This window comes from Bubalus kerabau, chromosome 13 (genome assembly GCF_029407905.1).
Source record: "Bubalus kerabau isolate K-KA32 ecotype Philippines breed swamp buffalo chromosome 13, PCC_UOA_SB_1v2, whole genome shotgun sequence".
Lineage (NCBI taxonomy): Eukaryota > Metazoa > Chordata > Mammalia > Artiodactyla > Bovidae > Bubalus > Bubalus kerabau.
Genome location: NC_073636.1, coordinates 6,941,011 through 7,222,405, shown reverse-complemented (window position 1 = coordinate 7,222,405; position 281,395 = coordinate 6,941,011). Strand labels below are relative to the sequence as shown.

The following is a 281,395-nucleotide window of genomic DNA, read 5'->3' as shown; positions in this document are numbered from 1 at the left end:
AAGCTAGAGGTTTTGTTAGTCCAGGTGGCCAGTAAAGCTTATTCACACACTTCCATTGGTATGTGTTCTGAGTTATGGAATGATCAATAGTGTGTGTGAGAAAGACAGACTGCCTTGTGAGAGTCAAATGTTTAATTACTAGGAACTTTACGGGCTTACTTTTAAACATGGCTGTTTTTAGGAATTAAATTACATAAATGCACAATTAAATAGGTCTGACTAATTAAGAGTCAGACACGACTGAGCGACTGAACAGTTAAGTAAGTTATAATAAGAGCAAAGGTGATGCTCAAAACTTATTTCCTCATTATCTTCCATTTTACGATTGCCTATGTTGTTGAGTTTATTCATATCTGTTGTAGCAATATGCTGAAAATACTATATAATGGTGTGCTTCTGTACGTCTCCTCCCAATTCTGTGTTCAGTGATGTTATTTATGTTGGTAGTTGAAATCGGCCATGGAAGGCATACTCATCCCATAGAAATCAGTAAATATGCAAATCAGGGCTCCGCCACTCTCTATTCCCTACTTCAAGCCTCCCCCACCCCCGCCTCCAAAATAAATGATGATCAGCACATTACTGACTCTGTCTGGCCTGTGGGGACAGGAGAGATGTTGGGAGGGGTGGAAATCTTCAAAAAGTTTATCATCTAAAAAAGCCCACAATTTTTTATTCCTTCATCCCCAATTTTTCTTCACATTTAAATTTTCACAGGTTATCACATCAGAAAACTAAACTCATATTTGTTATATTTCTGATCACTCAGGATGAAATCTGCATGTATTTCCCCTTATTTTCTTTCTTTGCCCTTAAACATTTAGATAGTTAACTTTCTGTAGCATATTTATAGCATTTTAAGAATTCATAGGAGAATTGGATATTGCATTTTCTTTTTAATTGATAGTGTTTAAAGATGCATTGACTTCCCTGATAGCTCATTTGGTAAAGAATCTGCCTGCAATGCAGGAGACCCCTGTTCAATTCCTGGGTCAGGAAGATCCCCTGGAGAAGGGAGAGGCTTCAGTTCAGTTCAGTTCAGTCGCTCAGTCATGTCTGACTCTTTGCGACCCCATGAATCGCAGCACACCAGGCCTCCCTGTCCATCACCAACTCCTGGAGTTCACTCAAGACTCATGTCCATCGAGTCAGTGGTGCCATCCAGCCATCTCATCCTCTGTCATCCCCTTCTCCTCCTGCCCCCAATCCCTCCCAGCATCAGAGTCTTTTCCAATGAGTCAACTCTTCGCATCAGGTGGCCAAAGTACTGGAGTTTCAACTTTAGCATCATTCCTTCCAAAGAAATCCCAGGGCTGATCTCCTTCAGAATGGACTGGTCGGATCTCCTTGCAGTCCAAGGGACTCTCAAGAGTCTTCTCCAACATCACAGTTCAAAAGCATCAATTCTTCGGCACTCAGCCTTCTTCACAGTCCAACTCTCACATCCATACATGACCACATCCACTCCAATATTCTTGGGCTTACTTTGTGACCACTGGTGAGGAATGCACCTGCAATGTGGGAGACCTGGGTTTGATTCCTGGGTTGGGAAGATCCCCTGGTGAAGGGAAAGGCTACCCACTCCAGTATTCTGGCCTGGAGAATTCCATGGACTGTATAGTCCATGGGGTCACAAAGAGTCAGACACGACTGAGCCACTTTCACTTTTCAAAGATGTATACTAATACAGGAAGCTATGGTGTGGAAAATCCAAAGTAGCATCAAATTAAGCTCTACCATCCACCCAGTTACAGTTCTCCTTTCCCTCACTCTCCATAGCCTGTCCATTACCAAGCCCTGCTGGATCTTAATCTCCAAAAATACATCTGAAATTCACCAGCTTCTCACCCCCAATGCCAGCCCTTCAGCTAGACCTCTGTTGGCTCTCAGCAAGGCTCCTCCAAAAGTCTTGACTTTATTTTCATTTTTCCCCTTCTGTAATCCCCTTTTCTCACAATAGAAGGAATGGCCTTACATTTTTTTCCCCAGAATACATTAACTCTATTTTTTCCATTAAAAAAAATCTCATTGAATTATGACTGTAAAACCATGTGCTATATGCATAGTCAGTCATCATCTGCAGAAGTTTCCTCCCACCCCCTTTATTTATCATTGTTACTATTATTTTGTGAGTGTGTGTGATAAGAACACTTTTGTGATTTACCCTCTCAGCAGATTTTAACACCCACCATATAGTATTATAACTATAGGCCCTATGCTTCATATTATATCTCTAGGACTTGGTTATAGAAATGCAAATGAAGCCGTGTGACTCCTCTCTTAAAACCCAACTGGGGTTGGGATTTGCATAGAATTAAATGCAAATTCCTTGCCAAGGCCCACAAGACTACAAGGTCTGGTCTTCACCTGTTTGCCCCACTTGATCTTGGGCCATTCTATGCCTGCCTTCCTAACTTCCAGAGTCATTGTTTTTCTGACAGTTCCTGGAATACGTTCTTTCTTTTCTGTCTTGGGGCTTTAAAAATCGTTAAAAAGAAACTCAATTAAAATAGAATCAGGAGGCCAGAAGGGGGAGCTCTCATGCCCTAGGACAACAGTAGCAGAGTCCACCAGAAAGAAGAAAGACTTCTTCTTGCAAGAGCTCAGACAATGAGAGACTGTCACAACCCAGCCAAAAGTCACCATCCTTCCAACTCTCAGTCCTGAAGCCCTACAGATCTTAGCTGAAATGTTACCTCCTTGGAGAGGTCTTCCTTGATCATCCTATATAAAACATGTCCCTCCTTTTGTATGTCTTTTCCACAAGTCTGCATTTCCTTCATTTACAGAATTTTTCAGTATGTGTAAATGTGTATTAGTTTACTTACTGGTTTTTTTTGTCTGCTTCCCTAGTGAGTCTGTAAGCTCCCTGAGCTCAGAAGCCACGTCTATTCCATTAGAGCCCACCCAAAGCCTAGCACAGTGCGGACACATGGTGGGCTCTCTATAACATTTCCCTAATGAAAGATGAAAGTGTGGCTATGCATGAAGACTTCTTTAAACCCAGACTTGCATTTTCCTGTAACTACCACTTTCAAATGAAAATAACCCTCACTTTGCTTTTTTCCTCCTTTGACAAGATAACAAGGATTTGTTTCCCAACACTTGCATCTGTGTCTTCCCACTTTTATTCCTTTACTTGTCTGTTTCTTTTTGCCAGACTACCCACTGCCTCCCCTGTCCACCTGCTGTCCCTGAGGTCACACCTCAAAGGCTACTCTTCTGGGAGCTTTCCTTTGGTCTGCCCTGATGGTATGCCCTTTATCGAACTTTTCACCTCCTCTCTGGCAACTTCTTCTTTTTAAAAATAAAGCTAATTTTATTTATTTACTCATCTTTGGCTGTGCTGGCTCTTCACTGCTGATGGGCTTTCCTCTAGATGTGGCGAGCAGGCGCCACTTTCTAGCTGTGGCGTGCAGGCTTCTCATTGCAGCGGCTTCTTCTGTTGCAGAGCACGGGCTCTAGGGGGCTTGGGCTTAGTGGCTGTGGCATGTTGGCCCAGTAGTTGTGACTCCCAGGCAGGAACCTAGCACTATACTTTTCAGATAACCCTGCTCTCAGTAAAAGTTGACCAGTTAATTTGTTTATGATGAAAAACTGAGTTAATTATCCAAATGTTCCCAAATGTCCAGATGTTTATCTTCATGGAAGAAAAAAGAAAACTCTGAATGACTGATTAGATGCCTTCTTTTTCATCTTGGTAGTTTAGAATTGTTTAAAAAGTCCCTGGGGTTTGTTTCTTTTCATCTTACCTATATTGTCCCTTGCTTTGCTGCTGCTGTTGCTAAGTCGCTTTAGTCGTGTCTGACACTGTGCGACCCCTTAGACGGCAGCCTACCTCCGTCCCTGGGATTCTCCAGGCAAGAACACTGGAGTGGGTTGCCATTTCCTTCTCCAATGCATGAAAATGAAAAGTGAAAGTGAAGTCGCTCAGTTGTGTCCAACTCGTAGCGACCCCATGGACTGCAGCCCAACAGGCTCCTCCATCCACGGGCTTTTCCAGGCAAGAATACTGGAGTGGGGTGCCACTGCAGTGCAAATTTGCCTCAGTCTAGTTCTTGCTCTTTAAAAATCATTAAAATTTTTTTTTTAGTGTATCCTCTTTAAGGAAAGGCTGAGAAATACTACAAATACCAATACTGAATAATAAATGTCATGAAGTGAAATTCCTCTTGCACATTTTGTAGGAAGAGGGAAGGCAGACCTGCTCAGAGGACTGGAAGTCTCTCTGTGTTGGAATCAAAGGGCAGGTGACCTAGATTCCAGCCTGATGTTTGCAACATAATGTGTTTGCAGTCCTGCCTCCAAATTCCAAAGGAAGTCACAATGAAATGAGTGGGGTTGTGATGACTCTCTTTTCTTAACTTAAAAGGCTTAGAGTAGTAACATGCTTCTCATTTTAGAAGTTCCAATTTCCCTTTCTATTTTGACCTTTTACAGAAACGTCCTATACCATGGCTACAAAGAATGGGTCTGTGAATTCCTGCAGAAATGGCAATGACCTCCATCTTGATAGGACTGTGGGTCATCTAGGTGCATGGATTCATTAGAACTCATAGAATCAAGCACTTCAAGATCTATGTAACCACCCCCCCCACTACAAATATCATGTGACAATTTTTAAAAGAAAAAAAGATAACACAGTTACTGAAAAAAGTCAAGTAGTACAGAACTGGGTGAAAAAAAAAAACTTTAACAATAAAAAAAGAAATTGTCACACAGTGTGGTCCATGGCCAGCAGCATCCATCATTATCACCCGAAAGTTTATTTATTTGTATAATTGGAGTATAGTTGCTTTACAATGTTGTTAGTTTCTGCTGTACAAAGAAGTTAATCAGCTATATGCATACATGTGTCTGCTTCCTCTTGTCCCTCCCTCCCACCCCCTCAACCCCACCCCCTAGGTCATCACAGAGCACTGAGCTGAGCTCCCTGTGCTGTGCAGCGGCTTTCCACTAGCCCTCTGTCTTACACACGGTAACGTGTATCTGTCGATCCTCATTTCCCCATTTGTCCCACGCTGGTGTCCACATGTCTGCTCTCTACATCCGTGTCTTTGTTCCTGCCCTGCAAATAGGTTCACCTGTACCATTTTTCTAGATTCCATACGTATGTGTTAATACACAATATTTTTTCTCTTTTGGACTTACTTCACCCTGTATGACAGACTCCAAGTCCATCCACATCTCTATAATATACCCAATTTGGTTCCTTTTTATGGCTGAGTAATATTCCACTGTATACGCATGTGCCACTTCTTCTTTATCCAGCTCTTAGAGGAAAACATAGGAAAAACACTCTTAGACATAAATCACAGCAAGACCAGAGAGCTTCTTTAGACATAAAGACCCTCAGGCCTCTCCAGGGACCTGCCAAACCACGATCCACAGGTCAGCAAGGCACCCCAGGAGATTTATCTGCACGTTAAATTTAGAGAAGCCCCACCTCAAAAACAAAGGGAGTCAGTGATCTGTATGCTGATGTCCATCATATCAGCTGCACTGCTTCCCTGCATCTTTGGTTAAAATTTAGCCACTTCCTCACCTTCCCTAATTTTGCAGGATCTCCTCTTCCCTCCCTCACCTGAGCCTCTGTGGCCTGTAACTGGGGTGGGAGGCTGTCATTCAGACCTGATTTTGTTCACAGTTCTGCAGCCAGCTGGCAAAGGAGCCTAGTGAAACTACTTAACTTCCTGCACTTCTGTTTACCCTTCTTTACAAAAGACATAATGGCACTGGACTGGCCAGAGCTTAAATTAATTAGTGTTTATAGAGCACTTCAAGCTTGGGGGATAAAAGCCTCTTTGAAAGTATGTGTAATTTTCATTATGGCTAATGAAGCTCGATGCTAACCCCTCCCCTTCGCTGAGGCCTGGGGAGCAGCCCTGAACATAGTCCAGAGAAGGTGGAAATTTAACTGAAATGTCATTTTCCTCCTTTGGTCATTTTATTAGTATTTTCAGGCTTTTTTTTTTTTTTCCTTTCTCTTTGAAACTATACATTGGCTGTAGATGAACTGAGTCAACTGGGTTTATGGTAAAATTAGCAAAACATGTCCTAAATACTATGCTCTTCTCCAGCCTCAGACACTGTTTCCACTGTTTCCTTGATTGGTATCCAAAGAGAGAAAGAGAGAGAGAGAGAGAGGAGCTTTTACTAGAAAGTGACAGTTTATAGTGACGTTCTTATGATACTGTTTATTATTTAGTATGGGGGTTGACCATCTTCTAGGAATATATTTAGTGCTCACTGAGGTAGAGAAGACACCCCTAGTAGATCGCTACTCTGGGAAAATTACAGTTTAATGAATCAGATGCATCATCTTAACAACCAACAGCATTCACAGGGAGTCCCATTTCCTTAACACAGATTATGGTGCAAATGACCATTTTAATGGACTCTTTCTATCTCTATGGTTTCTGTCTCAGCTTGTTAGCTTGATTTTGGAACTCAGGAAGGATGCAAACGCAAAAATGTCAGTGCAGGAGCCAGCAGGCCTTTCGTGAAATTTTTTTTTTTAATGACTTTTATTTGAGTTTTGGGAAATCAGCTCATATTTTATGAGAAGGGGAAAATTGCTACTTTCTTTGAAATCATTTTGAAGAGAGACACTGGAATCTGAAAGGGTAAATTCACAAGCTTGTGAAACTGGATTTTATCGCTGCTAGTGACTGTTGCTGTCTGGTCGCTCAGTAATGTCTGACTCTTTGGGACCCCACAGACTACAGCAGGCCAGGCCTCCCTGTCCTTCACTATCTGCCAGAGTTTGCTCGAACTCACGTTCACTGAATCAGTGATGCCATCCAACCATCTCATCCTCTGTGGCCCGCCTTCTCCTCCTTCCTTCAATCTTTACCAGCAGCAGGGTCTTTTCAAATGAATCAGCTCTTCGCATCAAGTGGCCAAAGTATTGGAGTTCCAGCTTCGGCATCAGTCCTTCCAATGAATATTCAGGGTTGATGTCCTTTAGGATTGACTGGTTAGATCTCCTTGCAGTCCAAGGGACTCTCAAGTGTCTTCTTCAGCACTACAGTTCAAAAATAAAGCTGCATCAAGTGTATGAGTTCTCAATTCAGGCCTTGGGACTGGGCTATCCACCGAGTGGAATCAACACCATTGTTAACAGAGTTAATCTACAGCAGAGCCATCCTGGCTCAGAAGAAAAAGTCTTGGAAACTGGAGTGCAAGTGATGTCTTGACTTGTAAATCCCTGATTGGTCACCATCTTGGCAGCTTCTTGAGCACAGGCTCTTCCCTCTTCGCTTCCTCTGTATTCCCCAGAAAGGCTGAGGAGACTTCCTCAGGGTTGGTGGGCTACTGAAAATCAGAACTAGAGCTGAGGAGGCAAACACACACATCAGTCATGAACACAAATATTAATTCATTTGTAGAGTCTTCGTCAGTTTAAGAGGCATTCCTCAGAACCTCCTCTGTCTGGCGGCATGCAAAGGATTCCTCGCCTCAAGAGGGCTGGTGAATGAGCTGTGGAGATAAACGCATTCCTGTTTCTTTCATGAGAGGAGCTTGCACAGAGCAGGAGCCAGGTCTGTTTCACTCACTGTTTGGGCCTTAGTGAAGAGTTGAAGCACAAGACATATTTTTTGAATACAGGGAGGAAGGGAGCAAGGAAAGGAATAAGAAAGAAGGAAGGGCAGGAGGGGGAAAATGAATTAAACTATCTGTGCTGTTGTTATTCAAATAGAAGCCAATTAACACAGGCAGTTTTCAGGAAGGAGGAAGACACTGAGCAAGCATCCAATGGCAGGACAGAGAAACGGGGTAGGGGTAGGGGGGAGGCAGGAAGGAAGAACGTTTTAGTAGAGGGAAATGACAAGACCAAGAATGAAAATGAATATGTAGGTCTGTGAATGAGGTGGAGTTAATGGCAAAAAAGAGAACAAAAGCAAAAACCCACAAAAAAGCAAAGCAAACAAAACAAAAACCAGAGAGAGTGGGGCTGATTTCCAGACATTTAGTATAAGGTTTCCCGGGTGGCTCAGTGGTAAAGAATCCACCTGTTTGCCAATGCAGCAAACACAGGAGACCTGGGTTCTATTCCTGGGTGGAGACCATCCCCTGGAGGAGGAATGGACAAACCAGTTCCTCCAGTCCAGTATTGTTTTCTGAAAAATCCCAAGGACAGGACAGAGGAACCTGGCAAGCTACAGTTCATGGGGTTGCAAAGAGTTGGATGTGACTGAGCGTCTAAAGCATGAGGTATAAGGTAGGAAAAGAGAGTACCCCTTTACCAGGTCACATCTATATAATAATGAGAATCTAATTAAAACCAAAGCATTTAAGAATTCAGATATTTCCACTAGACGTTCTAATCCAATTCTGAGAATATAAAGAAGTACTACGTTGTAAAAAAAAAAAGAATCCAGGAAATAAATATGTGATACAGTAGTCTATGGGAACTTGAATAGAATTAGTATCCTACTGTTGTGTGAAACGGAGAAGGCGATGGCACCCCACTCCAGTACTCTTGCCTGGAAAATCCCATGGATGGAGGGGCCTGGTGGGCTGCAGTCCATGGGGTCGCTAGGAGTCGGACACAATTGAGCGACTTCTCTTTATTTTTTCACTTTCATGCATTGGAGAAGGAAATGGCAACCCACTCCAGTGTTCTTGCCTGGAGAATCCCAGGGACGGGGGAGCCTGGTGGGCTGCCATCTATGGGGTCGCACAGAGTCAGACACGACTGACACGACTTAGCAGCAGCAGCAGTTGTGTGAAAATCACATATATTATTGCATTAATTAAGTTGAATGGTTCATGGTGCTTTTCAGGTCTAGTATATCCTTCTGCTTTTCTATATATTCATTCTGTTAATTTTTGAAAGTTTGATATTGAAACTCCAACCAAAAATCTTAATTTATCTATTTAAAAAATAGTTGTGATCTATAGTGGAATGATATATAACTTTGTTCTGTATTTTCCAAGTCTCCTGTAAATGTGTTATCATACTTTCATAATTTGAAAAATAAAAAAATCCAGACATTCCCAAATAATTGAATATTTGTGATATATTTAGAATAATATCAAAATATTAATTAGACTGAAATTTTCCAGGCTTTGCTATTTATATATTCACACAAGATGATATTTTCAATTAATTTTTGGAAATAATTTCTGTGTTAGAAAGGCATAATTAGGATATAAATGAGAATCAAATTCTTTTTTTTTTTAATTTACACGGCAACTAAAGTATTTTGGTGTGGGCATATCCAAAATCAGGAAAGAGAGACAGAAAGAGGTTAAAAATGTGTTTAAAACCTGCCTGTAAATCATTGGCCAGGATAAAATTTGAACCCTAGGCTCTCTGGGTGTGAGTTGAACACTGCATACCTTTCCTGTTCTTTGAATATAGAAATCTCTATTCTAGGATAATAAGGAGAAAACAGTTCAATGTATCATATAACTTATAGAGCACAATGGTTGCCTAACTCCAGACTCATGACTTTCTGCACAGGACAGAGCCAATTCTGTGAGCAAAAGATAAGTAGACTTTGACTTGGTCTGGACAAAGTCTTTGAGTCTTTAGAAAGGCAATCTAAAAATAATAGTAGTGAGTCAAGTGTGAACTTTCCCATTCCTCCTAATGGGGTTGTCAACTGTGAAGTTTAATTATATCACTGGTAGCCATTTGATGGTAGTTATAGGACTCAGAGGCCAGCAATTAGTGGTGACTTCCAGCCCAACCAAGTACCTCCAGCTTCTTGATTGTTGTAATGATTGTTGGCCAAGCAGAAGGTCAGTTGAAGTCTTTTTGATCCCAGTCAGTTGCCTTAGTTACTGAGTCATTAGCTTCCTAATAACTGGCAAATCCTCTGCTCAACTAGGTCTGCCTTGGGTGTGTTGGTCATTCTTACCAGATGAGCCAAATGTATTGTATTTCTGATTGTGATTTCATAAAGAAAACCATGAAATAGAATTAAGAAATGGCCAGTGAGCAAGTTCTGCTTCTTTTGTGCGCCTGCTCTTTCTCTGCCTCTAGGGAGATCCTGTCCAGAGCATCAAACTGGTGGAAACTGAATGAAGTTGAGTTGTGATTGACAGGGGACCTCTTAAGACGACAGAGTGCCTGGGCCATTCATTCCTTTATTTCTTCATCTATTCATGTCATAAAATATGTTTTCAGCTATACTGTGTGCTGGACACTGGTGTAGGGTACGCTTGACTGACCAGATCCTTGGAGGTTACAGTATAAAAGCGAAACTGTTAGTCGCTCAGTCATGTTCGACTCTTTGCAGCCCCATGGATTGTAGCCCACCAGGCTCCTCTGTCCATAGAATTCTCCAGGCAAGAATACTGGAGTGGGTAGCCATTTCTTTCTCCAGGGGATCATCCCGACCCAGGAACCGAACCTGGGTCTCCTGCATTGCAGGCAGAGTCTTTACCATCTGAGCCACCAGGGAAGTCCATAGCTTACAGTATACAAGTTAACAATTCAGAGTTTACTTGTATAATTGTACTATACAAGTACTTTATGTCTTTAATTAAAGTATAGCTGAGGTACAATGTTTCAGGTGTGCAGTAAAGTGATTCAGTTTTATACATATATATATATATATATATAGCTTTATATAGTGGAGAAGGTGATGGCACCCCACTCCAGTACTCTTGCCTGGAAAATCCCATGGATGGAGGAGCCTGATGGGCTGCTTTCACTTTTCACTGTCATGCATTGGAGAAGGAAATGGCAACCCACTCCAGTGTTCTTGCCTGGAGAATCCCAGGGACGGGGGAGCCTGGTGGGCTGCCGTCTTTGGGGTCGCACAGAGTCGGACACGACTGAAGCGACTTAGCAGCAGCAGCAGCATATAGTGGAGAAGGCGATGGTACCCCACTCCAGTACTCTTGCCTGGAAAATCCAGCGGATGGAGGAGCCTGGTAGGCTGCAGTCCATGGGGTCGCTAAGAGTCGGACACGACTGAGTGACTTCCCTTTCACTTTTCACTTTCATGCATTGGAGAAGGAAATGGCAACCCACTCCAGTGTTCTTGCCTGGAGAATCCCAGGGACGGGGGAGCCTGATGGGCTGCCTTCTATGGGGTCACACAGAGTCGGACACGACTGAAGTAACTTAGCAGCAGCAGCAGCTTTATAAAGTACATATATATGTAATTTTTTAGATTCTTTACCATTGTAGGTTATTGCAAGATATTGAATATAGTTCCTTGTGCTATAAGTGGGTCCTTGGTTATCTATTTTTAATATACTAGTGTGTATCAGCTAATCCCAAGATCCTAATTAATTCCTCCTCCACCTTTCCCCTTTGGTAACCATAACTTTGTTTTCTATGTCTGTGAGTCTAATTCTATTTTGTAAGCATGTTTATTTGTATTATCTTTTTAGATTCCACATATAAATAAATGATATCATCTGCTATGTCTTTGACTTACTTTACTTACTATGATGATATCTAAGTCTATCTATATTACTGAAAATGGCATTATTTACAAGTAACTAGTTTAGAATTGGGCTTCCCTGGTAGCTCAGCTGGTAAAGAATCTGTCTGCAATGCAGGAGATCCCGGTTCGATTCCTGAGTTGGGAAGATCCCCTGGAGAAGGGATAGGCTACCCAGTCCAGTATTCATTGGCTTCCCTAGTGGCTTGGATGGTAAAGAATCTGCCTGCAATGCAGGAGACCTGGGTTCCATCCCTGGGTTGGGAAGATCCCTGGAGGAGAGAATGGCAACCAACTCCAGTGTTCATGCCTGGAGAACCCCCATTGACAAAGGAACCTGTTGGACTACAGTCCTTTGGGCTGCAAAAAGTCAGACACAACTGAGCAACTAAGCACAGCACAGCACAATTTAGAACTGGCTTGTGTAAGGGTGATAAGGGGCTTCCTGGGTGGTGCAGTGGTAAAGAATCCGCCTGCCAATGCATGAGATGCAAGAGATGTGGGTTCAATCCATGGGTTGGGAAGATCCCTGAAGTAGAAAATGGCACCCCATTCCAGTATTCTTGCCTGGAAAATTCCATCGACAGAGGAGCCTGGTGGGCTACTGTGCTAGAGGTCTCAGAGTCAGACATGACTGAGTGATTGAGCACACACACAAGGGTGATAAAGTGCTGTGAGGACAATGAAGCAGAGTATTGAGGTTAGTGTGGGCCCAACTTTAGGTCAACACCGAACAACAGAAATATCACATGGGACAAGATATGAGCTGCATGTAGCATTAAAATTTTCTAGCAGTCATGCTAGGAAAAGTAAAATGAAACAGGCAAAATTAATTTTAATAATACACATTTAACTCAATATATCCAAAATAGCATTTCAACATATAATCAATATAAAAATTATTAATGAGATGCTTCTTAGATTTCTTTATCCTAAGTCTTTAACACCCAATGTATGTTTTATGTAAATGGCTTCGGTATGGCCGGAGCCTTTGACTGTGTGGATCACAATAAACTGTGGAAAATCCTGAAAGAGATGGGAATACCAGACCACTTGACCTGCCTCCTGAGAAACCTGTATACAGGTCAGGAAGCAACAGTTAGAACTGGACATGGAACAACAGACTGGTTCCAATTTGGGAAAGGAGCACATCAAGGCTGTATATGGTCACCCTGCTTATTTAACTTATATGCAGAGTACATCATGAGAAACACTGGACTGGATGAAGCACAAGCTGGGATCAAGATGGCTGGGAAAAATATCAATAACCTCAGATATGCAGATGACACCAGCCTTATGGCAGAAAGTGAAGAAGAACTAAAGAGCCTCTTGATGAAAGTGAAAGTGGAGAGTGAAAAAGTTGGCTTAAAGCTCAACATTCAGAAAACTAAGATCATGGCATCCAATCTCATCACTTCATGGCAAATAGATGGGGAAACAGGGGAAACAGTGGCTGATTTTATTTTTCTGGGCTCCAAAATCACTGCAGATGGTGATTGCAGCCATGAAATTAAAAGACACTTACTCCTTGGAAGGAAAGTTATGACCAACCTAGACAGCATATTGAAAAGCAGAGACATTACTTTGTCAGCAAAGGTCCATCTAGTCAAGGCTATGGTTTTTCCAGTGGTCATGTATGGATGTGAGAGTTGGACTATAAAGAAAACTGAGCCCTGAAGAATTGATGCCTTTGAACTGTGGTGTTGGAAAAGACTCTTGAGAGTCCCATGGACTCCAAGGAGATCCAACCAGTCCATCCTAAAGGAGATCAGTCCTGGGTGTTCTTTGGAAAGACTGATGTTGAAGCTGAAACTCCAATACTTTGGCCACCTGATGTGAAAAGCTGACTCATTGGAAAAGACCCTGATGCTGGGAAAGATTGAGGGCAGGAGGAGAAGGGGACGACAGAGGATGAGATGGTTGGATGGCATCACCGACTCAATGGACGTGGGTTTGGGTGGACTCTAGGAGTTGGTAATGGACAGGGAGGCCTGGAGTGCTGTGGTTCATGGGGTCTCAAAGAGTCAGACACGACTGAGCGACTGAACTGAACTGATGGCACCTATGAAGTACTCGACATCCACATAGACTAGTGGCTTCTATACATGACCATATAGGTGAAGAAGGACTCTCTACCCCCCAAGTAATGAGAAAGAGCCAGTCATGCAGAGATAAAGGGATCATCAAGTACAAAGGCTCTGAGGCAGAGCTAAGTTTTAAAACAAATTTGAACTCAATTGGAAAATAAGGAAGCAAATATGGCTAGACATTCCATTTATAATACTTGTATGCAACTCTGCTAAATGGCTTAAAACCAAATTGATTTTTCAGAATGCTTACATAACACAACAAGCTGTTATTTCTTATGAGCCTAAGTGAAATGATCTCTGCAGTTCAGTTTAATCACTTGATTACAATAAAAATGAACTTAGTGCAAAACAAAACTTCTTTTAAAAAAGCAGTGGGTAAGTGGATGCATCTTGAACAAATTTTTTTTTTCTTTTGCCTTCAAACATGCAAATTCATCACAGTCTAGTGTGTATTTTACTGATAAATATACTAATTGTAACTTCTGGGTTCTAATGGCATTATCTGTCTTCAGGACAGGACTTTGTAAAAAATACATCTGGGGACCATTGCTTGTGTTTCATCTTTCTCTGGAGTCAGGCTATGTTTGACCCCTCAGTGAGTTTAGCAACATAATGAATTAATCAGCAACAAAGGTACTCTATACATAGAAAATGAAAAGTCACACAGAAATTACTTTAAGAGAATCATTACATATGTTTTAAAATACAATGTCTGAAATATGCTTTTTGTGTCAAATAAGCATTCTCATGTTTGTGTGATATGATTTTGGTGTATGTCTTCATGTGGATTCCTCTACAAGGCGACTCTAAGAAAAGGTTGTCAGTGCAAGGAGGTTATTTGGGGGTGATCCCAGGGAGCAGGGGTTCAGGGGAGGAATGAGACAGGGAGGGAAGAAAGCCAAAACCAGGTGCATCAGCAAGCCAGTTACCAGAGCAGACGACTGGAGACACCACTCTGGTATTTGTGCAGAACAAGCCCCAGAATTATCCCACCACAGGAGCAAGGAATTTATTCCCCAACTGCATCAGACACAGGCTGGGCTGCTCCTGAGCTGCAGGAGAGAATGTTAGTTCCCAGCAGTTGGGACCTGACACCCACATATGTGAAGAGGGCTCTGGTGCCCAGAGAAAAGCCTCAGCCATAGGTGTGGCCTACTTTTGCATTCCAGTCCCCTATAATGAAAAGGACATCATTTTTGGGTGTTAGTTCTAGAAGGTCTTGTGGAGCTTCATAGAACCATTCAATTTCAGCTTCTTCAGCATTACTGGTCAGCATAGACTTGGATTACTGTGATAGTGAATGGTCTAGTGGTTTTCCCTACTTTCTTCAATTTAAGTCTGAATTTGGCAATAAGGAGTTCATGGTCTGAGCCACAGTCAGCTCCTGGCCTTGTTTTTGCTGACTGTATAGAGCTTCTCCATCTTTGGCTGCAAAGAATATAATCAGTCTGATTTCGGTGTTGACCATCTGGTGATGTCCATGTATAGAGTCTTCTCTTGTGTTGTTGGAAGGGGGTGTTTGTTATGACCAGTGCATTCTCTTGGCAAAACTCTATTAGCCTTTGCCCTGCTTCATTCTGTATTCCAAGGCCAAATTTGTCCGTTACTCCAGGTGTTTCTTGACTTCCTACTTTTGCATTCCAGTCCCCTATAATGAAAAGGACATCTTTTTTGGGTGTTAGTTCTAAAAGGTCTTGGAGGTCTTCATAGAACTGTTCAACTTCAGGTTCTTCAGTGTTACTGGTTGGGGCATAGACTTGGATTACTGTGATATTGAATGGTTTGCCTTGGAAACGAACAGAGATCATCCTGTCGTTTTTGAGATTGCATCCAAGTACTGCATTTCGGACTCTTTTGTTGACCATGATGGCCACTCCATTTCTTCTGAGGGATTCCTGCCCGCAGTAGTAGTTATAATGGTCATCTGAGTTAAATTCAGCCATTCCAGTCCATTTCAGTTCGCTGATTCCTAGAATGTCGACATTCACTCTTGCCATCTCTTGTTTGACCACTTCCAATTTGCCTTGATTCATGGACCTGACATGCCAGGTTCCTATGCAATATTGCTCTTTACAATATTAGAATATTGTATAATTATCTAATTATACAATATTAGATACAATATTGTATAATTAATACAATATTAGATAGAAGAATCGGACCTTGCTTCTGTCACCAGTCACATCCACAGTATTTGTTTTTGCTTTGGCTCCATCCCTTCATTCTTTCTGGAGTTATTTCTCCACTGATCTCCAGTAGCATATTGGACACCTACTGACCTGGGGAGTTTCTCTTTCAGTATCCTATCATTTTGCCTTTTCATACTGTTCATGGGGTTCTCAAGGCAAGAATACTGAAGTGGTTTGCCATTCCCTTCTCCAGTGGACCACATTCTCTCAGCTCTCTCCACCATGACCTGCCCGTCCTGGGTTGCCCCACGGGCATGGCTTAGTTTCATTGAGTTAGACAAGGCTGTGGTCCTAGTGTGATTAAATTGACTAGTTTTCTATGAGTATGGTTTCAGTGTGTTTGCCCTATGATGCCCTCTTGCAACACCTACCGTCTTACTTCGGTTTCTCTTCCCTTGGGCGAGGGGTATCTCTTCACGGCTGCTCCAGCAAAGCACAGCCATTGCTCCTTACCTTGGATGAGGGGTATCTCCTCACCGCCGCCCTTCCTGACCTTCAACGTGGCATAGCTCCTCTAGGCCCTCCTGTGCGCGTGTAGCCATGGCTCCTTGGACGTGGGGTTGGTCCTCCCGGCCACCGCCCCTGGCCTTGGGCGTGGGGTTGCTCCTCCCGGCCGCCGCCCTTGGCCTTTAAATAGATTTTTTAGTCAGAAATAGATTTAAGGGCCTAGATCTGATAGATAGAGTGCCTGATAAACTATGGAATGAGGTTCGTGACATTGTACAGGAGACAGGGATCAAGACCATCCCCGTGGAAAAGAAATGCAAAAAAGCAAAATGGCTGTCTGGGGAGGCCTTACAAATAGCTGTGAAAAGAAGAGAAGCAAAAAGCAAAGGAGAAAAGGAAAGATATAAACATCTGAATTCAGAGTTCCAAAGAATAGCAAGAAGAGATAAGAAAGCCTTCTTCAGTGATCAATGCAAAGAAATAGAGGAAAACAACAGAATGGGAAAGACTAGGGATCTATTCAAGAAAATCAGAGATACCAAAGGAGCATTTCATGCAAAGATGGGCTCGATAAAGGACAGAAATGGTATGGACCTAACAGAAGCAGAAGAAATTAAGAAGAGATGGCAAGAATACACAGAAGAACTGTACAAAAAAGATCTTCACGACCCAGATAATCATGATGGTGTGATCACTGACCTAGAGCCAGACATCCTGGAATGTGAAGTCAAGTGGGCCTTAGAAAGCATCACTACAAACAAAGCTAGTGGAGGTGATGGAATTCCAGTTGAGTTATTCCAAATCCTGAAAGATGATGCTGTGAAAGTGCTGCACTCAATATGCCAGCAAATTTGGAAAACTCAGCAGTGGCCACAGGACTGGAAAAGATCAGTTTTCATTCTAATCCCAAAGAAAGGCAATGCCAAAGAATGCTCAAACTACCACACAATTGCACTCATCTCACACGCTAGTCAGAGAAGGCAATGGCAACCCACTCCAGTACTCTTGCCTGGAAAATCCCATGGATGGAGGGGCCTGGTAGGCTGCAGTCTATGGGGTCGCTAGGAGTCAGATACGACTGAGCGACTTCCCTTTCACTTTTCACTTTCATGCATTGGAGAAGGAAATGGCAACCCACTCCAGTGTTCTTACCTGGAGAATCCCAGGGATGGGAAGCCTGGTGGGCTGCTGTCTATGGGGTCACACAGAGTCGGATATACTGAAGCGACTTAGCAGCAGCAGCAGCACACGCTAGTAAAGTAATGCTCAAAATTCTCCAAGCCAGGCTTCAGCAATATGTGAACCGTGAACTTCCTGATGTTCAAGCTGGTTTTAGAAAAGGCAGAGGAACCAGAGATCAAATTGCCAACATCCGCTGGATCATGGAAAAAGCAAGAGAGTTCCAGAAAAGCATCTATTTCTGCTTTATTGACTATACCAAAGCCTTTGACTGTGTGGATCACAATAAACTGCGGAAAATTCTTCAAGAGATGGGAATACCAGACCACCTGATCTGCCTCTTGAGAAATTTGTATGCAGGTCAGGAAGCAACAGTTAGAACTGGCCATGAAACAACAGACTGGTTCCAAATAGGAAAAGGAGTTAGTCAAGGCTGTATATTGTCACCCTGTTTATTTAACTTATATGCAGAGTACATCATGAGAAACACTGGACTGGAAGAAACACAAGCTGGACTCAAGATTGCCGGGAGAAATATCAATAACCTCAGATATGCAGATGACACCACCCTTATGGCAGAAAGTGAAGAGGAACTGAAAAGCCTCTTGATGAAAGTAAAAGTGGAGAGTGAAAAAGTTGGCTTAAAGCTCAACATTCAGAAAATGAAGATCATGGCATCCGGTCCCATCACTTCATGTGAAATGGATGGGGAAACAGTGGAAACAGTGTCAGACTTTATTTTTCTGGGCTCCAAAATCACTGCAGATGGTGACTGCAGCCATGAAATTAAAAGACACTTACTCCTTGGAAGGAAAGTTATGACCAACCTAGATAGCATATTCAAAAGCAGAGACATTACTTTGCCAACAAAGTTTTGTCTAGTCAAGGCTATGGTTTTTCCTGTGGTCATGTATGGATGTGAGAGTTGGACTGTGAAGAAGGCTGAGCGCCAAAGAATTGATGCTTTTGAACTGTGATGTTGGAGAAGACTCTTGAGAGTCCCTTGGACTGCAAGGAGATCCAACCAGTCCATTCTGAAGGAGATCAGCTCTGGGATTTCTTTGGAAGGAATGATGCTAAAGCTGAAACTCCAGTACTTTGGCCACCTCATGCAAAGAGTTGACTCATTGGAAAAGACTCTGATGCTGGGAGGGATTGGGGGCAAGAGGAGAAGGGGACGACGGAGGATGAGATGGCTGGATGGCATTACTGACTCGATGGACGTGAGTCTGAGTGAACTCTGGGAGTTGGTGATGGACAGGGAGGCCTGGCGTGCTGCGATTCATGGGGTCGCAAAGAGTCGGACACGACTGAGCGACTGATCTGATCTGATCTCATCTGATAGTGAATGGTTTGCCTTGGAATGGTTTGCTTTGGAAATGAACAGAGATCATCCTGTCATTTTTGAGATTGCATCCAAGTACTGCATTTCAGACTCTTTTTTTGACTATGATGGCTACCCCATTTCTTCTACGGGATTCTTGCCAACAGTAGTAGATATAATGGTCATCTGTGTTAAATTTGCCCATTCAAGTGCATTTTAATTCACTGACTCCTAAAATGTTGACATTCACTCTTTCCATCCCCTGTTTGAGCATTTCCAATTTGCCTTGATTCATGAACCTAACATTTCAGGTTCCTATGCAATGTTGTTCGTTATAGAATCAGACTGTACTTCCATCACCAGTCATGTCCACAACTGGGCATTGTTTTCGCTTTGGTTCTGTCTCTTCATTCTTTCTGGAGTTATTTCTCCACTCTTCTCCAGTAGCATATGGGGCACCTACCAACCTGGGGAATTCATCTTTCAGTGTCATATATTTTTGCCTTTGGGTACTATTCATGGGGTTCTCAAGACAAGAATACTGAAGTGGTTTGCCATTTCCTTCTCCAGTGGACCACATTTTGTCAGAACTCTCCACCATGACCCACCCATTTTGGGTGGCCCTACACGACATGGCCCATAGTTTCATTGAGTTAGACAAAGCTGTGGTCCATGTGATCAGTTTGATTAGTTTTCTGTGATTGTGATTTTTATTCTGTCTGCCCTATGAAAGATAAGGATAAGAGGCTTATGGAAGCTTCCTGATGGGAGAGACTGACTGTGGGGAAAACTGGGTCTTGTTCTGAGGGGTGGGCCATGCTCAGTAAATCTTTAATCCAATTTTCTGTTGAAGGACAGGGCTGTGTTCCCTCCCTGTTGTTTGATCTGAGACCAAACTGTGGTGGAGATAACGAAGATAATGGTGGCCTCCTTCTAAAGGTCCTGTGCACCCACTGCCACACTCAGTGCCCCCAACCCTGCAGCAGGCCACCGCCAACTCACGCCTCCGGTGGAGACTCCTGGACACTCACAGGCAAGTCTGAGTCAGTCTCTTGTGGAGTCACTGGTCATTTCTCCTGGGTCCTGGTGCACACAAGATTTTGTTTGTGCCCTCCAAGAGTCTGTTTCCCCAGTCCCGTGTAAGTTTTGTGATCCAATCCCAACTTGCCTCCAAAGTCAAATTCCCTGGGGGGGTCTCAGTCCCTTTGCCAGATCCCAAGTTGGGAAATCTGTTGTGGGTCCTAGAACTTTCTTAACAGTGTGAGAATTTTTTTGGTATAATTGTTCTGCAGTTTGTGGGGTGTCTGCTCAGGGTTCATGGCAACCTCCTTCAAGAAGACTTATGACACACCAAGGTCTGCCGTGCCCAGAGCCCCTGGCCCCATGGCCGGCCTCTGCTGAGAAGACACTCAAACACTCAAAGGCAGGTCTGGCTCAGTCTCTATGGGATCTCCTGGCATGCACAAGGTTTTGTCTGAGCCCTCTAAGTGTCTCTAGTGGGTATGAGCTTTGATTCTAAATGTGATTTTGCCCCTCCTACCATCTTGCCGAGGCTTCTCCTTTGCCCTTGCAAAAGTAGGAAATCAAGATATACCTAGAATAACAGGAAAATTTGGCCTTGGAGTACAAAACAAAGCAGGGCAAGGGCTAAAAACAGAGTTTTTCCAAGAGAACCCACTGGTCATAGCAAACATCCTTTACCAACAACACAAGATAAGACTGTACACATGGACATCACCAGATGGTCAATACTGAAATCGGATTGATTATATTCTTTGCAGCCAAAGATGGAGAAGCTCTATACAGTCAGCAAAAACAAGACCAGGAGCTGACTGTGGCTCAGATCATGAACTCCTTAATGTTAAATTCATATTTACATTGAAGAAAGTAAGGACAACCACTAGACTATTCAGGTGTGACCTAAATCAAATCCCTTACAATTATACAGTGCAAGTGACAAATATATTCAAGGGATTAGATCTGATAGACAGAGTGCCTGAAGAACTATGGACCAAGGTTCGTGATATTGTACAGGAGGCAGGGATCAAGACCATCCCCAAGAAAAAAAAATGCAAAAAGGCAAAATGGTTGTCTGAGGAGCCCTTACAAATAGCTGAGAAAAGAAGAGAAGTGAAAGGCAAAGGAGGAAAGGAAACATATACTCATTTGAATGCAGAGTTCCAAAGAATAGCAAGGAGAGATAAGAAAGCATTCTTCAGTGATGAATGCAAAGAAATAGAAGAAAACAATGGAATGGGAAAGACTAGAGATCTCTTCAAGAGAATTAGAGATACCAAGGGAAAATTTCATGCAAAGAAGTATACAGTAAAGGACAGAAGTGGTATGGACCTAACAGAAGCAGAAGATACTAAGAAGAAGTGGCAAGAATACACAGAAGAACTATACAAAAAAGATATATTCATGACCTAGGTAACCACGATGGTATGATCACTCACCTAGAGCCAGACATCCTGGAATGCGAAGTCAAGTGGGCCTTAGCAAGCATCACTATGAACAAAGCTAGTGGAGATGATGGAAATCCAGTTGAGCTATTTCAATTCCTCAAAGATGATGCTGTGAAAGTGCTGCACTCAATATGCCAGCAAATTTGGAAAAGTCAGCAGTGGCCACAGGACTGGAAAAGATCAGTTTTCATTCCAATCCCAAAGAAAGGCAATGCCAAAGAATGCTCAAACTACCACACAATTGCACTCATCTCACATGCTAGGAAAGTAATGCTCAAAATTCTCCAAGCCAGGCTTTAACAGTACATGAACCGTGAACTTCCAGATGTTCAAGCTGGATTTAGAAAAGTGATCGAATTGCCAACATCTTGATGGATCATTAAAAAAGCAAGAGAGTTTCAGAAAAACATCTACTTCTGTTTTATTGACTATGCCAAAGCCTTTGACTGTATGGATCCCAACAAACTGTGGGAAATTCTGAGAGATGGGAATACCAGACCACGTGCCATGCCTCCTGAGAAATGCAGGTCAAGAAGCAACAGTTGAGGCTGTATATTGTCACTCTGCTTATTTAACTTGCATGCAGAGTACATCATATGAAATGCCAGGCTGGATGAAGCACAAGCTGGAATCAAGATTGCTGAGAGAAATATCAATGACCTCAGATATACAGATGACACCACCCTTATGGCAGAAAGTGAAGAACTAAAGAGCCTCTTGATGAAAGTGAAAGAGGAGAATGAAAAAGTTGGCTTAAACCTCAACATTCAGAAAATGAAGATCATGGCATCTGGTCCCGTCACTTCAAGGCAAATAGATGGGGAAACAATGGAAGCAGTGAGAGACTTTATTTTTTGGGCTCCAAAATCACTGCAGATGGTGACTACAGCTATGAAATTAAAAGATGCTTGCACCTTGGAAGAAAAGCTATGACCAACCTAGACAGCAAATTAAAAAGCAGACACATTCTTTCCCGAAAAAGGTCCATCTAAGAAGGAAATGGCAACCCACTCCAGTGTTCTTGCCTGGAGAATCCCAGGGATGGGGGAGCCTAGTGGGCTGCCGTCTATGGGGTTGCACAGAGTCAGACATGACTGAAGCGACTTAGCAGCAGCAGCAGCAGCAGTCAAAGCCATGGTTTTTCCAGTAGTCATATATGGATGTGAGAGTTGGACTACAAAAAAAACTGAGCACCGAAGAATTGATGCTTTTGAACTGTGGTGTTGGAGAAGACTCTTGAGAGTCCCTTGGATTGCAAGGAGATCCAACCAGTCCATCCTAAAGGAGATCAGTCCTGAGTGTTCATTGAAAGGACTGATGCCAAAGTCAAAACTCCAATACTTTGGCCACCTGATGTGAAGAGCTAAGTCTTTGGGAAAGACCCTGATGCTGGGAAAGATTGAAGGCAGGAGCAGAAGGAGATTACAGGGGATGAGACGGTTAGATGGCATCACCGACTCGATGGACATGAGTTTGAGCAAGCTCCAGGAGTTGGTGATGGACAATGAAGCCTGGCATGCTGTAACCCATTGGGTCGCAAAGAGTTGGACACAACTGAGTGACTGAATTGAACTGAGTTGTGGCTAGTTGCAAGGTGGATGGTGTGAGCAGGAATGGGAAAGGCCAAGTGATGCAGGTCAATGAAAGCAGCTGCTCAGTATGTATAGTGGAAATCCATCCAGTGGTTTACTTTTAGCACTTGATAATTTGTGTACCTTGTAGCACTGAATACCTCACTGTTTACAAAGGACCTTTATTTATGTTATCTTAATCTTTACAAGGACTTGAGGGATGGGTTGGGATGGTGAGCAGGTTTTACCGTTCATATAGAGGAGGGATCTGAGGTTCACAGGGACCCATTTTCACAGATGGTAAGGAAGCAGTGCAGGAATCTGGCTCTACTGAAAATGGTTGTTGCCTCCCCAGCGCCTCCTTGTCTTCTCTCTCCCACTCTGCAACTATGCTTTGCAGTTTGTGTGGGACTGACTCCATCCCCAGCTATGGGGATGGGCTTCAGTTGGCTGAAGGCAGCCAGACTTTTGTGTCCTTAGTAGACACAATGATTGATTCAATTCAGTTAGAGCAAAGTGAAGGACTGTGGCAAACTAAATGGGCAGGATAAGAAAAATTATCTCTTTATTGATTTTATATTTTACATGTGTATCAGAAAATACATTGTCTTGTAGTTCCTGACAGCTGTCATGTGAGCGCGAGGCAACTCAGCCTTAGAGTGAAGCCAATGGCATTGATGGTAGAAAAGACAGATAAAAAAGACCCCCCAAAGTGAAAAACAAAAACGGGGTCCTTGGTCACATTCTTGATTAAGTGGATAAAACTGTTGAAGCTGAGGAACTCCATTTATTATTTAAAAATGTCATCTGGAGTTGGATTTTCAAAAATGCAGTTGAGAACATTCTGAGAGCACCTCGCTTGGTGCTGCACACCAAATGCCCCTCATCATCCTAGGATGAAATAACTTAAACTTCCTATATGCAGAACCTAGAGGGAGTTTACTTGTCAGTTGCACAACATGTTCACCTAAATTATTATATCTTATCACTTGAAGTGTATAATCATAATCCATGAAAGCTTCAATACAGTCCAGGTTATAGCTTGGAGACCAGCAAGGAAGTTAAATAGAGGAAAAAGAAAGATATTTCACTTTTAAGTAAACTTATGCCTTATATGGAGAATATTCATTGGAGCCATTTTTCCCCCCAAGAAACCATACATTCAGGAAAACAAAAGAAGAAAGTGAAACTAATGATAGCTAGAAAATCAGGTATTCTCCTTTTATTTGGATATGCAATGTTGGCCACTATGCAGGGCTTTTTCCTGCCTTCTTTTCCCTCACCTACCTCACTGCAATAGCTTGGAAAAGCAAAATACTCGTTTTCTTAGCCTCCTGCAGCTACAGGTGGTTATGTGATACAGTTTCAGCCGATAAGATGTAAACAGGTTCTTCAGAGAGACTTTCAGTTCCATTTCTTTTTCTTTTAAAAATGGGGCAAATTCTACCAGGATGGCTCTTTCCCTTTCCTCCTTCCCCTGTCTTAGGCAATTATGTGAAGTCCAGAGCTAAGGTTGCCAGCTTGTGATAATTAGGCAAAAAACATGAGGACAGAAGCCAAGGAAAGTGGGGGTGAAAGGACAGGAATAGTCTGGCTCCCAGATGGTACCGTTGAGCAGTGGAACCTCTGCCAGAAACTGCCTGTCTCTGGACTTTCTTTTAGAGGAGAAATCCAAGCCCTGTTTATTTAAGCCGGTGTTTACTGAGTATTATTTTACCTGCAGCCTCATGCATTTCAAACTGGTATACGCAATCACTTAACAATTTTTTAAATATCTAGGCTTATTTCAGATTTCTACTCTATGTTTTTGTTCTTATGTTCTGACGGATGTAACTTAGCTCAGGAGATATTTGTATATCAAACATGTCAGTGCTTTTTTTTTAAATAAAAGAAACCACTGCTCTGGTGAAGCAGAAAGAACCTGTTTCGTGGATTCAGTCTTGGGAGCATATCTGAGCTCTTCCAGTCACCACCTGTTTGATCTTCCAAATGCTATAACAATCTCTGTTTTTAAAACAATTTTTATTGGAGTATAGTTGCTTTACAATGTTGTGTTAGTTTCTCTTGTACAGCAAAGTGGATCAGCTATACATATACGTATATCCCCTCTTGTTTAGATTTCCTTCCCACTTAGGTCACCGGAGAGCTCTGCGTAGCGTACCCTATGCTACACAGTAGGCTCTCATTAGTTATCTATTTTATACTTAGCAGTATATATACCGGAGAAGGCAATGGCACCCCACTCCAGTACTCTTGCCTGGAAGATCCCATGGATGGAGGAGCCTGGTGCACTGCAGTCCGTGTGGTCGAGAAGAGTCGGACACGACTGAGCAACTTCACTTTCACTTTTCACTTTCATGCATTGGAGAAGGAAATGGCAACCCACTCCAGTGTTCTTGCCTGGAGAATCCCAGGGACGGGGGAGCCTGGTGGGCTGCCGTCTGTGGGGTCGCACAGAGTCGGACATGACTGAAGCGACTTAGCAGCAGCAGCAGCAGTATATATACATCAATCCCAATCTTCCAGTTCATCCCACCCTCCCTTCCCCCTTTGGTATCCATGAGTGACAATCTCTGTATTTTAAATGGCATATTAGAGCACTCACATTTAAAGTGATTATTGATATAATTGGATTAACATCTACCATGTTTGTGTTCTTCTCATTGTATGTCTTTTTTTTTTTTTTTTTTTTGCCTCTTCTCCCTTCTCTTTTTCTTTCTGTTGTAATTCTTTGTCTGTTTTAATTGAGCATTTTACATGATCAGTCCTATTTTATCTTCTTTCTTAGCATATCAGTTATACTTGAAATAATTTTTGTGGTTTCCCTGGGCTGTAAAATATATCTTAAAAAAAGCTAAGTCCACCTTCAGATAACACTATAACACTTCACATGAAGTCCAAGTACCTTTTAGCAGAATGTTCCCAACTTATCTCTCCTATCCCTTGTGACATTGCTGTTATTAATTTCACTTATCTATATGCTATTTTCACTGTAATTCATTGCTACTATTATTATTTTTAAAAAGTGATTATTCAAACTGATTTAAGAATAATAAGAATGATATAGTTTACTTTATCTCTTCTTATTCCTTCTCTGACAATCCTGTTTTTATCCAGATCTGAGTTTCCTACTTATATTATTTTCCTTCTGTCTGAAGAACTTTTAACATTTCTTGCAGACCAGGTCCACTGGTGATGAATTCCCTCATTTTTGTTTGTTAGAGAAAGTCTCTGCTGCTAAGTCACTTCAGTTGTGTCCGACTCTGTGCAACCCCATAGACGGCAGCCCACCAGGCTCCTCTGTCCCTGGGATTCTCCAGGCAAGAACACTGGAGTGGGTCATCATTTCCTTCTCCAATGCATGAAAGTGAACAGTGAAAGTGAAGTCACTCAGTCGTGTCCAACTGTTAGTGACCCCTTGGACTGCAGCTTACCAGGCTCCTCCATCCATGAGATTTTCCAGGCAAGAGTACTGGAGTGGGGTGCCATTGCCTTCTCCGGAGAAAGTCTCTATTTCTCTTTAATTTTTGAAGGATAATTTCACTGGATACAGAATTCTAGGTTGGTGGTGTGTTTTCTTTCTACATTTCAAATATTTCATATCACCTTCCTTTTCTTTGCATGGTCTCTGATGAGAAGTCACCTGTAATTCTTATCCTGGTTCTTCTCTTGGTAAGGTATTTTTTTCCCCCTCTAGCTTCTTCAAGATTTTTTTTTTGTCTTTTTCTTCAGTTTGAATATGATATACAAAAGGGTTTCATTTGTTTTGTTTGTATTTATTCTTTATCTCTGAGTTTCCTGGATCTGTGATGATTTAGTGTTTGTCATTAGTTTTTGAAAGTTCTAAGCCACTATAACTTCAAATAATTCTTATGCCTTATCATTTCCTTCTTCTTCTGGTACTTTAGTTACTTGTATATTGTTACACCTTTCAAAATTGCCCTGCAGTTCTGGATGTTCTGCTTTGGAAAATTTCTGTCTCCAAGCTCACTGATTCATTCTTCAGTCATGTCAAGTCTACTGATTAGCCCATCAAATGTGTTCTTTATTTGCGTTATAATTTTTTTCCCCCAACATTTCCTTTTGATTCTTTCTTAGAGTTCTTATCTCTCTGCTTATATTACCCATCTGTTCTTACCTGTTTCTACTTTTCCCCTTAGAACCTTTAATATATTAATCATGCGTGCATGTTAGTCCCTCAGTCATGTCCGACTCTTTGTGACCCTATGGACCTAGCCCACCAGGCTTCTCTGTCCATGGAATTCTCCAGGCAAGGATTCTGGAGTGGGCATCCATTCCCTTCTCTGGGGGATCTTCCCAACCTAGGGACCAAATCTGGGTCTCCTGCATTGCAGGCAGCTGCTTTACCATCTGAGCCACCAGGTAAGTCCTATACTAATCATATATAGTGCACATATCACTTACTTAGTGGTGTCCAACTCTTTGTGGCCCCATGGACTGTAGCCCACCAGGCTCCTTTGCCCATGGAATTTTCCAAGCAGGAATACTGGAGTGGAATGCCATTTCATACTCCAGGGAATCTTCCTGACCTAGGGATTGAAACCATATCTCTTCCATCTCCATCACTGGCAGGTGGATTCTTTACTACTAGTGTGGTCTGGGGAGCCAAATAGTTGTAGTACATGGACTTAGTTGCTCTGTGGCATGTGGGATCTTCCTGAACCAGGAATCAAACCTGTGTCTCCTGCATTGGTCAGTGGATTCTTAACCACTGAGCCACCAGAGAAGCCTTAGATTCCCTGCCTTATAATTCAGATATCTATGTTATATATAGATCTTGTTCTAATGATTGCTTTCTTCTTCAGACTAGTTTTTTTTTTTTCTTTTTTCTTTTTGTATGCTTTATTGGCCTCTAGGACCTTGGGAAAATAAGCCTTTAGTGCGAGGATTGATGTTTTTCTGTTTAGGAGTTTGTGTAAGGCTTGTTGTAGCTATAGGTTCAAGAGGTCTTAAATGACTCTGATGTTCTGGTTTTTATCTTAACCCTGGGCTTTGGCTCAGATGGTAATGCATCTGTCTACAGTGCGGGAGACCTGGGTTCCATCCCTGGGTCAGGAAGATCCTCTGGAGAAGGAAATGGCAACCCACTCCAGTACTCTTGCCTGGAAAATCCCATGGACGGAGAAGCCCGGTAGGCTACAGTCCATGGGGTCGCAAAGAGCCACACATGCCTGAGTGACTTCACTTCACTGGGCTTCCCTCAGTGTTTCTTCTCAGAGGAATTCTGGATAAGCATGTTCAGTTGTAACCCCCTTGTCTTGTACTGGAGTCTTAATGGTGATAATATGCTAGGAAGGGGGAATGTTTTATAATCTTGCAATTAAATCCCAATGCCATAGCCATCCTGTGCCTTTGAGCTGTGACTTCACAAGTGAATTCCTAGTGGTACAGCTACTTCTTCCTCTGCTCTCTCTTCCTTCCCTGGCTGTAGCATTCCTGAGCTATTCCTTTGGAGCCCTACCCCCTGTTGACTTTGCCTCTCCCTGCTTCCCCCACACTAGATAAAACAAGAAGACTAGAGGGGACTGGAGGGAGAGACAGACACCTTCTCCAGACAGGATAAGACTCTTGCAATGCTTTTACCCATGGAGAGTAGGTACTTGTGGTGGAAAATGTTTGGAGATATATTTTCCCAAGGATTCCTGTCTCCCTCCCTGGCATTTATTTTTCATTCCTCTCTCTGTGAGTGAGCTGAGATCCATCTGACCTAGCCTGGGCACTTTCTGTGTAATTGGTGACATCTGTGGCAAGACGGTCCTCTGGAAATGTCAATTTTTGGTTTCTTGGAGAAGGTTGTAATAATGTCATACTAGACGGGACAAGTTCTTATGACTTCAGTAAGATCACAGACCTCAAACTTAGATATTGGTGGGCCAAAGGGAAGAGGTATCTTGCTTGGGTTCACCTGACAGCAGACTCGGGGACAAGTGTTTGAACAGTTGGAGTTTATTTGGGAGATGAGAGCATGGGGAAGGGACATGTAGGCAAGAAGACAGCCAATAAAATGTTCATTGACGAGCAGGTTACCACAGTGAGCAGCTGGAGCTCTAGCCTGTTGAGGGCACTCTCAGAGACTGTGCAGAACTTGCCTTCAAATGATGCCCCCAGATGGGAAAGGAATCAAGGTGCTCATCTGCTGACTCTCATCACCCACTGAGGAGGGCTGCTCTTGGGGTGTCAACTCTTGCTTTGTGTGTTTGGGGGCTCCTGAATACACAGAAAACCCTTAGACAGAAGGAGGCAGGTGCTTAAAGCAGGAAGTGATCAGTGTGCCTGGTGACTTAGACCAGGACTAAAGTTTGTCCCCATGGGAATATCAGAATAATTCAAGGGCACGATAGTGAACACAGGACAGCTTCGTAATAATTTCTTATCTCTTTGGTTAACTAAATCTGTGTTCAACTCACGTGTCTCTCCTTTTAAGCATCTTTAAATTTTTTCCAGGGGCAAAAACAGCAAGTTTCAAAGTATGAAGCTCGCTGTTAGATGCTTGTTTCTAGTACTTTCTCCTTTTAATAGAACATCTGTCTCATCATAAACGTTGGAAGTACACATTTAAAAGAACTAGACAAGAACGCTCCTGGAGTTTTGCTGAACAAGAGTTTTCTAAAAGCACGTTACCTCATTCTTACTTCTGCAAGGGGAGGCCCTACTACACACAGATGCTATTTTCACATGGCTCACTTATATTCACATTTAAAGCTGAAAGGTCAACATGGAGGAAGACACTGCTCAGGGATGGGGCAGGGATGAATTGCTGTGCACACTGTTATTTTTAGTGGCTACCTCTTGTTGTCCTTAAACTGTCACTGAGAGTAGCTTTGAACAATCTGCAAAATCCTGAAAGGTCATAACCTAGGAGGGGGAGAGACCCCAGAAACATGCACCAGGGAAGATGCAGATGGATAAACAAGCCATAAAGTGCACCATATTTTCTTGTTTCCAGCATTTCACTGAAGAGTTGACCCCGGGCTATTCCCCTGTGAATGTGGAATTTTAAAAGAACCAACCCCAAACAAACCTATCTAATCCCCAGTTGGCTGGCTTTCCCCATCACTAATGAAACACAGGAGGGTCCCAAAGTGAGGTGTGACAATTTGAGAGGCAGAGTGAAGATCATAGAGGTGAGAAAACTACCACCTCTCCTTTCATATCCTGAGGAGCATATGGGCCAGACTTAGCACGCTCAGAGTTCTGGTGGCCGGGACAGTGTTCCCACTGCTGGAGAGCTGCATGTGGATGGACACCCGCCACTGCAGTGCCCCCTCCTCCAGCGGGGCTCAGATCACCCTTTCCAAAGATGCCTTAGCTGAGAGTGTTGCACATGTTGGTTCTGAGGAATGAAGTGAATGAAAAGAGAACAAGACATGAGATAAGGGACAGGCTGACCTGTTCACCAGCTAGCTGTGGGGACCTGACTCGGGCTCTAGGACCAGTCTATGGATGGAGCTTACAAGGTCTCATGTATCAGTCAGGAGTAAATAGGGTGGGTATTGGAGCAGTACTGGGGGAGGAGGGCTGGATCTCTAGGGACTGAGAAATCAGGGTGTTGTTCTAGTTCACTTGCTCAGTCGTGTCCAAGTCTCTGTGACTCCATGGACTGCAGCATGCCAGGCCTCCCTGTCCATCACTATCTCCTGGAGTTTGCTCAGACTCATGTCCATTGAACTGATGCTACCATCCAACCAGCTCATCCTGTCGCTTCCTTCTCTTCCTGCCCTCAGTCTTTCCCAGCATCAGGATCTTCACCAATGAGTCAGCTCTTTGAATCAGATGGTCAAAGTATTGCAGTTTCAGCTTTAGCATCAGTCTTTTCAACTAATTTTCAGGGTTGATTTTCTTTGGAATTGACAGGTTTGATTTCCTTGCAGTGCAAGGGACTCTCAAGAGTCTTCTCCAACACCACAGTTCAGTGCTCAGCCTTCTTTATGGTTTGACTCTCACATCACTGCTGGAAAAACCATAGCTTTGACTATACAGACCTTTGTCAGCAAAGTGATGCCTCTTTTGAATATGCTGTCTAGGTTTGTCATAGCTTTTCTTCCAAGTAACAAACCTCTTTTAATTTCATGCCTGCAGTCACTTTCCATAGTGATTTTGGAGCACAAGAAAATAAAGTTTGTCGCTGTTTTCATCGTTTCCCCATCTATGTGCCATGAAGTGATGGGAGTGGCTGTCATGTTAGTTTTTTGAATGTTGAGTTTTAAGCCAACTTTTTCATTTTTTTCTTCCACCTTCATCAAAAGACTCTTTAGTTCCTCTTGGCTTTCTGCCATTAAGGTGGTGTCATCTGCATATCTGAGGTTATTGATATTTCTCCCAGCAATCTTGATTCCAGCTTGTGCTTCATCCAGCCTGGGCATGATATACTCTGCATATAAGTTAAATAAGCAGGGTGACAATATACAGCCTTGATGAATTCCTTTCCCAATTTTGAACCAGTCCATTGTTCCATGTCCGGTTGTAACTGTTGCTTCTTGACCTTGCATGCAGGTTTCACAGGAGGCAGGTAAGATGGTGTGGTATTCCCATCTCTTTAAGAATTTTCCACAGTTTGTTGTGATCCACACAATCAAAGGCTTTCAATTCAGTTGCTCAGTCGTGTTCGACTCTGTGACTCTATGGAAGGCAGCACGCCAGGCTTCCTTGTCCATCACCAACTCCCGGAGCTTGCTCAAATTCATGTCCATCGACTCGGTGATGCCATCCAACCATCTCATCCTCTGTCATCCGCTTCTCCTCCTGCCTTCAATCTTTCCCAGCATCAGGGTCTTTTTCAATGAGTTGGTTCTTTGTATCAGGTGGCCAAAGTTTGAGTTTCACCTTCAGCATCAGTCCTTCCAATGAATATTCAAGACTGGTTTCCTTTAGGATGGACTGGTTGGATCTCCTTGCAGTCCATGGGAGTCTCAAGAGTCTTCTCCAACACCACAGTTCAAAAGCATCAATTCTTCAGTGCTCATCTTTCTTTATAGTCCAAATCTCACATCCACATGGTTTTTCCATGACTACTGGAAAAACCATAGCTTTGACTAGATGGACGTTTGGCGGCAAAAGCTTTAGCATAGTCAGTGAACAGAAGTAGATATTTTTCTGGCATTCCCTTGTTTTTCTATGATCCAACAGATGTTGGCAATTTGCTCTCTGGCTCCTCTGCCTTTTCTAAATCCAGTTTAAACACCTGGAAGTTCTCAGTTCATGTACTTTTGAAGCCTAGCTTGAAGGATTTTGAGTATTACCTTGCTAGCATGTGAAATGAGTGCAATTGTGTGGTAGTTTGATCATTCTTTGGCATTGTCCTTCTTTAGGATTGGAATGAAAACTGACCTTTTCAGTCCAGTGGCCACTGCTGAGTTTTCCAAATTTGCTGGCATTATGAGTGCAGCACTTTTATAGCATCATCTTTTAGGGTTTGAAATAGCACAGCTGGAATTCCATCAGCTTCACTAGCTTTGTTCGTAGTAATGCTTTCCTAAGGCCCACTTGACTTCACATTCCAGGATGTCTGCCTCTAGGTGAGTGACCACACAATTCTACTTCTTATTGGTCTCTGGATGCTCCTTTTGGGATTGTGGAAGCAGGGCCTGTCATCCTTCTTGGAAGACATCCAAAGGGTCAAGGTTAAGTCGACTATCAAATGGTGCTAGGAGTTGGGCCTCTTCTATGCTCAGCTTTCCTTTCTCACAGGCTGACATCTGCAGCCTCAACCACACACGACATGACAAGGTCCTAGGACTTCGTGGAGCCACGGTGGGTAGCTGTGTCCTGGAAACATGAGGAGGAGCTTGCCACCTAGAGACATGGATTTTGACTTCTCTACCAGAAAAAAACCAGCCCATCACCTTTCTTACAACTTTTAATCTACTTTAACTAATAAAATATTATTTTGGTTTATTATTATTATACTCCTGGGTTAATTCTGTTCTTTTCTAGATACCCTGTCTTTATTTTGCTTGGATGTGTTTATGGGACTATTAGATAAGAAATTTTGTAAAGAAAAGGTACTGAGCAAGTAAACTTTGTAAACTTTTTATGTTAAAGACTCCTTATTTTGGGACTTCCCTGAAGATCCAGTGGTTAAGACTCCACCTTCCAGTGCACAGGGTATGGATTCGATTCTTGGTTGGGGGGCTAAGATCCCATATGCCCAATGGCCCAAAAACCATAAACAGCAGAAGCAATATTGTTACAAATTCAATAGACTTTAACAATGGCCTATATTAAAAAAAAAAATCTTTAAAAAAGTCCCTATTTCCCCCTACCTTGGTTAGACGTATTTTACTGGATATAGGATTTTAGACTCAAAACTATTTCCCTCTGAAATCGAAGTCATTTCTTCATTCTCCTCCAGCATCAGGAAATGCTAATGAGACATCCTTGAAGAAAAAGCAGCAGGGGATACAAACCAAAAACGCATAAGAGACCAATACAAACAGCCACGCATACATGAGAAAAAAGTGTCACTAGTAAATGGGAGTCAGACATTAGTAAGAACCCATTTTCTTCTCCATCAGGTTGACAAAGATTATAGAAATGGTAATATTCAGCACTGACCCAGAGGTGGAAATGAATATTTTTATAGACTACTTGATGTGTATGAAAATTGGAACAAACTTTCTGGAGGACACATTTGTAATATTCACAAGTAAAATCTATTACTTTTACTTTTGTAGGTGAGATTGTTATGTTTTTTTATTTGGAAAATTTTTAGTTTTCTTTATCCTTGTTGTGGCCAAGTTTCACAAAGATGCTTTTAAGTGAAAATCTATTTTTATTCATCAACTCAGTACTTATTGGGCTTTTCCTACCATCTGTTTTGGTTCAGCCTCAGGGAAATAGTTCTATATTATTTCTTTAATATTCTTTTTTTCCCCCCTGCCTTAAGTTTTCCTTATTCTTTCTTTCTCAACATTTTGTTAGATAGATATTGGTTCTTCTGCTCCTTTGTCGTTAAAATTTTCTCTCATGTTTTCCATTTCTTTCGTCCTTGGATTTATATTCTGAGAGAGATTTAAATTTTAAAGTTGCTTTTTTAATTTGCTCTATTAATTTGTTTTCACCAAACATTTAAATACTATTTTTAATTTTATGAACTCTGGTTCCTTTTCATATCAACCTCTTTTTGTTTTAGATATGTGATATCTTTACACAATCAACTTGACCCATAAGAGTAATAATTAGAATATTTTATAAGTTCCCTATTCTATGATTGTCTGTTGTTATTGGTGAATTTTTTTTTCTTTTTTCATCTTTGCTATTCATTTTGGTGTTATTGGTTTTCTTCAGATATCTGGTAATCCCTGATCTTCCATCTAGATTCACAATCAAGGAACATATTAATAGTTTAAATAGCTGGTGTGTTTCTTTTCTATTTGGCTATTATTAAGTAGTAAATGCAAAAGGCAAAGGAGACAAGGAAAGTTACATCTATCTGAATGCAGAGTTCCAAAGAACAACAAGGAGAGATAAGAAAGCCTTCCTCAGTGATCAGTGCAAATAAATAGAGGAAAACATTAAAATGGGAAAGACTACAGATCTCTTCAAGAAAATTAGAGTTACCAAGGGAATATTTCATGCAAAGATGGGCACAATAAAGGACAGAAAAGGTAGAGACTTAACAGAAGCAAAAGATATTAAGAAGGGGTAGCAAGAATACAGAGAAGAACTATACAAAAAAGATCTTCATGACCCAGATAACCACAATGGTATGGTCACCCACCTAGAGTCAGACATCCCGGAGTGTGAAGTCAAGTAGGCCTTAGGAAGCCTCATTATGAACAAAGCTAGTGGAGGTGATGGAATTCCAGCTGAGCTGTTAAAGTGCTGCACTCAATATGCCAGGAAATCTGGGAAACTCAGCAATGGCCACAGGATTGGGAAAGGTCAGTTTTCATTCCAACCCCAAAGGAAGGCAATGCCAAAGAATGTTCAAACTATCCCACAATTGCACTCATCCCACACGTTAGCAAGGTAATGCACAAAATTTTCCAAGCTAGGCTTCAATAGTACGTGAACCAAGAACTTCCAGATGTTCAAGCTGGATTTAAAAGGGCAGAGGAACCAAAATTACTAACATCCGTTGGATCACAGAAAAAGCAAGAGAATTCTGGAAAAACATCTGCTTCTGCTTCATTGACTATACTAAAGCCTTTGACTGTATGGATCACAACAAACTGTGGGAAATTCTTACAGAGATGAGAATACCAGACCACCTTACCTGTCTCTTGAGAAATCTGTATCAGGTCAAGAAGGAACAGTTGGAATTAGACATTGAGTGGTTCCAAATTGGAAAGATGTACATCAAGGCTGTATATTGTCACTCTGCTTACTTAACTTATATGCAGAGTATGTCATGTGAAATGCTGGGCTGGATGAAGATTGCCAGGAGAAATATAAATAACCTCAGATATGCAGATGACACCACCCTTATGACAGAAAGTCAAGAGCCTCCTGATGAAAAAGAAAGTGAAAAAGTTGGCTTAAAACTCAACATTCCAAAAACTAAGATCATGGCATCTGGTCCCATCACTTCATGGCAAATAGATGGGGAAGCAATGGAAACAATGAGAGACTATTTTCTTGGGCTCCAAAATCACTGCAGATGGTGACTGCAGCCATGATATTAAAAGATGCTTTCTCCTTGGAAGAAAGCTATGACCAACCTAGACAGAATATTTAAAAGCAGAGACATTACTTTACCAATAAATGTCCATCTAGTCAAGGCTATGGTTTTTCCAGTAGTCATGTATGAACTATAAAGAAAGCTGAGCACCAAAGAATTGATGCTTTTGTACTGTGGTGTTGGATAAGACTCTTGAGTCCCTTGAACTGCTAGGAGATCAAACCAGTCAGTCTTAAAGGAAATCAGTCCTGAATATTCATTGGAAGGACTGATGCTGAATCTGAAACTCCAATTACTTTGGCCACCTTATGCGAAGAACTGACTCATTGGAGAAGACTCTGATGCTGGGAAAGATTGAAGGCAGGAGCAGAAGGGGCCGACAGAGGATGAGATGGTTGGATGGCATCACCGACTCAATGGACATGAGTTTGAGTAAACTCTGGGAGTTGGTGATGGACAGGGAAGCCTGGCGTGCTTCAGTCCAGGGGGTTGCAAAGAGTTGGACACATCTGAGGGACTGAGCTGACTGACTGATTGAAATAGTACATGAAATTTCCTGTAAAACATACAATTTTTCAGTGAGTTAATGTTCATTATAGTAGAAATAGACCCACTTTAATATAGTATTTTAATTTTCCATGTAATGTACCTGTAACACCTATAGGAGTTATAGAAGTATCTGTGTGGACAATCTTTGACATTTGGTTCATCCTACTTAGTTGATCCAACTTAATGAATTGTCCCTTTAATAAAAAATCTTACAAATATATACTTTGAAGTTTTGCCTAGGGTTTTTTTTTTTTTTTAGTTAAAACTCTTAGATATTTAGTTGAAAATATTTTTTTGGGAATCTGGGTTGTATTTTTTAAGATCAACACACTATTTTATGCATATTGAAAACCCCTTTTCATCATAGGTGTCTATAATTATTGACCATGATTAATTGATATTTATGCATGCAGAAGTGTTTTTAAAAGAGTGGTATAAAGTATATGAAATTGATATGAACATTATTAAAATAGTTGTATGAGAACTACAATCATGTGCAAAGTAGACAAATTATGAGGAAATCATGTGTTGTTGGTTAAAGAGATTATTTTTCCCTTCAAAAAAACCCAAACAACTCATAGTCTGATTGGCTGCATCAACCTGGTGAACATTTTTCATTTAAAAGATGTCAAGATCTTCTTCCATGATCTCACATGGCTGCCCCTTCATTTTTCCCACACAGGGCCTTATTCATGCTGGGGATCCCTAGTCAAGCAGGCTAGCTTGAGCTCATCTCAATGAAGCCATTACACTTCTTTCAGTCGTTGTTGCACATTTGTTCCATGCATACTTCAAATCCAGAGGGGGTGGGGGGGAAAACTCATGGGATTGGAGAAACAAAGCAGCAGCAATTTCCTTGCCTTATTCCTCAGCCGATGATGAAGTGGAGAGCGTATGGTGATTGGAGCCACACTCTACGCTGGCCATGGGCAGTATACCCAAACCTAATTAAGAAAGATCCTGAATAAACTTGGGTGGGAGCCAAAATCACTAGCCCCTTCAATCAATATTTTTGATATAAAAATCAGCATCTGGACTGAATGAAAGGGAGCACTGTTTCATGCCATAGTGGGGGAAAAAAACACAACACACCCTCTTTCTTCTGCTGCTACCTTCTCATGACGGATGTTTCATTGATTTGTATCAGTGATAACCTTTCAGGGCAGTTGACTTGCAGACAGTGGATGTGAGCCTGTCATCTGGACCAAGGAGTAGAATGAGAATGAGAGTGACAATTTCACTTCAACCTTGTCCCGGGCATCACCTTTTTTTCAAGTACGTAAGCTGGGTTCACGTACTCCTGCTTGAATTACCTCTGCTAATATATCAGGTTTAGCTGAAATAACTTTTTAAGAAACTTGACTCAAGAAGGAGGAGGGCAGAAAAAAGCAACACCCTGTCGGAGTCTTGAAAGTCCTCTTTAGGCCCTGCTCCTCCCCTGACATCTTGAATACTGTGGTTGTGAGTCCACTACTCATCTCCAAGAGAGTCCTAGGAGATAATGTATGTCAGAGCTCTTTGTTACTTTTTTTTTTTTAAAGGATGATATCCTGTTGGTTAATGGGAATTTTTTCCATCTATTGCCTGGACTGGGTGGCATGTAGGATCTTCACTCCCTGACGAGGGATCAAGCCTGTTCCCCCTGCACTGGGAACACAGAATGTTAACCCCAGTGTCTGGTGCATGAGAAATGTCCCCAAATGATTGATTTATTATCTTTAAAGACACCACATATCTGCTTCAAAAATAATTCCTACTCTACTCCAGAGAATTCTCGTGCAGGATGTGAGACAGAGAACATTTAACTCATTTTGGTGCCTTTTTTCTTTTTATCCTGAAGACTTATCTTTTAATGAGGTTGAAACAACAAATTAAGATATAGCCACCCTTTACAGAGACTCAGTGAAATACATACTGATGACGTCATAAGATTCCTGGAGGTTGCCTTCAAGTAATCTGGTGGGAGGGGGCACCAGATGAAAACGGATGGCCATGAATTGATAATGTTTGGAGCTTGGTGATAGGCATGTGTGGGTTTGTTATACTGTTCTGTTTTATTGTATGCTTAGATTTTTCCATTATGAAAATTTTTAAAGTGTGTAAATTAGAAATAAAATTTTTTTCAACGTTAAGGTCATCTTTTTATTGACTAAATTTTTCAAACAATCCAAGAAGTCAACATCTTTAAAGTATGTTAAACTGTATTCATTAATTTCTTTGTAATAGTCATTAAAGAGAATAACATAAATAAATATAGTTATTAAAAATAACATATTTATTATATATAGGTATGTATAACAAAATAAACTACATACATAAATTAAAAATATATAAAATATTTACTTTTCTCTTCAGAGACTCAGTGGTATTTAATTATGCATTTTAGAAGTAAAAGTTTTAAGTGGATGGATGGCTATCAGCTCAAAGCTGAGTCCTTCCCCAAGAATTTCCCTTGACTGAAAGGAATTATCTTGTCTAAGTTACCACTCTCCCCCAGGGATGCCCTGGTAGCCTGCATCCTTTAACTAGTAGGTAGGGGGGACAGACCTGGCACCCCCCGCCTTCTTTTGAGCTACTTCTAAAGGCCCATCTCAGCTGTATAGCTTCTCTGGGGCTTACTGAAGCCTTTGTTATGATGACATCATGCTGCAACTTCTATTTCCAAGCCTGTTCCCTCCCTCCAACCTAGATATTGTAACATTGTATGCAGTCTCAGTGGTGTGCCTGATCAACATTTAACAGCCAGCTCTCCAGACCACTAATCTGTAGTGTTTGCCAGTTTCTGTCGTGTAAATACTCCCAACACGGCCAATTTCCAGCTACAAAGGTGACGTCACTGAAAACAGAGTTGGGAAGAGATGAGCACCATTGGTTCTGGTGACGCAGTGCAAGTCATGGCTCGCCACCCTGGGCCATTTTTTCTCAATGAAATTCTTAAAAGCAAATCTTAGTCTTTTTTTTTTTTTTAAAGGCTGCTGCTGCTAAGTTGCTTCAGTCGTGTCCGACTCTGTGACCCCATAGACGGCAGCCTACTAGGCTCCTCTGTCCCTGGGATTCTCCAGGCAAGAGCACTAGAGTGGGTCACCCAAACTAAGTCAACACAAAAACATTAACTCTTTTTTATATTGCCAATTTGGGTGATTGGTTTATTAAAGAAATCAATGTATCACAGGGAGAATATAATGAAGTTGGTCACCTCAAATGTTTCAGTGAAACACACACATACATACACACATACAAAACACCACACCACAACACCCTAAGACAATGTCCCACAATAAATACCTAAAAACATTTAAAATACAGTCTCCTTTTAATTTCTTAAATGTTACACAGCTCCATACAGCATCCTGAGAAAAAAGACTTCAAATATATTGTTCTTAGTGAAACTGGGAAAAAACTGCCAAGGAAGTATGATAAATTCAAATTACAGTTGTTATTGTTGCCATAAATCAAATCCTATATTTAAGAGAGCCAAGGTTTCCTCAGTCAGAGTAACTCATTTATAATATTTGTTATCTCTGAAGACAAACACCGAGGAGCATTGCATGTTTGGACACTATTTAATAGACTTTCACCTGGCTTGAGAGCTACTGTTGGAATAAATAAATGATCAGAAGTCGAAGATTTTTTTCAGGGGGTGGGAAGAAAAAAATGAAACAAGATACCACAATCAATGGAACAAAGTCATGAAAAGAAAAAGGAACATCTTGTAAGAAATGACACAAAGGAGACAAAGGAGAGCTAGAGAAGAGATACTTCTGTTCAAATGAATGGCAGGTTATTCTTCAACACTGGGTTCATTTTTGGGGAAAGAGAAGGTACCTTGAAATGGGAACAAAATGTTGCATTGGGGTGAAAAGTTTAGAATAATTAATTTACTTTAACAATATAAACACTCTTAATCACCAACAGAGAATCAGAACAAAGTTCCTGGGAAGTTACTAGAGTTACCAGTCCCAATGAAAGTGAAAGTCGCTCAGTCCTGTCGGACTTTTTGTGACCCCATGGACTATATAGTCAATGGAATTCTCCTGGTCAGAATACTGGAGTGGGTAGCCTTTCTCTTCTCCAGGGGATCTTCCCAACCCAGGGATTGAACCCAGGTCTCCCACATTGCAGGTGGATTCTTTATCAGCTGAGCCACCAGGGAAGCCCTGGTTCTCAAATTATGACCTGGTTGACAATCCCCTGGGAAGACAGGCTGAAAAGCAAGATTCCTGGGCACCGGAGCTGTTTTGATTCAGTGGAAGTCTGGTTTGGGGCCCAGGGATCTTTATTTTAATAAGCTTACTAGTACATTCTGAAGCCCATAGTCTCTGTCAAACCAAAGCATGCTAAAAGGCAAGATAGTCAACAACAGGATATTGCATTCCGTAAGATTAGGAAGGTGTCTATGCCATTTTGCTATTATGCAAATATACCCTCCTTACAAATATCAGTCTGGATCCTTCCTCTTTTGCTTGCCTGAAGGTCATTTTTAGAAATAGCATCTTCCATCTATTTATTAGTCAGCCAGATTCTCATCTCTGAATCTTTAAATTCTTGCTCTGTAAATAAAGGGGAAAATGTGCTTGTATGTGTGTGTGCATGCGCACATGCATTCTTCACAGTTGGGAGGGTTGGGGGTGTAAGACATTACAGTTCTTTTAGGAAATTATCTTTCCAAACAGAGCCAACCAAAGGGACATTTTTGGCTCTGGTATAGCTGTAAAGATCCAATAATACCTATTGAATTGAAATCACACTTTTATTAACTTAGCAGTAGATTTTTTCTTATAAAAATGAAAAATTCTCACAAGTACCCTCTTAACCAGTCTCACTCTATAAAACATATATCCTTATATCATTAACCCTCTGGGGCCTGAATCCCTCTAATGTGCTCAGGAAACATTCCATTTGGATTACAGTTGTTCTCATAAGTTCATATTCAGTACAGACTGTCTGACAGAGCTAGGTTCTTGATCTCATGTTGGAGAATGTAATCAATGACTCAGCACTCTGTCATCTTGATGAAGATTCATTTTGGACAATTAACTAAGATCAACTTCATTTAAACATACGTTTTCAAGAGAAAAGACCTCTGTGCCTTCCTTTTCTTGGCACATGTATACAATGTATATTTTCTTTGCACAAGGAATGCTGCACTGGTTCACTGAGTTGAAATTTAGTCTCTGTTGGAATTTAGTTATCAAAATCAGCCATTGGATGGAGCAACTGCATTTTCAGGACCCACTTCCTGTCCTCTTCTGCTTATAGGACTCCTTACAAAAATTCAGGGGGACCTTGATCATGGGATCCAGTTTTTAGCTGATGTACCTATTAGGCTAATAGTTTCCCCCATAAAAAGCTTTCCACACTGATCGCCTTTATCCTTTAAAAAGCTGTGAGCATCCGGGCCGCCAGAACACGGGGGGCTGTGGGTGGGGTTTCTGCTCCAGCACACAGGATGAGAGCCGCGTCCATCTGTGTCATGTGAAGTCAAACCTCTCTTGAAGTGATTTGTTTAGAGTGTCATTTGATGGAGTGGAATGTTCTGTAACTCATTTGAACTATTACAGAAGCTTTGGTAAAAGGTCACCACTGCTTTTTAAGAGTTTCCCAATCTGGGCACCATCTGGGGGGCTTGTTAAAGATAAGGTTTTCTACTGGCTTTTTTCCATACCGACTAGATTCAATTAGCAAAGGGCTACTTTTGCAGAGAAGTGTGTGTTCACATTTAGAGAGGGAGAGACAGACAGACAGGCAGATGTATAGAGACAGACAGAGACAGAGAGACAGAGGCAACTCAAGTAAAGCCCACTTAGCACCAAAGTGGAGTGCTTATGCCAGAGGACAGTACTGTTTAATAGGTCTGAATGGAGGGGTCAGAACTGAAAAGCTGAATAGCATTTACTTTTAAATGTCACTTTTGAACCGATCCGTTCTTCAAGTGTAGTCTTAGAAGTCAGCTCTAAAGGAACTTGAATTTCCCCATGTCCTCCACACTCAGTAGGAAAAGGACAGCTCGTTTCTCAGTGTAGTAAAAGCGATGCGAAACATTCAGTCCACAAGGCACCAAGGACGCTCACACCATCACACCTTTATCAGTTTAGTCTAGGCCTACAATTGGCTTGCTTGCTTTCTTCCCTCTTCCTGATGAAACAAAAGTCTTGAATTTTCCAAACCTCAAAAGCTCAGCTATAAAACTGTAGGAAACCAGGAACAGGAAAAGGAAAGTTTCCTGTAAAGACGTCTTTGGTCTTGCTGGCCAGGTCTGCGCTCTCCCTTCAAACACTCAATATGGCTTCTGACACTTGTCCTTGGAAAAAGTCCAAATGTGACAAATGGTAGAGGCAACATTTGTTTACCCTCCCACCTGGAACTTCCTATGATATGGATGAGTTCTAGCTGGTTCTTTCATGGGTAAGAAGGAGTCCAGCTACTGCCCACCTCCCTTGCCCCCATCTGCAGAGAAAATTAGCAAACCCGTAGTGAGATCTACTGAAGTAAAAATCAAAACCCTCTCATTTGGCTGGAATTCCTAAAAGGGCCTGGACCGAAGAGGCTGCACAGTAGCAGCTAAAACGCAGGCTCTTTGCCATTACAAATATTCTAAGAAATGTGTGTGTGGTGTGTGTGTGTTTGTGGCAGGATGCTTGGGGGAGGAGAACGTTAATGTCTCTACAGAGACATTAAAAACACAACGACTGTGTCTCCCTTGGTTCAATGAAATTGTTTTGGAAACCAAAACTGTCCTTAGAAAGGAGGAGAAATCCATTTATATTCCTTGTGAGACAAAGAAGGAGGTCTTCCTGGCCAAGTCTTTAGGGTCCATTCAGGTCCAGGAAACTCAATCCTCAAGTTCAAAGCTCATCTCATCATAGAGTTCCGGGCGTGCTGACTTCCTGTTCCGGGAGTATTTCACATCCAGGAGGTCACCCATCTCATCCAGGGCTTCCAAAACCTGCAAAGAGATTGCCTTCCATTAGTTTTATTTAAACTCCCAAGTGGCCTTGCCCTCTGAGGTCTCACAGAAAACCACACTCTTCTTTTGCCAGCTTATTTGCTTTTTAAAGAAAAGGAAAAAGATCCAAGTCACTAAGCTGAAGTTCATAAACCAGCCCTAGAGGAATGTTTGAGGCGAATGCATTTTACTTCATATTCTTTAACAGTCTAACTCCACATTACGCATGTTTAAGATATTGTGGGGATGTGAAGAGAGGAAGAAACACATTTGATTCATGCTTACCCTTGAAGTCTTTATTTTTAAAATTTAACGACAGTATAAACTTGTGAGAGAAAAGAAAAATGTTCACAGATTACGTTTGAGTTAAGTCCTCATGACACAAGAAATCAACCTGACCAGGAAGAAAATGAACTTGGAGGTAACTAATTCCTTCCCTGATGGCTTAGACAGTAAAGAATCTGCCTGCAATGCAGGATACCCGGGTTCAATCCATAGGTAGGGGAATGACCATCCTTCTTTCTCTCTCCCATGCTTCCCCATCCCTCCCACTCTCAGCTTTTAAATACTCAGCTCTATGCTCCATAGAATATAGAGTTTAAAACCCTAAGGGACCAAGAGCTCATCTATTTCAATTCTCTTAATCCAGGCAGGGAAATGTACAATTTTACAAATGAAACAACTGAAGTCCAGAATATACACAATGTAATTTTTCCTTCCAGTCTATTGCTAAGCCTACAGAATTGGGCATGCTTTTTTTTTTTTTTAAACATTTTGGTTCTGTTTTTCTCAACCAGTCAAAAGAAAATGGAAAGATATTAGAGTCTAATGTTTAAAAAAAGGGAAAGTAAGAGTTGCTAACATCAGAATAAATGACTCATGGGGCTTCTGGACATTCTCTATTAGGAAGACTTTCAAACTGACATCAGTTAAATCTCTATCAAGATGTTATGAATAGTTTATTTCTAGGTGGTACAATTATGGGTGATTAAAGTTTTTTTCACTTCAATGCATTTTCTTAACTTTTATACCAAATATAAGCACTAAGAAAAAGCAACAGACATTACATTTTAAGTGGCATAAATTTGGGATAGTTTCTACTGCTTTCACTGAAGGTGGGGGATGGGGCAGGTCGGTGGCTTTGAAAGTGAAGGATCCACATACTTGGGGGCGATGGGAGATAATTCATGGACGATGTGGGAGGGAAGCATAGGACTTCAATTATTTATTAATCTCAATCTTTTAAAACTATATTTTTATTTTTAATACAAGTTTAAATGGTACTTTCTGTTTACAGCTATTACAAAATATTGGCTGTATTCCCCATGTCGTATGATACATCTTTGAGTCCATCTTAAACCCAGTAGCTTGTGCCTCCTGCTCAGCCGCCCCCATATTGCCCCTCCTGCCCCAGTAGCAACCACTGGTTTGTTCTCTATGTCTGTGTCTGTTTCTTTTTTCTTATATTCATTAATTTGTTGTATTTTTTAGAGTCCACAGATGAGCAATAGCATACAGAATTTGTCTTTGTGTGACTTATTTTGCTTCTCATAATGCCCTCCACATCCATCCATGTAGCTGCAAATGGAAAAATTTCATTCTCTTTTATGGCTGAATAGTATTCCATTGTGTGTGTGTGTGTGTGTGTGTGTGTGTGTGTGAACACATTACATTTTCTTTATCCATTTGTCTCTTGATGGACACCTAGGTTGCTTCCATATCTTGGCAATTATAAATAATGCTGCTATGAACATTGGGAGTGTATGTGTCTTTTTAAATTAGTGGCTTTTTTTTTCAGATATATACCCAGGAATGGAATTCCCGGGTCATGTGGCAGTTCTATTTTTATCTTTTGAGAAACCTCTATACTGTTTTTCACGGTAGCCGCACCAATTTGCGTTCCCACCAACAGTGCAGAGGGTCTCTGTTTTCCACATCCTCGCCAACACCTGTCACTTGCGTTCTTTATGACGACAGCCATCCTGACAGATGTGATGTAGGATCTCAAACTATTTAACTGTTTTTGGCGTCTGTTGTAAAACGTGCGTAATATGCTGGTTAATGCATATATAATCTCAAAATGGATTTATGTTGAGGCTCATTGATCAACTACCTGAAACACACCAGGACTCGAGAAAAGTTGGCTTTATGCAGCTTTTGCTGTTGCAGGGAATACACACTCCTGAATCATCTTCGTAACATCTGGGAAGAGTTACTTGCCACCTTTGGACTCATGCATGAGAGGATTCTAAGAAAATAGGGGGCCAGTTCTGGGTAGGAGGCTGCCAAGAAGTGAGAGAAATCAGTGTTGGTCATATGTAGATTTCTTATTTGGAAGGTGGGAGGATTAAAACGTTAGAGCTGACCTTGGGCTTCTCTGGTGGCACAGACAGTGAAGAATCTGCCTGCAATGCAGGAGACCTGGGTTTGATCTTGGGTCAGGAAACTCCCCTGGAGAAGGAAATAGCTGCCCATTCCAGTATTCTTGCCAGGAGAATTCAATGCACAGAGGTGCCTGGTGGGCTACTGTCCATGGGGTTGCAAAGAGTCGGACACGACTGAGCAACTAACACTACCACTGCTCCTACTAAAGCCGACCTCAGTCCTTTACTGAGGGCTACTATTCATGTAGGAAGAGGTACGTGTTAAGTCACTTCGTGTTTGTAAAGTGGCCCTGTTTCTGTCTTCTTCCAAAGACGGTCACTGAATAGACTTGTCTAATAATATGTATTTTTGGCAAGTGTTATGTTCAGTCACCAACTTAATGCCCTGACTTTTCAAAGCGTCATTTTTCATATTCTCTTCTAGTTAGAAACCTGCTCAAAATTTTGTATTGATTTGATGATCTTAAAAGTTTAGAGGCGTTTGTCTAGGCGAGAGGTCCATGCCGCTTCCAAACCAGGTAATCTGTAGGAATTAACTTGTGAAGACAACCACAGGGTCTGATATCTACTGAACTGGCTATTCATTGAGTGCCTCAGTGCTGTTTGGATCAGAAATAAGATGCAAATCCACCCAGGGTACTCATCCCTTCTGCTGTCTCTAGAGCTTGCTTCTCGGCATGTGGACTTCTCCCCACACCTGCAATGTTCCTCTCATAACTCCCTTCTTCTATCGATGTGTAAACATGCTCAAGTCTCCCTCCACTTTCAAAAGCCTTTTCTAAACCAGTTTTTCTTGTCTTTACAAACTTCTTGAAAATCTTATCTACCCTTTCTTCAGAAAACTAAGATCATGGCATCTGGTCCCATCACTTCATGGGAAATAGATAGGGAAACAGTGGAAATGGTGTCAGACTTTATTTTTTTGGGCTCCAAAATCACTGCAGATGGTGACTGCAGCCATGAAATTAAAAGATGCTTACTCCTTGGAAGGAAAGTTATGACCAACCTAGATAGCATATTCAAAAGCAGAGACATTACTTTGCCAACAAAGGTCCGTCTAGTCAAGGCTATGGTTTTTCCAGTGGTCATGTATGGATGTGAGAGTTGGACTGTGAAGAATGCTGAGCGCCAAAGAATTGATGCTTTTGAACTTTGGTGTTGGAGAAGACTCTTGAGAGTCCCTTGGACTGCAAGGAGATCCAACCAGTCCATTCTGAAGGAGATCAGCCCTGGGTGTTCTTTGGAAGGACTGATGCTAAAGCTGAAACTCCGGTACTATGGCCACCTCATGCGAAGAGTTGACTCATTGGAAAAGACTCTGATACTGGGAGGGATTGGGGGCAGGAGGAAAAGGGGATGACAGAGGATGAGATGGCTGGATGGCATCACCAACTTGATAGACGTGGGTTTGGGTGAACTCCGGGAGTTGGTGATGGACAGGGAGGCCTGGCGTGCTGCAATTCATGGGGTCGCAGAGTCGGACACGACTGAGTGACTGAACTGAACTGAACTGACTCTTTCTTATCATTATTCATTACATTTAGAAGAAACAATTTGTTAAAATTTATATACTGGAAAAATTCACTCATTTTAGAGAAATCGGACAATGTAGAACAGAAACAGCAAAGTTCTCCCATCATCTCAAAACCTAGAGTTAGTTTAGTTGTTAATGTGTCATCTAATGAATCATTACTGTGTTTTGTTATTGTTGTTGTTGAGTCGCTAAGTCTCATCTGACTCTGTGAACCTGTGGACTGCAGCACGCCAGGCCCTTCTGTCCTTCACGATCTCCTAGAGTTTGCTCAAATTCATGTCCATTGAGTCAGGGATGCTATCTAATCATCTCTTCCTGTGCTGCCCCCTTTTCCTTTGTCTTCAATCTTTCCCAGCATCACATACTATGTTCTATACATTGGTTTAAGTCCTAAAAATATAATGGTGAAGCAGAAAGATATGGATCTGTGTGTGTGTGTATGTGGTGTGGTTGCACACATGTGCAATTCAAACTCAAAGTATAATCTTCATTTTTAATTCTTTGTATTCTTATTTCTGTTCCTTCACTCCCTAAAACGCTCTGCTCTGAGCAACAGCAAGCTCCTGGTAACTGCTAAGCTAATGATTTCTTCTCCCCTCTCACAGCATTTAGATGTTCTGCTGATTCTCCCCCAGCTTGAAGCTTTTGCCTTTTTAGTGTTGGGCAGTACACCAGCTCATGACTTTTTGGACTGCACTAAGTCCACCCTAAAGGAGATCAGTCCTAGGTGTTCATTGGTAGGACTGATGTTGAAGTGGAAACTCCAGTATTGTGGCCACCTGATGGGAAGAGTGACTCATTGGAAAAGACCCTGATTCTGGGAAAGATTGAGGGCAGGAGGAGAAGGGGACGACAGAGGCTGAGATGGTTGGATGGCATCACCGACTCAATGGACATAGGTTTAGGTGAACTCCAGGAGTTGGTGATGGACAGGGAGGCCTGGCATGCTGCAATTCATGGGGTCGCAAAGAGTCGGACATGACTGAGCGACTGAACTGAAATGAACTGAGCTGCATCTGAGCCCAGGTCTTCATCTGTGATTCCTGTATCCACCCACAGATACAGGCACTTCTGGAGTCTGCCCTTGACTCATGTACTTATATTTGGACAATTCTTTCTTCTACCATTGACTTTAGTGATCTCCCCTTTAAGTGAAGTGAATGTCACTCAGTCATGTCCAACTCTTTGTGACCCATGGACTGTAGCCCACCAGGCTCCTCTGTCCATGGAATTCTCCAGGCCAGAATACTTGAGTGGGTTGCCACTTCCTTCTCGAGGGGATCTTCCCAACCCAGGGATTGAACCCAGGTCTCCCGCATTGCAGGCAGACTCTTTACCAACCGAGCCACCTGGGAAGCCCCCATCTCCCCTTAGTTCCTCAAATTACAGCAACTCCAGTCTTGCATGTTCTCCTAAGCTCTAGAATTGGATTTTCCTTTTTAAAAATTTTATTAAAGTATAGTTGGTTTACAGTGTTGTATTAACTTTCTCTACACAGCAGAGTGATTCAGTTATACATATATATATATTGTTTTTCACGTTCTTTTCCATTATGGTTTGTCCCAGGATGTTGAGTATAGTTCCCTGTGCTATATAGTAGGTCCTCGCTGTTTATCCATCCTATGTATAATAGTGGAACTTTTCCACCAATGGCTCATAGACATGTAATCCCTACATGTCTACAACTGAGCTCATTTGATTCCCCTAGTCCGGCTGATGATTTGCTATTCTTTGCCACGTACCTTATTTCCTAGTAACTTGGCTCTGCTGTCCTTCATTCACTAGAGGGCTAGAGACCTTGGATTATCCTTGATTCCCTGGCCCACATGTGTCCTGCATCCAAATATTTGCCAAGTCTTGGCAGATCCATGCATGCATAATGTCCATTCCTAGATTCATTTCTTTTGCTCCCATTGCCCTTGACCTCATCATCTCTTATTTTGCTCAAATGGCTCCTTACATGTGATGACTCGCTGCACTTCCACGCTCCTGCAGTTATCTTCACTAGATTGTCATCTACAGTGTCTGTCCTGCGGTTGTCCTTCTTTACTAGGTGAATTTATTCTCTCTGGTATTATTATGAGGTGCCTGTTTATAGTACGTCCTCTTAGACTTTTTGCCCCAGAGTTTTGCATACAGCAGACACCTGATAGCATTTGCTAAACTGCATTGATTTTTATGAGACAGTTTCATCAATTCCAAACTGACTGACCTGGCTTGGATCTGGTAGTATTCATTCATACAGAGATTGAAATTTAAGGACAGTAAAATGGTAAGATGGTTTTGAAATCCTTTGCACCCCAGGTAGGATGAGCTTTTACAATAGGTCTGTCTTTGCTGTTGGCTTTCCAAATGTGGCTTATTTGGGGCCTATTTTCTCGTGATGGATGTAGTGGCTCTGACCAGTGCCAGGGTGTAGGCCCTTGCTGCTGAAATAGCACAAGAAATCAGCATCAGCATTTAAGAAGAAGCCAAGCGCAGACGTCTGGCTTCTCAGTCAGTCTTTGCTGTGAAACCGAAACACTGACTTGACTCAAGTCTTCCCTGGGTTGATTTTCTTTTCTGTCTTCGGAGTTGATCACATTGTTGTGCATTGCTGGGACTCCCCTCCCCAACCTCCTTATTTTTTTTAAGTAGTGAGGGTTATTGGTGTTGTTTCCTTACACCATCCAAGAGAAATCCACGGAAACCCAAGCAAGCTCTGTAAAAGAAGGCACTCAGACTCCGAGGCCCTGTCCCACTGCTTCTGCTGAGCCGTGGGCACTCACCGTGTCCAGCATCTCCCGGGTGTGTGCTGCTGAAACACAAAACCGAGCCCGCGCTTCTGCAAGGGGCGTAGCTGGAAATCCAACGACCACCACACCGATTTTTCTGTCTAATAGATGCCTTGCAAAAGCCCTAAGGGAAAGATTAAGAAGGAGGTTAACTGAGAGCTGACAAAATTCTACAGCCAAAAAAGGAATGTGGCTAATGACTTTGTTTTTAAAAAATAAGTAGAAGATAACTGAAGTAATGAAACTTCTGTCAAATACAATTGACCAGGAAATGTGGCAGCCAGTCACTTGATGGCACCCATAACTGTGTGTGTATATTGTGGGACATGGCCCGTTCATTAGACAATGGTGTGTTCAGTCTTCGACACTGAGCAGAAAATGCGGATGGACATGGACACGACCATGATCCTGGTTGAACAAATTTGCATATATGGAAACTTTTTGTCTGTAGAGTTCCTAAGGAATAAAAGCCCTAACACACTTGTAGGATGAGAATAGAGACACAGACTTCGAGCAGGGACTAGTGGACACAGAGGAAAGGAGAGGATGTGATGAAGTGAGAGAGTAGCATTGACATATATACATTACCTTGTGTAAAATGAACAGCTAGTAGGAAGCTGCTGTCTACCCAAGGAGCCCAGTCCATGCTCCGTGATGACTCAGAGGGGTGGGATTGGTGGGGGTGGGGCGGGAGCGGGGCTCAGGAGGAAGCGGATATGTGTATACATATGACTGATTCATGTTGTTGTACACGGAAACTAACACAGCATTGTAAAGAAATTATACTCCAATAAAAAGAACGGTAACACAATGCAATTACATAAGGAAATGATTTGTTAGATGCAAACCTATATGCTTTCAATACTTAGTACAGTACCGATAATACAGTGTGGAGATTTTGAGAGGCCTCTATGTCGTGACTGTGATTTCAGAATCTGGATCAGAGGGTCTGTGGGAGACAACCACAAGCCACGTTCTCTCTCCAGAGACAAGGATTTTATTTTCCATCAAGCCAAAGATATGAAATAGCAAGGGTCTTCTCACTTTTTATGTGTACCTTCAGGGATAACAAACCCATTGGCTGGACTAAGCGGGGATGGGGAGGAGGGTAGGAGGGAAAGAAGTGTTCACTCACAGAGTCCTTCTCTAGAAGGAGCCTAGAGATCTAGGTCATAGAATTACAAAGCTCTATGATACAGAGTAAAACCTTTTAAAGCTAGGATTCCTTCCCCTTAACCACTTCTGCTGCTAAGTCGCTTCAGTCGTGTCCGACTCTGTGCGACCCCATAGACAGCAGCCCACAAGGCTCCCCTGTCCCTGGGATTCTCCAGGCAAGAACACTGGAGTGGGTTGCTATTTCCTTCTCCAATGCATGAAAGTGAAAAGTGAAAGTGAAGTCGCTCAGTCGTGTCCGACTCTTCGCGACCCCATGGACTGCAGCCCACCAGGCTCCTCCATCCATGGGATTTTCCAGGCAAGAGTACTGGAGTGGGGTGCCATTTCAGAGCTAATCTCAGTAACGATTCTAGAATACTGAGCTCCCAAAGTCTGTTAATTTCTTGCACTGAGATCCAACCTCAGGCACAGGCTTGTGTGTCCAAGTAAGTGAGTATTTCCCTCTCTGTGCTCATCACTCCCCACAGGACTCCTTCATCCTTGAGAAGCTCTGCCCACAAGTAGGGTAAAGGTCTCAGATCTTCTAAGCTTTAAGAGGCGGTGGTTGTTGTTTAGTCGCTAAGTCATGTCCGACTCTGTGACCCCAGGGACTGTAGTCTGCCAGGTTCCTCTGTCCAGGGATTTTCCAGGCAAGAATACCGGAGTGGGTTGCCATTTCCTTCTCCTTTGCTGGTGTCTTATTTTAGGCTGGAAGCTGACAGCACCACAGAAACCCTGAATTTCAGGAAGAATCCTCAATGCAGCCACAGAGAGGAAGGTTGTGGGGTCTCTCCTTCTCCTCCTGTTTAGCTGACGGCTTTTAGGTTTCTTCAGGCAGAAGGCGGGTTATCAAAGGAAGCGATGGAGATTACAGGGACCACCAAACACAGCCTCTCTGGCCCCCTGGCTCGGGCAAGGCGAGATTCAGCCTTTGATTTGGGAAGGTTGCAAGGAGATGGAGCTTTCTAACTGAGGAAGCTTGAAAACCGGCCATTCTTTCTCTTTCTTGATCACCCTATGGAAGGCTGCCCACGGAACTGCACAGGATGAGAGCTTGTAATTGTCTGAGAAACAAGTCAAGTGCTTTTATTGCTAGAGTACAAACCACCTGACCCATGATTTCTGGTCGGCTTTTGGGACTCCCCAAAGACCATTTTCACTGTCTGCACTTTTCTCTTTGTACCAGAGGAAGTGAGTTTTGCCAAAGAATGTAGAGTGAAATATATGCCTGTTGATTCATTAGGTTAATCTGAGGCCTCCCTGGAGCATGTCTAAATTTAAAGCTTACAACTTACACAACTAAAGCTAGCCTCCTTCAGTTAATGTATATAATTGTTCTGAACTTTCAGCATAATGAGCCTTTGGGTTTGTACTCCCCAAATCAAATTAGAGCTGGCATAGCCCGAAAGAAACTAAACTACTTGAATAAGAAGAATAAAATATTAGCCTTGCATTGCACACAGCATCAGTGCATTTTCTGCACCACCATCCTCCAAGCATACGATGAGGCCTGGGGCTGGAAAATGTCAGTCCTCCACCAAATAGGAAATACAATTCTTCTGATTATTTAAGTGATTTTTTATCAGTGAAATCACATTCTACTCTACTACATAGAAGAGTCCAGTGGTAGAGCTGCAGTAAGACTTTATTCAAAAGGATACCTGGCTAGAGATCATATTTCTATTCTGCAGTGGGGGGAAATGTGAAGAAATCACGGTTCTTTAATAAAATCAAAGGTTTTTAAATAAGCAAATGGAAAAAGTGTTCAGACACTGGCTGAGACAACTAACCCTCTGTTTCAAAAGCTTTTCTGCATATAAACTTTCCATTGAAGGAATATCCGAGAAGAAAACAAGACCAGGGAATGGCTACTCCTGCCAACAATAGATAACATTACCTTTTGGAACTAAACTGTTCTAAGTTTCCTTAACAACAGAAATAATTAGATTTTTTTTGGTGCTAAATGTATAGTCCCCATTGTACTAATCCATGCCCTTTTGATTCACCGATGATGGCATTAAAGAGGGTTAAATTATACTCCGCATTGCTTTAAAGAGATGTGTATTTTCCCCCATGGACTAAAGCTTGAGAGGCTGTGCAGTGCATTGAAAAGAGCCCTGGTTTAGGAGGCAAATGGAACTGACCTGAACTCTGGGCCCTAGTACCTACAACAGGAGTGACACTGAGAAAATAGTTTTGACTTTGTGCATTTAGGTGTCTTCGTTTGTAAACCCGAGCTAGGCATCCCACCTTCAATGGCTGAACATTGGGTTTAAGAGCCTTCCTTAGCATATAATTAACATTCAGCAATATTAGCTCCTCCTTAAAACTATCTTACATGGGAAGGTATTAGATTATTTGACATATCATCCAAGGTCCAGTTGATGCAGGACATAGCAAGATCTTTTCCTACTCTTTTCCTGGAAGTTTTATTTTTATTAAAGGATAATAATTATTTTGCTTTATCCTGTATAAAATAAAGATTTTGTAAAATATTGTAATTATTTTAAAAAGACACGCAACCACAATGACTCAATCTTACACTCAGTTGAAACTAGTAATAATAATCATTGTAGCCACAGTGGTAGAAGTAGTTGTATTGTGATGTCTACCACTGACTGAGTGCTTATTCAATCACTATATGAAGTGCTTCATATGCACTATTAATACTATTAAAAATAACAGCCAACACTGAGTAGACCCTGTGTAAGAGGTGACATGCCAATGCTGATAGACTTCATCTTGTTTAATCTTCAAATGATATTAGGAAATAGGTCCTATTCAATCCCATTTTCTTTCTTTTTTAAAATTTATGTTTAATTGGAAGATAATTGTCTTATGATGTTGTTTGGTTTCCACTGCACAACTTGAATCAGCCATAATTACACACGTATCCCCTCCCTTCCTTCTCCCATCCTCAGAACACTGGACTGAGCTCCCTGTGTTACACCACAGCTTCCCACTAGCTATCTGTTTTGCACACAGTAGTGTTCACACGCCAGTGCTGCTCTCTCACTTCATCCCCGCTCTCCTTCCCCCTCTATTTTCACAGTCTTGATTCTTGCCCCACAAATAGCTTCATCAGTACCATTTTTCTAGATTCCATATACATGTGTTAATATGTGATATTTTTTAGTGACTTATTTAATGCTGTATAATAGACACAAGGTTCATCCATCTCATTTCAACTGACTCAAATTTGTTCTTTTTACTGGCTGAATAATATTCCATTGGGCTTCCCTGGTGGCTCAGATGGTAAAGAATCTGCTTGCAATATGGGAGACGTGGGTTTGAGCCCTGGGTTGGGAAGAGCCCCTGGAGGATGGCATGGCAACCCACTCCAGTATTCTTGCCTGGAAAATCCTTGTGGACAGAGGAGCCTGGCAGGCTACAGTCCATGGGATCGTAAAGAGTCAGACATGACTGAGTGACTTGGCACAGCACAATATTCCACTGTATATATGTACCATAACTTCTTTATCCATTCATCTGTCAATGGACATCTAGGTTGCTTCCACGTTCTGGCTATTGTAAACTGTGCTGCAATGAACACTGGGGTACATGCATCATGCATCTTTTTGAATTATGATCTTCTCAGGGTATAAAGTGGAGAAGACAATGGCACCCCACTCCAGTACTCCTGCCTGGAAAATCCCATGGACAGAAGGGCCTGATGGGCTGCAGTCCATGGGGTCACTAGGAGTCAGACACGACTGAGCGACTTCACTTTATTTTTTCACTTTCATGCATTGGAGAAGGAAATGGCAACCCACTCCAGTGTTCTTGCCTGGAGAATACCAGGAATGGGGGAGCCTGGTGGGCTGCCGTCTATGGGGTTGCACAGAGTCAGACACGACTGAAGTGACTTAGCAGCAGCAGCAGCAGCAGTAGCAGGGTATAAAGATACTCAATGTTGCTTATCATTAGAGAAATGCAAATAAAAATTACCATGAAGTATCACCTCACACTGGTCAGACTGGCTATCATTAAAAAATCTATAAACAATAAACACTGGAGAGGGTATGAAGAAAAAGGGAACCCTCTTGCACTATTGGTGGGAATGTAAGTTGATACAACCACTATGGAGAACAGTATGGAAATTCCTTAAAAAGCTAGGAATAAAACTACCATATGACCCAGCAATCCCACTACTGGCCAATATACCCTGATATATCTCATTTTCAATATAAGAAAAGCAGGGATTCAGAAGTTTGGTTTAATGAGGAAGAGACAGAATGAAAATTCTTTTTCATTCCAAACATCTCATTATACTCTAGAAGATAACTTTTCCAGGAAATTCCTTCTCAGTTTTACTTTCGTTTTTCACATTAGCTTTGCCAAGTCAGGACTCCTGTCATATAAAGCAGGAGAGGAACTCTCTTTCATTCTGTCGCCATGCACTTAAGTGCATTTGTTTTGTTTGTCGTGGGCTCTTCTCATTAGATGGACTCAACTTCCCATCCTGTTGAGGTTCTAATTCCAGCTTCCATCATCAAATATAAAGCATACTCCCTAACACCACCCTCCAGTATTGTGTACTTGACACATTCCAAAATAAAGCAAGCTTACTTCTGGTGTCTTCATTTGAGCAAATCATAAGGTATTAGATAAGCATGGGCTAAGCGTGGAGTCGGAACACGCCACTTCCCCAGCCACTCTGAGTAAATGTGGATTTTTTCTGTGCCATCCAAGACCAGATGCTAGAGGGCTTTGGGGTATCTGCCGCTTGGAATCACCGTTGTCCCCGCTCCCCGCCATCAGCACAGAGCAGTGTCCTGTGGCATTCCCGAAGCACCCTGTCTTCTGGGCCACCCCAAGTGCTGATTTCCTGACCCAGATCCACAAGCAAAGGGCTCAGTGGTGGACAGCTGCGGTGCACGAGGCAACTCACGTGCGTGTCGTTTGGCCCTGGCGAGAGTGAGTGGACACCAAAGAAACCATCTTTTAGGAATGTTTAACTCAGTCCTAACCATCATGAGTTTTCAACAAATAGCCCCAGAGCTTCTTTTCTATACTACTTCTAATAGTCTGCCAATCAACCTAGACTGTCAGAGAATCAAATAGAAAGTTCCAACAATACGGTTGTGTTAAAGGAGTGTCAGGACCTCCAGAATCTGATGAACATCTGTTGATAATTACTTTCTCCCATGTGCTGGGTCAGACACACAAATATTTTATATTTAGAAAAGATTTTAATTAATTTCTTTTTAATCACAGAGTTCATTCATGTCTAGCAGATTGGAGAATGACTCCTGGAAAAACTCATTAACACCATATTGAGAAAAAGTCGTTTTTTTTTTCTCTTTATGCATTTGTTACTAATGCTCAATTTCAGAGTCACAATCAGTGGAAAAGAACCTGAAGTCGGCTTACAGGAGAGATATTAAAATTTGGTGTTGGGAGCAAGAGCTTTGGAGCAAGAGCCTAAGTTTGGGTTTGCCTTTTGGTTTTCCTACACTTGATCTTGACTTTGGAAAGCTGTTTAACTGCTCTCAGCCTCAGTTTCCCCACACATGAGGCTGCCTTCTTTGGAGGATGGCTGTGAGAGTTCAACGGGAGAGCGCACAGAGCCTAGTCATGTTGTTTTTGAATGTTGGGAGAGAGGGTCTTTTGAGGTTCTCCCTGAGAAAGATCTTGGGGCAGGAGGAAGGGCACGACCCTTGTTCATTTATAGAACCAGGCAGCAAGTGGTTTCGCCCAGTTCACAGAGTGTGGAAATGGTGAGCTGCAGCACCTGGCTCCCTTCCCACAAGACCTTGTGACTTCTGAGAAACTGGACAAGTGAGTTTTGAGCTCAGCATCTTGCTTAAGATGCAGAGCAGCATCTGCGCTGAGAGAGTCCCCTGGTGTTGGAGCGCCATCTCCATCAGATCACCCTGGGGCTTAGGTGTTATGTTACGGTGGGGGTCCGCTGGATACTCACGCTACTTTTGCAGGCATGTAAAGGAGCAGGGGGACCACGGGAGACTCTTCGTTGCCATACACAATGAATCCCATTTTGCTTAGTCTCTGTCTGAAGTATCTTGTATTTTTTGCCAGTTGCTGTACTCTCTGCAGCCCTGGAAGGAAATAGGCATGAAATCCATCAGTTCCCACCTGGAAGAGGGAAGCAGATGCCAGACGGTCTTGGCAAGTGCTGTCAAGTCTTTCTGCAGGCCTGCATTAAGGGCTGGAGGAGGGTCAGAGCAGGGTGGGCAAAGATCTCCTGGTGGGCAGGTGTGGGCACTGATGCCTGGGACGTGCCCTGCGCCTGGAAGACAGGGTCCAGGGGACGGTGCTGCTGGCTACTGCTGCCCACTACAGTCAGGCTAGGCTTCAGGAGCAGGAAGGGTGTCTCGCCAGAACGAAGGAGGTGAACTACTATTTACTAGGTACCCACAGTGTGTGGAATCTGCTAACTGCTACAGACACGTTAGTTCAGGGGAAGGGAATGTGACAGGAAACGGAACACCAACCAAGAAGGAGATTGTTGCAAACCTCAACTGTCCATCTTCTTTTCTGTTATTACTCTTCACCCCTTCCCCCATACTTGTTCTCCAGGAAGATCCCTCCCCAGCTCTGCCAGTCCTCAGAAAGCAGACCGTGAGGGAGAAAAACACCTCATTTGTTGTACTTTCTTGAGAAAGCTGACCTGTCCCCCAGGCTGGCAACAGCCCATGAATAAAGGATATGCTTGGCCCAAGGGCAGTTCATTTGGCTGCTGCCCAGGGAGCTGTGAGTGGGTCTCTCATGAGAAATTTGCCAAAGAGAATACATATGAATTAAACCAGTAACACTGTCTTGCTAGTAGAGCATGACTATAAAAAATTTAGAGAGAATCAACAATTGGATGACAAACAAAAAATGATGGGAATTGAGAGAAAAGTGTATTACTGGAATCTATGAGACAGAGAAAATCATTGGTCAGTAGAAACTAGGGTAGCCACGAAGTAGAGAAGTGGGCAATGCTCAGTCAGGAGCAACGAGAGAAAAGAGATCGAAACAGTCTCCTGAGGGGGACAGGCATGGATCAAATAATCACAAATGAATGTAAAGTTGCAACTCTGATGCGGGTGGTAACAAATGCCGTGTGGTGTTTTGGAGTCCACAGTGGAGAGCTTAGACCAAGTCCGAGGAAAGCAACGCGTGATGAGTGAACTGAGATCTGAAAGATAGACAAAGGTTACCAAAATAAAGAGGAGGGAATTCCTCACCCAGGAAACAGATGCAACGGTCCTATAGTTTGTAGAAAAAACAGAATGGTTGAGAACCAGCAAGAAGTGGTTGAGGGCAGGGCAAGATAGAAGGAACAGTGAGTAGATTGTCTGAAAAACCGGAAGTACAGAGATTGGAGAATCCAGCATTGAGTGCTTGGGAAGAGGAGCTTAAAAGGGAGACAAAAGCAGGAGCAATCAGGGAGGGAAAAGAAGTCAGGAGAACTGGCCTTCACTGGTGTCATTAATATGGTGCTCATGGATAACTGTTGCTTTGAGGGTTCCTAGCTGGGACTTGGTTTTAAAGAAACAGTTACAGGTGTAGTTTACTTTCATTCATACGGGCTTTTAGTTTCCTACCCACCTTCCTGAAACAATAAGCTCTCTCCCCTAAAATTTCAGATTTGCAACATAAATCCAAGAAAGGGACTAGGAATAAATGCAATAAATTTTGTTGCATAGACACAGCCTGTTTTGTGCTTAAAAAAAAAAAAAGAATTGTTTTGGAACATGCTGAAGTGTCTTCTGGTACACAGAGGAAGCTATTTGAAGGACAGAACTAGAAGTGAAGAAGAAAAATATTTGTCATTACTTTAAAAAATTTTCTTCAACCATACATTGAAACAATGTGTGCTTAGGAAGATGAGAACATAGGAGCAGGGGGTATTGTGGATCAGAAAAGAGGGGCTGGACTATGACTTGCTTAAAGAAGGTGATTTGGACGCAAATGAACTTATTTACAAAACAGAAACAGACTTATGAAAAACAGACTTATGGTTACTAAAGGGGAAACATCGTGGGAATAAATCAAGAGCTTGGGATGAATGTACACATACGACTGTACATAAGATGGATAACCAATGAGGATCTACTATATATTAATAGCACAGGGAACGCCACTCAACGTTTTGTGATGACCTATGAGAAGCGAATCTAAAAACAAATGTATACATGTACATGTATACCTCAATCAATTTGCTGTACACCTAAAACTAACACAGCATTGTAAATCAGCTATACGTCAATAAAATAAAAAAAAAATAAGAAGGTATTCCAAATGAAGGCACAGATATACATCCCAGTCTTCAAAATGTATTCCATATGGCTTGTCCCCTTGTGTGTTCAGCTCTTCTGTTGATGGTTAGCTGTACAATGAATAGATGAGTTCATCAGGCTGGGTCTGATACTTCCTAAATGATCCCCCTCTAGGACTAGAAGGATTTCCTGGTCTGGAAGTATCTGAATGACTTATATTGCTTTTCCCAATGGCATTATCTTTGCACTTGCCCATAATGACTCATCCATCATTGAGCTGCCCCGCTACTTAATCGGCCCCGTCTGTCCTCTCTGCCTTGATTAACCCATGTAACTGGATCACCGGCTAATGTCATTACTTTCTGGCTTCTAGATCCTTTGGAGAGTTGACCAGATGGATCAGAATATTGATCACAGGGGCAGCTGACTCTTAAGAACTGGATGTTTTATTCTTGCTGTCTTTTCCCTCTTTGAACCACACAGCATAGCATGGCAGGCAAGCCATTATGACACACTGTGGATGCCACTTTTTCTCACATAGGGCTACTATAGATGGCTTGACGTCTTTTGAGCTGGCCAAGATACAGCTCCTTTCAATTACTCTATTGCTCACTTCTGAAAATTGGAAACATTCTCCTAGTGTTGGAGGGCCTGGAGGCAAAGAGAAATTTGTACATATAAAATGCTACTCATCTACAGGATGTGGGGGATTTGATTAATTATGCTGTACTTTGAGCTTCTTGTTTGAAAAGCACTTTGTCAAAGTAGAAGGAATTTTTGCACTTGTCCTTTGATACAGGGGTCCTGGATGAAGACTGGGCATGGTAATGACCTTCCCTTTGCAACACATAAGGTCCCTAGTTAAATACTTTCTGATTCTCCTTCAACCTATTACAGAGGAGACAGGGGAGGCCCCGCCCAGATAAATAAGTTAGGGGTGAGATCTCTTATGTAGAGTGCTGGAGAGCTTATGCAATTGTGTTATTTTGCTGGATTCTTGGTTCTCTGGAAAAGGAATAAGCTCTGGAATTAAATGGACTAGGAAACTCCAAACTCCACATGGACAACTTAAGGCTTTAAAACCTCAGTTTTACCTGGAAATAAATAAACTTATTTCACAGGAAGACTTGGAGCAATAAAGGCATTAGTGCAGGAACATGCTTAGTACTGTGTCTGGGAAACAGATATTTACAAGGTTAGTTACATTTTTCCATTAGCAGCAGTTCTCAGCAGTCTCAGTGGCACTTGGGAGCATCTAGAGAGCTTGGCAGAGCCCCATGCCCGGACTGTACCCCAGACCAATGAAATCGGCATCTCTGGGAATGAGACCAAGCATGAGTTTTGGCTTTCACCAGGTGCAGCCAAGGAAACAATGTGTCTCAGAAACAATGGCCATTAGCAGTTCAGCCCCAAGGCCATGGGTGGCTGTGTTTGGCTGTGTCTTGGCTGAGTCATGCTCCTTGGTGGGACATGGAAAGTAAAAAGATGGGCATATGTCCTTGCCTCTTGTTTGGCAAGATGACATCCCAGCAATTATTGAACGCCTGGGGTCTCCAGTGGTACATTTGGGGGGTGACTTGCTCCCAAACAGTTATCAGCTCCAAAATGCTCACTTGACTGGAGATCAACCCCACTGTCAACCTTGCCCCTCCCGTGAGGCTGGATAAGGTCAGGGATGGACCCAACTGGGCAGATGACCTGTAGGGTGCCATTCGGCCCACTCAGGTTTCTAGCTCTGCCGACTTGAGGGATGGACTGGGTTTAACCTTCTCTCCAATGCTGTTAAAACAAAAACAGCTGGGGCCGGGGAAGGAAAACAAATAAAACCCTAAGCATCCCACTACAAAGCCATGCAGTCCCCTAATAAAAACAATCATCAGTGGAGTTTCCAAAAATATGCTTGGGACAACTCAATCTTCAGAGGGTCAGGAGGCACTGTGGACAGAGGACATGCCCAGAATGACCTGTCAGAAGCTAAAGAAGGAAAATTTCTTCTCTGTTGAACCATCGGCTGGCAAGAAAGAGAAAGGCATTTCCCTCTGTAAGGCTCTGGCGCATTTGCCAGCCAATACCAATGACACTCTCTATTTTCTGCAGACTTTTCAAGCTCGCTGTCTAACAAAGGAAATGTGCATAGACCCAGATGCCATGGGGGGGACTCATTTTATGCCCCAGGTTGAAAAGGGCACATACAGAGACACCCATGGCACTCCTCTCACAGTGCAGAATGCAGACTGGGAGACCTCAAACCTGCTTCTTGGCAGCTGTGCTGGGAAAGGGTGGTGGGTAGAATCTTCCCTTAAAACCTGTCGCACAATTTAAGAAGTTGATCTTTCTCAACAACCAAATTGATCCTCCAGGGTGCCCGCAGTGGCCTCAGAAGGTCTCCGCTGCCCCTCCGCTCCCACCCCAACCCTCCACGGCCTCCCCTCCCTTCCATTCATTTGTCTGATGCTCACACTAGGCTTCTCCTCCAGGCACAGGGAGGGGCGGGGGCGGGGGTGCTTGGGAGAGACCTAGGAGTAAAATTTCAACGTGGCAGCAGGAACCCAACGTCTGTTATTTTAAGCTCTGGACACCAGACAGGACATTTTGTTTCCAACACACTCTGGGGCAGGGAGATCTCAGGAAAGATCAAGAGGCTACAGAGCAGCAAGAATCATAAGAATCACATTAGCAGTGACAAGCTTCCCAGTGGGATGGCGAAAACAGGGTTTGGAGTGGTTTGCGGAAAGGAACACACATTTTTATCAGGCGCTGAAGCGCTCCCTTTTGATGCCCAGATTCCAAGGTTATGGCATGTGTTATGCTCACACGCACATGTGCCAAGGACTGCCCAGGCCTCTCCATGCCCCCATTAATGCATGCAGGAGCGGGACTGCGCAGGCTGGACGGTTTCATTTCCGTGCCTCTACCCAGCCACTCACGGCTCAAAGACACCATCAAGGGCTTAATCCACAAGGCCATGCCCCCATTAATGCACGCAGGAGAGGGACTGGGCAGGCTGGACGGTTTCACTTCCGTGTCTCTACCAAGCCACTCGCGGCTCAAAGACACCGTCAGGGGCTTAATCCACAAGGAGAGGTAAGGATGAGCATCCCTTGTGCAGCTACTATGAGCCAGGCTCTGTGCTTCTGGGTCCCCTTCACAGACGAGGACACTGAGGCTGGGAGATGGCTTTTGCGTTACCCGGTGGACCTGGACATTGGTGGCGCCATCGAGTTTATCCGAGTCTGCTCTTTGAAGAAGCTATTAAACTTATTCCCGATGAGGTATGAGTCCCAAGATTCATGGGTTCATACATTTCACAAATGAAAAGCCTTCACTGTGTATCAGAGAAGGGCCAGCTGCTAATAAGGAGGAGAAGATAAAAAATTCTAGGGCTGTACAATAATCTACCAGTTAGGCAAGAAATAATCTACCAGTTAGTGCTCCCGAGGTGTTGATAGTGGTAAAGAACCCACCTGCCAATGCAGGAGACATAAAAGACACGGGTTTGATCCCTGGGTTGGGAAGACATCCTGGAGGAGGGCGTGGCAACCCATTCCAGTATTCTTGCCTGGAGAATCCCATGGACAGAGGAGCCTGGAGGGCTACAGTCCACGGAGTCACAAACAGTTAGACATGACTACAGCAACTTAGTACATGCACACAGTCTACCAGTAGACTGGGCAGATATCAGCTAATAGACACGGGAGAAGGGCTGTAAGACAGATAGAGACAGAGTCAGCAGGCCTGTCACACAGCAGTGCTTCTTGAATCCTTACAGAATACGTGATATGATTTAATTTTAATTTGCATTTAAATAGAAAGCAGTTCCTTAGAAAGTTACTAATGATGGGGAATGAGGGTAACTTGGGAGGCTGGAGTCTTCTGGGAACCTTGTGAACTGGAGATTCTTAAATAGGGGAGCACACCAGAGTCTTCAGGGAATTTTTTGTTTTCTAGGATACTCAGGGGTAAGTCCCCATCTGCAGAGATTCTGCTCCAGCAGGACTGGTGTGGACCTTCTTGAAAGCCTTCCCCTGGCTGACTGTGGTGTGTACCCTAGTTCAAAACCAGCCCTTGTAGTCATGAATTATTGTGGCTGTTGATTCTATGAAGATAATAAGGGTGATTCTAATTGAAGACTCTGGAGAGCAATTTTGTCTCTGAGTATTTTTGCGTTTTTCTGCTCCATCTACAGATCCGTATGTCAGCTTCCATCCACCCTTTTCTCTTTGCCATGAAGATGAGCAAGTCACTCGTGTCTGAGCATTAATTTACTGCTCTGTTAAGTGGGGATGGTAACGATCTGTCTCCTGGGACGTTGGGGAGAATGCTACTTACTGTTTTTCAGTGTGGTGGCTGCTGTGTGGCGGGATTAAAAGACGAACGTGTCTACTGTTTTCAAGGAGCTTATAGATGAGGAAAATTAATATAATGATTATAAATGGTAGAAAATTGAATGCCCTGTGGAAGAAATGCTCTGGGAGTTTGGAGCAAAGACCCCGGAGGTGGCAAGAACACACCTTATACACCAGAGGGGGCTCGGCAGCCCGCTTGCCTAGAACATTTGGTTCACCGTCAGGAGAAAGATCAGGGGAATAAGACCCAGAGGGCTATAGTTGCCAGCCTAGGAGCTGGTGGGCACTAGAGAGTCCAGGCAGCATCACAAACAGGGTACGCCATGTTCTGAGGGGGTTTCGGGAGAGGAGATTGCATCGTGTAAGGCAAGGCTGGAGGTGGCCAGGCACAGGAGGAGGCCAGGGTGGCAGCAGAAATGGGTGAGAGAGGGGCTGCAGCGACGGCTGTGGCCAAGGAGAGATTGTGGCTGAGGAATCGGCTTCTTGGAGTTCCTTGAAAGGGCTCCAAGAGACGGTGCACATGGAAGAAGCCCCTCGGCAGCCCCTTTGAGGCAGGGTGTACAGTATTCAAACTCTCTGGTTCTCAAAGTGTTTGCCAGGCAGGTTGTACTGAGGAAGCCTAGCGGGTGGGGGGAAAAGGTGAGGTGGAGGCTCAGCAGCTGGGAGAACAGACCCCCCACCTCCAACGTGCTTCCACGCCAACAGAGTCGAGGACTGGGAGCCTGATTTTCCTGGGTTCAAAATCCACTCTGCCACCTCGAGCAAGGCATCTCATCTTTCTGCAACTAAGGTTCTTCACCAGTAAAATGTGAATAATGACAATGACAATAACAGTAGCAAGCATGTCCATTTCGTACCATTACAAGGATTTTATTTTAAGCACTTTGGAGAGCGTCTGGTACCCATTGGTCCTATAAGACTGTTGTCAAGTTATACAACGATTTTATAACATGGGCTTCCATGTACATTTCATCTGAAAAAAATCCTACGGTTCAAAAAGATTAAAAACCGTTCATTTTCAGTCATCATCAAGCACTGAACTGACTTGCTTGGATTTGCCCTCTGAAGCTGTGGCCAGCAGAAGTGACCTGTGCTATCTACAGCCATTCTGGTTGTTCCTGTAACCTCAGTTTTTTGTTTGCTTCTTTTTTTTTTTTGGTGCCTAGGCATGCGTTTTTACATGTTCTTATCTTCCAGAACTAAGTATTCACTAGACTAATATTCATTCGGAGTATTCAAGATGAAGCTTATAACTACTAGAAATCTTTACATAAAGTCCTATTTTACAAAGGCAAAATGAATTTTAGGGGCATTAACCAATACCCAAGACCTAATCAGGTTAGCTCTGAGAAAGGCCTGGGCTCTCCCTGAAGAAAGAGACTCAAAAAGGGAGGGAGGGGTCTTAACAGGGACATTCTCCACTGCTGACTTTGAAGATGGAGCGCGTCACATGGTAAGAAATTCAAGTCTCCAGCAGTTGAGGTGGGGTCCCAGCTGACAGACAAACCAGGATCTCGGTCTGGCGACCCTCAGGAACTGGGTTCTGCCACGCCCATGTGAGTTTGGAAGAGAAGGGTGAGCTCCAGAGAAAGCTGCTGACACCCTGATTTCTGCCTTGCCAGAGTCTGCCCAGACTCCCGACCGCAGGAGACTGTGAGATTATAAACGGGTGCTGTTTGAAACCTCTGAAGTTTGAGACTTCTCTGGCAGTTCAGTGGTTAAGACTCTGTACTTCCAGTGCAGGGGGCAAAGCTTCAATCCCTGGTTGGGGAAATAAGATCTCACATGCTGTGCAGCATGGCCAAAAGATAAAAACAGGAAGCCCTGAAATTTGTGGTCATCTATTATGCAGAAATAGAGAACTAACATATTCTCTCTAGCCCAGAGCACAGCCACAAATCCACCTGCTTAATCCTCCCCAGCTGTGGCTGGTGGGGTAACCGGTTTTCTCCCCAACTTCTCCAGACAAGAGTGGGGCTAGGGTACAGCCCCCACCGTATTGGCGATTTTTGCTGTTCAGTTGAAAATGAACCTGTGACAGGAAAAGCAAAGATCAATGTGTAACAGCAACTCCCCTTCACCCTCAAAGATCCTACAGCTGGAATCACGTTCTTCTCCCGTTGGACTGAACCCACAGAGAATTCCATGTGTGTTACATCACAACTCCCCCATCTCCCCATCCACACAGAGGAAACAAAAGTGAAGAGGAAACTTCTGCAGGACTCCTGGTGTAAAAGGATATCTTGTTTGTAGGACGGGAGGAAGGAAGTGGCTACACTATCCTTTTGCCCCAGTGCCATGGAAAAGACAAACAGATTCTCTTTACACTCGAGCCGGGGAAATCGTTTAAGGCCTCAAAGCAAGTGCAGGATTTACTGATCTGTCATAAAATTCTACCCTTGGCTAACTCAAGGGGAAGTAAATGAAAGGACAGAACATTATGGACCAGTTTTTGAGCCATTTCTGCAGAAGCAGACAAACTTCCCCTCCTAGGTAGGGTTCCACGGGTTGGCTAATTCTGTTCATTGGATGCCCTCCCCACCCGACTGTGGTCCTGAAAACATGTGAGCAGCCACAGGGCAGAGAGGCAATGACTGTCACTTTGCTTGCTAACTCCAACCTTAGGTCGCTCCCCGCCCCCCAGGCCAGGTAGAACTTTCTGACCCCCCAGCACAGGTGATTAATCATGGACAGAGGCAGCCTCTCAGTGGAGAGCCAGCCGAGCGTAGCACCTGCCATCTGTTCTGCATTAACTATTGCTGAAAGGCCAGTGGCCTGTAACCGTTTAGAAAGCCCAGCCCTCTGTGCCTTCTGCCTCTTTCTCTGCATTTCTCTGTGTCTCCAGCTGGCAACCAAGGGCCAAACAGATTTAGGAAGCAGCGGCAGGGCTCTTCCCTGAGCAAGGCCACGGGTCTCAGATGCCAGGGGCTCCAGACGGCCCGTTTCAGGTGGGATTCTCTGTGGACTTCTTTGCACTCACGGACGGACTGCAGAGGGACAGAACTAACAATGTGTTGGGGTTTCAGGGGAGAAAAGAACTTGGAGGAAGTGCATTTGTATTCGCTAAACTCCCTGCCAAGGTAGGTGCTGAGAAGACCTTTGCAAACTCCGCCTCTAATTATCATGGCTTCATCTGCCTGATCACAGTCCTGCTGGTTGTCCCTCTTTATTCCTCATAGAGCTTCTGGGTGAAGAGTAAGTTAGCAAGAACGGCCACAGGATAAGCTTGATGGTTTGGATGGAAAGGCGTGGTTTGCAGCCCTCCAAACAGCTTGCCCTGTGGAGAAGCAATATCTTAGAAGTTTGTGAATGAGTCTCATGTCAAATGCAAACAGCAGGAAAGCAAGAAAATCCCACTCTGGAGAGAGAATTGCTGTTGCCCAGTATACTCATTTCTTTCCGCCTTCAAGGTCCTAAATCTTCCCAGTTAGTATTCCCTTTTTTTAAACCTATCAAACTCAAGTGTAAAAATATGTGTGCCCTGTTCCAGGGACCAGAGCAAAGGTCCAGGGTCACAGCTGGAAGGCGCGGGGGCCACTTTCTCCAAGTCCACGTCGGGTTAGGAGTGGGGTCAGTATCTCACCTGCCAATCTCACGACAAAATTTCACAAATGAGCAGGATGAATGAAATAATCCAGACAAAATATTTTAAAAATGAAGCATAGCTGGATTTTCCAGTGCAAATGCGTTATAGTTTAAGTCTCACTCTTTTAAGTTTCCTCTCTGGAGGATAAAGAAAAGAAAAATGATTGAGGTTCATAAATGAATGAAGTTATTTGAAAGATCTTGCCATTTTATTCAACCCCTGTTAAGAATTGAATAAAAAAATAGAAATTTAAGCCTCTGGAAAATTTTTAAATAAAATCCCAGGTATGGTAGAGAACGATTTATGTGGACTGAATTCGCCCATGTGTACAAAACAGAAGCACGCAGTTTTTAATGCTTCCCAAAATAGATGGATGCTTAAAGCAATGTTGCACAGAATCATATTTTCATATACATTCCATCTTTATATAAAATTGCTAGTTTTATCTTCCTACCTGGGTTTAGAATTTAGTTTTCCCTTGATTGGTTTGCACCTGCTGGGTGCTGATATGATGAACATCAGAAGTTTGATACTTTTTTAGCCTCTTTGCCTTCTTTTAGTCCATGTCCCCAGATAACCGAAGTGTGGCTGAATAAGAGAGTTGTGATGTCTCAAAATAAACCCACCCAATTCAGATAATTAACCCAAAGGCCCATGGTTTAAAATTGCATGTTTTAAATGGCAATATAATTTTCTGATAAAGATGCAATTTATAATTTTCTGTCTCATCACATCCTCCCTTCCCCCAAAATGTCCTGAATTTCTGAGAGTGTGTTACCACTTCCAAAATATACATTCTCCCCTGTTCTGGCTTGACTTCCAGAGCTGTTCCAATTTCACGTCTTTTTAGTTTCTTCTGGGAAGCACTATGCCCAGGGTCCACTTTCTGCCTCCAAAAAGTACACAACATTGGGGAATTTAGCACCATTATAATGATAATGATCTCAGTACCTGCCATGGCCTGGAATCAGGTTCTGTGAAAAAGAAGCCAAAGTGTTTCTAGTAAAAGCCAGACTAGAAGCCCTGAGCGTCCCTATAAAAGGAACAGATTCATCTTCAGTCTTTTGGACCTTGTTTTGTTTTGTTTTGTTTTCTTTAGCTACTTTTATTCCATTCCAGGTCAAGAGTTTATTTACTAAGTCAATAGAGAAAGATTGGGAAACTGTCTAAAATATACAATGTCTTCCCACAATATACATCCATCAGAAAGGCGGGGGAAGAATGTTCTGGACTGAGGTTAAGTACTGCGGCAAAGACTGGCTGGCTATTCAACGAACCCTTTCCTTCTCCCAGGCAGATGGTTAATTTCATTTCCCAGGATCCTTTGTGGTTAGGCAAGGTCACACGACCCAGTTCTACCAAGAGGATGTGGGCAGAAATGAAACATGCCTTTTCAGTCATGGCCCCTGAAAACGTCCCACACACAGGTCATCTTTGCTCCTTGCCCCAGCCTTTTAAACCATAGATTGAAGTGGGAGGAGCCACCAGATGGAAGGAGGCTGGGTTAACATCCCTTTTGGACTTTATATGAACAACAAATAAATGTCTATTGTGTTATGTGTTGGACTTCATTATCACAACAAGTTAAACTTAACTAAAACTGACCTTGTAAGCAAAGATACCATGAAAAGTTTTCAAGGATTCAAAATCCTAATGACCATTGGCTTTCTGTTGGCTAAATGGAAACAAGGGAAACTCTAATTTTCCTGTGGGAAATTTAGTTCCTCAATCTCTCATTACTAGTTGCCAGGGAATGTCATGAAAACATGAAATTTCTTGATTGAAAAGGATGCTAAGTGCAAATCACCATTAAGATGGAGGAGAGGAGGGCAGAGGTCTCTCAGCATACTCAGTGGAAAATGCTATACAGGAAAAAACCCTCTTACCTGTATTTTGGAAATACACTTCAGCTTGGACATAGGATTAGCTGGTGCCAGTCTTTGCTGATTACTGTGTGAGTCAAATGCACAGTTGAGCTTTGGATGGTGTCTCCAGAGGAAACCTTAAGTGAGGGATTCAGCTACTACTTGGATAATTAAAGGAAAAACCTCCATTTTTGCTTCTGTGATTTGGTAGCAATAACTTGAATTATCCTGCTTACTCATCTCTATATTAGATGGTGTCCAGAACAAGCCTTAGCATATGTAATCATGTAAAACTATTCATTTATCAAAAGAATAGAAAAGGAACGGTACATTTTGGCTTATGCATGTATCTACCAAGGAAGTGATCATAACTCCAGTATTTGAACCAAAATAATTCTGTAAGTAACCTCTATAGAAATGATACTATAATTATTTATAGAGAGTGATTAGAATTCAGGGAATCTGCTTAGCCTTAAATTTGGTCATTCAGTTTTCATTCATTCATATACTTGATGCTTGCATGCGTGCTCAGTCACTCGATTGCATCCAACTCTTTGCAACCCTATGGACTGTAGCCCACCAGGTTCCTCTGGCCATGGGATTCTCCAGGCAAGAATACTGGCCTGGGTAGCCATTCCCTTCTCCAGGGATCTTCCTGACCCAGGGATCAAACTTGTGTCTCCTGAATTGCAGGTGGATTCTTTACTATCTGAGCCACCAGGGAAGCCCATTTGATGCTTAAGGCACAATTATTAATAACTAACTAATCACTACATATTTGGAGGACTGGACTAAGGTGTGTGTGACTAACATAAGAGGCAAGGATTGCATGAGACAGAGGAAGAAAGGATTGTTTCCTGTCTGCGGCATCAAGACAGGGCTTAGAAGCCTGAACAAAGGTTCAGAAGGTGAAGAGTGGGTATAGTGGATGTGTGGGGAGAGATGAGAGTCTTCTAGACAGAGGAAACATCACAAGCACGCAGAGGGTGGTACCAAAGCCTTGTGAATAGTTATAGGATATGGCCAAAGCTTACACTGAATGGAGGGGGAGGGGCGTCACTCATCCAGCCAACATATATCGCTTGAGGTTGAGACAGTATCACTGCCCTCATGGCACTTGTACTCTCCTAGGGGAGACAGACAATCACCAAAGAAACAAGAACATAATTCTAAGTGGTGATGGACCCTATGGAGGAAAATGGTGTAGATAGTCACCCACAAGGGAGGGGGTAGTACTTTGGAAAGGATAGTTATGGAAGGTCTGGGGTTGCTGGCACAAGTTAAAAGGGTCTCTCCAGCATCAACAACCCCCCATTCCAAGCTGTGCCGAATCCACATTTCATCCAGTCCCCAAGTTCCAGTCTGAAGTTCTGAGAGAGAGCTGGAGTAGCAGAAAACACAAGGGCGTCTGTGTCTGGTTTTGGGAGCAAGGAAGGTCTGGGTGGTGGCCCAGGGGTCAACAATGAGGAAAGTGGAAGTTGCTGGAAAGCAGAAAGGACCACCATTGTTTTCTCTGATTTTGACTTATCTGTGTTTTTAAACATGATCTGGACTTCATCCACTAACATCATCCACCAGAATCATCCGCTTTCCCTTTTCCATTGTTGTTCCGTTTGAACAGAAACCACAGTCCTCTTTAACCCTTTAGATATTCTCAGGGAATAGAACCAGAGATTTTGCAGGGAAGGGATAGAACACTCAGTTTTAATTTGAGAATAGTCACCATAAACTAGTGATGCTATAATCTAATCAAAATATGGATTTAAAAGACATCACCTCCCCGCTTCAGGGGAGAGCCTCCCCACACCAGAGGCCAGTATGCAGAGGGAAAAAGAAGAGCAATCACGTTAGCTGAATCCTCATTCCTTAATCTTGCCAAAGACACCACGGGGACAAACAGAAACCTGGGGCTGAGGTAACAGCTTCTTCACAGATAGAATGTTTTGAATACCTTTCAAGTCATGCAAGAAATAAAAAGAATCTCAGAAAATCAGTGTGAGGAGGCCCTCTGTTGGGGAGCATGTCTATTTAACACTTCCTCCTCAGATCTTGGGCTCATCATGATTTTTATTTTCTAAAGAGCCAAGGAAGCTCTGCTTGAGGAAGAATGCTGTATCGGCACAATGACAGGGGTCCTTAGATCTAATCTGGGGGGTCAGTTACCCCATCCCTCTCTTACTGACCTTCCTGCTAATGTTTACCAAAGCCGGGGTCTCACACTGAAATATTGAAAGTGGAGAATTGAGGTAAATATCTGAATAATATCTAAGTTTGATTTGTAAGATGATTGAAGAGGGAAGCTGGTAATACTATTTGTCTTATCTTTTTTGCAGCAATAATCCCAGAATATTATACTGAGAAAACATATTAAATTATGAAGGTAAGACAGCTTATTGTGTTTCATCCTGTCAAATCCTGTATTTACATCAAGGAAAAACACAATTCATTATTCCATCTTGCCACCCACCCTGCCACCCAGAAGGTCCTATTTAAGGGCAAGACAAGTGTGATTTTGAAGAAAACTAGAAGATTCTATTTTTAGAAGAATCTTCTATTTTCCTTTATTGTTTAAGCACAGGAGATTTTATTAGCAACAATGAAAATGTATTCTACTGAAGTTGGATATTATATATTAGAAATTGGAACACTATTTATTTTCACTTGTATGTAAATTTCCACTACTCTGTCCTTTCTAGGGAAACCTTATTAGCCACTCAATTATAAACAAATCAAATACTGCCATGTATATGATAGCAAAGGGACTTCCCTGTTGGCTCAGATGGTAAAGAATCTGCCTACAATGTAGGAGACACAGGTTTGGGAAGATCCCCTGGAGGAGGGCATGGCAACCTACTCCAATATCCTTGCCTGGAGAATTCCATGGACAGAGGAGCCTGGCAGGCTACAGTCCATGGGGTCTCAAAGAGTCAGACGTGACTGAGTGACTAACACTTTCACTTTTTTACGATAGCAAAAGTGGCTTTGTGATTCACAGAGTTGGTGAATTCCATCAGCCTAGCACTGAAGTAACAGCAGGAAAAGTTGATGAAATCACAGAGATCCTTTTTTCATGTTGGTGAGACAAGGATGTGTTAGCCAATGGAGCAATCCATTGTGTGTCCTGAGGTGGAGAGGTTTCTTCCATCCCTTTTTCAGGTGACTGATGTGAGTTCAAGTTTGAGAAGCATGTTTCTACACAACAGAATGGAACAGGGGAGCAAGCATGTGCAGAGGGAAGCATAAACAGAGCAGAGGCTGGAATTCCTCTGCTACATTCCTTAAATGTAGCTGGGGAAGAGGGCCCAGCAGTAAAGGAGAGGAAGGACAGACAAAGAAAGAAGAACCAAAAAAAGAGCGTCTTCCACAACTAAGGGAAGACTGTTCTCAGGAAGGGAGGGTGAGGTGGAGACATCCGTCCAGTTTGGCTGGGGGAGCAGCGGCAGGGTAGGCAGGCAGTGGTGACCTCTGAGGGACAGAGTCCAGGGAAATGGCCAGAGGATAAGGGCTGATGGCTGCGTAGGGAGGAAAAAGGGAGCTGGCACATGGGCCATTCTTTCAGGAAGATTTGCAGCAACGGAAGGGATGAGACTCAATGGCTGTAGGAACAAAAGGAGGGGTGAGGGGAGGCTTTTACAGGGGAGGAAATGATCAAGTTCATAGTTGAGGAAAGGGGCCAATGCCGTTTACAAGTTGGGAAGGAAGAGACTCAAGCACAGAGGTGTGGAGGAGATAAGGGTCTTTTATTTACTGAGCTGAAAGGGAAAGAGAGAAGGATTCAACAAATATTTGTTGAGAACTTGTCACTGCCAGGCACTATTCTCAGTGTAAAGATTAAGACGGAACGCTTGTTCTCCTGGAGTTTACGTTCTAGCGAGGGAAACCAGAAAACAGGCAGATCTGTGGATTATTTGCCCGGGGCTCATGAGTGCTGTGATGACTGAAGAAAGGTGAGGAGGATTAGACGGATGGGTGGTGGGTGTGCAGTTCAGCACCCAGCGGCTCCTCTCATGAGGCTGATTCCAAGCAGAGATGGGCGGAAAGTGAGGGAGCGGGTCACGTGGGTGTTGGCTGAACATGCTGTTCCAGGAAGACCAGCATATGCGAAGACCCTCCTCTGTAGTAGCTGTTCCCTGGGTTCCAGGAAAAGCAAGGACACTACCTGCTCTGCGCAGACCAAGCAAGGGAGCGAGTGGTGGGAAACGTGGAAGATCACGTCAGGAGAAGAAGCCTTGAAGGCCACAGTCTGGACTTTTATACTAAGATGGAAAACAGTGGGAAACTCTGACTGGAGCAGTGATCCAGTCTGAGTGAGTTTTTAAAAAAAGGTAATCTTGCTTCTGTGTGGAGAATGTCACAAGGCAACAAGCGTGGGGAGTGGGGAATCACTCCAGTGATCCAGGTGAGAGCTGATGGAGGGGGTGATGGGGAGCGAGAGAAGACCCGCATCTGGCTTTACGTCAAAGGAACTGCTGCTGGATTTGCTGCTGGAGCAGGTGTAAGGCCTGAGAGATGGGGAGAATCCAGGGTGCATAAACACTGTTGGAAAAACTAGAGAATGAAGAGGAGAAAGGAATCGTTTGCCTTTATCGGGTGCTTACTACGCATCAAGCATCATGCTGCGTTCACTATTCTGTATTACATCACTTAATCCTTCTACAACCTCAGTTTATAATGAAGGAACTGAGGCTAAGAGAGGGCAGGCAACTGGCCATTTCATGGAGCAAGTGGCGGGTTGGGGACCGGGCCTCACACAGTTTGGCTGCAAAGCATACACCCTAAACCCTCCATGTGATACAACTTCTGTTTCCTCTGAGAAGTGAAAGGTTACCCAGAGCTGGGGGGACAGAGAACCCCAATTAGGGGTTCAAAAAGAATGTTGACTGATTAATTGAAAAATATGCATCAAAAATTTAAATAAATAATAAGATGACAATTGTAGACAATGCTTCCTTCAGGGGAGTGGTTGGTGCAGCTTGGGGCTCACCCTCCTGCGGCTCTCTGGGCCATAAAGAAAACGACAGAGCTGCCATCTTTCTGGACCGCTACCAAAGCAGTGTCCATCTCTGAGCAATCCCCATCGCTCAGTGACCCCTTCTGCAGTTGCCACAACTGACGTAGGACTGCCCCCCAGCTCCCAGTCCTATGAGACAAACATTCCCTCCATCTTGCTCAGCATAAACACTGACCTGAAACTGAGTGGGCCTGCAAGGTGAAAGTTGAATCATGGAATGTTTATTAAGCCAAGCAGTGGGCTGGATACTCAGAGGAACATCAGATTTATGTAAGACACAGCTTTTGCCCTTGAGGGGCTCACAGTGTTGGTGTTTGGCTGGTGGATCTCTCAACGTCCGGTAGGATGGAGAAACCAAATCTCCACTTTGGGTTCATTGTGCTGTACAGGGCGATGGGCCAGGGGATGAAAAGGGCCTCGGTGCTGGGGAAAGGATTGGGCGGATTGCAGACCCTCAGCTTGTGTGTATTAGCTCTGCAAGGAGCCTGGCCGCAGTCAAGGTGGCTATTTGTGCATAAACATTGTCATTTCACTGGGACTGCTATTTCATCTTTGAACCTTGGCTTCAAAGGAACACTGACCTTATTCCTGCAGCCTGCCTTTCTTTGAAGCGTATGGCTTTGCCTTGCAGATTAAAGTGAAGACATTCATCAAGGAACAGATCTGGCCAACCGCTCCCCAAACTCAACCCGAAAACAAAGCCTTGAAAGGCTCCTATCAGAGCAGGAGGGGAGAAGGCTGAAGATGAAGGCTCAGAGCAGGGCAGTTTCTCAGACCCTGTAAGGCAGCTCGGGCTTGATGTAGTGCAGTCCTTTGAGCTTTGGGCAACTTTACCCTGGGAGTTGGTCTATGTCTGCAGAAAGGGGTGAGTTAATGCAATGCTCCCAACCAGTCTTGTTTATCTTCTTTAAAGCAGGCACTGTTGTCAGTGAGGCCAGGGTGATCATTCACTGGGTGCCTTTGAATTCTTCAAAAGCCATGTCAGGCTGAACCATCTGCAACTTGGCTGATGATTCTATCAATTTTCTTTTCTATCACTTTCTTTTGTTCATTTCTTTGAAAAGAAACTGTTCAATCTTTCTCCCTGCTTCCCCTATCTAGATTCTGAGGACACAGACTGTACACATAGCTTTTTCTCTTATTTTTTTCTTTCTGTTCTCTCTGAAAATGGCAATAAGACTGAAGAGAGAGGATAAAAATAATGACCAAGCAATTCTTTAATTACGAGGCTAAGAGAGAAAACTAAAGGAAATATCTCTCTCCTTGGAGGGAGAAAAACTGATGACAGATGGTTATCAAAGGGCTTACGATCATATCTTTGAATGTAACTTTTCTGGAGATCTTTTTGATCAAACAGAGTGCGTTCTGTTTGTGATGAAGTGGCAAAGCTGTCCAGAGGCAGAAAGGAAAAGATTGTTAAGCTGGGTATGTGTGAATCAATGGATGATGATAACATATACCCTACAGGCATCACAATATTGTAAAGTAATTAGCCTCCAAATAAAATAAATTAATTAATTAAAAAAAAACATATAACCTACAGGGCTTAAAAAGTAAGTGATCTTTATGAAGACATAGGCTAATTTTCAGAGTAACCTTTTTCTAGTTATTTGTCTTTAGAATAAGATCAATGGATAATTCTGGTCATCACAGTACAATTCATTTAACTTGCATTTTAGCTTAAGTCTCAAATAACTTTTTTTCATTAAGAAATCCACGCAGTCAAGAATATCATTAAGACGACTTTGCAAGAAGCCAGTGGTTCCAAACTAATTTTTTCACATAACCTGGTAGCTCATGTGGGGATGGAGACAGGTCTATTTTGAGTTTCTGTTTTAAAAGATTGAATAATATCTGCTTATTCATATCCATATTCAGACCCATTAATTTACTGCTACCACCTCCCCAAATTCAGGTGGGTCATGTGACTAGTTTTGGCCGATGGATGGTAAGCAAGATGATAAGCATCACTTCTAGGCTGATGCTCTTTTTGGCTACCATGGTGACTGTGGAGGCCATGTGTTGAGACAGCCAAGCCTCAAGACAGCAGAAGCCTGAGTCACTTCCCATGAGGGGACGTGGACAGAAAGTTGTCCGATTTGTGTTATATTTGATATTAGATCTATGAGCAAGAGATAAACCTTGGTTCAGTTAAGTCACTGTGATTTTCCAGGCTTATTTGTTATACTAGCATAATTTAGCTTATCCTGACTAACCCAGGACCTTGACGGAAATCTAGTCTTACTTCACTTCCATCATAAGAATCCTTCCTACAGCATCCTTGAGGTAGCACAAATACTTCTTGAACACTTCAGGAATATTACCAAGTCATCTAGCAAGCCCTGGGATTTCTTTGGAAGGAATGATGCTAAAGCTGAAACTCCAGTACTTTGGCCACCTCATGCGAAGAGTTGACTCATTGGAAAAGACTCTGTGCTGGGAGGGATTGGGGGCAGGAGGAGAAGGGGACGACAGAGGATGAGATGGCTGGATGGTATCACTAACTCGATGGACGTGAGTCTGAGTGAACTCTGGGAGTTGGTGATGGACAGGGAGGCCTGGCGTGCTGCGATTCGTGGGGTCGCAAAGAGTTGGACACGACTGAGCGACTGAACTGAACTGAACTGAATCTAGCAAGCAATTATATAATGCTTACCATAGATAGAATTTTTTCAGTCATAATGAAATCTTTTATGTCTTATTTTACCTAATTCTCACAAAACCCTTAGCTCATCAATAGCCTTTCCCTTATTTTGCAACTGGAGGAGCTGAAGCACAGAGAAGTAACTTAGAGTTGAACAGATCAATGAAGACACTTGCCTAAGGCCACACAGCAAGTTAAGCAGTGTCCCAGGAATCAAGTCCCAGCAGCTGTTTTCAGTTCATGCCCTTAAACACTGCACCATGGATAGACTGGAATCACATTTCTTTTCACATAGACTATTCAGTAAGATACAGAATCATAAAAACCCCAAAGGCAAGGCTGGAAATGACCGTAGAAGTCAGTCAATCAGTACGTTTTACATGGAGGAACAAAGTCACCCTCAAATCCATTTTTTCTTTAGTGAAGAAGAAAAGTCTATCATTTCTTTTCAACCTAGTGGCCTGGGGAGCCCTAGCACTCAGCGGAAGGGCATCAGGGACCAGGGTAAGGGCTTCCCTGGAGACTCAGATGGTAATGAATCTGCCTGCACTGCAGGAGACTTGGTTTGATCTCTGGGTCGGGGAGATCCCCTGGAGAAGGGAATGGCTGCCCATGCCAGCATTCTTGCCTGGAGAATCCCATGGACAGAGGAGCTTGGCGGGCTATAGTCCACGGGGTTGCAAAGAGTCAGAAACAATTGAGAGACTAACACCTTTTCAAAGACACTACATTATCCACATCAGCCCTGTTCTAGTCCGTTTTATATAGTAGGTTTCTGGGTACAAAGTGTATGTGAATCAAGTATTTTGTCGCTTTAATAATATTAAACAATGATGGACTTCTTCATATTTTTACTGATATAGTAGGCTTGCTCAGGACATTGCACTAAGCATTGTAGGGTTTCACATCAGCTCGGAGGTGGGGCAGGGCACACGGATGGTATAGCCCAGAGGGCAGTTCTGGGGCCAGGATAATTTGCTGCTTCTATAAACACATTCACTAGGTTGCTTGACCGCAAGAACTCCCCTAGTCATCACTGTGCCCTATGGTGGTACACAGTAGAAGCTCTATAAACTGTATCTTAAAGATAGAAGGTGAAATCTAACAGCCCTTGATGAAAGCATATTTCAAAAAAAAGAGTAAGCTCATTTGAGTCAAACGAGGTAGCACGTCTTGGCCCTGGAGACCCAACATCAGAGAAATGGCTGATCAATTATTGTTGTGAGTGTTTTCTCTGTATATACTTGAATGAGGAGTGGCGGATTCCTTCTCCCCAAATCCTGGTGAGTGATGATCAAAGAAATGAATTAATGAATGAATAGATGGGGGGGATTAAAAAAAGAATATTAAATTGACTAGTTCATTCTCAGGGAAACAAATGACCATCCCCAGAAGGCACAGGCAAACACACACCAAGGCAGGCTTCATTTTAACACGACTAATTAAACCACAAAATCATCCACGTTTGCTGATCACATGAAGAGGTAAGTTAGAAAGTGTTCATTGCTTTAAAAAAGCATTGCCCTGCTCACCGTTTCTGTGTGCTAAGGGCTGTTCCAGTACATTTATGTATTCCGTACTACTACACATTATGTACTATTAATGCACACATGGCTTAATTTACAAATTGGTTACATTAAGACAAAGCAGTATATTTGAGAAGGGGAGAGGTTGATGGGGCAGAAGGGAGGCAGAGAGGGGTCTAGGAAGGAATGAATGGAAGCTGGGCTTGCTGCAGACCCTCTTACCTTCTGTGGTCCCATCTAGTCCCATGATGAGTTTCATTACTCTGATGATTTGCTCTGCTACCGGGGGGCTCATGGATGTGGCATAAGCAGCGCTATGGGAGTGAGTCCGTAAATAATCCACAAGGCCCTTTAACGAAGGAGGGAAATCCAAAAAGAAGGCAAATAAATCTGTGTTGGTGGACCCATCTCCACATATTACAGCAGAAGACATTTGATTCTTGAACGCCGTCTGATTCCAGGCGCATCACTAAGCTATTTGTTTTTTCTATCCATTCTTCTCAGCCTCTCCCTCAACAACATAGAAGGTATACAAAAATAGGAGCTCCAAATTTGGAGTTGAGATGTGTAAGGCATCTTCCCGACCCTGGAATCGAACCTGGGTCTCCTGCATTGCAGGCAGATTCTTCACATCTGAGCCACCAGGGAAACTCAAAACCAGATGTGTAAAGGAAAAACGGCCTCCTAGACATTTGTTTGGGTATCCAGGTCATGCAAGCAGTGGTTTAGTATTCAGGAGGGTACAAAGAATGATCTAGAATGTGTCTTTATTTTTGTCCTTGAGCATAGTACATGAGCTTGTGCACATGAAGAAGTAACGGCAGGGGAAGTAACAAGATATGCAGACTAATATACGCAGCGAGGCTACCAGAAGGCAGAGGAGAAAGAGGGGATGTGCTTCTTGGGAGTAGACACAGGAAGCTCCACTGAGGCAGTAGGATTGCATCTTGAAGAAAGACAAAGATATAAAGAAAAGTTCCAGTGTAAGGGCGCAGCAGAAGGGAGAGGAGAGATTGACTCAACGTGGAGGTAAGGACAAGATAAACTCCAGTGTGCTGTGGGCTGGAGAGAACCACAGGGAGTTTTGCACCGCAGTCTTTGGAGCGCTGACTGGCTGCAGGATGCTGGTCTCTACGGCGGTAGAAATGGTTCTCCACCAGCATGCCTGATCAGCCTGAACCTGAGGTCAGCAGTAAGCATGCTGAGAGCCTGAAGGAGCTCCAATCACCTCCTTCTACAGCCGTGTGGTCAGGGGAGGCTCAGCGCTGGTGCCCAGGGGCACTCAGCCCGACTGGGAAGACATCCTCCTGGCTCACAGCCCAGGACTCTCGGGGTGCCTTTCAGAAATGCCAGTGTGCTCAGGATGGCTCTGAGTGAGCAGTGGGGTCCATGAAGCGGCGGTCACTTATCTTCCAGGATCATGAGACAGCTTAGAACCCCACTTTGGTGCCTTCTCAGTCACTGCCTGGAAGGTGACCTGGGGGGAGTTCTGCTTCGAGCAGACCATCTCCTCCTGACCCCCCTGCACTGGCCACATCCACACCCACCTCTGTGCTTGGCACCATGCCCGCCTGTCACTTTTCCCTCTCAGGGTGGGTGTCCTGGTAGCTCACAGCCATGCGTCCTTACCCAAGCATTTTAAGTATACATTGTTTATCTTCCTATGAGCTAGTAACTAAAGTTAGTAGTGACGAAAGTAGAGTACCTGAAGTCACTATACACTTTCCTAAACGTTCCCACAGTAGTCAGTGGCTTGCCTCCCTGGCGGCTGGGGGACCAGGTAGCTTCAGTCCGCCTGCCCTGCTCCCTTCGGAATGTCTTTTGTCTGCAGTCCCCTCTCCAGCACTCCTGCTCCCCTGACTTTCTTTCCCCTGCGTTTCACACTCTTCAGTCCTGATTTTTTTGTGTCTTCTTCCCTCTCCATCGTTCTACTCTGGTTTCCTCTTTAGGTCTTTTAATTTTAGACTCTCCATTCCAGTTTTTTTTTTTTTTTTCCTCTCTATTTCCTCCCTTATTTCCTCCCCCCCCCACCTCCCTTCCTTCCCTTCTCCCCTCCTTTCTGTGCCCATTCCCACCCCCGCCTCCACGCTCCTTCTATCTTTCTTTCCAGCAAGTCTGTACAAGGAGATGCTCTGGACTATGCTCCATGTGCAGGAACCTGAGAAGAAGAGGAGGACAGAAAGCCTAGTCCCCAGCAGCCATTCTCCACTTGCACTAAAATCAAAATTAAGTTTTCTGTTTGTTCTTTTGTTTAGTGAATCTTATAAGCGTTTTCATCACCTGATGGAGGTGGTATCCATCACTGACCACATGGTATCCAAGAAGTTCACTTTGGAGCATGGAAGATGCGGGGGAGCATCAAGGAGTAAGAGGTGGTCATTTTCCAGAGGAGCTGCATCCAGGCTGTTCTTCATGCTCCTCTATGAGCAGAAGCAGGGGTTTTCTTTCTCTACTGAAAGCTGGTACCTCCCAGCAGGATGCTGGGTGGGATGCAGGAAAAGGGATGATGTGGGCTCCTGTGGTCCAGGAAGGAGAGTTTTGAGGAGGTGACTTGGCCTTAAAAGATGAGTAGATTTGGATAGTTGCAGATGAGGGGAGAGGCATGGACATGGGCTAAAATTAGGGATAAAGATGGCATGTTAATCAGCACAGGATGGAGGAGCCAAATGAAGGCAGACGGAAAAGCTAGTGCCTCCAAGAAAGGTAATGAGGGGTTGTTCCCTCCAGGGCAGGTCTGACCTCAGAGTTACGAGACAGGATCTGGAGCCTGGATCACTTACGTTCAAATCCTGGCTCTGCCACTTGCTGATATGAGACCATGGGCAAATTACTAAGCTTCTCTGTGCCTTAGTTTTCTTCTCTGAGAAATGGGATAACAGTTATACTTTTTTCAGAGTCATTATGAGGATTAGAGCTAACATACACATGGTGCTTAGAAAAGCATCCACTGCATAGTGAATATCTGGTGCTCTTGGTGGCCATTGTTAATGGATGGCCGGCTCGGAGAGTCTGAACACTCAGAGCATGAGGTGGGAGGAGGGGGCAAAAACCAGACACTTGGTGTGTCTTTATCCCAGCCTCCTTGTCCAGCAGAGGGTCATGCTGTATGCTTACGCCTCCACGCATTGGTAGATCTGGGCATCAAAGATTTGCACCCCAACACTTCCCCCATCCTTATTGGGTGGTAACAGTGAGAGTGCAAAGAAAGGAAAAGAGGCATTTCAAAGAAGGGAGAATCTAGACCTTATGGCAACAGTGCCTCACTGAAGAGATGGAGAGACCCAGAGCTGATGCCCATGGGCTGCTTGAGGCTCCATTGTAAGAATTTTAAATGTATTTCACATGCATCATTACCTACAGTAACTCATTTTAGCTTCTCAGTAACGCTATGAGTTAGGTACTATTTTGATCTCTACTTTATAGGTGGGGTCACTGTGTTAAGGAACAGATCAGAACATTATCCCACCAAAAAGTGGCTCGATAACAAGGATTTGTACCCAAAGAGTCTGGCTCTAGAGTTCCCCTTCCTCCCACCCTTTAGCATCAGATTATATTACTTCTTCAGAGCACAGGAGCTGGCTTGGTAAGGTGATGGGGAGGCCCTGGGGAGTGCAGAGAAGACTGTTCATCGCTACTCATGTGGTGTTTCCCCTAATCACAGAGACTGCACCCTGGGGGGAGGTGAGGAAGGGGAGAATTTCTAATACACACACCTGTTCACAGTTCTAAACCATGGATTGAATTGTATCAATCTCAAAATGTGTCCTGTATATTCCTCTTATTTCTCCAAAGAGACTGGGACCTCCTTGAGAGTAGCAAACAGAGTTACAGACTTTATTATATACTCTCTTAAAATCTATAGTAGTGACTACGTTGCAGGGGTCTGGTAGATACTGATGGTCTAATGGAAATCAGAAGGGTTTTAGGGACCAAGGAAGGATGCTGAGGGTCCCTGAGGTTCAGTCAGCGGGTACAAAGCTGTATTCTTAGGAACTAGTCTAGCAATATTCTCTTAGCTTTGGGGCATCACTGACAAAGATCAAAGAAGCGAAACAAAGCTGGCTTTGCCTCCTAAAGGTGCATCCTCAGTCCTCAATTTCCCTCATGAGTTGAGAAATTTCATAAAGCCAAGGTCACGTGCATCCTAAGTTTGAGTAAGTGCCTCATCGGCACAGTATCACTTCCTTTTAAGAGAAAGACCGTCTTGTCCACAATCTTATTTCTTTCAGACTGAGTCTACCTTCTCAGAGTCTGAGTGTGTGGATGGAAGTTAGCTTGCTTGTGTGCTTCAAAGAGGGGAGCTCCCGGGGGCACCTCAGCAGAGCATCTTCAGGGCAGCCTTGGCTCCTGGTTTCCGATTTGCTCCTATCACTCGCCCACTGGTTGCCATGAGCCCTGAATGAAGAGTTGGCTTTGGTCCTAGGCAAGGAGAGTCTGGGCTGTGTTTTCCCTCAGGGAGGGTTAGAGGTCTTCTCAGACTGAGATTTCGAAAACCATTAGGAAGTACAAAACCCTGAACCTGGAGTTCAAGGACAAGAGTGGCTTTTCTGAGGAAGTCGGACAGGAGGCTCTTAGGGTAAACACCTTGGCATTCATTCCATGATCCCCATCTCCTTCAAAGGGCTGTTAATTCCAGCCAGGGCTGAGCATGCAGAGCAGAGCTGGCTTCCGCCTTTGGTGCCAGGCTTCTGGGCTAATGTTCACACCAAACTCAGCTGCTCTCCCTCGGTCCCTCCTCCAGAATCCCAGCCCTGCGCCCTACCAGCCCTGAGGGTCACCTTTGCTGCATTCAGTTGCGAATCTCTGGTCTCATGGAGGCTGTGAAAGCCTGTGGTCAGCTCCAGGCATGCAAGAGGACATGAGACCTGTGCCTGAGAGAAATCTGGACCCCAGAAGCTGGGGTCTGTGCTGTTGACCCCATCTCCTTGGCAACTGGGTCAATGCAAATTAAAAAAATAAGGAAACCAGCCCCATCAGCTCAGGCTTTCTTCAAAGAAGAAGGGAGGGAGCTCTGACAGGTGGAGAGAAGTATCTGACATTTCACCTGAAGATCTTGAAAGGACAGAAAGCTTCAGTGTGGGTTGTTCATGGCTCAGCTACAGCAGCTCCGAACTCACAGGGGGCAAAACAGTGAAACCCAGCTGGCTCTTGAGAGACCATTTTAGCAGTTTCCCTGGGGTCAGGAGAGTCGGTTGGGCCAAGGCAGACATGAATTTCTAGGACATTTTGTTACTGCAAGGCTGGGATGAAGACAAAATCTCTACTCTCTGAGGTTGTATCTTAGCACCAAAGCAATTTTTCTCTTGTGTGTTTCCAAATATTTTTTCTTCCGTGACACATCTGGTTGCTAATGCATGCACTTCTGACCTTGACCTGCTCCATAAAGATTTCTGGAGCCTCCTAGAAACTGTTATTAAGATTACAGTCCCTGCACCACTAACATTGACATTTAAAAAGAGAGTTAAGACCCAGAGAGTTTTATTGTTTTCTAGATTTTTGGACCCAAGTGATTATTTCACCTCTCAAGATTTACTAGGAAGCCTAGGAACATAGTGAACTTGAAATGATCAATAATTCAGAAAAATGTAAAGTCCTAGTGTGTACACTTTAACTTGTTTATGGTTAATTTTGTTGCCTTTGTAGAGTTTAATATCTAGAATGTTGGATATTTTGTAATAGTTCCCCGAATTGAGATATCTATTTTAAAATATTCAGAAAAAAGTATGTAACATGAAACTCTGAAAACTGAATTCGAATTATTTAAACAGATACTAGAAAGATTTTTTTCCCAAAGATTTTCAGCATTTGCCCAATCCTATGTCCTATCAATTAAAAAACAAATTCAAAGTGAAAATTCTTCACAAAATTCTTCAAAGTCCAGGGGAATTAAAATCCATGATTTAAATGGAAACTATACATAATTTAAAATTAACATAATTTAACAAGTTAAAGGCACAGAGGAGCAGATACTAAGTACGATTAACTCATAGGCTCATTAGGCTGGAAGGAAACCAGTTTATCTGCATTTGTCACAGGCTCACCAAAATGATTCCAGGCAGGTGTTTTTATCTGTACTGTGCTGTGCTTAGTCGGATAAGACTCTTTGGGACAGGCTCCTCTGTCCATGGGATTCTCCAGGCCAGAATACTGGAGTGGGTAGCCTTTCCCGTCTCCAGGGGATCTTCCCAACCCAGGGATCTGAACCCAGGTCTCCCGCATTGCAGGCGGATTCTTTACCGTCAGAGCCACCAGGGAAGCCCAAGAATACTGGAGTAGGGTAGCCTATCCCATCTCCAGGGGATCTTCCCGACCCAGGAATCAAACCGGTATCTGCTGCGTTGCAGGTGGATTCTTTACCGGACTGAATTTTAAATCATCAGGGAACAACACGAGACACGCTCTGCTGCTGCTGCTGCTGAGTCGCTCAGTCGTGTCCGACTCTGTGCGACCCCATAGACGGCAGCCCACCAGGATCCCCTGTCCCTGGGATTCTCCAGGCAAGAACACTGGAGTGGGTTGCTATTTCAGGCCTCATATCCTGCTCACCCTCCAGGCCTTGAAAACTGCCCGGTGTTTTCTTGGTTTTTCATCTTCCCGGTTCAGGGCTAACGGGTCTCTGCCAAACACTCTCTAATTCTCGCTGCCACCTAGTGGTAAATTCAGAGACTGCAGTGTAATATAGAGGGAGAAGGGGGAAGGAGCGGGAGGAGACATCCTTCTGGTTCCAAGTATGCCAAGAAGCTGTTTTTTAAAGAACAAAAAATGATCCATATATTTTTCTTCTTCCTGATTACGGCAAATACTAAATATTAATGATTTTTACAATGGCTCCGTATCTACCGCAGATCAACAGAAAGTAGGTAGGCAAGAGCAAATATACTTTAAAAACAGTCCGCCTGCCTTCAGGATGGGGAGTATGTGAGAGAGCGTACTGCGCTGGGCGTGAACTGGCAAGCAGGAGCCTCTGTTTCGAGCAGGTAACCACATGCAGGAACTCTAAGGGGGAACGTGGTGACAGCTGGCAAACTTGACAGCATTTCAAGGATCCGCTCACTTCAGTTTATTCAGGTTCCCTCGGCTCAGGAAACAGAGTTACGCTTGGTGAAAAATCTTGTAGCTCAGAACTGCTGCTCAAGTCATCACAAAACTGCAAGCTCACAAAGCGAAGTAGCCTGGGCGAGGGCTCACCTACATTTAGGACCCTCTGATCCCATGGCTTCGACAGTCGAGGAAGGGAACGTCGAGCCTCGCGCTAGACTTTAGCTGAATTCTGTAAGATCCTGGGCATTCCCTATGTTTTCAGTACCCCTCGATGAATTCCCGCAGGCCTGTGGAAGGAGGCTGAACAGCAGTGCTTTGAGCTCAGATGAAAGTGGTGCTTTTTGAAGGGCGAAGGTCACCGGGAGCTCTGAACATTTTTAGCGTTTGTGCAGCGTCTCATGGCAGGGTGGGTTGCACGCAGTAAAATCTGCCATTTTAAATCATGGGCTTTCCGCACCCAGACTGTGTTCAGCTGTCCTCCCTGGTTTGTCTAGCTGGTTTACCAGGAATCTGAGCTCCTGTTCCTGAGGAGGAATCGGGAGTTTTAGAGAAGATATAGGCCACCTGCATACACGGCTGTGCCCTCCCCAGGGGAGCCAAGGCCACCCTCACAGTCCCTCTGGGGCAGGTGTACACCTGGAAGAGAGAACCATCAGGGCTTTGGTAAAACTGTTGTATGATGGAGCAGAGAACTGGTTTTTTGAGCCCTGAAAGTCAGGTTTTAATATTTCATTTTCTTCCTCTCGTCTTCTTCCCTCTTCTTTAAAAACCTTTTCAAAAATTTGTGTCATTTTGGTGACCTCCTGGGTGATGTTGGCAGTGGAATGACAGGGATAACACTTAGTCTGATTCCATCAGCTCAGAATCTTCAGTCACACAAATAAGATATGAGAGGATGACAAGATTAGACTCATGGCTTATCCAAGACTGTGGGAGAGAATTTGCAGAGAAAAATCTCTTATGGACCTAGAGACTGTCATACAGAGTGAAAGAAGTCAGAAAGAGAAAAACAAATATTGCAGAATCTCTTATATGTGGAATCTAGGGAAAAGGTACAGATGAACTTATTTGCAAAGCAGAAATAGAGACACAGATGAGAGAACAAACATGTGGATGCCAAGGGGGTCAAAGGTGGGGGGAATGATTGGGGGATTGGGATTGGCATATATACATTCTTGATACTATTAATATGTATTAAGTAGATGACCAATGAGAACACACCGGGTAGCACAGGGAATTCTACTCAGTGCTCTGTGATGACCTAAATGGGATGGAAATCCAAAAGAGGGGGGGTATTTGTGTATGTATGGCTGATTCACTTTGCCTTGCAGCAGAAACTAACACAACATTGTAAAGCAACTCTATTTCAATAAAATATATAAAAAAGATCTCCAGTCTTGCCACTGTTTTGTTAAAACTCTGAAAATCCACATCTTGTCGCAGAGGGTCAGTGTCTTCAACATCTGACCTCTGCCACTGTTCCTACCAGCCACCTTAAGTTTTTCCCAAACTACTTACAGTTCTGCAGCATCACTTCTGTGGCTTGGTAAACAGCATTCTCTCTTTTTGAAATATGACCCCCACACCCCGTCGTCACCTTTGGTCTACAAGACTGACAGTCTTTCTGAGACTTCTGAGTCTTTTTTCGGTCCTGCCCTCTCCTTTGCACTGTCTTTGCCTGTGTGCACAGCCAGGGTTGTCGTTTCAGGATCACGGGATTACTCATCACAAGAGCCTCTGCACTATCAGAGAATGAGCTCCTTGACCTTCTGGGCCTCCCGTGCCTGTGAACCCATGCTGCCGAGGCCGCCTTAATCAGTCAGGTGTGCTAAACTGAACTGAAGCCCTCAGGGAAACCAGAGGACCCCCAAGACTGCATTCCCAGGGCATTCAGGTTTTAAATAGATGCAAGGGATCTGTCTCTTACCTTCCTTCCAGCTATGTAACCTCCCGCGGCTCCAAAGCTTTTGGTGAACGTGCCCATACATACATCAATATCTCTGGGGTCTAGTCCAAAGAACTCCACCACACCCCGGCCGGTGGGGCCCACGGACCCAATACTGTGAGCTTCATCTATGTAGAGATAAGCTTTATATTTCTTCTTCAGAGCCACGATATCGGGCAGACGCACGATGGAACCTTCCATGCTAGGGCAAAAGAAGAAATGCTTGTCAGCAGTGAGTACCCACCAGGGAGGCTCTGTGTCACTCTCCCTTTCTGCCCTGATACCAAACAGGGATAACCAGACACATTTTATTTGGTGGAGATGTGCTCTCAATCTTGTAAGCCTGCTCTGGCTTCATTTCACTGGGAGGAAATTAATTTACATTCAATGGATTTAAGTGCTTTGAGTTGTTAAAGCTAATTCCCAAGTAAATAATTAGCTCACTGTGCTGTTGATTAGCTTATTTGTAAAGTCAACTAGCATAACTAGACTGATCAGACTGGATTCCACGTACTTTGATAATTTTAAATTGCTCTATGTCAATGCATCTATATCAGCCTGCTACTACTTGGCCAGGCTTCCCAGGCTACACTTGTGGTAAAGAACCCACCTGCCAATACAGGAGACATTAAGAGACACGGATTAAGGCTTTCCTGTGGCTCAGACAGTAAAGAATCTGTCGGCAATGTGGGTTTGATCCTTGAGTTGGGAAGATCCCCTGGAGAAGGGCATGGCAACCCACTCCAGTATTCTTGCCTGCAGAATCCCATGGACAGAGGAGACTGATGGGCTACAGTCCATGGGGTTGCAAAGAGTCGGACACTACTGAGCGACTGACTCTTTCAAGAGACATCATTAGATCCCTGGCCAGAACCTCCTCCAGCATTCTTGCCTGGATAATCCCATGATCAGAGAAGCCTGGCAGGCTACAGTCCATACAGTCGCAAACAGTTGGACACGACTGAAGTGAGTTAGCAGCACGTCTGACCTAAACTCAATGCTTGACTTGCTGAATATTAAAGGAAGGAAGTAAAAACACACAAAAGGGACTTCCCTGACAGCACGGTGGATAAGAATCCCAGCTGCTAATGCAGCAAACACAGGTTCGATCCCAGGTCTGGGAAGATTTCATGTGCTCCAGAGCAACGACACCCCTGTGTCACAACTACTGAGCCTGTTCTGCAATTCCTGAAGCCTCTGCTCTGCAACAAGAGACGCTACCTCAAAGAAGCCTGTGCATCTCAACAAGCAGTAATCCCCGCTCGCCCATGAGAGAAAGCCCATGAAAAGCAGTGAAGACCCAGCGCAGCCATAAATAAATACATAAAATTATTTTTAAAAGAGAAGATCAGCACCGAAGTTACAGGGAAAGGCACTTCTGCCTAATATAAGGAACAACAAACAAACAAATAAAAAACACACAGAAGAACTTGAAGACATCATTACCAGGGAAGTCTCTTAAGACATCACAGTGTTCATTAAAGCACAGGAGAAAGGACTTAGGCTCTCCTGTTGAGTCCTTACTGAACCTGAAGACTTATTTGAGGTGTCTGCTGGTGTCCCCTCTCTTCCTTTAGGGCAATGCTTCTCACTTGTGTGAGCATCAGAATCCTTTCAATGCTTTATTACATTCGAATGGTTTGTTACAAGGCAGGTTTCTGGGCCCCACCCAGAGTTTCCAGTGGGGGTCTGGGGTGGGTTGAGAACTTGCGTTTCTGTCAAGCTCCCGAGAGATTCCAGGATTTCTGGCTGCAGACAACACTTGAGAACCACTGCTATAGATTAACTTTTGTTTTAGCCCTAAGTGCTTAATTTTTCACTGCAGTTTGCAATTTGGTAAATTTCCTTGGGATTTTAAATTGCAAAATCACTTTAAGTTCTCCAGCAAAGGGAAAGACAGGAGGTAAATAAGCAAGTAAAATGAGCATTCGTATTTACATGGCACCTCTGGAACCCAGTGGATTTAAAAGAACTTCTGTCTTCAGTCAGTTCTCAGGACATCTTGTGAGCTGTGTTTTCCCACGCAGTTTTGACTGCGCCGTCAGCTAAGCTCTATGAAAACACACAGACTCACACTCTCACCCCCATGAAGGAGCTTGTCAAACAATTCAAGCCACCCATCAGTTTAGTTCAAGAACTAGTCAACTGATGCAAACAGAGACTTGACCGTCTCTTCTTCTTAGTTTATTTATTAAATTTAATGTATTAAGAAAATAGCTTAAGTGTTAGGTCCATTCAGTCAAAACAGTTCAGCTGTTGGGTAGTCACCTAGACCAATGGGGAGTGGATGATCTTTTTAAAAGAATCATCTATTATTTATTTAATTTTGGCTGTGCTGGGTCTTCATTGCCGCACGGGCTTTTCTCTAGTTGCCATGTGCAGCTCTCTCACTGAGGTGGCTCCTGTTGTGCAGCACGGGCTCCAGGCCTTGACAGCGGCGGTACTTGTGGCACCTGGGCTCAGTCGTTGCGGCTCCCAGGCTCAGTAGTTGGGGTGCACGGGCTTAGTTGCTCTGTGGTGTATCGGATCTTCTGGGATCAAGGATTGAGCCCAAGTCTCCTGCGTTGGCAGGCAGATTCTTTACCACTGAGCCACCAGGGAAGCCCCACTTTTTTTTTTTTTAAATGGATTTTATTTTTCAGAGCAGTTTTGAGTTCACGGCAAAACTGAGCAGAGGGTATAGAGTTTTCCCATATACTGTCTGCATCACACAGGCATAAGCTCCCCGCTTGTCAACAACACCTACCAAAGCGGTACATTTTTTTCAGCCAGTTGACTGCCACCGGCACGTCACCATCTAAAGCCTGCAGTTTATACTAGAGTTCACCCTTGGCATTGTTCGTGAAACTGAGCAGGGCCTTGTGGGGCTCCTGGGCACAAAAGCCTTTCTGTCCCCTGTTTCTTGTTTATAGGGAATAGGCTTCAGCCTTCATAACTTTCCCTGAGTTCCAAAGTGTTAGCCACTCGGTCGTGTCTGACTCGTTGTGACCCCATGGACTGTAGCCTGCCAAGCTGCTGTATCCATGGGATTCTCCAGGCCAGAATACTGGAGTGGGTTGCTATGCCCTTCTCCAGGGGATCTTCCCGACCCAGGGAGCAAACCTAGATCTCCTGCGTTGCAGGCAGATTCTTTACCATCTGAGCCACCAGGGAGCCCATAAGCTGCTAATCAGGGAAGGGAGGGGGTGCAGGGAAAAGCAGTCAAGAGACAAGAGAGCAGCCTTGGGGCCGGGTTCTGGTTCTGCCTCAAGCGGCACACACAGTGTCTTTGAGCTCTTCTGCAGAACTAAAACCCCCAGGTGGAGGATGTTAAATACTTGATGACACATTCTTCATTCCAGAGGTCACAGAGTGATGACTTCATCAGGAGACCACCTGAGGCCAGAATACAGGCCCTGCACACACACCCTGATCCCCAGAACCCTGCCTTGGAACCTCTGCTGTAAAACTCCTCACCAAATCCCCGCAGGTTGGGACCCACAGTTTTAAGGGCATTATCCCCTTGCGTCCCACTTTGCCTGGCAAAGCAATAGAGCTATTCCTTTCTATTCCATCCAAAACTCTGTCTCTGAGATTCAATTTAGCACCAGTGCACAGGGGCTGAGTTTCATCATCATACACTCTATGGGTTTGGACAAATGCATAATGACATGTACCTGTCATTATAATATAATACATACTACTTTTTTTTTTGCCCTAAAATATCCACTGTGCTTCACCTGTTTATCCATCTCTCCACCCAACTGCTGGCATCCAGGGATCTTTTAGCTGTTTTCATAGTTCTGCCTTTTCCAGAACTTATATAGCTGGAATCATACGCTATGTGATGTTTTCAGATTGGCTTCTTTCAGTTAGTAAAATGCATTTAGATTTTCTCTGTGTCTTTTCATGACTCTCTAGCTCATTTCTTTTTAGTGCTACTATTCCACTGTCTGAAAGCACCACCAGTTTCGCTGATTGAAAGACACTTTGGTTGCTTCCAAGTTTGGCGATTATACATCAAGATGCTACAAACATCTGTGTGCAGAGTTTTGAGAGAACAGAAGTTTTCAGCTCCTTTGGGTAAATACCAAGGAGCAAGATTGCTGGATTTTATGGTAAGAGTATGTTGGTAAGAAACCACAAAACTGCCATCTAAAGTGACAGGACCACTTTGCATTCCTACCACCAGCGAGTGAGAGCTCTGGGTTCCTGCACACTCTCACCAGCACTTACTGTTGTCAGTGTTCCAGATTTCAACCTTCTAATACGTGTAGTGGTATCTCATTGTTTTAATTTGCATTTTCTCTGATGGCATACGATGTGAAGCATCCTTTCCCGTGCTTATTTTTATCTGCACAGCTTCTTTGGTAAGGTGTATGTTAAGGTCTTTGGCCCATTTTTTAAATTCAGTTGTTTGTTTTCTTATTGTTGAGTTCTAAGCGTTCTCCTCCTTGCATCTTTTAGATAGCAGGGCTTTATCAGATCTTTTGCAAGTATTTCCCCCAGTCTGTGACTTGCCTTCTAACACTCTAGATATTCTCTTGCAGAGCTGAAGTTCTTAATTTTAATGAAGTCCATCTTATTTGTGCTTTTCACAAGGTCATTCTGAATGGATGCTTTCAGATTTTAACAACACGAAGATCATAGAGTCATCTTCTCTTACTTAAGTTTGCAAGTTAATTCCAGTATTTTCTTAGAGTAATTGCTTGTTAAAGTTATGCCATTGACGGTGAGTCCAGCCCTCTGACCCCATAAGCTGAGGTGGTAGCCACATCATTTACTAATTCAGGACTTGGGCAACTTAGTTGCTGCTCTCTGCCTCAGTTTCCTTGGGTGTAAAATTAACACGATGATAGCACACTGCTCACAAAGCCTCAATGTGAATTACTAGAAATAGTACTTGTAAAGTGTCTGACACATAGTGGGCACCCGTTAGGTTGCTCTTGTCCTCAGGAGGAGCTTAGGAGGAAATGGTAGCACCGGGGCCTCGTTTGAGAAATTGGGAGCCTTCTGTGTTGACTCAGGAAGGAGGCATATGGGTGTCATACCCAATACATGGATGGATGCCCTCAAAATTCTAGAACCTTCTTCTTACCTTTTAAAATGTTGTAAGTTGGTAATACAAACACGCTAAAAACCTGACATGTCACAAATAGCCATTTTTTGTCCTGGAACTGAGTTTGGCAGGATCCAGGGTTCACATTGAACAGTTTGCAGACACTCTAGGCAGCTAATTAGCCATCTTTGCTGGCACTGGTCTAGCTGATGTTAGGAGTCTGTCTACCCGGTTTATATTTCTTCCTCAAAGATTAATGACTCGCAATACTGCTGATTCCAGGAGTTAATGCAGGGCACACAAGAGTTCTAGAGAAAACTCAGTTTTTATAAAGAGTGATATTCATCCACAATAAGTTTTCATTTTCTCAATGTGACAAAATTTGAATTGAATCTTTCCCCATAGTGGTATATTGAGTTTGGTTTGTACATGAAAAGGCTATCTATGTTATTAAAATTGCTGTCAAAGAATACTGTGCCAAAAATGATGAAACAAACAAACAAACCCAAGAACAGTATTTTCTTCTTGAGTGGAAGGTCATGTTTTCTTTTGGTTTCAATAGAGGGGGAAAAAAAAACAAAACTAAAATACAACTGTAGATAAAAATAATTTCACTTGTTAATTGAAATCTCTCTGCAGGGATTTGGATTATTCTTAAACCAGTAAGCCAATGAATAATCTCTTTATATCTTTTCTGTTACATAATGTATTAGCTAAGTGACAAGACTCCTTTTTTAAATCTCCCTCTCACCACCTTCTCCTCTGTGTTTAAACCATATTACCCACTGGCATGACTGGGAATTAAGCCACTGGTTTGCCAACTTACACGGTGGAAAAATCTCCTTGGTGGGCCCAGAGTATAATCCAAGAGAAGAAAGAAGGTGGAAAGAGAGGAGAAAAAAAAGGAGCTGAGGTTAATTAAAAATCAAGTAACTACTGTTTTCTTTTCCTTTGTCTGTATTCATTTATACCATAGGGATAGAGGTTAGGCTTTACTACTGAAGTTCTCAGTTCTTAACCTTACATTATTTGGGTCAGGAGAATGGCTTATATCCTTAGAGACAATGGCATGCTAAGATTCCAACATTTGTTTATATGTGTAGTTTTGGATATGACTAGATAGTATTTCTTGATTAATTTTATTTAGAAAATTTGGGCTCCAGCTATACTGGTTTATATCCAAGGTTATTTTGGACCCATCTCCCATTTCTAATGTTTCCCTGGTGGCTCAGGCAGTAAAGAAACTGCCCAGAGTATAGGAGACCCAGATGAGATCCCTGGGTCAGAAGACCCCCTGGAGAAGGGAATGGATACCCACTCCAGTATTCTTGTCTGGAGAATTCCAGGGACAGACGAGCCTGGCAGGCTACAGTCCATGGTGTTGCAAAGAGTTGGACATGACTGAGAGACTAACACTTTTCACTTTCCCCATCTCTAGTGTATATTTGAATGATTTTAAAACTCCTCAACCACCATGAATGGACTACTAGGCTTCCCAGAGACACAAAACTAGAAGAGAACGACTTTAAAACTAAGGAAAATGCAGATGAGAACATCAAAACAATACTATTGTACTTCTGAACCCCAGATCATGGAACTCTAGACTTCAATCTCCCTATTTTACAGATAAAGAAACTAAGCCCTAGATGGGTTGATGAGGAAGGTCAAATGGATGCCTCTGCATTTTCCACGTTCACTTCATCAGATGCGGGCACATGGGCAGACTCTTTGGTTATTGGGTCTCTATCCCTGCAGGGCCACCTGGTTTGAATCCCAGTTCTGCTTCATCTCAGTTACCTTCCCTGGGGCAAGTTATCTAGATCTTGGAACCTGAGTGCCTCCATCCTCACAATAACCTCAAGAGTACTGGAGGTACTTACCTAAGATGGCCCACATGAAATGCTTAATGTGTCAATGCGTAGGCACTCGATAAATGCGTACTTTGTCCTCTGACACCCGTCCTCCAGATGTCAGACAGCTTCGCCATGCAGATGGCTTATTGTTTTCTGAACTGTGTCTTCCTCAACTGAAAATAAATTTAATGATGAGGACTGCTACCCTTGATTGTGGGTTTACTCTGGGCTGGGCTTCTGTCAAGCACTGGCATGTATGATATCATTTAATTTTTACAAAGGAATTCTATGAAGGACACATAGCTATAGGCAGCAACACAGGATCTGTGCCCACGTCCAGGCCTCCCTGCAAATCCTGACTCCCTGTCTTCTCTATATACATATTAATACTTTCATGATCTATGGATGGTGGTAGTATCATTGCTACTACTATTATTATTATACCTGCTGTTGTGGAGTTTATTGACTTCTAGGATTTGGTATCTAGACTTTTCTACCTTGATACCTACCTTGAGACTGATTTGGCTGACTACTCTTTTTGGGAGTTTTGAAAAAATTGATTTATGTGAGCTGTCTGTGGTAGGGGGACTTTGCCCATGGGGCAAACCACAGACAGAAATTAAAAAGATCTGAGAGTGAAAATTCTAAGGAAGATTCACGTGGATGTTAACAAGGTATACACCCATAATACATCTCTGGGAAGTAGCGGTGCATTTGTTGATTGCTGATTTTGCTGATATCAGGTAGGACCTAGCCCCAGCATAGCCATTACCAAGGGGTTTCTTTCTGTAACTGATGGGACTATTTGACAGTGAAATGCCGGTGGTCTGCTTAATTCAGCCATGATCAAAGTACTCAGAACACACAACTTCCTTTTATTGGAGCTGAGTTCTGTTTGTTTGCAGTTGGGTTCTGTTATTCTACTTCAGGGAGATGCCCATCTCTGGCTCAGCTGATCCGCCCTCCCACCAGTCCAGGCCTGACCGACAGGTGTTTAGATAAGGGCTCTCCTCCTAGGCTGGCATCTGGCACAGATCTCACAGGGAGAAAGACCCAAGCTGGAGGTTGTGACAGCCTGAGAGTCAAATCGAGATTATTTCCTAAAAGTCGCAAGTTCCGGGCCTGTGGTTGGTTACATGAGTCTATAGCAGGGCTTCTCACCCTCGTTACTGTTGGCTTGTTGAGCATGTTGCAGGGCCCACCCCGTGTGTTGTAAGTAACTCCCTGTTGCAGGGCCCACCCCGTGTGCTGTAAGGGGGTTGGCATCATCGCTGGCCTCTGCCCACCTGGGGCAGCAGTGCTCTGTTGTGGCTGTGACAAATGACAATTGACAGGTATGCTCGGGTGGTGCCCTTGGCAACGGGAAGAAATGCTGCTCCTGATCGCAGACTTCCTTCGCAACCACATTCCGTCTTGTTGGGAATTTAAGTCCTCACTCCCTTCCTTGCAATATTGTTCATCTTTCCATAATTATAATCATTGGAAGTATCGCCCTTGATTCTTCTGACTTTAGGACTGAGCATTGATTTAGGAATGAGCAACTTCGTTGACTCATGGATTAGGGCATCCGACATAAGCCGGGTTTGGGGCAATTTCGACTTTAGTAACAATCATCAATTTAGAGAATGAAGCAAATTCAATTGCAACCCTCAGTATGAAAGTGCAGTTCTGACCGGCTTAGAGGGTGTTGTGTCTGCTCAGCCCACAAGCTGAGAGAAGACTGAACATGTCTTCAGATGCAAAAACCATCTCCTCTTCCCAGCTCTGAATCAAGAATTGCGCTCCGGGTTAGCCTTACCTTGAGGAAAACGTGCAGGCCTTTTGTGTTCTGATGCCAACAACTGGCCAAGTTCAAGGAGCAACTAGACTTTGGGTACACTGTTGAATTAGGGGCAGCTGAGCTCCCATCAGCAGTACCTACTTTCCTGCCTCTGTCGTAAAGGCAAAGAGTGTTCTGAAGTTGAGTAACCCAGCCCCAGAGGTCTTTGAAACTGTGGGGCAGCCAAGGGTAGTGGGAGGAATCAATGCAAGTTAGCACCATTAGTAAGGATGTTTCTGAAGACACTTTCTCCAGTACACCAGCCTCTGAGGTGCTCCACCGTAGGTATGGTCATGGACAGGTCAGGTGAGCCAACCCCTGACAGCTCACATTGGTGGCTTTGGCTCAGGTCCCTTCATCTCCCCTTTATCTCATTCATTCGTCTCTTTCACTAGGAGAGGTCAGCCTTGCCCCACTTGTCAGCTCGCCATGCGCCTCAGTGTGTGAACAGGTCTCTGGTTGTTCACCTACCTGTAGATGCCCTCCACTAGGATGAGAATCTTTCTCCAAGCTCTGCGGGTTCGAGGCTGGCCGTAGATGACTGCATCTCTCAGAAGCTTCTCTAGGCTCTGCATGTCTTTAAATAATACAAAAAATTTGGAGTCATGAAAGGGTTTTTCTTTTCTTCCTTCTTTATTTTTTTTTAAATTATGGAGTTGGAGTCAGATATTTTACACTCAGGCTTGGGCCTGAATTTTCAGAGAGCAAAGCTGGAATCAGAGAACAACTGGAGGTGAGAGAGCAGTCTATTTCTTAGTAAAATTTAACTCTGACAAGATGAGAGGTTGGGTTTCCAAGCAGGGAGAATAAGCCTCTGCTGCTGCTGCTGCTGCTAAGTCGCTTCAGTTGTGTCCGACTCTGTGTGACCCCATGGACCGCAGCCTACCAGGCTCCTCCATCCATGGGATTTTCCAGGCAACAGTACTGGAGTGGGGTGCCATTGCCTTCTCCGAATAAGCCTCTAGTGGAGGTTTATTCCACTAACCTCCACTACCCGTGGTTTCACAGGCTCTTCCATGGCGCCTCTTAGAGATTGAAAAAATGCACAAAATGCATTTCTTAGGCTGAAGATTTGTTGCCAGGTTAAAGCTAGCCTGGAGAGATGTCATTATCTAACACTCACCGGTCGATCCTTTAGGCACCATCTTGGGAGAGTTTAGCTGGGTTTGCTCGAGGGGCAGCGTGTTTGGCCTGCAGGGGTCTCAGTGCCTAAGCTTTGGGGGGGTGGGTGAATGGATGCGGCGTGGAGGCCACATTCTGGAGTAAAGCAGTCCCAGGCTTGCTTCAAAACTTTAAGGCAGTGTCATTTTCATGTCACTTGTCTACCAGGGGGGCTCGGACTTCAGACAATATGAAGCATCGTCTGGGGACCTAGTTAACATGCACACCCCCAGTCTCACCCCTAGAGGTTCTGGACCAGTTGGCATGGGAGGGGGTCCACAAGTTTGGTGAGTGGGGTCTTGAGACTCCTGGATCCATCACTCAAAGCCAGCCCTTTTTTTTTTTTTTTTCAATGAAAATTCTCTACTTTGATTTTAACATTTTTAAATTAACTTTTTAACTGAAGTATAGTTGATTTACAATGCTGTGTTAGTTTCTGCTGTATAGCAAAATGAATCAAGCATACATATACATGTATCCACTGTCATCTAGACTCCATTCCTATACAGCAGATCTGTATTTTGAGCTACGTTTTCCAACCACATTTTAGAAAAATGCATAAGTACCTCAAACCCAGCATTTCCAAGGTAGAACTTACAGCAGGTGCCATTATTGGCCCTAATTCCTACCCTCCGCACATTCGAGTCCTTTGACATGTAAGCTCACAGCCCTCCCACTAAAGAGGTGGAGGATGTTTTCCTGCCTCTGACTTGGGTTCAGTCAATGACTTGCTTTGGCTAATAGGATCCAGGGAAGAGAGAGCAGGTGAGTTCTGAGTATGGCCTGAAGAGACCTTCTGTGTTTCTGCTTTTCCTCTTGTGCTTCTGCCAGTAACAGGAAAAGAACACCCCCAGGGCTAGCCCAGCTGGTCCCAGGAGGGGCCCAAGTAGGACAGTTAGCCCAGCCCACCTTCAGTCACGTGGGAAAAATCAGGGATATTTACTGGGTGCTACTGAGGGTTCGAGGCTGTTTGTTGCAGGAATAGCGAATGAACGCAGCCTCCAAAGGCCCTTCCTAACCTAGCTCCTGGCTATCTTCCTGATATTATTTCTCAACATTCTTCAACACACAGCCTCTCATCTGTCTGACACACTTTCCCTCTCTTGTCTGTTTGGAGAACATCTACCCATCACGCAAGACTCCACTAGAGCTCTTTTGGCCAATACAGCAGGCTTTCTTTCTTCCTTGTGTCCTTAATGATATATATATATATATATTTGTCTATTCTGTTTAAAAAAATTTTTGTTTTTACTGAAGTATAGTTGGTTTACAATGTTGTATGCATTTCTGCTCTCCAGCAAAGTGATTCAGTTATACATATATGCATTCCTTTTTGTAATCTTTTCCATTATGGTCTATCAGGCTGTTGAACAGTCTCCTGTGCACTACAGTGGGACTTTGTTGTTTAAGACGATATGGTAAACATACACAATGGAATACTACTCAGCTGTAATAATGCCATTTGCAGCAACATGGATGGATGTAGAGATTAGCATATTAAGTGAAGTAAGTCAGACAAAGACAAATGCCATATGACATCACTTATATGTGGAATCTAAAAAGCAACAGAAATGAACTTATCCAGAAAACAGATACAGTCTCGTCTATTCTATTTTTAAGCACTCATCACATTGCTCATTATTTAAGTTCATGTCTATCCTCCAGGGAAGGCAGGGACCTTATCTTATTCATCCTTTTAGCCTAGTCCTAATGCTCAGTGTTTGACTTCACTTTCACTTCACTTTCATGCATTGGAGAAGGAAATGGCAACCCACTCCAGTATTCTTTTCTGGAGAATCCCAGGGACGGGGGAGCTTGGTGGACTGCCATCTATGGTGTCACACAGAGTCGGACACGACTGAAGCGACTTAGCAGCAGCAGCAGCAGCAGCAATGCTCAGTGTTAGAGCTAATTTGATATGTAATAGTTGAATCCTTTATCTTTTCACAGAAAGGATTGTAGACCAGGAAACAGGAAAGGGAATGACACTTTGGGATCTAAATATGAATTATAAGTAAGGACAGTTTCCTCATGCTTCCAGTAGTATTTCTTTAAGTAACTGTCTTTTTAGCTTTTGTTTTAAAGACAGGCAGGTACATCTTCTGAGTCATGACCTAAGATGCAGTATGTTTCTGCATCATTGACCACTAGAGGGCAGCCAAGGAAACAAAAAGCAGCTTTCTTTGAGAATTTCAGGGATAACAGCCCTTCACTTTTATTGACTTTTTGCTTTCGGCTGGGCTCCTAAAGTGTTGAAGGAACCCTTGTGGTTGGAGAAACCATTTCCCTTTCCTGTAAGCTGCTGAAGAGAATAAAGAGATGATGATTCAGAGAATAAAGAGATGATGAGCCTAAGCAGAACTGTTTAAAGGGCTTTTCCTCCTGGGACTTGGAATTTACAAGTCTTTATACAGAAATAATACATGATGAGTGTGATTCCAGTAATAAAAGAAAACCCAAGTGAACTAAATTATAAGTCATTTAAAAATCAATATTCTCCCAGTAGTTAGTTGCCTAGGGAAGAGATGGGAGATTGCAAAGGGGCAAACTTCTGGAGGAGAATAGAATGATGACTGCTCTCTTAGTGGAGATATCACCACTGTAGATGAACATCAAAGTTTATCACACTCTATATTTGTAATGAAAAAAAAAATCGATATTCTAAGCTTTTGAAAAATCTGCACATGCCTAGATTATCATACTCTTCATGGAGAAGGAAATGGCAACCCACTCCAGTGTTCTTGCCTGGAGAATCCCAGGGACGGAGGAGCCTAGTGGGCTGCCGTCTATGGGGTTGCACAGAGTCGGACACGACTGAAGCGACTTAGCAGCAGCAGCAGCAGCATGCAGTCAAAAAGGTCACATACATCTTAGAGGCTGAGTTTGGGAGTTTAAGTCAACACCACTAAGGAAAAGAAATGTTTCCATCCATTTTTCTAATATCAGACAGCCTGCAAATGCCATTGATGTGTTTGCTGCATTTTGCAGACAGCAGGGAACTCATCGTGTTTGTCATGAATGGACAGCTCTTTGGGGAGAAGTTTTTAGCGGAACTTGAGAAGACCCCTGGTGTCCACCCACTATCCTTGCGCAAAGGGAGAATCAGTCAGTCATGTTTTCCCCTTGGGGGATAAACTAGCTAACCTCTTTACAGAATCACTGAGGCTAGACACAGAGAGGTATGACCTCACTCACTGTAGGATTCTGGGCCCATGGTAACATCTGGTAACATGGTAACATTCTGATTCTCGGGTTCTTACTGTATAATTCTACAGTGTGGGTTACAGACCTGTAGGATTCAGGGGATTATGGCTTATGTTCTGCAGGCGTTACGAGAGTCTACTGTTTCAGCAAATCATGTGCTAACATCTGCAAGGGATTTTCGAATAATAATACTTATTAAAGTACTTATACTCACATTATGTTAATCCCTATGACACCTCTGAGAAGTAAGCAAGAATTAGGTTTTAGCTGTTTTCAGATAAGCAAACTAAAGTCAGAAGTTTGTCAAACCAATAAAACCCAAAACAAACCAGAAAAAAAGATTCAGCCTAAACAAATCAGTTTCTGGTCAGAGTATAAAAAAAACTTGAGTTAGGGAAATTAGAAGAGTACATTTGACGCCGTCCAGGTGCACCCACACAGTGCTATCGTACCGTGTTGTTACAAAGTCATAATGACACAATATGGACTTGCAGTCATCACAACGTTGAGTAACGACAGTGCCTGAGATGTTATTCACCACCACATCTGGCTCATCAAGGCGGGTTCCTTTGGTTTATGACAGGATGAGAGAAGGGAGCTGGCATGGTGGGTGATGAGATGTAACCTGGGGGCTACATTCTGGCTCAAAGCTGCCTAGTTTGTCACCAGTTAAGGAATTAGTAAATCCCAGGAGGAGCCCATCTTTGTGCCCAAAGCTCCAACCAGCCTTAGGTGGCAATGACTGTCTGTGTCAGTTCCTGCACCTGTTTTTGAATTCAAAGCCCTGATGATATCAGCAAGCTTCTGGGATCTACACAGACACTGAGAAGAGAGCCCAAGTCAAAGACGATTACAAAGAAGCCATAATCATCTCAGAAGGCAGGTTTGGTGTAATTCAAAGAGCCTCTTCCTAGAGATTAGAACTGGGTCCCTGGCCTCTTTTTAACTCCCTTGTACAGTGCCTACACGGTTTCTCCTGCCACGGCCGCCTCTTTCCTCATCTCTTGTGCAACTGAGCTTTTGTTGAGACAGGAGAACTTTGTCCCCAGCCATCCCTCACTGCCCCGCCCTGCTGGCTCATCCCAGGCCTGCGGTGGGGGCCGCATGGAAGGCTGTGCTTCCCAGACGCTGCCCAGTGTGCTGGCAATTCACCTCCACCCCCCCGAACTCCAGGAAACCTGCCTGCAGTGCATTTGGATACATCCTCTGGCTCCCTGCTCTGTGGGATGCTTGCCCAAATCTTTTCATGCCTACAGACAAAAGATACTCAGCAGCTCAATAGCTGCTTCTTAAGTGAAAAGATGGTTGGATGATGAAGAAATGCTACTTGTTTCTCTTTCTAATTCTTCCGCCCACCCATCCCCTCACCCCCCGCCCCGCGTCCTTGGGTGCCTTCAGAGACACTCAGTGGCTTCCTCTTATATTGAGCCCAAATGTGAACTATCAAGCAACAGATACTTAAAGCAACTGTGACTAATGATAAAATATTCTTACTTTTTTGAAAAAAGACTTTGTGTGTGTGTGGACCATTTTTAAAGTCTTTATTCAATCTGTTACAATATTGCTTCTGTTTTAAGTCCTGGTGAAGATCCACAGGGCCTGTGGATCTTAACTCCCCGACCAGGTATGGAACCTGCACCGCCTGCATTGGAAGGTGAAGTCTTTACCACTGAACCTCCAGGGAAGTTCCCTAGTCTTACTTATAAGACGGTTTTGGGGGGACTGCTCCCCTGTATAGCCTTTGGGGGGAAACATGATCATAATGGCCACTTCTGGCAAGCAAAGCAAATGTTCTTCTCAAGTCACATTTATAGAGTCTCCTCTGCAAGATTGGTGAGGGCATTTCTGATGTCCTGGAGAAGTGGTGCCTTTGCAAAGCAGTTTGGATACATACTTTGGTTCAGGTCTTCTGGATGGATGTATAAATATGCAGGCAGGTATCACATGGCCTTTTGTAAGTCAAAGAAGCAAGGCGAGGTTCCTGGAAGAGGGCAAAGGGCAGCAGGGAGGAGAGGAGTTGGGTTGAGGTTTGAGGGTGTGCTGGTTGCTGGAGGCAGGGGAGAGGGTCATCACAGAAATGTCTGGCCTTGGGGACATGAGATGAGCAGACAGAGTCTGCATAAAGGGACAGGGTGTTCCATGCACTCAGGTTCAGGGCCTGATACAGCATGGAGGTCTTGGATCCTCAGGCAAGGGCCTGTGGGAATAGACTGAGTGGGATCCTTGGGTGAGTGGGATCAGGGCAGGAAGGTGAGCCTTGACTCAGGGAGCAAAGTGGGAGCCTGAGTCAGCACCTAGATGCTGTGTTTCAGGTCGTGGGGCAGCCAAAGGTGCCCAGTGAGTGCTGCCTGCCTCCTCCTGACCCAGCTGCCCTGACCCGGGAGAGTTGCATAAGAGATGGAAGCGGCAGCCTATTGCGTACATCACCCTTCCATCTGGGGGAGGCATGGAGTGGAAAGGAGGTCTAAGTTCATTGTGTTTCAAAGGGGAACTCTGAACTCAGACCTCCTTGATTTACATCTCATCTCTGCCTCTTTCCAGCTCTGTCTCTGAACAAGTCACCTCACCAGCGCGTGCCTTTTTTCTTCATCTGGAGCAAGGGGTAATCGGTAGGTGCCTTGTTGTGTAGCTGAGGTTGAAATGAGTGCGTGCATGTGAAAGTTTCATTCCAGCAAGGGTTCAATACTCTTACTGTTAAAAGGTATAGAGGCAATTGCTTTATTTATTAAAGTGAAAATCTAGTTCAAGAGCCTGGAGATCTAAAAGGCTGTGGCTTGTAAAGTAACCTAAGTGATGTTTATAGGTTTGATCTTCCACTCAAATGACACTCGTGAGCCCTCAGAAGAGGCAGGGCCCCAAGTGTTCCAACAGACACTGCATCCTTTGTTCCCTGTCCTCGTGGCCTGTGAATGCCTCTAGAAAGAATCCCGGTTCTTCCTCTCAACTTTTTTTTCCCCCAAACCACTCCAAATTCTTGGCCTGCCCATTCCTCTGACCTCATGCAACTCTCCTAGTTGAAAAGACTGCTTCTCCTCTTCAAGACCAGCTCAAGAAGCCCTTTGTGACTCACTCGAGTCTGGAGCTTATGCACAGCCTCTCTGCCCCAGGTGTGGCCCAGCACCTGGAACAGCAGCATCACCTGGGAGCTTGTTGCAAAGGCAGATGCTCAGGCCCCTGCCCAGATCTGAGTCTGGACTCTGCATTTTAACAAGTCGCCACACAGTGCCTCCTTGTACATTAAAGTCTGCTGCTGCTGCTGCTAAGTCGCCTCAGTCATGTCCGACTCTGTGTGACCTCATAGAGGGCAGCCCACTAGGCTCCTCCGTCCCTGGGATTCTCCAGGCAAGAACACTGGAGTGGGTTGCCATTTCCTTCTCCAGTGCAAGAAAGTGAAAAGTGAAAGTAAAGTCGCTCAGTCGTGCCCAACTCTTAGCGACCCCATGGACTGCAGCCTACCAGGCTCCTCCATCCATGGGATTTTCCAGGCAAGAGTACTGGAGTGGGGTGCCATTGCCTTCTCCGTCATTAAAGTTGAGGAAACATTATCCTAGAATCTACATCCTATGCATTTACCAGTAAAGTGAGCAGGTTCAGAAAAAGCAAAAACAAAACTCAGTTCTGATTGATTTCCACAGACCTCTGAAAGCAGAGGTTGACCTTTCTAGAAAGTTGAAATTCACCCAGGATTTGAGGTCCTGGAATTCTCAGGGTGATGATATACTCAGCCCAGATGACGCATTCACTAAAGGCCTCCAGGTACCCCACGGTGCTTGGACCTATTTCCTCAACGCACCAGAATCATGAAGGAGACCAAGCCTGTGGGGCCCTGGTTGGAGCTGATGCCTTGGCCAGTGCTGTGAAATGGCTGGAGAGTCTGTTTTATGGCTCTGATGAGTCACAGATGCAAACTAACTGTTGGCTGTTTCCCTGGAGCTACCCGCAGTAGACGGAGCAGGGAGATATTTTTAGCATGGTGCCAGAGGCCAGACTCCAGCTTCTGGGTTAACAGGCTGCTTTTTAGCATGGTGCCAGAGGCCAGACTCCAGCTTCTGGGTTAACAGGCTGCTAACAGGATAAGACATCACACTAGATTGATTTTCACATGAGAATTCATGTCTCTCTCTGGGTCCTGCATGGGGTCTGGCAGTAGCTGGACTTAGCAAGAGTGGAAGAGTATCATCCAGAGATGTCCATGCACCTGGGTCCTCTCACTGCAAACACAGGCTATTCTTTGTCCAAGAGATTTCTTTCTGGCTGCAGGAGTGTGCTCAGCCTGAGTCAGGACAGCCCTCAACCAACCAACAAGTGGGAACTGGTGGGTAAATCCTGCGGCTCCCACTCTTCAGGTGGGGCGACACTGAGGCAGCTCACTCTGGTGCCCAGAGCCTCCTGGTAGACTTGCTCCCAGCTGTCTGTTGTGGTAGACAGCACAGTCTTTCCTGGATGCCTCCTTTCCCTGTCTTCATCCCCTGCTCATCTGCCTGCATCCGGGGATCACTTCCTCAGGAAAGGACTTGCCTTCACATCATGTCTCAGGTCTGGTCCTGGGGAAAATGAACCAAGACAGGAGCAACAGACTTGGGTTTGAATTTTGACTCTCACCGTATGTTGTGTGTGTCCTTGGTCAGGTCATTCAGTCACTTTGAACCTAGTTCTCCCTTAATAAGTGAGAATAGTGAAGAGAAATATAATCTGGATTTTTGTGAAATTTAAATGGCTGATTATATAAAAGGCTTAATACAGCGCTTAGCAGCACTGAATGTTGAATAAATGATCGTTGGGATCTCAACATGATTGTCCCTTGGTATCCACAAAGGACTGGTTCCAGGAACCTCTGTGGACTCACAAATCTACAGATACTTAAGTCAGTTATATAAAATGGCATAGTGCTTGTATATAATCTATGCACATCCTCCCATATAATTTAAATCATCTCTGGATTACTTATAATACCTCAGTTCAGTTCAGTTCAGTCACTCAGTCAGGTCCAACTCTTTGCAACCCCATGGACTACAGCATGCCAGGCTTCCCTGTCCATCACCAACTCCCGGAGTTTACTCAGACTCAAGTCCATTGAGCCGGTGATGCCATCCGCCTTCTCCTCTCGCCCTCAATCTTTCCCAGCATCAGGGTCTTTTCAAATGAGTCAGCTCTTCGCGTCAGGTGGCCAAAATATTGGAGTTTCAGCTTCAACACCAGTTCTTCCAATGAATATTTGGGACTGATCTCCTTTAGGATAGACTGATTGTATCTGCTTGCAGTCCAAGGGACTCTCAAGAGTCTTCTCCAACACCGCAGTTCAAAAGCATCAATTCTTTGGCGCTCAGCTTTCTTTATAATACCTAATACAATGTAAATCCTGTACAAATAGTTGCCAGCATGTGATAAAGTTTTGCTTTTTAAAAAATTTTATTTGTTTACTTACTTATTTTTAGCCTTGCCAGGCCTTCTTTGCTGTGCATGGACTTTCTCCAGTGGTGGCAAGCAGAAGCTACCCGCTAGTTGCTCCTCCGCATGTTGGATCTTCCAGGACCAGGGACTGAACCTGTGTCCCCTGCATTGACAGGTGGATTTCTAACCACTAAACCCCCAGGGAGTCCAAGTTTTGTGTTTTTAACTTTTTGGAAAATGTTTTCCTGAATAATTTCAGTCTGTGGTTGGCTGAATCTGATGACTGTGGAGCAGGCAGAAGTGGAAGGCTGACAGTAACTGTCCACATCTGCTATCTGCTGCTGCTGCTGCTGCTGCTGCTGCTGCTAAGTCGCTTCAGTCGTGTCTGACTCTGTGCGAGGAAGAGCTAATCCCTGGTGATAGATTCTGCTAAAAATAGACTTAAGTGTTGTTTATTTTTCCTTAGAGAGTATTACCTTCCTTTCAGAACTTTCCTTCTTTTAGTCTTTTCAGTTCCTCATTCTGATTTGGGGGGATTTGCCTGGAAAATCCCATGGACGGAGGAGCCTGGTAGGCTGCAGTCCATGGGGTCGCTAGAGTCGACTGGACACGACTGAGCGACTTCACTTTCACTTTTCACTGTCCTGCATTGGAGAAGGAAATGGCGGCCCACTCCAGTGTTCTTGCCTGGAGAATCCCAGGGACGGGGAAGCCTGGTGGGCTGCCGTCTAATGGGGTCGCAAAGAATCGGACACACGACTGAAGCGACTTAGCAGCAGCCGCAGAGAAATGATGGGGGCTTCCCCGGTGGCGCTGGTAGTGAAAGAACCCGCCTGCCGATGCAAGAGACAGGAAACGCGGGTTCAGTCCCTGGGTCAGGAAGATCCCTTGGAGGAGGGTGTGGCAACCCACTCCAGGATTCTTGCCTGGAGAATCCCGTGGACAGAGGAGCCTGGTGGGCTACAGTCCACGGGGTCGCAAAGAGTTGGACTCCACCTAGACGACTTAGCAGGCAGGCAGGGAAATGATGAATAGCTCAAAGTTATTGGTCAAACCCCGTCACACAGGATTCAACATTTATTATGACGGTCTGAATAGTCTTAACTATACTTCAGGTATATCTTTTTCCCATACAGAATATAAAAATTCAAGGACCCACAATTCTGATTAATTCATAGTTACTCTAAATAACAAGCAAGTATCCTCTGGTATTAATCTACATAAAAATAGGACCTCTTCTCCCTCCAAGGTCAGGACAGTACCCTTAAATGTAAGCAGAGGACACAGGTGAAGGAAAGTCCAACAAAGTGGAACACACATCCTGATGTTCAAGAACGTTCCAGTTTTGGTGGCCATTCTTTTTTCCAATGAGTCAGACTTTATTCATTTGTTCAGTTCGTTCCTCTTTCCAATAAAGAATCGCACCACTCAGTTTTTCTTGTTCAGCAATCATGTCACCCAGTTAACAAAAATACTTTTCCCCTACACAAACCACTATAGAGTTCTTTCTCATACTGCAATAAACTCTTCAAGCCCAAATGTAGGATTTTACATTTGTCTCAGCTACATTTAATTTTATTTGTGTGACATTATTGATAATTTAAGATAGTTTTTTTTTTTTTTCTTTGCTCGTGAAGTGCTACATTTTCCTCTTTTCTTGAAGCCATCTTCAGTTTTGATAAATAAGCCTTCCATTTCTTCCTCAAAGCCTTGGAACATTCCCATCAGACAGGGATCAGAGAGGAAGACTTTTTTCTTTTCCTATTAACTAGTAGTTTTAGTGATATAGAATTCTATTATTTTCTGTTGACCAATCATGATACAACGGTATTAAGTGAATAATAGTTACAAAATCACAACAGTAAAAGATGTTTATCAGTTTTCATAATCAGTAGCCAGACCAAAAAAAAAAGAGAATTACAATTGCAAGCCATAATGGAAATACGATTAACCTAGCAGGATAAAATAATTACACACAATTTGGGGGGTTAGGCAGAGTGATGTGGTAAGTGGGAGTCCACGCATGCACGTGTTCTCCTCCACCCAGTTATTCTGTGTCTTTTGGTTGGTGCATTTAACCCATTTACAGTTAAGGTAATTATTGACGTGTATGATCCCATTGCCATTTTCTCAATTGCTTTGGGTTTATTTTGTGTAGGTCCTTTCCTTCTCTTATGTTTCCTGCCTAGAGAAGTTCCTTTAGCATTTGTTCTAAAGCTGGTTTGGTGGTGCTGAATTCTCTCAACTTTTGCTTGCCTGGAAAGCTTTTGATTTATCCTCCAATCTGAATGAGATTGCTGTGTAGATTTATTGTTTGTAGATTCTTCTCTTTCATCACTTTAAATACGTCATGAAGGTGGCCATTCTTAAACTCCATCTCACAAGTTATTAGCTCCTATCTGGCCTGGTTGCACACCTCTTATACACACACGGAGGCAACTTTATATCTTCAGCAGATACTTTGAAAAATCTCTACTTTATTTCAGTCAGCACTTGTACCTATTAAGGATTAAAATATCATTGTTTACTGAGGTATTTAGGATTATTTCAGGATAAATTAAAGTTTTGCTTTTTGTAACTTTCTGGAAGTTTTTTTCTCAAATATTTCCAGTCTGTGGATAGTTGAATCCAGTGGATGTGGAACACGCAGAAATGGAGGGTGAACAGTAATTGCCCACATTTTGCGATCCAAGAACTCATCCAGCAATAAAGACAGCCAGCAGCTACTGACACCTTACCTACTGTGACTAAATTAAATTATTTTTCCCTCCTTATACCATCTCATTTCTGGAACATCTCTAATGAGAAGTTGTTCCAAGGACACTGAAACTAGCCCTGCCCTTATAGGTGGTTGTGTTCTGATGTAAATACAGCAGCAGGGAGAATTCTTTATGGGTAAAAGTTGGGTTGAGCACTTTAGTGAGAGAGAACAAGTGATTTGTATATCTGAGACTGAAAGTCTATTAGTTTTCTACTGTAAGAGATTAGCACAAATCTATGGCTTTAAAATAGCACAAATTTGCTATCTTACAGTTCTGGAGGCTAAAGGCCTGAAATGGGTCTTGTTCAGTTTAGTTGCTCAGTCATGTCCATCTCTTTGTGAGCCCCACAGACTGCAGCATGTCAGGCCTCCCTGTCCATCACCAACTCCTGGAGTTTACTCAAACTCATGTCCATTGAGTCAGTGGTGGCATCCAACCATCTCATTCTCTGTTGTCCCCTTTTCCTCCTGCCTTCAATCTTTCCCAGCATCAGGGTCTTTTCAAATGAGCCAGTTCTTTGCATCAGGTGGTCAAAGTATTGGAGTTTCAGCTTCATCATCAGTCCTTCCAATGAATATTCAGGACTGATTTCCTTTAGGATGGACTGGTTGAATCTCCTTGCAGTCCAAAGGACTCTCAAGCGTCTTCTCCAACACCACAGTTCAAAAGCATCAATTCTATGGCGCTCAGCTTTCTTTATAGCCCAACTCTCACATCCATACATGACCACTGGAAAAACCATAGCTTTGACTAGATGGACCTTAGCTGGCAAAGTAATGTCTCTGCTTTTTAATATGCTGTCTAGGTTGGTCATAACTTTTCTTCAAGGAAAAGCGTCTTTTAATTTCATGGGTGCAGTTACCATCTGCAGTGATTTTGGAGCCCCCCAAAATAAAGTCTGTCACTGTTTCCATTGTTTCCCCATCTATTTGCCATGACGTAATGGGACTGGATACCATAATCTTAGTTTTCTGAATGTTGAGTTTTAAGCCAACTTTTTCACTCTTCTCTTTCACTTTCATTAAAAGGCTCTTTAGTTCTTTGCTTTCTGCCATAAGGATGGTGTCATCTGTGTGCCTGAGGTTATTGATATTTCTTCTGGCAATCTTGATTCCAGCTTGTTCTTCATCCAGCCCAGCATTTCTCATGATGTACTCTGCAATATAACTTTGACATACTCCTTTCCTGATTTGGAACCAGTCTGCTGTTCCATGTCCAGTTCTAACTGTTGCTTCTTGATCTGCATACAGATTTCTCAGGAGACAGGTCAGGTGGTCTGGTATTCCCATCTCTTTAAGAATTTTCCACAGTGTGTTGTGATCCACACAGTCAAAGGCTTTGGCGTAGTCAATAAAGCAAAAGTAGATGTTTATCTGGAAATCTCTTGCTTTTTTGATGATCCAATGGATGTTGGCAATTTGATCTCTGGTTCCTCTGCCTTTTCTAAATCCAGCTTGAACATCTGGAAGTTCACAGTTCATGTACTGTTGAAGCCTGGCTTGGAGAATTTTGAGCATTACTTTGCTAGCGTGTGAGATGAGTGCAATTGTGTGGTAGTTTGAACATTCTTTGGCATTGCCTTTCTTTGGGATTGGAATGAAAACTGACCTTTTCCAGTCCTGTGGCCACTGCTGAGTTTTCCAAATTTGCTGGCATATTGAGTGCAGCACTGATCTTAGACAAGTATTAAGCAACCTGTTGTGGAGCCTGAATTTACTCATCTGTAAACTAGTACTAACCTCATGGGGCTGTCCACAGGGTTAAATAAGTACATAAGGAAAGATCATCAACTCAGCATCTGGTGCAGTGTAAATTCTCAGTAAATGCTAGTTGCTTACATAAAATAACCACAGTAAGCATTTATTAAAAGATAAAAATGAGAACTGTTATCTATTTTCTTGGGCCCAAAGAGAGAGCATGAAGAATAAGTTACTGAATGTTTTAAGAGCTTTGTAAAATTGGAAGATAAATTGAAATTCTTCCATTGTAATTTTGGCAAAGGACTAAGAAATTACAATTTTGTTTGAAGATAATTTCAAACTTAGCAAAATATTTGCAAGAATAAGAATATTACAAAGAACACCCAGATACCTTTTACTTAGATTCATCTAATAACACAGCAGGTACAAACAATTCAGTAGCTTCTATTACCAGGCATTTTATATTTCTTTTCCAACATACCATGAATCAGGCATCATAATAGAGGTTATTTTTGGAATTAGTAAATAACAATCTAAGAAGGTTAAGTAATTTGCCTAGGACCACATTATAGTAGGCTATAAAACAAGAATACAGATGTTTGGGTCAAAGCCTATACTTAGGGAAAAAAAAATCAATGGTTGTAAATTTATGTATGCTGTATACTGGGCTTTCCTGGTAGCTCAGCTGGTAGAGAATCTGCCTGCAAGGCAGGAGACCCCGGTTTGAATACTCGGTCGGGAAGATCCCCTGGAAAAGGGATAGGCTACAGTCCAGTATTTTTGGGCTTCCCTGGTGGCTCATATGGTAAAAAATCTGCCTGCAATGCTGGAGACCTGGGTTCAATCCTTGGGTTGAGAAGATCCCTGGAGGAGGGCATGGCAACCCACTCTAGTTTCTTGCCTGGAGAATCCCATGGACAGAGGAGCCTGGCAGGCTACAGTTGATGGGGTTGCAGAGAGCTGGACACAGCTAAGTAACTAAGCGCAGCACAGCACGTGCCGTATAGCATACTTGCGGTTGCTATTAACACATCCCATCTGTTTTATCACCCTATCTACCTATCATCTTCATCTTTGTAGACTCTCCAAGGAAGGCTATTACATTTAGAATGGATAAACAACAAGGTCCTACTGTATAGCACAAGGAGCTATATTCAATATCCTGTGATAAACCATAATGGAAAAGAGTATTAAAAAAGTATACACATGTATAACTGAGTCATGTTGCTGTATAGCAGATTGGCACAACATTGTAAATCAACAATACTCAGTAAAAAATAAAGTAAAATATAACACAAATGAACCTGTCTATGAAACAGAGAGAGACTCACAGAGGGTGCATGGGGGAGGGAAGAACTGGAACTTCAGTAGATGCAAACTGTTACATAGAGAATGGATAAACGACAAGGTCCTACTGTGTAGGACTATACTCAGTACCCTGAGGTAAACCTTATGCATGACTGCATGGATGCTCAGTCATGTGTGATTCTTTGCAACCCCAATGGACTGGAGCTCACCAGGCTCCTCTGTCCATGGGATTTTCCAAGCAGTACTACTGAAGTGGTTACCAGTTCCTCCTCCAGGGGATCTTCCCAATCCAGGGATCGAACCCAAGTCTCCTGTGTCTTCTGCATTGGCAGGAGTATTCTTTACCACCAAGCCATTTCTGAGTTACTTTTCTGTACAGCAGAAATTAACAATATACATGATAAATTTATATAACATTATAAATCAGCTATACTTTGATAAAAAAACTAAACTAAAAAAAAAAAACAACTTAAGTCTCCAAACTTCCCCAAGGCAGTTACAAAAAAGGAGGCAATTTTACACTTCTGATAATTGTACGTACTCTAAGAGCTCTGCCATAGCTTCAGCAGCCGCTTTGTAAGACCATTAATGACAGTGACGCTAATATGTTTGGGTTACACTTAGCAATCTGGGTGCTTAATGCAGTTCAACCATTTGTTCCAGGTCACCAGAGGTAAACAAGCCAGTTGTGAATATAAACATAACCGTGTTTCATTAGCTAAGTTCCCAGTTTGAAGAGCAAGGACAAAGCTGCATCAATAATCTTTACTTTTGTCTAGGAGCAAGTGGTACCTCTTGGTTAAAATCACTGATACTCACTGTTGTGTTTGAAGATCCTTATGGTCGCGCCTGAGAGTCGGGCCCCCAGCACTAGGGATGCGTGGTTTAACTCGTCGCTTAAAATGAGGCATCCCTGTGTAGAAAACAAGCACATGGAACACAGGCCAATAAATAAAGTCAAGGGGAAGAGACACGTGGGAATAGGAGCTCACTTCAAGACCTGTAACATGGATTCCCACAGCCCTCTTTAATTTTAAAAGGCCGAGAGTTTAAATGGGTGTTTATATATTTGCATGGATAAGATCCTCAAGAGCAATTAGCTGATGGAGATGGGGATCTTCTTAAGGGAATAACATCTTTTTGAATTATTTTTATGCTACAGGATTGATGGTTGGCAGGAAAATGAATATACTTTTGGGTGGGGCGTGGATTTTCTAGGATTTTCCAGTTCCTGCTGGATTATTTGAAACGGTTTTGAAGCACTGCAACTAGAAGGTAGGGTTGTTAGTTCATTTTTTTTTCCCCCTGCAAGACATTTCAAGCTTTTCTTTTATGATTCCTATTCCACAGTATAGTAACATCCACGTAGACAGAAGCATCACTGCTTTACAGTTATAAACTGTATCTGGAAAAGTATGGATGGCAATTCAGTCTGAGGCAAGGAGAAAAGGTCAGTCTAATTTAATGCGTATCAATTTATGTTTATAAACTATTTTTCTTTATTAATTTAAAGATTTCTAAATTATGAAATTGCCCAACCATATTTTAAATGCAGGGACGTGCAAAAAAAAAAAAAGAAGAAGAAAGCCTTTTTCCTTTGTGGCCAGCCAGAATCTTTGAGTTCTTCCTTATATTTTAGAAATTTCACACATGATACATTTTAAATTTTTGAGGCCAAAGGGAGCAAAATTCTCACATCTCCATACTCCAGACATTGTGTATTTATAATTTTTTGGTGAACATATGAGAGTTGTAAATCATCATATCTCACTCTCAAATTCTTTAGCATGTATCCACTATGAAAAAGGACATTCTCCTACATGATCACGATGCAGTGATCATAATTAAACATTAATACAATGCTATCACTTAAAATGGGCTTCCCTGGTGGCTCAGATGCTAAAGAATCTGCCTGCAGTACAGAAGATGGGGGTTGGATTACTGGGTTGGGAAGATCTCTTGGAGAAGGAAATGGCTACTCACTCCAGTATTCTTGCCTGGAGAATTCCATGGACAGAGGATCCTATGGGCTACAGTCCATGGGGTCACAAGGAGTCATCACTTAATATATCAGACTTTGCCAATGGTCCTAAAAATGTCTTGATGTCTTTTGTAGAAGTTTCATTCCTTCTTTTTTGTTTTTTTCAGTGCAGAATCCAATCAAAGATTATATATTGCATTGTATTAGTTGCCATGAGTCAGATTTTTAAAAACAGAAATCTGATTACGGCACTTGATTACTGAAAATGAGGCAACCAACTCTCCATTTTTCTCCAGAAGAATTTCCAAAACTCTACCACCATTTATGCTGCAAAGTTCTTTACAATTTGGTACCTGTCTTCATTCTGATTTTTTCTTCAACCATTCTCTTCTGTTCTAATTCTTTTAAACTTCAGTGCTTTATACATGATACTTCCATTTCCTTCTCTTAAGGAAATAGCTTACTTATCTAAACAGATAAGTACCAGATTCTCTTCTTATGTTACCTTCTTTGCATAGGCATCCCAGCCTTTCTTGAAAGAATTATTTTGTCCCTCCCCATCTATGGGCACACCTTTTCTGTAATATTCATCCCAAGGTGGCACTAGTAATAAATAACCCACCTGCCAATGCAGGGGACATAAGAGATGTGAGTTTGATCCCTGGAGTGGGAAGATCCCCTGGAGGAGGGCATGGCAACCCACTCCAGTATTCTTGCTTGGAGAATCCCATGGACAGAGGAGCATGGGGGGCTATTGTTCATACGATTGCATAGAGCTGGACACTATACCCCATTAGATTGTAAACTACCTGAATTTACAGGACAACGGTCTTATACATCTTTCTATGCCCTACATCTTGCCACAGAAGATTCTCAACAAGTGACTTACTAAATGAATAAAAAAGTGAATTACACAAGCAAAATGTTTTGTCAAAATAAATGCTTAACAATCATTTGCTACATTGAACATGATGACTCAGGAGCTTAGAAATTTAATAGAACTTGCTAAACTGTCACTGAAGAGGAATTTTGACTCACATCTAGGGCTGAGATTCTATAACTGGAATATCATGATAAAGAAATTTGCTGGACTCTTCTGGTACTGACACAGGCTCAGACCTGGACCTGGGACACTTTGCTGCAGAGCTTGCACCTAGACAAGCCTCTCTGTGTTCTTGAGCAACAAAGTACAAAGAAACTATTTTTTGTGGGACTAAAAAATAGCTGTATGCATACACTGCAAATTATGGACAACAAAATACAAAACCCAACTGCTACTTCTGAAGAGCCAGCAGATAAAGCAGGGTGTTGGGAGCAAAAACAGGGTACTGCACATGGTCCCTGCACACAACATCACCACAGCAGTGGGCAGACCACCTAAGCCATCCCTTTAGCCTGACCTCACCTCTATCCTCACCCCATGTAAGAAACCAGATCATCCCCCTTCAGGGAGTGAGCAAGTAAGGGAACCTCTTGCTTATTTTTGCTCCTGGGACCCCCTTAAAGCCTTGTCTTAATCCCTTGTCTGGTCTCATCAATTTCTATTGATTAGGAAAGGACCCTGGTTGGTAATAGTACTATATATTCAAAAAGTTGAACATCCAATCCTAAGAAAAGAAACTTCTCAGCTATACATCTAACAGAGGATCTACTCAGATTGTCTCAGGAATAACACAGCAGAAGACAATTATGTTAACAAAGCCTCACCTTTCCAACGAGTGCAGGGATATTCATTGAGTTTGTTGCAAATCCCATCCCAAACACCATAGCGGCTTCCACGTTCAGGAACTTAGCCACAAGATCCTCCAGCTCTTTATGCTTATCCAAGGTTCCTGCACATGAAATGATAGGGTGGGTGAGTCTTCTGTTCTCAACAAGTTGAAGACTGAAAACTCAAATTCCAACACTTACCCATCACCAAAAGACACATATAAGAGTGTTCATAGCAGGTCTGTTGGCCGTAGACCCATTATAGAAGCAATTCAAATACTCATGCCCTGTAGAATGGATCAATACACTATGGGGGGGGGTATTTATATAGTAGAATTCAGCACAGCGATGAAAAAAAACAAACTAATGTCCCACGCAGTAACATGGAAAACATCACAAATATGCGGTTGAGTGAAAAAAGTCAGATATGTATACACACATATTGTATGAATCCATTTATAGTTTACAAACAGACAGAAGCAACCAATAGTACCAGTGTTAGGAGTTAGGTATTTCTGTTGTTGTTTAGTTGCTAAGTCATGTCTGACTCCTTGGACCACAGCCCGCCAGGCTGTCCATGGGATTTCCCAGGCAAGAATACTAGAGTAGGTTACCACTTCCTTCTCCAGGGGATCCTCCCAACCCAGGGATGAAACCCCGCCTCTGCCCTGGCAGGCGGATTCTTTACCACTGAGCCACCAAAGAAGTTCTAAAAGTCAGAAAAGTGGTTACTTTTGTTGGAAGCATGCAAAGAGCTTTGAGATGCAGAAAGTGAAGAGGAACTAAAAAGCCTCTTGATGAAGGTGAAAGAGGAGACTGAAAAAGTTGGCTGAAAACTCAACATTCAGAAAACGAAGATCATGGCATCCGGTCCCATCACTTCATGGGAAATAGATGGGGAAACAGTGGAAACAGTGTCAGACTTTATTTTGGGGGGCTCCAAAATCACTGCAGATGGTAACTGCAGCCATGAAATTAAAAGACGCTTACTCCTTGGAAGAAAAGTTATGACCAACCTAGATAGCATATTGAAAAGCAGAGGAGAAAAGGGAACCCTCTTACACTGTTGGTGGGAATGCAAACTAATACAGCCACTATGGAGAACAGTGTGGAGATTCCTTAAAAAACTGGAAATAGACATACCTTATGATCCAGCAATCCCACTGCTGGGCATACACACTGAGAAAACCAGAAGGGAAAGAGACACGAGTACCCCAATGTTCATCGCAGCACTGTTTATAATAGCCAGGACATGGAAGCAACCTAGATGTCCATCAGCAGATGAATGGATAAGAAAGCAGTGGTACATATACACAATGGAGTATTATTCAGCCATTAAAAAGAATACATTTGAATCAGTTCTAATGAGGTGGATGAAACTGGAGCCTATTATCCAGAGTGAAGTAAGCCAGAAAGAAAAACACCAATACAGTATACTAACACATATATATGGAATTTAGAAAGATGGTAACAATAACCCTGTGTACAAGACAGCAAAAGAGACACCGATGTATAGAACAGTCTTATGGACTCTGTGGGAGAGGGAGAGGGTGGGAAGATTTGGGAGAATGGCATTGAAACATGTAAAATATCATGTATGAAATGAGTTGCCAGTCCAGGTTCGATGCACGATACTGGATGCTTGGGGCTGGTGCACTGGGACGACCCAGAGGGATGGAATGGGGAGGGAGGAGGGAGGAGGGTTCAGGATGGGGAACACATGTATACCTGTGGCGGATTCATTTTGATATTTGGCAAATCTAATACAGTTATGTTAAGTTTAAAAATAAAATAAAATTTAAAATAAAATAAAAAAAAAAAAAAAAAAAAAAAAAAAAAAGCAGAGATATTACTTTGCCAACAAAGGTCCATCTAGTCAAGGCTATGGTTTTTCCAGGGGTCATGTATGGATGTGAGAGTTGGACTATGAAGAAAGCTGAGCACCAAAGAATTGATGCTTTTGAACTGTGGTGTTGGAGAAGACTCTTGAGAGTCTCTTGGACTGCAAGGAGATCCAACCAGTCCATTCTGGAGGAGCTCAGCCCTGGGATTTCTTTGGAAGGACTGATGCTAAAGCTGAAACTCCAGTACTTTGGCCACCTCATGTGAAGAGCTGACTCACTGGAAAAGGCTCTGATGCTGGGAGGGATTGGGGGAAGAAGGAGAAGGGGATGACAGAGGATGAGATGATTGGATGGCATCACTGACTTGATGGACGTGAGTCTGAGTGAACACCGGGAGTTCGTGATGGACAGGGAGGCCTGGCATGCTGTGATTCATGGGGTCGCAAAGAGTTGGACACAACTGAGCAACTGAACTGAAGTGAACTGAGACGTTTTGTTTCTAGATCCTGGTGCTGGTTATGTGGGTATGTTTGTTTTGTGACAATCCACTGAACTTTATACTTATGATTGGAGCAATTTTCTATATATATGTGTTTTATCATGTAATAAAATTTATAAAAAATACCACAATTCCTCTTTCCTCCCACCCTACACCCCACAAATAATTAAATTCTAACTCCCTCAGAGATTCCCCACTCTTAAATGCAGAATTCATGACTTTCATACATGCAATCAAGCTATAATTTATTGAACCTTTGGAATGTGCTAGATTTCAAAGCCCACTATTTAAGTTATCTCATTTAATTTAAAGGGCCCAATAATGCAGGTATTATTACTTTACAGATAAGAAAACTGAAGTGGGAAGAGGTAACAGATAAAAATCAACAGAGACAGTCAAGTCTAACTCCAAAGTTCACATTTTTACGACTCTACCACCTTTAAAAGCTTACTCTCTGACCACTTCTTTTTTATTATTATTTCTTTTTTACTATTTTTCCCCCTTCTCTCTACAATAGGTTCTCATTAGTTATATATTTTATACAGAGTAGTGAATATATGTCAATCTGAATCTCTCAAATTTTTGATCCCTCCCTTTCCCTCTTGGTGTCCATACTTTTGTTCTCTTTGTCTATGTCTCTATTTTTGCTTTGCAAATAGGTTCACCTGTACTATTTTTTCTAGATTCCTATATATGCATACAGATGGCCAAGAGGCACATGAAAAGATGCTCAACATCACTATCAGAGAAATGCAAATCAAAACTACAATGAGGGCTTCCTGCATTGTAGCTCAGTGGTGGCTCAGTGGTAAGGAATCCCGCTGCCAACGAAGGAGACACAGTTTTGATCCCTGATTTGGGAAGATCCGACATGCTGTGGAGCAACTGAACCTATGCACCGCAACTATTGAATCTGTTCTCTAGAGCCCAGTAGGCAAAACTACTGAGCCCATGTGCTTCGGCTACTGAGCCCAAGCACCCTAGAGCCTGTGTTCTGCAACGAGGAACCACCACAATGAAAAGGCCATGCACCACATCTAGAGAGTAGTCTGCGGAGCAACAAAGACCCAGCAAAGCCAAAAATAAATAAGTAAATACAATTCTATAAAAAAACTACAGTAAGGTGCCATCTCACACCCCAGAATGTGTGTGTGTGTGTGTGTGCGCTAAGTTGCTTCAGTCATGTCTGACTCTTTGTGTCCACATGGACTGTAGCCCACCAGGCTCCTCTGTCCACGGGGTTCTCCAGGCAAGAATATTGGAGTGGGTTGCCACACTCTTCTTTAGGGGATCTTCCCAAACCAAAGATGAACCCGCATCTGTTCTGTCTTGTGCATTGGCGGGTGAGTTCTTCACCACTAATGCCACGTGGGAAGCCCCACACCCCAGAACAAACCAACACCAAAAAATCTACAAACAAGAAATGCCGGAGAGGGTGTGGAGAGAAGGGAAGCCTCCTACACTGTTGGTGGGAATAGACTTGGATACAGCCACTACGGAGGAGAGTATGGAGATCTAGCACCCCCTCTCCCCATGTTATGTACAGTCCCTCAGGCCTCACGGAGAGCGTCAAGGCTCCCATAGTCTTATGCTTGCCGTCGCTCTATGATCTACGTCTCTGCTGTCCAGTATTGTACCCATCAACAACACATGGCTAATGCGATGGCAGAGCTGAGTGTTACATTTTTTTAAATTTTAGTTACTTTAAATGTTAAAACTGAAGCTCTGGAAAATATTCTCTACTAAACACAATTTTACTGTTTTAGTCAGATTATTTGACATTTATTTCACTTTAACCAATGAAAATTTAATGTCTGGATTGACATGTGCTGGAAGGGTAAAAGAATCTGCCTGCTAATGCCGAAGGCGTAAGAGACGCGAGTTCGATTCCTGGGTTGGGAAGATCCCCTGGAGAAGGAAATGGCAACCCACTCCAGTATTCTTGTCTGCAGGATCCTCATGGACAGAGGATCCTGGCTGGCTACAGTCTATGGGGTTGCAAAGAGTCAGACATGACTGAAGCAACTGAGCTCACACGGAAGGGTGTAATATCCACTATTTTTTGAAGATAGTACAAAGACAATAAAAATAGTATAGTATAGTTTATTAATATTTTACTTATTGGTTACATTTTTAAATGGTAATATTTGGGATATATTGAGTCAAATAAAGTGTATTATAAAATTAAGTTTGCCTGATTTTTTTTAAACTTTTCAAAAGGCAGCTACTAAAAATTTTTAAATTACACGTCTTGCATTTTATTTTTGTTTCTCTAAGTAATACACTTAACAGAATAAAAAATGTACAAACTGAGAAATGCTGTAATTTATATTCATAGAACATAGGAGCAGACTTAACTCAGATTTAAGTTCGAGGAATATTGTTAGCATATTCAGGACTATTATAATCATGCTTCTATTAACACATTTGACTATACAGAGTGTGATATCAGAATTTTATCTAAATTGGTAAATCAGCCTGCTTATTGAACTAAAGTGATGAAGTGTTAAACTTGAGAAAGCATTGTATGGTGAGCAGAAAATTTTATTTTGCATTTAACATAAAAAAGAATATCTGATGACCCATCTTTGCTCTTCCTGAGAGGTCACAACAGCTAGCTGGTAGCCTTTTTCTCAAATCTGAATTCATTTATCCTCCAAACTGTCTGAAAACATTGTTTAGAAAACAAACGTTCTAGCAGAGTCAATTTCACTCAAGATTTGGAGGTGGTGAATAGTTAGAAATTTAAATTGTAATTGAAAACTTTATTATTCAAGATATAACATAGTGTGAAGAAGAGAAACTGAAATTTAAAGATAAAATGTGGGCACATTTGTCAGACTTGTTTTTACCTAGCAGAGACTGTATCCTAAAAGGGTGGTGAGATGACCACCAGCTTGGCCATGAGGGAACCGGTTTTGATGCCAGCTCTTCCACTAAACAGCCGCATGGCCTCTGGCAATCTCTCCTCACTGGAGGGATTGGGAGAAATGCTGTTTTAGGCATCCTTGACCTTAGGAGTGCTCTTTCCTCCACCTAGAATGAGTTTCTGCAGCTCTGAGTCATTCTTTGAGACACACCTAACATAACATCTTTTCTCGGATGCCATCTCAGCTTCCCTAGGCAAAGTTGGTCATTTTTTCCCCTGCAATTGCATAAGCCTCATCACAGAATGATTATAGCAGTTAGTAAGTTTCACCGGGGATGTTCATGGAGCTATCTTATTACAGGAAGAGCCCTTGGAGCGCAGATACTGGGGGTGGGACATTTGTCTTGGCAACCATGGTGCCTATGGCAGTATTGACACATACAGGTGCTTGCTGAGTTGCATGCTGCCTTTTGATGGAAAAAGAAGCCAAGACTGAGGCTAGAGGAGGGGATGGCACAGGGAAAAATGTCAAGAAGCCTTGTGATGCCAGGGCCACCGGGCCACCAGGCAGGGAGCATCAGTCTGGGAACACGGACACCTGAGGAAGGCCTCCAGCGAGGATGGCGGGTTCCCAAACTTTTTCAGCTGGGTAACCTTCTCCATGAGCCTTTCCTGCCCAGAGGTCAGGGGACAACAGTGTTCTGGCCCCATCACCCAGAAGTGTATGAGTAGATTCTCATGGTGAGTCACTGTGCTGTCTTCTTCCACTTACGTCTTCCCCAAATCTGATGTTTTAGGGGCTTGTCTATAACAGTTGCATCATGAAAAGACCTTAAGATAATATGGGAAGTGGGTGTGTCTACGAACAGCCTGAGAAATTGCCCTCTACCAGGTCTCTTTCATTAGCTTGACTCAAAGAGAAGAAGAAGGGAGGAAATGCAGGTGACCATATTAGGTCCTTAGAAACCAGTGTTATGAATTTCCATTGGTTGGGTGGTTAGCACATTCTCACATCTATCAGTTTCTGTGACCGGATGTCTCATAGGTGGGTTACAAGTTATTAGCGGTTTTGCATGTAGGGCTTTACTTTCCTCAATTTGTAGAACAGTCCCCACTCCCAACTCCCATGATCATGGAGTTTCTCTGATTAGTGTCCATCGCTCAAGTTTTATCAACAGATTTGAGAGATTTCCAGGATAGCTAGACATTTTCTACTCTAGGAAGCCAAGACTTTCAAAGTTAGACTAGGCTAGTCTGGGATGGGGTGGGGATTTTAAGAAAAAAGAAATAATATGTCTCCTTCACATTAATGGATGGCTGCTTTCCTGCTCCTGTTCTTTGGATTCAAGAAATGAAAGTGTAGGGATTAATGCAGTGTTGTAAATCAACTATACTTCAATAAAAATATTAAAACTGAAAAAAGGAAATAAAAATGTAGGAGGACCTTGGGGAAACAAAATGGGCACTAGAAACTTAACTAGCTTTCTTCTACCGATGTTCGAGCCATGTCCTGGTTGAATGAAGACGCTTGAGTCCTGTCAAGTGGCAGTTACTGATCTGAGCGTGTTAGGAATTCTAGAATTATAGTCAACCTTTTGTTGCTGATATGTAAATATGGGCATTTTTTGAATCCCAAGAAAGCAGAGCTATAGTCCTAACTGATACCGTGAGTGTGCATACTCAATCATGTCTGACTGTTTGTGACCCCATGGACTGTAGCCAATCAGGTTCCTCCGTCCATGGGATTTCCCAGGCAAGAATACTGGAGTGTGTTGTCATTGCCTTCTCCAGGGGTTCTTCCTGACCCAGGGATCGAACCCAAGTCTCCTGCATTGGCAGGCAGATTCTGAAGGTACAAATAAATCCACAATAATCTTTATTTCTCTTTCCCTCTGTGATGACTTTCATCTTTTCTTTAGTCTCTGAAAGTCAATAACAACCACACCTAGGCTGGTAAGAATGGATATCCAAATCGTGACATTGTCCTGTATTGACACTTGCTCTTATCCTGATGGTTTATTTATCCAGTGGCTACTGGAAATCTACTTTGTGATAAAAGAATAAATACAAGCTGGGTATATGCTCTTGGCAGCTCTCTCTGCAGGGCTTTTGCCTGCCAAGCACAGGCTATGCCACCATCAGTCATATCAATAAAAATCAGATTCAAGGAAAAGTAGCAAATTATGAACTCCACATTTCAGTTGATTTTCTAATGGCATTGGCCATGATATTGACACTGGTTAATAGTAAAGAGCATGGGAGTTATGAACAAGCCTGTTTCCCAACCACCAACTTTGCCTATGCAAAACACGGGAAGACTTATTTTCCAAACTGTGACTGTCATCACTTTTCATCCAGAATATCCTGTCTGTCAATTGTTCCTTAGACTTGAGCAAGGAGTAGGTGGCCATTTACGGTGGCAACCTGCCAGCTTTCTCATCTGGCCCCTCCTACTGTGCCAGGGCTCCCAGCCCACTTCTGAGCCACTGTGCTTGAACTGGTGATTCCTGCGTTAGAAGGAGCATCAACCCTTCCACTTAAAGGATCCCACCTCTCAGCTCTCCACCACAAAGTTCCTAGAATACCTGCTCTCTGCTTAGTCCACTTGTGTCCAGTCTAGTAGGGGTTGTGGACCTACAGAGCCTCCCGAGTACCTTTGTTTTCCTGTGAATCAGAGGAAAGCCTAGAAGCCAGATGTGGTGTCTGAAATGGGTCTAGAATACACTGCCACTCTGAATATTGGCCACTGCTGCTGGGTCAGGAGAACTCTCATGCTGATGAAGTCCAGTAAAACAGCAGAAACAATTTTTATCTGCCCCACCTTCCCAGGCCTTAATTTCAAGCAAACTCCTTATGACCCCTTGGAAGGTTAAAGCATTAATAGATAATTAGAATCCCATGCAAACAAAAACCTTAAGTGAGGCATGGATACATAACTATGATGAGCTTTCCTGTCACAAATAATCTCAATAAGAGGAGAATTTTTAAGTGGATCAAATGACCTGTACATAACCTCTGACCACATGCACAGTAGAGTTATGTTTCACACTTATTCTTTTAAACATTTTATTTTGATATAATTTTAGACATACTGAAAAGCTGTAAGAACATTACCAAGAATCCCTAAATACTTTTCACTTAGATTCCCTAAATGTTATCATTTTAGTATGCTTCTTTAAACACCATTCTCTCTCTTTTTATATATTATATATATAATATATAATTTTTTATGAACTACTTCATACATTACAATCATGATGCCTTTTCTACCCTTAAATATTTCACTATTTCCTAAAAACAGGGAATTTGCTTATATAATCCCAGTACTATTATTATTAATACACTATTATCTACTGTACAGAGCAAATTCACATTTGATTCTCTGTCTTTAAAAACCCACTTCTAAATACAAAGTTAGAAGAAAGAAGGGGAATCAACTTCTAATGAGGGTCCACTTATATACTGTGGTGATTTAATTTAATCATTACACCTTCACACACTCTATAAAATAGGCACCCTGGTCCTTATCTTATCAATGAAGAAATAGATACAGAAGTGATGCCACTTACCCAAAGGAGATAGAGCTAATAAGGGCAGGCTGTCTCCTTAGCAATGTGGCAACCTGCCCTACTGAAACATTGCAAGCTTTAAATTAGTTAATTGTCATACAACTTTTTGAAGTTATGAATTTGTTTTACAGATAAGGACACCAAAGCCAGAGTTTAGTTCACTTGCCCAAGGGCAGTAGTTAGTAAGTCTAGAGCCAAGGTTCAGATTCAGTGTGTGTGACTCTTGAGAGATGTTGCTTTCAGAAGACTCTTTCAAATCTGTTTCCTGAACTACAATTCTTAAGATCCCAAATAAAGCTCTTTGTTCTTGGCAGCTTTGAGACTGATTATTGTTTGACATTATCAGTGGTTAAACGATATACACAAGTACCAATGTCAATGAAAGTTAACCTGTATCCTTAGTATATTTGGATTTAACAGGTTTGTTTGTCTAAATGAAGTAAAGGAGATTATAGCTTGATATACCCTGATGTGCACCGAATTCAGAAATCTGGACAATTGCTCTTAAATCTAGGGGATTCATCTTCCCAAGTACTTATCTATATCAGCTAACTTTTTAATTGAAAAAAAAAAAAATCTTTTGGCCATGCCACATGGCACGTGGGATCTCAGTTCTCTGACCAGGGATGGAAGCCACATCCCTGGCGTTGGAAGCATGGAATCTTAGCCACTAAATTGCCAGCGAAGTCCTAGCACGCTTTTTGTAGGGAGGCAGATGGCAGCCCAGAGGACTTACAGAGCATGTGGATTCAGATAATATGCTATTACTACATATCCACTTTTTGAAATTTTTTTAATTAAAAAAATTTTTACATTTTTATTAGAGTACAATTGCTTTACAATGTTGTGTTAGTTTCTGTGGTGCAATAAAGTGAATCAGCTATATGCACACACATATACTCTCCCTCTTGAACCTTCCTTCTGCCCCCACCACTCCACCCCTCTAGGTCATCACAGTGTTGAGCTCCCTACGCTTTACAGTAGCTTCCCACCAGCTGTCTATTTCACACACAGTAGTCCATATATGCCAACACTCTCCCAATTTGTCCCACCCTTCCTTTCCCCATCTGTGTCCACATGTCTGTTTTTGACATCTGTGTCTATTCCTGCCTTGCAAATAGGTTCATTTGTATCATTTTCTAGATTCCACATATATGCATTCATATATATTTATTTTTCTCTTTCCAACTTACTTCGCTCTGTATGATACACTCTAGGTCCATCCACGTCACTACAAATGATCCAGTTTGTTCCTTTTTGTGGCTGAGTAATATTCCATCATATTCATGTGCTACATCTTTTTGTCTATTCATATGTTGTTGGACATTTAGGTTGCTTCCATGTCCTGGCTATTGTAAACAGTGCTGCTGTGAATATTGGGGTACATGACAACACATCCCCTTTTAACCATCCAGTACACAGGGAAAGAAAGACCAAGAAGCTACATCTCTTTGCTCACCAAAAGTAGAGAAGAGGGGAGAAATTGATGGAAGAAATTTTCACATATTGATGTATGGGGAAATCATCCTGGCCTACACATGATTTCAAAAACTTTATGCTAACTAGTTGAAGTAATTATGAATAGAGACACAGATGTCAAGTCCTTATGCTAAGTTGCCAAAATAGCTCAGTTAGGAGAGTGTTAAACTGAAGATCTAAAGGTCCTTGGTTCAATCCTGGGTTTCAGCAAGTTGCACTTTGGGGGCTTCCCTGGTGATTCAGATGGTAAAGAATCTGGCTGCAATGCAGGGGACCTGGGTTTGATCCCTGGGTTGGGAAGATTCCCTGGAGGAGGGCATGGCAACCTATTCCAATATTCTTTCCTGGAGAATCCCCATGGACAGAGGTGCCTGGAGGGCTACAGTCCATGGGGTCACAAAGAGTTGGACATGACTGAGCTACTAAGCACAGTACACATGCTAACTAGAGTAACTTGTCTGTGGCCTGTCAAATGGTTCTAATTTAACCATTAAAGAAAAGAATGCATTTAAAAACCAAAGTAGAGTGTGTTTCAGGCATCCGAAATGGAGCAAGGTGGCTGTTGTGGGCGTAGTTTCAGACATGTTCCTGTATCACTGAGAACCTGACTTTTCTGAACTCTAACAAACTCAAGGACACCACCAGCCATTCTCAAAACAGTACCTGTTAGCAGTTGCCAGCTGCCACCTTAAGGTCTCAAAGTCTCTTGTAACTGTGCAACCATTTCTGCTCCTGCTGCTGCTAAGTCGCTTCAGCCGTGTCCGACTCTGTGCGACCCCATGGACTGCAGCCTACCAGGCTCCTGCATCCACGGGATTTTCCAGGCAAGAGTACTGGAGTGGGGTGCCATTGCCTTCTCCGATATAGGTGAATAATTCTTTCTAATTTTGTTCTTTGACTCTTAGTTGACGTTGTTGGTTCTTTTTTTTTTGGTACAGAAGTTTAAATATTTAATTTTGTTGTATCTTTTGCCTTGATGTTTCTGGGAGAGCTATTTCTGATTCCCTGTAGCACAGGCACACAGTAGACTAGTGTCTGAATCAGGTTTGTGAAACCCAAAGGATAGCTGTGGCTGGTGGTGGCTTGGGAGCAACTTGTCTCTCCTAACAAGAGTCCCTGTCTTCTATGGACCTGAGCAACTTGTGTTGCATGGAGGCAGCCTGGACATCATTTAGAATGGATCCCTGCCACATAAGCGGGCATTCTGCCAGGTGAGGTGAGTACAGCCGGAAAGACCAGAGGTCATTATGGGTTGCAGGGCTGAGGGTTGATAAGTGACAAGCTAGTGAAGTGGCTGCTGGAGTCTGAATGCTTGTGTTCCCCTAAAATCCATACGGTGAAAACCTAATGTCCTGAGTGTTGGTATCTGGAGGTGGGGTTTGGTGGGGTTTCGAGGATGGAGCCCTCATGAATAGAATTTGTGCCCTTCAAAAGAGGCCCCGAAAAGCCGGCCCCACCCCTTCCACCACATGAGGAAACACACAAGGAGGTGTCGGCAGCTCAGAAGAGGGCCCCACCCGCCACGCTGGCTCCCTGATCTCAGACTTTCAGCTTCCAGAACTGCAAGGAATACACTCATTGTTTATGAGTCACTCAGTGCGTGGTATTTTGTTACATCAGCCCATGGACTAAGACACAAGCATTGCTCACATCAAGGGCACTGCAGTCTGACATTTCCAGCAGGGTCCTTACCAAGAAGCACAAAACTAGCGCCTTTTGTACTTGAATTGTCTGAGTAGTTATATTCTGTTCAGTTGTTCATCCATTCATCCATTTAGTCATTCACTCATTTTCAGTTTTATTTATACAGTTATTTCTGGTGACTGTTTTTGTTTTTACCTACAATTGTAAACACATTAGAAATTTAGCCAAATGCAGCTTACTAAGATACTGTGTGTGAGGCAGGAATCTGGATGATTTCTTTATATGATCAGCCAGTTATCACAAAATTAATTATGACATAATTGATCCTTTTCCAGCTGGTTTGAAATACTGTTCTTTTTCTTATACAAATGGGTGGACCAAACTGTGCCTGTCTCTAGAGCTTCAGTTTAGACCCACACTGCCCACTCTTTTTATTTATGTCATGGGATAGTGTTTAATTTACCTTTTCAATTAGGGAAGAGATGATCGAATTATAAGAATGAGATGTTCCCTTCTAAGATACTCTTATCTTTCTGTTTGTTTCAAGTATTCTTTTAGGTCTTTTATAAAAATCTTATAGTTTTCTTCAAATAGGTTCTAAACATTTTCAAAATAAGCTTATCCCCGAGGTCTGTGCTATTTTTCCTCATATTTATTAATAATATTATTTTCCCCAGTATGTCCTCTTATTGATTGTGGATCATGGACTTACTGAATTTTTTAAATTGTCTTTTTTGAATTTAGGTCTTTATTGAATTCTTCATTAAATATTTGTTGTTTCTAATAAATGTTTGTTAGCTTACTATGTAAAATGGTGGAAAGTAGAATCGGACCCTGTCCCTCCTGCTCCACCACCCCTCATCTCTATAATAGTCTCGAGAACAGCCCCTTCAGAGGGTCACTTTAGTCCTCAAAAATCAAGGCTTAAAAACTAGACAAAGAAGCGACCAGATCATCTGTTCACCTCTTCTTTAATTGCACATATATTTCTTATTTTGTCACATGGTACTTATTCAGTGGCTATTTATTGACATAAAGAATAAAAAATTAATGAATAATTATGCTACCTAGTACTTCCAAAGGTTACTAAAATGGTGGTAAAAACACATCTTCATCTTTTCTCTGACTTCAAAGTGAAAGCTTCTAGTAACCAGAAGTTTCATCACAAAGTGTAGTCTTATTGTTTGAAGTAGATATTTTTTTATTCCATTCAAGAATCTCCTCTCTTTATCCTATTAAAAGTTTTATAAGGAATGGATACTAAATTTTATAACTGCTTTAGTGACATCTATCAAAATATTCATGTGTTTTCTTCTTGGGTCTTTCAAGGTTACCAAGTGTCTTACTGAGTTAACTATCCTTACAGTCCCGAATAGAACTACTTGATCATGGTATTCTGTTATTTGACTGTGCTCTTGAATATGCAATGCCAATTTCTTATATATTTTTTTCTCAAATAATATTGCCTTATAATTTTCCTTTTATGAAATGTTTGTTTGTCAAATTTTGGGATCAGGGTTATGCTGGCTTAGTGGTGGGTGACTCGGAGTGGTCATCAGAATCACCTCTAGTGACTTAGTAAAATATAGGTGCCTCAGCCCAACAGAAATTACTCTTCTCGAATTTATCTTTCTGTTTTAATCTTTAACAATTCAGTACTTTTGCTTTCCTCTTATCTCTGTTCCCTTGATGGGTTAGTTTACTAGCTTCAATTTTACTACTTTAGTAATGTAAGAATACATATTTTCCTCTGAGTACGCAACTAGTTGGATCCTATGATGTTTTCATAATTGTTAGTTTCTAAATATGATTTCATTGTGACTTCATGTCCATGTTGATCCAAGAGTTGCTTAGGAGAGGGCTTTAAAACTTCCAAGTGATTTTTAAAAAGGTTTCATTTCTAATTTCGGTATTAATTTTTAGTTTTATTTCACTGTGGCCCAAGAATGTGACCTATGTAGATTTCATTTTTTGGAATTTAATGAGGTTTGCTTTGTGCATAAAATATAGTAAATTTGTATGAAAATTAAGTTAGTATTTAAAAAGATTACATCTACTGGTAATAGTTTTTTTTTTTTTTTTCAGGAAAAATGAATTTTATTTTTACGGTATGTAACATCATAAAAAAAAAAGCCTTTAGCAACTTTTCCTATTTCCTTTTTTTCAAAACAGTTTTCCTAAAAATTTATGTTTTGTTCTCTTTTTAAATTAAGTTTATTTTTTAATTGGAGGAAAACTACTTTACAATGTTGTGTTGGTCGTTTTAAGTTCAGCATTCAATACATAATTATTAAACTAAACTCAATAACTATACCATCAATGTCTTCTTTGTCTTTATTTTTTTTTGCCTTCATTTTTCAAAGACTGGAAGTTACTTTAGTCTCCTATCACTATTTCATTTTTTATTTTTGTTGCTTTTGTTTTTAATCAGGCACATTAAGTTGACCCACATGATTTTTGAAACCTCCTAGGATAATTCATTATCCTACTAATTTTCAGTTTCTATAGAAAAATTAGGAATCACCTATGCCTCTGCTGTGTTACTTAATACACAATCTCTAGGCACTGCACTGATCTTCATTATGAAGAAGGCTCTCTACATAATTTTTATAAGATGAATCTCTTCTTATGTTTAATAATTCATGCATTAATCTTAACTTTCCTTAACTGCTTTCCTTTCTGTTTGCATTTGTACCACACCTTCGGTCATTTATTTATCTATTTTTCAAGTTTCAGTTTATTCTTTTCTTGAAGCTTAATTCCTATGATGGAAGAACAAGCAATTCTGCACACACTTTGCCTTAGGGTGACTGCATCAGTGTCTTCCATTGTTAAAGCTATATATTCAAACAAACATCTTCCACATACAGCAAAGTTAACTAGTTCTTTTCAGGAAAGAAATTTAAAAATCAAATATAGAAATATCTTGCATAATAAAGATAATACTGATGGTTTTTCTCCATTTCATTTTTATTTATTTATTTTTTTAGACCATGCTGTGAAGCTTGTAGGATCTTATTTCCCTGACCAGGTATCGAACCTGGGCCCATCAATGAAGGCATCGAATCCTAACCATTAGACCTCCAGGGAATTCCTGAAGTTATTACTGATTGTTTGATGCTACTACTCAGACATTATGAACAGTTTTTACACAATTCTCAATCCTAGTGCTAAAAATCTAAATAACTGTGTAGTTTTAGAATCCGTTTCTAAATAAATTTCAGTAGTTATTCCAGCTACTTTTCAGCAAAGACAGTTAATCTACAGACTTTCCAGCTAAAAATTTGAAGGCAAGCCACCTTAAAAAGAGTATCAGTCTCAACACTTAATAGACTGTTCATTCCAGACGTCCCTAATTCATAGCGTAATGTCACACACCTAAAGTCAAAAATGTCCAATCTTTCACAGCAGATTAAAAATATTATTGCAAAAAAAAGTCAAAAATGTCCAATCTTTCACAGCAGATTAAAAATATTATTGCAAAAAAAAAAGCTAGACTGTAATGACCAAAAACGTTGCATAAGGCACTCAGTTTCAAGGAGACAGCCCAATCAGGGAGCATTCTAACCAAAACCAACACTAGCATAAAAGATACAAACTGAAAACGGGTCAGAGATTTTAAACGCTTGAATGACGACTCAAAGTTGCCATTTCACTCTGTCTCATGTTTAGGACATTTTAAAAATCGCAGTCATCCACTCCCCTCAGCCTGTGAAATGTTAAATCCACCCACGAGAGGGTCAAAACCTCCCTGAGCTCCAAGTTCCACTGTCTTTTAATTGTTCAGAAAAATAAGCAGCAGTACAGCACTTTACGTCTTGAAATATCACTTGCAATTCTGTACATATCTGTCCGGAAATGTGTCATTTCCAGCTCTATTTTGGGCCTGGTTTTAAAATTTTAGGTGCAGATTTGGCAAACACCCTACTCTTGGGCACTTTTTACTGCTCCTTCCGCTGTCCCAACCTCTCTCTTGGGCACGGAGGGTGTTTTTTTTAGTGTTGGTTGCACCAGGGAGGTGGAACCAGGTGTCTGGTTGGGACCAATCTTCCCATTTTTTCACCCTTTAGAATAACTTTCATTTAGTTGTATTTGTTTTTGATTACAGCCCATAATTGAATTTAGTTTTTGGCTCAGTCTTTTGCTTTCAGTAAGCAAATGTGTTCTAAGTGTATATTTTTGGTCAACATAATATTTATGATGTTTTATCCTTTTACTACATTTTAAACATTTCTTCTTGATTTCTTTTTTGTAGAATTTTTCTATTTTGTAATATGATTTCTGTGTTCTTTCCCCCTTTGAATGTTGGAAACTATTTTTAAAAGTTCTAGGAGGTATTTTAAGTGATTGCTATTGTTCAATCACTAAGTTGTGTCCGACTCTTTGCAACCCCATGGACTGTGGCATGCCAGGCTTCCCTGTCCTTCATTATCTCCCAGAGTTTGCTCAAATTCATGTTCATTGAGTTGGTGATGCTGTCTAACCATCTCATCCTCTGCTGTCCTCTTCTCTTTTTGTCTTCAATCTAAATGTCCCTAAACTTTTATTTCGGGTTCCTCAAGAAGCTATTTCAGTTAGTAAAAATTAAGTCTCTATATTTCCAAAGTATTGTTAGTCTATCGGCTCTGCTAACATTTTCTATGTAGTACACATTTTTCAAAAGTAACTTGTATTTCTTAAAATAAATAGCATTCAAAACTGTATTACCAATTCCTACCTGCTATGTTCAGGTTACTATTAATCTTGCAAAACAATTTCAAATGTACCCTGTTTAGTCATATAGTTTTTGACTGCTTACATTCTTGTTTTCAGTTCTTCTATTTGCTAAAATTACTGCGGGTGGCTTTTGTTTTGCTCTCTGTCTGTTTACTTGGAAGTTGTTAAAACTTTCTTCTGAGAGCTTGAGCTGGAGAGCTCGAGGAAGCAAGTGAACATTAAAAGCTCAGCAATTCAGAAGGATGAGCAGCTGGGGAAAGCATGTCGGCTGTAGGCAGTGCAGACATGGTTCCTCATCTCTGTCTGGTTTCTCTGGGTTTGTTGAATCTGCAGAATCAGGGACCCTTATTCTGGATCTGTCTTCACTGGAAGCCTGTGCCAGGCTGTCTCCTTAAGGTTCTGGTGGCTGTGACTGTCTCTGCCTCCGTGTCTCTTTTGACAAGGTGTCCTTCCAGGCTTGTGGGAGACTCAGCTCTTCTGAAGGAGGAGAACTTTTCTTCCTCTCCCCGCTTATTTCTCCAGCCCTCATGCCTCAAAATAAAGATACAGTGTTGGGGCTTCCCTGGTGGTCCGATGGTTAAAAATCTATCTTGCAGTTCAAGGGTTATTGGTTTGATCCCTGGTCGGGGAACTAAGATCCCACATACCACGGAACAACTCAGCCCCTGAGCCTCAACTACTGAGCCCGCACACCACAACAAGAGTCTGTATGTCACAACAAAAGATCCCATGCAACATGACGAAGATCCTGCATGCTGCAACCAAGACCTGATGTAGCCAAGTAAATAAATATTAAAAAAAAAAAAAAGATACCATGTCTTTCCCAAGAAATCTGGAAAACCACTTATAGACTCTGGAGTTCTAGTTAAGTACTGAGTATGTGGATGAAGATGTGTTCAATTTGAATAGAGATTTATTGCACAGTTCAGTTCAGTCACTCAGTTGTGTCTGACTTTTTGTGATCCCACAGACTGCAGCACACCAGGCCTCCCTGGCCATCACCAACTCCTGGAGCTTTCTCAAACTCATGTCCATCGAGTTGGTGATGCCATCCAACCATCTCATCCTCTGTCATCATCTTCTCCTCTCACCTTCAATCTTTCCCAGCATCAGAGTCTTTTCCAATGAGTCAGTTCTTCACAACAGGTGGTCAAAGTATTGAAGTTTCAGCTTCAGCATCAGTCCTTCTAACAAATATTCAGGACTGATTTCCTTTTGGATGGACTTCTTGGATCTCCTTGCAGTCCAAGGGACTCTCAAGAGTCTTCTCCAACACCACAGTTCAAAAGCATCAGTTCTTCGGTGCTCAGTTTTCTTTATAGTCCAACTCTCACATCCATACGTGACCCCTGGAAAAACCAAAGCTTTGACTAGACGGACCTTTGTTAGCAAAGTGATGTCTCTGTTTTTTAATATGCTGTCTAGGTTGGTCATAGCTTTTCCAAGGAGCAAGCATCTTTTAATTTCATGGCTGCAGTCAACATCTTCAGTGATTTTGGAGTCAAAGAAAATAAAGTCTCTCACTGTTTCCACTGTTTCCCCATCTATTTGCCATGACTTTATGGGACCAGATGCCATAATCTTAGTTTTCTGAATGTTGAGTTTTAAGCCAACTTTTTCACTTTCCTCTTTCACTTTCATCAAGAGGCTCTTTAGTTCTTTGCTTTCTGCCATAAGGGTGGTGTCATCTGCGTATCTGAACTTATTGATATTTTCCCCGGCAATCTTGATTCCAGCTTGTGCTTCATCCAGTCTGGCATTTTGCATGATGCACTCTGCATATAAGTTAAATAAGCAGGGTGCCAATATACAGCCTTGACGTACTCCTTTTCCTATTTGGAACCAGTCTGTTATTCCATGTCCCGTTCTAACTGTTGCTTCTTAACCTGCATACAGATTTCTCAGGAGGTAGGTCAGGTGGTCTGCTATCCCCATCTCTAAGAATTTTCCACAGTTTATTGTGATCCACACAAAGACTTTGGTGTAGTCAATAAAGCAGAAGCAGATGTTTTTCTGGAACTCTCTTCCTTTTTCGATTATCCAATGGACATTGGCAATTTGATCTCTGGTTCCTCTGCCTTTTCTAAATCCAGCGAACATCTGGAGATTCATGGTACACTTACTGTTGAAGCCTAGCTTGGAGAATTATGAGCATTACTTTGCTAGCCTGTGAGATGAGTGCAATCATGCAGTAATCCAAACATTCTTTGGCAGTGTCTTTCTTTGGGATTGTAGTGAAAACAGACCTTTTCCAGTCCTGTGGCCACTGCTGAGTTTTCCAAATTTGCTGGCATATCGAGTGCAGCACTTTCACAGAATCATCTTTTAGGATTTGAAATAGCTCAATTGGAATTCCATCACCTCCACTAGCTTTGTTCATAGTGATGCTTCCTAAGGCCCAGTTGACTTTGCATTCCAGGATGTCTGGCTCTAGGTGAGTGATCACACCATTGTGGTTGTCTGGGTTGTGAAGATCTTTTTTTGTATAGTTCTTCTGTATATTCTTGCCACCTCTTCTTAATATCTTCTGCTTCTGTTAGGTCCATACCATTTCTGTCCTTTATCGAGCCCATCTTTGCCTGAAATGTTCCCTTAGTATCTCTATTTTCTTGAAGATATCTCTAGTCTTTCCCATTTTATTGTTTTCCTCTATTTCTTTGCACTGATTGCTGAGGAAGGCTTTCTTATCTCTCTTTGCTATTCTTTGGAACTCTGCATTCAAATGGGTATATCTTTCCTTTTCTCCTTTGCCTTTTCCCATCTTTTCTTTTCTCAGGTATTTGTAAGGCCTCCTCAGATAGCCATTTTGCCTTTTTGCATTTCTTTTTCTTGGGGATGGTCTTGATCCTGGTCTCCTGTATAATGTCATGAACCTCTGTCCATAGTTCATCAGGCACTCTATCAGATATAGTCCTTTAAATCTGTTTCTCAGTTCCACTGTATAATCATAAGGAATTTGATTTAGATCTTACCTGAATGGTTTAGTGGTTTTGCCTACTTTCTTCAATTTGAGTCTGAATTTGACAATAAGGAGTTTATGATCTGAGCCACAGTTAGCTCCTGGTGTTGTTTTTGCTGGCTGTGTAGAGCTTCTCCATCTTTGACTTCAAAGAATATAATCAATCTGATTTTGGTATTGACCATCTGGTGATGTCCATGTGTAGAGTCTTCTCTTGTGTTGTTGAAACAGGGTGTTTTCTATGACCAGTGTGTTCTCTTGGCAAAACTCTATTAGCCTTTGCCCTGCTTTGTTTTGTACTCCAACGCCAAATTTGCCTGTTACTCCAAGTATCTCTTGACGTCCTACTTTTGCATTCCAGTCCTCTATGATGAAAAGGACATCTTTTTTTTGCTATTAGTTCTAGAAGGTCTTATAGGTCATCATAGAACCGTTCAACTTCAGCTTCCTCAGCATTACTGGTTGGGGCATAGACTTGGATTACTGTGATATTGATTTATTGCACCAGTCTTTTTAATTGCTGGCTTTTAAAGCCCTTCTGCCAACTGGTTCTCTAGGAGTGGCATGTTTCATGAATGATGAATCCATTTTTGGTAGATTTACATCTGATTCTTAGGCCTGAGGCTGACCTGGTGAGCCCTGTGTTTATTATCCCAGATGGAAAACTGTTTAGTAGAAAAGCTGAGCAAGACTAGGAGTTACTGCAGCTGCCACTGTGGGCACACCACTGAGTCATGTGGTCCTCAGTTTCCTCCTCTGGAAGATGCAAATAACACCACTTGTACTGCCTCTACAGCACAGGTTTTGGGGAGGCAGAAATGAGATCATATAGGAGAAGACACTGGGCCAGGAACAGTGAAGCCAAGCTACAGGAACAAGCTGCTCCTTCATTCTCCCAAAAGTGTGGGGAGCAGAAGTTTCCTTCTCAGATTTTACTCTTCTAAGAGAAAATTGTTTCAGCTAAAAGAGAAATAAAAAGGTTGTTGGCTCCGCCTTTCCCATTCATTCATCATTCATTCATCATTCATCCATCCATTCATTCACTACAACAGTCAAGAAGACCCATTCCTCCCTTCACAGGAGGAGCAGAAACAGGCAATAGTCAAGTACAAAAGTGGTGGGTATCACCAAGAAAAGTAAGAGAAAGAGCTAAATCCAAATGAGAAGTTGTTGTTTAATGGGTATGACACTTCTGTGATGCAGGATGAATAAGTTCTAGAAATCTTCCCTACCACACAGTGCCTAGAACAATCCTGTTCTGTGCTCTAGAAACACTTGTTAAAAGAGTAGACCTCAAAATATAAAATTGCTAGGTGTACACCTGAAACTAACATAATGTTATAAGTCAACTATACTTCAATAAGTAAAAGTAAAATTTTATTTAGGGGAAAAATAGAAAAAAAAGAGTTAATCTCATGCTAAGTGTTCCTACCACAAAGAGGAGGGTGATATGACACTTTCTTAGTTAATGGATATATTTATTACCTTGATTGTTGGTGACAGTTTCACAGGAATATGCATATGTCCAAATTCATTAAATTACACATATTAAATAAGTACAATGTTTTTCTTTTAATAGTAATCATACCTCAATGAGAAATGAAGTTGCTCAGTTGTGTACAATTCTTTGCAATCCCATGGACTGTAGCCTACCAGGCTCCTGAGTCTGTGGCATTTTCCAGGCAAGAGTGCTGGCGTGGCTTGCCATTTCCTATTATATCTCAAGGCATAATTAAACCTCAATAAACCTGTTTAATAAAGCTGGCATCATTGAGTCAATGCACATGAGTTTGAGCAAACTCTGGGAGATAGTGAAGGACAGGGAAGCCTGGTATGCTGCAGTCCATGGGGTTGCAAAGAGTTACACATGACTGAGTGATTGAAAAATAGCAAAGCTGTTTAATAAAAGTGGAGAAAATGACTCAGAAAAGGACCAGATAGAAGAGGTATGATAGCTGCTTTTTTCAGATCACATGGTCAGGAAAGAATCATTTTTATTTGTTCTGGAGAATTAAAATCTTAATAAACTGCCTAGTATGAGCATAATGTTTGAAATTTTCAAAGTGGCCATAACATACCTTTTTCTTTTTGTATTTTAAAATAGCTTTTTGCGGCACACAATCTAGATATGATCTAGATTCGAGAAGTAGCCACAGGAATCAGGCCTAACTGGAAAAAAATTTCAAAATAGTGAACGTACATACCCATTTCCTGTCTGGTGCTGCCCACGCCTAGGCCATATGTCTCTATAACCTCCTTTACTGTCCTCATGGATTCATCGTACTTGGCTGCCAGGCCAAGGAAGTTATAGGACCCCATATTGATGACATCTTTGATGATTCTTCCAGTAAACCTGCAGAGAGGTCGGGTGAACACAAAGGATTTTTCACTCAATATCATCCTAGGATGCCATAAAATACTACCAGAAAGAGATCTTAGGCTTGGCCTAAATAACATCTTTTCTATTTTCCTTTTGATTGGCCTTGTCACCACAAAATGATTTGCCCTTGGAGGAGAGTAACTCCATCATGAATCTGGGCAGAGCATTGGGAAAAGGTAGCTGGGCCATAGAGTATTACTCAGCTCTGATTTTTCTTGGGTGCTTGCTTTCATAACACCTTGGTTTAAATCGCAGCAAGGACTTTCTAAAGAGAAACAGCCATGGTCATCACGGGCTCCTTCAGCTGGAACTAGAAGGGTACAATTTGTCAATAAAGCTGAAAAGGACTCTTCCTGGCTGGTTCTGTGTATCCTGCACCTTCTGCCACAGATTTCTCTTAATTGCAATACAAATAAGCTGCCCTTGGCAACTTAATTACTGTGACTTCCCCCACTGGCACCATGAGGGCTTGCAAAGGGCTGAATGGTGGAAGACCAGCTGTTTCATTGCTCTGTTTTTCTTTCAGATCTGTAATCTGGCACCCATGCTAGAATTTCCTTGAAAGCATTTTCTTTCAAGCCCTTCCACGTGGCTGCCTCACCTAAATGTCCAGTTGTAGTCATCTGTCACCCTTTCCATCACATCGAACACAGCTCCCGGGGCACTGCAGATGGGCCGGTTCCAGTTGTCTCTGATTCTCATATAAAGGTTCCGTGTATAAAAATTCTCAAAGTTTTGATACAGTGGCACAAAATCCTGTTATAAGAGAGGCAGAAGTTTACTTTGGTCTCTCCCTTTTTATAGTTCATTTACAAATAAACACTGAAAGATGTGGAGGAGCCGTGAAAATATTCCATCTGCGAATATTTTGAGCAAGGGTTTTGGGTAAGGGGATGAGCCGGGTCCACAAATAACTCTGTGAGTTCTTCACCTCCAAGGAGCTTCCATTTTAGTGGGAGAAGGAAAACCTGTGGCAAATAAAGTTATCAAAAATGATAGCGCAATACAAATCTCCAAAAGAATGCTGGAAACAATGAATCCCATTGAATTTCGTCGAAAATGTACCAAGAGGTGTTTATGTCTAAAGCAGTTTAGTTGGAAAAGAACTAGTTGGATGATTATTTGGTCTTAACTTTTTTGACCATGAATAGCCCCACTCATAATGTGTTTAGAAACGTGGATGAACTTGAATTGTTGGATCTATTGGCATAACTGCTGGCAGGTGACCAAGGGCATAGACACTGAGTTGGAGAGCTTCTGGAGGCATTTGGCTTCTCTCAAAGTTGAAGCAACAGCACTGTTTTGCTGTATCAAATGTCATCCATGCCCGAGGGACCTGCAATCCAGGTGAGGCTCAGAGCAAGACATATTTGACTTTGTCATCTAACTCCTAAGCTAGAACAAGGTAGAAAATGCAAACCTTGGGCAAAGTCAAGTAGTTTGGGTGTTTGTAAGATTTTATCCAGAGGCGGAATCATGTTTTGCCACAGGAATCAAGATGGCTTTATGCAGGAGAGGCTTTGGAGATGGTCACTGATGGTGTGATGAGATTATGATGGGTAGGTATGCTTATAGAGGGCACTCAGGGTAAATTGGTCTCTTTGCTGGAAATGTAGGGTATATTTGAGAAGAATGAGCAAGAATAAAACATGATGGATCCTGTCATTCTTTGCTTCAAGCTTATAATGGCTCCCACTTCACTTGGAGTCAAAGCCAAGCTTCTGTTGGTCTGGCTCTGTCTCCTGAGTTCCCTACCATTCACTGTAGTGTGGGTAAGGCTGCCGTATCTGCTGGGTGCAGAACATGGGAGCCTTACATGTGCTCATGAGAAACTCAGACATTACCCTGGGGGAAGTAAGGAGCCACTGAAGATTGGGAGTGGTGAGCTTCCCTACTCCCCCTCTCATTTTCTTTAAATTCTTTCTTCCTCTTATGAAATGGAACTTATATCCTAAAGGCACAAGGAAGATGATGGGGAAAGGCTTTGCGGAAGGACTTCTTATGCTACTAATCTGGCCCTCTCATCTTCTGAGATGGTCCAATAGGATGGAAAAAGATAGAATCTGCATCTTTTGATGGCTGCTGGCTGGATCCATGGCACAGTTTTTTTCTGTTATTTCACTTTTTGGTTTTTAGTGACAATGGCATCATATCTGGGGATAAGTGTGATTGTCTATAAGAAAAAGTCCTGGGGACTAGTGCATGTGAATTTGAAGGACAGTTGGGCAACTCTACTGATTACATTTGTAAGTTGAAATTCTCATATCAAATATATTTTCTCTCAAATAGTGAAACGCCCTTAGATAGATTTTACTATTATTTAAATCTATAGATTATGATAATTGTACCCTTTTACATTTAACATGGAAATGGACATATATTTGAGAGAAAATTTGATTATGTAATTCTAGGAAAATCTTTTTCAAACTATTTCTGTTTTGATTTCATACATTTTTCCCAGACCTCTTTTTTTTCAAACTGATCTGTCAGTTACTCTATATTCCCAAACATTGCTTGTATCCTTCTATTTCTAATTTTTAATTTCTTATCTGAAATGAAGTCATCTAAACTTATCTTACAAAAAGAAAGAAAAGAGAGAAGTAGATCTGTCAGTAATATGTCTGGACTCTGAACGGAATTATAGTTCTAGGTTTTATGAGCAATCTGGCACAAAATAGAGTTAGCAGTTAGTTTAGAGGAGAAGTTAAACTTTGGTTTAAGAAAACAGTTGATTTTAGAAAGAAAAGAACCAAAATAGTATGCCTACAAAATTAAAATAAAATTGATTTCAGACATGGAACCACAAGATGCTCAAGATACCAGGGCAGAAAGAACAATGGAAATCATGGAGTTCAAATACCATTTGACCTGTGAGGAAAACTAGGCCCAATTAATTGAGTAATTTGAACTCTGGTCAACCTCCACTCCATCTGGTCTACCAGCAGTAGACATCGGACATCATAACTGCTACATTTAAAAGAGATCACCAACAAGAATTTACTGTACAGCACAGGGAACTCTGCTCTATATTCTCTAATAACCTAAATGGGAAAGGAATTTGAAAAAGAACAGATACATGTGTATATATAACTTAATCACTTTGCTGTACATCTGAACCTAACACAATGTTAATCAACTATACTCCAATATAAAATAAAAATTTCAAAAAGTGACCTATAATATGGTATATGAAGGCCAGCAAATCGCCATGCCATGGAGGAGCTAAGAAAAAAGTCTGCAGCTTCTGTCACTGAGGTCTCATGAAGGTGTGTCACTAGGCGCCCCGAGGGGAGGTGTGAACATGCTCTACCCTGCCCACACTTCTGGCTCCTGGCTCAGAGGTCCAGAATTTCTACCTGTGAAGAAATGGGCAGCTAGCTCTTTATTGAGATAAAAGCTCTGAAAGCAAGACATGGGGATTCTAACCAATTTGTGGGGTGAGAGAGGACTTTCTGCTACGGAATAATCTCCACATGAAATAGAAATTTCTATAAATTAGCCACTTGAAACGTCTCTGTTGAAGAGGTAGGGCAATTTTTAACCACATAGAGCTATGTTTTGTGGGTGGTATAAATGCTAACTTAAATCTGAATCACAGGCTCAGTCATCTACCTGTTCCTGAGAGGGAAAAATGAGGTTGGAAAGCTTAGAATGCAAGAATAATGCCACTTGCCACCACAAAGATGGACCTGGAGATTATCATACTGAATGAACTAAGTTAGACAGAGAAAGATAAATAACATATGATATTGTTTGTATGTTCAATCGTTAAAAAAGGATACAAATAAACATATTTACAAAACAGAAATGGACTCACAGACAGAGGACAAACTTATGGTTGCTGGGGGTGGAGGTAGGGTATAGGGGAGGGATTGTTAGGGAGTTTGGGATTGACAGGTATACACTGCTAGATTAAAAATAGATCCCCAACAGGGATCTACTGTATAGCACAGGGAACTCTGCTTGATACTCTGTAAAAACTTAAATGTGGAAAGAATTTGAAAAACATTAGACATATGTATAACCAAATCACTTTTCTGTATGTCCAAAACTAGCACAACATTGTTAATCGGCTATACTTTGATACGAAATAAAAATTAAAAAAAAAAAAAAAACTAGATCTGCCTGGTCCAGCGAAGAAGTTCTGCCTTCTGGTTACAGAGCTCCTATTCCTCTGCACCCATGAAGGTTCCTGCCTCTGTGTGGGTGTTTTCTCACCCCACCCCACTCCTTTGAGCACTATGAGGTTTCTTTAGGAGCAGTGAATGCCTTCCAAATGTCATTGTCCTCTAGTCTCAGGTAAGCCTCCCACAGCCTAGTCAGTATATCAAACTATGAATCTGGACTAGCTGTTGCAAAAGCTGAAGTGCTGCAATAGGATGTATCTTTATCCATCTGCATATTTAGTTCATCACGTGGTCTCAGTTCAGGTCAGTTCAGTCGCTCAGTCATGTCCGACTCTTTGTGACCCCATGAATCACAGCATGCCAGGCCTCCCTGTCCATCACCAACTCCTGGAGTTCACTCAAACTCATGTCCATCGAGTTGGTGATGCCATCCAGCCATCTCATCCTCTGAGTCACATGGTCTACTAACTACATTTTTCTTCCTGATACAAAAGGTGGATGTGAGAGTGAACCCTCGGCCACAAGAACACAATCATTTTCTGGAGTAGGGTACAGGAGGGTCATCGTTGCTGTTTAATTGCTAACTTGCGACTGACTCTTTGTGATCCCGATGATTGTGGCCCACCAGGTCCTCTGTCCATGGGATTTCCTAGCGCAGAAACTGAAGTGGGTTGCCATTTCCTTTTCCAGGGGATCTTCCTGACCCAGGGAGAGAACCCACATTTCCTGCATTGGCAGTCAGATTCCTTATTGCTGAGTCACCAGGGAAGCCTTATAGGAGGGTGGAGAAACCCTAATAATAATACAGCCACAAAATGACCTTGTTTTTTCTGCAGTATGACATTCTTTCTTTTTCCACCAGTAACCTTGTAGGGTACTTTATCATTTTCCAAGTGTTATAGATTTATCTATCCTATTTTTATAGACAATTCAACAGAAAGTCAGAAAATCTGAGTGGATAGATTGAGATTTGTACCAATGAATGCTCTTTTCAACAAACCACACTGTAGGGCTAAGTGAACATATCCATGGTCTATTGCAAAAAACACTACCAAATTTGGAAGTATGTTTCTTCATTTTGGGTTTAACTACCTTCTCATTCAGTAGTAAATAGAACGATGGATTTGTAGAGAGAGGGAAAAGTCATTATCAAACACAGCTTTACTTGTGCTGACAGTAACACTTCTCTCCACCTACTGTTCCATGTTATTCTATTACTTCCTTTTGAGAAAGAGTTGTTTCTCTTACCACAGTTGAGCTCAGAAAAATAATAAAATATGTTTACATTTTCCTTTTTTGTTGGGAAGGGTAATTTTATTATAAACAATTCACTGAAGTACGAGAAACACAAAGTAAAAAGGGCGAAATCTGATTTTTCTTATTAAGAAATTAGAGAGAGGTTGAAAAAAGATGGTACATTCAGTGCTTAGATGTGTCCTATCACACATCTAAAAGCCCTGTGAAATGACGAAAAAGTAGATATTTACAAAAGAAAATCAGGGAATTCTCTGGTGCTCCAGCACCTGGGACTCCACAACAGGGAATTCTCTGGTGCTCCAGCGGTTAGGACTCCATGCTCTTATTCCTGAGGGCCCACGTTCACTCCCTGTTAGGGAAACTAAGACCCCACAAATATCGATTGTGGCGAGGGCAAAAAGGTTTTCTAAAAAGTCTATAAACAATAGACTATACGTGTATATATTATTTAATTTATTTAATTAATAAAAATTATATTATATTAATATAAATATAAAAATAAACTATAAAAAGTCTATAAACAGTAAATGCTGGAGAGGGTGTGGAGAAAAGGGAACCCTCTTACACTATTGGTGGGAAGGCAAACTAGTACAGCCACTATGGAGAGCAGTATGGAGATTTCTTAAAAAACTGGAAATAGAACTGCCATACGACCCAGCAATCCCACTGCTGGGCATACACACTGGGGAAACCAGAATTGAAAGAGACACATGTACCCCAATGTTCATCGCAGCACTGCTTACAATAGCCAGGACATGGAAGCAACCTAGATGCCCATTGGCAGATGAATGGATAAGAAAGCTGTGGTACATATACACAATGGAGTATTACTCAGCCATTAAAAAGAATGCAGTTGAATCAGTTCTAATGAGGTGGATGAAACTGGACCCTATTATACAGAGTGAAGGAAGTCGGAAAGAAAAGCACCAATACAGTATATTAAAGCATATATATGGAATTTATAAAGATGGTAACGATGACCCTATATGTGAGACAACAAAAGAGACACAGATGTAAAGAACAGACTTTTGGACTCTGTGGGAGAAGGCGAGGGTGGGATGATTTGAGAGAATAGCATTGAAACATGTATATTACCATATGTGAAACAGATCGCCAGTCCGGGTTTGATGCATGAAACAGGGCACTCAAAGCTGGTGCACTGGGATGATCCCGAGGGATGGGATGGGGAGGGAGGGAGGAGGGGGTTCAGGATGGGGGACACATGTACACTTGTGGCTGATTCATGTCAATGTATGGCAAAACCAGTACAATATTGTACAGTAATTAGCCTCCAATTAAAACAAATAAATTAAACAAACAAAAAAATAACATAATTAACAAGTTTGTTATAGATCAAAAGACAATATACAGTTTTCTATGACACACATGAAATTCCAATACAACTATCTGAGAAGCCGTGACAACTAAAAAGAGAATTCATTCAGGTGAGAGTTTTTGAACTTAAAATATGAAAATAGCAATAGTTTTCCTGTATGCCATCAATAACTAATTAGAATCAAAGATAGGGGAAAAGTACTATTTAAATAGTACCATAATAAAAAAATTGTACCCAAATAACAATAAGAAAAAATGATGACTTTAGAATAAGAAAAGCTAAAAAAAATTAAATAAAAAATAAATAAAATTTTATTTGAGGACATAATGTCTAAATAAAAGGAGAGACATACCACCTTTCTGAATGAGAAGAATAAAAAAAAGAAGAAAAATATTATTATTAAGATGTCAAATTTTCCAAAGTCAAAACATAGATTTAATACATTACCAATTAAAGCAGCAACAGTTCCTTCTTAAAAATTCATACCTGAAAAGCTACTTCTAAGGTATATATAGAGAAAATCTTTACAAACTACTTGAAAACTTGTAAATTTACCTAAAAAATCAACATGTTGGCCGATATTTCATGTCAGTGGGTAAAAAGTAATTGAACTATTCAATTAGTGATACTGAGACAATTTAAAAATTCCTTGAAAAAGTAGTCCCCCTCATAACTCTTCTAGGCTTCAGATACAACAAACCGCAGTAATCAAAGCAGGGTGGTATTGCTATGCAAATGTGCATAGATATCAATGAAACAGAATAGAGAGCCGGAAAATAAACCCACCCATCTACAGTCAATTAATCTTCAACAAAGGAGGCAGAATATAAAACGGGAAAACTTCTCTTCAGCAAATGGTGCCGGGAAAGGTGGACAGCTGCATGTTATGGGAAAGGTGACGGGAAAGGTGGACAGTGATGTTAGCGCGTACTCTTACACTATACTCAAAAGGGCTTAACATAAGACATGACACCTTGAAATTCCTAGAAGCAAGCCTAGGCAAAATGTTCTCTGGCATAAATCATACCAGTGTTTTCTTAGGTCAGTCTCCCAAGGCAATAGCAATAAAAAAATAAACAAATGGTATGTAATTAAATTTACAGGCTTTTCACAGCACAGGAAACCATTAAAAAACAATAGCTAAATGAAAAGGCAAGCTATGACACGGGAGAAAATATTTGCAAATGATGTGACAGACAAGGGCTTAATCTCTAAAGGATAAAAACAGCCCACACAACTAAATAACAACAACAAAACAAACAACCAAATTGAAAACGGGCAGAAGACCTTAGTGGACATTTCTTCAAAGGGGAAATACAGATGGCCCACAGGCATGTGAAAAGATGCTCAACATCGCTAGTTATCAGGAAAATGCAAATCAAAACTACAATGAGGTACCACCTCACACCAGTCAGAATGCTGCTGCTGCTGCTAAGTCACTTCAGTCGTGTCCGACTCTGTGCAACCCCGTAGTCGGCAACCCACCAGGCTCCCCTGTCCCTGGGATTCTCCAGGCAAGAACACTGGAGTGGGTTGCCACTTCCTTCTCCAATGTGTAGCCATCATTAAAAGATCTACATGTAACAAATCCTGAAGAGGGTGCAGAGAAAAGGGAATCCTCCTACGTTGGTGGGAATATAAATTGGTACAGCCATTGTGGAAAACAGTATGGAGATGCCTCAGAAAACTAAAAATAGAAATACCATATGATCCAGCAATCACACTCCTGGGAATATATCCAGACAAACTGCAATTCAAAAAGATACGTGCACTCCTGTTTATAGCAGCATTAGTCACAACAGCCAAAACATGGAAACCATCTAAACGTCCATCCACAGATGAATGAACAAAGGTGTGAATACGTGTTCACACAATGAAATATTACTCAACCGTAAGAAAGAACAAAGCAATGCCATCTGCAGCAACACGGCTGCAGCCAGAGCTTATCATACTAAGTGAAGCCAATCAGAAAGAGAAAGACAAATACCATATGATATCACTTACACGTGGAATCTAAAGTATGGGACAAACGAACCTATCTGTAATATAGAAGCAGACTCATAGACATAGAGAACAGGCTTGTGGTTGTTGGGGTGTGGGGGTTGGGAAAGAGACTGGGGTTGGTAGATACAAACTATTACATTTAGGATGAATAAACAGCAAGGTCCTAATGTATAGCACAGGGAACCACTATCAATGTTCTGTGATAAACCATAACGGAGAAGAAGATTAAAGAAAGATTGTGTATATATATATATATATATATATACACACACACACATACACACACACACACACACATATATATATAGCTGAGTCACTTTACTATATAGTAGGGTTTGGCACAAATCTGTAAAACAATTGTACTTCAATAAAAAAAATAGTCCTACTTCACAGAGCACATGGAATTAAATCCTAGATGAATTTGTAGATTAAATGAATAACTACTCCAAATTATAAAAGTACTGAATGAAACTATAGGAAAAATTTTTATCTTTCTTACAAGATGAAAATAGCCTTCCTAAACTACTCCCCCTTCACAAAGAGAAAGGACAGCAAAAAATAGCAAAACCAACAACAAAGAAAACATAAAGGAGGTGTTTGATACATGTGATTTAAAAATTAAAAATATATGTGTGGTTAACTATAGCACAGAAAAAGTTAAAAGCCTAGAAACAGAATTGAAAAAATAATTAAAACAGATTTAAGAGGCAAATTATTGATAAAGGATATATAGAAAGAGCTTCTCTCAATCAATAAGAAAAATAATTTAATAAAATTATGAGCAAATGGTATCAATAGGAAATTCAAGAAGAGTAAGCATACATGAGAAATAATCATATGAAAAGCTCAGGCTCATCATTAACCAGGGAAATGCAGAAAAACACAAGAACATTAAAAAAAAGCTCCCTTATCAAATTGGCAAAAATGAGAAATATTTTGATAATATCAATGTATCAAGTGCTGACAAGAAAGCAAGCACTCTTGCATACTACTAGAGACATGCTATGCAATCTTTTTTAAAGGCAATTTGCCAATATTTTGGAAGTGAAAATATTTATTTCTTGGGCCCGGAAAGTCATTTCTATGCATTATCCTTGAATAAATGCATAGGATGCTCACTGAAGCATTATTTTCAATAATAAAAATAAATAATCATATAACCCTACTATAGAATACCATCATGTAGCTATTAAAAACAATGAAGGTAATCCTCTTCTGGCAGGTAAAGATCTTCAGTGTACAATTTCTTGAAAAAATAAAAAAGACAGTCACACAACAAATGTATGTTATGAACATACCTTAAGGAAGGGAGAGGGTGAGTGCAAATGAGCATCTGTGTAACTAAGTGCACGAAAAAGAAAGGAAAGATGAACATAGCTTTTGCAGCTATTCCCATAATAAAAAAGAAAGGGAAAAAAGACACAGGAAGAGGCTAGTCATAACCCATTCATTCCACACATGGGCTTAGTACTAACTGATAGATGCTAGCAAAACTCTACTTTATCAAGATCCATCAACCTTGCTACTATTCTTGTTAAAAACCTATTATTGCAGATTCCTTCTTGCTAAGGGAAGCAGAAAAGTCTATATTGTGAAAGAACTAAAACAAAATGATTTGACTAACATTTTAATGACGGATCAGACATTTCATGCCTGTGGGTGTTTGGGTATTTGGATATTTATATATATCCAAATAAACACTGGGGCTTCCCAGGTGGCTCAGTAGTAAAGAATCCACCTGCCAGTGCAGGAGATGCAGGTTTGACCCCTGGTTAGGGAAGATCCCCTGGAGAAGGAAATGGCAACCCACTCTAGAATCCTTGCTTGGGAAATCCTGTGGACAGATGAGCCTGACAGGACAGTCCATGGGGGGTTGTAAAAGAGTCAGACAGGACCTAGAGACTAAACAACAACAAAACAACTAAACAACAATCACAAAATAAATGTTGACCTGAAAACTCTCCGTGGGTAGTTATAATCTGATTTTACTCATGGTCATATTTTACAAACCATTTCTCAAACTTTGATTTTGGAGTTTTTCCCCAAAGCTAGATGCAGTCATGGAAAACATGCCTTTCTCGTGAGGGTGCATTTGCTTTTGAGAAGCAGCCAGAGGGTATTTGGAACCAAGCCTGGTTGGGGAGTCTGGGGATACCACTGCTGGTGATGTCCGGATGGATTTAATGAAGAAAGTGAGGGGGTGATCTGTGCTGGTATCTGAGGGAAGAAGGATCATTCTGAGCAGAGGGAAAGGCGAGTGAGAAATCCTTGTGGTAGGTGTGAGGGGCTGTGTTTGAGGAAGAGGAAGAAGGTCCTTGTGGAACAGGGACAGGGCTCATCAAGGGGGCGGTTCTTTAGCACCTTGACCAGTTCTGGCTCTTATTCTGAGCGACAAAGGAAAGCATTAAAGGCTTTCGGCCAGAGATGCCCATGTGAACTGACTTAAAAAGGTTTAAAAAGATCATTTTGGTTGTTAACCGAGAAGAGAATGAAGGGACTGAAGCGTTCCCACCCCACAAGCTGCTGGCTAATATGTTGAGTTCCCAGGGAAACTCTCTCATTTTGGACCCACCCAGATCCAAACAGGAAGCCCAGCACTGGGCCGTCTGTTTGCTTTGGACAAAACCATGCCTCACACCCAGTGACCTTCATGAACCCCATCCTTCAAAACACTCAGGAGAAAGTCACACTGGGCCCATCCTGTTGTTGTTTCAGAATGCCAAGTATGGATAAGAATGAGCAAGCTTTATTTTTTATTTTTTTTAATTTAATTTTATTTTTAAACTTTACAAAATTGTATTAGTTTTGCCAGATATCAAAATGAATCCACCACAGGTATAATTCATGCAAACATTTGGAGATTTATGTCCACATTTTCTAGTTACAACTTGCTGAACTGTTTTTGTTATATGTGGGAGTAAAAATCTCTGGGGATGAACCAGAAATATCTGGGCTTTACTTGTAGGGCTCTGGGACTGCCTGGGTCTAACGGAAACATGGTATCGCAACTGATAAGTCTTATACCAGCAGGGGCCACAGGGATTGAGACATGCAGCCGTACTTGAGTTTTTAAAATCCCTGACAATGCTTGATATTCCTTTGATTGTATTTTCTGACATCCTATTCTGGATTTAGCAAAGTTGGGCCATGACATCACTGAGAAAGTACTATAGCTAGAGATCTTTAATTCATTGCAATTCAACTCTAAAGTTGCCTTTAAAGGGTTAAAAGAAGAATTGAAGCAAAATATTGAAACCTTGTATCTGTCTGGGTTGTCTTTTTTCCTCCTCAGTGTCTTGATTATTAATCAAGTCTGTTGAGATAGCAGGTGCTCTGGGTCGGAGATTTTTTTTAGGGCTCTTTTGGAGGGAGATTTTGCCTTTTTTTTTGTTATTATTAAATCTTTTCACTTAGTATTACTAATTCAGTCCCCAAGTGACAGGTGTGCCACTACCGTTCTTGTATCTGACCAAAGAAGAAATTTGAGATTATCCTGGTTTCCTCCTCTGTCTTATTTTCCATATACTCAGCATCCAAGACTTATTGATTATACCTCCTAAATATCTTTATAACCAGCTTCCTTTTCTTCATTCCATCTTGCCTCTTCCCCAACTCAAGCACATATTATCTTCTTCCTAGACTATTATATGGATTTTTATTGTCGCATTGCTTCTAGTCTTGAGTTGGAATTCCATCTCTGCCACTTATAACATTCTCTAAAGTTCTCTGTCCTCTTCACACCCTTTGTCTTTTTCTCTTCCATAGACCTTCCCTGGGAGCTCACATCCACTCCTATGGTTTTGATTAATTTAATATGCTCCAGATATACTGAAGATGCTACAATATCCATCTCAGACTTTTCTCTGAGGTCTAGACCTCTCTATCCAGCTGTCAATTCTTTCAACTCAGCTTGTTTCAAAGTGAATTGATCACGTTCCCCTCCACCTCCATCTTCCTTCTCAATTCCCCATCTCAATATGTGATACTGCTTTCTTTACATCCAGTTGCCCAAGTCATAGACCGAGTGTGGACTTTGATTTGTACATCTCTGTAATTCCCCAAGTCAAATCAATCATCCCTGACTCTACCTCTTTTTTTTTTTTAAATTGAAGTACAGTTGATTTACAATGTTGTGTTAATTTCAGGTTTATAGCAAAGTAATCCAGTTATACAGAATAGATATAGATCTATCTATCTAATTAGATAAATATTCTTTTTCAGATTTTTTCCACTATAGATTATTACAAGATGTTGACTATATTAATACTTCCCCATTCTATGGAGTAGGTCCTTGTTGTTTATCTAGTTTATATATAATAGTGTATATCTGATAATCCCTCTGTTACCCCTCCACTTTCCATTTCCCCTTTGGTAACCATAAATTTGTTTTTTATGTCTGTGAGTCTATTTCTGTTTGTAAGTAAGTTCATCTGTATTGTTTGTTTAGATTCTACATATAAATTACATTATGATATTTGTCCAACTTACTTCACTTACTATGATAGATTTTAGGTCCATCCATGCTGCTGCAAATGGAATGATTTCATTCTTTTTTCTGGTGGGGTAGGCCTAATTCCAACCCTTAAGCATCTCTTGGCCTGTCTCTCATGGCCTATCACTAACCTGGGCCCAGCCCAAGGTATCATCTAGATTTTTTATCAACCTGGACTCTGCCTCAGCCTCTTAATTGGATTTTTTACTCTTTTTTTTGGTCCCTGTGTTGTCCTCCTGCAATCCATTTTTTACACTGCAGTGAACATGATCTTTCTAATCTGCAAATCTGCATTCCTCTGCCTGAAATCCTTCAATGCCTTCCCATTGTTCTTATAACAAACATCTATGGCTTATAAAAACCCCTTATAGTAAGGTCTCTGCTTGCCTCTCAAGCAATCTTTCTCCCCACGTAATCCCACTCTCACAACATTCTGATCATTAGAATTCCTTGGTTCCTTACATGTTCAATGTTTTCTCTTATCTCTGGGCCACTTCACACCTTATTTCCTTTCCTTGAAGACTCCTTCCAGCTCATCTTGCCGCACTCGTTGCCTTATTACTTACTCTTCAGTCTTTAGATGTCAATTTAAGTTTCTCTTCCCCCCAGCAGGCTTCACGGAACACCAAGTCCAGGTTAAATGCTTCTAGTCTTTGCTTCCTTGATGTCATCTACTTACCTCTATGGTACCTCTTAACAAATTCCACTGCAATTGCTTCTTTTGTGGTTAGCTCTCCAAAACCATTATCTGCCTTAGTTATTCCTATGTTTCCAGACTGTTGTACCGTGCCTGGCACCAAATACATACTCCAAACAAATCTGACTTGCTTGACACAAGCAGCCCTCTTAGAGAGTGTCTTCCTTTGTACCTTGCTCAGTAGGCAAATACCTGCTCACCACCAAGTCCCAGCATAATGCCTTCCTAACTTCCTAAGAGAAGCACGGGACACAGATCCCTGTTTTCCATATCAACTTCCTCCCCATCATCACTTTTTATCATTTGTTTTGCTCATGAGTCTTTTTTTGCATACCAGACTTCAAATTCTCTGCTGGAAGGACCTATATTTTCTTCTCTATTAGTCCCCATTACTTGGTATGGGGACTTCTCAGGTGGCATTAGTGGTAAAGAACCCGCCTGCCAATGCAGGAGACATGAGATGTGGGTTCGATTCCTGGGTCAGGAAGGTCCCTTGGAGGAGGACATGGCAACCCACTCCAGTATTCTTGCCTGGAGAACCCCATGGACAGAGGAGCCTGGCCAGCAACAGTCCATGGGGTCGCACAGAGTCTGACACGACTGAAGCGACATAGCACACATGCACCTAGAGTAGAACATACGACTTAGTTCTTGCTAAGGTGAGAGAGAGTTCAACAGCCAAACTGGGCCTCATTTTCCCCTGAAGGTATGCTTAACTTAATTCCAATTTGGTAATTCCAAAATAAGTGTTCTACATGACCTGTTCATGGTTATGTTGTTATAATAAGAGCTTAGCTTACTATGGGCACTGGTCAGTAAGTTGTAGGATTCGAGATTCTCCAATTACATGTGTCAATGATGCTTTACTTAGATATGTTCAAGACTCCCTCATGTGGAATAATCTGTGGCCACAATTGTATATTTTAAAGCAAGTTTTAGGGAAAAAGAGATTCATGGCATCGTGTATCATTTGAACCAATTTTGGAAAACATGGTAAAAGGACACAGGCTCTTCACAGATTTCTGAATATTTTCCAAGTTGTCCTGTTAGCTCTATGTGAAAAGGAGATGATGTAGACATTTATACATTCACTATTGAAAGTATCCAGATCAGTGGGTCTACACTGAGGGTGATATTCCACTTTGTAAGGCATTTGGCAATGTCTGGAGATATTTTTGATTGTCACAAGTATGTGGGAGAGTTCTAATTGAAGGTCTAATTGAGGTCAGGGATGCTGTTAAAAATCCTGCAATGCCTCCCACATCAAAGAATTATCCAGTTCGAAATGTCGAATAGTGCCAAAGTTGAGAAACTCTGATCTAGGTGAAACCCTGACCACATGTCACTCAAAAACACTTTCCTAGTCCAGCATAGAATATAAATAATACTCAGCTCACAACTAGAAGACCAGAATACAGTCCCACTCATGCCCTCACTTTCCGATTTTGATTTTTCACCTTTAAAATGCTATTTTGAAATCTATCTCATGGGATTGTTTTAAAAATTATATTTATGATAATGTACAAGGAAACCTTTAGTTTAGCCTGGCATCTAGTAATTGCTCAATAAATATTGTAAAGAAAATAAGTCCATGAATACATGGGTAACTTTGGGGGCTTTTACGGGGTTCAGGGCAATAGAATTTGCCTTGAGTGGTTGCTAAGCATATCACTCTTTTCAGGATCTGTACATGCATTACCACTTATGAGCACACTTCAGAGAAGAATTGACATTGACAAAGACTCAGGGAGCTGCTTATGCGTACCTTTTGTTCTTCTCTCTCCACGGCTGCATTGCATTTTTCTATTCCTGAGTTCCTCAGAAAGTCCCTGAGATAGCCAAACAGCGTTCCAATTCCATAACCCAAGTAAGTGAAAACCATAACATGAAGAGGTGCTTCCTCAAAGGATTCCACAAACGGCTTGTAAAAATTTGAATTTCCGTTTTGCTGAAAAGACAAATGGAAATGGAAAATTAGCACTCTTCCATTACAATGAACTACAACACTGAAAATTTTGAACTTTCAATCTTTAACATGTCAAAGAGCACATTTAAGATAACGAAAATACTTGGAGAAAATTGGAAGTTGATCACTGAAGAAGGTAATCAGCAGTGTACATTTTATTCCACAACTCTTAAAGAAATAATTGATTCAGGCAAAAATTATCAACAGATTCTAAAACCGTTAAGTGAAAAATGAATGAGGAATAGGGTTTTTTGCAAGATACCAAAGTATCTTTCTGTAAATTATTCCTTAATCACAAACCTGGGATTACAACCTTAATCAGGTAATCCAATTACGTCAGAGATGTTAGGACAACTCACCACTCTATACTCTTATCATGATGTAATATTCAATACACTGATGACACATTTAAGCTGAATTTAGCAAAACTCTAATATCTAAATTCCATTTTACAAGAAATATCAGGTAAATAACTTCATGAGGAGACAATCAGATAATCCACAACATGGGACTTTCTATATGACAACTGACTTGTGTTTTATTTATTTATTTTTTTTCAATTTTTATTTGTTTATTTGCAGGATCTTTCACTGTGGTGCACTTGCGGAGCTCAAGCTTAGTTGCTCCACAGCATGTGGGATCTTAGTTCCCAGACCAGGGATCAAACCTGCATCCCCTGTATTGCAAGGCAGATTCTTATCCACCGGACCACCAGGGAAATCCCATGACTTGGTTTTTAAAAGCAAAACATAAACAAGTGGGACTACATGAAGCCAAAGACTTTTGCTCAGCAAAAGAAATGATCAACAAAATGAAAAGTCAACCTACAGAATGAGGGAAAATATTTGCAAACCACATATCTGATAAGGGGTTGATAATAATAAGGAACTCATACAAGTCAAAAAACCAAGCAATTCAGTTAAAAATGGGAAGAGGACCTGAATAGACAAAGAAGACATCCAAACAGCTAACAGTTACATGAAAATGTGTTCTACATCACTAATCATCTGGGAATGCAAACCAAAATCACAAAGGGATATCACCTGACATGTTCTAACATGGCTGTTATTACAAAATAAAAGAGAGAGAGGGAACAAGTGTTGATAAGGATGTGGAGAAAGGGGAACCTTTGTACACCGCTGGTGAGAATGTAAATTGGTACAGTCATTATGGAAAACAGTGTGGGGTTTCCTCCAAAAATTAAAAGAATTACCACATGATCCAGCTATCCCACTTCTGGGTGCATATTCCTAGGAAACGAAATCAGTATATTGAAGAGATATTTGCATTTCCGTGTTTATTGAAACATTATTCACAAGAGCTAAGATATAGAAACAATCTGTTGATCAAAGGATGAATGAACAAGGAGAATGTAGTTTGTGTATACACACACGGTAAGTATCATTCAGCCACACACACAAGACAATTCTGTCATTTGTGACAATGTGGATGAACCTAGATTATATTATACTGAGTGAAATAAGCCAGACTCCGGAAGACAAATGCTGCATGATCTTACTTATATGTGAAATCAAAAAAATTGAGCTCACAGAAGTAGAGAGTAAACTGGTGGCTTCCAGACCATGGGTGGGAAAAATGGTGAGACGTTGGTCTAAAGGTACAAGTCTTCAGTTATAAGATGAAGAAATTCTGGGGACCAATGTACAGTATGGTACCTACAGGGAGTAATATTGTATAGCATACTTGAATTTGCTAAGACAGTAGATCTAAAGTGTTCTCATCTCACACACACATACACTCACATGAGTAGCTAGGTGAGATGATAGGTATGTTAATTAGCTTGATTGTGGTGATAATTTAATAATGTATACATATATCAAATAACGTTGTATACCTCAAATACATAAATTATTATTTATTAACTACACCTCAGTCAAGCTGGGGAAAAAAGAATGAAGGGTAGGAGAGGGGATTTAAGAGACTCAAGTGTGCTGTATGTTTTTCCACTAGATCCTCTTTTATTGTAAAAAAATGGTAAAAACACATATTTTAAACAATTGTGGAAACCCAAATGTGGACAGGAAATGTATATTTTTGAGGATTTGTTATTTTTGTTAGGAGTGATGGTAGTTGTATAGTTGTGTGAGAGGATGTTTTAATCTTTGTCAATGCATGCTGAAGGCTTAAGGAGGGTGAAGTGTTATAACCATTTTCTTTCAAATGGTTCATCAAAAATTAAACACATACATAAAGCAATTTTGGGAGAATGCTGAATCTAGATGTATTAGAGACTATATTGGGGATTGTTATATAATTTTTTTCACTTTTCTGCATGCTTGAAATTTTTCTTGGTAAAATGTTAATGAAAATATTTCTCTAGTGACTCAGCAGTAAAAAAATCTAGTTGAAATGCAGGAGCTGCAGGTTTGATCCTGGATTGGGAAGATACTCTGGAGAAGGAAATGGCAACCCACTCCAGTATTCTTGCCTGGGAAATCCCATGGACAGAGGAGCCTGGCGGGTTACAGTCCATGGGGTAGCAAAAGAGTCAGACATGACTTAGTGACTGAACAACAAGCAGCAAATGTCACTGGCAAGTAGACTTTAAACATCAGTGCAGTCCAATTCAGTTCAGTCGCTCAGTCACGTCCGACTCTTCGCAACCCCATGGACTGCAGCACACCAGGGTGGTGTCATCTGCATATCTGAGGTTATTGATATTTCTCCCAGCAATCTCGATTCTATCTTGTGCTTCATTCCACTTGGCATTTCTCATGATGTACTCTGCATATAAGTTAAATAAATAGGGTGACAATATACAGCCTTGACGTACTCCTTTCCCAATTTGGAGCCAGTCTGTTGTTCCATGTCCCTTTCTAACTGTTGCTTCTTGACCTGCATGCAGATTTCTCAAGAGACAGGTAAGGTGCTCTGGTAGTCCCATCTCTTTAAGAATTTTCCACAGTTTGTTGTGATTCACACAAAGGCTTTGGCATAGTCAATAAAGCTGAAGTAGATGTTTTTCTGGAACTCTTTTGCTTTTTCTATGATCCAACAGATGTTGGCAATTTGATCTCTGATTCCTCTGCCTTTTCTAAGTCCAGTTTGAACACCTGGAAGTTCTCAGTTCACATACTGTTGAAGCCTAGCTTGGAGAATTTTGAGCATTACTTTGCTAGCATGTGAGATGAGTGTAATTGTGTGGTAGTTTGAACATTCTTTGGTATTTGCCTTTCTTTGGGATTGGAATGAAAACTGACCTTTTCCAGTCCTGTGGCCACTGTAGAGTTTTCCAAATTTGCTGACATATTGAGTGTGGCATGTTCACAGCATCATCTTTTAGGATTTGAAAGAGCTCAGCTGGAATTTCATCACCTCCACTAGTTTTGTTTGTAGTGATGCTTCCTAAGGCGCACTTGACTTTGCACTCTAGGATGTCTAGTTCTAGGTGAGTGATCACACCATCGTCGTTATCTGGGTCATTAAGATCTTTTTTTTTTTGTATAGTCGTTCTGCTTGTTCTTGCCACCTTTTCTTAATATCTTCTGCTTCTGTTAGGTCCATATCATTTCTGTCCTATATTTAAATATCAAACCATTTTTGTTTCTGGTTAACTAATTTGCACATAGTAGCTTAATTTTTGCTCAATGCATTAGTAAATAAATTATTCCTAATGTTACTAATTAATAAATATGCATTCATTCATTTTTTTAATTTTTAAAATTTATTTTAATTAGAGGCTAATTACTTTACAATATTGTATTGGTTTTGCCATATATCAACATGAATCCGCCACGGGTGTACAAGTGTCCCCAATCCTGAATCCCCCTCCCACCTCCCTCCCCATACCATCCCTCTGGGTCATCCCAGTGCACTAGCCCCAAACATCCTGTATCCTGCATTGAACCTGGACTGGTGATTCATTTCTTATATGATATTATACATGGTTCAATGCCATTCTCCCAAATCATCTCCCCCTCCCTCTCCCACAGAGTCCAAAAGATTGTTCTATACATCTGTGTCTCTTTTGCTGTCTTACATACAGGGTTATCGTTACCATCTTTCTAAATTCCATATATATGTGTTAGTACACTGTATTGGTGTTTTTCTTTCTGGCTTACTTCACTCTGTATAATCGGCTCCAGTTTCATCCACCTCATTAGAACTGATTCAAATATATTCTTTTTAATGGCTGAGTAATACTCCATTGTGTATATGTACCACAACTTTCTTATCCATTCATCTGCTGATGGACATCTAGGTTGCTTCCATGTCCTGGCTATTATAAACAGTGCTGCGATGAACATTGGGGTACATGTGTCTCTTTCAATTCTGGTTTCCTCGGTGTGTATGCCCAGCAGTGGTATTGCTTGGTCATAAGGCAGTTCTATTTCCAGTTTTTTAAGGAATCTCCACACTGTTCTCCATAGTGGCTGTACTAGTTTGCATTCCCACCAACAGTGTAAGAGGGTTCCCTTTTTAACATGGATAATGCAATCCTCAGATTCTCCGTTTCCAAATGAGATGACCCGTAACAAGTGTTTTGATCACTTTTAGTGATTTACAGGAAACTGTAAAGTGCCTACTAACACTTAATATACTAATTTAGCCTACACATGTATATTTAGATTGATGCATTATATAAGATGCCATGCAGGACCATGCCATGTATGGCCACCCAAGATGGATGGATCATAGCAGAGAGTTCTGATGAAACATGATCCAGTAGAGGAGGCAATGGCAAAGCATCCCCGTATACTTGCTGTGAGAGCCTCATGAACCGATAAAAGGACAAAAAGATATGACACCAAAAGATGAATCCTCCAGGTCTGAATGTGTCCAATACGGTACTGGGAAAGAATGGAGTAGAGCTACTAAGAGCTCCAGAAAGAATGAAGTGGCTGGGCCAAAGTGGAAATGATGCTCAGTTGTGGATGTGTCTGGTGATAAAAGTAAAATCTGATGCTGCAAAGAACAGTGTTGCATAGGAATTTCAGGTCCATGAATCAAGGAAAATTGAATGTGGTCAAGCAGGAGATGGTAAGAATAAACATAGACATCTTTAGGAATCAGTAAACTAAAATGGACAGGAATGGGCGAATTTAATTCAGATGAACATTATGTCTATTACTGTGGTCAAGAGTGCCATAGAAGAAATGGAACAGCCTCCATAAATCAACAAGAGAGTCAGAAATGTAGTACTTGGGTGCAGCCTCAAAAATTGCAGAATGATCTCTTTTGATTTCAACATCACAAGCCATTCAACATCACAGTGATCCAAGTCTATGCCCCTACCACAAATGCTGAAGAAGCTTAAGTTGATCAGTTCTATGAAGACCTAGAAGACCTCCTAGAACTAACACCCAAAAAGATGTTCTATTCATCATTGGGGATTGGAATACAAAGGTAGGAAGTCAAGAGATACCTGGAGTAACAGGCAAGTTTGGCCTTGGAGGACAAAATGAAGCAGGGCAAAGGCTAACTGAATTCTGCAAAGAGAAAGCATAAGTCATAGCAAATAACCTTTTTCAACAATCCAAGAGATTGTTGATACACATGGATATCACCAAATGGTCAATACTGAAATCAAATTGATTACATTCTTTGTAGCCGAAGATGGAGAAGCATATACAGTCAGCAAAAACAAGACCTGGAGCTAACTGTGGCTCAGATCATCAGCTTCTTATAGCAAAATTAATGCTTAAACTAAAGAAAGCAGGGAAAACCACTAGGGCAGCCACGTACAACTTAAATCAAATTCCTATGAATATGCAGTGGAGATAATGAATAGATTCAAGGGGTTAATTCTTCAGTGTGCCTGAAGAACTATGGATAGAGGTCTGTAATATTGTACAGGAGGCAGTGAACAAAACCATCCCAAAGAAAAAGAAAAACAAGAAGGCAAAGTGGTTATCTGAGAAGCCCTTACAAACAGTTAAAGAAAGAAGAGAAGTGAAAAGCAAGGGAGAAAGTGAAAGTTACATTAAACGAAATGCAGATTTCCGAAGAACAGCATGGAGAGACAAGAAGGCCTTCTTCAGTGAAGGAGGTATAAAACGAGAATAAAACAACAGAAGGGGAAAAACTAGAGATCTCTTCTGGAAAATTGGATCTATTAAGGGAACATTTTGCCTAAAGATGGGCACTATAAAGGACATGAACAGTAAAGCCCTAGTAGATGCTGAAGAGATCAAGAAGAGATGGAAAGAATACATGGAAGAACTGTATAAAAAAAGGCTATGGCTATGGTGGTGTGGTCAGCCACCCAGAGCCAGACATTCTGAGAGCAAAGTCAAGTGGGCCTTAGGAAGCACTGCTGTTAATAAAGCTAGTGGATGTGACAGAATTCCAGTAGAATTATTCAAAACCCTAAAGGATGATGCCATCAAGGTGTTGCATTCAATATGTCAGCAAATCTGGAAGACTGAGCTGTGGACACAGGACTGGACAAGGTCAATCCTTATCCCAATTCCCAAGAGGGTGGTACTAAAGAATGTGCTAACCATCAGACAATTGCACTCATCTCCCATACTAGTAAGGTCATGCTTAAAAACTTGCATGCTAGGCTTCAGCATTATGCAAACCAAGAACTTCCAGATGTCCAAACTGGATTTAGAAAAGGAAGAGGAACCAGAGATCAAACTGCCAACATTTGCTGGATCATAGAGAAAGTTAGGGAATTCCAGAAAAACATGGACCTCTGTTTCATTGACTATGCCAAAGCCTTTGATGGTGTGGATCACAATAAACTGTGGAAAGCTCTTAGAGAGATGGGAATACCAGACCATCTTACCTGTCTCCTGAGAAACCTGTATGTGGGTTAAGAAGCAACAGTTAGAACCCTGTATGGAACAACCAATTGGTTCAAAATTGAGAAAGGAGTACGATGGGGCTGTCTGCTGTCACCCTGTTTGCTTAATCTATATGCTGAGTAAATCAAGGGAAATGCCAGGCTGGATGAGTTACAAGCTGGAATCAAGATAAGTGGGAGAAACATCAACAACCTCAGATATGTGGATGGTACCACTCTAATGGCAGAAAGCAAAGAGGAACTAAAGAGCCTCTTGATGAGGGTGAAAGAGCTGGCTTAAAGCTAAATGTTAAAAAGCAAAAGCAAACTAGGATCAGGGCACCCAGTCCCGCCACTTCATGGCAAATAGAGGGAGAAGAGGTGGAAGCAGGCTTTCTTCTTGGGCTCTAAAATCACTGTGTATGGTGACTGTAGCCCTGGAATCAGACTACATTTGCTTCTTGGGAGGAAAGCTATGATAAACCTAGAGAGTGTGTTGGAAAGCAGAGACATTACTCTGCTGACAAGTGTCTGTATAGTCAAGGCTATGGTTTTCCCAGTGGTCATGTATGGATGTGAGAGTTGGACTGTAAAAGTCAAGTGCCAAAGAATTGGTGCTTTTGCACTGTGGTGCTGGAGAAGACTCCTGAGAGTCCCTTGGACAGGAATGAGATCAAACCAGTCAATCTTAAGGGAAATAAACCCTGACTATTCATTGGAAGGACTGATGCTAAAGCTGAAATTCCAGTGTTTTGGTCATCTGATGTGAACAGCTGACTCATTGGAAAAGTCTCTGATGCTTGGAAGGATTGAGGGCAGAAGGAGAAGAGGGCATCAGAGGATGAGATGGCTGGATGACATTCCCGATGCAATGGACCTGAACTTGGACAAACTTTGGGAGATGCTGTGGGACAGAGAGTCCTGGCATGGTGCAGTCCATGGGGACGCAAAGAGTCAGACATGATTGGGCAACTGAAAAACAGCAAATTATATAAAAATCATGCTAATTTGAAATAATGTCTTTGTTACTCTCATAGTATAAGCACCATTTGATTCTACCAACACAGGGTTCTACACTATATGCCTTTATTTCCTCTATACTGTAGGAGTTGCATGTATTTTTGGAATTAGTCCTGACAATCAAAAAATTCTACTTAATAGATGAATATTTGTTATTTACATTATTTGGTTTTAAAGTAATTTTTGAAAAGCCTTTTTGTAATGATATTTTACACTTGCATTGTTCAGTCAAAAGCCCACAAAATATTATTAAATCTTATTAAAATGGTTGACTCCTTATTTATCCATTACACCAGTGTTGTAATTGAGCAGGACCCTATGAAGCCTTCTCAGAATAGATCTCCACCCATGTCCTCCCCCTTGCCTTTTGTCTGTAGAAAAACTAAAGTCAAAGAGTAAACTTAATCAGAGAAGGGAGAAAATAAAAAAAGAAAGGAAAATAGTCAAGCAAAACAAAATAATAATACTTTAGCCATTCAATAAATTCAGGAACCTTTAGCTTTTCCTGAATACTATAGATAATATTCTGAGCCTTGTCCTTTGAGCTGTTTTGCAGATACTGAAAACCCCTGTCAGATGGGAGAAGTGAGCTGCAGGCTGCTCATCAGCATGTAGACCCCACACTGGTTGGAACCAGAAGGTTGATGATGCTGACAACCTCACCACCAGCCAATCAGAAGAATGCCCATGACCTGACCGTGCTGCCCCTTAAACACTGTGAGAGTCCTCGCTATACCCTCCAGGGCAGGACACACAGTTTGGAAGCCCACTGTGGCCCCTTTGCCTGGCAAAGCAACAACACTATTCTTTTCTACTTCACCCCAAACTCTGTCTCTGCATTTCTATTTGACACTGGTGATTAGAAGCCGAGTTTTGGCAATAGTGTCTTCTCTCGATAACCCAAACTAATGTTATTGGATGTTGCTTTTGTCTAATATCTCCCCCAAGTGCTACCTGATGGTTTAAAATAATGAAAGTGAGAGAGCATTGCTTAACATGAGGTCTGGAATGGAAGGTGAAGGAAATAACAAACGCCTTGCATTGGGGAGCACAGGGCACTAATTGGATGTCTTCTATGAACCAGCAACATGCCAGGTTCTAGGAATTCCTAGATGAATGAGACAGACTCCATTCCTGCTCCCGAGATCATGACCTCCCTCTGTGTCCTCACACCAGTCCTAGGTCTGATGATGGCCAGTGCCAATCTTTAGCTCCCTTCCTGGGTTCTGTTCTCTGTATGACCTTTGAACTGCATCCATCTCCAGCATTCTTGGTGACCTGCCAACCCAGTTAAGATCCACCTCCTGGTTCTTTCCACAACATAGGGATATGTAAGGGGATTCCTTCCTTCCTTACTTGTCCAGACTCTTGCAAAAGGGGCTGAGAGCCTCAGGAAATAGATCTGATAACATTTCATAACTGGCTAGGTATAAGGTCAAGGAAGAGATCATGACAGTACCTGGGAGGAATGTTACTGGAATGTGGATAAGAGGAAGAGGGGAACAGAAGGAGACCTGCGCATGGGGGCAGTGAGTGTGCATGGAACCTGCTGAGTTGGGGTGCTGTCTGCTTGCCTAAGTGGAGTGTTTGGGGGCAGTTAGAGATGCAAGACAATCTCTCTAACAAGTGGTTCTGGGAAAGCTAGTCAACCACTTGTAAAAGAATGAAACTAGAACACTTTCTAACACCATACACAAAAATAAACTAAAATGGATTGAAGATCTAAATCTAAGACCAGAAACTATAAAACTCCTAGAGGAAAACATAGGCAAAACACTCTCTGACATAAATCACAGCAAGATCCTCTATGACCCACCTCCCAGAGTAATGGAAATAAAAACAAAAATTAAATGGGACCTAATTAAAATTAAAAGCTTTTGTACAATGAAGGAACCTATAAGCAAGGTGAAAAGACAGCCTTCAGAGTGGAAGAAAATAATAGTAAATGAAGCAACTGACAAATAATTAATCTCAAAAATATATAAAAAGCTTGTGCAGCTCAATATCAGAGAAATAAACGACCCATTCAAAAAATGGGCCAAAGAACTAAACAGATATTTCCCCAAAGAAGACATACAGATGGCTAACAAACACATGAAAAGACGCTCAACATCACTCATTATCAGAGAAATGCAATGTGGTACCATCTTATGCTGGTAAAAATGGCTGCTATCAGAAAGTCTACAAACAACAAATGCTGGAGAGGCTGTGCACAAAAGGGAACCCTCTTACACTGTTGGTGGGAAGGCAAACTAGTGCAGCCACTATGTAGAACAGTGTGGAGATTCCTTAAAAAACTGAAAATAGATCTGCCATTCGACCTAGCAACCCCACTGCTGGGAATACACACTGGGGAAACCAGAATTGAAAGAGACACATGTATTCCGGGGTTCATTGCAGCACTGTACAATAGCCAGATCATGGAAGCAACCTAGATGTCTATTGGCAGATGAATGGATAAGAAAGTTGTGGTACATATACACAATGGAATATTACTCAGCCATTAAAAAGAATGCATTTGATTCAGTTCTAATGAGGTGGATGAAACTGGAGCCTATTATACAGAGTGAAGTCAGAAAGAAAAACACCAATACAGTATATTAATGCATATATATGGAATTTAGAAAGATGGTAACGATGACCTTATACGCGAGAGAGCAAAAGAGACACAGATGTAAAGAACAGACTTTTGAACTCTGTGGGAGAAGGCGAGGGTGGGATGATTTGATAGAATAGCATTGAAACATGTATATTACCATATGTGAAATAGATCACCAGTCCAGGTTTGATGCATGAAACAGGGCACACAAAGCTGGTGCACTGGGATGACCCTGAGGGATGGGATGGGGAGGGAGGGGAGAGGGGGTTCAGGATGGGGGACACATGTACACCCGTGGCTGATTCATGTGAATGTATGGCAAAAACCACCACAATAGTGTAAAGTAATTAGCCTCCAACTAAAATAAATAAATTAATGTAAATGAGAAGAAAAAGAGAAAGGCCTGGCTGAAGTATAAGATGGGGGACTCAGCTACCTTGAATGAACCATGGTTAAAGGCAAACGTAATAAAGGACAAAATAAAAAAGAGTAGGAAGCATGGGACCAAATTTTGGGACCCCCTGATTTTAAGGGCACCATAGATGAAGAAGGGTGAGTGAAGGGTGCCAGTGTGGGTGACTTCAGAACCTTGATGTAACCTGCTCACAAATGAACCCCTTTGGCTGATTTAGAGGATGACTAAATCGCATATATGATCAGTTGCTCGGTCATGTCCAACTCTTTGCAACCCTATGGACTGTGGCTGCAAGGCTCCTTTATCCATGGGATTTCCCAGGCAAGAATACTGGAGTGGGCTGTCATGTCCTACTCCAGGGGATCTCCCCAACCCAGTGATTGAACCCATGTCTCCTTCATCTCCTGCATCGGCAGGCAGATTTTTTACCACTGTGCCACTTGGGAAGCTGGCCAAGTCTCATAGGTGCATATAAGAAGAGAAACTTTCAGGACATTCAAGGCCATCCTGTGAGGATAGTGTGTTTCCCCCTTTTCCTTGCCTGACCTTAAAGCCATTACTGAGCTCCATATATGGCCAAATCAATGGGAACTTTTTGCTTGAGTTGGCTTTCAGGCAAACCTGTGCTGTATGTAACAGACTGTCTACCTCTATGGAAATAAAACCCTCAGTTGGGTGCAGAGACTGGGCTTCGGTAACCTTTTTTTTTTTTTTTTTTTTGCCCCTGGGATTTGTTCTGGAAGATAGTTTTATCACGAAGAAGGGGTTTCCAACAGTGTCCATTGGCCTCAACTGGTATCTATTTTACTCTCTCTTATATGAGTTTATTTTTAATTTAATGTAATTTTGCTTGGCAGAGAGAAAATGAGATACCTGCATGGAGAGCAATGTTATTTGGAAATGTATAGGTCTTTCTTAACGGATGAAAAATAACACATTCACCAAATTTTTTAATGAAAATTGAAGTTGGTAGCACCTCTTGGGAAGGGTTTCTCAATCTGGTGTTGGATAATTCTTTTGAAATATGAGAATCTGTACTGTCAAAGTAAATAAAGCTAAAAATTTTGCTTAAAAGATTTGCTAGCCAAGGTCGACACAGTGTGGTAATCTGTGATGCACTTCCTTTGTTCTACCTATTAGAAATACATCTTCTTTCGATGTTCTCTTTTTCTTTTGTAGCTCTGCTGCTGCTGCTAAGTCGCTTCAGTTGTGTCTGACTCTCTGCGACCCCATGGACAGCAGCCCACCAGGCTCCCCTGTCCCTGGGATTCTCCAGGCAAGAACACTAGGGTGGGTTGCCATTTCTTTCTCCAATGCATAAAAGTGAAAAGTGAAAGTGAAGTCGCTCAGTCGTGTCTGACTCTTAGCGACCCCGTGGACTTCAGCCTACCAGAATCCTCCGTCCAAGGGATTTTCCAGGGAAGAGTACTGGAGTGGGGTGACTGGAAACCCCAATAGATCTTGAACTACCTTTCCCAGAGTGCCTGGTCATTTGGGACTTGGCGACCCACTGTGGGCTGTTTACTTCCTGCATTTCCATCAAGTGATGGAAATGAGCATGCGTGCTGTGCATGCTAAGTTGCTTCAGTTGTGTCCAACTCTTTGTGACCCTATTAGCTGTAGCCCTCCAGGGACTGTAGGATTCTACAAGCAAGAATACTCGAGTGGGTTGCCATGCCCTCCTCCAGGGAATCTTTCCAACCCAGGGATAATACCTGTGTCTCTAATGTCTCCTTCATGGGCAGGCAGGTTCTTTACCTCGATGGAAATGAGCAGGTCCACTCAAATGAGCAGGTCCCTTATTGGCTGCCTGTGTTTCACTGCTCTAGGCTAACATTGGGCTTTCCAGGGCTCAGGCAGTAAACCAATCTGTTTGCAATGCAGGAGACCAGGCTTCAGTCCCTGGCTTGGAAAGATCCCCTAGAGAAGGGAATGGAACCCTAATCCAGTATTCTTACCTGGAAAATTCCATGGGCAGAGGAGCCTGGTGGGCTGCAAAGAGTTGGACAGTATTGAGCAGAGCACAGCACAACAGGCTACTATTAGAGAGGATAGGAAATAAAAAATATAGCCTCTTTTCCCCAGAATTGATAGCATAATGCTGCGGGGGGAGGGGAGAAAGTATAATCATAACATTGAGCAAAAAGTAATGTCATCAGAGTGACACAAATGGAAAGATTGTATCACATGGGGTGATCAGGGGTGGCTTCCTAAAGAAAGGGACATCTGAGCCCAGTCTTGAAGGGAGGCAGGGCCTGATGGCAGGGAGGGCTCAGGTGGGAGGGAGACTGCCTGGCTTCAGATTCAGGCATTTCACTTGCTGACTGTAAGACTTGGTGCAAGTGACTTAATTTTTCTTGCTCTCAAATGCCTTCAATGTAAAATGGAGCTAGTAAGGTTTCTGTTGTTGTTCAGTAGCCAAGTCATGTCCGACTCTTCGTGACCCTATGAATGCACACCAGGTTTCCCTGTCTTTCACCATCACCCGGAATTTGCCCAAGTTCATATCCATTGTTTATTTTGAAAATTAAATTAGATAATAAATGCAAAGGACCTGTCGTCCTAGAGCAAACACTCATTAAATGTTCCTGAAATCTTCTGAGTGCGATGATAAAGGGGAACTGCTAGAATGAATGATACTGCTTTTAGAGAAATATTTGGGAAAGAGAAAGAATATGTATAGAGCTTTGGCCAGTACCTATATGTAGGGAGAAGCAAGAGACTGAGGACCCATGAGGAGGCAGTAAATGTGAGAGGGGACAAAGAGGTGGGGGTTAGAGGCATTGGGGGGGTGTTGTTGAGATACTGAAGTTGAGAAAGACCATGATGCTTGGGTCATCTGGAATTGCAGCAACCATTTGTGGCCACAGGTGAAGACAGTTATGCACAAAAGATGGTAGAAACAGGAAATGCAAAGACTTGATCCTTGATGACCAAGAGTTAAGGGACCAAAACAACCAATCCAGGGACCATCCAATTAGAGACTCTTCCCAACTCTAGACTCTTATTACATGAGAATAACAAAATCTTATTTTTAATCTCCTTAAATTTGAGTCTTCCAGTACTGGCAGCTGAGGATCCCAGTAGATCAGGTCTCCTCCCCAGTCAAGAGAGTAACAAGAACTGTAGGTGAGAGGCTGGTGGAGGTGGGTGGGACTGGTGTTCACCTAGTATTCACAATATATTCATCTCAGTTATTTCTCCTGAGCATCCATTCTGGTTGGTTAATGAGTGCCCGGTTCTGACTGATAAGTATACCTTCCTTACTGAGTGTGTACGCCGTATGTTGTGTTGTGTGTGTATAATAAACTTTCACTCACAGTGGCAGCTAAAACTCAAAGCAGCACTTTCCTCAGTAGAATCCTCTATTTTTATTCTAAGACATTTGAGAATCTTTTTGACTTCAAAGTTGCCATTTATTTCTCTTCTAAAATACTTTGGAATGCCAGTTCGATTCAGCTGAAGTTATAGAAATCATGCAGCTCCAAAGCTTATGGAAGTGGAATGAAGCAAGAGAGATGAGAGTGCATAGTTCTACCTTAGCTGGAAGGGTACTTAATATCTTAAAGTTGCTTTGGATTTTAAGAAATGAGTATTGTAATCACAGTCTGCTATAGATATAAATGTTTAGAAATGCTTTATCAAACTCCTATGTCTCAGTCTAGTCTAACTTGTATCATCTTGTCACAAACAAGCTGCTTTCATTTCACATCCTGATACCCTGATTTTTATGCCCTTCCAAACCTTCTCTCATGCTGACACGTTCCTGTCATTTTTTTGGGGTCTACTCCTTTTTTGAATGTCCTCTGTTGCCCGCCTCCTTCACGCCACCCCTTATACCTTTGCCTGCCTAATATCCACTGTTTAAGACCTAGGTCTGTCTTCACTTCCTAAAAAGATCCAGGCTGGGTGTTCTCACTGCATAACACCATTGTAACACTCATCACATTGTATTACAAAAATATTTTAAAAAGACAAGTTATTTAATAAAAGACAGAAAATAAAGGATCACTTGCAAAAAATAATAGCTGTTATTATCTCTCACTTAGGCCTTTTGAATGTTTCAAATATTTTCACACTAATGTCCATTGTGGGGGAGACTGGCTGTGAGCGTCAAACCACTTCCCTCTCCTCTTTCTCACAGCTGGGCTACAAGTCCCACGTCCGTTGCAGATAAGCGTGATGGTGCGACTGAGTTCTGATCATTGTGAAACTGGTAGAAGTGAAACGTGCCATCTGTGGGCCTGACCTGTGGCTCTCTTCTGACCCGTCTCTTTCTCTCTTTGCCCTGTTGCCATCTGAATGCTGACGGCTGTTGTGACCTCGGAAGCTACCCAGTCTAGTCTGCAGAGATTTTCTCGTCCTGGTGACCTGAATGACCATGTGGAGCAGAGTCCTCACCGTTCACCCCTCCAGATTCCTATAAGTGCCCACTGGACTTCATGGGAGAAATAAACTTATATCGGGTTCTGCCATGAGATTTGGTGGTGCGTTTTTTAAAGTACTTTAACAAATGTTTTTATTTTGGCTGTGCCAAGCCTTTGTTGCTGTGTGTGGGCTTTCTCTAGTGGTTAGACGGTTACTCTCTAACTGTGGCATGTGGCTTTACGCTGTGGCGGCTGTCCTGTGGGGCCCTAGAGTGTACGGGAGTCAGTAGTAGCACCTGGTGGGCTCAGTCACTGTGGTGTACGCGCTTAGTTGATCCTGGGCGTGTGGAATCTTCCTGGGCCAGGGATGGAACTGTGTCCCTTGCATCTACAGGTGGATTCTTAACCGCCGGACCACCAGGGAAGTCTGGTGACTTATTTTTCTTTAATATTACCTTAATATTATTAAAATATTATCTTGAACAATAGATACTATAAGAATCGTTTTAAAATTCTTTCATGTCTAAATCTTGCTTAGAAGGGTTTGGAAGAAGCCTGGGAACTAAGTTACTTCCCCAAGGAAAAGAATGCATCAGGACCTGTCTGCATTGGCCAATATTTTAATTTAAATCTGGCGAGTGTAAATTGGTGTGGCCATTGTGGAAATGGTATGAAGGTGCCTCAGAAAATTTTAAAACAGGACAACCGTATGATCAGCAGTTCCACTCCTGAGTAATTATCTGGAGAAAATTAAAACATTGATTTAAAAAGATATATGTACCCCAATGTATGTATGTACAGTGTGTGTGTATATATATATGTGTGTGTGTGTGTATTTTATATATATATATATATGTATATATATAATGGAATAATACTCTGGTATTAAAAAATAATGAATTCTGCCATTTGCAACCACATGGATAGACCTGGAGTGTATTACGCTTAGTAAAGTAAGTCAGAGGAAAACAAATACTGTAACTTCTCTTTTATATGTGGTATCTAAAAAACTAAAACAAATGAATATAATAAAGCAGAAATAAACTCATAGATACAGAGAACAAACTAGTGGTTACCAGCTGGGAGGGGCAAGCTTGGGAAAGGTGATTAAGAGGTACAAACTACATGTAAAAAATAAATAGGATACAAAGGTGTAATGTACAACACAGGGAATATAAAGAATATTCTATAATAACTTTAAATGTAGTATAATCTATTAAAGTATCGAATCATTTTGTCATACACCTGAAACTGTATTGTAAATCAACTATAATTTAAAAAAAGATGAAATGAGATAATCAGTCAATCAAATCAATCAATCTGGGCAAGCTTATTCCAGAAAGCTGAGCCAAAGATTTAATTCTTAATATATTGAGCATCTCTGTGTGTGAAGTGGTGCATGACAGAAAGAATCACATCAAAAGATTTAGGCCTCAGTGTCCACAGAAGTCAGAAAGACAGACAGACAGGTAATAAACATAGAAATTCTTGAAGGCACAAATTCTTTATGTATTAGCTACTCCAAAGTTTCTTTGTCATGGTGCACAAGTTCAGTCGTTGAGAGGTCAAGTCGCTTTCCCCGCGTTTTCGGCTTGCCCATCCACCACCACCAGGGAAGTTAGGGAACAAGTCAGGGCAGCCCATGAAGAGTCCCAGGCTTCCACATTCCAGACTGGGAAGTGAAGGAGTCACAGAAAAGGTCGGATGGCTTGGAAGGACTAAATAAAGTCCTTAGGAGCAAGCCACACGAAGATCTGCGTAGGAGTGAGTGAATGAGACAGAGCCAAGACTGGGAAATGCTGAGGGAGGAGGTGAGGGTCTCTCAGGACAGGAGAATCAGCACAGGCACTTCGTGGTGGAAACGAGAGGAATGGGACCTTGCAAGGATCTCATTTCCTGCCTATTTGGAGATGAAATGTGTAGTGCCTGCTGGAACAGAATAGGCCTACACGGCAGGATGAGTCAGACCTTTCCCAGGATCCTGCCTGATTTGACAGCTGGGGTGGAGTCTAAAGTCAGGTGGACATAACTGAACTTTGGAACAAAGCGGTCATCCTTCATCAGCCTGTAATGACTGCAGTCTTCTAATCTTACCTACAGCCAGCTGGATCACTTGAGGAGCACAGCTTTTCTGAAGCTATCCTGATAAGCCGGAGAAAGCAATGCACATGTGTTTCAGTATCACTGATGTTAACTACCACCCACTGTCTTCTGGTTAAGTTATAATTTCTCAGTCCAGGTGAGAGAGTGTTCATCCCTGAGGTGCTCAAAACTCAAACTTTTGAGACATGACAGATTGGAACATATTTCAGAAATAAATTAGCCATGGGACTGGCTCTTTTTCCTTCCCAGATGGGCACGAGTAGCTGTCAACTCTCCTGAGAAGGCTGACTACCATGTTTATGCAGCTATGCCTGGCAGTGGACGAGTCGTTTGGGTCGTTTTATCTTATGACTTCCATCCTCCTGGTGCTTATGGGCCAAGGTGGAGGGGGGGGTAGATAAAATATTCTTATCTACCTAAAACCAGCTGGATCACTTGAGGAACACAGAGCTTTTCTGTGCATGCAGAATACATCTCAGGACCAGAGACCAAGAAGTCTTCAGTGACAACATCTAATCAAGTGTAAAGCAGTGGAAAAAGCAAGCCAGAAATTTAATGGCTTTCCATATTTACACATTTGTTCATTTTTTCCCTTCCCTTTTTTAAAAAATTTTCTGATTACAATATAGTTTTCATTTTTTTTTTAATTAGGAACTTTCTTTATTGAAGTATAGTTGACTTACAATGTTGTATTAATTTCAGGTGTACAGCAAAGTGGTTCAGTTACATATATACATGAATCTATTCTTTCAGGGAGAAGGCGATGGCACCCCACTCGAGTACTCTTGCCTGGAAAATCCCATGGATGGAGGAGCCCAGTAGGCTGCAGTCCATGGGGTCGCTAAGAGTCGGACACGACTGAGCGACTTCACTTTCACATTTCACTTTCATGCATTGGCGAAGGAAATGGCAACCCACTCCAGTGTTCTTGCCTGGAGAATCCTGGGGACGGGGGAGCCTGGTGGGCTGCCATCTATAGGGTCGTACAGAGTCGGACACGACTGAAGCGACTTAGCAGCAGCATTCTCTTTCAGATTCTTTTCCATTATAGGTTATTATAAGACATTGAGTAGTTTCTTGTGCTACACTCTAGGTCCTTGTTGTTTATCTATTTTCCATATAGGAGTATGTATGTACTAATTCCAAACTTCTAATTTATCCCTCCCCTGCATTTCCCCTCTGGTGATCATAGGTTTGTCTTTTATGTCTATGAGTCTATTTCTGTTTTGTAAATAAGTTCATTTGTATCATTTTTTTTTAGATTTCACATATAAGTGATATTATATGATATTTGTCTTTCTTTTACTTAGACTGACTTAGTATGATTATCTGTAGGCATATTTGTTCATTTATTTAGCCAACAAACACATTTGTTTATTTGTTGTCCATGGCTTCCTTCTTGCCATAAAACAGAGATGAGTAGTTGGGACAGGAACTGCGTGCCCCAAAGAGCTGAAAATATTATCTGGCCTATTGCAGAGAAAGTTTGCCAACCCCTGGTCTAAAGGGAAATACAGATGCAAAACAATTACTTACAAAAAGGGAAATGATGAATAAGTCATGGGGCTATGGACTGGATAGGACAGGATCTGACCTTGTAAAAGAAAAGAGAAAGGTCTTCCTGAAGAAGACAATGCTTAAAATAAGATCTGCATGAAATTAAAGGATATGTGCTACTTGGAAGAAAAGCTATGACAAACCTAGACAGTGTATTAAAAAGCAGAGATACCACTTTGCTGACAAAGGTCCATATAGTCAAACCCATGGTTTTTCTAGTACTCATGTACAGATGTGAGATTTTGACCATAAAGAAGGCTGAGCACCAAAGATTTGATGCTTTTGAATTGTGGTGCTGGATAAGAGCCCCTTGGACAGCAAAGAGATCAAACTAGTCCGTGCTAAAGGAAATCAACCCTGAATATTCATTGGAACAACTGATACTGAAGCTGAAACTCCAATATTTTGGCCACTTGATGAGAAGAGCCAACTCACTGGAAAAGACCCTGATGCTGGGCAAGATTGAGGGAAGGAGGTGAAAGGGGGTGACAGAGGATGAGATGGTTGGATGGCATCACTGGCTCAATGGACATGAATTTGAGAAAATTCCAGGAGATAATGAAGGACAGGGAAGCCTGGTGTGCTACAGTCCATGGGGTCACAAAGAATTGGACGTGACTGAGTGACTGAACAAAAAGTCAGTAGGATTTAAGAAAGTGCAGTGTTCCCAGCAGGAGGAAGAGCCTGGGAACTGTGGGGAGGGAAGGTGGTAGGGTAGCAGGCTGGCAGGGACTAGTGAGGGGCAGGTCAGTTCTAAAGGGGAAATGTCATCCACTTTGTCCATCATCAGTATTCCAGTGCCTAGAAGGTCATCTGATACGAAGTAGGTATCCAACAAATATCTGTTGAATAAATGGATAAATCATCTGGGGAGGTTGTACAGAACTTGTAAACCAAGTTTAGGATCACAGGTTTGATCCTAAGGGAGGCCATTGATGAGTTTTAAGCAAATGCTGGCTTAAAATCTGATCTGATATCTGTTTTCATAAGAGCCCCTGCAAAGCCATGTATGTGAGTGGATCTTCAGGGAACCCCAACATTCAATGATTCACAGTGATTCATGGTTGTGTGGTTGGTAATTCTGACAAAGACAGATAGCTTATGATATCACTTATATGGAGAATCTTTTTTAAAAAATCATACAAATGAACTTATTTATAAAACAGAGACTCATAGAGAACACACATATGGCTAACAGGGTGTGTGTTGGGGGGGTTAAGGATGGCAGGGAGGGATGGACTAGGAGTTTGGGATTGACTGTACACATTGCTATTTAAAATAGATAACCAGCAAGGATCTTTCCATTCTGCACAGGGAACTCTACTCAGTATTCTGTAATAATCTAAATGGGAAGAGAATTTGAAAAAATAGATACAGGTGTATATATGTATATATGTACGCACACACACACGTATATACAGCTGAATCATTTTGCTGTACACCTGAAGCTACCCCAACATTGTTAATCAACTACACTCCAATACAAAATTAAAAAATCTTTCTTGTATCTGTTGAGGAAGACTATTTGATGAAGCAAACTCATTCTGTTGATTCTGAAAGTTGGAACCTATGACCAAAAATCAGAAGGAAAGTGTCTCCTAAGCTACCTGAGAGTGAATTAACACCAGAGATGAGCTTTGCGGCACAAGTGAGGTGTGTGCTGTGGCGTTCCTTTCTCTTGCCAGGCAGCTGGTGACTCATAGGTGAGTTGAAACGAGGGTGGGGCTCCAGAGGCACACAAAATGTGGTTCTGAGTCATTTGGCTGAGCTCAGGGAACTGAACTTGAAGTATAAACAATGGCTTTTCTCTTTGAATCAAATGGAAACACTTTCTTCTTGGCCTTTGATTATGCTGAACTACCACCTCTGAACAACCAGAACTTCTCATTCCCTGAAGATGGACCAAACGGTGCCTGCCATTGAGTAATCTGAAGAAGCAGAAAGCCCCCCTACCAAGAAAGTTGCACCAGTCTCCCTTTCCTGTGTGTTTATCAGGATTTGGCTCATGGTTTCACAGACCTATTCTCCTTTACCTCCCTTCCTCCTCTGCCCGTCACCGTATAAAATCCCTTACATTTTATGCACGTCTAGAACAGTCTAGGTTCAGTTAACCTATAACCTGGCTCATTCTTTGCTTGCCTTTGAAGACAGAATATGTTCTTAAAGAGGCACTGCTTGAAGGCACACAATTTCTCTGGCTGAAATCTTCAGTTTTCATGGAAGGCAGTGTGCATTTGATTTTCCATGAAAACCTTTTGCTTCTTGGGAAAGTAGACATAATGTCTCCAACCAACCAGTTTCCCAAGAGTATGGCACCACAATGATTTGTTTCTCTGCTTCCAAGAAAACCTGATAACATCCACGTTCACCCCTATAATTATCTGATTAACTTTTTTTTTTTTTTTTAGAAAAAGTTATTCTGTACTGTGGTATACAATACAGAAAAAAAATTAAAAGTAACTTCTCCCAGAGCAAGGCTAGTCTTGATTAGTTTTTACCTGTACTCCTGAATCAACCATTTAGAAGTTACAGGCATTTATTTTTAATCATCATAATTTTTGGGCCCTAAGTAATGGACGGACACAAAGCATGAGTCATCTGACTGGTATAAAGATTGATATAACACTTAAAAAAAGTAAACTGATATTCACAGCCTATTTATTTCAGCCATTGAGTCATTATCTCAGGCCACCCTGTGGAGAACTTTTGTATCTTTGCATGTAGGCACCTGATGCAGTGGGCTTGGGAAGAACTGATCAGTGAGAAGCATAGCCCAATGAAGGAAATGCCAGCCCCTCTTGCATAAACTTACAAACCAGTCCATCAAACCTTACATCAGTTGTGGGATTTACCCAGATACCCTCGTTATTTGCATGGTTTGGCAAAAGACCTTATTGTCAAGGGCTCCAACAGGGTTTGTTTTGGATTCTGCACTTTGAGAAACAGTACTATGTAGAAGCTCTAGAAACTGGCAGTGGACAGGCGTCTGTCTTATCCTGGATTGGCCGTTTTGAGATATTGAGCAAGTGAGTCTCAATTCTGTTCTTTATTGAGAAATATGTTGCTAAGACCTATAAAATGAGATATCATGCTTCTCTGAGGTCTGAGATCAATTCTGCTATGAATATTCTAGTGTTTGAGAATATCTGGAGCCCAGTTTCTTTCGGACTATCAGAGTAGATGACTGGGAAACAGGCCGTGTTGCAAGACGTAAGAATCCTTACCACGTCATCAATGTCATTGCTTCGGGGAAGTTCAGCAAAGGAACCAAGAAGTGAATTGACTTACGTTCCCATGCTGGGTCTGGAAGCAAGCCTTCATGATGGCACACACTTAAAAATGAAATTGAGGATTCACAAAGGCTCAGAAGAAGGTAATTCTGAGGAACACACATGCTATATGCCATAAACATGTAAAGACAAAGGTCAATGATTTTTTGAAGAAAGATTTATAGGAAGTTGTGCTATCTGATGTGCCATGTAAAATCACTTTGCTGCCTGGCTATGAAAATCTAAGATAGAAATTAACATTATTCAAGACTTGTACAATCTCATAGATTTAAATAAATTACTACGACTGACCCCCAAAGCTGCTCTTCTAAGTGTAATGACCAAAATAGCACTTCATCTCTTGCTATGAATATATCTACTGAAGACTAGAGGCACTGATTTTGTGTAACTTCATGCCTGTTCTTGTGAGGAATAGTTGATGGAGTTGGTGTGCAGAGCATGGGCCTACTGTGTGTCTAGTCCTTTGAGACATCCCTGAACTTAGAGGCAAAATATGTCTGAGATTCTTGTCCAACTCTTTCCCCTTCATCCATGTGTCTTTGGTCTCATTATTTTTCTGAGCCCAGTTTTTCCCATCCATGAAATGGGTCAATAGCCTTCAAAACTTCACAGCATCGTTGTGAGAGTCCAACAAGATCTTGGATATAAGGATCATTACAGCTGATGCTGAAAGTTAAAAGGGGCCAAGCAAGCACTGGTTAAATTTCAAGAAATCATTTTGAGTCTTTGCATGTGCTATCATATTTATTTCTTACACGGAATCCACTGGGCAGACACTACTATTATCCTCATCTTCCAGATGAGGAAACTGAGGCATGGAGATTAAATCACTTTCCCAAGGCCACAAAATGATGATGTGAAGCTGAAATTCAAGCCCAAGCAGTGCCAAGGGGAGGCCCTGCTCCCAATCTCTATATGATGGTTCAGTTTAAGAGAGCAGTAGGGCTGTGAGATGGGGCAACCGTTTATGTGATAGTGGATGGGTGCATCTGAGTTACTTCAGTCATGCCCGACTCTTTGTGACTCTATGGACCGTAGCCCACCAGGCTCCTCTGTCCATGGAATTCTCCAGGCAAGAGTACTGGAGTGGGTTGTCATGCCCTCCTCCAGGGGAATCTTCCCAACCCAGGGATCAAACCTGCGTCTCATGTTTCCTGCATTGGCAGGCAGCTTCTTTACTACTAGTGCCAACTGGGAAGCCCTTATGTTATATTAGGGGTCATAATAGCCTCCTAATACTTGCCTTCCATGTGGGTGATTATCTCACTTCTTTGAATCTTGGATCCTTATATGTGAAATTTGAAAGTGATAGGTGAGAATTAACAATATTTCACAAAGCATAAACATTTGGTGGGATCTTGTGTGTGGCAGCAATCATTAACTCTAAATAAATATTGATTTCTCTGACATATTTTTTCTAAGATACACAAAGAAGGAGGCTCCCTCCGTGTGTCTTTTATTTGGAGAAATAGGAAAAAAAGAGGTCTTTACATCTTACATGAGACAGATGCAATTTCGCAGCATCAATTTTGAAGTCAAAGCTAACGAATTTGCAATAGGAGATACCACTGCTGCTGCTGCTGCTAAGTCGCTTCAGTCGTGTCTGACTCTGTGCGACCCCATAGATGGTAGCCCACCAGGCTCCCCCGTCCCTGGGATTCTCCAGGCAAGAACACTGGAGTGGGTTGCCATTTCCTTCTCCAAATCATGAAAGTGAAAAGTGAAAGTGAAGTCGCTCAGTCATGTCTGACCCCTAGCGACACCATGGACTGCAGCCCACCAGGCTCCTCCGTCCATGGGATTTTCCAGGCAAGAGTACTGGAGTGGGGTGCCATTGCCTTCTCCGGCAGGTACCACTATGAATCATCAAATACCTTAGTCCCTGGCTGATTACTTTCACAGGTGGGAGGTTTCCAATAAAATGGACCTTTCCAGAAAGGTCCTTGGTCGAGGTATCAAGAAACTGGAATGATGAGGGTGTCTCACACTGGTGTGACCTCTGAGATAGCCACTTAGCTTTGTTGAACCTCATTCTTCCACAGGTAAGAAAGACAGGGCATGGAATGGAAATGTAAGAATTTCTATACTAAGTTCCTTTCTTGTTAGCTGGATTATACTAAAAATAAAAAAAAAAAAGAAGAAGAGGAAAAGATGGCTCTTGATCCCTGCAGAATTACAGATGTACAGCAGGGGAGTTTCTCAAGAGGGAGAGTCTCTGCTGAGTCCTTATTTCATCTCTGCTGTGCTGGGCTAAGTCGCTTCAGTCGTGTCCGACTCTTTGCGACACTACAGACTGTAGCCCTCCAGGCTTCTCTGTCCATGGGATTTCCCAGGCAAGGATACTGGAGGGGGTTGCCATGCCCTCCTCCAGGGGATCTTCCTGACCCAGCGATCAAACCTGCGTCTCTTATGTCTGTTGCATTAACAGGCGTGTTCTTTACCACTAGAGCCACCTGGGAAGCCACCTTCCATCTCACTAGATGTGAATTTACACACCACTCAGTTGTTTTGTCCAGAGGTTAAGCTATCTCCAATGTCAAGTGAGTGGTTTTTATAAATCTTGCTACAGTCAAAACTACATTATGGAACTCTTTCCAACAAGAGAAATCAAAAGGTGATATAAGCCAAAATTTAATGTAAATTTTGCCTCAAAAGAAAAAAAAAGAAAGAGCTATGGACAAATACTGATGTCCGGCTAATATTTAGGGGTGGGATGTGCTGATTTTACAATTTTCTTTGAAATGCACCAAACATATGGATTGATGGCTGAGTAGAGGGATGTGCAGACAGAAAAAAGTATGGTGAAACAAATACAATAAAATGTTAATTGCAGATTCTATGTGGTAGGTATATGAGTATTCACTGCAGAACTCTTTTAATTTTCTGTAAGTTTGAAATTATTCACACAAAAAAAAGTTTAAATAAAAGGCTTTTCTTTTTTTTTTTCTAATGATTAAAAACACAGACCTTGGGGCCAGTCTCCACTAACAGGAGGTTTAATCTTAAGCAAATTTACTGAACTTTTCTATAATATAAAAATGCTTTGCATAATTAAGTTCATAACGTTCTGAGACTCAAATAAGTTTGTATTTAGAAAATTCCTAGCATACAGTGTAATGCAAAATTTGTTAAATTAAATATTAAAAATCATCTCATATACAGGGTCATGAATGGGAAAGCAGGTTATTCTGGTTTTTCTTGGATATGTGATCCTGAGAATGCAGAATTTTTATTAAAACCAGATAACAGGTCTCTATACCCCGAGGTATTAGTCATTTTCCCTCTAATCCAGGCATATTTCATCTTCTATTAGGAGGTAGTAGAATCATCAGGATAAATTAATAACATTTATTTCTTTTTTAATTTCCTTTAAAAAGTTCTGCTTGCTGAAAGCACGTTCCCTAACCCCAGGCTTAGATTATACCTAATATTTGGATATCGACATAAAAAATATGTAGTGACCTGGTCACACAAAATAATCTAGCAATCTACTGATGTTTAAAAAGAGGGAAGTAAACAGTAGTTACGTTCTCCAACAAAGTAATTAATTAATTAATAAAGAAAGGTTTCCTATCCTTTGTTGGAGAACGTAACTAATAATTAATTTAGTAATTAATTAATAAGAGGTTAGACAGTTCAAAACCTACAAAGTAGACTATGTATCATATGGGTGGGGCCTTTTCTGTCTTTTAAAGAACCAGAACCAGCAAAGGAAATAAAGCAAGCTGAAATCAGGTCTTTAATCACTGTGCAACCATTATTGAGCACCTACTGTGTACTGGCTCTGGTTGAGGTTCTGGGGATTCAGCAGTGAGTAAGATGGAAATCTCAGCCAGAGCCTAGCTCCCATTCTAGAACCAGAGGCAGACAAATACAGAGGAAATAAATCTATGTGTGTATGTGCAGATGGTGTTAAGTACTAAAGAAAACAAGCAGTTAAGGGAGGCAGGAAGCAAGGAGGTTTGCAATTTTGATAGGATTGTGAGTAGCATTTGACTTGAAAGGAGGGAGGTACATGTACGTGGATTTCTGGGAAGTACAAATGGGAAAGGATGTGGGGATATCCCCAGGTGGGTGGGTCCTGGGCTCCTGGCTCAAGTGTGATGGGAACACCCCAAGCACCCAGAAAGGGGCAGGAGCTGAGTCATGGATGGATCAGGGTGCCCATGGTGCCTGTGGTCATTGTAAGGATCTCAGCTTTTACTCTGAGTGAAATGGGGTCCATGGGGAGGATTTGGGCAGAAGAGTGAGCTCTTGATGTCATTTCAAAAGGATCATTCTGCTGCTGTATTGAGAACAGTCTTGCTGATGGTAGTGGAGGGGGCGCAGGGGTGGAAGCAGGGTATGAAATTTAAAAGATGTCTATAAGCTTTTTAATCATCTTTCCATTGAGAAGTAGGTATTTGGTTTTTTAAATTTGTTTGTTTGCTTTTGCTTTCAAAAAAGACTTTAACTACAGATCTAACACATTTTTACCCAGAGAAAGACAAAAAATGCAATTGCCATACGACATCACAAAGCATTCTACTTTGTTCTGTCTTCATTTATAATACCAATGAAAAAAAATACAACGCAATTGAAAAAAAAAATCTCTACACTTACAAGAGTCTTGCATAATAAAGCCAGTCTGCCTCAATCAAAGTAACATCATAACAAACACAATAAGAGCATCATTGACTTGCTTTCCAAGCATATTCTTAAATTTACTCCTTTCCTTTTGGTAAAAATCTAAGTAGGCATTATATGCCTGTTTATTCTCAAAGACTGCACTTGAACCTGGTGGGCTTGTGACTGCTTCAACAGGTGTTCATGAAGCTGACCTCTGAGGCTAGGGTACAGAAGGCCGTGAGAGTTCTGCTTTACTTACGAGAAAACTCTTGGAGCCCTCCCTGCTGGTGGGGACATATGGGCGATGCAGCCCCCAGTCTTGGCTTGCCCTGTTTCTCAGCCATCTCAGACTGCATGGGTCATGGGAGTGAGGACTCCATCTTGCAGGCGAATGCTCCAGGCTCAGCTGTTCTAGGTCCCCCAGTCGAAATCCTAGGTATCATGGAACCAGGAAGAGCTATCTCTGCAGGGTGTTTTCCTACCCAGCAGAGTCCATGATCATAACGAAATGGCTGTTGTTTAGCATTGCTCTGTGCTGGTATGGGTGGTTATTCAGTAGTGGATAACCAGAAAATGGGGAAAAAGGATGAGGCTTCCAAAACAATCAAGGTGAGAGATTGTGGGGGCTGAGCCCAGAGAGGTTGCTGTGGGGAGGTGAGGAGTGGTCAGATTCTGAATATCCTATGAAGGGAGGATCATGAATTTGCTGACTCATTCAATGTAGAATGAAAAAGTCACAAACGATTCCATGTTTTTGGTTTGAGCTACTGGAAGGCTAGAGTTGTCATTTTCTGCGATGGGAAAGGCTCTAAAGGAAGCATGTTTGGGATAGAAGGAGTATCAGGGGCTCAGTTTTGGGCATGTTAAGTTGGAGATGCCTTTGATCCTCCAAGTGAAATATCAAGTAAGCCATTGGAAATGGCATATGTACGCATAATACATAAACATGGATAGTGATGTTCGTATAGTGATGGGGCAAGGTCCAATCAGGAGGTATTTACAGTTAGGAAAGAGAAGGGGTACAAGGACTGAGCCTTGGGTCACTCCACTGTTTAAAGGTCAAGGAGATGAGTAAAGCCAGGAATAGACACTGCAAAGGAAGAGCTGGTGGTAGAAGAGGGTCATAACCTGGAAGCCAAGAGAGCAAAGTGCTTGAAGGAGGAGGAATGATTATTTGTGTCAAGTGCTGCCAACAGACCAAGTAAAATAAAGCCACCACTGGTTAAGGGAATTCAAGGCATAAGACTATCATTTATTGAGCCTCTGTTACATGCCAGGCATTGTATTGAACATTCTTAAAATAGCAGTAGAGGAGTAAGAGATAGCTGCTGGCTAACTTCCAGAGATAAAAGCTACCATTTATTGTCGACTACACATGTGAGAGTTACTGACAGCCTCGCATACACTATCTTATCAAATCTTCAGCATTGCCTCATGAGGTATGGATCAGAGACATGAAGCGAACTTTCCGATGAGGCACGGCTAGTAAGGGGCAAACTAGGACTCAAACCCAATTCTGCTGCTGCTGCTAAGTCGCTTCAGTGGTGTCCGACTCTGGGCGACCCCATAGACGGCAGCCCACCAGGCTCCGCCATCCCTGGGATTCTCCAGGCAAGAACACTGGAGTGGGTTGCCATTTCCTTCTCCAATGCGTGAAAGTGAAAAGTGAAAGTGAAGTCGCTCAGTCGTGTCCAACTCTTCGCTACCCCATGGACTGCAGCCTACCAGGCTCCTCCGTCCATGGGATTTCCAGGCAAGAGTACTGGAGTGGGGTGCCATTGCCTTCTCTGAATTCTAGCTGAGGTCAAAGCTCATTTTCCTGCTATCATTCTTCCTTAAGGGGTTCCCTGGGAAATCCTGAGGGGTGCTGGGTTGTGAAAAGCCACCAGAAAAGAAATATCTCCCTGGAGAGTTCATTTTTACTCAAGGTTGTAAGGCGGGATATAAATGTAGTTTTATAGTAAAAGAAATATTATTAAAATAGTATTAAAAAGTGGGGTACAAAATTCTAATACAAAGTTTTTAAATAGATTAATAACAAGTGGTCTTGTTGAATCACTTTGGCTTCACACTTTGTGTGTGTATGTGTGTATGTGTGTGTGTTTTCTCCTTGGTAAATCAGTTTATGAATCCCTTTACCCTGTCTTCTCTGGAAAGACGGGTTTGTTGGTTTTTCTGATCGGGGTGTGAGAGTTAAGGTTTTAATCTGGGGACCCGAGAAAGTCTAGGAACACATGAGCCTTCTACATAGAAAATTCTGCAATACAGAAAATATCCCAAAGGATCCTTGACTTTCCAAAGGATAAGCTCTACATGGCAGGGAAAGAACATTCAGGTATAACTTGTAGTTGACAGGATAATCATATTTACACATAGCCATTTTCCTGGGCAACTTTTGAAGACCCAGTTATATCATAGCCAGAGAATAATAATGGTCACCAAGATATATGAGTGCACTGTCAACAAAAGGTTTGTATGTCACTGCCTATGAAGTTTGAGAGAGGAAGATTGAGCAGTAAAATGGTGTCAGTTCTGTGACTTCTTGACACCTAATATTCGAAATCAGGGTCAGTCTGGGAAACCCAGTATACATGGTGGAGTCAGAGTTGTTCCTCAAACTTGCACACTCCAGGAATATGTGTTAATATAACAAGTCAAGAAAATTAAGAAGATACACCTATTGCTTTTAAAAATATATAAAATAAGTCTAAATTAAGAAGATCCAAGTCCCCTGAATCACTCTATTTAGGACCTCTTATTTTTCTCATCCTGTAGCTCAGAGGGACTTCTCTGGTGGCTCAGCAGTTAAGAGTCTGCCTGCAATGCTGGAGACGTGGGAGATGCAGGTTCAATCCCTGGCTCTGGAAGATCCCCTGGAGAAGGAAATGGCAACCCACTGTAGTATTCTTGCTGGGAAAATCCCATGGATGCAGGAGTCTGGTGGGCTATAGTCCATGGGGTCACAAAGAGTTGGACAGAACTTAGTGACTAAACAATAGTTCAGAGATTACAGACTTGTGGCTGGTAGCAATGTCTCCTTGAAATCTACACTATTGGCCTTTTGAAGGACTAAATGACAATACTTAAAAATTAGGATATTCTCTTCCCCTCCTCTCCCATCTGGATTTCCAGCTTCTTTTGAAAATCATAAAATCTGTCTACACAACACTGTCCTGAGTAGTTGTTGTTGTTGCTACCTGAGTTGCTTTGCTCTACTCGGGCAAACCCGTGCTTTGTTACTGTTGTTTAGTTGCTGAGTCGTGTCGGACTCTTTGCAACCCCATGGGCTGCAACCTGCCAGGCTCCTCTGCCCGTGGGATTTTCCAAGCAAGAATACTGGAGTGGGTTGCTCTTTCCTTCTCCAGGGGATCTTGCCGATGCAGATATTGATCCTGCGTCTCCTGCTTGGCAGGCAGACTCTTTACCTCTGAGCCACCTGGGAAGCCTTAACCCATGCTGACCACTTTCTATTGTCCACCCCAGGCCTTGCCAGCCTGCTGGGTATTTGTCATCTCAACCTCTGCTGTAATCAAACGATCTGCAATGTGGAAAGCTTTTGAGTGAAGCATTATTTAGAGAGAATTGTGATGGATGAAGTAGATTATGGAGAACAGTTTTAAATACTTCTCTGAGCCCTGCTCATAGTGTGTGTTTGTTTCCAAATGTTTAATTGGTGAATGAATGGCCCTATGACTTTCTATCAGTAATATGGTGGCAACAACTTCTCACATGAATTTATGGGTTAGCATACTTTAGAATTTCATTAAAACATTAGTTCAGGCCAACTAAGAGAGATGACAATACTTAGTAGGAAGATTAAAACAAGTGTATTTCAAAATAACTGGAGTGGATTCCTTGAGAATAATTAGGTTAACGTCAATCTACTTGTGTTTCTAAAAAGAACCATTTTCTAGGAAACTTTAACCAATAGATAAAATTAATTTATAATTGGAAGATATGAAATATACTTTAAAATATATATTATTTCAATCAACAAAACAGCTAAACCTGAACACATGCATCCTTCTTTGCCTGCTATTTCTTAGATAAGGCAGCAAGTTACAGACCTCCTCAGGTTGAATGATTACACTTTGGATTTGACAGCATGAGGCTGGGGCAGCGGCCAGAGGGAGCAACCCCACGTCCGAGGCCAGGGGCAGTGGCCAGGAGGACCAACCCCACATCCAAGGATCCATGGCTGTGTAGGTGCAGGAGGGCCTAGAGGAGCTATCCCATGTTGAAGGTCAGGAAGGGTGGTGGTGAGGAGATACCCCTCGTTCAAGGTAAGGAGCAATGGCTGCGCTTTGCTGGAGCAGCCGTGAAGAGATACCCCACGCCCAAGGGAAGAGAAACCCAAGTAAGACGGTAGGTGTTGCAAGAGGGCATCAGAGGGCAAACACACTGAAACCATACTCACAGAAAACTAGTCAATCTAATCACACTAGGACCACAGCCTTGTCTAACTCAATGAAACTAAGCCATGCCCGTGGGGCAACCCAAGATGGGCGGTTCATGGTGGAGAGATTTGACAGAATGTGGTCTACTGGAGAAGGGAATGGCAAACCACTTCAGTATTCTTGCCTTGAGAACCCCATGAACAGTATGAAAAGGCAAAATGATAGGATACTGAAAGACAAACTCCCCAGGTCAGTTGCTGGTACTGCTAAGTCGCTTCAGTCGTGTCTGACTCTCTGCGACCCCAGAGACGGCAGCCCATGAGGCTCCCTTGTCCCTGGGATTCTCCAGGCAAGAACACTGGAGTGGGTTGCCATTTCCTTCTCCCGTGCATGACAGGGAAAAGTGGAAGTGAAGTCGCTCAGTCGTGTCTGACTCTTAGCGACCCCATGGACTGCAGCCTACCAGGCTCCTCTGTCCATGGGATTTTCCAGGCAAGAGTACTGGAGTGGGGCGCCATTGCCTTCTCCACAGGTCAGTAGGTGCCCAATATGCTACTGGAGATCAGTGAGAAATAACTCCAGAAAGAATGAAGAGATGGAGCCAAAGCAAAAACAATACCCAGCTGTGGATGTGACTGGTGATAGAAGCAAGGTCCGATGCTGTAAAGAGCAATATTGCATAGGAACCTGGCATGTCAGGTCCATGAATCAAGGCAAATTGGAAGTGGTCAAACAAGAGATGGCAAGAGTGAATGTCGACATTCTAGGAATCAGTGAACTAAAATGGACTGGAATGGGTGAATTTAACTCAGATGACCATTATATCTACTACTGCAGGCAGGAATCCCTCAGAAGAAATGGAGTGGCCATCATGGTCAACAAAAGTGTCCGAAATGCAGTACTTTGATGCAATCTCAAAAACGACAGAATGATCTCTGTTCGTTTCCAAGGCAAACCATTCAATATCACAGTAATCCAAGTCTATGCCCCAACCAGTAACACTGAAGAAGCTGAAGTTGAACAGTTCTATGAAGACCTCCAAGACCTTTTAGAACTAACACCCAAAAAAGATGATCTTTTCATAGGGGACTGGAATGCAAAAGTAGGAAGTCAAGAAACACCTGGAATAACAGGCAAATTTGGCCTTGGAATACGGAATGAAGCAGGGCAAAGACTGATAGAGTTTTGCCAAGAAAATGCACTGGTCATAACAAACACCCTCTTCCAACAACACAAGAGAAGACTCTATACATGGACATTACCAGATGGTCAAGACCGAAATCAGACTGATTATATTCTTTGCAGCCAAAGATGGAGAAGCTCTATACAGTCAGCAAAAACAAGACCAGGAGCTGACTGTGGCTCAGACCATGAACTCCTTATTGCCAAATTCAGACTTAAATTGAAGAAAGTAGGGAAAACCACTAGACCATTCAGGTATGACCTAAATCATATCCCTTATGATTATACAGTGGAAGTGAGAAATAGATTTAAGGGCCTAGATCTAATAGATAGAGTGCCTGATGAACTATGGAATGAGGTTTGTGACACTGTCCAGGAGACAGGGATCAAGACCATTCCCATAGAAAAGAAATGCAAAAAAGCAAAATGGCTGTCTGGGGAGGCCTTACAAATAGCTGTGAAAAGAAGAGACGTGAAAAGCAAAGGAGAAAAGGAAAGATACAAGCATATGAATGCAGAGTTCCAAAGAATAGCAAGAAGAGATAAGAAAGCCTTCTTCAGTGATCAATGCAAAGAAATAGAGGAAAACAACAGAATGGGAAAGACTAGGGATCTCTTCAAGAAAATCAGAGATACCAAAGGAACATTTCATGCAAAGAGGGGCTCGATAAAGGACAGAAATGGTATGGGCCTAACAGAAGCAGAGGATATTAAGAAGAGATGGCAAGAATACACAGAAGAACTGTACAAAAAAGATCTTCACGACCCAGATAATCACGATGGTGTGATCACTGACCTAGAGCCAGACATCCTGGAATGTGGGCCTTAGAAAGAATCACTATGAACAAAGCTAGTGGAGGTGATGGAATTCCAGTTGAGCTATTCCAAATCCTGAAAGATGATGCTGTGAAAGTGCTGCACTCAATATGCCAGCAAATTTGGAAAACTCAGCAGTGGCCACAGGACTGGAAAAGGTCAGTTTTCATTCCAATCCCAAAGAAAGGCAATGCCAAAGAATGCTCAAACTACTGCACAATTGCACTCATCTCACATGCTGGTAAAGTAATGCTCAAAATTCTCCAAGCCAGGCTTCAGCAATATGTGAACCATGAACTTCCAGATGTTCAAGCTGGTTTTAGAAAAGGCAGAGGAACCAGAGAGCAAATTGCCAGCATCCACTGGATCATAGAAAAAGCAAGAGAGTTCCAGAAAAACATCGATTTCTGCTTTATTGACTATGCCAAAGCCTTTGACTGTGTGGATCACAATAAACTGTGGAAAATTCTGAAAGAGATGGGAATACCAGACCACCTTATCTGCCTCTTGAGAAATTTGTATGCAGGTCAGGAAGCAACAGTTAGAACTGGACATGGAACAACAGACTGGTTCCAAATAAGAAAAGGAGTTCGTCAAGGCTGTATATTGTCACCCTGTTTATTTAACTTATATGCAGAGTACATCATGAGAAATGCTGGACTGGAAGAAACATAAGCTGAAATCAAGATTGCCAGGAGAAATATCAATAACCTCAGATATGCAGATGACACCACCCTTATGGCAGAAGGTGAAGAGGAACTCAAAAGCCTCTTGATGAAAGTGAAAGTGGAGAGTGAAAAAGTTGGCTTAAAGCTCAACATTCAGAAAACGAAGATCATGGCATGCAGTCCCACCACTTCATGGGAAATAGATGGGGAAACAGTGGAAACAGTGTCAGACTTTATTTTTCTGGGCTCCAAAGTCACTACAGATGGTGACTGCAGCCATGAATTGAAAAGACGCTTACTCCTTGGAAGGAAAGTTATGACCAACCTAGATAGCATATTCAAAAGCAGAGACATTACTTTGCCAACAAAGGTCCGTCTAGTCAAGGCTATGGTTTTTCCAGTAGTCATGTATGGATGTGAGAGTTGGACTGTGAAGAAGGCTGAGCACCGAGGAATTGATGCTTTTGAACTGTGGTGTTGGAGAAGACTCTTGAGAGTCCCTTGGACTGCAAGGAGATCCAACCAGTCCATTCTGAAGGAGATCAGCCCTGGGATTTCTTTGGAAGGACTGATGCTAAAGCTGAAACTCCAGTACTTTGGCCACCTCATGCGAAGAGTTGACTCATTGGCAAAGACTCTGATGCTGGGAGGGATTGGGGGCAGGAGGAGAAGGGGACGACAGAGGATGAGATGGCTGGATGGCATCACTGACTCGAATGATGTGAGTCTGAGTGAACTCCGGGAGTTGGTGAGGGACAGGGAGGCCTGGCGTGCTGTGATTCATGGGGTCACAAATAGTCGGACACGACTGAGTGACTGATCTGATCTGATCTGATCTGAAACGACTGTGCTTTTGCACTGATGTCATATGAGTTCATTGTGTTTGGTTTTACCAGCCAGAGACTCACCTTAAGTCCTTATGCAAAATACAAAATAAAACAAAATAAAAATATAAAGGTTAGGAAAAGGAATTTTTGCCAAAGATGGATGGGCAAAACTGTTTCCTCAAATTGAAGGCATTGAGAATGGTTGTAATAAGACTGTAGAATGATTTTTCTAGGCATTTTAAAGAAATAGAATATCCATGTGTTTACATGCTTATTGTTGTTTAATACATCACCACCATTCTTAAAACAATGACCACTTGTTTGCTCAAGAATCTGTAATCTGAGCAGGGCCAGGGGGGACATGGAGAAGGAAATGGCAACCCACTCCAGTATTCTTGCCTGGATAATCCCACAGACAGAGGAGCCTGCAGGGGGCTACAGCCCATGGGGTCACAAAGAGTCAGACACAACTGAAGCAACTTAGCAGCAGCAGGGACAAGTCATCTCTACTCCATGAAGTACAATTGGAACAGACAGACTCCAGGGCTGGGGCACCCACTTCTAAGACAGCTGGCTCACTCAGTCTACCAGCTGGCGCTGCATCTGTCCTGGGTTACTTGGTCTTTCTCTGCTTGGGCTTCTCCCGAGCTGCTATGGCTTCCTTCAAACATGGTGGCTGGGTTCCAAGAGTGAGTTTGTTCTATGAGGACTGGGTTCAAGCTGCAAGGCTTTTGGTCAAGACTCAGTTTGCTTAGGGTGTCCTCAAAGTGAAATGGACCAAAGCCGGTGACTGAGGATCATGATGGCAAAGGCGACCACACCCACAACCACAGAGGGGAAAACAGACCCTCATCTGCCCTACTGCCCTAAGGACCCAGCAGGGTTTCTTCTTTCTGGAACATACTTTTTAAGCCATAATTGAGGCTCTCAGTGGAAGCCAATTTCAACTTAGTAACACCTAAATATATCTGAGCAAATAGGTTCTGGATGTTCCTTCCTTCAGAAAGAGCTGTTAGAAAAGGCAGTGGCTGCCCTAATATTTCCTGCTGCTCCTTGGGAAGTGTCGATGAATTCAAAGTTATTTACAGTCTTATAGGAGCATTTAGTAACAAACCTTCTGGATTCTGGCTTTTCTTCTTACTTAGGAGTGGTCGTCACCATCTAGCTAAGTCTCTAGCCTCAGACACTAGGGGGTGGTTACAGAACCAAGATAAAGTAGGGACAGAGAGAAGGAATCCCCTGAAGGCATTTCTGCTCTCAGGGTGGGGATGGTTCAGAAGGTGAGTAGGCCAGGGCCCAGTGTTACAGCCATTTTAGGGGCAAAGAGAGTCCTGAGTGGTAGTGATCTGAATTGATGCAGTGATGAAGAGTTGGTGGGAATTAGTATGACCCCCCTCATGCGAATAATGAGACTTGAATACTTTTTCTTCACATTATGTTGGGAGGGCCAATAAGGTCATTAGGGTTTGTCAGGAAGATAGCATGGAAAAACCCGAATCAACTTTTTGACTGACCGAATAGTCAGCTGGAGGAGGCCAGACCTGAGGGTTTTAGTAGGCACTTCAAGGCTAGGGCAAGGGCTTTTGTTGAGAGAGGAGCACATTTTGGAGACTACAGCCTATTCACAAACGACCCAGACTCCACAGCGATTCCCCCTCTCCACCTCTTTCGTCCCACTGACACATGAATTTAATTCACTGAATCGTGAGCTGGCCTCCAACCAGCCCCACCTGTCCTGTGATCTTAGAACCATCTGACTTGCCCCGCCTTCCCCCCAGTTCTCCCGAGTGGGTTCCTGGACACTCAGCTTCTCATTTTCCATGAGTAAAGCTGCGGGTTTGCCTATGCTAATCTGCTCCCGAGCAGGTGAGGTCACCCTGCTGCTCCTGAGGCTCAGCGCAGAGGGCTGGGCATCCAGTGAGAAGCTGGGGACTGCCTGATTGTTTTCACAAGTAGCTTGCAGACCCGGCTTGGCTCCCTCTTTGAATACACTGACAACATTTTTTGGGTTCCTCCTCCTCCTCCTCAGCACATTCCCCTCAAACATTCTGCCACAGCAGGAGTGAAAAAAATTTTTTTTAAAGCCTCACATGGGAAAACAATTCAAAGTCTGTTTGGTTCCTGTGTGCAGCGTATAACAATAAGCCACACTTTCTGAAGTGTCTTATAAAAAAGAATGCTTGTGATGTCAAATTTCAAAGAAAGACTTTGGCCCCAAATCAAGCTGTGAGTTCTGACAAGGCCCCACGGAACACCAAAAGAAGTCGCCTTTCAAACAGAGAGGCATTCCTACTCTACCAGGGGAAAATACCACCCACTCCACATAATCTCAGCAGCGTTTACTTTCGCTTCCTTTTTTATTTCTTTTGAAGCATGGTGAATGCAGTCTGCTGTGATTTTCTGAGGGACTGAAATTCAGCTCAAGAATTTTAGCCTTTGCAACTGTGCTCCCTAAAACTCTTGAGAGAAACAACAGTCTAGGAGGGATGTTTGTACATTAGGAGTTGAAAGCTCTTGGGTCTACGTATCTCCTCTCCTGTATAAAGAAGAAATTCCCTCCTTAACCCATATCTAAACTTTTTAGTAGCCAAGCATTTGAAATGAGCCTAAGCGAAGAGTCCAAACATGGAAAACACTTCCTGCCAAGGACTTTCAATGAGGACAGCTTCAAAGAGCTTTACAGCAAAATATTGAAATGTCCCGGTCATTCAGATGAAGGGGGAGGGATCGCTTCTTACCTGGGATTCTTTCACCACCCCGTTCTTCCGGCAGTTTCCCCCGTGACAGTCGGCAGCACTCTGATTATGAAGCGTCCCATTGCAAACAGCACCACCTCCAGGATCAGCCATTTGTGGGAAATCGGTGGAAGCCACAGGCTCCCTTCCAGAGGCCCCGGGAGAGCTTGAGTTTTTGAAGTTGGTGAGGAGATATGATAAAGCACTTCAGACTGAGCGCTTGGAGGAAAGCTACCAATCAGGGTTTTCCAGAAGAAGAGCAACAGCCTATCTTTGGGGCAGATCTTTGGAAGTAAAAGCAAAGGATTACCTTTACGTTCCTCAAATCAGATTGTGGCCTCCATGGCAACAAAACTGCTCCTGAAACTACAAAGGAGATTGCCAGCTCCTAGCCTGGACTGAGGCAACCGGCAGGCTGCAAAACCCAGTGGCAAATGGTGAGGAGGCTGGCCGGGAGGTGGAGAATCTTTTAAAGACACACACACACACATACCACAGTACACTCCCCAGGTGTCTCCTCCCGAAGACAGTCAGTGCTGAATTGACATTTACCCTTTCCTCACCCTGCTCCTGCATCTAATTACATTTCTGGTTGTAAACCAAGGTCAAAGTCAACACTTCTTTTTGCTGTAAAAGAATGTTCAGAAGTGGTTGGCAGGGGCTAGAGGGAGGAGAGATGGGAAGTTTCTGTTTAATGTTGGAGAAGATGGAAAAAGTTGGGGCATGAATGGTGGTGATGGTTGCTATATGAATGTGCCCTATGCCACTGAACTATACACTTAAAAGTGGTTACAAGGGTAAATTTGATATCATATATACTTTACATAATGCAAAAATGGCAAATGAAAACCATTCAGAACCTACCGGGTTAAAACCAGTGACATCAAGAAGTACTAACTGATCCAGAAAGATGTGGGTTCAATCTCTGGGTCAGGAAGATCCCCTGGAGGAGAGCATGGCAACCCACTCCAGCAGTTTAGCTTGGCGAATTCCATGGGCAGAGGAGGCTGGCAGGCTACAGTCCATAGGGTCATAAAGAGTCGGACATGACTGAGTGACTGAACATGCATAACTGCATTACCTTTATTATGTGACCTTGGGAAAGTGGTTTTCTCTCTTTTACCTTGATTTCTCCAGCTATAAAGTTAGATAAAACTTTTTTGTGGGCTAACCTCTGATGGGGGAGTTTGTTATGAACACAGGTGTTGAAGGCAGCATCCTAGCCCTGATAGCTCTGGTTTACTTATCGGTTCTTATTCTCTCAATGCACTAGTCACCAGACAGATCTAAAGGCCTTGTGATGAGACAGATTGTTGGACAATGTTAATTATTTACAGCCTGTTTGAGTCCTCCCAAGCCTGCCCTCATGGTCCTATAGAATGGAGACTTCTTTAACATCAGGCACTTAGAAAAGAAATGCATTTCTTGGGTCAGTGAACACAAACAAGCAAACACAACAAAAAGACAGAAGTAGCCCTGTTGTCAGAGCCTCATGTCCTGGTTCTCAGTGATTTTGGGCAGGGTTTGTCTCCCCTCCAGGAAGATGTGGCAGACAAAGGAAGTGATCAGAATGCTTCTCCCAACCATGCTTTTGCCTGCGAAGGTATCCTTTTCCATAGAGACCTGGGGCAAATGATGGAGCTAATACCAGTGCATGTGAAATAGATCGCCAGTGGGAATTTGATGTATGACTCAAGGAAATCCAACCAGAGTGACAACCCAGAGAGGTGGGACAGGGTGGGTCGTGGGAGGGAAGTTCAAGAGGGATGAGACATGTGTACACTTATGGCTGATGCATGTTGATGTATGGAAGAAACTGGCACAATATTGTAGAGCAATTAATCCTCCAATCATAAGTAAATAAATTTTTAAAAGTACTAAGTGTGCCCTCCCTTTCTGGTCTCAGGATCAGAATTTTTTATTGCATTTCTCCCAGCCTTTGTCTTCAAAGGAGGACTGCTCTCTTCTATGGTTGCTCCACTAAGATTTGGGAGCTAAATCTGTGTTGGCTTATTTCCTTCTAGATTTATATAAAAGAAAGAAGACTAAGAAGGAGTGCTGGTAACTGCTGGTCTAACTGCTGGTAACTGCCTCACCTTAGAAAGACACATTAAGTACATGGTGTTATTTTAACTGAGCTCTGTTGACCCTACAAAGTTATTTCTGAATAAGGATTTTGATGTAAAACTTCTGAACTTTAGATGCTTCCACCTTTTCAGCTTTTTCCCCTCTTCTTCCTTTCCATCCCTGTTCTTTTTGAATTTCCTGTGTTTTCTTTCCCCCTTCCTTCTTTCTCATCTTTTCTTCACATTTTTTTCTTTCTTTCTTTTTGACAAGGGGGCAAAAAACACATGTAAAGAAAACGTGTCAAGGGGAAGGCAGGAGGGATACGTTAGGAATTTAGAATTGACATATACAGACTTCTGAGAAGGAACTGGCAACCCATTCCAGTATTCTTGCCTGGAGAATCCCATGGACAGAAGAGTCTGGCAGACCATGGGGTCACAGAGTCAGACATGACTGAGCGGCTATATGATGATAATGACATATAAAATAGATAAATAACAGGGATCTGCAGTATAGCACAGGGAACTCTATTCAATACATTGTAATAACCTGTAATAGAAGAGAAAGTAAAGAAAAAAATGTATATTTTTATTCATACATAGGTACAACAGAATCTCTTTGCTCTACACCTTAAACTAATACATTGTAACTTAACTATATTTTCAGTTCAGCTCAGTTCAGTCACTCAGTCATGTCTGACTCTTTGCAACCCCATAGATTGCATCACTTCAGGCTTCCCTGTCCATCACCAACTCCCAGAGCTTATTCAGACTCACGTCTCGTGAGTCAATGATGCCATCCAACCATCTTATCCTCTGTCATTCCCTTCTCCTCCCAACTTCAATTTTTCCCAGCATCAGGGTCTTTTCCAATGAGTCAGTTCTTCTGATCAGGTGGCCAAAGTATTGGAGCTTCAGCATCAGTCCTTCTAATGAATATTCAGGACTGATTTACTTTAGGATTGACTGGTTGGATCTCCTTGCAGCCCAAGGATCTCTCAAGAGTCTTCTGTAACACCACAGTTCAAAAGCATTAATTCTTCAGCCCTCAGCTTTCTTCATAGTACAACTCTCATCCATACATGACTACTGGAAAAACCATGGCTTTGACTAGATGGACCTTTGTTGGCAAAGTAATGTCTCTGCTTTTTAATATGCTGTGTAGGTTGGTCATAACTTTTCTTCCAAGGAGCAAGCATCTTCTAATTTCATGACTGCAGTCACCATCTGCAGTGATTTTAGAGCCAAGGAAATAAAGTCTGTCACTGTTTCCATTGTTTCCCCATCTATTTGCCATGAAGTGATGGGACCAGATGCCATGATCTTCATTTTTTGAATGTTGAGTTATAAGCCAGCTTTTTCACTCTCCTCTTTCACTTTCATCAAGAGGCTCTGTAGTTCTTCACTTTCTTCCATAAGGGTGATGTCATCTGAATATCTGAAGTTATTGATATTTCTCCCAACAATCTATATTCCAGCTGGAGCCTCATCACAGCCCAGCATTTTGCATGATGCAGTCTGCATGTAAGTTTAATAAGCAGTGTGACAATATACAGCCTTGATGTACTCCTTTTCCAATATGGAACCAGTCTGTTATTCCATGTCCAGTTCTAATTGCTCCTTCTTGACCTGCATACAGATTTCTTAGGAGGCAGGTAAGCTGGTCTGGTATTCCCATCTCTTTCAGAATTTTTCACAGTTTGTTGTGATCTACACAGTCAAAGACTTTGGCATAGTCAATAAAGCAGAAGTAGATTTTTTCGGGTATGCTTTTGCTTTATCGATGATCCAATGGATGTTGGGAATTTGATCTCTGGTTCCTCTGCCATTTCTAAATCCAGCTTGAACATCTGGAAGTTCATGGTTCATGTACTGTTGAAGCCTGGCTTGGAGAACTTTGAGCATTTCTTTGCTAGTGTGTAAGAGGAATGCAATTGTGCAGTAGTTTGAACATTCTTTGGCATTGCCTTTATTTGGGGTTGTAATGAAAACTGACCTTTTCCAGTCCTGTGGCTACTTCTGAACTTTCCAAATGTTCTGGCATATTGAGTGCAGCACTTTCACAGCATCATCTTTTAGGATTTGAAATGGCTCAATTGGAATTCCATCACCTCCACTAGCTTTGTTTGTAGTAATGCTTCCTAAGGCCCACTTGATTTGGCATCCTGGATGTCTGGCTCTAGGTGAGTGATCACATCATTGTGGTTTCTGAGTCATGATGATCTTTTTTGTATAGTTTTTCTGTGTATTCTTGCCGCCTCTTCTTAATATCTTCTGCTTCTGTTAGGTCCATACCATTTCTGTCCTTTATTGTGCCCTCCTTTGCATGAAATGTTCCCTTGGTATCTCTAATTTTCTTGAAGAGATCTCTTGTCTTTCCCATTCCATTGTTTTCCTCTATTTCTTTGCACTGATCACTGAAGAAGGCATTCTTATCTGTCTTTGCTATTCTTTGGAACTCTTCATTCAAATGGATATATCTTTCCTTTACTCCTTTGCCTTTAGCTTCTCTTCTTTTCTCAATTATTTGTAAGGCCTCCTCAGACAACTGTGTTTTTGAATTTCTTTTTCTTGGAGATGGTCTTGATCCCTGTCTCCTGTACAATGTCATGAACCTCCGTCCATATTTCTTCAGGTACTCTGGTCTATTATATCTAATCACTTAAATCTATTTGTCACTTCCACTGTATAATTGTAAGGGATTTGATTTAGGTCCTACCTGAATGGTCTATTGGTTAGTTTCTTCAATTTAAGTCTGAATTTGGCAATAAGGAGTTCATGATCTGAGCCACAGTCAGCTCCTGGTCTTGTTTTTGTTGACTGTATAGAGCTTCTCCATCTTTGGCTGCAAAGAATATAATCAATCCAATTTCAGTGTTGACCATCTGGTGATGTCTATGTGTAGAGTCTTCTCTTGTGTTGTTGGAACAGGGTGTTTGCTATGACCAGTGAGTTCTCTTGGAAAAATTCTATTAGCCTTTGACCTGCTTTGTCTTGTACTCCAAGGCCAAATTTGCCTGTTACTCTAGGTATCTCTTGATGTCCTACTTTTGCATTCCAGTCCCCTATGGTGAAAGGACATCTTTTTTTGGTATTAGTTCTAGAAGGTCTTATAGGTCATCATAGAACCATTCAATTTCAGCTTCTTCAGCATTATTGGTTGGGGCATAGACTTGGATAATACGATAATGAATGGCTTGCCTTGGAAATGAACCAAGATCATTCTGTAGTTTTTAAGATTACACACAAGTATTGCATTTCAGACTCTCTTGTGACTATGATGGCTACTCCATTTCTTCTAAGGGATTCCTGCCCACAGTAGTAGATATAATGGTCATCTGAGTTAAATTTACCCATTTTAGTTTGCTGATTCCTAAAATGTCTATGTTCACTCTTGCCATCTCTTGTTTGACCACTTCTAATTTATCTTGATTCATGCACCTAACAGTCCAGGTTCCTATGCAAGATTTTTCTTTACAGCATTGGACTTTACTTCTATCACCAGTCACTTCCACAACTGGGTGTTGTTTTCACTTTGGCTCCATCTCTTCATTCTTTCTTGATTTATTTCTCCATTCTTCTCCAGTACCATACTGGGCACCTACCAACCTGGGGAGTTTATCTTTCAGGATCATATATTTATGCCTTTTCATACAGTTTATGGGGTTCTCAAGGCAAGATAACTGAAGTGGTTTGCCATTCCCTTCTCCAGTGGACCACATTTTGTCAGAACTCTCCAGCATGACCTGTTCATCTTGGGTAGCCCTACATGGCATGGCTCATAGTTTCATTGAGTTAGACAAGGTTGTGGTCCATGTGATCCGTTTGATTATTCACACAGCCTGTGGCATAAGCCCTCTTGGAGAAGGTCACCAATAACCGCACCATAAAGCTGCCGAGCAGATACCCACAAACTGCAGAACAATTATACCAAAGAAATTCTCACACTGTTAAGAAATTTCTAGGACCCACAACAGGTTTTCCAACCTGGGGATCTGGCAAAGGGATTGAGAACCCCCAGGGAATTTGACTTTGGAGGCCAGTGGGATTTGATTAGAGAACTTACACAGGACTGGGGAAACAGACTCTTGTAGGGCACAAACAAAACCTTGTGGGCACCAGGACCCAGGAGAAAGGAGCAGTGACCCCACAAGAGACTGAGCCAGACTTGCCTGTGAGTGTCCAGGAGTCTTCAGTGGAGGCGTGGGTTGGCGGTGGCCTGCTGCAGGGTCAGGGGCACTGAATGCAGCAGTGCGAGCCTGGGACCTTTCGAAGGAGGCTGCCATTATCGTCATTACCTCCACCATAGATTGGTCTCAGGTCAAACAACAGGGAGGGAACACAGCCCCACCCATCAACAGAAAATTGGATTAAAGATTTACTGAACATGGCCCCATCCATCAGAACAAGGCCCAGTTTCCCTGCAGTCAGTGTCTCCCATCAGGAAGCTTCCATAAGCCTCTTATCCTTATCTCTCAGAGGGCAGACAGAATGAAAACTATATTTAATGCAAATTAAAAACAAAAGAAAACATTTCAAACCACAGTTGAAATCTGCTTCTCTTTCTTTCTTTCTAATCTCAACCGCCAACTTTGGGTAATCACACAATGACTTTCATGCAGTATGTACTACATGTTCTCACTTTTGAAACTTGCCATACTGGAATATGTGAAATTCTTTTCAAACATCAGGTACCTTGGATATGTACAATCAGTGTGGCTATTGTTTCATATCATCTCCATTTAAAATAAATGTGAAGGTCTGTCTGAGTGAGTGGTGGTTTTGGGTTTAAAGATATCCACTGCTATTGGTTTGAATGTTTGTATGCTACCTAATTCTGCATGTTGAAATCCAGATTCCCAGAGGTGAAACTATTAGGTGGTGAGGCTGTTGGGAGATGATTAGATTAGAAGGGCAGAACCCTTATGGTGGGATTAATGCCCTTACAAGAAGCCCAGGAATGTCCCTTGGTCCTTCAGCCCTGAGGAGTCACATCAGAAAGGTGGCTGTCTAGTATGCAAACTCTCACCAGACACCAAGTCTTCTGGTGCCTTGATCTTGGATTTCTCAGCCTCCAGAACTGAGAGAAATAAACTTCTGTTGTTTAATGGGGCACTTAATTTATGGTATTTTGTTAAAGCAACCCAAATGGGTTAAAGATTCAATCACTAAAATACAAACTAAATATTGAGTATGAATAACTAGGTGCGCTTTAGACCAACCAGCAAACTCAACAAATGTTTGAATAACTGCTGAGTCTCGGGCCATTTGCTAAGCCTTTCCACACAACAATGAACAAGACAGCTGTAATTTCTACCCTCACAGGGAAGCAGCTAGCAGCACCTTGCATATCTTCTATTCAAGAGATCTCTTAATTGAAGACTAAAATAAACCTGCCCATTAGTGTATTAAAGGCAAATATCTAAGTACTTAATTGATGGCCTTGTGGTATTTCCTAAAGGGACTTTTTTTTTTTTTTTTGTCCATTTGTAAGCTTCTAGGGGTAGGCAAGAAAGGGGTGTTCAGAAGCTTGGTAGTGTGTTCTGAAAAAGTTCTGGGACCTATTGAGAAATAGAAAGTTGGTAGAAAATGGAGGAAACAAACCAAACGGTCAGAATTATATGGTATCTGGTAATCCATTAATTCTCAGTGATTCAGTCTTTACTTTTATAATAGAGGGTGATGCTGATGCAAAAACTAAAATCCCAACGTGCTAGGTGACTTCTCTAAAGCCACATGAGTGTGGGTCAGAAGTATGTTTTGAATTCTAGAATTTCTGGGTGCAGAGTGACTCCCAGATAGGACATCTCTCCTTCAACTGTTATCCTGAAAATCATCAACCGCCAAATAAAGACGTAACAGAAATTTTTATGATTTGGGAAATTTGATTGCACAAATAATAACAAATTATTTTATTTAGCCTTTCTGACCATTAAAATCCTGTAATTTATATAAAAAAAGATGCAAAGATGTATGACATTTCAGTATCTACTAGAATTTGATACTCTGGGATTCCTCTGCAAGGAAGTACTTACACTTCTCAAAGAACTCAGTATGGAAAAATTCTCAGTGTAGAGAAAATTCTGTTCCAAAGCTTTTCTCATCAATTGTTTGTAAATAGCATAACAGAAGGAGGCCAGCTACTAACATTGCAGATGTCAGATATTAGGTTGGTTTTTTAATTTGTATCAAGACATTTGCTAATAGAACGGCAATACTATTTTCAAGTTAGAAAAAAGAAAGTTTATTGATTCTTACCCCAGTGTCAGCAACAGTGGGGTAATTCTGCTTTTCTTCATGGTATAATCCTCCAGGGACAAGTGTCATCTAAGCCCTTACGATAGCAATTACCTTCAGAATGTCCCTTAGCAAAGGACAGGCAACTTCCCCTTCCCAATGGATGTCCCAACATTTTGCTTATGAAACTGAACATCTATTAAAGAACCCCAAAACCTTCAGGGCTCAGACTCAAATCATAAACCTGGGTATTCCTAAGTAGTACTTGAGGGTCACTATTATAACTCTAGATACTTGGAGATGAGCTTCTTGATGTCACTATATTTTGGGGAGCAGCTATCGATTTTTGTTAAATCCCCAAACATTTTATTTCTGTCAACATGAATTTCTTTTTTTTTCCATAGGGTAATCATTGTATAAAGCAATGAGGATTTACATAAGTACGTTTTAGATTAATATTTGGCATATTAAATTACAAATGGAGACCTAGTAAAGTTCAGTCTATAAAGTTCTGTATAAAATAAGAAAAATCACTTTCACATTGTTATTTGAATAATATGTGATTGATGTATGTTGAGTAGGCTAAATTCTTAAAGGAAGAATGTCATTTACAAACAACTAAAGCACTGCCTTCAAACACTTAAAACTTAATTTAATACCTTTAAAATTTAAAACATAAAACACTTTTATTTTATTTTGAATACTTTAAATGGGTATTGGGGAAGCTTTTAGCCTGAGCAAGCAAAACCTAGCCAAGCACAAACATGAATCATATAATTTTAATACATTTAAAATAAATTTATATGGCAAATCCAAGTTCTTCTCAATATCCTAATACTGTCTATAAAATACTTAATATTCTGTTATGTATACTGACTTAATAATTATAGATTCTTTAGCTCATTCACACACATAGATTATTCCTAAACTTAATAGACAAGTATTAATACTATGGGTTGATTTTCTTTATCATGCCCCTATTCAATTCAATATTCCCAGGATTGGAAATGCAGTCACCTGACTTTAAGGAACAAGTGTACCCTCTTGGGGAAGTTGAGGCTCCTGATATCATTCTTAAGGGGAAAGAAAATCAACAGGTGTGAGGGCGCCCAGGGCCTTGGAATCCGGGAAGGCTGACTCAGATCCCCAGGCTCTGGCTGGCCCCATATTTTGCCATCGTGTCATCAGGGAGCTCTGAGTTTAGACTGCGCAGCGATCTGCTCTTACCTGCTTATCTAGGAAGAGCAAGTTCTGGAATCCTCCACCACTCACCTCTTTATGGTCACGCTGTTCCTTGCCGTGTTTCCACATTGCGCTTAGTTGCTCACTCGTGCCTGACTCTTCGAGGCCCCGCGGACTGTAGCCCACCAGTCTCCTCTGTCCATGGGATTCTCCAGGAGACAGCACTAGAGTGGGTTGCCATGCCCTCCTCCGGGGGAACTTCCCAACCCAGGATCAAACCCAGGTCTCCCGCATTGCAGGCGGATTCTCTACCATCTGAACCACCAGCGAATTTAAAAAAAATGCAGTCATTTTACAGCATCTTGGTGGATCCTGTTTCTTTGCATACAGTTGTTCCATTGTGTGCTTAGACCCAGCTCTTTGGTTGCTGCAATGATGATTTTAGTCCTGGTTTCCTGTATTGCTGTTCCTTGGACATCAAGTTCCTTCATTAGCTCATGTATTAATAAGTTCAGTGCATTTAATAAAGAAGAGCTGTGATAATCTAATCACCGATAGCTCCTTTAGATCTTCTACAGCCTCAGTTCTCATTGTCAGGCTTCTGTGGGCATAGGGAACTGGACTGAATAGATGTCAAATGATGTCAAAAGGCAGATTTTTAAAAATTAAATCTTTGAGATAAGCTTATTTCAATTTTATTTCCTTTTTAATTTAAAAATAAAATTCTATAATCATGTTATAGGACAACATTTTAATAAAGTTTTATTTTGTTACCTCTTTGATGGTTGAAATAAGATGGATAATATACACATGAAACTCATTTATCCTGTATCAAAGCAGAGTTCTAGTAATAACGAACCTCTGAGACGGGTCTATTAGATGCAGTTCAATTAGATTTCTTTCAAATTAATGATTGCCTAAATAGCCCAATCACTGTTCCTGGCTCTTAGGAAATAAAGATGAATTTGACACAATCAGAACCTTCAAAAAATTGTGGGCAAGAGAAACACATCAAGAGCTCTAGTCCAATAAGTGTGTGTGTGTATGTGTGTGGTGGTGGAGGAGAAGGGGGGGAGGTTCGAGAAAACCAGGGCGCATAGATAAGGGAGCAGCTAATTTTGCCAAGTCATGGAAAACCACACATCAAAGGCAGGATTTGAAAGAGATTTGGAATATGAATGGGAGAGGATCAGGAGATAAGATGGGGAAAGAAGGTTTCAGACAGAGGGAGTGGCATGAATGTACAAATGTAAGGCATGCATAGGAAAATAGATGAGAAAAGAGACCTTGTAAGTGTGAGGAGAGACAGGTCAACTTTCTCCAAGGGAGACCGGAAGTCTGGAGTCCTCTTTGAATGGCAGACGGGACGAGGAGCTGGGAGAGCAGGAGGAAGGGGTGAAGCAGGTGGCCAGAGGACACCTCACAGCTCTCTTTCTAAAAATAAAATGTTTTATTGAAGTGGAAGTAGAGCTGATTTACAATGTTGTGTTAATTTCTACTGCACAGCAAAGTGATTTAGTTATGCATACATATATATATGCATTCTCTGTCATATTCTTTTCCATTGTGTTTTATTATAGGATATTGAATATAGTTCCCTGTGCTATACAGTAGGACCTTGTTGTTTATCCATCCTATATATACTTTACTTGCATTTGCTGACCCCAAACTCCCATTCCAAACTCCCAAGCCTCCCCCACCCCATACCCCCCGGCAACGAAAAGTCTGTTTTCTTTGTCAGTCGGTTCGTTTCTGTTTTTCAGATGAGTTTGTTTGTACCATAGTTTAGATTCCACATTTAAACCGTATCATATGACATTTGTCTTTCCCTGTCTAACTTTCTTCACTCAGTCCCATAATCTCTAGTTCAGTCAGTCAGTCAGGTCAGTCGCTCAGTCGTGTCCGACTCTTTGCGACCCCATGAACCGCAGCACGCCAGGCCTCCTTGTTCATCACCAGTGCCCGGAGTTTACTCAAACTCATGTCCATTGAGTCAGTGATGCCATCCAGCCATCTCATCCTCTGTCCTCATCCCCGTCTCCTCCTGCCCTCAATCTTGCCCAGCATCAGGGTTGTTTCTAATGAGTCAGCTCTTCACATGAGGTGGCCAAAGTATTGGAGTTTCAGCTTCAACATCAGTCTTTCCAATGAACACCCAGGACTGATTGCCTTTAGGATGGACTGGTTGGATCTCCTTGCAGTCTAAGGGACTCTCAAGAGTCTTTTCCAACACCACAGTTCAAAAGCATCAATTCTTTGGTGCTCAGCTTTCTTCACAGTCCAACTCTCACATCCATACATGAATACTGGAAAAACCATAGCCTTGACTAGACAGACCTTTGTTGACAAAGTAATGTCTCTGCTTTTCAATATGCTATCCAGGTTGGAAATAACTTTCCTTCCAAGGAGTAAGCGTCTTTTAATTTCATGGTTGCAGTCACCATCTGCAGTGATTTTGGAGCCCCCCAAAATAAAGTCTGACACTGTTTCCACTGTTTCCCCATCTATTTCCCATGAAGTGATGGGACAAGATGCCATGATCTTCGTTTTCTGAATGTTGAGCTTTAAGCCAACTTTTTCACTCTCCTCTTTCACTTTCATCAAGAGGCTTTTGAGTTCCTCTTCACTTTCTGCCATAAGGGTGGTGTAATCTGCATATCTGAGGTTATTGATATTTCTCCTGGCAATCTTGATTCCAGCCTGTGTTCCTCCAGCCCAGCATTTCTCATGATGTACTCTTCACATAAGTTAAATAAACAAGGTGACAACATACAGCCTTGATATACTCCTTTTCCTATTTGGAACCAGTCTGTTGTTCCATGTCCAGTTCTAACTGTTGCTTCCTGACCTGCATACAGATTTCTCAAGAGGCAGGTCAGGTGGTCTGGTATTCCCATCTCTTTCAGAATTTTCCACAGTTTCTTGTGATCCACACAGTCAAAGGCTTTGGCATAGTCAATAAAGCAGAATAAATCTCTATTTCAGGGGTCTCCAAACACTGGGATCTAATGCCTGATGACCTCAGGCAGGGCTGATGTAATAATAATAGAAATATGGTGCACAATAAATGTAAAATGCTTGAATCACCCCAAAACCATCCCCAACCTGAGTCTGTGGAAAAATTGTCTTTTACGACACAGGTCCCTGGTACCGAAAAGGTTGGGGACTGCTGCTTTGGTCCATTCATGCTGCTTCAAATGGCATTATTTCACATTTTTTACAGCTGAGTAGTATGCCACTGTATGTATGGACCACATCCTCTTTATCCATTCATCTGTCAATGGCATCTAGTTTGTTTCCACATCTTGGCTGTTGTGAATTATCCCGTTGTAAACGTATAGGTGTATGTACCTTTGTAAACTATAGTTCTGTACAGATATATGCCCAGGGAGGGGATTGCTTACAGCATTCTTGATATCCTCTGCTCTCCAAAGGAGTGGGAGGAAACCCAGATACTTCAGTGGGTTCCAAGTAGGGCTGAGAAGCAACTGTGAAGGCATTAGTGCCTTCAAGGCTGCCAGGAAATCAAGGAGGTTGTTAGTGAGTACCCAGAATGGCTATAGAGGGACTGCTGCTGTGTCCTGGAGGCTAGTCAGCAACAGGCCGCCTGGAAGTGTGTGTTGGTGCCAGAGAACATCCAGCACACCACTGGGGAAGCACCGTGCTTCACTGTTGCAGAGAGCGAGACTGAGCAGACAGAACACTGCAGGCAGGATGTGGAAACCCAGAACGGAAAGAAGGTTGTTCACTTTCTGCTCCTTCCAGAGTGGGCTACTGTGTAAGCAACCTTAGAACAGACAGAGAGGGACAAGGGGGAAACACGTAACCAAATTGGAGACTTGTGACCAAACTGGAAATCGGAATTGACCAAGAAGTCCCTGAAATTCTCAGAGAAACCCCAGAAAATGACCGCATTAATTTGTGTGCTCTCTGATGGAAACGGCTACTTTTAACCAAGGTCAAGTGAAGTGTAGTTCTGACGCATCTGGGTTTTGTACACCACTGTGATTGAGAGTCAAGAATCACATATTTATCACTACCTACCTTTGCTTCCCTAGTGGCTTCCCTGGTGGCTCAGACGGTAAAGAATCTGCCTGCAATTCAGGAGACTCAGGTTTGATCCCTGGGTCAGGATGATCCCCTGGAGGAGAAAATGGCAACCTACTGTAGCATTGTTGCCTGAAGAACTTCATGGACAGAGGAGCCTGGAGGGCTATATTCCATGGGGTTGCAAAGAGTCAGACACGACTGAGTGATTAAACATACACGCACCTTTGCTTGAGGGCTTCCCAGGTGGCGCTAGTGGTAAAGAATTTGCCTGTTAATGCAGGAGATGCAAGAGATGAGGGTTTGATCCCTGAGTCTGGAAGATCCCCTGGCATAGGAAATGGCAACCCACTCCAGTAATCTTGCCTGAAAGATTCCATGGACAAGGGGGACCTGGTGGGCTACAGTCCATGGGGTCACAAAGAGTCAGACACAACTGAGCACGCACACACACCTTTGCTTGAAGCAAGTCATACCCACCATTGCAGATGCAGTCACTGCTTCTGGCTTTCAACAGACAGTCCTCTGACCTGCCAGCTGCTTCCTGCATCTCTCTGTGCCTGAGCAGGTTCTCTGACCACAGCATGTGCTCCACTTGTGCAACAAGGCCAGATGTGTTGGGGAGTCACATCCCTCAGAGCAATCCTCAGCCAACGAGGGCAAGGAGCTGTCTATAAAAGCCCCATACTTTTTCTTCTCTATGGGATGATTCTGAGGGGTGTGCACAGTCTCTCTAGAGTCCCAGAGGGACTGTGTCCCTTTCCCTTTGACAGTAACCCTCATGTGAAAGCATCTATTGTTAGCTTTCCTCCTTTCCTGGTCTACCTATCATTCTTCTTGAAAACACCCCCAAATAAACTGCTTTCATCTGAATCCTTGTCTCAGAGTCTATTTGGGGGAAACCTAAACAAAGACAAACAGGGCCCAGTTAGTTGATCAGAGATCCGATTGGATCTTTTGAATTATAACGTCAGATTGCCCTAAACATTAGGAGAGTTAGCATATGAAAAACCTCAATATGTTCATTGAGTAAAACGTCAATAAATTTGGGAGAGAGACAGGAAAGCTGTGCTCTTGTGCTTCCTACAGGAAATGTTTGCCAGATATTTGTGAGAAGAAGGTCTCTACATCCTCGTTAGGGGAAGGAAAGCCATGCATTTTGAGTTACAATATCATAAAGGCCTAAACATTTGAATGAGGATCAAGCTCCACAGATTCTTTTAGCATGTATTTTATTTGGAGAAAAAGTAAAACGGATTTATCCTTTCTTTAAAATTTTCCTGGGCAGAGATCCTGTTTTTAGCTACCGAGGGATGATAAATGGAAATTATGTGCTCAGAGTCTTTATTAGTTTTCTATTGCTGCTGTAATAAATTATCAAAGACTTGGCTAAAACAGCACAGATTCATCACCTTGCAATAAGTCAGGACTCTGACATGGCTCTCACTGGGCTAAATTCAAGGTATCAGCAGGGACTGACATATATATACACACACACACACAATTGATACTATATATAAAATGGATAACTAATGAGATCCTACCGTATAGCTCAATGCTCTGTGGTGAACTAAATGGGAAGGAAATCCAGAGAAGAGGGGTGTGTGTGTGTGTGTGTGTGTATACTTATAGCTGATTTATTTTGCTTTATAGTAGAAAATAACACAGCATTGTAAAGCAAACATACTCCAGTAAAAATTAATTTTTGAAAAAAGGTATCATGTATTACATCCATTTCTAGAGGCTCTAGGGGAGAATCTGTTTCACTGGCTTTTCGAGCTTCTAGGGGCCACCTGTGTTCCTTGGCTTATGGCCCCCTTCCTCCACCTCAAAGCTGGCAATATGGCATCTCTGACTGACTACAGCTGGGAAGGTTCTCTGCTTTCAAGAAGTCATGTGATTAGATTGTGATGATCTGGATACTCCAAGATAATGTCAGAATAATTTCAATCACTTCATAAAATCCTTTTTGCCGTGTTCAATAACATATTTACAAGTTCCGGGGATGATGGTATGGACATCTTTGGGTGGCCATTATGCCACCTACCACAGTACCTATAACTACTAACTTGAAATAGATAAAAAAGAAAAAAATCACAGAGTGTATCTTTATTGTTTTTAGTTTTGAAGGAATACAGTAAATGCATATTTTTAAAGGCTTCCATAGGTTCGTTCTCAGATTGACTATCCCAAACTACTTTTGGGAATTTTTTTTTAATTGCAATCTAATATTCATAGACCAAAGAACACTTCAACAAGTGAACTTCCCTGGAAACTTCAATCAGATCAAGAAATAGCACATGTCTAGCATACAGACCTCTTCTCATGCTCTGCCACACTTGCATTCCCTTCTCTCCCACAGAACACAGTCTCTCGATTTCTATATCACAGATTTGTTCTGCCTCTAAATCTGATCCAGAGAGAATTATACAGAATATATCCTTTTGTGTCTGCTTCCTTCAGTCATTTATTGCCTTAAGAGACTTTCCTTTTGTGCCAATAACGTGTTCATTCCCACTTGTATAGAGTTTCCATTTTATGAACATATCACCATTTATTTATGCATTACATGGTGGCCATTTGGATTGTTTCTAGGTTTTAACTAATGTTGCCACTGTGAATTTTCCAGTGTATTTCTCTGTAACCATATACATACATTAATGTTGGGTATCTATGGAATGGAATCACTGGGACAGAAAGTGTGCAGATACTCATCTTTGGATGATATTGACAAGTGTTCCAGGTGTTTGGACCATGAGCATTCTGGTTGTTCTACATCCTTAGCAACATTCAGTATTGTCAGTCTTTTAAATGTGTTAACCTTTCAGGTGAGTGTATAGTGATATCTAATTAAGATTTGTTTGTTGTTCTCTTTTTTAAGGTAGAATTTACAGATAGTTAAATACACAGATCTTAAGGGTTTGAATGATTTTTTTCAAACTCTGAGCTTGTTTGAACAATTCAATGAATTCAATGAATTTTATCAAACTCTAAGGGCTGAAGGGCTTCTCGGGTAGCTCAGTGGAAAAGAATCTGCCTACGAATGCAGAAGATGCAGGAAATGTGGGTTTGATCCCTGAGTCAGAAAGATCCCCTGGAGAAGGAAATGGCAACCCTCTCCAGTGTTCTTGCCTGGGAAATCCCTTGGACAGAGAAGCCTGGTGGGCTGCAGTCCATAGGGTCGCAAAGAGTCAGACTTGACTGAGCGACTGCACGCAAGCTTCTTTGAACTTTAAGATTCCAATTTGTGTGTTTTTCTATCAAGAGGGTTTTGGGACAATTAAATCTCTTGTGATTGAAGAGGGAAACTGTGTTTACTTTAAGCTCTTAACCCACTCCTTCCAGTGTTAAGTGTAATATAAAGGCACAAGCAAGCATCCAATCAAGTTTGTGAACCACTGGACTGACTGAGTCAGAACATGTTACTCATTTCACAGGCCATTTACCTTCAGACCTGAGGGGACACTTGTCCTAGGAAAGGGAAGGCAGAGACTCAGAAACATTACATAGTAACCAGGCATCACGAGAGTTTGCCTATTTGTCTCCAAGCTCTTGGATATGGTGCCAAACCACAAGTATGTGATAAGAATTAGCTCAAGAGCATTCAGAATTCAAAACAGTCTCCTTCCTTTTCTCAGCTCTTGTCACATTCTTGCAGGAGTCACATACCATCAGGTAGTTACGTCATTGTTAAAATACAGATGCGTGCTCCTGGCACACAGTGGTGCTGATGCCGCACATTACAGCACATGCGTCGTGTCGTTTTGTTTTGCCTGCAAGTTAAGAAGGCAGAAAATAGCATGGCTGTGAGTAAACAGTGACCTGAATGGTCTTTGTCCAATGAGACAGCCTCAACTTTGATTTTAGTTATATGTATCTTGTGAAGGCTGGGTGGCATAGATAACTAGCTTGTTGGGATTGAGTGAATGTATTTCTCTGAATCTTGTTTGTTTCCATCTATAAAAGATGATAACGACCTCCAGGGCGCTACATGGATTATGTGAGTGAACACCAGAAAGCATGCGGTACAAAAGTTTTGAGTCTCTCTTCCTCCTTTACTCACAAACACTGTTGTTGCTCAAGTCACACAGTCATGTCTGACTCTTTGCGACCTCATGGACTGTAACCCACCAGCCTCCTCTGTCCATGGGATTCCTCAAGCAAGAATACTGGAGTGAGTTGCCGTTTCCTTCTCCAGGGGATCTTCCCAGCCCAGGGATCGGACCTGAGTCTTGTGCATAGACAGGCAGGTTCTTTACCACTGAGCCACCATAAATAACGTTAGTGATAATATCATGACATTCGTGGAGTTAAGGGAAAAAGGTCCAAAGATCACAAGCTAAGCTTAATCAATGATATGAGGTCATCCATTGAGAAGGCTCCGCTGAGGCCTGTGACTGCAAATCGTTACCTCTACACAGGAAACCAGGAAGGGCCCCGGGCATTGACAGGAACCGTATAACTCAGCTCAAGAGTGAGGTCCACTGAAGTGACCCAGGCCATATCAGATTGTCCTTTCCAAGACCATTGTGATCCACTCCCTTCCCTTGACCACAGGAGAAAAGGCACAGAAAGAATAGTGTCCCTGGGGGAGTTTTATGGGTCAGGCCTGGAAGTGACACACATCTTGTTTTCCTAATTCTGCTGGCTGCAGTTCAGGCGCCTGGCCATACTTCACGGTAAAGGAGGCTGGGAAATGCTATGCAGCTAGCTGTGCATCTGGGAAGAAGAGAGAAAGGTAGATTTTCATGACTGCTAGACATCTCACCACAGATGGTCCAGAGTCTGACCCTGGGCAACCTTTCCCACAATCATGGCCATATACTCATTGCCACATCCCTGTGGCAGCAATGCAGGAAAGATAAAAGGCTCTTAATTTTTTTTAAACTTTAAATTTTATACTGGAGAATAGCTGATTAAACATTGTGAGAGCTTTCGGTGCACAGCTAAGGGACGCAGTCATACATACACATGTATCTATTCCCCGCCAGCGTCCCCTCCCCACAGGCTGCCACACGTCACTGCACAGAGCTCCATGTGTGCTATACAGGAGGACCTAGTTGCTTATTCACTTTAAATATACCAGTGGGTATATGTCAATGCCAATTTTTTAAAATTTTGCTATGCCTGACCTTCATTTCAGCATGTATGATCTTGTTCCTTGACCAGGGATTGAACCTGGGCCCCCTACATTGGGGGCCTGGAGTCATAACCACTGGAATACTAGGGAAGTAGTCCCTTAAAAATGTTCATAAAATACTGTTGTTTAAAAGCTATTTCCAAACTTCTTGAATGCTAAGACTCCATGAAAGGCATTTATATCTCCTGTCTCTCCTAGGTAATATATCTGGACTCGTAAGTATGACTGGGTCACTTTACACCTTTACTGGGCAGTTTAAAAATCTATCTGGTTCCAGGGAGGTGGGAGGGAGGGTCAGGACGGGGAACACATGTACACCCATGGCTGATTCATGTGAATGTGCAAAAGCCACCACAATATTGTAAAGTAATTAGCCTCCAGTTAAAAAAAAAATCTATCTGGTTCCAAACTCTCAAAGGATAAATCCAGCCTCTGGTGGCCTGACCCTGGAGGTGAGTCTTCAGGTTATTCTATGCCTTGGGATGGAGAAATTTTCTAAGCTTCCAAGAGGCATGTGGCTAAGCCTTTCTGACGCTGGTAATAAGAGGTTCAGGATTGTGGATCCTTAGAGATTGAGATTTGGGCCTGTTGGTGGGCTAAACCTCTCTAAACACAGCTGTTACCAAATCACAAGTCCATGTGCCCCAAGCACGGTGAGGCCAATCAATACTAAAACATTAGAGATTGGAAGAGAAAAGAATTGACTACAGGTTCATACAAGGAGATGGGTGGCTCATGCCCTAAGAACCCCAAAGTGACTGATAGCTCTCAGCAAGCCCCTTTAAAAGGAAAAGTTGAGGGAGGGGTGGGATTCATTGTTGCAGACTTCTTGATGTCAGATCCTTTTTTCTTGAGGTCAGGCCATGGTCAGGTAACAATGTTCCTATAAATTTCTATCAAATGAATGTTACTCTCCCTCCTGACAAGGAAGGGCAAAGGTCCCAAAGCGCAACTTGCCCGGTCCACGGTCCCAGTCTCGGCTAAGAGGATGCAGATCTCAATTGGCAGCTCCTTTAGGGCCTGGTTCCCACACTCTGCTTAGCTGTCATCCTGGAGGGAGTCAGCCATCCAGCCCGGCTGGCTTTCAGTCTCCTCAGGCTGCCCAAATTGGAGAGAGGTTCACCACTGCCTTGAGGGCTGGGCCGAGGGCTCTGGAGCCCTGCAGGGAGTAATTCCCAGTCTGTTCCCTGAAGGGAGAAAGCCAGGGTCTGCCTCTTACCTGACTCTCGACCTCACGACCAGCCTTCCACTGTGGTCTGAATCCCTTTACTAACTGTCATTTCTAAATAGTTGGTTGCTTGTGGGTGGTGCCCACTGAAGCACCGACCAACGGTTGAGCAGGACCCCTTACCTGGTAACAGGGTGCACTGTGGTGATGTGCAGTAATGACGGGCGCGCTGAGGGCTGAGCTCGCTGCGCTGTGGTGCACAGCCGCCGTATTACAGCACATAAATAACAGCCCGTGACTACTCTGTGCCCAAATATAACCTTTTCCTACTACTCAATTTTAATTTGGAGCACTGTCTCCTCCTTCCATTAGGTGGTTAAGATAATCTCAGTCCAGAAATCTAGTTATGAGGAGCTTTTGTGGGATCAGGTTGTGATGGAGACAGTAGACTTCGAGAATGTCAATGTCCTTGTGAAACCATTCACCTCAGATTGGGACTTGAACTCGTGCTGGGACTCGAACCCAGCCAAGACACTGCCTGGGACTCTTATGCACAATATTTTAATAAGAACCACCTCCCTGGTGTCTGGACTTACTGAGGCTCAGGTTCTTGGGTTCTGGTTGCCTCATCACAGAAAGAGTTCAGTGAGAGACAGAGTGATAGCTGAGAAGTGGATTTATTTAGAGAGAAACACACTCCACAGACAGAGTGTGGGTCATCGCAGAAGGAAGAAGCAGCCTGAGACTCCAATCCTTCGGCCACCTGAGGCGAAGAACTGACTTACTGGAAAAGACCCTGATGCTGGAAAAGATTGAAGGTAGAGGAGAAGGGGACAACAGAGGATGAGATGGTTGGCTGGCATCACAGACTCAATGGACATGAGTTTGAGTAAACTCCGGGGGTTGGTGCTGGACAGGGAAGCCTGGTGTGCTGCAGTCCGTGGGGTCACAAAAAGCCAGACATGATTGAGCGACTGAACTGAACTGAATTGAATGAGTGGCAGGATCATTCAAACTATTTTGGGGAAGGGGCAGAGATTTCCAGGAATTGGGCCACCAGCCACGTTTTGATCTTTGATGGTTGGAACCCTCATGGTGCCTGTGGGTGGTCATGTAGCTTGCTGATGTGTTACAGTGAACATATACTGAAGCTCAAGGTCTGCTGCTGCTGCTAAGTCACTTCAGTCGTGTCCAACTCTGTGCGACCCCATAGACGGTGGCCCACCAGGCTCCCCCGTCCCTGGGATTCTCCAGGCAAGAACACTGGCGCGGTTTGCCATTTCCTTCTCCAATGCATGAAAGGGAAAAGTGAAAGTGAAGTCGCTCAGTCATGTCCGACTCTTCGCGACCCCATGGTCTGCAGCCTACCAGGCTCCTCCATCCATGGGATTTTCCAGGCAAGAGTACTGGAGTGGGGTGCCATTGCCTTCTCCAAAGCTCAAGGTCTAGTGGATGTCAACTTGCTTGCTATCTTGGACCCATTTGGTTCTAATCAGGTTATTTTGTGTCCCTGGGCCATATCATTCTTTCAAAGGTTTTGCCCTGTCTTTGGGGCTTCCCAGGTGGCACTAGTGGGTAAAGAACCCACCTGCTAATGCATGAGACTTAAGAGACACGGTTCAGTCTCTGGGCTGGGAAGATCCCCTGGAGGAGGGCATCTCAACCCACTCCAGTATTCTTGCATGGAGAATCCCATGGACAGAAGAACCTGGCAGGCTACAGTCTATAGGGTCACAAAGAGTCAGACTGTACTGAAGTGACTTAGCAAACACGCACGAACTGCCCCCTTCCCTCCTGTTTCACTTGGTCCTCGATATATGCTATTGGGTGTCTTCTAATTCAGCCCTTCTGCCCACTTCAATTCTGGCAGATTTCAGATTTCTCTCTGCTTTCCCTGAGCTATGTGGGAAGGCAAAGAAGTCATTCTGCTCCCTCTGCCAGACTAGGAGTCGGGGGTCCTTACAAACTTACCCAGGGCTCCATTCACCTAGGTTCCTGCTCAAGGGAGTGTCTCCTGCTAAGCGGCACTGCCTGGAGTGCAGGACCAGCCCCTCCCACTGCCACCCATCTGTGCCTCCGCCCGCCTTACTTCCCTTCTAATCACGCTCTGCTCAACCTGGAAGCGTCTCTCCTCGAGTCCCCCAGAACACCCCTCTCTCCCCAAACCTGCTGCCGTCATTCATGTGAGTGTTTTTGTGTTCCCCTAAGCACTTGGCTTTTGGAACACAGAAGTCCAGAATAGTTTATTTACTCTTTTTATTCCTCTGCATTCTCTTTTTGTAAGCTGTCCCTCTTAGTTCAATGAGAATAGAACATTTTAACAGCTAGGATGAGGGATGGGGAGGACTGTGATGATGCCCATTAGTTAATGTATTATTCTAATAATAATCCATATGTTTTAGAATAACATATATCAGAATAATACTTTACAGTGCTATTCACCTACCTACCTTACAACATAGAAACAAATGAATACATAGAAAGCAAGCAAGCAAACAATGTCCCACTATAGTATCTGAAACGGATGTGTGTGAGCTTAAGTATTTCACATTGTTTCCATTCAGTTGCATACACTTTAGTATACTGTATATAAATTTGTAAGAAAAAAATGCTCATGACTTGGAAATAAATGAGAAAAATTATGCAGTGTCCTTTCAAGGTTTGTGAATTCTGAGGAGATCATCTGATTCTGCAAGCTTTTTTGATTGATTTTATGTTTACTATTTTACAATTCTGTAGGGATAGAAGTCAATAGGTAGAAAACTGATAGCAAAGGCTATGATGATTCTTGTGGCTAACAATGCAAATAAATATTGACTGGTAGAGATATAATCAATTTCTGCCAAATTGAAGAGATTACCCCAAACATTATATTGCATCACCTTAGAAGACACTACTCCATTTTATACTTAGAAAATTCATTTCTATTTATATCTATCTACATCAATATTTGTCCATTATTCAAATTCTCCTTTGACCCAGTTAACATACTACTGTTGATTATTGATGATAAATTGAATAAAATCCTTGATGTGTTCATTTTATGAAATTTCATTTGAAAACATAGTTTGAGAATTAAGCTTTTTTACTTTTGAAGATTATACTATTGCCATTTGTCATAAAAAACTGTTTCTTTGGTGTCTAAACTGCCACTCTCATCCTCTTTTTGCTCCATCAGCAATATTCCCAACAGTTTCTCAGGGTTCTTCCACATTTCATTTAGTCTTCAAAATAATCTTCACAATGATAGGTAGTAAAATTTCTATTTGGCACGTTAAAAATGGAGGCTCAGAGATTGGTTTGTTTAATTTTAGGTCCCAGGTAGTTAAAAAACACTCTGTAAGAGAGCTGTGTTTTCAATAGTTATCAGGCATGCTTTTAACCCCTTGACCCTTGTTACCCTGAACAGTTTTAAGGTCAAAATTTCTTAGGATTACACACGCAATCCTCCTGTAAGGTTTAAAGTATTGGAAGACCTTAGGGTCCTCATTTTTAGTATTTTCAAGAAAAAGCAAACTGTTAGCTTTGGGTATTTAAATTCAAAGCAACATTTGGTAAGAAATGAAGACTGCTGAGCCAATAATTTTTGTATCTACTTTATGCCTGTAGGATGCTGGGTAATGCATGTCAGTTGAATCAAGGAATCAGTTCAGTTTGATTCAGTTGCTCAGTCGTGTCTGATTCTGCGACCCCATGGACTGCAGCATGCCAGGCTTCCCTGTCCGTCACCAACTCCCAGAGCCTACTCAAACTCATGTCCATGGCAAAGGTGATGCCATCCAAGCATCTCATCCTCTGCCATCCCTTTCTCCTCCCATCTTCAATCTTTCCCAGCATCAGGGTCTTTTCCAATGAGTCAGTTCTTCACGTTAGGTGGTCATAGTATTGAAATTTCAGCTTCAGCATTGGTCCTTTCAATGAATATTCAGGACTGATTTCCTTTAGGATTGACTGGTTTAATCTCCTTGCAGTTCAAGGGACTCTCAAGAATCAAGGAATATATAATATTTAAGTGGTTAGCAATGAAGAGGTTTCCCTGGTGGCTCAGTGGTAAAGAAACCACCAGCAATGTAAGAGCTGCAAAAGATGTGGGTTTGGTCCCTGGGTTGGAAAGATCCCTTGGAGAAGGAAATGGCAACCCACCCCAGTATTCTTGCCTCAAGAATCCCAGAGACAGAGGAGCCTGGCAGGCTATGGTCAATAGGGTCACAAAGAGTCAGACACAACTAAAGAGACTTGCCCGCTTGCCAGCAATTAAGAATCTAACTGAGAAGGCAAGGAATGTGCATGTAAAATAAAATTTATTCCTTACAATTAAAAGATCTAAACAAATATTTTTCAGAAAAGAAATAGATGACAACACAATTAATGAGTAACTGCTGATCAAATGAATTATTCTTCTCTACGGAGGAAAGAGAAAAGCACAAAATATAATGCTTGGTATTCAGATTCAAAATCAGTCAGTCAATCCTGATTATTTTCCTTTTTCTCACCATGCCAAACCCCAAGAAAGGTGTCATTCAAAGTCAAATGGTATCTGTAGTGGTATAACATATGAAGTATCTTATAATGTATATAAGCATTCTTGCCTTCTTCAGATTAGCTTGTATTCATTGTTTTTTTCCTGCCCTGATCTCATGGTTCACAACATTTTGAAGAGCTGCATTTCTTCTTGAACATCCAGATAGAGAAAATATATTGAATAAGTAGACCTAAGGCAATAGTTTAGCCCTGGGCCCCATCCAGTCTTAACTTTCCAGAGCGTAGTCATTATCTTGACTTCTAGCAGCAGAGATTGTTTCTTTTACTCAGCATTATGATTGTGAGGTTTTTGGATACAGTTGCATGTAATTGTAATTTGTTCATTCTTCTTGCTGGATAGCATTCACTGTATAGAATCATAAAACTGTTACTCTTATTATCGTAGTAAGTATCCTTCTTCCCCAGATTTGTCTACTCTCATGCACCAACAACATACACAACCCACTGTGATGAATTTACTCTACTCTGAAAGGAAGTGGGGAAGGGAAGGTTGTATATTAACTGGGTTTTGACCTTTGAATAGGGTGTTGGTTGCCCAGTAACCAAGATTGGTTAAACATCCAGAAGATATTGGTTGACACATCATCTTCTTTCCAAATGGCTACTTTTTTTTTTTTTTTTTTTTTCCCCTCCTGTGACTGAGCTAGTGAAGGAAACTTAAGTTGGCAACACACCAAATCTAAACTCAACCTGTTTTTCCAGTTCTGGGAATCTGACAACTTTCCCTCACTCCATTTTGAACTAGTTAATATCCAGTTCTTGCCATAGTAGTCTGATGATGAGTATGAAGAAATCACATGTACATAGGGAAGTCTGAAAAAATTCATAGAAACAGACCACAAGTAACATGGACGTGAGTTCAGATATTTTCTTCTAGTGTTTTGAAACTGAATAGCACACAGTTCGCTCATTTCCTTTATTTAAAGGAAAGTGACTTCACTCTACTCAGAGTTGTGCAATCATCACCAAAGCTATGTTAGAACATCTTCATGACTCTAAAAGGAAACTCCACACCCCGTAGAAGTTACTGCTGATTTCTCAATTTCCCTCTCCCCCTACCTCCCCACCATCTTCCTCTAGTTAGACAACTATTCACCTATTTTTGGTCTCTACAGTTTTACCTTTTCTGAACATTTCATATCAGTAGAATCATACAATATGTGTTCTTTTGGGAATGGCTTTTTTTTTAATCACTGCTTTATTCCTTTTGTAAGGTTGAATATTCCATTGTATAGACATACCACATTTTGTTTATCCATACATCAGTTGATGGATATTTGGATTGTTTCCACTTTTTGGTTATTATGAGTAATGCTGTAGTGAATATTTGTATATAGATTTTTATTTCTTTTGAGTATACACATAGGAGAGGAATTGCTAGACCATACATAAAAATCCTAAAAGATGATGCTATTAAAGTGCTGCACTCAATATGCCAGCAAATTTGGAAAACTCTGCAGTGGCCACAGGACTGGCAAAGGTCAGTTTTCATTCCAATCCCAAAGAAAGGCAATGCCAAAGAATCTTCAAACTGCTATATAATTGCTCTCATTTCACATGTTAGCAATGTAATGCTCAAAATCCTTCAAGCTAGGCTTTAATAGTACCTGAACTGAGAAGTTCCAGATATACAAGCTGGATTTAGAAAAGGCAGAGGAACCAGAGATCAAATTGCCAACATCTGTTGGATCATGGAAAGAGCAAAAGAGTTCCAGAAAAACATCTACTTCTGCTTTATTAACTACACCAAAGCTTTTGACTGTGTGGATCACAACAAACTGTGTAAAATTCTTAAAGAGATGGGAACACCAGACCACCTGACCTGCCTCCTGAGAAAACTGTATGGAGGTCAAGAAGCAACAGTTAGAACCAGACATGAAACAACAGAATGGTTCACAGTTAAAAAAGGGGTATGTCAAGACTGTATGTTGTCAGCCTTTTTATTTAACATATGCAAAGTACATCATGCAAAATGCCAGGCTGGATGAAGCTCAAGCTGGTCAAGATTGCTGTGAGAAATATCAATTATCTCAGATATGCAGATGACACCACCCTATGGAAGAAACTTAAGAAGAACTAAAGAGCCTCTTGATGAGGGTGAAAGAGGAGAGTGCAAAAGCTGGCTTACAACTCAACATTAAAAAAACTGAGATCATGGCATCTGGTCCCATCACTTCATGGCAAATAGGTGGGGAAAATGGAAACAGTGGCAGACTGTATTTTCTTAGGATACAGAATCACTGTGGATGGTGACTGTAGCCAGGGAATTAAATGGCGTTTGCTCCTTGGAAGAAAGGCTATGATAAACCTAGATAGCATATTAAAAAGCAGAGATATCACTTTACTGACAAAGGTGGGTTTAGTCAAAGCTATGGTTTTTCCAATAGTCATGTATGTATGTGAGAGTTGGACTATAAAGATTGATGAGCACTGAAGAATTGATGCTTTTGAACTGTGGTGTTGGAAAAGACTCTTGAGACTCCCTTGAACAGCAGGAATCAAACCAGTCAATCTCAAAGGAGATCAACCCTGAATATTCATTGGAATGACTGATACTAAAGCTGAAGCTCCAATACTTTGGTCACCTGATGTGAACAGCTGACTCATTGGAAAACACCCTGGTGCTGTGAATAATTGAGGGCAGGAGGAAAAGAGGGCAACAGAAGATGAGATGGTTGGATGGCGTCACTAAGTCAATGGACATGAGTTTGAACAAACTCTGGGAGACAGTGAAGGACAGGGAAGCCTGGTGTGCTACAGTCCATGGGGTCACAAAGAGTCAGATATGACTGAGTGACAGAACAACAATATTAACTCTAACATTTGAGGAACTGCCAGACTGTTTTCCAACGTGATTGTATCATTTTCATTGCATGCAGCAACAGATGAGCATTCTGATTTCTCTACATCCACACTAGCAGTTTTAATTCTCTCTTTTTTTTCCTTATTACAGTTATTCTAGCAGGCATGAGGTAGTATCTCACTAGGGTTTTGATTTGTATTTCCCTGAGTAATGGTGATATTGAGCATGTTTTCATAAGCTTGTTGATTATGTACATATCTTCTATGGAAGAAGGATTCTATTCAACTCCTCTATTTTTAAATTGGGTTATTTGTCTTTTTATTATTAGGTTGTAAGAATTCTTTATATATTCTAGTTACAAATAGTCTGTCATATATATGATTTGCAAATATTTTCTCCTATTCAGTAGGTTATCTTTTTACTTTTTTGACAGTATTCTTTGAAACACAAAATTTTAAAATTTTGATGAAGTCTAATTTACCTGTTTTAATTTTTCATTTGGGCTGTTGGTGCCATTGAACTTTATTCTGAAAATTCAAGGCATTTATAAATTGTTAATGTTTACAAATTTATTGTATATTTTCCCTGAAACTTGATGCTTATTACCATTTCAGAAAAGAATTTCTAATGACAAACAAGTCAATGATTTGCCATACGATTTTGGAAGGTTGGAATTTCCACTTTTGCTTAGGTCTGGTTTGAATTTAAAAATCATTTTAAAAAAACCCAAGGAAAAATTTTTTTCTAATAAGAAAAATAAGAATGACCAGGAAATGAAAGACCCTGGAATCAGTCTCAGGAAAAGAATGGTTGATTTCTGATTGGTGTCTTATTATCTTGGTGGTATGCTGAGAGGATCCTAAGGTAATCAGCATGGTATTAGGTACATACTGATTCTAGGCCCCAGGCTGGGCTAGGCAGTGGAAGAGGCTGCCAAGCAGGACGCACTCTGTTCTACTTAGGAGCTTCTACATTAGGTGGAAGAGATTTATCTAACATATAAGAAGTAATTTATGAACAGCCTTTCTAATTCCCAGGGCATCCAGTTTAATGTACTTTGAATAAATCCTAAGTAAATATTTAGACAACTAAGTGAAAGAGGTTATAGAATCAGAGGCTAAAGTATGTGGTATGGATTATGATCATGGTGTGACTCTGGACAAGTCCATTCACCTTTCTGAACTTCGGTTTATTCATCGTTAAGTGGAGACATTAATAAAGCTTAGTTCAGAGGGCTGTAAGGAAGGGCAGAGGATTCACTGCCCACCCCAGAGTGCATGAAACTATAAAGACATACAAGTGCCATGGGAACAGAGCAAGAACAGAGAGACCTCAAGAGGGAGGGGGTCAGACATGGGGCTCGGAGTTGACGAGAATTGGGAGAAAATTTGGTATCTGTGTTTTGGGATAGTCCTTATTCGTAAAAACTACTTTATGTAGAGTGCCATGTGGAGTATGTTCAAGGAGGTAAGATATTTAAAGAACTGAACACAGGAAGATCTTCTAGGTGAAGGAGGCAACAGGTGCAAAGTATAAAATACATACGCTTCTCTTTGAATTATGGTTTTCTTGGGGTATACGCTTAGTAGTGGGATTGCTAGGTAACACAGTAGTTCTAGTTTTAGTTTTTAAGGCCCTTTCATACTGTCCTCCATAATGGTTATATCCATTTACATTCCCATCAACAGTGCAAGAGGGTTCCATTTTCTCCACACCTTCTCCAGCATTTATCGTTTGTAGATTTTTTTATGATGGCCATTCTGACAATCATAGTGAGGTGATACCTCATTACACTGTCGATTTGGGTTTCCCTAATAATCAGTGGTATTGAGCATGTTTTCAGGTGCTTTTCGGCCATTTGTATGTCTTCTTGTTACTCATACGGTCATCACATCACTATTTACAACAGCCAGGACATAGAAGAAACCCAAATGTCCATCAACAGATGAATGAATAGGGAAGATGTGGTACTTATATATAATGGAATATTATTAAATCATAAAAAGGGACAAAATTGGATCAATTGGATCATTGGATCAGGTGGTGTGAATGGACCAAGAGTCTATCATACAGAGTAAAGTAAGTCAGAAACAGAAAAACAAATACCACATATATATCAAATCTAGAAAAATGGTACAGATGCACCTATTTGCGGGGCAGGAACAGAGATGCAGATGTGGAGAATGGGCATGTGGATACGGGCGGAGGAGGGGGGTGGGATGAATCTCGAGAGCAGCGTTGACTCACATTCACTAGTGTGTGTAAAACAGACCGCTAGAGGGAAGGCGCTGTGCACCACGGGGAGCTCAGCTCGGTGCTCTGTGATGGGCGGGCTGAGGGGGTAGGAGGGAAGCTCAAGAGGGAGGGGATGTATGTATACATGTAGCTGATTCACTTGGTTGTACAGCAGAAACCAACACAGCACTGGAAAGCAATTATACTCCAATAAAAAAAAAAGTCCACGGTTCTCCCAGGAGAAGACTACCTGTTCCAAAGTAACAAAGAAGCAAGGCTGAGAATGATTTGCCAAAGGACTGAAAACACAACCAGAGAGCTGACTCCAGGCCTGGCCGGAGTTCGAGCAACAGCCATATGGCTAACACTGGTCTCAGGCTGCAGAGAAGTTGGGGAAAAACCCATTTTGGGGATCTGGAGGCCTGGGATTAGTTCTAGTTCTTCCACTAGTTAGCTGCGGATCTCAGAACTTTATCTAATCTTTCTGGGCTTTGTCACCAGATAAGTTTCCCAAAGTTTAATTTGAGAAATAGAAGGCAATGGCACCCCACTCCAGTACTCTTGCCTGGAAAATCCCATGGACAGAGGAGCCTGGTAGGCTGCAGTCCATGGGGTTGCTAGGAGTCGGACATGACTGAGCGACTTCACTTTCACTTTTCACTTTCATGCATTGGAGGAGGAAATGGCAACCCACTCCAGTGTTCTTGCCTGGAGAATCCCAGGGACTGGGGAGCCTGGTGGGCTGCCGTCTATGGGGTCGCACAGAGTTGGACACGACTGAAGCGACTTAGCAGCAGCAGCAGCAGGCTCCATCCAGGTGGACAGATCCGGTTCTCCAGATGGTGCCACATTCAGATTGCTCCCAAAGTTTAGGAAACAAAGAATGTTTGGTCATCTGGGACTTGAGGCAATTTCCTAACCCCCGCAGGACTTTGGAACATTCTTGATGGTCTGTGGCACAAAATATATGATGTATATAGACATTCAAATTCAGTCCAAAGTGATGCTTGGCAAAGTATTCCAGAGCATTCAGGTGTCTTTCTGCAATGTGATAGACATTCCCATGAAATTCCAGCAGTGTGTTTCCTAAACATTTATTGATGTACAACATACATAGAGAAAAGTGCCCCAATCTCTCCTAGTTCTCACAAACTGAACACATCTGACTAATAGTTTCCAATTCAAGAAATAGAACATAAACAAGGCCATGTTATTTCCTCTTACATTCTCTTCTAATTATTTCCTCATCTAAGAATCCCTTCCGAATACCATAGTTTTAAAATGTTAAAAAAAAAAACTGTTGAAAAATAAAGACTGCCAAGTTCTTATGTAGAGAGCTTCGCATGTCATTCAGAAATCTAACCCTCTGCTTGTGCCCAGATGAATAGGTACTAAACTTCTGGAAAAGAGTGTGTCACTCTATCTCAAGGTCTCTTAGCACATTTATTCTGCTCTGTCCTTGAACATTTTCCAAGGAAGACCTGCTGTAAAAAGGATGGTTTGATATTTATGAATATTTTAACTTCATAGTTATCTGTAAATGTTAAACCAGAAAGTAGCTCAGACAGTCAACAATGGATGAATCATTAATTAGTTTCCAGATATACACCATGAAACATTAAGCAGCTGGTAAAAGGGAAGACAAGGACGGTATTTATTTTGTAATGTATAGTAAATAAATGAAAGTACAAAATTGCACTATACTAGAACTATAACTTTATAAAATTCAAATACATATGGACAAGAACTGGAAAATATTTATGAGAGATGATGGTTGCTCCTATATCTGTTACATTCTAAAACTTATTGTAATAAAAATCTGATAGGCAAAATAAGAACATGCAAGCTTTTTGATTTAAAAAATGAACATTTTATAACAGCACATCAGCACTTTTAAAGTATAAAGAAACGAAAAATTACAAATCTATCTTTTTAAGTATAGATGTCCACCAAGAGTTATAAGAAGGACAAAATGCTAGAGCATAGGGACCTTCAATGTCAGCAATGCTTCAAGGAAACAGGTACTTTCATACACTGATGCATGTATGCCACATGTGCCAAGTTGCTTCAGTCATACCCACCTTTTTGCAATCCTCTGGGCGTCCAGGCAAGAATACTGAAGTGGGTTGCCATGCCTTCCTCAAGGGGATCTTCCCAAACCAGGGATTAAACAAATGTCTCTTAAGTCTCCTGCATTGGCAGTTGAGTTCTTTACCACTAACAGCATCTGGGAAATCCAATAGTGAGTGTCAAATTGTTGCTAACTTTGAGAAATTAACAAGCTTTAACTGGTAAAATAAAAATGCTTGTGCAATTTGATCCAAAGATTTTGCTTGTAGGAATCTATCCTATGTAAGTACTAGGACTCAAAGATATGTGTACCACATGTATCAAGTTGTTCAGAGCATTGCTCTTAATAGACAAATAAATGGCCTCAAACAAAAAACCCTGGATACAAGCTGAATGTCCATTAGCTGTGCAATGATTGGGCAAATTTTGGTACATCCATAGAATGAACAGCTTTGCAGCTATGATAAGGAAGGCCTTAGATCTCTAAGACTGGCTTGGAGGAACACTCATTAATGATTGTTAAATGAGAAAAAGAGATTGAAGACTTTTAAGAATAACATTTGGGCTTTCTTGATGGCTTAGAGTAAAGAATCTGCTTGGCAGTTCAAGAGATGTAGGTTCAATCTCTGGGTTGAGAAGATCCCCTGGAGAAGGAAATGGCAACTTTCTCCAGTATCTTTGCTTGGGAAATTCCATAGACGGAGGGAGCCTGGTTGTCTACACCCCATGGGGTCACAAAAGAGTCAGACACAATTTAGTGACTGAACAACAACAAAAATAATATTGATTTTGTAAATCATTACAAAATACTGTGACACACTTAGGGGGCATAGAGAAACATGCCCCTTGCACCTTAGTTAGATTCTCAGTCATTGGAAGCATTCTAGTTCCAAAGGCAACTTTCTTGAGGCCAGAAATAATCTAAAGGAAGTTTCCCAGATGGAGGCCCTCTCCCACAGAGTTAAGACTGAGTAGGCTTTGGAGGCATAAGCAATGGTGTGTTAGTCTTTTTATGATCTCATTGCTCCTGAAGGTAAATTGGGTCTGCCCAGAGGCCAAGCAGAGGCCAAGGATCTGGTGGAGGCATCAGCAATGGTTTGGGAGCTGTGGTGGCCTGGAATGCCGCTTCTAAGCCTTTCTAGAACAAGTGTGGGAGGTTTTCATGACAACTTTCAGTGTTCTATGCTCATATTGTGGGTGGGTTCCTTGGTGGGGAAGTGATACAGAAATGGATTTGCTTTTGCTATTTTCCCCTTAGCCTCCTAGTTTTCTCAAAAAGGCTTGATTCTATCTGTTGTTTGGTATCCATTTAGGCAGGCATGCCCTTAGGTTTCACTTGGAGAGTAAGGTGGAGGAGAGAAACATGTGAGTCTGAAGTATCTGTTTCCACCCATGGCAGAAATGACTGCTTGAGAGTCTAATGGGGTTCACCTTATACTTTTTGAGTCTCACACCACCCCGATTTGCTGTTAAATGTTCAACTGTCCATCAGGCCATGTCTCTTCAATCCAAGTTACATGGCTAGATAAGCCTAGAAGTATTTCTTTGATGCTTTCAGTTTTTAAAGAAAAAAATTTATTGGGGTATAGTTGATTTACAATGTTGTGTTAGTTTTTTTAGGTGCACATCAAAGTCAATACGTTATGCTGTTGTTCAGTCGCTAAGTCATGTCCGACTCTTTGCAACCCCATGGACTGTAGCACGACAGGCCTCTCTGTCCCTCACTATCTCCCAGAGTTTGCCTGAGTTCATGTCATTTGAATCGGTGATCTTATCCAACCATCTCATCTTCTGCTGCCCACTTCTCCTTCTTCAATCTTTCCCAGCATTAGGGTCTTTTCTAATGAGTTGGCTGTTCGAATCAGGTGGCCAAAGTATTGTAGCTTTAGTTTCAGCATCAGTCCTTCTAATAAGTTATTCAGGGTTGATTTTCTTTAGGATTGACTGGTTTGATCGCCCTGATGTCCAAGGGACTCTCAAGAGTCTTCTCCAGGACCATAATTCAAAAGCATCGATTCTTTGGCATTCACCCTAACTCTCTCAATCTGTTATACATACACGTATATCTGTTCTTTTTTTTTTTTTTAAGATTCTTTTCCCTTATAGATAAATTACAGAGTATTGTGAAGTTCTTAGGCTTTAATATTTTAAAAATGTTCCTCAGACTTTCTTCCCTCCATACTCGGTAGGTTTGTATCCACCGGTCCTCTTAGCGCTAGCATCTTCATAAATAATGTCAGATAGGAGCCAGCTCATTTCAGTCCTCAGTGTTCCGATCACCGTCCCAGCTGTCATTATCCTAGATGTGGCATGCGGCTGTGTGTGCTCTTGGGCAATCACTTGACTTCTCTGGGCTGATTCATCTTTTTCTAACCAACTGATCTGAATCCTATGAAAGGCGCACAGCAGATGTCCAACAAAGGTGTGCTGAATGAGTGAATGAGCCTTGGTTTATTCATCTGTGAAATGAGGATGTTGGTTGAGCCTATTACAATCTCTTATTCAGCCCAAGCATTTGAAGATTGCTTAGGTCTTTATTATTGTAGCTGCTCAGGATATTGGGCCATATGTGGTATAAACAGGTTAGACACGATGCACCCTGCAATTAAGTTTTCTACTTTTAGCAAGGAACATTGATATGCACATATATTTAATGTCACAGAAAGATAACATGTTCATTATACACAAAAATGGGCTTCAGGATAAAAAGTTTTCTCTTTAAAAGTACATAAAAATTTTCACAACATTCTTTAAGTAAATTAATGAAAAGATAATGATTTTTTTAAAAAAGTGTTGAATCACTTTCAAGGTGAGTTGGTTGGTGTCTTGGTATTTATAAGCTTTCAGTGAGAAAAAATATACAGATATGTTCTAATTTGAGATGCTTATACCTAATGTGGGGCAAGATACACAAACCAATATGGACTTGGATTCTGGATCTGATCTACTCCTTACCCAACTCTGAGCTCTCAGCCAATCAGAGACTCAATTTTCCCATCTGTATAATGTACAATTGTTGCTGTTGTTCAGTGGCTCAGTCGTGTCTGACTCTCTGTGACCTCAGAGACTGTAGAACTTCCCTTCCTTCACAATCTTCTGGAGTTTGCTCAAACTCATGTCCATTGAGTAGATAAAGCAATAAATATACCATTTTTCCTTGTGTTTCCAGACTTTTGAACACTTCATGGTATATTTATTATATTTTTTTCCAACAGTTAAATTCATTGTTTTAAAAGTAATGCCCATTATTTGAAAATGAAACTGGCATGCTGTTTTAAATAGGTTTATTCTATGAACTCCACCTTTGTAGATATCCTATAGACTTTCATTTATGAAAGTGAAATGCATATTAAAGGGGAGTAAAATGCAGTCTTTACAGAAGGGGCACGAACCACCCATAATGACCCCAAAACACTCTCAGGAACTGCTTTCTGAATTTAGAAAGCAGGCCATTAAAGATAAAGCAAGAAAGCCTCAAGACAAATGGGGTTAATGATTATGAGTGTGGAAGCAAGATGCTTATAGTGATGCTGAGAGCTCCAAACTACCGTTGCCCACAGCCGGGCTGAGCAGCTCTAGCTGTGGCGGGGAAGGAACTCTTACTGCAGAGGTCCTGTTGGGCTGCCAGTCTCCTACCATCTTAGTCCACATGTGATTGAGGAGTCTCCAGACGGACGGTGAGAAGTGACATCATCTGAACACAGAAATGTGTTCTAGAAGTCCCTAACATCATCCAGTCACCAGGCAGCAGGTTGATTTTCCTTCCACCAGGATGCCCTGTTCTGAGGATCCAGCAACAAGGAAACAGAACCCTCAGTCTGTCCCGTCCCCTACCTATTTACCTGGGTGAGTTCTGGGGGACACAATCTTTCCAACTAGAAAGCAGTAAGAGATGCTAACATTGATGTTGTAGACGATCCCTCCACCCGCTTTGCAGTTGGGGGAACTGGGGCTTAGTGCAGCTGAGTGCCCATGACAGGAAGAACACATTGGGCTAATGGCAGACCCGGGGTTAGAGACCATTCCTCCTGACACAATGTCCAGAACTCTTTTCACAAGACTATGTCTATCCTATGCAGAATATAATCTGAAGAAATGGTTGAAATATCCACCCATATTCTTAAAATGTTTTGTATTTAGTGGTGATAGCTTTGGGAGAAGTCCCTCTATGGATGGGTCTACTGCTGAAATGGACACATCCCTGATGTTCAAGGAGATGTCCAGTGCCACAAATAATAAAAACAAGAGGATGCTCAGTGAGAGCTCAGCTGTGAATACGTACTGCTTTGGCCTGAATTCAACACCTAGCGTGAGTCACTCATTAGGACTAGTGGGCAAGATCATGACAGGTGAGATAAGAGTTATCCTAATGAAACCTTTTGGGGAGTGCCTCATGCATTTCCTGCACTGTTGATGTTCTTTTGGCTTGTGCAATCATTGCTGTGATGTAGACAGGTCTATACCACACATCTGGAATTCTTCTGCATGAAAAAATGGGAAGAAAAAAGAAAAGAAAGAAAGAAAAGAAAAGAAAAAGAGTTCAGAAGCTTAGTATTTTCAGGAAGAAGAAGACTGGCTCCCTTTTAAACCTCATATATGCTGTTTTCCTTTGGCTATGGCATTCTGAATCACATAACTAAAAATTTCACCTCCTGATTTATGATTCTAATAATTATACCTCATAAAAGCACTTCTATATGGATGAATAAAGGTCTATATATTTGTGGTTTAACATGGTAGCCACTAGCTACATGTGGCTATTGGAATATGAAGCAGTCAAAAGGAAATTAAAATAAAAATTCACTTCTTTAATCACATGAATTGCATTTCATGGGCTCAAAAGCCATGTGTGGCTAGTGGCTAGCATACTGGCTATTAGAGACATGGATATCTCCATTATCATAGAATGTTCTGTTGGGAAGTGCTGGTCTATTTGGTAAAGAACTATTAAATAATAGTGAAAATTATGAATTAAGTAAAATACTTACGATCATCTAGGTGATAAGTGACAGTGCTGGAATTGCAACCCATAATAGTGAAAATTTTCATAACAGGGAAAATCATGAACCAAATTCTTTAAATAGAAAGACTCACATTTAGATCCCGATTGTGAAATATCAGAACAATAAGGATAAAAAAATATTTTGGTAATAGACTTATCATTGGAAACCTCAGATATTAGAATAACAATGGAACAATGCCTTCATATTTTTGAAGAAAAATAAGTTTTCTTCCCCCTTTCTTTTCTTCCATCTTTTTTCCTATCCATCCACTCATCCATCCATCTGTATTAACCCAGCTTTCCTGAATTTTTCTATATAGTCCACATATTTTCTAAGCCACTTTATTATAGCAGTTGACATGCATACTGTAAACAGATCTGTCAAGTTTTCCCACTTAAATCTGGACAATATTATTAACTCGTCTAGTACAGCATTGGTTGATATGTTTTCATACTTTATATGGGGATTTTTTCCCCTTATGAATTGTTTTTACCAATATGAATACTTATGATACACATTATTTTGAATTTTGCCTTTTCTCAATTAACATATAAACAGTACACATGTCAAAATGGATCTAATTAACTGCATCTATTAACTATCTAATATTTCTTTATAGACATTTACCATGATTTATTCAACTACTTGCCTATTAAGAGTCATTCCATTTATTTCCAGCAACCATGTGCCAGTCTCTTAGAGCAGTAGAGGCTGAGAGAAGTAACTAGTAGCCAGAGTGGGAACATGGAGAGCCCCAGATTATCCTGGTGTATTTCCAGAGTTTGCATTCTGTTTCACTCTCTCACACTCTCAACTTTCTACACAATATTTGCACAGAATTCTGGTATTCCTACACAGAATATTACCTGCTTATCACTGAAAATATACCTCTAGGTAACAGCTTATCTTTCCTTCTAAAAAGAAGTACATGAGTTATGCGTAGTGCAAGGCTACATTTTCCTGCTTAAATGGACTTTCTATTGCCCTTAACTCACTTTTATTCCCCAAGTAAGTCACAAGAACAACAGATTCTATAGGTCTCTATCTTGTTTTTGAACAGTAAATATAATTTTTGACTTCCCAAACAGGTAATCTTAAGTATATGCTTCATAGAGTTTATCTGGATGAAAGATAATGAACAGTAATTTAATTTTGCTTTCTAAGCTAATTACATAAAGCTGTATGCTATCTTTTGTACATGAGCTCTATCTACCCTATGGATAGAAGGGCACACTTTTCTAAGCACTAAATTATTTCTCATGGTGAGAAATATAGGCAGCCAAATCAGTTTGATCCTTAAAGCAACTTTTATGAGCCATGAACCTAATTGAAAAAATATTTCTTAAAAAGAGTTTACACATGAATATAAATATATATTTATATATTTTTGAATATATAAATATGACATTTGAGCATAATATTTTTTCTACAGTAGGACTTTAGTCATTTTAATTATAGATTTCTTTGAACAAACCACTGCTTTATATTTTCCCAGTGACTTCAGAATTTGGGGCTGTAATTTAGCATTTGAGATATGGGTGACTATTAAAGTATTAATTTTATAACATTCACTCAGATCAGATCAGTCGCTCAGTCGTGTCCGACTCTTTGCAACCCCATGAATCGCAGCATGCCAGGCCTCCCTGTCCCTCACCAACTCCCGGAGTTCACTCAGACTCACGTCTATTGAGTCAGTGATGCCATCCAGCCATCTCATCCTCTGTCGTCACCTTCTCCTCCTGCCCCCAATCCCTCCCAGCATCAGAGTCTTTGCCAATGAGTCAACTCTTCGCATGAGGTGGCCAAAGTACTGGAGTTTCAGCTTTAGCCTCATTCCTTCCAAAGAAATCCCAGGGCTGATCTCCTTCAGAATGGACTGGTTGGATCTCCTTGCAGTCCAAGGGACTCTCAAGAGTCTTCTCCAACACCACAGTTCAAAAGCATCAATTCTTCGGCGCTCAGCCTTCTTCACAGTCCAACTCTCACATCCATACATGACCACAGGAAAAACCATAGCCTTGACTAGACGGACCTTTCTTGGCAAAGTAATGTCTCTGCTTTTGAATATGCTATCTAGGTTGGTCATAATGTTCCTTCCAAGGAGTAAGCGTCTTTTAATTTCATGGCTGCAATCACCATCAGTAGTGATTTTGGAGCCCCCAAAAACAAACTCTGACACTGTTTCCACTGTTTCCCCATCTATTTCCCATGAAGTGGTGGGACTGGATGCCATGATCTTCATTTTCTGAATGTTGAGCTTTAAGCCAACTTTTTCACTCTCCACTTTCACTTTCATCAAGAGGCTTTTGAGTTCCTCTTCACTTTCTGCCATAAGGGTGGTGTCATCTGCATATCTGAAGTTATTGATATTTCTCCCAGCAATCTTGATTCCAACTTGTGTTTCTTCCAGTCCAGTGTTTCTCATGATGTACTCTGCATAGAAGTTAAATAAGCAGGGTGACAATATACAGCCTTGACGAACTCCTTTTCCTATTTGGAACCAGTCTGTTGTTCCATGTCCAGTTCTAACTGTTGCTTCCTGACCTGCATACAAATTTCTCAAGAGGCAGATTAGGTGGTCTGGTTTTCCCATCTCTTTCAGAATTTTCCACAGTTTATTGTGATCCACACAGTCAAAGGCTTTGGCATAGTCAATAAAGCAGAAATAGATGTTTTTCTGGAACTCTCTTGCTTTTTCTATGATCCAGTGGATGCTGGCAATTTGATCTCTGGTTCCTCTGCCTTTTCTAAAACCAGCTTGAACATCAGGAAGTTCACAGTTCACATATTGCTGAAGCCTGGCTTGGAGAATTTTGAGCATTACTTTACCAGCATGTGAGATGAGTCCAATTGTGTGGTAGTTTGAGCATTCTTTGGCATTGCCTTTCTTTGGGATTGGAATGAAAACTGACCTTTTCCAGTCCTGTGGCCACTGCTGAGTTTTCCAAATTTGCTGGCATATTGAGTGCAGCACTTTCACAGCATCATCTTTCAGGATTTGGAATAGCTCAACTGGAATTCTATCACCTCCACTAGCTTTGTTCGTAGTGATGCTTTCTAAGGCCCACCTGACTTCACATTCCAGGATGTCTGGCTCTAGGTCATTGATCACACCATTGTGATTATCTGGGTCGTGAAGATCTTTTTTGTACAGTTCTTCTGTGTAATCTTGCCATCTCTTCTTAATATCTTCTGCTTCTGTTAAGTCCATACCATTTCTGTCCTTTATCGAGCCCATCTTTGCATGAAATGTTCCTATGGTATCTCTGATTTTCTTGAAGAGATCCCTAGTCTTTCCCATTCTGTTGTTTTCCTCTATTTCTTTGCATTGATCGCTGAAGAAGGCTTTCTTATCTCTTCTTGCTCTTCTTTGGAACTCTGCATTCAGATGTTTATATCTTTCCTTTTCTCCTTTGCTTTTCACTTCTCTTCTTTTCACAGCTATTTGTAAGGCCTCCCCAGACAGCCATTTTGCTTTTTTGCATTTGTTTTCCATGGCGATGGTCTTGATTCCTGTCTCCTGGACAATGTCACAAACCTCATTCCATAGTTTATCAGGCACTCTATCTATCAGATCTAGGCCCTTAAATCTGTTTCTCACTTCCACTGTAGAATCATAAGGGATTTGATTTAGGTCATACCTGAATGGTCTAGTGGTTTTCCCTACTTTCTTCAATTTAAGTCTGAATTTGGCAATAAGGAGTTCATGGTCTGAGCCACAGTCAGCTCCTGATCTTGTTTTTGCTGACTGTATAGAGTTTCTCCATCTTTGTCTGCAAAGAATATAATCAATCTGATTTCGGTGTTGACCATCTGGTGATGTCCATGTATAGAGCCTTCTCTTGTGTTGTTGGAAGAGGACATTCACTATCTCTTACAAAAATAATTACATTCATATTTTAAACCTGCGTATGTTATTTCATATATACTACAGGTTTTTTTACTGGTTTTATTGCTCACACTTAGGTCTTGTTCAACCATTAGTTCTGCCATTTTATTTTGATTCATTCCTCAGATAATAAATTTGAGTGTTTTGACTTGTTAGGTGTTTTTCTCAGGGAGGTTGAGGGGGTACTACATTATCAATGTCCTAGTTTTCCTTTTTTTTTAAGCTTAGATGTTATTAGCATAAAATAAAGTGCAGAATTGTCACATGTTCAGATGTTTTGAACAATTAAATAATACCTGTAACCGCCATCAAAAATAGGATGCAGAACATTTGCACCTTTTAAGAAGTTCCCTCACATAGCTTTCCACCCCATTCTCCATCCATTCCTTTCTTTTCCCCCCTTAACATCCACTATGTTTTTTATGTCGATTGCCATAGATGAACTTCCCTGAATTTAGACTTAATGTAAATGACACTACAAGGCACAGACTTTTATCTGATATCCTTAACATTATTTTTTTGAGATTCAGCAATGTTATTGTGTATGTCAATAGTCCATTCTCTTTTTAATTGTTGAATAACACTCCGTTATATGAATACACTGCAATTTGTTCATCTAATTTGCCTTGTTGATGGACCATATTTTGATTAAGGCTGCTGGAAATATTCTTCTTTTTAACTTTTAATTTTGTATTGGGGTATTTATTCCCTGGTGGCTCAGATGGTAGAGAATCTGCTTTCAATGCAGGAGACTTGGGTTCGATCCTTGGGTTGGGAAGATCCCCTGGAGAAGGGAATGGCAACCCACTCCCGTATTCTTGCCTGGAGAATCCCATGGACAGAGGAGACTCACGGGTTAGAGTCCACTGGGTCATATAGAGCCAGACATGGCTGCATGACTAACACATAGCCAATTAACAATGTTGTGATGGTTTCAGGTGAACAGAAAAGGGACTCAGCCGTACATATTCATGCATCCATTCTCCCCCAAACTCCCCTCCCATCCAGGCTGCCACATAACACTGAGCAGAATTCCCTGTGCTATACAAGAGGTCCTTGTTAGCTATCCATTTTAAATATAGCAGTGTGTACATGTCCATCCCAAACTCCCTAACTAGTGTTTTGTGGGCATATATTTTTATTCTCTTGGGTAAGTACCTAAGAGTGAAATTGTTGGGCCTTAAGATAGGGTTAAAGGTTATAAGAAATTTGCCAAACAACTCTGAAAAATGGTTGTTCCACTTTATACTCCAACCATCAGTGTAGCAAGATTCCAGTTGCTACACTTCCTTGCCAATATTTCCTCTTATAATACATCCCATGATAATTGTAATGGTTGCTTGATTGTTCTACCTTTTATTGTCACTTTTTCAGTTTCTCCCACTCTAAAGGATCCTATGTGCGTCTTCAAGGCTCATTGCCCTCAGGCTCAACTCCAGTGAAATAATTCTCAGCTCAAATTCTTTGAATGGCATCTCAGTCACAACCTCTGCCTGACAGTGAAGATTCTCTGTGATCCAATCTTACATAAGTTTCTGACTTTATCTCCCAATCTCGAATACATAAATTCTACACTTTACGTTCCAGCCAAACTAGCTTTCCTAAGAGATTTTTTGCCTCTCCGCTTTCTTTCCTGCTGTTTGTTCTCCACCCTCAAGTTGTCCCTGATGTCTCTTATCTCCCTGGACTGTCCATTCCCCAGGATTTAGCTCAGACTGTAACGTTCTAGACATCCACTCCCCCAAACCTGTATTTGAACCTCAGAATCCCTTTAGAATTTGACGTTTACCTTTGTTATAGGATCTTTCATTTTCACTTTTGATTATAGTTCATTTTCTCTATGCCTTTCGGCCCTTTTCCAGTTGCAAACTAGTTTAAAAATGAGAACCCATTACATTCCATTTCTTTTCTGTTCATGATAAGCCCTCAACAACTCTTTTTAAAAATTTTTTTGACATTTAAATTGAAATGTAGTTGATGTACAATATTGTATACAATATAGTGATACACAATTTAAAAGGTTATATTCTATTTATTGTTACTATGAAATATTGGCTATATTCCCTGTGTTGTACAATATATCCCTGCAGTTTATTTTATATCTAGCAGCTTGTACCTCCTAATCCCCTACCAGGTTGACCCTTCCCCTTCCCTCTTGCTACGGTAACCACTAGTTTGTTCTCTAATGTCTGTGAATGTGCTTCTTTCTTTGTTACATTCACTAGCTTGTTGTATTCTTTAGCTTCCATATATAAGCGACATCATTCAGTATTTGCCTTTTTATATCTGTCTTATCTTGCTTAGGATAATACCCTCCAAGTCCATCCGTGTTGCTACAAATAGTAAAAATTCATTTTTTATGGCTGAGAAGTATTTCAATATACATCCTTGACAATTTTGTGTATACTTCTTTCCCAATTTTGATTCAGTCCATTGTTCCATGTCTGGTTCTAACTGTTGCTTCTTAACCTGCATACAGGTTCTCAGGAGGCAGGTAAGGTGGTCTGGTATTCCCAACTCTTGAAGAATTTTCCACAGTTTTTTGGGATCCATACAGTCAAAGGCTTTAGTGTAGTCAATGAAGCAGAAGTAGATGTTTTTCTGGAATTACCTTGCTTTTTGTATGATCCAACAGATGTTGACAATTTGACCTCTGGTTCCTCAGTTCAGGTCAGTTCAGTGGCCTAGTCGTGTTCAACTCTTTGGGAACCCATGGACTGCAGCATGCCAGGCCTCCCTGTCCATCACCAACTCTCTCAGCTGACTCAAACTCATGTCCATCAAGCCGGTGATGCCATCCAACCATCTCATCCTCTGTCATCCCCTTCTCCTCCTGCCTTCAATCTTTCCCAGCATCAAGGTCTTTTCCAACAAGTTGCCTCTTTGCATCAGGTGGCCAAAGTGTTGGAGTTTCAGCTTCAGCAACAGTCCTTCCAATGAACACTCAGGACTGATCTCCTTTAGGATGGACTGGTTGGATCTCCTTGAAGTCCAAGGGACTCTCAAGAGTCTTCTCCAACGTCACAGCTTGAAAGCTGAGCACCAAAGCAGTTAACAGTCTTGGGTGTGACTGCCAGCACTTCTTTCCCTTAACTCCAGGTCTGTAGTCAGTTCTAAATTAGAACCAGCCCTGCAGTCTGAAATATATTGGCCTAGAACATTTTATCCCAAACTGTGCTCAGCTTTCTTCATAGTCCAACTCTCACATCAGTATTAACTACTGGAAAAACCACAGCTTTGACTAGATGGATCTCTGTTGGCAAAATAATATCTCTGCTTTTTAATATGCTGTCTAGGTTGGTCATAATCTTTCTTCTGATGAGCAAGCATCTTTTAATTTTATGGCTGCAGTCACCATCTGCAGTGATTTTGGAGCCCAAGAAAATAAAGTCTCTCACTGTTTCCATTGTCTCCCCATCTATTTGCCATGAAGTGATGGGACCAGATGCCATGATCTTAGTTTTCTGAATGTTGAGTTTTAAGCCAAATTTTTCACTCTCCTCTTTCACTTTCATCAAGAGGCTCTTTAGTTCTTCTTCACTTTCGGCCACAAAGGTGGTGTCATCTGCGTATCTGAGGTTATTGATATTTCTCCCGGTAACCTTGATTTCAGCTTGTGCTTTATCCAGCCCGGCATTTTGAATGATGTACCCTGCATATAAGTTAAATAAAGAGGGTGACAATATACAGCCTTGATGTACTTCTTTCCCTATTTGGAACCAGTCTGTTGTTTCATGTCCAGTTCTAACTGTTGCTTCTTGACCTGCATACAGATTTCTCAGGAGGCAGGTAAGCTGGTCTGGTATTCCCATCTCTTTAAGGATTTTCCACAGTTTGTTGTAATCCACACAGTCAAAGGCTTGTACAAACTGGATTTAGAAAAGGCAGAGGAACCAGAGATCAGATTGCCAACATCTGTTGGATCATCAAAAAAGCAAGAGAGTTCCAGAAAAAACATCTACTTCTGCTTTATTGGCTACACTGAAGACTTTGACTGTGTAGATCACAACAAACTGGTTCATCTGTCTTTTTTAAGTCCAATTTATACATCTGAAAGTTCTCAGTTCACATACTGCTGAGGCCTAGCTTGAAGAATTTTGAGCATTACTTTGCTAGCATGTGAAATGAGTGCAATTGTGCAGTAGCTTGAACATTCTTTGGTATTGTGCTTCTTTGGGATTGGAGTGAAAACTGACTTTTTCCAGTCCTGTGAGTTTTCCAAATTTGCTGGCATATTGAGTGCAGCACTTTAACAGCATCATCTTTTAGATTTTGAAATAGCTCTTTGGAATTCCATCACCTCCACGAGCTTTGTTTGTAGTGATGCTTCCTAAGGCCAACTTGACCTCACCCTCCAGTATGTCTGTCTCTAGGTGAGTGAACGCACCTTCGTGGTTACCTGGGTTATGAAGATCTGTTTTGTATAGTTCTGTGTATTTGTGCCACCTCTTCTTAATATCTTCTGCTTCTGTTAGGTTCATGCTACTTCTGTCCTTTACTGTCCTTTATTGTGCCCATCTTTGTATGAAATGTTCCCTTGGTGTGTCTAATTTTCTTGAAGCGATCTCTAGTCTTTCCCATTCTATTGTTTTCCTCCATTTCTTTGCATTGTTCACTTAAAAAGTCTTTCTCTTTTTTATTTCTCCTTGCTGTTCTTTGGAACTCTGCATTCAGATGGTATATCTTTTCTTTTCTCCTTTTCCTTTCACTTCTCTTCTTCTCTCAGTTATTTGTAAGACCTCTGAATATTTAAAGCTTAAAATTTCCTCATTTAACAAGTGAGAATCATATTACTTTACTGTCTTCCTGTGATAATTAGTTGAAAGAAAGTAAGTACTCAAAATGTATTAGAGTTGTCTTCTTTTCTTTAACACAGCGGACCTAAGGACAAAGTGAGTCACACACCCATCTTCTTAAAACCAATGGGACTAGGCCCAGCTCCAGGCTTCACACAGTGAGATGCATCATCTTTATTATTCATCAAAGTCAGCCAAATATAGAAGCACTGGGAGAAGCAGGGGGATTCATAAGAAGTGTGGGTATCAGCTTGGGGAAATGAGTGTTCATAACAGTGACGTGTTTTCATCTCCAAAACCAAATGATGACATTTCTAACAAAAGCATTCATAAAGATGGGGGTGCCTGCAAAGGGGGAGGGCTGGATCTCTTCCCCAGATGGACGTCTCCCCAGGCCTGTAGGCTCACCCACCTTCCCAAGCCCAACTGAAGATGGAGAGAAAAGACAAGGGCCAGGGCAGAGAGCAGGGACCAATGGCAGAGATATCTGCACACCCACAGTTGGAATGCAGAGCTGGCCTCAGTGGCATCACAAAAAAGAGCCAGTTTTGTGTCATTTTATCTTCCCAAGTGGCACAGTGGTAAAGAATTCTCCTGTCAGTGCAGGAGATGCAGGAGACTCGGGTTCAGTCCCTGGGTTGGGAAGATCCCCTGGAAGAGGAAATGGCAACCCACTCCAGTATTCTTGCCTAGAAAATTCCATGGATAGAGGAGCCTGGTGGGCTACAGTCAGGGGTTTGCAAAGAGTTGGGTGTGACTGAGCCACTAAGCATGCAGATACATCAATTCTTCTCTGGAGACAGTTGCTTAAAAGCAAAGCCTGCTTACCAAGAACTAGGGTGTGGGAGTCTCCACCAGGAAAGGAATATAAAGGAAACTGGAAAGGGGCTGGAGTTACACATCAGCAAACTGTGTTGCAGGGAGACCCCAGTAAGGCCTTTGAAAGATTTTGTGCATCAAATCTGAGGAGGGCCAGTGTTTGAAAGTGTTTTTCACTTGGAGGGTTTGGTGGCCAGTCTGTGGGAGCTCAGAAGCAGCAGCCACCAGAGAAAAAAATGGCAAACTCACCCAGGAAAAAGGCTTTTACTATTTTCCCTGAACCTTTCTTCCTCACCCGACACCAGAAAAGCCCAAGGCCAGAAGAGGATCAGGAGCGATCTCAGAGGTCAACCATGTCTTCCCATTACCAGCTCCAAATTGCTGGAGTAAAAGAGAGGATCACTATCTCATCCGTTCTGAAATGGGGGTCTTTGCTTGGAGAAGAGGAGAGAGGATATATATATATTAGTCACTAAGTCGTGTCTGACTCTTTTGAGAACCCCATGGACTATAACCCACCAGGCTCTTCTGTCCATGGGATTTCTCAGGCAAGAATACTGGAGTGGGTTGCCATTTCCTCCTCCAACTTAGGGATGGAACCCATGTCTCCTGAATTGGCAGGTAATGACAGCCCTCTCCAGTATTCTTGCTTGAAAAATCCCACAGACAGAGCCTGGTGGGCTATATAGTTCATAGGGTTGCAAAAAGTTGGACACAACTGAGTGTTTGAGCACATATCATATAATGGACATTTAGATTAAAATTTTAAATGAATATAACCTTGGAATTGAAAGTGACTATAATATCACGGACTCTGCTGAATATGCACCCAAGGGACTAGACAAGGAAATCCTGCAGAGCTCCAAGGAAAACAATACGGTGGGAAGTAGAGAAAAGCCTTTTCTTCTTTTTACCCCATTATGTTGAGATTTAGTGATTGGACAAAAAAAAAAAAAAAGCATTCCAAATGATTAAAACTTCACAAATCACCCTTCAAGTAGTCACTATAACTACACAGAACTTTTCAAAGGTAAAACACAGTGTATGCACTTCTAAATGATTTACTGAGAAGAGGGTGCATTCTCATGTGACTTTTTGGTAGCTCTTTTTCCTTGTTTTGGTTCAGATTTTCATCCAGTGAAGCAGAATCTGCCAACTACCGGCCTCCCCAACAGCCTTGATTAAAGGGGCCTTTGGGAGTCTGGGGGAGTCTGTCGTGCCCTGGGGGTGGGTCTCACTGCTCCATACGCATCGTGGCAATGATGCGTGGTAATGAACTACACCGTTCATTACTGATGACCGCCAGCGCCAGGCTGGCCCAGGAAAGAGCCGAAAACCCGTGCATGATTGTACGTGTCTGGAAGCGGTTATTTCCACCCTTACAAAATTCACAGGGTGGCCCCCCGCCTCCTTTCTGCCTTCTCCGATGTGTGGCAAAAACGTGAATCTAGGAGCTCCCACAGGCATCCCGCACCACAGGGCAGGTTCCTCTAACAGGCGAGAGCAGACTACAAGAGGAAACGCTGTTTTCATCCGTCTCGGCATCTCAGAGACCCCGAACGCGCCCTGGGGTTGTCTCCGAGCTCCTGCTGGGAGGCAGGTACAGCCGTCCTCCCTGCGGGTCAGGGCAGGGGTTCTGCGGATGCGCTCGCTCGGCCCGGGAACTCCGCGCTCCCCGGGCGGTGGGGAGGAAGGGCGGCTCCTCCCGAGGCTGCACACCAGGAGGCGCAGGCCCTTTGAAGTGCGCAGAGATCAGGGAAAGGACGGCGGTGTGTTTGGTGCCGGCGATCCAGAGACGCTCCGTCTGCTCGGGATCGCGAGGCCAAGGGTCTTACCCATGAAGACCACCCAGTGGTCTTTGTGGTCGTTGGACCTGACCCCGAGTGTCTTGAAATCTCTAAGTTCCTCCCGGACAGAAAGAAAACAAGCTTCATTCCGCGGGCCTGGGAAATGGTGAGAGGACTGAGCTTGCGCTGACATCTTGTGGTTGACCATGAAATAGCCGCGTCACTAGCAAATGACTACTGTGGACTGGCGAGTGGGTGCGAACAGAGGCGGCCTGAGAATAGAAAGAAAACAAAATCAGCTATTTTTTTTTTTTTCGGATGGTGTGGCGATATTCCTTAATTGAATTTGAAGGGTATATATGAGAAAGATAATATTTATGTTTTTGGCTAATCCAAATGGCACAGGGTAAGTGCAAGCGTGATTAGTTTTGTCTGACCTTCAAGCTCTTCTGTCCATGGAACTGTCCAGGCAAGAATACTGAAGTGGGCTGCCGTTTTCTCCTCCCGGAGATCTTCCTGACTCAGGATCAAACCCGAGTCTCCTTGCAGTCCTGCATTAGCAGGCATTTGCTTTACAACTGAGCCACCTAGGAAGCCCCACACAGGTTAATTACCTCCAAATATGACTAATTCTGGGCTTCCCTGGCGGCTCAGTGGTAAAGAATCTGCCTGCAAATGGAGGAACCTCAGGTTGGATCCTTGGATTAGGAAGATCCCCCGGAGAAGGAAAAGGCAACCCACTCCAGTGTTCTTGCCTGGGAAATCCCATGGACAGAGGAGCCTGGCAGGCTACAGACCATGGGGTCGCAGTATGTCGGACATGACTTAGTAACTAAACACAAAAATGACTAGTTCTGCACCCAGTTAATTTCCAATATATGGGAGAAGGTTTTCCTTTATTGTTCACTTGTCCTTGCTCTGAGCCCCACCCTAACCCTCCACTCCTTCCCCAGCAGCCCCGTGGGTCCTGACAGTTATTTCTGAGACCCCAGAGGAGCGCTAGAAAGTTTCTCAAGCCCACCTGTGCCCCCACACCTCAAGCTGCAGGCTCAGTCCCCTCTTGCAGGTCTTTGACCCCTTTCCCACTCCGTAGTTCTCTCAAGACTTTTCTGACAAAAAGCATGGACAAAGATGACCCTCCAATTATAACTTACAGAAGGGGTGTGAATTCTACTCTCTGGACACTTGGATAACATCTAGGAACCGCAATGCCCAAAGGGAAAAGTTAAAATTCTGTTTTCTGAGAATTCATGAATTGCTGTTTCCCTTTGATTTCTCTGCTGGCCATACAAAGCTCCTGACCTGATGCCATATACTAGGGTATATGCTTTGTCCCAGGAAAAGCACAGATTTTTAGTGTCTTTCAGAATGGAAGAACCAGAGAACTGACTCTAGTCCTTTTCTGATGAAGCAAAGCATGAAACCACATCACATCACACTCAGCTCTGTGGTCATGTAACCCCACAGCCCAGCACATATTTAAATGGGACAACTATCTCCTCATTTGGAAGCACTAAGATTACCTTGCCAGTGTTCAATTTCTCCCAAAATAATGGGCCCTTGCTTGTTATACATTTCATGACAAAACTGGCTCAGAAAGATAGTTCTTCTCAAAAACAAGTGAGTCTATCCTGATTGCTATTTTTAACTTTTACCTTCAGGGTTACATGAAAGATGGGTTTTAATATAGAAGCATTGTTTCCTCAGATACACAGATGACACCACCTTTATGGCAGAAAGCGAAGAAGAACTAAAGAGCCTCTTGATGAAAGTGAAAGAGGAGAGTGAAAAAGTTGGCTTAAAACTCAACAGTCAGAAAACAAAGATCAAGGCATCTGGTCCCATCACTTCATGGCAAATAGATGGGGAAACAATAGAAACAGTGACAGACTTTATTTTCTTGGGCTCCAAAATCACTGCAGATGGTGACTGCAGCCATGAAATTAAAAGATGCTTGCTCCTTGGAAGGAAAGCCATGACCAACCTAGACAGCATATTAAAAAGCAGAGACATTACTTTGCCAACAAAGGTCTGTCTAGTCAAGGCTATGGTTTTTCCAGTAGTCATGTATGGATGTGAGAGTTGGACTATAAAGAAAGCTGAGCACCGAAGAATTGATGCTTTTGAACTGTGACGTTGGAGAAGACTCTTGAGAGTCCCTTTGACTGCAAGGAGATCAAACCAATCAATCCTAAAGGAAATCAGTCCTGAATATTCATTGGAAGGACAGATGCTGAAGCTGAAACTCCAATACTTTGGCCACCTGATGTGAAGAGCCAACTCATTGGAAAAGACACTGATGCTGGGAAAGATTGAAGGCAGGAGGAGAAGAGGACAACAGAGGATGAGATGGTTTTGATGGCATCACTGACTCAGTGGACATGAGTTTGAGCAAGCTCTGGGAGTTGGTGATGGATAGGAAAGCCTGGCGTTCTGCAGTCCATGGGGTCTCAAAAAGTCAGACACCACTGAGTGACTGACCTGAAGTGAATTGAAAGGTGGGTTTTAATATAGAAGCATGGTTTCATATGATTATCTCACTATATGCTGATGACAAAAAGTTTTACTTCCCTAGACCTCCAAATAAGGGCAGTAATACGTACTTCACTGAGTAAGAATAAGATGAGATAATTTATGTGAAAGCATCGCATAAACAATGTTCTATAAAAATAAATATGCATTTTTTATTTTCAAGTCTTAATGCTTTTGAAGCTGGTAAATAAGAGTTTACAATGTATGATTCTGTGTTAGTGCAGTACTACTGACAGGAAATGCTAAAATTATTCTTCATTAATTCATTTCTGTATGTTAGGATTGACATTTTGAAATAAATGAATATGCTCTTCTATTTTAGGTTTCTGTACTTATGGCCTTCTCTCTAGTTACCTGAAGTACCTTGTCTCCTTGGGCAGATGGGTAAAGTGAGGGTTTGGGAGGATGGTGAGAGATGAGAATTGTTCTAGTAGAAATGGAAAGAGTAAAGAAGATGACCGGTTATATAAAATAATTGCTGCTGTTGTTTTTAAATCAGAGTCTTGAGAGTCGGGCTTTGTTACATGAGAAAGAATCTTCTAAAACTCCGGTGGTCCCACTGAACAGATAAACAGTGTGGACCTGGAGGCTAGGATCATAGAGTTTTTCTACCTCTTCCATCCATAGCCGCTGGGAGAAGGATGAATGGACAGACAGTGGAGGAGAGAAAAGCCCAGTGGAAGGTTACTGCCCTGGGTGGGATATAATATCAAAGAAAGAAAAGCCTGAGAATTATTGCTTTACATACTCAACATTTGCTTTAAAGAGAGGGAGCAAAGGGGATGGAGGGGAAGGAGGAGCAGGGAATGTATCAGGTGCTGAGGTTCTAACTCCTAGTCCTGTGGCTGGGCTTTTATTTATTTATTTATTTTTTAATTTTTAAAATTTCATTATTTTTATTTATTATTTTCTTTCTTTTCTTAAAATTAAATTTATTTATTTTAATTAGAGGCTAATTACTTTACAATATTGTATTGGTTTTGCCATACATCAACATGAATCCACCATGGTTGTATACGTGTTCCCAATCCTGAAGCCCCCTCCCACCTCCCTCCCCATACCATCCTTCTGGGTCATCCCAGTGCACCAGCCCCAAGCTTCCTGTATCACGCATCGAACCTGGACTGGGTTTCTTATATGATATTATACATGTTTCAATATCATTCTCCCAAATCATCCCCTCCTCCCTCTCCCACAGAGTCCAAAAGACTGTTCTATACATCTCTGTCTCTTTTGCTGTCTCGCGTACAGGGTTATCGTTACCATCTTTCTAAATTCCATATATATGCATTAGTATACTGTATTGGTGTTTTTCTTTCTGGCTTACTTCAATGTGGCTGGGCTTTTAAAATGCAAACCTACGGATAGGTCTAGGGCAGCCTGAGAACACGGGGGAGGTGGCTCGCTTCCCTGAAACACTGGGGAGGATCTGCAGACCTTAAGAGAATGCAGCATGTGGCCACTTCTAACCTGGAAATGGGCAACGATGCTCCTGCAGGCACCAAAGACCCAGCCCAGGGGGTGGACAGGTGATCAGACGTGTGTCTATTTGCCCTTTAAAGACCAAGTTCACATTTATGACCCTGGAGAATATAGCTTCACTGTGTTGAAGGTAGTGAAATGTACTTGCCTGTTAGTTGCTCAGTCATGCCCAACTCTTTGCAACTGCATGGATTGTAGCCTACCAGGCTCCTCTGTGCATGGAATTCTCCAGGCTAGAATACTGGAGTGGGTTGCCATTCCCTTCTCCAGGGGATCTTTCTGACCCAGGAATCAAACCCATCTCTCCTGCATTGTGTACTTAGGCACTAGGAAAGGGCTTGAATTCAGGTCTCCCCAAGCTGTCCTCAGTTCCTATGTGGTATGGGTGGAATCTGGAAGCTCCTACATCCCACTTCAGAGGAGAAATAGAAAAACCTGGGAGTAAGGTCAAGGATCTTGCCTGAAGCTCACTGTGGTAGAGAAAGAAGCATCATCGTGGAACCGTCTGGGCCAAGATCATGGCCTTATACCAAAAGGCATTCACAGCATCATCCAGAACTGATGCATTGATGGGGGCCCGGTTAGCAGAAGCAGTAACCAGGCACTGCTCAACTATGCACTACCTGAGTGATACCAGATACCAGAATACCACTCAACTATGCACTATCTGAGCGACGGATACCAGAAGCTGAGGACAGCAGAGTGAGCATCGACCCTTCCCAGAACCCGTGCGGATTCTGACTGCAGATCTGAGACCCTTCTGCTTTCAGATCATGACAACACTTCTGCCCCACAGCCTCCATAATTAGATGCTCTCTCTGCTGAGCACAGAAAAGGGGGAAAGGGAATATACCATGTGACAGATTGAGCATGTTACATAAAGGACAATTTTATAAACAGTTTAAAATATTGAAACAGATCAGGGTTACCAGATTGAATTATATAAATTACTGCCCACCATCCACTCTAGGTTTAATAGCAGGGAGTGGCCTGAGGGGGTGGTTTGAGGGTGCTGGTCATGTTCCCTTTCTTGATCTGGGTGCTCACTCCATGGGTGCGTTTTTGGAAAATCCCAAAGCTGAACACTTAGATACTTGCACATTTTGTTATGTATATTTTCCTTCAACAAAAACATTTGCTTGAGAATTTTGCTGCATCTGAACTCCCATACACAGTCACAGGCACACGGACAACTCAGTAGGTGGCACTTGTGAGATAAAATAAGTCAATTTTAGAGAAATAAAGATGCCATCTTTTCCCACACACCCGAATGCAGTGTGAGTAAATGTGTGCATTAATTTTATGTGCTTTTACTAATGGAAATGGATCAAAGTCCATGAACCTGGAAGACTCTTCAAATGGTGGCAAGAGTGTCATAAGGAAAAACTCAGGCTAGTTCTATACTTAATACTCTCTACAGTAGCCAGTTTTTTTTTTTTTTTTTCAAAGTAAACGCTTCGGGCCCCTCGGGACACTCAGCTAAGAGCATCGAGGGGGCGCCCAGAGGCAAGGGGCAGGGACTTCTCTGGTGGCTCAGACGGTGAAGCGTCTGTCTACGATGCGGGAGACCCGGGTTCGATCCCTGGGTTGGGAAGATCCCTTGGAGAAGGAAATGGCAATCCACTCCGGTACTATTGCCTGGAAAATCCCGTGGACAGAGGAGCCTGGTGGGCTACAGTCCATGGGGTCGCAAAGAGTCGGACACGACTGAGCGACTTCACGTTCACGTTCACAGTAGCCAGCTAAATAGGGCCAATTTTAGGTGACAGGAATTGAAGAAGTTAGTCCTTGTTATGTCTACATACAAGCATACCTTGGAGATAACAAGGGTTTGATTCCAGACCACTGAAAATAAAGTTAGTCACACCAGATTTTTTATCTGTGTATATAAAAATGAATTATAGTCTATTAAGTGTAAAATAGCTTTACATCTAAAAAGCAATGTACATACCAAAAATACTTTTTCCTAAAAAATGTTAAGCATCGTTTAGCATTGACTTTGAGCAAGTCTTTATCTTGTTGCAATAGTTCCATTAAAGATCACTTATAACAGATCACCAAAACAAATGCAATAATAATAATGAAAAGAGTTTGAAATATTTTAAGAATTATCAAAATGTGATCCAGAGACATGAAGTGAGCAAATGCTGTTGGGAAAACGGTGCCAAGAGACTTGCTCAATGCAGAGTTGCTACATACCTTTGATTTGCACAAACAAACAAAACAAAAACCCACAGTATCTGTGAAGCCCAATAAAATGGGATATGCCTGTACTATATTATATGTGTTAGTAGTTGAAGCTCATTTATTGTATTTTATTACAATTTTGATCTATTTGGAACTATTACATGCCTTCCAATATGGTTCTAAATGAACTTTAACTAAAATCTTCCCCAAATCAGCATTAGTCTTATAGTACAGAAAGGTTGCTTGTAAGAGGAAAATGTCAACCTCTGGAAAATGAATAGATATGTCTCACAGAGGAAGAGACTTGGCAGCACACAGTTACTCCTGTTTTATCTGCTCTTTATAAAGAGAAGATAAGAAGTTTCTCAAAAAATCTTCACAAAGGACTTGGTATTAAAGGCAATATAAGTAACATCTGAATAGAAATCCAAGCAATTTTTAACATGACCAGATTATAATGTTTTAATTAGAATCCTACATGGTGCTTCAAAAAAACAGTTACAGGGGAGGTGAGGAAGAAAAATGAAATAACCCAAATAGCAGAAGACATCTAAAGTACAATGACAGAACAAAAACAAAACTGAGTCCTGCAAACATGTATTTAAATTTACTGCTATGTTCAAAATTGGTTATAATTTGTCCATGGAATAATTTTAAAATGTATGCTTTTTATTAGAATGTGTCAATGCTCAGTTAATGGGAAGAATAACTGTAGGATTTCCAGAAAAAACAATAAAATCCCGTACAGACAGTCTGAATTCCCATCAGCCAGTTCTTATCGCATTCCATCTTTATTGTAAAGCACAGCAGTTTTAAAGTGACAGCATTTGAGACAAGACAGCTGTGAAATCTAATCAGCACAGTTACCAAGCACAACAGACAATCAGCAAGAAGCACAGTCCTCGGAGAAGCATCAGCAGCATCACCCTGGCTGTACTATCCTCAGCATCACGCGCACACCCCGGCCTTCGGTGGCGCGTGCACACTTGCTTCGCTGACGATGGCTCCTGTGTCGGCACCAAAGCACTTGGGCAGCAGGGGAGAAGTCTTAGTGATTTGTCCCCCGAGGCCGCCCACGAGGTCAGGGCCAGGTGCTGGTTACCGCTTACCCCTAAATGTACACAGCGATTGTTGTGTGAGGGTGCTCACCTGGACACAGAAACCCAGCTCTTTGAGAGCTTGTCTTTTCTCCTGCATCATTCATTCTTCAACCTTCTCTACCCAGCAGTAGAGACACATGTCTCTTTTTCTCTCTCAAACATTGAAGATGATAAAACACATTGATATTCTCTGTCTGCTTTGAGTTTCTTCAATTTTTGGAGGCTGGGTAAACACAGCTTAGTAACACATGGATGCCTCACAAAGGACTTGGTATTAAATAAAAAACAGTGGACTAACACCTGTCTGGTAGCCATGGTCCTGCCGCCTTCCTCTCTTTAATCAAAGAAAGAGAGCCCATGAGACGGCTTTCACCCAAGGCGTCAGGACAAGATACATTTCTGTTCTTCAGCACTCTTTCCCTTTCTCCCTTCCCCTTGGAATCAAATCATGGCTGATTCATGTTGATGTTTGAAAGAAAACAACAAAATCCTGTAAAAAAGTATCCTTCAGTTAGAAAATAAGTACATTAAAAAAAAACCATTCCTGGTCCTATGACAACATCTTAACATTATCTTCAACCTGTCACTTCTGACCCCTCTACCCCATGCCATGGTTTTCTGCTGCTTGGGGAAAATTAAACAACTCTGGTGTATTTTTTCTTAGGCAATAGTTTCTGGACAAAAATTTAATAACTATTCTTGCAAAAACTTAAGGTAAATTTCCTCCTACAGATATTTCTAGTACATAAGTTTCTCTCACATAACTGATCCAAATTCAGACTATCAGAACTGAACCTTGACTTACATCAACACAGTGCTTCTGCTAAAAGCTACTACTACGACTACTGCTAAGTCGCTTCAGTCGTGTCCGACTCTGTGCGACCCCATAGACGGTGGCCCACCAGGCTTCCCGTCCCTGGGATTCTCCAGGCAAGAACACTGGAGTGGGTTGCCATTGCCTTCTCCAATGCATGAAAGGGAAAAGTGAAAGTGAAGTCGCTCAGTCGTGTTTGACTCTTAGCGACCCCATGGACTGCAGCCCACCAGGCTCCTCCGTCCATGGGATTTTCCAGGCAAGAGAACTGGAGTGGGGTGCCATTGCCCCCTCTCAAAAAAGTGTGCCCCAGTGGAGACGGATATAAGACTGGTCCAATAGTCAGATATACTCCAGGCTGCTTTACAGGAACTGTTTAATTCCTTGAGGGATAAAATATTGGGTCAGTACTGTTGCAAACTCATGTCTAATAATCCCAGTAGAGTTCACACCCTGCTAGGCTCTGCTGATTACCTGGCTCTCAGGATGATCTCCAATATGAGCATAGCTTGGTGTCTATCATCTGCCTCATATGAATCCTGCATTTTCAGGACAATTATTAGAAACTTTTGCATATTTGAAACTATCATCTCTCTAGGAGACCATGTTTCCCTGAGGAATAAATATCCAGAAACCTCCAGAAAGAGGCAAACAGAGTTTACTTGGGAGATTTCTAAAAGGGGTAACAGGCCCCTTCACACATACACTGGGAATAGTGACCCCCATGGTAGGGATAATGCAACTGGAAACATTGCATTGAGTTTAAGACTTATTTCCGACCCTAGCAGATATTGTGGATGGCACCATTTCTTCTTTGGAAACCCAGCAAAGCAGTTTAAATTTATTGGCCAGAGTTGACATGAATAATCACAATATGTGAATTTCCTCTTAACCAACCGAGGGGGAGTTTCCACTGTAGCAGACACTTCCTGCTGCAGCTGCATACTCCAGGGGAGTAAAACAGCCTGCGACTGAGGGAAGAAAGACCAAGTCCCTCTACTTGGTCCCTCTTCCCCATATCATTGTGGCTCTTTCTTTACATCCTTATTGTAAGAGATATTTTCTTCTCGTCTTTAGAGTGCTCTCATTGTAAGTAGCTGCATTTTTGGTGTGCTCACAGGAGGAAGTGAGCTCAGGGTCTTCCTCCTCCACTGTCTCAGCTGCTCCTTCAGCTTCTGTTTTGAGTGCACACTATTTATTCTGTTCTCTCACTGTGCACGATTTAGCACCTTCCTGGCATTGAGTGGCCATAGTTCAAGGTGATAAGCAGTGAATCACACATTTCATTGACAGTTTCCTTGCAGCCTGTGATAACTGTCCTCCACAGCCTACTGTTGGATTGGATTTGCTCATTTCTCTCCATCAAAGGAGCAGAAAAGATTTCTCCAACACTTGGCAATGCTGACAATTTCTGAAAAGACTTTCAAAATCTGTTGACGGTTGTGGCTTCTTCTGTAATGGGATGCAGGGCTTCACTGGCAAGTGCCCCCGGCAGTCCAGAAATCTTGCGTTGTGGTCGTGGAGATGCAGACCCAGGTGCCACCCATGCTGAGCACTGTGAGGAAGATGGAGTTGGCTCCTCAGTGTCTCTGGGACAGTCTGTTCCATGGCCAGGTTTGGCCTCTGCTTACAGGTCTCAATAAGGCTCCTCCCTGCCTGGCTCCAACTCAACAGGGGAGCCTGGAGAAGAAAAGCCTCACAAAATTTAGATAAGATTTTCAAAGTCACCCCATCACATAATTGACTCCACTTCCTGACAGCATCCACTGCAGAGCAAAGCTTCAATTCCTTGAACTTTCCTCTAGACCACCTAACTCAAGCCCAGATCCTATAGTCTAGAAACTTGCAACCTTTATCTTGCTCTTAAAGAGAGACCCCAAAGTTCTCCACGGTGTTTCCCTTGTTTTAATAAGCTATAAACGAACTTATTCAACCACAGATCTGTTTCCTGTGGTCACTGGCTGGAGAGCACTGACAATGTAGAAAGAAGAACTCTTCTAGGGGTATGTCCCTGGAAACCTGGGCTAGAGACAGACTTCTAGGTACTGTGGTCTAAACAGAAACAGAAATTGCCATCAAAGAAAATAATTTCGAGTCACAAGGTCAAGTTGTGACCTTCCACTGATGGAACTGCTTATTTTACTGTGTCAGCCCTCTGCAGTCATGGGTTTCACATCCATGGATTCAACTGAACATGGGCTGAAAATATTTGAAATAAATTCCAGGAAATTTTAAAAGGCAAATTTGAATTTGCTGCATGCTGACAACTATTTCATAGCCTTTACTCATTGTATTTAAATACCCTTCAACAACATAGATTTGTTAAATATAGGGTTGGCCAAAAAGTTTGTAATAGCTTACAGAAAGACTTGAATGAATTTTTGGTCAACCCAATATTGACTATAGTACCATAGAGATTCGTAGACATGGAAAGCTGACCGTAAAATTATACTCAGATATTAGACTGTGGTGGTGGGGGAGGTTAGTTGACCTCTGCATTTTCAGAGGTCAACTGTACAAGCATTTACACAGTACTAGGTATTATAAATAATTTAGAGATAACAAAGTATGTAAGAGGATGTGTGTAGATTATATGCAACTACTTTACCATATTACAAAAAGGACTTAAGCATCCATGGATTTTGATATCCGTGGGGTCCCAGGACCAGTCCCCCAAGGATACCAAGAGGTGACTGCATTTGCTTATGCCAATAGTTAACATTACCAGTTTAGACTATTATGATGTACCATCCTTTTAGGGCTTCCCAGGTGGCACTAGTGCTAAAGAACATGCCTGCCAGTGCAGGAGACATAAGAGACTCGGGTTCGATCCCTGGCTCAGGAGAATCTCCTGGAGAAGGACATGGGAACCTACTCCATTCTCTTTCTGGAGAATGCCATGGACATAGGAGCCTGGCAGGTTAGTCCAGAGGGTTGCAAAGAGTCAGACACGACTGAGGCAACTTAGCATGCACACATGCATCCTTTAAAAATATTTTTATTTATAAAGACTCATGTGATTCTGATGCAGAGGTCAGGTTGGGGGGTTCCTTGTCCATGTCAATGGGACCCAGTTGAGGAGGGTCTGGATTTCATTACAACTTTGCAGTAGGTGTTCCTAATAGAAACTTCACCTATTTATCTCTCTGGGGCTTGGAGTTAGGTGGGACCTTTAAGGCCCAGAGAAATCATCTGTTCATAATCAGGGTAGTCAGTAAATCACAGTAAAGATGACCAGAACTAACATACTGAGCATGGTACGTGGGCACTGTTTTGAATCTTGGGGTTTTAACCTCCTAACAACCAGAGGTGGGTTCTACTACTGGAAGGATTTACAAAGGAGAAGACTGAGCTACAGACATATGCAGGGAACTTGCCCCAAGTGGCTGAGCTGGGAGTGGGGGTTGTGCACAGGGTCCACTGACTCACACACCACACTCTGCACCCCGGAAGAAGCTGGCCTCCCCTCTCCCTCCGCAGAACTCTCAACCTGCTTCACAGCCCCTTCCCCTACTGCATTTTTTTCTTGGGACAAGGAGCAGCAGGACAGGAAGAAGGCAGCGACTGCCTGGGCAAATTGTCTGTCCAACCTCGGCAAAGCCTCCTTCAAAACGTGACATTCCTCCTGGATGTCACATTCTCTTTTGCACACAGTTCTGAGAGGAGAAGCCAAAGGCAGCTCACAGGCCTGACTTGCTCTGGGTGGAGCCTGGAGTTGCTCTGACCATAGCTGAGTTTCTCATCCTCTGAGCCACCTGCTCTCTGGGGTTGCTGAACAGCCTCATGCAGTCCCTTTCCTTCACTGTCCACAGAAGTTACCCTGGAGTTGACTCCCGGAGTAGCAGAAGCCTGCTGCTCTGTGGGTTTAGTGTCTCCTGAGGCCCTGAGGCCCCAGTGGAAGATGCACCCAGGCTGCAGAGACTATTCATGTGCCATCTGCATCCTACCAGGCAACATGGTTTTCTCTGCTAAAAAAAAAAAAAAGTATTTTAAAGAGAAAAATACAGCACCTATAACCAAAATCCAACTCTCCTTGCTGTCTCCTCTTCCCTTTCCTCGGAGTTGACCATGATCTTGAAAGTGTGCATCCTAGGGCGTGACATTTGAATGCTTTTTTACACAACCCTGTCCAGTGAACAATATACCAACATGTGTCCCATTTTACAGGCATGCACATCAAGCACCTTCCCAGGCCCACTTACTTAGAATGCCCTACTTTTTAAAAAAAAAAATTATTTTTATTGGAGTATAACTGCTTTACAGTGTTGTGTTGTTTTCAACAGCAAAAATAGCACTACCATATGATGGGGCAATCCCACTACTGGGCATATATTTAGAGAAAACCATAATTTGTACCCCAGTGTTCACAGCAGCAGTGTTTACAATAGCCAGGACATGGAAGCAACTTAAATGTCCATCGATGGAGGGTAGATGAAGAAGTGCTATGCTATGCTATGCTATGCTATGCTAAGTCACTTCAGTCGTGTCCGACTCTGTGCGACCCCATAGACGGCAGCCCACAAGGCTCCCCGTCCCTGGGATTCTCCAGGCAAGAACACTGGAGTGGGCTGCCATTTCCTTCTCCAGTGCATGAAAGTTTAAAGAGAAAGTGAAGTCGCTCAGTCGTGTCCGACTCTTAGCGACCCCATGGACTGCAGCCTACCAGGCTCCTCCGTCCATGGGATTTTCCAGGCAAGAGTACTGGAGTGGGGTGCCATTGCCTTCTCCGGATGAAGAAGTAGTGGTACATATATGCAATGGAATATTACTTGGCCATAAAAAGGAATGAAATCCTGCCATTTGCAGAGATGTGGTTGGACCTTGAGAATGTCATATGGAGTGAAGTCAGTCAGAAAGAGGATGCCCTACTTTTGTGTCTGGATACTTGATCCCCCCAGATCAGCTGCAGGAAAGGGCTGAGAATGTTTCCATTGGATCGTGTTCTCCAAAGTTTCCACAAGCATAGCAGTTCATCTGGATGGAAATTACTGGTGGCCAGCATTCTGGTGGCCCAAGGGCAGAGCAAGAGATAAGCAGGGGCCTGGGCTGCTTATCCTGGCGGAGGGGCCATGGCTCAGACTGGTTTTGCGCACTGCTAGAAGCAACAGACTGCCTTTTGGGAAGAAAATAGGCCAAGACTGCAGAGGCACGTTCTCAAGTTCTTACAGTCTCAGCAGAGCAAGTCTGAGAACTCCTGGCTCCTGACACCTGCCCCAGGGCTCCCTGTACCTGCCTTGATCCTGGGGCCTAGGCAGGTGACAGGAGCGGTTATGTAAGTGCTTTTAAACTGAACTATAGCTGAGTTACAATGCTGTGCTAGTTTCAAATAAACACAAAGTGATATATACATGTATATACACAGCTGTTCAGTTGTTGAGTTGTGTCTGACTCTTTGTGACCCCATGGACGACAGCACGCCAGGCTTCCCTGTCCTTCACTATCTCCCGGAATCTGCTCAAATTCATGTCCCTTGGTTTCCTGTGCTATACAGTAGGTCCTTATTGTTTATCTATTTTATATCTAGAAGTGTGTATATTTTCATCCCAAACTCCTAATTTTTCCCTCCCCTTCTTTCCCCTTTGGTAACTGTAAGCTTGTTTTCTATCTCTGTGAATCTATTTCTGTTTTGTATATAAGTTCATGTGTATTATTTTTTATCTTCCACATATAAGTGATATCACATGACATTTGTCTTTCTCCTCATGACTCACTTCTCTTAGTATGATAATCTCTAGGTGCATCCAGGTTGCTGCAAATGGTGTTATTTCATTCTTTTTTATTACATTGCATATACACCACACTTTCTTTATCTGTTCTTCTCTTAATGGACACTTTGGTTGCTTCCATGTCTAGGCTCTTGTGAGTAGTGCTGCTCTGAACACTGGGGTGCACATATTTTTCCAAATTAGGGTTTTCATCTTTTGAGGATACATGCTCCAGGATGGAAGTGCTGGATCACACGGTAAGCCTATTTTTAGTATTCTGAGATACTCCCATACTGTTCTCCATAGTGGCTGCACCAATTGACCTTCCCACCAACAGTGTAGGAGGTTCCTTTTGCTTCACATCCTCTCCAGCATTTATTATTTGTAGACTTTCTGACGATGGTCATTCTAAGTGGTATGAGTTGGGACCTTACTGTAATTTTGATTTACATTTCTCTAATAATCAGTGATGTTGAGCATCTTTTTCTGTGCTTGTTGGTCCCCTGGATGTCTTCTTTAGAGAAATGTCTATAGATCTCTTCCTCCAGCAAAAGGCAGCAGCTAAGGTGATGTTTTCCTTGCTCCCTCTCACTGAAACTCTTCAGTTCTCCCTGAGCGTCACAACTGCACCTTCTTTTTTCTCTTTTTTTCTCCCAGCTCCTGGCAGACAGGCAAGTATCCTAAGTTCAGATTCATCACTTCAGGCTCTAAAATTCAGCCTGAATTACTGATCTCTGACACTGAACATTGTTTTCAAGGAAGCTAGAGGCTCCTCATACCCAAAGCAAAGATAAGCTGCATTTTTGTTTGATTGTTTTTGCCTTTTCTGATGCGTGGAGAGAACGTGATTCTATAAGCTCCCGAATTTATTTCTCATCCCCAGGGAAGGTTCTGATGACAACTTTGAGGGGGACAAGCTACAAGAGGGAAAGCCATTTTCATCCGGGAGCGCACCGCGGAGATGCTGAGCCAGCCCTGTGCCGTCTCCCCGCCCCTGTTGGGAGGCAGGTTCGCTGCGTCCGCCCCTCGAGTCAGGACACCGGGTTCGGTTCCTGCGCAGGAAGCGCGGCGGATGCGCTCGCTCGCCCGGGAACTCCGCGCTCCCGAGGCGGCCGGAGAGAAGGGCGGCTCCTCCCGAGACTGCACACCGAGCAGAGCGGAGACCCTTAGAAGTGCTCGGAGTTCAAGGAAAGGATGGCGGTGTACTTGGTGCGGGAGATCCAGAGACACTCCATCTGCTGGGAATGCAGAGGAAGGGAAGGGAAGGGAAAGAATCTGTTCAGGCTCCGGAAAAAAGAGACAATGGCTGAGCTTAGACTGACACCCTGTGGCTGAGACGGAAAAAAGCGTTTCAGTGAGAAATGAATGGAGTAGTTGGGGCACAGGGGTGGGGGTAGGAAGTGGGGTCTGAACACAAGAAACTTGAACTTTTAAAATTTTAGCCTCACTTTTTCTCCATTTTCCTTTTTATTAGGTGTCATAGTTCCTCAATGGTATTTTTCAGTATAGCTATGAGACAGATGGTCTTCCCTGTTGGCTCAGACAGTAAAGCATCTGCCCGCAATGAGGAAGATCCTGGGTGGGGAAGATCCCGTGGAGAAGGGAATGGCTACCCTTCCCGGTATTCTTGCCTGGAGAATCCCATGGACAGAGGAGCTTGGTGAGCTACAGTCCATGGATTCGCAGAGAGTCGGACAAGACTTACCCATCAACACACCGGAAAGATAGTATTTCAACTATGACTACAAACAAACATTTCTGACTAATGAATAACTAGTTTGATTAGTTCTGGTTCAGATGAATAATGAATAAGCCATCAACCTAATATCATTTGATGACTTCCTTTAAATGGTTAACATAATGCAATAGACTTGAATGATGCCTATGGTTTTCTAACTAGAAGTTAAAAAAAAATGCCTCCTATATAACCTTCTTTATGAGTAGGCTGTGTCTGAACTTTATATCCATGGAGGTTAAGGGATGCCCAGGGTCACACAGTGGTGGAGGAGGCCTGACCCCTATGACCCCAGAGCCCTGACCCCCTGACCCCCACGACTCCAGAGCCCAGAGTGGAGTTTGTGGCTGTCACTTTCTTCTAATGGGCAGAGTGACAAGCAGGGTCCACTCACCTCACTTGTTTGAGACCACCCTCTAAGGGACACATTGTTCTGCTCTTTTTTAGAGGAGGAAGTAGAAGCTGAGAGACATGGGCGCTGGTTTCATGGGCATCTGAACCTTGTCCTGTTCCCAGAGCCCATCCTTCTCATCTGCCTCCACTCTTAGAGATAGCTCATCCTCAGTTGTCCTGTGCCCCATGCCTTCCTCCCTAACTTCCATACACCTCTCCCATCACCCCGGGTTACAAGAAATTGTTAGCCTTTGATGCTTCAGTCCTCCTTGAAATATAAGTTGATACAGAAGTTTTTTTTTCCTCCAGAGACTTTCATATAATAATAGATAAGGAGCTTCTGAACACAGAAAACTTTTGGGATTTAAAGAGAGCATGTCAGACTGGAAGAGATATATGAGGTGAGGACATTTTGGGGCATGTAAACAAAGATCTCCTTTAAATAACCTTGCAAAGGCAGTCTTTTCTTCAGCAGCCTCGGGCTTCCAGACATCAGATGACATGTCTGGTATAATTGAAAATCCAACTGGAGGCAAACTATTGTTTATTCAGCATCCTGGACAGATTTACTGTCAGACCAATGCAAACGCCACCTGTGAGGAGCTGGAAGCCAACCCCAAAGCACACAGAAGGGTTTTTTTTTTTCCTATTGTTTTGAAAAACAATGTTTTTAAAATGCCAAAATGCAAAGGGCTAGAACATTTTAATTCCAATTAACTTGCAGTTTTCATTTTTCCTAGAATAAATTTGAAAATCACTGGACCATTAGCTGGTATACGTACTATTTGTCATCAGCCTAGATGGACACTCATGGCGCTTACTAAGGGCCAGTAAGATTATGCACCCAATTCCCATGTGGTAGGTTTCCTCCTACACCAAGCAATTCTCTGACACTCGCTGGGTGTCTTACAACTCGATTCTGACATGTCTACCCAGAGATGGTATCAGATTCCCCAGGGGAAGGGCTCAGTCCCACAGGACTGCCCCCCCCACTTCAGATGCCAATTTTACATTTACTGCTTCTGGTCAATAGATTCCCACAATCCCCTCCTTTCCTTGGGTTCAGTTAATTTCCTAGAGCAGTTCACAGAATTTAGAAAAACAATGTGCTCACTGGATGACTGGTTTAATACAAAATAAACGATGATATAAATCAACAGCCAAAGAAAGAGATGCATCAGGGCACGATATGGGGAAAAGGTCATGGAGCTTCTGTGACTGACCTTTCCCTCAATTTTTATTTGTTCACTAACCCAGCAGCTCTCTGAACCCTATCCTTCTGGATTTTTACGGATATCTCATTACAAAGGCACCACTGAATAAATCATTGGCCATTGGTGATGAAACTCAATCTCCAGGCCTTCTCTCCTTCCTGGAAATCAGAGGGTGGGGTGAAAAGTTCCAACCCTCTCATCATGATTGGTCCCCTATCAGCCACTACTCATCCTTAGGCACAATGATGATGTGCCTTTTCCCAATCACCTTTCCCTGTGCCCTCCACCCTTCAGACCACACTGCTTCTTTATTCTTTATCCCATAAATACCCTGAGCCCCTCACCTTCAGGGAGGCAGATTTGAGATTGGTCCTTCCATCTCCTCGCTGGCTACCTTGTGAATAAACACGCTTTCCACTGCAAACCTCAGTGTGTCAGTGTTTGGGTTGGCTGCATGTTGGGGTAACAGTTGTATCCACAGTGTTTGGGTTGGCTGCATGTTGGGGTAACAGTTGTACCCAGGTGTCCTGCACCGTGGGATGCCCTCTTTCTTTTATTATCTGGTGGTCCTAAGTTGGAGCTCCCTTTGGACGTGAGCAGGTGTTCTGAGACCACTGGGGAGCATGGGAATGTTCCATGGGTCCACTTGTATCCTTAGCAGCTCAGGTACCATGTGGAGGCTCATCTCTCCCCGCTCCCCTCCCTCTCTGCTTCTTCAAGTCTCTGCCCCCACCCCGCCTTCTCTTTGTATGTAGCTACTCGCTATGAAAGGGAAATTAAGATAGAGTCAGTATTGCTCTGAAATTAAGCCCCAAGACCATGAAGGAGTCTGGATGGCTTTGACCTGATGACATCATCCAGAACATCTGACAGCCTATCTACTTACCAGACCTTTTCTCTAAAAGTAACTCATGATTCCTTAACGACAAGTATCTTCTGACTGGAGTCAGAGTCAATCATGATTTTTGTCAGGCAACTTTTAACAACCTTGGGGCCTTTTTCTTTTTTTAACCTGTACTCGTTCACTTCCTTGGAACACTCTTGGTTTTACCTGAATCTGTGTCTCTTGAGCTGAAATACTTAAAGCACCAAATAAAGTCTTTTGTTTGCAGCTTCCTGCATTATTATCATTGTTACTATTTTGGGTTGATATCTATATGGTCTGAGATAGTCCTCAGAACCATTTGCATGTGCCTTTTGAGTTCAACAGAACTTACTGATGCTTAAAGATGCCGGAAGGAAATCACAATGCAGAAAAGGGTAAACTTACAATACTAGATAATGCTTTTCCTAGAATTCAGCAATTTATCTCTGCTCTGGGACTCTCTCTGTCTCCCATTTCAAGAGTCCAAGTTTTTAGGATCCTCCAGAGTACAAACCCCCAACCCCTGTCTCTGATCCCTGCCCAGGAAACGAAGAATCAATTCACATCATCATAGCCGCTAAGGAGAGCTCTGTTCTGGGGAGAGAGTGGCTTCTGGTTTCTGAACAATACACTTCTTTCTCAGTAGCACACCTCATTCAGTTTCTTCACCTGCTGAGTGTTTATCCAGAGCACTAGAATGTTTAGTTACCATCTGAAGGACTTCCCTGAAGTGTCTCCTATGAAAGCAAGAAGAGTTCGCCCCCAATACACTTTTCATTTCTACCTCTAAATCCACAAAAAAGGCAGACTTAAAATGTGTTTTGCTTTTGTTCTCAAAGTCTAGTTCCACGTTGGTTGGTCATGAGAGTCGGACACGACTTAGCGACTAAACCACCACCACCACGTTGCTTGGTGGCCAATAGATGAACTACTCTAGGCCTCTAAGCGAAGACAGCAAAACAGAACCCACAGGGTGTTATAGGGTTACATCGGGCTTCCCAGGTAGCATAGATGGTAAAGAATCTACCTGCACTGGAGGAGACCTGGGTTCAATCCCTGGGTTGGGAGGATCCCCTGGAGAAGGGAATGGCCACCCACTCCATTATTCTTGCCTGGAGAATCCCATGGACATAGGGGCCTGGTGGGTATAGTCCATAGGGCTGCAAAGAGTCGGTCATGACTGAGTGACTAACACTTTCACTTTCATGTAGGACTGGAGGTAACATCTGAGCTGGAGATATTTTAGGACTTCCCTGGTGGCTCAGACAGTAAAGCCCACAATGTGGGACACCCTGGTTCAATCCCTGGGTCAGGAAGATCCTCTGGAGAAGGAAATAGCAACCCACTCCAGTACTCTTGCCTGAAAAATCCCATTGATGGAGGAGTGTGGTAGGTTGTAGTCCATGGGGTCGCAAAAAGTAGGACACGACTGAACCACTTCACTTTCTTTCTTTTCTAAGGTAAGTATTCAAAAGCATCTTGCAAACAATACAACACTATGTAAATACAAGCTACTAATGTCCCTCTTTTATTTTCAGAATTACTTGGCCCAGGTCTTCTGAAGTTGATGAATTAGGATTCTTTAATCACCAAGTGTGGTTCTGTTACATGCTGGCAAATTGGGAAATGTGCAAAATTACTTTTGGTGTATTTTATGCTAATGCATTTTTGTATCTCTTGAGAGTAATATTTTGAAACATAACATTTTGAGTCTATGTTTCTGTGTTTGTGAGTTCTTCCTCTTCTTGATGTACTTTTTGTCTTTTTTTTTTTTTTTTTGCTTCAAAGCAAGGAAATGGATAAATTGCTGGGGTGAGGGAAGGGGGTTGGAAAACAGATTAGGATTAGGATTATTGTAGCAAATATTTTAAGAGGAAAAAATTCAGTTCTTGACATGAAATACAGGGTCCCCCTCACCGTTCTCATGAAGCAAGTGTCAACTAAAAAAAGAGTACAACTTGAGGGTTGTGAGTTAAGTTTTATTTGGGGGCAAAATGAGGACTGCAGCCCAGGAGGCAGCATCTCAGATAGCTCTGAGAGACTGCTCCAAAACAGCAGTGGGGGAAAGACAATATGTAAGGTTTTGGTGAAGGCAGAATTCAATACCATGAAGCACTCATTTTACAGAAGGTTTTTTTCCGTCATGAGGATCTGATGTCACCAGGAAGGGACTTAGTGCTTCTCTAGATATGAGGAGACTCAATGATTGAGATTATTAAATCTGTTCCTAAAAACATCCAACTATCTAAAGACCTGTCCCACCAGATTCCCTGGAGCACAGAGTGCCTCACTTCACCCTAAACTCCCTCAGGGGTTGTTGAAGGTCAACCGCCATAGCAGCATGAGGTTCAATCTCCATAGAGGCAGATGGCAAACACCTTTGTTGTTCAGTCGTTGGCAATGCTCTTGGTAAGTGCCAATTTGTGGTTGACATGGCCCCCCTGTGGTCACAAATCCAGTCATACTTTGGGGGACTTTCCATCACCATTTCGTCCCGCATTGCTGTTAAGGCTAGTTCCCAGTTCTAAAGAAGGTTTTTATTGATAGGCCACTCAATGTGTTGTTCCTGGACTAGGTCTTAATAGTCGAAGATCCCTGGACACCTGTATTCTAGTTATGGTCCAGGAGGAAAGTATTCCCCTTTCGTTGCATCTTCCCATATCCAGAGTTACACTATTACAATCATTGATCATTGTGAACCTGTGGACTGTAGCCCACCAGGCTCCTCCATCCATGGGATTCTCCAGGCAAGAATACTGGAGTGGGTTGCCATTTCCTTCTCCAGGGGTTCTTCCCGACCCAGGGATCGAACCTAGGTCTCCCGCATTGCAGGCAGATGCTTTAACCTCTGAGCCACCAGGGAAGCCTATATCGAGCTATACATTTGATCAACTGCTTCAAGTCTAGTCATCATTATTTTCGGTGGAGGCTCAGTCATACACTTGGTAATACAAGAAATAATAATCTTGTGAAACAAGCAAATTGCAAATGATATAGTTAATGACATTCAGTTCAGTTCAGTTCAGTCGCTCAGTTGTGTCTGACTCTTTGCGACCCCATGAATTGCAGCACGCCAGGCCTCCCTGTCCATCACCAACTCCCTGAGTTCACCCAAACTCATGTCCATCGAATCAGTGATGCTCATCAAAACTAGGGAATGGGTCATTTAAAGCAGAAATCTGATTTTTCATGTGGTTCATCAAATGTGTTACATTAAAGGATTTATTAGGAATGAAAATATAGCATTCACTTTGAATTATAGCACAGATATCTCCCTGAAATGCTGTGTCAAGGGCCTTGCAATTTTGTAGCACTGCCTTTCTCATCATAGAGATCTCAGAATTCAATAGGCTAATATCCTGTTACTATCATTTAAAGCTTATGAAAATTGTTAAGGCTTTGATATGGCCAATTACACCCTCTAACCCCATTGAAGGCACACACACACAGACACATACACACAAAAGCTGCTAAATGGTCATGCCAATAGAATACAGATCTTTGACCTGTTGGGATCATACCAGTGGTAGATTGGGTAGGGTTACCTCTAATTTGTTAATGTGTATGACCTTAAATTCATGGAAATCGCAGGCTACACCTTTGTGTCCATCCCTGTAGATGTCAAGGCCATAAATTAGTGCCACAAATCCACTGAGTTCCATACCAATCACTCTCTCTAAGGGTAATAGTAGGCATAGTTCATAAAGTTCTTGTCTCATAATTCATTCCCAACATAGAGGAGCCTTTAAACTTGAATGACCATAGCCTGGTGTTAACCATGTAGATCCTCCCCATGACTGTGGGAGTTTTCCTTTTAATAGATAGGAGGTTAATTTTTTAATTGAGACTTAGCTCATCATTCTGACTGAGTTTGTCCATCGAGTCAGTGATGCCATCCAGCCATCTCAGTGTCTGTCATCCCCTTTTCCTCCTGCCCCCAATCCCTCCCAGCATCAGAGTCTTTTCCAATGAGTCAACTCTTCGCATGAGGTGGCCAAAATACTGGAGTTTCAGCTTTAGCATCATTCCTTCCAAAGAACACCCAGGACTGATCTCCTTTAGAGTGGACTGGTTGGATTTCCTTGCAGTCCAAGGGACTCTCAAGCGTCTTCTCCAACACCACAGTTCAGAAGCACCAATTCTTTGGTGCTCAGCCTTCTTCACAGTCCAACTCTCACATCCATACATGACCACTGGAAAAACCATAACCTTGACTAGACGGACCTTTGTTGGCAAAGTAATGTCTCTGCTTTTCAATATGCTATCTAGGTTGGTCATAACTTTTCTTCCAAGGAGTAAGCGTCTTTTAATTTCATGGCTGCAGTCACCATCTGCAGTGATTTTGGAGCCCCCAAAAATAAAGTCTGACACTGTTTCCACTGTTTCCCCATTTTCATTCCAATCCCAAAGAAAGGCAATGCCAAAGAGTTTTACATTAATATACCCTAACAGCATAGAACTATCCAGGAAATGAGTCTTAGTAGACACAGACCTCCATTAACAAACTGGGACTTAACATTCATTGAAACATTTTTTCCCCCTAAAATCATTATCATTTTTACCAAATATAACCAAATTAAGACTTGTTTGTAATATAGGTATGGTTTCAGTAAACTTGGTCTGATGATTTATATAACCATAATTGATCATAGACCTTTTTGCTGTGCTGAAACTTTAATAAAGTCTCAGACTGGAGTTTTAAAATAAAAACTTATAGGGTTAGGAGTCTTATCACATATTTTGCCTAACAGATCTAAGTAAGTTCCTCCCTTCTCAGGGTCTGCAAAATTCCTTGAGATTTCTGTTAGTGAGATAACCTTCCTAACTTATCTGATGAAGTAACTGGAAACTAAGAGCTTCCAGTCTCTGGAGGGTTCACATAGAGAGAAAAGATAAATGCTTCAATTTGTTTATAAAATATAATTTTACCAAATTACCATCATAATTAGTTTGAGGGGAAGGTTTTTTCCATAAACCTGGAAAACACAGATTCAAATCAGTAATTTTTCAGATAGAAACCATAAAAGTTATAAGCATATTCACCAGTTTGTTTAGTCCTTTTGCTAACCCTTGTGAAGTCATCAGGTTTTTCCATTTGAATCTTTACCCAGTTCAGAAACTTGCTTTTTATCTAAAAGTCCTTTCTATAAATCTTCTTGAAGAAGAAGCAGTTTTGCAAAACTTGGTTTGTGCTAGGACAATATTTTGAGATAGTAACTAGAATTATGCCTGATAGCATTTTACCCAAACATATCAGAATTTTAGGAATTCCATCCAGTTTCTAGGATATCTATATTAGTAACATTTGCCATACAATATAGCCTGAGACTTATTACTCACTTGACAATACTCCCCATGTAATTCTGTACACAAAATGAACCTAATTAGTGTAATATCTCTCTTTGAGATGTTTCAGGGGCCCTCTGAAGCATCCCAAAGTTAGCTAGAAATCTTCATTAGAATGATTTAGGAAATTTTGTCAACAAATATCAAAAAAGTTTAGAACACTCAGTCAGATATGGTTTAGGTCACTGTGAAACAATAGCTATTCACTTAACCAAAGCAACAAAAGGATTTCAGAACAGATCATTTAAGAGATAAAGAAACTTAAATCTATTATCAAAGGCAGTTCAACATCTGAAGAAAAGGTGTCATCTTAACAGAGAGAAAAGCTAAATTCAAGTTTTTGCACTAGCTTACTTTATTTAAAAGGTAAACTTAATTAAATTTATTTTAAGCTTATTTTAAAACATGTACAAAACTCTCTTCTCATGGTTCACTTTCCACAAACCTTATCACTTTCTGTACCCATTATTTTGTTCTTCCATCCTAAAAAGCCACCTGTCAGTCAGTCTTACTTCCTTTTACCCTCACAAAATGCAATTCCATTTTTCATTCCTTTACTGAGAACACACTTCTTACTTTCCCTAAGCAATGAAGCAATGACTTTTATATTAGCATTTTATAATTGATGAGCAAAAATACCAGTGATAATTTCTAAAAACTTTGCTTTCTTAGAACATTTTAGGATGGCACCAAACATCATTTATTTTTAATCCCAAATCTCTTGAGTTTCTTTGTAAGAGGTAATTAGTGTTTAGTAGTAAATGTTTCAAAATCTTATTTTATTTGGAAATGAGTTAGCTATTCAATAGACTTCCAACACTTAGTTTAGCAAAACCCTTAGAAGTTCAAGTCACCCCAATCGAGAGACTATTTTAGATAGACATTCCAAAAGCATAATCATTCTTAATAGAGTTTATCTAAAGGCTCATATCTCACTTACTTTTTTTAGAAGTTTCTTTACTCAAGGTGATTTCTTTGCTGACAAACTTGTAACAGATATAACAATATTTAACTTATATTATAATTTGTATAAACCTAGGTATAATGAAAATATTCTGCTTAATGTTAATTACACTTAGACATGTCCACATTAGTTAGATCAACAAACAAACATTAGTATCAGGTATTTAATACTGAATATTTCCCAGTTCATGTGAACCTGAAATTCATTTAGTTTAATTTCTCTTGTATTTAGAATTATTTGATTTGCAAGTGCTTCCTTTTTTTTTTTTTTTTTTTTTAAGGCCAATTAGGTTAGAACTCATTTACAAACTGGTATCAGCAATCAGCAATATTGTCCAAAAAACAAAGACACACACTGAGACATACATATATCCAAACAGACACAAGAGATCCTGTAGCTTTGTTTTCCAAATTTATGAACCAGATTATGAATCAGATATCATAGAATAAAACTCACTAGTTGTAAACAATGGTTGGAATAAGATTTTAAATGACTTTGTTCCCCTTTTTCTTTCTTTTGGTTTCAGGAATTAGAGATGGTCTAGATAAGTGGTCCAGAGAGCTCTGGTCTAAAGATATAGGAGGAGTTATTTTCTTAGGGCAAGAATGTTTAAAGAGATAATTTTTTTCTTTAAGTTTTCTCTGGAATCTAAAGAATATTGTGACCACGTTGTGAAAAATCGTATTTTTCTGTGATCATAGTTTTATAACCAAAATTTAGACCAGATAGTGCTCAACTTGGCCCTGATAGCAAGGGCAGATTGGTCTCAGCAGGGACTGTCCCTCTGGGGAAGTAGGGGTCTCAGTTTGATCAGCCACAGGCTGTTGATTACAGGAGGAAGTCCTTGACATAAGGGAACTTCAGTCCATTTCCCTATCTTATCTCAATAAAGAGCTAATATTTTAGGCCGTTTTTCTTGTCACTGGATCATAGCTATAGATTGACCAGCCAAAAAAAAAAATTTTTTTTTTTCTCAAGGGGTTCCCAGGTGCAGTGTGGAACCTTAGAGTGAGCAATTCCGTATTAGCTTGAGCAGTTTGGACCAGATGTCTGTGTGCTCAAACCAAACCCACACAACCAAACCGAACCAGAACTTTACCAGCCAGGAGTCACACTGCAAATGAAACAAAAGGCAAAGAGATGCCCAGAAATCAAAAGCCAAGTGGCGTAAATGCAAAATGTGACTTCCCAGTTCCACTAGACCTGCGACCTGGCACGGTCAGTGCTAGCAGTCTTTTTTAGTTTTGATAGTTTCAAGCCATTTCTTGTTGGTTTTCTACAAAGAAGTTACTCTGTCATTTCGTGTTTTAGAAGCTTCCAGATACCAGTCAAAGTAAGCACGGCCAATCTTTTCTAATTGTGCGCACAAAAATATCCATTTTGTAATATCAGAAGAACCCCAATTTGGTCATTTTAGGTTGAAATCTCTTTCAGTATAATTTCTGCAATTAACTAGGTATGTACTTGCAATAATGAGCTCAGTATGTATTGTGCATGAACCTGGCTGGAGTATTGGTCAGAGGCTGGCTTTCTGACACCCACTTTGTTTCTGTTTTTGAGAGATTCTCTTTCCCATTTTAAGCTGAATTTATCAGGGATAAAATCACTAGTGAACTTGTGTAGTGGGCCCATGTGCTGCCTGTGAGCTTAACTCCTCCACGAGTCACTCCAGAGTCATCTCAGCTTGGCCTACGTGTTTTGGATTCTGCCTCCAGAGATCTAAGACCACCGTGGCTGCTCAGGTGGCTGAATGGCCAGTTCTTTTGCGTGACCCCCAGATGAGCAAGTGTGTTAATTAATGAGTGGGTTTCCCTGTGGGACCACTGCATGGTATGAGGACTAGGCCTCCACCATTCCTGTAAATTTCTCAGTCACCTGAGAAAACCAAAACCGGCTGGGAGGAGTCTTGTTCCTTTTCTTCAGAGCAAAGCTCTGATAGATTCTCCTCACTTTTACCCTGACAAGTTCTATAATGGCAGTCAAATTGAGGGAAAGTGTCAGATCAGCCTCTTCTTTAACCACTTAGCCAAGACCGTTCAGTCCCCTACGATGGAGTGACCTTGGCATCTTTCAGCTGAGCCCTGGGTATTTCTCGATTTTTTCCCAATCGAGCCCCCCTACCCAGGACCTTCCCACTGGGTGGGTAATTCCCCTGGCATCTTTCAGCCAGCCCCCCACCCAGTATCTTTTGCCTGGGTGGGAATTTCTCGGTATCTTTCAGCTGAGCTCCACTCAGTGTCTAGACCAGGAGTGGGTATATCCTGGATATTTTTCACCCACCCCCGTCACCCCAGTATCCTTCCTGCTGGGAGGGGGCAGGTAACCTACTCCACCATCAAATAAAACAGAATCTCAACCAGTACAGGAGATTCAAGAACCAGGAGAGACTTACCCAAATTTGTCTGCATTCCCTGAGGAAGCAGATGGATGCAAGGGGCCACTGCTGGTAGCAATGCTGCAGTTCCTCATGGAGTCCAGTGGAAGGAAGGAAGTCCACTCTGGGTCCCTTGGTGGTTGCCATAACTGTGGACTAAAAAAGATGTGCAACTTGAGAGTTGAGAGTTAAGTTTTATTTGGGGCAAAATGAGGACTGCTGCCTGGCCTCCTGGGCTGCAAGTTGTGACAAGCATCTTGAAAATCAGGATTTTGAAGGTCAGAAAGTACTTTCTAACTTTAAAGGATTCTAGTTTTCTTCTACCATAGGGCAGATACCTTCTTTTTTTTAATGACTGCTGGGATAGGATGTAGATAATTCACAGTGAAGGAAGGGAAAACTCAGCTAGAAGAGTTAATGCCCTGGAGGAGAAGGATATGGTGTAGAAGAAAGGAAAATTTGAAGAGAGATGGAAGCACAGTGTCAACTAAAAAGATGCACAATGTAAGACTAGCGAATTAAGTTTTATTGGGGGAAAAATGAGGACTGCAGCCCGGGAGACAGCACCTCAGATAGCTCTGAGAGACTGCTCTAAAGAGGCCATGCCAGAAAGTCAATATAAAACATTTTGGTGATGAGGGAGTTCAATTCAATCAAGTGCTTATTTTACAAGAAGTTTTCCGTTAGTCACCAGGAGCCGACGTCACCATGAAAGCATTTAGTGCTTTTCTAGATATGAGGCTCAGCTGGTAAAGAATCTGCCTGCAGTGTGGGAGACCTGGGTTCGATCCCTGGGTTGGGAAGATTCCCTGGAGAAGGGAAAGGCTACCCACTCCAGTATTCTGGCCTGGAGAATTCCATGGACTGTATAGACCATGCGGTCGCAAAGAGTCGGACACGACTGAGTGACTTTCACTTCACTTCACTTAGGTATGAGGAGATGCAAGGATTGGGATCAGGAAATCAGTTCCTAAGAATATCTAACTATTTCAAGACCTGTTTCGCCAGTTTCCCTGGAGCACAGAGTGCCCCATTCCCCCCCTGAATTTCCCTCAGGGGCTGTTGAAGGTCGGCAGCTGCGGTAGCACAGGGTTCAGTCTCTGCAGGGGCAGAGATGAGCACCCTTGTTGTTGCTGTGCGGTCACTGGCAAATGCTCTTGGCAAGTGCCAATTTGTAGTACTACAGGAGTACTAGGTTAGGTGCTGGAGATCACTTCCCGAGTTTAAGTTGGATCTACTGGAGGGGCCACATTTCCTTAACCTCATTCAGGTGGGTGTGCAGCAGTCCAGGAGCATGAGGGCTGGGTGGCCTCCAAGGGTACACTGCATGGAGCTTGCAAGCCCTTATTTCTGCATATGGTCACTGAAAACTGAACAGTAGGCAATGGTGCTGGCATCAGGGGCAGAAAGAGGGGAGGGGCAGACACAGGCCTCTGACCTTCCTTCCAGGACCAGCAGCTACCTCTCAGAATGCCCTCACTCTAGCCTGGTGCAGTCCCACTGATGGCATTTTTCTGGTGCAGTCTTTTTAGGCAGGAAGAGTTTGAGTTGGTAATGGCATGTGAGAGATGGAGTATTTCCTGTCACATCAGTAAATAAGGATATGCTAATCATCAGCAATTTTGGCCCTCCTAATGTGAATTTCTGAGCCCTGAGGGCAAGCAGGAAGAACAGAATCTGTGGTCCAGCAGCCATTAGCCACTCCCGGTGAGCACTGAGAAACTCAGGATGCAAAAAAAGGCAGGATACTGGCTCCAGTAGCTGCGATGCATATGAAAGGAATGACTTCAGTGAGCCCAGGCTCTTGCATCTTCCCCAAAGCACTAAATTCCTTAACTTGATGTATCTGGTTTTCTTCAATTCCCCCAAATGCTTTTAATGTTCAGACTACCTGCCGTTTGTTGCAAACTTCTATATAACCTGACTCCTGCTCCCCTAAAAATTCCCACTGAATAAAACATAACTCTAAGTTGACACACGGATGGGACCTGAGTTTTCCCATCTCCTTTACCCTCCTCCGCAAAGAGGGGAAAGAGAAATATTTGGCAGAATGGTAGAGGGTCCTGCCAGAGGAGGTAGTGGGGCACAGAGGCTCTGTCCCTGAGGGCTGCAAAGTGAGCACGTGACCCAGAATTACGTGAGAGTCTTCGCAGCTTACCAGAGGAGACTCTGAGCTGCTGGGTTTCTTCCATTTCTGGATCTGAGCTCGGGTTACAGGGAATTTTGAAAAAGGTTGCCCAGCTATGCACTTATGATTTGTACATATTTCTGTTGTAAATTACACTTCAGAAGAAAACAATGTTAAAAATCTATACACATCACCTGCACGCTACCCCACAGAATTAAACCATATACCCGTATGTGCGCACACATGTTACTGAGTCCAAGCTCGTTCTGCTCGCTGCACGACAGACCAATGAATCTGAGAGATGAGGTGCTGAGGCAAGGACGACTTTAATCAGGGAGCCGGAAACTGAGAAGATGGCAGGATAGAGCCTCAAAATAACCATCTTATCCGGGTCTGGATGCCAGGTTCTTTTACAAATCAGAGATGGGGGGAGGTGAGGAAGCAAAGTAAAAAGACCATTAAATCTTGCGAACATCTCCTAGAATGGCAAACCTCAGGCAGGGGATGTGTTAATTTCTCCCTTCCTGCCATCTACAGGTGGACAGTGTTCTGAAAAAAGTAGTTTAACAGTCAAGCAGAGGGGCAGGATTCTCTGAGGTAGGCCATTCTGTATAACTGCAATAACAAAAGCAATGAAAAGCAAGTCAAAGAAACATTTCCAACATGAGTCAGAATTGCCTTTTCCTTGCAACACAGACACACAAACACACACAAGCAGGTTGTGAGAAATATAAAGTCCATTATAAAGAAATTTAAAAATGAGTTATTTTTTCCCATACATTTAAGATTAGTGTGAACAAAAGCATGCTTTTCCTAAAGAGAGAGAAATACAAATCAATGAGCTTGGAAATTCCCCAAATACAATGACTACGATACCACCGAGCTCATGCTCAGTTGCTGTCTTCTCCGACTCTGTAACCCCATGAACTGTAGCCCTCCATGCTCCTCTGTCTGTAGAATTTTCCAGGCAAGAATACTGGAGTGGGTTGTCATTTCCTCCTGCAAAGGATCTTCCTGACCCAGGGATTGAACCCTTGTCTCCTGTGTCTGCTGCATTGGTAGGTGGATTCTTTACCACTCTGCCAATTGGAAAGTACTATGATACTATAAGGAGAAGGCAATGGCACCCCACTCCAGTACTCTTGCCTGGAAAATCCCATGGACGGAGGAACCTGGTAGGCTGAAGTCCATGGTGTCTCTAAGAGTCGGACACGACTGAGCGACTTCACTTTCACTTTTCACTTTCATGCATTGGAGAAGGCAATGGCAACCCACTCCAGTGTTCTTGCCTGGAGAATCCCAGGGATGGTGGAGCCTGATGGGCTGCCATCTATGGGGTCGCACAGAGTCAGACACGACTGAAGTGACTTAGCATAGCATAGCATGATACTATAAGGAAGTATCAGGGGGTGGGATACTTATGATACTATAAGGAAGAAAAAATCAATCTACCTGGATATTTAATTTTAAAGCAATATCAGCCAAAGTTCTCTAGCTTAAATTCCAGGCTATTATAGTTTAAGAACCAAATTGGTTTAATTTAGATATTGTTGCATGTAGATGCCTTTATCTGTTGAAACAAATTTTGTATACACTGTGTATTTTTAGTTTTCTATATCTTTGGAAATATCACATACTTTATATTTTTAGAAGTCTTAAAGACAACTTTAACTAGAATCTTCCCTGATTTTAAACTGAATCTTCTCCAACTTAGGCTAAAATTCAGCAGGTGTAGTGATTTCATTTTTCCTTACTGATATTCTAAACAATGATATATCTATACTGATATTCTGGAGTTTAGTGTAGCTCCAAAGAAACAAATGTAAAATGGGTTAAAGAAAAAAAAAATCTGTATGTTTCCTTAAAGACGACTGTCAGATTTATTACTGTGTTCATTTATCAGGGGGAACTGTGACGTTATAGGAGGTAAAAATAGAACCAGTATTTGTCTGCTCTCCATTGTTCCTTCTCCTCCTGTCCCTCTTCCCTCTGTCACTTTCCATTCCTTCCCTGTATGTGGTCTTTTCTGGACCTCTCCCACCTCCCATAGACACTTTAGAATGCTAATGAGTTAAGTCACAGAAGGACAAAAATCATCTTGTGTGTGTCTTGTGTGTATCACTTGTGTGTGTCTAAAAAATGGACACAAATGAATTTATTTACAAAACAGACTCACAGACAAACAAACTTATGGTTACCAAAGAGCAAAGGTTGAAGGAAGAATAAATTAGGAATTTGGGATTAACAGATACACACTGTTATATATACAATAGATAACCAATAAGGTCCTACTGTATAATACAGATTACTTGGCTGAATATCTTGTAATAACCTGTAATGGGAAATAATCTGAAAAAGAGTAGATTTGTGTACATATATATGTATAGCTGAAGCACCTTGCAGTACATCTGAAACTAACACAGCATTGTAAATCAGTAAAAATGAATAAGTAGATGAAGCTTGGCTCCTTATTTATTTATTATTTTTAAATTAAATTGTATTGGAGTATGACTGCTTTACAATGTTGTGGTGGGAGGGGGCTTCAGGATGGGGAACACATGTACACCCGGGGAAGATTCATGTCAATGTATGGCAAAACCAGTACAATACTGTAAAGTAATTGGCCTCCAATTAAAATGAATAAATTTATATTAAAAAAAATAAAATAGAAAAAAAGAAAAAAAAAACAACAAGCTTTAGATGGCACCACCAGACATCTGCCTCGGGGCTAACACATTTCTACACAATAACATTCCTCCTGTGCCTTGCGTGCTGTGTGCTCATTTGTGTTCGACTGTTTGTGACCCCATGGACTATAGCCCACCAGGTCCTTTGTCCATGGAATTCTCCAGGCAGAAATACTGGAGTGGATTGCCATTTCCTCCTCCAGGGACTCCTCCTGACCCAGGGGTTGAAGCTGAGTCTCTTGTATTTCTGGCATTGGCAAACGGATTCTTTATCTCTGTACCTTTACCTCTTGCAAAATTATCTATTAAGAAAAAAGAGTGCAAGTACTGCTAGTTGGAATATTGTTTAAAAGTTGTTGAGCGTACTTAGAATCATAGGTCATTGTTGTAAATCTTGAGTAACTTTAAAGGCTTCCTAATTTCCTAATGCCGAATAGACAAAACCTGGCTTGATCAAGAGTCAGATGAAAAGTCTTTGAAAATGTACAAGGACTCTTTGTGTCTGTGCTTGTTTGTTAATCATGGCAGATCCTGGCTACCTTTTATGCTTTATTTGTGCGAGAATAAAGCATAGCTTTAACAGTTAAATGGCTTGAAAATCTTTTCAATAACCACAATCTACCATGAAATATGTACTTTGCTTCAGGAAAAGGGGAGGGTTATTTTTCCATCTCTGAGACTAAGTGGTTTTGTCAGTGACACCAAACCTGGGTTTCTCTCTGAAACTGAAATGCCAGGGAGAGTATTGATTTCTCTCAGTATTTCCCATTGGATAGTTCAGATTGGTATTTTAAAAACTCAGGTTGTTTCCAAGTGGATGAGACTGAGAGACATTAAAAGGGGACTGGAGCAGCCAGATCAGAGGAGATCTTTCTTAGCCAGTAAAAATTCATAAATTAAATTTAATAGGGATCTTGGATTTTCAGTGTTCTGGAATTTTCCCTTTGAGAAATAGGATGTAGTGTTTTATGGCGGTGATCATACCTTGAAGGTTTTCTGTGGAGACAGGAGTTTGCTATAAAAACATTGAATGTGTAACTAAAATATAATTTATTTTGTTGTTAGTGCCTATCTTAACTTTTTATGGCTTGCATTTGTTTTTTAGTAAAACAAGGCAAATCCTTTTATCCAGTCAAGCATGTTTTCATAGTTATCTTCCAAAAATGCTCACATTTCTACAATATACAAGCCACAGAAGTCCCTTTTATGAGCTACAGTCCATGGGGTTGCAAAAGAGTCAGACACGACTTAGTGACTAAACAACAACAGTAACAATATAGTTTGTGACTGTCTGTCTGTGAAGTCGCTCAGTCGTGTTCGACTCTTTGCAACCCTGTGGACTGTAGCCCACCAGGTTCCTCTGTCCATGGGATTCTCCAGGCAAGAATACTGGAGTGGGTTGCCATTTCCTTAGTCTAGAAGGTTGTAAAATTGTGTTTTTTTGGAGAGGGTGTGATGGAAGAGAGGGGGAAAGGATGGTCTAATTTGCACTAAGGACTTTTTAATCTTCTTATGTTCATAGTTTGGGTGTGTTTTCCCATCGATCAAGCATACATAATAAACATTACTTTCTCTTAGAGGAGACCAAAGAAGAAGAATGAATGCTGGTGAAAAGTGATAACTTTAGGATAAAAAAAGAGTATTATTGATTTTCTTTGTGCCGTGTACATTATTCATAACAAGAAGGAGAAAGCAGAGGTGCTTAGGGACACAACATTTATGGAAAAGTCATAATGTTAAAAGTAGGGAAGAATTGAAAGTTAGAGATAAAATAACTTTTCCATTCTCAGATATCTAATTCAGAATCCCCACCTTTGGGGGCCAAACAAGCACTGAGTCAAAGAAGAATTAACATATGTACAACTCTGTTGGTGGAAGGGCATGTGCAAGACTATCAGTTAGGCTTCTTGCTTCAGTTAGGGCGTTTGTGCTGCATTTTCAACTCCTAACTTATTTGACTGCATTTCCTTGTTGGTTAAATAGATTCATCTTTACTCTGATTTCTCTCTGTCTCTATCTCTCATTCTTGATCTTTCAAAATATTTCAAAGAGTCAGTGTGTATAGCCTTTACATTATCAATCCTTTTATTTTTTTAATAGAGAAGGTGATGCTTTATTTTCTAATATTCATTTATTTATTTATGGTGGCATCAGGTCTTAGCTGTGGCATGTGAAATCTTTTGTTGCCAAGTGAGGCCTTCATGCTAATATGGACACAATAAAGGACAGAAATGGTATGCACCTAAAAGAAGGAGAAGATGTTAAAAAGTGGTGGCAAGAATACACAGAGGAACTATGCAAAAAGATCTTCATGACCCAGATAACCATGATGGTATGATCACTCATCTAGAACCAGACATCCTGGAATTTGAAGTCAAGTGCGCCTTAGGAAGCATCACTATGAACAAAGCTAGTGGAGGTGATGGAATTCCAGTTGAGCTCTGTCACATCCTAAAAGATGATGCTGTGAAAGTGATGCACTCAATATGCCAGCAAATTTGGAAAACTCAGCAGTGGCCACAGGACTGGAAAAGGTCAGTTTTCATTCCAATCCAAAGAAAAGGCAATGCCAAAGAATGCTCAAACTACTGCACAATTGCACTCATCTCACATGCTAGTAAAGTAATGCTAAAAATTCTCCAAGCCGGACTTCAACAGTATGTGAACTGTGAACTTCCAGATGTTCAAGCTGGTTTTAGAAAAGGCAGAGGAACCAAGGATCAAATTGCCAACATCCGCTGGATCATCAAAAAAGCAAGAGAGTTCCAGAAAAACATCTACTTCTGCTTTATTGACTACGCCAAAACCTTTGACTGTGTGGATCACACACAACCAACTGTGGAAAATTCTTAAAGAGATGGGAATACCAGACCACCTGACCTACCTCCTGGGAAATCTGCATGCGGGTCAAGAAGCAACAGTTAGAACCTGACATGGAACAACAAACTGGTTCCAAACTGGGAAAGGAGTACATCAAAGCTGTATATTGTCACTCTGCTTATTTAAGTTATATGCAGAGTACATCATGTGAAATGCCGGGTTGGATGAATCACAAGCTGGAATCAAGATTGCCAGGAGAAATATCAATAACCTCTGATATGCAGATGACACCACACTTATTGCAGAAAGTGAAGAAGAACTAAAGAGACTCTTGATGAATGTGAAAGAGGAGGGTGAAAAAGTTGGTTTAAAACTCAATCATTCAAAAAACTAAGATCACGGCATCTGGGCCCATCACTTCATGGCAAATAGATGGGGAAACAGTGGAAACAGTGTCAGACTTTGTTTTTTTGGGTTCCAAAATCACTTTAGATGGTGACTGCAGCCATGAAGTTAAAAGACACTTGCTCCTTGGAGGAAAAGTTATGACCAACCTAGACAGCAGATTAAAAAGCACAGATATTACTTTGCCAACAAAGGTCTGTCTTGTCAAAGCTATGGTTTTTCCAGTGGTGATATATGGATGTGAGAGTTGGACTATAAAGTAAGCTGAGCACTGAAGAATTGATGCTTTTGAACTGTGGTGTTGGTGAAGACTCTTGTGAGTCCCTTGGACTGCAAGGTGACCCAACCAGTCCATCCTAAAGGAAATCAGTCATGAATATTCTTTGGAAGGACTAACGATGAAGCTGAAACTCCAGTACTTTGGTGACCTGGTGCAAAGAACTGACACATTGGAAAAGGCCCTGATGCTGGGAAAGATTGAAGGCAAGGGGAGAAGGGGACGACAGGATGAGATGGCTGAATGGCATCACTGACTCGATGAACATGAGTTTGAGTAGGCTCCGAGAGTTGGTGATGGACAGGGCGGCCTGGTGTGCTGTAGTCCATGGGGTCACAAAGAGTCTAAAATATGCAATGCCTACTGTATAAACTTTAAGAGGGATCATTGCAAATGTCTAAAAAGCTTAGGGATGATATGGAAATAAAAATCCCCAAACAAGATTGTTGATTCCTCTGATGGGGAGAGAGGAGTCTGTAATCAAAGACAGAATTTTGATTGGATAGTTGCTTTACTTCTTACATTGGGTGTTCCCTGTACTGTTCTTTGTGTCTTTTGCTGTAGTTTAAATACTACCCCCAAGCTCAAATACATTAGCAAATAGCTAAAGAATGCAACAAATAATATATTAGTGCATTGACTGTTTTTTCATGCATTTTCTGTGAAAAACAGTTGTTTCTTAACTTAGTAAGACCTTGTAAGTTGATATAAGGTGTGTTTATACAAAGACATCTGGTTAGAGCTTGAGGATCTTCTGAGATTGGAAGCAAACTACAGACTGAAAGTTTGTGTCTCCAGTGTAGAGAGTGAACATTCATAGACTTAAAGAAAGTACATAAGATCTCCCAATCAGTAAGCTGAATTGCTTGGTCTAAGCCAAATTTTACACTTTTTTATTCCTGTGCCCCTAGAGCAGGCTTTGTCTATTTATATCTGAACTATTTTTACATTGCTGTCTAGATGCCCTTTCTCATGCCCTCATCAACATTACTTTTTTCCTGTTCACATTTCCAGAAGGTTGTATTCTGTCTGAAGCACACATATGTTTATTGAACAGATATTAGTTGAGAATTTATTACATGCCAAACATTGCTAGATACTGACTCAAATCTTTCAAATTGAGTCTTTTTTTAAGTGCAAAGTTTTTTATTATGTGTAGTATAGGCAAAATTAAGTCAACACATTTTTAAAGAATTTCACATGTTCTGAGTATTTTCACTGCTAATCACCTTAGTTCCTCCAAAGTCACAATCTTCAGGATAAGATAGCCATTTCAAAAAAATGTATTAGGTTCACATCCTTTACTCCTAAGCTATCACACCCTAGAACAGTATGGATCATTGGGATATGCCAGTATGTCAAATTGAGTTTTGATGTCATTTGAATTTATTTTTATGAATACTAACTACACAAGTGAGAGATGGTGGTCAGGTGAGCCAGAGATACGGAGATGCTCTCAGGATCCCTTTCTGATGCCTGACATCCTCCTTCCTCAATAGGTCCTCCTTGAGCCCTAAATTGGGGCCTGGTATGCTTCTGAAACATCCCCCCAAACCTTTCACATTATGTCAAGGTTATCACGAGTATTGGAGAAAGGAATGGCAACCCACTCCAGTATCCTTTGCATGAATAATTCCATGGACAGAGGAGCCTGGTGGGCTGCAGTCCATGGGGTTGAAAAGAGTTGGACATGACTGATTTTCACTGTCATGATTATTATTAAAAATACAAGCATTTCATATTTTTCATAGGAAAAAGTGAGAAACGTTTCTAAGATCAACTTTTCCACTTCGTATCAGTCATAGTGCTGATTTCAAAGCAAGTTGAAAGTCTTGACACGCTGTGTCTTAATGGTTCTGACTCACAGTCCCAGAGAAGTAAACGTGGGGCCAGGCTGCACTTTGTAGAGTTGTTTCAAATGACTGAATGGCTTCTGCCAGCACCAAGGGTGCTGCCACATGACAGCAAGGGAGGTTTCTGAAGTGGAAATTTGCCTTTGGAAAATCTCTGTGGTCACAGCGATTTCTGAAGAAACGGTATATGCTGACATGTTTGTTTGTTTTTTCCCAATCATTTTCTTCATAGCATTGTTTGGCACCACATCATTGCCCTTTTATTTGCATTTGCTCACAGAGTCTATGATATGATAATCACCAGGATTATTATATTTATTATTACAGGCAAGATAAAGTCAAGCATTTTCATGTACCAGGCTCTCTTTTAAGCATTTTAAGCTGTTCTAGTCCTAGCAGTCTAAGACCACCCCGGGACAAGTCTCTGGTTCCATTAAGACAGATTATCGTTTCATTGACAAGAAGCATGCACTGGAGAAAGTGTAGTGTGAAAGAAAGGAAATTGTGCAGATATGATAGGATTTTGGAGAAGAGAGGAGTTTAGGTGAAATGTAACTGGAGCAGCATCTTGATGGGCTCAAAGCAAAGCAGGCTGTGTGTGAGAGATCAGCATTAGGTTTGTACATCAGGCAGGGTTCTTTCACTCTGAAACAGTCAAGTTAAGGCAGGCATTATGGCCAGATGCCCCTTATTTGAAGACCCACACATGAACTCTAAGTCCAGGCTGTTTTCCTTTGTCAAAGTGATGGAGATTCTCTAAGTAAGATGTAGAATGCTTTTGTGGAAAGCCTCCAGAGCAGAGACCAGACTGGCTGACAATCAGCAAGGACACCTTAGTCCTGCAGTCGGAAGGAACCAAGTTCAGCCAGCAACGTGGATGAGCTCAGAGACTTTCCCTACAGCCTCAGTAGGGTGCTCAACCCTGCCAACATGTTGATTTCAGCGTTGTAAGACCCTTAGCAGAAGAACCAGGCAAGCTGATCTGGGCTTCTGACCTTCAGAAATGTATGTGGGTTTTTTATTTTTAAAGACGAAAACAAATCAAACACAAAGAATAGAATGTTTAATTTATACTGTCTGATTTCAAACATCAGTGAGTGTTTCATAGCAGTCTATGATTTTGGAGAAAAAGTTTCTCAGTAAGTGAGACAACAGTCGTCACCCAGTGGGGAGTATTTTATGACATTTTACTACTGTAGTGTGTCCTTGGGAGGAATATTGTTTGCTATGAAATATGCAGCTTGTTTTTTTGTCTATTTTCCCAGCCTGATGAAATGCCAGGCAGATTTTTCTCCTTTCTTAGTCTAAGCTAATTTTTACTTTCTTAAGATGCTAACTTATTTAATCCTTACAACATCCCTGTGAAGTAGGTAGTATTATTGGCCCATTTAATAGATGAAGGAACTGAGTCACTAGGAGTGATAAAGTTGCCCAAGAGGAGAAAAAAGGGTCATAAGAAGTGGTATCAGGCTTCTCTCCAGATCATCTGTCTTCAAAACTATGTACTTAGTCCTTGTTCTGTATTATTGAATCAGACTTTGCATTTAGGCCGAGAACAAATATTATCTTAGCAAATGAAGAGAGAATTCCTCATAGGGAAGAGAAATTTGTTTCAAATACTTCTCAGGCCAGAATATGACACATGGGTTAGTCCAGGTGATGGGACAAATAGAGAGGTTAATTGAGTTGTTCTGCAAAATAACACTTGTACACATTCTTCACATGCCAAAGGCTACCTATGTATCAGTTCAGTTCAGTTCACTTGCTCAGTCATGTCCGACTCTTTGCAACCCCATGGACTGCAGCGTGCCAGGCCTCCCCATCCATCATCAACTCCTGGAGCTTGCTTAAACTCATGTCCATCGAGTCAGTGATGCCATGACAGACTTTCTGTTTTGCATTTAATGTGTGTTATCTCATCAAATTGACTTCAGTATGTGGAATTGGACAAAGTTTTGCCTATTCATCAATCTTAGTCATGACATGTGCACTAGGTGACACTTTAACAAACTGAAAGGAATTAGTAACCATCTGTAGTCTCACTCTAATTCACAAAATAAAAACACAAATAGTGTGGGGTGGGAAAGAGTTTCTGATTGTCTATAAGCACAAGAAATGCTGGGCTGGATGAAGCACAAGCTGGAATCAAGATTGCCGGGAGAAATATCAATAAACTCAGATATGCAGATGACGCCACCCTTATGGCAGAAAGTGAAGAGGAACTAAAGAGCCTCTTGATGAAGGTGAAAGAGAAGAGTTAAAAAGTTGGCTTAAAGCTCAACATTCAGAAGACCAAGATCATGGCATCCGGTCCCATCACTTCATGGCAAATAGATGGAGAAACAGTGGCAGACTTTATTTCTTTCGGCTCCAAAATCACTGCAGATGGTGACTGCAGCCATGAAATTAAAAGATTCTTACTACTTGGAAGAAAAGTTATGATCAACCTAGAGCACATTAAAAAGCAAAGACTTTGCCAACAAAGGCCCGTCTGGTCAAGGCTATGGTTTTTCCAGTAGTCAGGTATGGATGTGAGAGTTGGACTATAAAGAAAGCTGAGAGCCAAAGAATTGATGCTTTTGAACTGTGGTGTTGGAGAAGACTCTTGAGAGTCCCTTGGACTGCAAGGAGATCCAACCAGTCCATCCTAAAGGAGATCAGTCCTGAATATTCATTGGAAGGACTGACGTTGAAGCTGAAACTCCAGTACTTTGGCCACCTGATTTAGCTTATATGCAGAGTACATCATGAGAAATGCTGGGCTGGAGGAAGCACAAGCTGTAATCAAGATTGCTGGGAGAAATATCAATAACCTCAGATATGCAGATGACAACACCTTTATGGCAGAAAGTGAAGAAGAACTAAAGAGCCTCTTGATGAAAGTGAAAGAGGAGAGTGAAAAAGCTGGCTTAAAACTCAATATTAAAAAAAAAAAAATCATGGCATCTGGTCCCATCACTTCATTGCAAATAGATGGGGAAACAGTGGCAACAGTGTCAGACTTTATTTTCTTGGGCTCCAAAATCACTGCAGATGGTGACTGTAGCCATGAAATTAAAAAAACACATGCTCCTTGAAAGAAAACCTGTGACAAACCTAGATAGCTTATTAAAAAGCAGACACATCACTTTTCCAACAAAGGTTCATCTAGTCAAAGCTGTGGTTTTTCCAGTAGTCACATATGGATGTGAGAGTTGGACCATAAAGAAGGCTGAGCACCGAAGAATTGATGCTTTTGAACTGTGGTGTTGGAGAAGACTCTTGAGAGTCCCTTGGACTGCAAGGAGATTCAACTAGTCCATCCTAAAGGAAATCAGTCCTGAATATTCATCAGAAGGACTGAAGCTGAAACGCCAATACTTTGGCCACCTGATGCAAAGAACTGACTCATTAGAAAAGCCCTGATGCTGGGAAAGATTGAACGCAGGAGGAGAAGGGGATGACAGAGGATGAGATGGTGGGATGGCATCACCGACTTAATGGACATGAGTTTGAACAAGCTTCAGGAGTTGGTGATGGACAGGGAGGCCTGGTGTGCTGCAGTCCATGGGGTTGCAAAGAGTTGAACACGACTGAGCGACTGAACTGAAATGAACTGAAAATCATCATAAACCAATGAGATAGCTATTCTCTCAGCCTTAAATTTTGTGTGTGAGGAAACTGAGGCTCAGAGCAGTTTAGGTGTCTTCCTAAGGCCTGTGGTGGGATGCAGAGTGAGTGACAGCTGAAATTTGCACCCAGCCCTCCCAGGACTCCAGCACTAGTGCTTTCCTTACCTCTTATGTTCCGTCCTTAAGTTCACACATGATTGTTGGTTGATAGACTGGATTGTCTTCCCGGGGAATTTCTTACTCACAAATAACCAGATTGATGCCTCTTTCTTCTCCCAAGAAGTGGTGCTATGCATTCGTATAATTCGTTAAAAATATGAACAAAGTGATAGCCACACTGTGACACCGTGAGAGAAGGCCACAGCTGTCTAGCGTCAGGGTTATTTTTGTGTGAGTTCTGAATGAAGCAGGTTAGGAGTGCTGATCTCACAGTAAAGGCATTCACCTCCTGGAGGTTTAGGATGGGCACGGCTCAGTCGAGCCAGCTGGGGTCTGAATCCGTCACTCTGTGGGTCTTGTTTGGTCAGTGTCTTCTAGTAACTCTAGCTAGTATCTCTCTTTGGCTCATCCCTGATCATGTTCATCTTACTCAAAAGCAAAGAGTGACATTGCAGCTTGAAGACTTCTCTCTTTCAAACTTCAATGAGTGTGGACTTGCCCTTCAACTCACTTACTTCCTGGATAAAGACTTAAGACAAGTTAGTGCCTGCAATAGAATGATTATTACATCTGTCTTGAAAGGTTCTTAAGGCTACTCAAACATATAAATTAGTAAGTGTTTCACTTTGACCAAAGAAGTTGGTTTTTGAAAGAATTAGTGAAGTCTGATTCCTAAAATTCACACTTTTAAAATTCAAAGACTCTTTTATTTTCTTTTTTCATACGTATTAGTGTATATATGTCAGTCCCTAGCTCCTAATTCATCCCCCCTCCCGCTCCCCTCTACTTGGCTTCCATAGGTTTGTTCTCCATGTCTATGTCTCTATTTCTGCCTTGCAAACAGGTTTTCAGAACCTGCTGTACAGCAGACAGGGAACTCTACTTAATGCTCTGTGGTGTCCTAAATGGGAAGGAAATAAAAAAAGAGAGACTATACACACACACACACACACACACATATATAGCCAATTCACTTTGCTGTACAGCAGAAACTAACACAACATTGTAAAGCAATATACCCCAATTAAAACAGGAGACAAAAAAATAATTAAAAACCACTTATTTCCTAACACCCACTAATGATTTTCATCTTGGGCAATATATACTATTGTTTCTATAAAACTAGGTTTCAGAAAAGAAGTATAAAGTGAACTGCTTCATACGTTTCCTTTCCCTCCACTCAGCCTCCATTTGTGCGTTTGTGCAGATGCTCTAACTGTGTCCCATGACACACCCAGGACAGGTGTGAGGGGCCCCCAGGGAGGTGACAGCAGGGAAGAGCTGGAGGCACCTTCAGGCTCTTCAGTCCTTACACGCTTCCCCAGGGCCACCCTGCATGAGCCTGTTTGATATTTGGAGTTCCACTTCTACTTTTATTTGAAAAAAGGATTCCACGGCTTGCATGAGTTTGGGAGTCACTCAAGTAGAGAGGGCTGAGAGAAAGCAATTTGTTTCTAGTCATGGATGACTTGAAGGGAGTGGGGTAGGCTGCACCTCACGACCTTTGCACAGTTGAGTTTCAATTATCCACCCCCCTCGCAAAGGTATGAAATCTCAACATCCAACATATTCATATCCATCTGTCAATTCAAAAATGCACTTCAATCAAATATCTATTACTTGAACAAATATATTTTGGATGGCCCCTAAGTGATTTTGCCCATGAAAACAAATCCCGAAAAGGTCATTATCCCAAATAATATGGGTGTGCAATCTTTGCCATAAATTAGAGGATTAACATCAATAATTTGCTATTGTTGTTCAGTTGCTAAGTCATGTCTGACTCTTTGTGACCCCATGGACTATAGCTTGCCAGACTCTTCTCTGTCCATGGGATTTCCCAGGCAAGAATACTGAACTGGGTTGCCATTTCTTTCTCCAGGGGATTTTCCCTGACCCAGGGTTGGAACCCACATCTCCTGCACTGGCAGGTGGATTCTTTACCACTGAGCCACCTGGGAAGCAGGCAATATCAATAATAACTAATGATTAATTTTGTTAGGAGCCACAATGATTTACAGTCCCTAGTTATAGAACAATCAAGAAGTAGCATAGAAAGTTTCGCAGTCAATAAACATTGTGGTCTTTACCATTAGTTTATAGTCCATACTGATTGAATATATATATATAGTGATAATTGTATCTAACTTTTATCGGTAACTTGGCATGTGTCAGGCACTGTCTTAACCGTGAATTAACTGCATGAATTAACTTATGTCACAGCAACCCCACAATCTCAATGTTAAAATATGCATAAAAGGAAGCACAGAGAGGCGACATGACTTGCTTGATGTCACACAGCTAGTTAGTGATATATGAAGAGCTACAAAATCAAGTCCATGCATTACTCTAACTAGTCTAAAATCACACACAAACAGAATCATTTTTGGAACTGCATCAGGACTTTATAATAAAAGTGGGTTTTGTACACAAGAATTGTCTGCTTACAAGTACTGACACTTGGAAAGGAAAAATTAACATCACTGTTCCTTATTTGTGGGACTTTAAACAAAATAAAAATGACTTTATTCGGGAACTTAGACTAGGACCTGTTTCGCACAGGTGAATGCTCACATATTTTGGACAAATATGACTGGCTCTATATTTAACATGTTGATGTAAAGAAAAACCTTGTGCAAAACAGAAATCATTGCTCCACACACTCACACACTCAGTATCTACAGACTCATCATTGGGATCAAGAAGTTATTCATCATAAGACATCAAAAGAAAATTTTAAATCATTGTAGTATTTATTGCCTTTATAGTAGTTGCTTTTATAGTCATTTTCTCATTTAATTTTCTCAGCAATTTTGAGGAATCCTCGTATTGACCTCACTTCACAGAAGAGGTTAAATAGTTTGTCCATAGTCCTGGAGCTAGAAAGTGGCTGAGCTTAGTTTCAACTCACACCCCAGAGATCCCAAAGTCCCAGAATACAGTTTTTGCCCCTTCTCTTTGGTGGTAGAAGACAGCAGACCACCCAACCTTTCATGTTTGTAAATTG

General features: G+C 42.0%; 1 protein-coding gene across 3 annotated transcripts; it reads right to left on the bottom strand.

Annotated features, from left to right (window-relative positions):
- Positions 1-38,998: 38,998 nt before the first annotated feature.
- SPTLC3 (serine palmitoyltransferase long chain base subunit 3) lies at positions 38,999-190,381 on the bottom strand. 3 transcript variants are annotated; one of them, XM_055543411.1, is made up of 12 exons: positions 190,264-190,381; positions 152,418-152,600; positions 137,341-137,495; positions 136,564-136,712; positions 114,778-114,902; positions 111,909-112,002; positions 96,035-96,140; positions 86,836-87,055; positions 78,090-78,216; positions 56,585-56,720; positions 49,501-49,630; positions 38,999-42,814 (listed from the first exon to the last, which is right to left on the bottom strand). In XM_055543411.1, exons 2-12 carry the CDS (start codon positions 152,532-152,534, stop codon positions 42,701-42,703), a joined length of 1,473 nt encoding a protein of 490 aa, XP_055399386.1. In that variant the 5' UTR covers positions 152,535-152,600; positions 190,264-190,381; the 3' UTR covers positions 38,999-42,700. The 3 variants fall into 3 exon arrangements, with proteins under 3 accessions (XP_055399386.1, XP_055399385.1, XP_055399387.1); XM_055543410.1 differs by having other exon boundaries at positions 189,957-190,375; XM_055543412.1 differs by lacking the exons at positions 38,999-42,814; positions 49,501-49,630; positions 56,585-56,720 and adding an exon at positions 77,083-77,621 and having other exon boundaries at positions 189,957-190,375.
- Positions 190,382-281,395: the final 91,014 nt, after the last annotated feature.

Excerpts from the sequence above, each read along its gene's own strand:
- SPTLC3 (XM_055543410.1), bottom strand. The coding sequence starts at position 190,067 with ATGGCTGATCCTGGAGGTGGTGCTGTTTGCAATGGGACGCTTCATAAT. Across the intron at positions 87,056-96,034 it reads CTAGTGGAGGGCATCTACAG|CATGGAAGGTTCCATCGTGC; the intron begins GTAGGTGAACAA and ends CTTTTGCCCTAG. Across the intron at positions 78,217-86,835 it reads GTTACATAGCTGGAAGGAAG|GGCCTTGTGGATTATTTACG; the intron begins GTAAGAGACAGA and ends CCTTCGTTAAAG.